General features: G+C 49.8%; 2 protein-coding genes across 2 annotated transcripts; both read left to right on the top strand.

Annotated features, from left to right (window-relative positions):
* The first annotated feature begins 97,751 nt into the window (after positions 1–97,751).
* podxl (podocalyxin-like) lies at positions 97,752–241,151 on the top strand. Its single transcript, XM_038811815.1, has 8 exons — positions 97,752–98,152; positions 190,883–191,353; positions 197,811–198,145; positions 202,565–202,630; positions 224,652–224,811; positions 233,435–233,493; positions 236,523–236,693; positions 240,872–241,151. Exons 1-8 carry the CDS (start codon positions 98,122–98,124, stop codon positions 241,064–241,066), a joined length of 1,488 nt encoding a protein of 495 aa, XP_038667743.1. The 5' UTR covers positions 97,752–98,121; the 3' UTR covers positions 241,067–241,151.
* On the top strand, positions 235,394–235,687 carry LOC119973618 (60S ribosomal protein L37a-like). The gene has a single exon (XM_038811999.1). It carries the CDS (start codon positions 235,394–235,396, stop codon positions 235,685–235,687), a length of 294 nt encoding a protein of 97 aa, XP_038667927.1.
* Positions 241,152–243,793: the final 2,642 nt, after the last annotated feature.

Below are 243,793 nucleotides of genomic sequence, written 5' to 3' on the forward strand. Positions count from 1 at the left end.
CTCTCGCTTCATTTGCTCCACCACCCTGGCCAAATTTAACTTGTGCAGCCTGCCCCAGTCTCGTGCCACCTGGATTCCCAAATACCGGAAATTTTCCTCAACCAGCCTAAACGGTAGCCTCTCAATCTGTTCTGTACCACAAACATTTCACTCTTGGCCGTATTTAATTTGTATCCTGAAAACTGGCCGAACTTCCTCAACATTCCCAGTATACTTTCCATCCCGGCCACTGGATCCGACACGTACAGGAGCAGGTCGTCTGCGTAAAGAGAGACCCGATGTTCTACCCCGCCCCTCACCATCCCTTTCCATCCCTCTGCGGCTCTCAGCGCAATAGCCAGCGGCTCTATGGCCAGCGCAAACAGCAGCGGGGAGAGCGGGCAGCCCTGTCTGGTCCCTCAGTACAGCCTAAAGTACTCCGACACTTCTCTGTTAGTCCTGGCGCCGGCCTTTGGGGCCTGATATAATAATTTGATCCAATTCACCAGTCCCTCCCCGAACCCAAACCGTCCGAGCACCTCCCATAGATAGTCCCACTCCACCCGGTCAAAGGCCTTCTCGGCGTCCATCGCCACCACTACCTCCACCTCCCTGCCCGCCGGGGGCATCGTTATCACATTAAGTAATCTTCTCAGGTTGGCCGCCAGCTGCCTACCTTTCACAAACCCAGTTTGGTCCTCCCCAATCACCTCCGGTACGCAGTCCTCCATTCTAACCGCCAGTACCTTTGCCAGGAGCTTGCTACAATGGCCTGCTCTTTGTCAAAATAATGCCATGGCAGTTATGGGGTGCACTCGGCCTGACAGGCCCCCAGAGTGCAGCATCCCCCATGATACAGCACCTCCTCAGTACCACACCGAGCAGCCAGCTCATCACTGTGCCATCATTTCCGACCTTTTACCATTTTCGGTTCAATAAATCATTGAGGTCTGGTGGCTCATTCCTACTTGTTAAGGAAATAAATCGGATTCATTTCCACTCGTCCCAAATGGGATGGCTTAATTAATGAAAGTAAGTTAATATCCAGTGGAGCGTAAAACAAGGCCAGTTGACTTGGCAGTTACTGTCAGATATTATCACCCCTCCCTGTGGGAATGGGCATTGCATCTGACCCAATATTGTCAGCGAATCGAACGGGAAAATTAAAAACCCTCGATAACGCTCTTAAATAGGGCTTTCATAACTGGAGACGTCTGCTTTGTTTCAATTTCACTTCACAGGCAGTAATGCAGCAGTACCAATGCCTGCCTGTGAGCTGAACTCGTCTATTTTATAACCAGTTGATCCCAATGGGATGATAATCAGGCCAGTTGTGTTACAGGAAGATAAGGATTAAAAGTCCCTCTTCCCAACCCCACTGCCCCACAGAAGAACTCACATAATTGCCCCACTATCCACAACATCCCATTCTGTCTTGGCATTGTCCACTATGGCCTCTATTCTGGTCTCTATCATGTGAGCGTGTAGTAATCAAATTGGTGCTCTGCTGGCTTTGTGCGAACTTAAGGCATGAAATAATATCCAACAATAGCTCAAAGGAATTGGCTTCTTCCAACAGGCTTTTGGTAGCTTGGATTATTATGGATTCTTCCCTTATTTAGTTCATGGCTGAAGCTGGTGAATAATCACAGTTAAGACTTCCAAAAACACTTTTAATAATGGATTTAGTTTATTGCCTTTTGCTCCCGATTGCTCTAAGTGGTGTTCGTGCTGTGACTGAAAGAGAGGTGTCAGACATGTGTGCCTTTATTTGTTCAAGTGCATTTCTTAATAGCTTTATGCATTTTTTTGTATGTGTGTGTGAAAAATTCAGAAAGATAGAAGAAAGTGGGGTTGTTTGTTCTGAAAATCTTAATCACATTAGAATGCCCCGGCCTCTGGAGGGAATGGGGAAGGAGGGAAAGGTCTTGGATGGCACGGTGGCACAGTGGTTATCATTGTTGCCTCACAGCGCCAGGTACCGGGTTCAATTCTGCCCTTGGGTCACAGCCTGTGTGGAGTTTGCACTTTCTCCCAGTGTCTGCGTGCGTTTCCTCCGGGTGCTCCGGTTTCCTCCCACAGACCAAAGATGTTCAGGTTAGGTGGATTGGCCATGCTAAAATGTCCCTTAGGGTCCAAAGATGTACAGGTTAGGTGGGATTATGGGGGTTGCAGAGGAGTGGACCGATGTAGTGTGCTCTTTCAGAGGGTCGATGCAGACCCGACGGGCCGAATGGCCTCCTTCTGCATCGTAGTTATTCTAATTCTATGGAAGACAAAAGATGGAAAAGAAAGACCAGTATTTCATTCGCTCTCACTACAATAATGGAATATAATGTAATATTAGATATGACTTACATCCAAATTAGGCCAAACCCAAACTCTCCACATAGACCGGCAGGTTTGTGGTATATTGTGGTATCACCGTGGATAAATTTGACTTTGTTGCCACGGACGCAAGGCAAATGGTAGCCAATCTGACAGCCAATTTGGTTTTCAATTGAGTTTGAATTCAGCTGCTGATTCCTTCTCAGGCAAAATAGAAGTTAAAATGATCCATATTGTGTCAACTGCCCACCCCACCCCCCCCCCCCCCCCCCCCCCCCCTCCAATTGGCCCCTGCAGTTGCCCAATTTAGACCACTACACATCTGTTTCACTCAATAAACTTTATGGGCTTAATTGCGGTTTTGGTACAAACAGTGTGTGGGAAATCGAAGCAGAAAACATTAACAACATACTTGGCAGGTCACACCACAAAAAGAAGCCCTTCGGCCCATCGTGTTTGTGTTAGCCATCAAACACCTATCTACTCGAATCGCATTTTCCAGCACTTGATCCGTAGCCTTACATTCTACAGCACTACAAATGCTCATCTAAATGCTTCTTAAACGTTGTGCGGGTTCCCCCCTCTGTCACCCTTTCAGGCAGTGAGTTCGAGATTCCCACCACCCTCTGGATCAGAACATTTTTCCTCAAATCCCCGTTTAAATCCCCTGCCCCTTACCTTGAATCCCTGTTTTTTAAAAAATAAATTTAGAGTACCCCATTCATTTCTTCCAATTAAGGGGCAATTTAGCGTGGCCAATCCACGTACCCTGCCCATCTTTTGGGTTGTGGGGGCGAAACCCACGCAATCACGGGGAGAATGTGCAAACTCCACACGGACAGTGACCCAGAGTCGGGATCGAACCTGGGACAGCCGTGAGGCAGCAGTGCTAACCCACTGTGCCACCGTCCTGCCCTATGCCCCCTGGTTATTGGCCCCCCTCTATTAAGGGGAAAAAATTCCTTCCACTCTACCAGATCTGTCTCTCATAATTTTGTACGCCTCAATCAGGACCCCCTCAGCCTTCTCTGCCCTAAGGAAAACAACCCCAACCCAACCAAGCTCTCTGCATAGTTGAAAAGCTCCAGCCCAGGAAACATCCAGGTGTATCTCCTTCGCACACTGTCCAGTGCAATCTTAACCTTCCATTAGTGTGCTGACCACAACTTACTTTAGCTGTAGCTTAGAGAGCAGTTTGTACAGCTCCATCATAGCATTTCTATTCTTATATTCTATGCCTCGGCTAATAAAGGCAAATAAAGCCATATGCCATCTGAACCATCTTATCCACCTGTTCTGCTGCTTTCAAGGATCTATGGACATGCAACCCAAGGTCCCTTTGGTTCTTTGTACTTCCAAGCAACCTACCGTTCATTGTGTATTCCCCTGCCTTGTTAGTCCTTGCAAAATGCAAAACCTCATGCTTTTAAGTTTCAATCCGACTCCCCTGCTCTTCCCTCATAACCCCGCATTTCTTTCCCCTGCTAAATATTTATTCAGTTTTCTTTCAGAAAATTACCACTTCCATCAACCGTTTTAGCAAAGTGCATTTCAGCTTTCAGCAAAGGCAGTGTCGGGCAAAATGGAGAGCGAGGTAGCAGGAATAGAACGAAAGGGAGAGTTCTCCAATCAGGTAGACTACAGGCGTGATTAAACGATCAAGGGGGTGATGGTGCAAGGCAAAAGGGGGCGATGATGGGTCAACAGCCGGAATCTTCTGCTCTGACTAGTGGCGAGCTTGCAGAGGGAGAGGCACGTCATCAGACAAGTTGGTGATGTACCAGAATTAAGTTCTGGACAGGAAGGCCATGGTCAGCCTTCGCATCCCACTAAACCCGCCACCTGTTGAGGTCCTTAAGTGGCCAATTTATGACCACCTACAAGCCTCAACCCATTGCTACTGGTATTAATCCATCTGTGGGCCCGTCTGTTGCCATGCGGGCAACCCGGCAACTAAAACCATAAAACCATGCAACCAATTGATCATCTCCAGCAGCGGCGAGGGAGAGAGGTTCCCTTGATTAAAGGCACTCAGTGACTCTACACGCCCTGGGACTCTGATGCCTGTTCTTCCAGCAGTAGCCATGGCCTCCCCAGTGGCACTGCTCCGCATCTGATTGGCCGGCAGCTCTCAGTCAATAAGACTTCTGCCCCTGGGGTCTTGATTCCAGTGGGAGGGGTGGCCTCACCACTGCCTTGTTGGCTTGTGTGGTTTGGCAGGCTTTCTGAAAGGAAGGCACGGGTCTCTCGCCAGCTCGCCAGTCAGCAAGCAAGGCCTGTTGGAGCCTGAAGAAGATTCCACCCAAGAACAGAGGCAACAGATGGATCTAGAGGGAGCGTCGAGTGGGGGGGGGGGGGACCTGACCAAGTGGACAGCGTTGCCATGGCCCTGGAAAGCAGTGTGAATGGTGATGGCCTCGTCCTGTTCCGAAATCCATGCAGCAGTTGGGATCCAATGACTAACCGTTTCGGAGTCTGGAGGGAAATGAACACAAACATTAGACAAGATGTGCCTATATTCCCTTTCCACTGCTCCTTTGAAACAAAATCTTGATGAGTGCATTTGCTGTACATTCACGTTTCGTCGGGTTTGATATAAATGTAATAACTATCTCAAAAGGTGGCAGGGAATTAATATGTCCTGTTATGAAATAGGAAATCATCTGATTCTGACATAATGCAGTTGGTATGTGGGTCGTGCTGGACTTTTGAATGGGAAATTGCAGCTTCATAGCTGAACGTAAGCGTAGTTTGCACTTTGATCCCTGAAATGGGTATCCAGTCTGGGCGATAATCTGGGAATTCCTCTGATAGACAACTCTCTGAAAGATAGAGCTGGCAACATTTGAGACATTTAACAGCCAGCCTGCGGAGTATCATATTCATGGCCTTGAATTTTCTAATCGCCACAAGAGTTGCACAAGAGGAAGAGAGGCTGAAAGCTTTAGGGAGAATATTCCGGAGCTTTGGGCAGCCGGAGGCACTGCCACCGACGGTAGAATGATTAAAATGAGGAGCGATCAAGATCTTCAAGGGTTATAGGGCTGGAGGAGGTTACAAAGGTGGGGTGGGTTGTGGTCACAGAAACATTGGAACGCAAGGCAGAGAGAATGTTAGCTGCAGGGCATTACCAGATTGGGGGCCAAGGTAGGTCAGTGAGCACAAAGGAGTGCTGGGTGAACGGTGTGCTGATCTTTGTGTTGCTAAATTCAGGATGGTTGGTGAAGTGTTCACAAAGACCACAAAATAGCTTTAACTTAAACAAAGTTATAAATTTATTAAGACGACTAATTTGGATTTGACACGTACTCCTAAATAATATACAGTTGACTATTAGCATATAAACTACACTCATCTACAACTAATCTTTATGCCGTTCTAAACTATGATCTGCTCTTACTCACACTATCCATACTTCTGTCTGTCTCCAGCTAACTCCTGCACTACTCTCCTCCACAAGGCTCAGCATCAATGTCTTATATACTTGTGGCTGTAGCCCCCTCTAGTGGCTACTCTAGACATTTCATTAACCCTTGCAGTTCTTACAGTTACGATAATACCACAAACGGAACTTGGTGCGAGTTAGGATGCTGGCAGCAGAGTTTTGAAAGAGCCGAGATTTACAAAGGGTAGGGGAATGGGAAGGTGGCCAGGAGAACTGCGATCTGGGGGGGTAAGACAGGCATGGATGAAGGTTTCAGCCGCAGGTGGGCCGAGGCAGTTGTGGAGATGCGTAAAGTTACAGGAGTGGAGTAAACGGTCTGGGCGGCAGAGACACAGCCTGTCGCTGGGGCAGAGTTCCAGCATTTTGAAAAAAAGGTGCAGCAGTGTCCTGGAGAAAAAAATCTATCTCTCAATCAACATCACGATAAAGCAGGTTAACGGATCATTATCATACCACTGTTTATGGGCGGGGGGGGCTTCCTGTGTGCAAATTGAGTCACGAGTTTGCGTGAGTGGCTACACTTTAAAAGTGCTGAACAGGGGCGGTAAAGTGCTTTGGGATGTGCTGAACTGGTGAAAGGATCTATTTACATGCAAGTCTTTATTTCTTTAACCTAATTCTCCTTTTGGCTGACAATCTCGCCAGCAGTGAAGAAGTGCAGGTTACATCTGCGTCGCTTGTCATTACAGGCACGGAGCGATTGCGAGAAGCTAACAGCCTGAACAGAATTGAAGACCTCCCGGGTGATGCAAGTGCTATTCTCTCATTGCACAGCTCAGTCGGATTGCCTGACCCCCTCATCGGGGCTTGATGGACCTGCAGTGTGCCTGCAGCATATCAAAGAAGCTTGCATTTCTCTTGACTGGGAAAGTTTGATTTTATTTTATTTATTGCACGCACTGACCTTTCCTGACTCAAACAAAACTGTCTCATAACCATTCATAACATTCTCAAATTTAGCCCTTCTTGCAAAGAAACTCTCCTGGACTTGCGCTGTGAATTTATTTTTGCCCTTGACACAGGGACAACCCTGTCTTAATGTTAATGCAATGCTGCAAAAAAACTTCCTCTCACCGCCTCAAAACTCTTTGCTGCAGGCAAGCCTACTTTTTTCTCCGTCCAACGGAAACTTGTCATCCTTACACTGGAAAGTGTGTCAGCTGTGGCTCAGGCAACAGCTCTTTTCTCTCTCAATCAAACAATTCTGGTTTCAAGGTTTGAGTCCGGATTCCAGGCGGATATGCCAAGAGGAGAACTCCGGTTTCCTCCCACAAGTCAAAGATGTGCAGATTAGGTGGATTGGCCATGCATAAATTGCCCCTTAGTGTCCAAAGATGGCAGGGTGAGGTGAGGTTACGGGGATAAGGAGTGTGCCTAGGTAGAGTGCTCTGTCAAGAGCATGGGTGCAGACTCGATGGTCTGAATGGCCTCCTTTTGCACTGTAGCAATTCTTCTAATCTATCAAAAACTAATGTCATAGAATTTACAGTGCAGAAGGAGGCCATTCGGCCCTTCGAGTCTGCACCGGCCCTTGGAAAGAGCACCCTACCTAAGATCAACACCTCCACCCTATCCCCACAACCCAGTAACCCCACCCAACACTAAGGGCAATTTTGGACACTAAGGGCAATTTATCATGGCCAATCCACCTAACCGGCACATCTTTGGACTGTGGGAAGAAACCTGAGCACCCGGAGGAAACCCACACAGACACGGGGAGGATGTGCAGACTCCACACAGACAGTGACCCAAGCCGGAATCGAACCTGGGACCCTGGAGCTGTGAAGCATTTGTGCTAACCACTATGCTACCGCGTTACAGTCAGAAACGGGGGAACTTCATAACGGGGAACAAAGAAATGGCTGCGGAATTTGTACTTTGCTTTTGTCTTCACAAAAAGGAAGACATGAATAATGTACCAGAAGTTCTGAGAAATAAAGGCGTTAGTGAAGAGCTTAAGGAAATTGGTATGAGTAGACAAATGGTATTGGGGAAATTGATGGGATTGAAGGCAGATAAATCGCCTTCATATAAAACCTGGTTTTATAATCCTGCCATGCATATGCCCACTCACTCAGCCCGTCACAATCCCGCTGAAGCATCTCTACATTCTGCTCACAGTTCTCCCAAACGGGTGAAGCTGTGATGTGCACTCCCTGGAAAACGTGCATGAACCTCATCTGGTGGTCACGCACCAGCTGGGCATTGTGGAAGTGGAACTCCTTAATGTTGATGAAGGGGTCTCCCTGATGCCACGGTGCCCGCAGAGCAACATGGGGGGGGGGGGGTGCAGTCGATCGCCCCACTACACCAGTGGCAGACCAGCTATGGTGACTAATCTCGCTGCCCTCTTGTCTTGCAGGGTCCGGTCCAGGGTGAAATGAAATGACTACACGGACGCACTTATGGGGGGATGACTGCAGAATGCCGCACAATTCACCTGTGGAACCCTGGAAGGAATGCATCGCATTGAACTTGAGGGCTGCCATTTTTTTGTTAAATTTAGAGTACCCAATTCATTTTTCCAATTAAGATGAAATTTAGCGTGTTCAATTCACCTACCCTGCACATCTTTGTGTAGTGGGAGCGAAAACCCATGCAAACAAGGGGAGAATGTGCAAACTCCACATGGACAGAGACCCAGAGCCGGGATCGAACCTGGGACCTCGGCACCGTTGGACTGCAGTGCTAACCACTGAGCCACTGTGCTGCCCTATTGAGGGCTGCCATCATGGCCACAGGGAGTGGATGTCCCCTGCCACCATGTGGCGCCAGGTTCTACAGTGTCTCCCTAGTGAGGAGGGATCTCCTGCGGGACAGGTTGTCCAACAGCTCCATGAAGATCACACAGGTCCTGTACACCCTAGGCCTCCTTCTTTGCCTTCAATCCCCCTGTTCAGCTGTTGCTGCGTCCGTCCCTTGAGCCTGCCCTGTAGCCCCCTGGTCTCCTGGCACTGGGTGTTCCCTGGGTGCTGCTGGAGTCTGTACTCCACCAGTGCTGGAACAAGCAGAATTTCCAGCTCCACACAGATATCTCTCGGTAAGGTGCAAGGGATGAGAGAGGCCAAGAGACATGGTGTCGCAGCCATCTAACTTCAGTATCTTCCCTCCCCCATTGGCCTCCCGGCCTTGGACATAGCCAGTCCCACACCTTATCCAGCAGTTACCACTCACTCACATCTCAGATGCCCTCCCATCTCCGTTGCATGACTGGCCTCGGTCAATGCCCTCACCCTGTCAGAGTCACCTCTGGCCTCCTATCTGGTTGTCCCCTCCCTTATTCTCTCTGTCACTGGGGGGGGGGGGGTTCTGATAGGAGGTTTCTATGGACGTCTAGCACTCATGGGCCGGGTCAACCGGACGATGATGTCCACCTTGAGGGTTAATGGATCCTCTATGACAGGTGCTGGTGTCTGGTACATATGCAGACACAGTCCCTCTCACAAGAACATAAGAACTAGAACTAAGGGCGGGTAAGTCGGCAATTCAGCCCCTCGAACCCGCTTCACCATTCAATACAATCATGGCTGCTCTCCTCTCGGACTCAGCTCCACTTTCCTTCCTGTTCTCCATAATCATTCAATCTGTTACCAATTAAAAATCTGCCCATCTCCTCCTTAAATGTACTCAATATCCCGGCATCCACCACATTCTGGGGAGTGATGTCACCGGCGCAAGTCCACTTTTTGGTCTCTCGCGATATCTTGCAGCCAATACGGGATTTGTGCCCATGACGAACGGGCCCACTAAATCCCACTAATCATCTGCCTCAGATGAGCAAAGAATTTTGGCCAGGAATTTGGAAAAAACTCTTGTAATCTTTTTGGAGCCTTTCGTGCCTGCCTGACGTGGGAGGGAGAGACGGCTTCAAGTTAACACCTCACCTGAAGCACGATCCTTGCGGTTGTACCTCAGTAATGCACTGAGCTGTCAGCCCGGATTAGAAACTGGATTGGGACTTAATTTCACAACCTTCTGATTTGGAATGAAGGGAATAACCAACTTTTGGAGCAGAAAGAGCAGCGTCTCATGCACCGTCGGCCCTCCGAGACCAGGTGCGGACAAGCTTTGTTTGCCTGTCAATGTGGTCGGTGTTGGCCAAGAGGCTAGTCAACCAGGGGGGCTATCACATTGAAGTCTGTTCCGGTACTGGAAGCGGGACTACGTGTGCACCTTACAATGTGGAATATTGGTCTAGTACGGGAACTCTGACCAATTTTCTGATTCTTAACTCAGGGACACGAAGGTGAACTATACTCTGTCCGGTTCCTTGAGATGTTCTACTGCTTTGGAGGTGCTAGTTAAATTAAGGTACTTTGTTGCCGGTCAGACTGAGGCAGTCTGGTTCAGAACAGGTTAGGGATCGAAAAGAGGCCAGGCTCTGAGGCAGAGGTGGGATCGCCTAGTGACAGCCTGCTTGCAGTTACGCACAGCCAATCGTGGAAAAGTAAAATCTAGAAGGAGGCCATTCGGCCCTCGGCCCCCGTGCTGGGTCTTTGAAACTGAAGTTGTGCTTGGGACCCTGTACATTCCTAATGATCAAATATCTGTCCAACTCCCTCTTTGAGTGATTTATGGCAACAGTTTCCAGGTGCGGAATTCCAGATCCTGACCGTTCTCGGAGTGAAAGAAAGTTCTCCTCATCTCCCGCCTGGGATCTTTTCCCAGCGATTTTAAAACGTATTGTTGTCCCACTTCCTGGACAAGATAGTTTATTTTCTCTTGTTGGGGCAGCACGGTAGCATGGTGGTTAGCATAAATGCTTCACAGCTCCAGGGTCCCAGGTTCGATTCCCGGCTGGGTCACTGTCTGTGCGGAGTCTGCACGTCCTCCCCGTGTTTGCGTGGGTTTCCTCCGGGTGCTCCGGTTTCCTCCCACAGTCCAAAGATGTGCGGGTTAGGTGGATTGGCTATGCTAAATTGCCCGTAGTGTCCTAAAACGTAAGGTTAAGGGGGGGTGTTGTTGGGTTACGGGTATAGGGTGGATACGTGGGTTCGAGTAGGGTGATCATTGGTCGGCACAACATCGAGGGCCGAAGGGCCTGTTCTGTGCTGTACTGTTCTATGTTCTATGTTCTATGTTCTTGTCTGCTCGATCGAAACCTCTTGAAGAGTCACTGGGTCGAGGAAGCAACATTCTACTGGAGCATGAGTTAGCAATCCAGACATTGGAAGGGAACGTTTCAAAAGAAGGGATAAAGTCCCAGACTGTCGCTGGAGACGGTCTTTTTTTAAAAATAAATTTATAGTACCCAATTCAATTTTTCCAATTAAGGTGCAATTTAGCGTGGCCAATCCACCTACGCCTTGGGTTGCGGGGGCAAAACCCCCACTCACCCCCCCACCCCCCAGATTCACTGAAGGGAGAATGGGCGCAAAGGCCAGAGGCTGTCTCGGAAGCTGACCCCACTGAGGCAACCCCACGCACAACCTGCAGTCAACTCAATCCGGCAATTTACAGAGCACAGGGGCATCCCAGAGGGGGGTTCACACGCAAAGAGGCCCATTTGAAGAACAATCGCCGTTTTATTTTCACAAATGCCAAAGCAATCACAGAGAACAGGGTGTCATGGGCGGCAAGGATATAAATGGGGCTGAGTTTCACTGAAACCGGATTTGAATTCCGAATTCTCGCTCCATGTCTTTGCAAGCTAGCGGTCTCCGTACACAAAAAGACAGCAAATGTGTAATTATCGAAAATGGCAGCCGCTATGAGCACCTGCCACGATTGTTGCAATAATTACGTTCTCGGATGGCCTGAAAGGCGCCGAGAGGTTACAGATGCCTCTATGATTGTAGTTGCTGAATTAATGTCCAACTGTGTCAAATATAAAGTGCAGCTTTGCTCTGTGAGCCTCCATTCAAGGATTGATTCTTTGTAACTGTGTCAAATATCAGTGTTATGGTGAAAATTACAGAGAACGTACAAGGCCAATATCCCCAAATTGGCACCAATGTACTTAACGAGCAACAACTCTTCTAAAATTACATGTAAATGAGTTGCTTTTCTAAATAATCGACGCAAGGATGCTCTCGCCCATTTTCTAAAAGGGCATCCAAGAGGAGGGGCAGGGGGTCTGTCGGAGAGGGCCTGACACTGCTCACAACAAAATAGGCCCGTTAATTATCAGGAGCTTGGATTCAGTCCAGGATGGATGATTGAAAGACTGCCTCCATTTTATGCTGAATGCAGGCCTAATTACAGTCATTTGCGAGCTGGAAATGTCCTTGTGCCTATGGACATTCATTGAGTTCAGCTGCGCCGCTCTGCCCCAAGCCAAATCTGAAATGAAGAAAGCAAGCTTTATTGTCTCCGTATCGTAAGTCAACATTGCCTTCACCCCCAATGGTGCGATGTCGATAAGGCCTCGCATTGTCACTGATAGCTGGCTTTGGTCTTGTGGATTCAGAATTCTTTAATATATATCAGAAACGATAAGCCTCTTCACTGGAAAGTTGAGTGCATTTTTCTTCTTCACATTACGGCTTTCTGACCACAGCATGTCCTTTTTGCAGGGGCAGAAGGCAAAATGTAGCCTAGCCGACACTGGGATTCCCTCCCCTTTCTCCTCCCAGCAGCTAACTAGATTGCCCCCAGGAGTCTCCTGCTCCTGCCGGCAGCCCTTGAGCTCCAACTTCACCACCCTTGGGGAGCAGGCCAACAATATGCTTCTCCTCCAACACACAGCGGCACAATGCCCCCAATTCAACCCATGAGGCACATTTCCATTTCCTGCCCAAGCCATCCTTTGGCGTCTCTGAGATTGTTACTTTGTCCTGAACCTAGGGCCGTGTCGAGTTGCAAACCCCACCCGTTGGAAACAAGTTTTTTTTCCCTTTGGTATGTATGAGCACTATATATTTGCTGGGATGCTTTATTTATCTCAGAGCAATTATAATAGAATTTACAGTGCAGAAGGAGGCCACTCGGCCCATCGAGTCTGCACCGGCTCTTGGAAAGAGCACCCTACCCAAGATCATCACCTCCACCCTATCCCCATAACCCAGTAACCCCACCCAACACTAAGGGCAATTTTTGGACACTAAGGGCAATTTATCATGGCCAATCCACCTAACCTGCACATCTTTGGACTGTGGGAGGAAACCGGAGCACCCGGAGGAAACCCACGCACACACGGGGAGAACGTGCAGACTCCGCACAGACAGTGACCCAAGCCGGAATTGAACCTGGGACCCTGGAACTATGAAGCAATTGTGCTATCCACAATGCTACCGTGCTGCCCTACCATGCTGCCCTACAGGGATGACAGTAGTTCTAAATCCAAACAGTCTAATAGCAGAACTTTAAACAACTCAGAACTTACAGGAGTGCAAGAAGTCTTACAACACGAGGTTAAAGTCCAACAGGTTTATTTGGAATCACTAGCTTCAGGAGGGCAGCTCCTTCATCAGGTGAGTCATCTTTGATCTTTCTGACCCTTCTGGGACATTCTCGGATTTTTTCACTCTTTGGGTCCACCCACAGGCTGAAGCAAGGGTACACGAATCAGTTATCAAACACAGATTAAACAACATTGAACACGACAATAAGGACAGAAATACTGTCGTTACACAATGAAGCACATAAAGGTTACAACATAGAAAAAGGTCATGCCAGAGTTTATCCTCCATGGGAGCAAATAGACTAAATCGCGTTTTTTTTCACTGGCAAAGTCAGCACTTAGTTGTTCTGAGAAGGTAGTGTCGTAACGAAGTGCCTTGCCCAGTTCCTGTTCCCCTGTTTCTTTATTTGCTTATCCAATCTGATCTTGACATCATTTCCACCTCTGAGACTAACACTGAAAGTGAATTCTGACCTCTCACAACTCTGTGCAAAGATGTTTCTCTTGCCCTTTGTTTTAGACCATACCGTGCAGAAGGAGGCCATTCGGCCCATTGAGTCTGCACCGACCCACTTAAGCCCTCACTTCCACCCTATCCCCGTAACCCAATAACCCCTCCTAACCTTTTTGGTCACTGAGGGCAATTTATCATGGCCAATCCACCTAACCCGCACGCCTTTGGACTATGGGAGGAAACCGGAGCACCTGGAGGAAACCCACGCTGACACGGGGAGAACGTGCAGACTCCGCACAGACAGTGACCCAGCAGGGAATCGAACATGGCGTTGTGAAGCCACATTGCTATCCACTTGTGCTACCGTGCTGCCCATGTTGTCGTGCTTACGTTCTTTCGCTCTTAACTCCTCGACCATTGGAAATCTATTTCTACCTCGCCCCAGTTCCGAAAGAGGGTCCTATGGACTCAAAATGTGAATTGTGTTTTTCTCTCTCCACAGAGGCTGAGTTTTTTCAGCATTTTCTGTTTTAATTTGCTTCAATCTATCATCTCCCATCCTTGGGTATTTTTAAACACTCCTATTCTAACTCCCATCACCTGCATTATTCCAGTCCACTTTTTCAATTCACTCTTCATATTTATAAGTCCTCACAGTGAATCGACATTGTGGTTTTTCTCAATCCTCAACTCCCTTCTGATAAAGTAAAGTCACCATAGTCCCAAATGACCATGGGCTGCTTTCCCCTTTGAGGGAGGGGGGGGGGGGGGGGGGGAAGGAGAGCTGACTGATGATGATTTAACCTGAGGGTCACCGCACCTCCAGGTGAGGGGGCAAGGTTGAGAAGACTGGGAGATTCATGAATAACCTCTGCCGGTACAGGAATTGAACCCACGATGCTGGCGTCGTTCTGTATCATGAACTAGCTGTCCAGCAAACTGAGCTAAACCTTTCCTTCCTATAACGAGGAGCACACTAGTCCACTCAGTAACTGAAGCCCACTTCAGCTCTCATGTTGGCGCCATCATTACTTCTGAACTCCAATCCTACAGCGAAAAAAACCTAAAATCCCCATTTTGTGGGGGGGGGGGGGGGGTTTTGTAGTCCTATCGCAATTGATGCCCTGCAAACCTCAGTCCCAAAGACCCTCTGCTCCTCCACAGCACCCACCCCACCTCCCTGAGTGTCCAAAAAAGGTTGGGCGGGGTTACTGGGTTCAGGGATAGGTTGGAGGCGAGGGCTTAAGCAGGGTGCTCTTTCCAAGGGCCGGTGCAGACTCGATGGGCCGAATGGCCTCCTTCTGTGCTGTAAATCCAATCAGAGTATAATGATTGCTAATTCCCGCAAAGACCTAACACATCACGCTCGCTGGCATTGAATTTGCGGATTTGTATCCCATTCCATTTGCCCAATAGTATTCTCTTTGTGAACTCCTTCGGTCGTCAAAAACAATTAATTATTCCTCCTATTTCAGTGTCATTCGCAAATTCTGACACGCTTTCCCGTAATATCATAGCAAATGGAAGGGGACGCAGAACAGTTACCCGGAAAGGTGCATATGTCAACCCGGCAGCTATAGTTCATTGGGCTGCACAGGAACATTATAAAATTTGCATGCAGATGCTTGCATTAGAATGGACAGAATGGTGTTAAAATAAAATCATGACTTTTTGAAAACTTGCACACATCACCATGATTTGCATAAATCCTATTTGCATATAATTAGAGTTTGATGTATAATTTGTATTTAAAATTATAAGCTGTGAGTGCAGCATTGGTGAGGAGCTGAACCTTAGAGGGAGCGGAGTCAGTGGAAAGAATCCAGATTTCCAGCTGAAGCCAGGGCTGCAGGACCCGTTGGGATTGCAGGTTTAGTGTCAGCAAAACTTTTGGCCATCGCCTTGTTGATAAATAGATCTCCGCTGCCATCTTGAGATGGCCTGAGAGTGGGTTCAGCGCAATCAACTCAGCCATCAGCAGTATCAGTCTGCCCCCTACTGATCGGCTGCGAGCACTGCAGGCAAACCTCAGCTGCTGAGAAATGTGTACAGGCAGCAAGCGCGGGATTCTCCGGTCGCATTCGGTGATGGGCCGGAGAACCAACGTTGGTGCCGAAATCGGTGGCGGCCCCTCCAAAAAGATGTACTGTAAGAGTACACCGCACACCGTATGGACAGCCTCAGGTCATTACCTGAGGCCCACCCCTACCCCGATGCTCCGCCCCTGACTGGCCGAGTTCCCGACGATGTGGGTCTCTCATGCTTTATTTTTTCGGGAACTCAGTGTGGCGGCTGCGGACTGGGACCAGCGCCACAGTCGGGAGAGAGCCGATCCGCGGGCACGGGGTGCTTTGGCAGGGGCTGGGGGCACTGGTGGGGGGGGGGGGTGGCGAGCCTGGCCAAAGGGGGTCACTATACGGCAGGCCGGGACCGCGTACAGCCGGTACCATATTGTAATGTGCAGCCACTGCAGGCCGCCGAGTGGATGCTTGGCCACAGCTCCGGGAATTCTCCGGCCGTATCAGCAGCGAGAGCTGGGTGCTCTACGCTGCCGGCATGCCAACCCCCAGCTAGACAGAGGATCAGTGGCTGTTTTGCGGCGATTTTTCAGTCGTGAAACGCCACTGTTTCCACGCCGGCATCAGGACATAGTCTCCAAATCGGAGAATCCAGCCCCGAGTACTTTGGTACTTTACCCAAAGAGTGGGGAAGGTGAGGAACTCTCCACCACAGGGAGTGATTGTAGCGAAGAGTGGAGATACATTGAAGGGGAAAAGGAATTGGAGGGTTAAGATGGCAAATTTGGAAGATGTAAATTTCCTTCTTTTCTTTCTTTTTGTGAAATGTAACAGGATGCTGGGCTGACTGTGGCAGTAGCAGCCCCCCCCCCAAGGTGGAGTATTTCCAGTTTTTTGTGCCATTCTTTCTCTTTTCTGCCAGGAGTCATGTTTGGACCAACGTTTTTGAGTAGTGTTTGTGTCATTTCCTAGTGTTTGACTGAGAACATCTGGTGCGGTAAGCTGGAGCGAGGGGAACCTACCCCCCTCGCCACTCCGGGAAAGGAAAGAACTTGCATTCATATCGGATCCCACTTTGAGCTGGAGTGCTGTGGTGGGCTGGGAACGTGGAGTCTATCCCGCTGTGGAGACTGGCGGGGGAACAGGTCAAATCTCCCGGTCCCCATTAATGATGCAACCGGCAGTTTCACGAGCAGGCCTGGATGGCGCGCCGTCCACCATCGTGTCCGGGTGCCATATTGCAAAGGCGCCAACATCACTGACCCACTATCGAAGAAAGAAGGTGGGCCTCCTGAGCACGAAGATGGATCTCCTGGAATATTCTGAGGCTGGAATATGGAGCCCCTCCAGGACACCAGAAAGGTTCACCTGCAGATATACCCGTGACCCACTGCTGTGGAGTTCCAGGGTCCAGGGCTGCTGGTAGCCGCCACCCTGAACTCTGACGGCAGCCCCAGGCATCGTTTAGACGAGTCTTGACATGTGCACGTCATGTTGTATCACGTCGGCACGTTTTCCCGTGGATGCCCTGGAGAATCTGGTGGGAGGGCCTTCCTCTGCATCTCATCGGCAGGATGTAAGTGAGGTTCTCGCTGTCCTCTGACGGGTTTTCTGAGCCGCCATGGCGGGCACCAGCGGAAGATCCCACTCTTCATTCATTCATGCATGAAACCGGTTTCTGCCCCCTCCCCCCACGGTATTCTCCCAACATTCCTGCCATGCAACACGCCAGCCAGGGCTTGGGAGAATTCCGCCTGGTGTCTTTCCCCACCTCAGAATGGCCTAAGGCCCTTAACAATGGTTTTTGAAGTGTAACCCTGCTGGTAACATAAGAAAGAGGGCGGCCAGTCTGCATACTAAAGGCCCCACGAACAATAATGAGACGGTGACCAGTTTTTGTGATGGTGATTGAGGGGTAAATATTGGCCAGGTCACCGGGGAGAACTTCTCCGTTCTTCTTCAAAATAGTGCCCCGGATCCTTCCTGTGGGTGGGGGCGGAGGACAATAGCAGATCTAGATGAGGAATGTTAGGAGATGGCTTGAGTGGACCGTAAACATCAGCATGGATCAGATGGGCCGAATGGCATGTTTATGTGCTTTGCACCCGATGCAATGCGGAGTATTTTTTGTTACTCTGTCCCATCCCCACTGGCACCTCTGGCATTGCAGCACTGCCTCAGTACTGTACAGGATCAGGAAGAGGCAGGAAGTAAAATCCTCCAGCATTGATGTCCCTCAGTTCCGCGTGCAAAGTACAAACACTACATAAAAACAGTTTATGCAAAGGAGAATCGCTCAGTTTGTGAACACAGACATAAATAACCAGCAGCCTTCCTTCCTTTATTAGACCCATTGTTGCCTTCAGATGAGCTGTATCCTAATGGTATTGTACCCAGGGGGAATGTGATATGCACACCCATGTACTGCAAGAATGAGCTATGATCTTGTGATGATAACTATATTCACTGTCCTTCACTGTTTGTATAATTCATGTTTCTTTTATTATTTTTTTTCCCTTAAAACATGAATTTAAATTTAAAATGAGACGGGAAGAATTGCTGACCTTGGTTGCTTTGACTGCAATAATGGATACACACGGGAGATATAGCACTGAGGGAAATGCTGATAGCAGTGGACAGTGGGGAATCTTGTCCTGTATGGAACCTTAACCCTACACAGGCAGGCACAAGGATGGTTTATTTTTGGGAAAAGGAGTAGGCACATCAGATACATACACTGACTCAAAGTCACACAAACTCACACAAGCACACACTCAAACTCACACACTCACACAAGCTCACACTCAAACTCACACACTCACACAAGCACACACTCAAACTCACATACACTCACACAAGCACACTCTCACACAAGCACACACTCAAACTCACACACACACACACATGCACACACTCAAACTCACACACTCACACAAGCACACACTCAAGTTCATAAACACTCACACAAGCACACACTCAAACTCACACACACTCACACAAGCACACACTCAAAATTACATATAAGCACACACTCAAACTCACATACACAAGCTCACACTCAAACTCATACATACTCACACAAGCACACACTCAAAATTAAACACTCACACAAGCACACACTCAAACTCACACATACTCACACAAGAACACACTCAAACTCACACACTCACACAAGCACATACTGACACACACACACAAGCACACACTCAAACTCACACACAGTCACACAAGCACACACTCACACAAGCACATACTAAAACACACCCACTCACACAAGCACATACTAAAACACACACACTCATATAAGCACACACTCAACTCATACACACTCACACAAGCACACACTCAAACTCATACACACACACAAACACACACTCAAACTCACACTCACACACGCACATACTAAAACTCACACACTCACACAATCACACACTAGAACTCACACACACTCACACAAGCACACACTCAACTCATACACACTCACACAAGCACACACCCAAACCCACACACTCACAAAAACACACACTCAAACTCACACAGTCACACAAGCACACACTCAAAATTACACATACAAGCACACACTCAAACCCACACACACACACAAGCACTCACTCAAAATTACACACACTCACAAGCACACACTCAAACTAACACACACTCAAACACTCACACACTCAAACTCACACAAGCACACACTAAAACTCACACAAACTTACACAAGTACACACTGAAACTCACACACACACAAGCACACACTCGAACACACACACACAGGCACACACTGAAACTCACACACACTCACACAAGCACACACTCAAGCACACACGCAAACTCACACACAAACATGCACTCATGCAAACTCTAAAACTCACACATACATTCAAACTCACACACAAGTATGCACACTCAAGCTCACACACATAAAGCCACACTCGCACAAACCCACATTCAAACTCACACTCACATAAACAAACACTCACACAAACACACACTCATAGACTTACTCGCTCACACTCACTCACACAAACACACACATTCGCGCACACACATTCAAAATCACACACACTCACATAAATGCACACACATACATGCACTCAAACTCACATCCGTCCACACTCACACACTCAAATTCACACACACACACTCATACACACGCTCACTCAACCTAGGGGCTGGTTTAGCACACTCGGCTAAATCGCTGGCTTTTAAAGCAGACCAAGCAGGCCAGCAGCACGCTTCAATTCCTGTATCAGCCTCCCCGGACAGGCGCCGGAATGTGGCGACTAGGGGCTTTTCACAGTAACTTCATTGAAGCCTACTTGTGACAATAAGTGATTTTCATTTTTTCATTTCATTTCACACAAAAACACACACACACTCATACAAGCATACACTCACACTAACTCACACAAACACACACACGCACATTTATGCACGTATACACTTGTACAGTCACACACAGGGATGCTCAGCACACACATACTCAACCCCACACACCCAGGCAAACACACATTTACACATACCCTCATATACACTCACACTCACACACACACACTCACATTCACACAGTGAGTGGTATTTTCATAATGGTCTTGACAATGAACGAGTAATTCAGAGACCCAGTGTAATGGGCTTAGGACCCAGGTTCAAATTCCACCATGGCATATGGTTACATTTGAATTCAATAAAAATCAGGAATTAATCTAATGATCATGAAACTATTGTCAATTGTTGTAAAGACCCATCTGGTTCACTAATGCCCTTTAGGGATGGTGTGATAGCGTGGCCCCTTTAAGGTGGTGAGCGTCACAGACCACGTGACTGGCTGGGGGCCAATCACATGGGATCACTCCTGGCCAATGAGGAGTTTGCACAGGGCCCTGTGGTGCTGTGCATCACTGTAAATACACAAGGGGTTAATGTAAATACATGTAGACGAGCTAGACACTAGAGGGAGCACCAGAGACATGACACACAGACACTCAACCAATAGAACAGTTAGATAGGACACGACCAATGGGCATTCACGATACACACAGAGGTGACACAACCACAGGGGGGCAATACACCAACCCATATATAAAGGACACCACACACATGATCTGCCTCTTTCCAGTGGAGACAGTCAGTGGGTACAGACACAGCGTTGATTCAATATCACACCCACCACGTGGATTGTAGCAGACTGGTTAGTCAGTCTGAGTAGCTATAGAAGGATTAACAGTAGTGTCGAACCCGAGTAATAGAAGTGTATATAGTTTAATAAACGTGTTGAAGTTATCTCCATGTCTGAACCTTCCTTTAACAAGTGCACCACAAGGAAGCCACTTATGCTACGCTTAGAGCATAACAAGACAAACCCCAGGCAGTGAGGGCCAGGGTGCAGAAGAGTAAAGATGTATTGCAGTGTTCTGTACCTGTTATCTCTGCCTTTGCTTTTCAACAATAAACTCCTTTTGTTTATTGCTGGAAGCCTCCCGGATAGGTCTCGCGCCACCATAACGGCGACAAGAGGTTTTTTTTGATCGCAGTCGACTGTCATTGTGAATCGAGGACACATTCAAGCACATTGCAGCAGTCCACAGCGCCACTGAAAATAGTGCAGGTGAGCTCTGACCAAGAACAGGCAATGCTTCAGTAGATTGAAGTCCAATTGAGTAAAACAGCTTAAGAGTAAATGGAAGTTAACACTGGGGCTTCAGTGGCCGTAGTGGATGAACAGAACATCGAATATCGGCGGGCAGGAACACGGGGTTGGATTCTCCATTTCAGCGGCTAAGTGCCGACACCAGCGTGGTACCCATGGTGTTTCACGACCAGCACACCGGTGCAAACCCCTCGCCGATTCCGGTACCGGTGAGGGGCTAGTACCAGCTCCCGCGGATCGGGAGAATGGCCAGGTCCCGGACCGCGCATGCACAGGTCTGACGACCTGCACAGGTCGCACTGTACAACATGGTGTCGTCTGTGCGCGACCACAACCCGACCCCATAGCCCACCCCCTAGCTAGCCCCCACCGGTCCCTTCAGCCCTTGCATAAGCCCCCCCCCCCCCCCCCCCCCCCCACCCCTCCCGGCCAGTGGCACAGATCCCGGCCGAACGTGGCGGCGCTGGACACAGCCTGCAGCCATCACGCCGGGTTCCCGCACGGCTGATACCACACGTGTCCCACGCCGTCGGGAGCCGGTCAATGATACGCCGAATTCGCGATGCGCGAGTCACGATGACACCAGTTTGGAGGGGGTGGAGCATAGTGGACCGGCGTCAGTCCAGCGCCGGCCCCGACTTAATTGCTGGCTTTTAAAGCAGACCAAGGCAGGCCAGCAGCAACGGTTCAATTCCCGTACCAGCCTCCCCGAACGGGCGCCGGAATGTGGAGACTAGGGGCTTTTCACTGTGGAGAATCCAGCCCACAGTCTTTAAGCTTAAAGAAGACTACAGCCAAGCTTTCGACATACACCAGAGAGGTTTGGAAGATCCTCGGAACAGCCAGTACCTCAGTTGGCCTACAGAGGGCAGCAGGCCAACCTATCTTTGGTCTTCATGCAAGGACATAGACCCATGTCTGTTGGGAAGAGACTGGTTGCAGAAGATTAGGCTCAATTGGCGGGCGATCTTCAAAATATCTGGCCGCGTCCTCCAAGATGTCTTCGGGATTATTGAAGACGTCTTCCATGAAGAATTGGGTCAAACTAAGGGTGTAAAAACCAAGATATATGTTAATCTGGATTCAACACCTAAGTAATTTAGAGCCATACCTGTGCCATACGTATTGCACCAGAGGTTGAAGCAGAGCTAAAGATGAACAAGCTGGGGATAATAAAGCCAGTTGAATTTTCAGAGTGGGTAGAGCCAATAATCCCTGTCCTTATACCTGACCGGTCGATAAGGATTCCAAGATGATCGTAAACCAGGCTGCCCAGGTCAGTCGGCATCCAATTCCTCGACCTGAAGATCTCTAAGCGAAGCTGACAAGAGGCCTCACCTATTCAAAGATGATCCTCAGTCATGCCTATCTGCAACTGAAGCTGGGTGAGGGGTCTCAGAAGTCTGCGACAATCAATACCCACAAAGGCCTCTTCCAGTAAACCAGACTGCCGCTTGGCATTGCTCCAGCGTGCGCTATCTTCCAGCACGCGATGGAGAATCTCCAAGGTGATGGTTTTTCTTGATGATGTGCTAGTCATCGGCACTACACCAGAAGAACACATGGTCAGCCTGGAGAAAATATTAAACAGGTTTTGTGATGCTGGTGTCTGCCAAAAGCCAGATAATGTCCTTTTCAGGCCTCTGAAGTGACATGCCCAGGATTCTGCTTTGATGCTACAGCGTTGCACCCTTTGGAAGGCCAAGGCCATACAAGATGCCCCTGCACCCAGAAATGTCTTTTCTTGGTATGGTCAATTACTCTAGCAGGTTTATTTCAAATCCAGCCACATCATTGCCCCGAATTTTAAGGAAGAATCAGGGGTGGAAATGGAAGGGACATCAAAGCAAAGCCTTCCTGAGTCGTGCAGCAAGCGTTGCAGTCTTCAAATCTCTTGGTGCATTGTGATCCGGGAAAAACAGAAGTGCTGTCATGTGATGTGTCCCGTTGCAGACTAGGAGCTGTTTTATCCCACAAAATGGGAGATGGTTCGTTCGGAACACCTATTGAATTTACCTCAAGGACCCTTTCTGAAGCAGAACAAAACTATTCCCAGATTGAGAACGCGGGTTATATTCAGTGTGTACTATCGATGGTGCAACATAGTCCATAAAATTCTACAGTGCAGAAGCAGGCCATTCGGCCCATCTAGTCTGCACCGACCCTTCCAAAACAGCACCCTACTTAGGCCCACTCCCCACCCTGTCCCAGTAACCCCATAATCCCACTGTTATAGGCACAGTCCAAAGATGTGCGGGTGAAATGGATTGGGCATGCTAAATTACCCTTAGTGTCCAAAAAGGTTAAGTGGGTTTACTGGGTTACAGGGATAGGGCGGAGGCATGGGCTTGAGTAGTTTCCAAGGGCCGGTACAGACTCAATTGGCCGAATGCCCTCCTTCAGCACTTTAGGTTCTATGAAATCGCTCCTTTATTCAGGAGCATGGGCCTCAGTCTTGAGCTGCCAGATTGCGTGAGCGTGCAGCTTTCGCATGTGTCACAAGTAGCCCACGTGGAGCAGGATTTGTACATAGCTAGTACATATGGTACTGGATTTACAGTCTGCACATCATGAGTTCAGTTTCCACTGAGCTCAGCAACAGGACTGACGAGGATCCAACTGATACCCCACCACTTCTATCAAGCCAGATCTACATATGTTTCCAATTCCAACTTTAACCCTGTGGTGATATGTCTGCGCACAGTTTTGTAGATAGCTAGTGATGCGACCTCCAACCAGCTGGTGGCGCCAGACATCCTTCACGCGATTTGAGATACCTGCCTGTTGGTACAACTCCCACAAGTCCAGAAAGACGTGCTGTTAGGTAATTTGGACATTCTGAATTCTCCCTCAGTGTACCCGAACAGGCGCCGGAGTGTACACAGTAACTTCATTGCAATGTTAATGTCAGCCTACTTGTGACAATAATAAAGATGTTTTTTTTTTAAATTGGTGACCTGTTATTCTGAAACACCGTTCAGTGTTTTATGGAGGTGATAGGGATCTCACCCACTGGCTGGAGAGCAGCTGGCAGGGTGAGGCTCTGAAGTAGGCATTAATTGGGGTAGAGGCAGGAAGGTGGCAGGGTTCCCACGCACTACCCTTCCTCTAGATTAGATGCCACCTTGCCACCAGACATGCCTTGAGGGAAGGCATAAAACTCCGCCCATCATCTCAGCGTCCATCCTGTGAAGCCCCTGGTAATCATATATGTTTAAATGAAAACACCTCCCATTTATCTGAACTCCAATATTCTCAGCCCTTTCTCACAAGACAATGTAGCCATCTGGGATGGCCACTTCCAACTAGGTGCAGAGGAACTCGCAAAGCCTAGTGGGTAAAATGGACAAGCCAAGACTCAGGCAGGTTCAGAGCCTGAAATGTATATTTGCCAGCAAAAGTCCAGACGGTATCAAAACTCCGTCCAATTAGCATTTTAATGGGGCCGATTAGCATTTGATAGCATCTTCACGATAACAAAGGACTGGTACTCCAGCAACCGGGACAGTCCCAGACATTTCGGTGCCACTCCCTGTCCAAGAGAAACGCAAACAACGGGGTCAATGACCGCTTGGGACACACCCAGCCATCCAGATCCCCACCCACTTATTGGCTAAGGAATCGAACGGAGTGATCAGGGGTCACCCAATTAGTAAGGCCCAAATCGAAGGACCGCCCAAGAGAGCGCAAACCCCCGAGTATAAAAAGAAGTGTTCGCCATATGTTTGCTCTCTTTTGGCCTTGGTACCCCGGTCACGGCCATCGCCAATCGCAGCAACACAAGAAGCAAGTACAAGTTCAACGTCCGCTACCAGACGGATGAGCCCAGCTGAGCAGCAGTTACCACTTCGAACCCGAGAGATCCAGAATTGAACAGCGGCCACTGTTTGTCTGACCTAACCCGGGTGCCTGACGTTAAGTACAGGTTGTCTTAGTTGATAGGTGTAGTTAACTAGTAGTGTTTATGTTGCATGACTAATTCTGTGTAAATAAAGTACCCTTGACCTTGAACTAACTAACTGGTGTTTGGCTCTTTGATCGATAGCCGGTTGAAACTTGTGGTGGTATCATTTGATACCTGGTGACTCTAAGCATTCGGACGTAGACAATATAGAAAGAAGGCAAATTGACTGATTGCCATAATTGGAACAGAGCCACAGAAAGGACAGAGAAAAGAGTACAGGAAAAAAAGCGAAACAACAAGCCTCTTATCCCTGGAATCAACTTAATGAGCCTCCTCTACCGGGTAGAATTGACTTCACCCACCAGTGTTGGGAAACATGGGGGTTGGGCATGGTGGCTAAAACCAGTTTCTTGCTGACGGGAAATTAGTTTGTAATTTTGTTCTCCCGGCCTTGGTAGTAGTTTAAAGGCAGGTCAATGTTCCCTCCGATCTATGTCGAGATTCACATTTACAGCCATGAGTGTCTAAGACGTCACACAGTAAAGATAAAATTAAAATCAAACAAAGGCCTTTCGAGTGGCTAAACCTGTATCTGTCTTTTACCCCTGATCAAAAGAAGCCACCGGCAGTTTTAGGAAAACTCACAGCTCACTGCCTCTGAGGAGCTGCTAAGGACCCTCTGTGAACTGTACATCTCAACGTATAAAGAGAGCTATACAAAGGCCATCTGCAGTTTTGTGAGGGCTACGAAGAATCCAGCACGAGTTTGCAGAGTCAGACAGAAAGTAACTGTATTCACAACAATATGTACACAGCAGCAATCGTTCACCACTGCTTCCTTCTCCAACTGGTAACACTCTGGCCAGCTCTATTTATACAGCGGCAACCGTCCCCCCCCCCCCCCCACCCCCACCCCCCACCCCGCATTGGGGGAGATCATACTCCCCAAGAGTCATGGGATAACCAGCCAATAGGATTCAGGCAGCTTATAACATGAAATGAAATGAAAATCGCTTATTGTCACAAGTAGGCTTCAAATGAAGTTACTGTGAAAAGCCCCTAGTCACCACATTCCGGCGCCTGTTCAGGGAGGCTGGTACGGGAATTGAACCGTGCTGCTAGCCTGCCTTGGTCTAGCTTTAAAAGCAAGCTATTTAGCCCAGTGCTAAACCAGCATGCAGCTACTAACCCCAGGCTGCTCAGATTTCAATTCCTCATGGGCTCAGGCTCTTTGGAATCCAGATGATGGGCACACATCCTTTGTTAAAGATGGTAGAGAGTTGGGACTAATGTGATGTGGGTCTCCAGCGTGTGGAACAAGTACTATTGTCTTGCTGAACTGCATAGCTCTGTCTGCTGTTTAACATCTGACTAGAAGGTCAGATCGAAGGAACTCTGGTCCACGTTGGCCCCACCCACCCTGCCTCTGCTGTAAGTCTGTTCCATTGCCGACCAAGCTTGATGCACCTCTGCATGTGTATCACATTGTGTAAAGTCAACACCATCAGGAAAGTGAATTATCCAGCATCTGTTTTCAGCTCACCGACCTCCTTGGACCTCATTGGTTCTGGACTCTGGATCCCACGTGAAACAATACTCTCCAGTCTCTTTACTGGAAACCTTTCTTTTCTCCATCCCTCTCTTCACCATCTGAGTACAAGGAGAACATTGCGAACCCGATTTTGTGCTTTCCGTGTGTGCGAATTAACTGATGAGTTCTACTTATCTCGGGTTTGCTGTGGGGTTATTGATAGAAAATTGGATCCCACCAAAACCAAGGAGTTGGGAAATTTGCCACCGCTTATAAAGAGGGAAACAAGTACAACCACCTTTCTGTTTACAGGTGGGTGGTGATAAGAGAACTTAGTGCTGTTTAAATTAACCCTCTCCTGTCCGTAACATATTCATATTGATCTCACGAATGCTCATTAAAAGGCCAATTCTCTGGAAGTACATTCTCCCTCCAAATTATGTGCCCCGCTGTCGGATAATGGTCCGTTTCCCAACCATGGCCAGCTTCACTTCATCAGCGACGTGGAGGCATTGGAGATGCTGCTTTCATCCACTGTTAGCCATGTTTCTGCGGGATTCTGGCTGCGTATTTCACAAACTACATCACGGCTGGGCTCGGAAGGCAAGACCAGTGGGGGGGGGATGATGGAGAAAGGACGGCGGTGGCTGTGGGGGAGGGGGGGGCAAGGAGCAGAGCGGTGTAATAAAAAACTGTCCTGGGGTAAGAATTATAAGACTGTCCCGGGAAGAGTCAGAGATTATCCTGGAGTTGAAGCCACACCGTCGGGGGCATATTGAACAGACTGTCCTGGCGCTGAGATCACACTGTCGGGAGTATATTTAACACATTGTCCTGCGTTGTGCGGGCCATGTTAGAGGGTCTCCATTCCAGTTTTGGGCAGGGGATTGCCTCACTGGGCAATAAGATTCATGCACAAGATGCTGTGCAGGATGTGCCCAGTCATTTCGAGAATTTGATCCTGGGGCTTACAGAGTTGGCACTATGGAGCACGTGGCACAGTCATGGTCAGGACTGCACCCTATAAGTCGAGAGCTGATCTCCCACATGGATGTTAGCAACATTATTGTGCCTTTTATCTTCTAATGATGCAGTTCGAAAATGAACCGAGAAAAAAGGGGTTGGGGAAGGGTCTCGGGATGTGTGGGAGGAGTTCAGCACAACGAATCACAGCTGATGGAAAGGGCACCCTATAATTGCATTGTTCAAACCATAGATAGCATGGCTCAGCAGAATGCTGGGCTCAATGAACTCATGAACAATGAACTTGTCTCCTTTACTAATGGCGCACATGCAGGAAACAATACAGGCAACGACCCTCTTATGGACTGACCTCATTAACACTACACCCCTGTATGCTTCACCCGATGCCGGTGTTATGTAGTTACCTTGCGTAACTTGTGTTGCCCTATTATGTATTTTATTTTATTTCCGTGTACTTAATGATCTGTTGAGCTGCTTGCAGAAAAATACCTTTCACTTTACCTCGGTACACGTGACAATAAACAAATCCAATCCAACCCAACAATGCATTAAATGTAGGTGTTGTGCTGAATTTGGTATTAATTGGCATCTGATCCTCTCAGGGGCATGTCAGAATGATGCAGGCTTCGATAATCAGTGGCCAGAAGAGGTAGCATGGCTCCTGCAAGCCTCCTTCTCCCCAGTGCATTGGTCATGGCATACACAGTACCATGCTTGCAGTCAGCATGGGCTAAGCATGGTTTTTGTAAATTACCCCCCCCCCCCGACCTAAATCTATCTACTTTCCTAAGCTTCAAGAATACACCTTCCCCAAAACAACATCCCATAGGTTTTAACACTATGAGCCAAATCCAGAAAATAATTACCACAAAGGGCCTGTAGTTTCCTTTTGAGAACTTCTCTTCTAGTTCAGAAAATATCTGATGTGGTCTGACACATACCTATTTCTTCTGCTTCCTTTCCTGCACCACAGCTCGATTCCCAAAGAGAGCTCTTCTTTGCAACTGGGCGTGACTGTGATCTCGGTCCCCAGAATGCAACTCTCCACTGTGCTTAAGAAACTATCTGTTTCACCTTGCTCCCAGGCTAATCTGCACCTCACAAGTCCTCAGTGCAGCTGAATCCCTATTTTTATCCAATTCTTTATGGTCTTATCGGGGAGAATGCTGGTAGGTGGAGTTGAAATGCCCATCAGCCATGATTGAATGGCGGAGTGGACTCGATGGGCCAAATGGCCTTACTTCCACTCCTATGTCTTATGGTCTTATGGTCTTATGGTCTTTACTTTTCAATTCATTCCAAGTCCCGAACACAATGCAGAAGACCTTTATCTTAGTGTGCAATCGGCAACTTATGGACATCCAGGGATGAGGGGAGGACATCTGGAGAGCGTCAGTCAGATCCCAACTGGAGTATTGTGTTGGGTTCTGCTCACCCGCACTTCTGGAAGGATGTATTGGCCTTGGAGTGCGTGTAGTGCACACTCAGCAAAATATACTAGAGCCCGGAGAGTTAAATTCTGGGGGCGAGTTGCATAAATTTGGCTTGTAGTCCCTTGAGTTTACAAGATTGAGGGCAATCTGATTGAGAAGTTAAAAAGGATTCAGTAGGGTAAAGACAGAGAATCCAGATCGAGCAAACATAACCTTAAAATCGGAGCCAAGCCTATTAGGGGCAGCACGGTAGCATTGTGGATAGCACAATTGCTTCACAGCTCCAGGGTCCCAGGTTCGATTCCCAGCTTGGGTCACTGTCTGTGCGGAGTCTGCACATCCTCCCCGTGTGTGCGTGGGTTTCCTCTGGGTGCTCCGGTTTCCTCCCACAGTCCAAAGATGTGCAGGGTAGGTGGATTGGCCATGATAAATTGCCCTTAGTGTCCAAAATTGCCCTTAGTGTTGGAAGGGGTTACTGGGTTATGGGGATAGGGTGGAGGTGTTGACCTTGGGTAGGGTGCTCTTTCCAAGAGCCGGTGCAGACTCGATGGGCCGAACGGCCTCCTTCTGCACTGTAAATTCTATGATAATCTATGATTTCGGAGTCCAATCAAGGAGCGCTCTTCATTACAAATGGTCGCGTAAATCTGGAATTTAAGACTGTGGATGCAGAGTTAATTAGACCTTTCAAGAGTTTTGTTCAATCATATTTTTAGGCAAGGATATGGAGTGTTGTAGATGCACTAATGGATTTGAGTTCCACGATGACCTTCTGGAATATTGGAGCAGGTGTGAGTGGCTGAATGGTCTCCTCGTACTCCTGAGGCCTCCACCAAAGGTATCTGATTGTGTCCAACCTCTTTCTTTCCACTTTGCGTGTCCTGGAGGTTAAGGCGCAAAATGCGACTCCACCCTGCGGTCAATCGCCCCACTTAAAGCAGACAGGCAAGTCAATTTACTCACCTCAGCCCTCTGTGCGTTTCGGATGAATGAGAGGGGTCCGGGAACGGGCAGGCTTGTTATCAAATCCAACCTCAAATGTGGCCCGTGGCCGCAGCGATCCTTGTCTATCCTGTCTGCACAGGAAACCGCACGAGGTGATAAACATCCAGTCTGTTACCGTGTAGGTCATCATCAGCTCCAGCACCATATGGTGGCACCATCTGGCACTCTCCAGATCTACAGATGTTTGCTCGGAGATAAGGAAAGCAGGTGTTTCCTAGCCATAATTCAATATTCTTTATCATCATCTGGTCACACCCAATCTTGGTTTTCTTTCACTGAATGCTTCGTCAGTGACTCCCTCAAACCAAGCATCACTCAGGCTTTTAGATGCAGCCAGAACTCCCAGGCCGAGCCTGTAGTTACAACCCCATCGACCAACAATTTCCTTGACTACTTTTACAAGCAGTTTCCAGGAAGGCTTTCACCTTGATATAGACCCAGTAAAGTGTCCGCTATTATCTGACGCGGTGGTTGCCCTCAGGGGGAACTCTATTATCTGGCCGATCTTCAGGTTTCATTAACCTCCTCGTACAGCACGGCTCCAGGTGTCTCGAGCTGTTGCTGCAACATGAACTTTGCTTTCTGAAATGGTTAAGTGAGGCAGTCGATCAACCTCTTCAGATCCGGTCACATTCTGGCTGGCTCGCTGAATAAAGCTGTTTTTATTCAGCCTCGTCTCAAGCAATTCTGCGAAGGTCACGTCGATAATTTGATGTGGGCAACACTTTCCTGTTGCCTCACAGGGCGAACGAGGTTCTACGCCAACACCATTCATCACAGTCTGACTTTGATACAATCTCTGTGAATGCTCGTGAAATTAGATCAGAGATTTGGAAAGTGATAGGCCCTCCTAGAGATTAATCCTATTTCAGGCTGGAGCTGCAGCTACAATTCATGAATGTCTGAGAGCAGGAAACAAGATGAAAACAAATGAAAGGACCTTCAGTAAATATATTTTGCAGGTTTCAAAACCCTGAAATTCAACTGCTGCCAGGAATATACGGGTGATACCCATGGCTAGATGGTCACTCTCTCGCCTCTGGTTCATTGTGGGTTCAATAAGTGCCTCTCCAGAGACTTAAGTACAAAACCTAGGCCAAGACCTGCTCGGGGTGGGGGGGGCGGGGGGGGGGGGGGGGGGGGGGGGGGGGGGGGGGGGGTTTGCTGCACCATTTGATGACCAATTAAGCCAGTGATCTGCCTGCTCTCTGGTGGTTCTGATAGATCTCACAGTACCATCTGAGCACAGTCAAGAGAGTTGTCCCCTGTGGCGAAGTTGCTAGTTCTCAGGGGCAGCACGATGGCGCAGTGACGAGCATCGCGCAGAGGTCCCAGGTTCGATCCCTGCCCCGGGTCACTGTCCGTGTGGAGTTTGCACATTCTCCCCGTGTTTGCGTGGGTCTCACCCCCAGGACCCAAAGATGTGTGCAGGGTAGGTGGATTGGCCACACTTCATTGGCAAAAAAAAGAATTAAATTAATTTTATAAAGCACTTTTTTTTTAAAGTTACTAGTTTAAATTTGGTGCACCAAATTTGGTGCAGCAAATGGACCAAAAGTTTAAAGGGCAGCACGGTAGCATTGTGGATAGCACAATGGCTTCACAGCTCCAGGGTCCCAGGTTCGATTCCGGCTTGGGTCACTGTCTGTGCGGAGTCTGCACATCCTCCCCGTGTGTGCGTGGGTTTCCTCCGGGTGCTCCGGTTTCCTCCCACAGTCCAAAGATGTGCAGGTTAGGTGGATTGGCCATGATAAATTGCCCTTAGTATCCAAAATTGCCCTTAGTGTTGGGTGGAGTTACTGGGTTATGGGGATAGGGTGGAGGTGTTGACCTTGGGTAGGGTGCTCTTTCCAAGAGCCGGTGCAGACTCGATGGGCCGAACGGCCTCCTTCTGCACTGTAAATTCTATGATCTATTTTTCACTAAATCAATATTAAAAAGAAAACAGATGATTGGATGTTTTATCCCATTGCGATTTGCTGCTGCATCTCCATAATATACTAGGTACTCCAGTGGTTATGTGACTGGACTTGTAATCCCCGCAACCCCAACTAAGCTTCGGACACTAAGGGGCAATTTTAGCATGGACAATCCGCCTAACCGGCACGTCTTCGGACTGAGAGAGGAAACCGGAGCACTTGGAGGAAACACACGCAGACATGGAGAGAACATGCAAACTCCACACAGACCCAATGTCAGAATGAGGGAGCAGTGCCTCGCAGTTAATTTAATAGATGTGAAATTAATAAGCTAGTATCAGTAATGGTGACAGACCAGTTGAGGCCATTCAGCTCCTCAGGCCTGCTCCGCCATTCAATAATGCCCCCTGATTGCGGCCCCCAACTCCATCCATATTCTGGCCTCCTCCCACCCACCCGGGTAACCCTTTGGCTCCTTGTTAGGTGAACATCTATCCACCTAGCTCTTTAAAAATATTCAATAGCCCTGCCTCCGCCGCCCTCTGGTGGAAAAGAGAGGCCCAAGGAGTCAGGACCCTCTGAGAGAAAAAGGATTAGATAGAGATAGAACAGTACAGCACAGAACAGGCCCTTCGGCCCTCGATGTTGTGCCGAGCCATGATCACCCTACCCAAACCCACGTATCCACCCTATACCCGTAACCCAACAACCCCCCCCCCCCCCTTCTTAACCTTACCTTTTTAGGACACTACGGGCAATTTTAGCATGGCCAATCCACCTAACCCGCACATCTTTGGACTGTGGGAGGAAACCGGAGCACCCGGAGGAAACCCACGCACACAGGGGGAGGACGTGCAGACTCCGCACAGACAGTGACCCAGCCGGGAATCGAACCTGGGACCCTGGAGCTGTGAAGCATTTATGCTAACCACCATGCTACCGTGTGGTGAGGATTCTCCTCATCTCCGTCTTAAATTGGGGACCACTTATTTTTAAACTTCGCCCCCTCGTTCTGGTGAACTAAATTTGCGAATGTGGGCAAGGCTCATGGCATCGGGTCAAAGGTGGGCATGGGAACTTCCTGCTGATTGGCACCTACCAGCCCCCCTCGGCTGACGAATCAGCGCTCCTCCATGTTAAACACCGCCTGAAAGGAACACCAAGGGGCAGCAAATACACCAAATGTACTCTGGGTGCGGGGGCAAGGAAGAGGGGCGGGGGTTCGGGCATCGTCAAGAATGATTTGGTAGCACCGCTACAAAGGTCATACCTGCCAGACTGGGTCTGGGGTAATTGGTGATGGACCCAACAAGAGGGAAATACGTACTTGACCTCACCCTCGCTAATCCACCTGTGACAGATGCACCTGCCTGTCCGTGACACCATTGGCAGGAGCATCTTGTGGGCCAAGCCCCCTCATCACCCCTAGGATACCCTCCATTTGGCCGTGCTAATTGGGAGAGATTTAGAATGGATGTTTCAGCTCATACCAGGCTAGCGTGGGATGGTGGTGTGCGGGTTGGGACCTAATGATTGAAGAGTTTTAGCTCTACCAGTTAAAAACCATTGCGTTCTTCACTTCTGAAACTGGGACTGTTGCTCAGCATTTATCTGTTTCGGTTTACCTGAAAACTGAGCGGCAATAAGTCTCCCCCCCCCCCCGCTTCGAATCCAGCAAAACGCCTCGCCAAGTGAAGCACTAATTTTGAAACTAATTAAAGTAAAAATTAGCTTGAGATGGAAGACAGCCTGCATTGCATAACTATCCAGTCCCCCTGTGACATATCTGACGATCTATTTCACCAATTAAGCAGCAAATTAACTTAAACTTTGCGCCTGCCACAGTAAAATACGGAACACACCAGAAGCTGTGCATATCAATAAAGCCTCGGAGGGAAGCAACGCTCACCAAAAAATGTCCTTGTCAGGCAAACTTGTAATTTGGAACTAATCAATTGATAAACGTTTTGCCACCATTTGAAACGGGAGCATTTTGCTTTCAGAATCGCACGAGATCTCACTTGAAATATTAATGAGTTTAATTATAGACTTTATACTGGCGATGAAATGGATGTTTGTATTCCTGGCTGCATTAAGAGTAGCTAATGGCTATGAGATGATGGCATTAATCACTCAGGGGTTGAGCGAGGGTTGGGGGGGGGGGGAGTAACTCGGGGGAATTTGTGCCAAAGTGGACTTCACATTTCATCCAATTTCAGCGAATGAATTATGGACAGAGGATTTGAGAACCGCATTTGGTGCCGGTTGAGCAGCAGGATTTCAGAAGCGGGTTTGTTTTACTGCAGTCATAACTTCTGAAACATTTACTGTTCAGGAATAGGGCCAGCTCTTTCTCGTGGGCGGTTTGACAGATTGACGATCTGTTGCGGTTAATGGGAAGAAGGAATTCCAGAGATGTTCGGTTTGGATTCCGGGGGCGGGCCTGGGCTATGTCCTGAACAAAGACATGCATCAACAGGGTAAAACACCCACCTGCATCTCCATTAGTGGGATTCTTCGGGCGCCCGGCAACCGGGAATTGCCCCCCCCGCCCCCCCCCCCCAAGATCAACGAACATAGAAACATAGCAGGAGGAGGCCATTCGAGCCTTCGAACCTACTCCGCCATTCATTAATAACAGTCTTTATTAGTGTCACAAGTAGGCTGACATTAACACTGCAAAGAAGTTACTGTGAAAAGCCCCTAGTCGCCACATTCCGGCGCCTGTTCGGGTACACTGAGGGAGAATTCAGAATGTCCAATTCACCTAACAAGCACATCTTTCAGGGCTTATGGGAGGAAACTGGAGCACCCGGAGGGAACCCACGCAGTTGCAGGGAAAACGTACAGACTAGACTCCGCACAGACAGCGACCCAAGCGTTATTCGAACCTAGGACCCTGGTGCTGGGAAGCAACAGTGCTAACTGTTCATCAGTTGCTGGCTGATCATCAAGTTCAATACCCTGATCCCGCTTCCCCCCCCCCCCCCCCACCCCCCCCAAATCCTTTGATTTGTTTAGTCCCAAGAGCTATATCTAATCACGCAACATTTAGGCCTCAGCTACTTTCTGTGGTAGTGAATTCCACAGATTCACCAATCTCTGGGTGAAGAACTTTCTCTTCACCTCAGTCCTAAAAAGGTTTACCCCTGATCCTCAAACTATGACGCCTGGTTCTAGAGTTTACCCCCCCCCCCCCCCACCACCTGGAACATTCTTTCTGAATCTACCCTGTCTAATCCTGTTAGAATTTTATAAGTTTGTATGAAATCACCCCTCACTCTTCTAAACTCCAATGAGTGTAATCCTAACCGACTTTGTCTCTCCTCATATGACAGTCCTGCCTTCCCAGGAATCAGCCTGGTAAACCTTCACTGCACTCCCTCCATAGCAAGAACATCCTTCCTCAGATAAGGGGCGAAATTCTCCGACCCCTCCCCCCCCCCCCCCCCCCCCGCGCAGGGTTGGAGAATCGCCCGGGACTGGCGGAAATCCCGCCCCCGCCGTGGCCGGAATTCTCCGCCACCCGGGAATTGGCGGGGGCGGGAATCACGCCCCGCCGATGGCGGAGGCGGAAGAGAACCCCCCCTACCGCGCATGCGCCGGTGGTGACATCAGCGGTAGCTGACGCACCGGCGCATGCGCGAACCGGCGAAGGCCTTTCGGCCATCCCCGACGCCGGCCGGCGGACGTCAAAGGCCATTGGCGCCGGTTTTGGCACCAGTCGGCGTGGCGCCAACCATTCCGGCGCGGGCCTAGCCTCCAAAGGTGCGGAGAATTCTGGGTGTGTCATAGGAGGTTTTACAGCCAGCTGACAGGACAGGACCTTGATGTAACGTCTGACTTGAGAAAACGGCACCTCCGACAGTGCGGCACCCCCTCAAACCATTGCACTGAAGTGTTGGCCCAGATCTAAAACATTAATTTGGAGAGAATAGGGTTAAACAATTTCAGGCATGTTACCCTTGTCAACAGCTTAAAATATCTGGGGTTCAATGCAAAAAATAAAACAGCATTATCCCTTCCCATTTAAAATGGCAAATCCACTTGCAGACTGGCAATTGGCAAGGTCTAAAGCGCAGCATCGCCATCTTGTGTCAGAGACCAGGTACTGCAAAACAAAATATATATCGACAGACATGTGTTGAGAAATCACAGAAAAGATCCAAAAACCAAAATGCCGGACTAAAAGGTTTGAAAGTAGAAGAGGAGACGATGAAGGAAGCCAAAATGTAATGGTTGAAATTCTTGGATGTTCCAGCCGATTCCTGCTGACGTTATTAAGTCCACGCAACAACCGCAAGTTGCACTTATTATAGCACCTTTACCTGGTATAATGTTATCCCAAGATGCCTCACAAATATGTCCAGGCAAAATTTGACATTCAGTCGCCTAGATTAATATTAGGCCAGGTGGTTAAAAGCTTGGACCATAATACCTCCACCTCGTGCACGAGGTTGGGGCTGATACAGCTGAAGGTGGTATATAGAGCACACCTCACGAGGGCGAGGATGAGCCGATTCTTTGAAGGAGTAGAAGATGCGTGTGAACGTTGCGGGGGGGGGGGGGGGGGGGGGTGGGGGGGGTGAGGCGGGGGGGGGGGGGCGCTAATCATGGTCAGATGTTTTGGTCCTGTCCAAAGTTAGAGGATTACTGGAAGGAGGTTTTTAGGGTCATTTCTAAAGTGGTGCACGTGAAACTGGACCCGGGCCCTCGGGAGGCCATATTCGGGGTGTTGGACCAGCCAGGGTTGGGGAGGCAGATGTTGTAGCCTTCGCCTCCTTGATTGCCCGAAGGCAGATCCTGATGGGATGCGGAGCAGCCTCTCCACCCTGTGCCCTGGCGTGGCGGGGGGACCTGTTGGAATTCTTGACTCTTGAGAAGGTGAAGTTTGAACTGAGGGGAAGGATGGAGGGGTTCTACAATTCATGGGCATTGTTCATCATGCACTTTCAAGAACTGGATAAGATTGAACATTAGTTAGGGGGGGGTGGGTGGGTGAGAGGGTTGGGGGAGGGGGGCTGTGTGTGTTGAAGGTGACTATGGGTAATTACTCATTCCTTTTTGTCATTTGTTTGTGTGAACATGCGGGCTAATGTTTGGGGTTTGGTGGGTTGATGGGATCGTTGTTATTGATATGGGGATTGACATATTTGTTGCTGATTATTTGTTGTTGGTGGGTGTAAATTTGGGAGAAAATGTGAAAATGGAGGCAAATAAAAAATATTTTTTAAAAAAGCTTGGGCCATGAGGTTGGCTTTTAGAAGCGTTTAAAGGAGGCGGGGGTGGGGAAAGAGAGAGACAGAGATATGGAAAGGCTGAGGGAGGGGACGTCAGGGCTGAGCAGATTTCAGGGTAAGTGGCAGGGTTTGCAGTCTGTGGAAACGGACCTTGCGGGAGTCGTGCACAAAGATTCAGGATTTGCCAATTATTGAAGAGTATGTCCTCTGTCTTGTCTGCCAGTGGAAACACTCTGTTCCCTTCCACTCCATTCAAGCCCCTCAGGCCTTTGAACACCTCCATTTTGTTTGTTGCTTTTTATTAGTTCATGGAACACGAGCCTCACCTGCAAGACCAGCACTTATTGCCCGTTCCTAATTGCCCTGAAAAGGGACATGACTAAATTTCCTCAGAGACGTCTGCTCCAAGGGGAACAATCCTAACTTCTTGGATCTCCCAGCATGACTGAATCCATTCATTCTACCAGCACCGTTCCAGTAAACCTCCTCTGCACCTTCTCCAGGACTCTAACATTCTTCCTAAAGTATGGTGCCCCGAATTGGGCAGGATATTCCACCTGGGTCGCGGCCGGTGATTTATAAACGTTTAGAAAGAAAGAACTTATATTCTTAGAGTCAGAACGAGGCCCTTCATGTCCACACCGGCCATCAAGCACCTAATAATCGCTTATTGTCACAAGTAGGCTTCAATGAAGTTACTGTGAAAAGTCCCTCATCGCCATATTCCAGGGCCTGTTTGGGGAGGCCGGTACGGGAATTGAACCCGTGCTGTTGACATTGTTCTGCATTACAAGCCAGCTCTTTTGCCCACTGTGCTAAACCAGCCCCTATCTATTCTAATCTATTCTATCTATTCTAGCAACCTATCTATTCTAATCCCATTTTCCAACACATGGTCCACAGCAGACAATTCCTCCAAGGTCTTCCAGGATCTCAGGGCACCATGAAGCACTTTACAGAAAATGTAGTCATTTTGAAGTGAAGGTAATGTTGTAATGTCAGAAACACGGTTGCCAATGTGTGCACACACCTGAGGTTGGGCTACAACTACAGTACCGCGTCCAATCCTGATCACCAAACTTTGGGAAGGGTGCGCGGGGTCCTTGAGAGAGTTTGGAGGCAATTTACCAGAATTGTTCCAGGAATGAGGGGGCTTCAACTGGAAGGTTAGGTCGGAGATTCCGGGGTTCTCCTGGGAGCCAAGGCGGTTGAGGAAGGATTTGTGAAAGGTGTACGTTGGTGATAGATTGGGGAATGTTGACGTACAAAGGGTTGTCCTGGTACACCAGTCACTGAAAGCAAGCATGCAGGTGCAGCAAGCAGTTAGGACGGTAAATGGTATGTTGGCCCTCATTGAGAGAGTATAGGGGCACGGATCTCTGACTGCAAATGTACAGGGCCTCGGTGAGACCTGGAGCAGTGTGTGCAGTTTTGGGCTCCTTATCGAACAAAATATATGCTTGCCATAATAATAATAATCGCTTATTGTCATACATAGGCTTCAATGAAGTTTCTGTGAAAAGCCCCTAGTCGCCACATTCTGGCGCCTGTTCGGGGATTGAACCCGCGCTGCTGGCCTTGTTCTGCATGACAAGCCAACTGTTTAGCCCATTGTGCTAAGCCAGCCAGAGAGGGAGTGCAGTGAAGGTTCACCAGGCTGCTTCCTGGAATGGCAGGATTGTCGTACAAAGAGAGATTGGGTGGGGACTGGGTCTATATTCACCGGAATGTAGAAGAATTGGAGACAATCTAACTGCAACGTATAAAATTCTGACGGGGCCGGGCAGGCTAGACACGGGGGGGGGGGTGGAACAAGGGGTCGCAACCTCAGGATACTGGGTAAGCCAATGAGGACTGAGATGAGGAGAGACCTCTTCACTCAGAGGGAAGTGAGTCCGTGTAATTCTCCATCACAGAGGGCTGTGGAGGCCAAGCCACTGAATATATTCAACAAGGAAAGAGATTGATTCCTGGACCCTAAAGGCATCAAGGGGTTTGGGGAGTGAGCGGGAATATGGTGTTGAGTTGGAGGACTAGCCAGGTGAGTCATGAGGTAGAGCAGATTCGAGGGGCTGAATGGCCAATGCCTGCTCCTATTTTCTAGTTAGTGTCTGTTATGAGAGATTTAGGTAAGGTAGACAAAGAAAAGCTGTTCCCATCATTGAGGTGGGGCTGGGGAACACAGATTTATGATTTGGACATGAGATACAGGGGGATGTGAGGAAGAGTTTTTTTCAGGCAGCAAGCGGTAAGGGCCTGGACTGCCTGAGGGGGCGATGGAAGCAGAGACAATGAATGATTTCAAAAGCAAATTGGGTGGGCACTAAATAATTTAAACTTACAGGATTATGGGGAGAGAGTGGGGGACTGGGACTGATTGGATTGTTCTACTGAGAGCTGACATGGATTCGAGGGGCTGAATGCCCTCGTTCTATGCCACAGAGACCCTGTGGCTCCAAGAACAGCAAAGCCTCACAGCAATGTGACCATAATAAGTATTCTGTTTGAGTGAAGTTAGTTGAGAGGTAAATATTAGCCAGGACTTCGGGAAGAACTCCCACATTATGCTTCAGAAGATGGCATGGTGTAAATATTAGCCAGGACTTCGGGAAGAACTCCCACGTTATGCTTCAGAAGATGGCATGGTGTAAATATTAGCCAGGACTTCGGGAAGAACTCCCACATTATGCTTCAGAAGATGGGATGGTGGCAGTGGGCGGAACAGTGGCAAGTGGGCGGCATGGCGGCATAGTGGCTAGCACTGCTGCCTCACCGCGCCAGGGACCCGGGTTCGATTCCGGCCTCGGATGACTGTCTGTGCGGAGTCTGAACGTTCTCCCCGTGTCTGCGTGGGTTTCCTCCGGGTGCTCCAGTTTCCTCCCACAGTCCAAAGATGTGCAGGTTAAGTGGATCGGCCAAGATAAAATTGCCCCTTAGTGTCTAAAGCTGAGGTGGGGTTACGGAGATAGGGCTGGGGAGTGGGCTCAGGTTAGGGTGCTCTTTCAGAGGCTCCAGGACCTTGACTCAGAAGTATAACATTCTTCCTGTTCATCGTTCATCGCCACACCAAAGACAATCCCCACACCACGTACCACCAGCTTCCTGTCCACCCAAACTCTCCCAAGCTGCAACGTTTGACCCTCTGAATCTCCGCACTGCTCAGATGGTATCATGTGGGCAGGAGTTGACAAACCTGATTTTGACACATTCTTGGAGGGTTCAGCACATGACCTCCTCCAACTACCCCGGCCACCACGCTCCGATTGGTTGCATGATATGTCCACCCCTGGAGCACACCAGCCAACTTCCTATACCAATTGGGAAGTAAAGATGGACTTCATTCCCCCAAATTGGATGAGAGTTGGACATCCGTCAAGTACCCTTTTCAAATCCCCTCTCCAGTTATTTTACTTTTTAATAAATTATCAAAAATATGTTTATTTAGTAACGGGCAGAGTTTGTTGTTGTCGTCCTTCTGATGCAGTTTTGTGTTGCTGATGGTCCCAGAGACTGAGCGGCCATTTCTGGTCTAACTTGGAAGGGTGGAACCTTGTACAGTGAGCGGAATTCAGAACGGCGGCAGCAAGGTGTGAGTGAAAAGCCAAATTTTGGGGGGGAACGTCCCCCTTAATGGCAATACTCCTGGAAATAAGGAGCGCAGTGAACAGCCTCAGCTTGGCAGCATGTAGAATCTCCAGAACCAGGCAAAGGATCAAGCCACAGGACAAACTCGGCAAATCATTGACCCTCGCTTGGCCCCTAAAGTCCAGTTGCAAATTCCGGGTCCATCTTGTAAAGGGAAGGAGGCCCTTTGACTCGTCGCGTTTTGAAGAGCAAGCCAGCTTTTCCTCACTCCCCCGTTCTTTCCCCATTTCCCAGGAATGATTTTATCCGTCAGGTATTTATCCAGTGTCCGCTTGCAGGTGACTACAGAATCTGTTTCCACTGTCCTCTGACGCAGACCTTTCTAGATCCCAACCACCCGTCGCACAAAAAACCGGTTTCCCTCATTGCCGCCTGCAGTTCTTTCGCCAATTCTCTTTGATCTACGCTCCCTGGTGGTCAACCCTCCAGCCAGTGAGAACCAGAGGGAAGCATTGGCTGAGGCGTAAAGCCTGCTCTCTCAGGAGGGGTAGAGCAGAACCTGTGCCCACGTATCGGCGAACGTCCCTTTCTGCTGATGTTGCCAGCGAATGGAAGACTGAACAGCCGCAGAAATCGGCCTTGGATCTCCTGGGGGTGCTTTGCAGGCTCTGTAAGTGAGGAGAATGTGATTACAGGAGCTTTGGTTGATAAATATGCTCATTACTGTAATTAGGAAAACACTAATTAGCGTTAAACTAATTCAAGGTTTTCTGAAACTTAAAATATGTAAAGTCTCGGCAATAAAAAGAAAGGTGGGGAAAGGTGCCGGGGGAACGAGTGGTGTTATTACGTGAACTGCAATTACAATTTTGTAAATGCATTCTTCGGTCATGCATTTTAAATAACAGGTAATTGAGTTGCTAAAAATTTCCCAGCCAAAGCTGCACATTAAAATCCAACTCTTAAACTGAAAAAATATGGGGAAGCTGCCATCGATTGGCGTAAAAACCCATCAGGTTCATGAATTCCCTTCTGGGAAGGAAATCTGCCAGCCTTACCCTGATCTGGCCGACACGTGACTCCAGACCCCCCTGCCATGTGGTTGACTCTTAACTACCCTCTGAAATGGCCTAACAAGCCACTCAGTTCAAGGGCAATTAGGGATGGACAACAAATGCTGGCCTTGCCCACAGCACTCGCATCCCATGAACTAGCATCCAACACCTTTCCTTCTGTCCTCAATGTTTCAAAATCAAAGGTTCCTCATCCTGCCACCCCCCCCCCCCCCCCCCCCCCCCCCCGGCTTAGCCACTCTGACTTTGGAAGCTCCGAATTAAGGAAACTCTTCCCATCCACAGTCTCACCCGCCTCCTACGACCTTCGAACTTTGAGAAGGTGGGAGCCAATTTTCGGGCAGTAAGATCCCACAAGCACCTATGTGATAATAATCAGTTCATTTGATTTAGCCATGGTAGTTGAGGGGCAACTATTGGCCGGGGCACTACGGGGAATTCCTCCGCCATTCTTCAAAATAAAGAGTTCAGTCAAATGCCGTTGAATCGTTAATCGTCCCCTCAGATGGCAGATGTCCCCTGAATCTACTGTCACATCTGAAAGGCAGAACCTTTGACAGTGCAGCACTCCCTTAGTAAATGACTGTACCCGGAGTGCCAAGTTGGATTAAATGCCCAATTGGGACCTCTGCCTTACAGGCTAGGATGCTACCGAGCGACTCACTGCTGCAAGAAGAAATCTCACGCCCAGCTGAAGCTTGTTGACTCAGCACCTGTGCTCAACGTTCACTGCTTACTGGCGTCCAATTTAATGGGAGGGATTGTCCCAGCCCGGGGCCGGGCCGGAGAATCGCCGCAACCGGGCCACGCCGCCCCGATGCTGGCACGCGATTTCCCGCCGAGTGGAGAATCGGCGCCGGTAGCGGGCCACTTTTCCGGCCGGACCGCCGATTCTCGGCCCGGGATGGGCCGAGCCGCCGCTCTAAAATGGCAGAGTGCCGCCGGCGCTGTCCACACTTGGTCGCAGCCGACGGGAACGCTGCGTGCAGGGTCAGGGGGTGGCCTGTGGGTGGCGGGGGGGGAGGGGGTCCGACCCCCGGTGGGGGCCTCCGATTGGGCCTGGCCCGCGATCGGGGCCCACCGATCGATGGGCCGGCCACTCGCTCCCCGGGCCTATTTTCTCCCGCACCAGCCCCTGAACTCCCACGCCATGTTGCGTCGGGGCCGGTGCGTTGAGAGAGGCCACCGCGCATGCGCGGGTTGACGCTGGTGCCACTGCGCATGCGCGGATCCCACAGCGCACAGTTCACGCTGGGATGGGAGGCTGGAGCGGCGTGAATCGCTCCAGCGCCGTGCTGGCCCCCTGTAGGGGCCAGAAGTGGTACTCCCAGCGGCCCGTGCACGCCGTCGTGAAACGCGACGGCATTTCCGACGACGTGGACACTCTGCCGCCGAATGGGAGAATCCCGCCCTATTCTGTGTGAGTGTCCATGATCTGTTTTATTACATTTCAATTTGCTCCTGGTGGCAAGGACACGCGTGTTGGGAGGGACAGCGGGTCTGAGGTTGGCTGGTACATGTCAGGGTGAAGAGTTGCAAGAGATTATTGTGGCATTGTGAGAGAGGCATTGTCAGACACTGAGATTGTTCTAAATCAGTCAGCAAGTCTGACAACGTAGAGAGATAATATCACTGCCAGCTTCCTACCACTTAAGGGTCCCCAAGTAGGGTGTCATAAGAGTATGATTGCCTTTTATCACTTTATTAAGGGTCTGTATCCTCCACTGTATCATGTGCCAAGAAGACAAGTATGGCTCTTGACATCTTTGATAACCAAAGCGTCCTCCAGCTTTTGTTATTGAAATAAACGCGGTCGAATTGTTTCTATACAGTACTGTGAATCCGTTACATTGTGAATGGGCTTCATGCCATATTTGACATACCTGTGGAAACTCGGTGATATGATGAGCAGTTGACCCTTCACACCCGAGGAATGCTCTGTTTATTCCACCAACATGTCTTATTGCCACAAAGCTGTGAGCGAAGACCACCGAACAACTTCGGTCATTCCAGTTAGTCCATAGTCATTTAAGCGAGGATTTGGAAAGTTACTGGGAGAGGAGAGTACTGGTGCCTCTCAGCTTTGTGGATTCGTTCAGTCAGTCAACCCAGAAATGTATCGGGGGCAAGCATGGTGCCCTCAGCCTTTCTAGAGCGCAATATGGAATTGTGGAGGAACCTCAATCTTTCTCCAGCGTGATGCCCCCACTCAAACATATCTCCACCTTGCACCCCTGTAAGCACTCCCGCAGGGACCATTCCCTCCATGACACCCTGGCCCACTCCTCCATCACCACCAACTCCTAATCCCCTTCCTACAGCATCTTGCCTTGTAATCCCAGTAGGTGGAAGTTTAGCTCCCACTGATAACTGATCTTTGTTCCATTAACACATTCTGTTATCTTACCTTTATGCACGATTAGCACTTCTTAATGCCACCATTCACACCCCCTCTGACTTATGCGAATGACACCTTTTCCAATCTCTCCTTAGCTCCAACCTATCCCTGACCTCCCATTCCGATAATAATAATAATCTTTATTATTGTAACAAGAAGGCTCACATTAACACTGCAATGAAGTGAAAATCCCGAGTCATAACATTCTGGCGCCTGTTCGGGTACACGGAGGGAGAATTCAGAATGTCCAAATTACCTAACAGCAAGTCGTTTGAGACAAAGAACAAAGAACAAAGAAAAGTACAGCACAGGAACAGGCCATTCGGCCCTCCAAACCTGCGCCGACCATGCTGCCCGACCAAACTAAAATCTTCTACACTTCCGGAGTCCGTATCCCTCTATTCCCATCCTATTCGTATAATTATCAAGATGCCTATTAAACGTCTCTATCATCCCTGCTTCCACCACCTCCTCCGGCAGCGAGTTGCAGGCACCCACTACCCTCTGTGTAAAAAACTTGCCTCGTACATCCCCTCTACACCTTGCCCCTCACACCTTAAACCTATGCCCCCTAGTAATTGACTTCTCCACCCTGGGAAAAAGTCTCTGACTATCCACTCTGTCTATGCCCCTCATAATTTTTGTAGACCTCTATCAGGTCGTCCCTTAACCTCCTTCGTTCCAGTGAGAACAAACTGAGTTTATTCAACATCTCCTCATAGCTAATGCCCTCCACACCAGGCAACATCCTGGTAAATCTCTTCTGCATCCTCTCTAAAACCTCCACATCCTTCTGGTAGTGTGGCGACCAGAATTGAACACTATACTCGAAGTGTGGCCTAACTAAGGTTCTATACAACTGCAACATGACCTACCAATCTTTATACTCAATGCCCCGGCCAATGAAGGCAAGCATGCCGTATGCCTTCTTGACTACCTTCTCCACCTGTGTTGCCCTTTTCAGTGACCTGTGGACCTGTACACCTAGATCTCTGTGACTGTCAATATTCTTGAGGGTTCTACCATTCACTGTATATTCCCTACCTGTATTAGACCTTCCAAAATGTATGACCTCACATTTGTCCGGATTAAACTCCATCTGCCATCTCTCCGCCCAAGTTTCCAAACGATCTAAATCCTGCTGTATCCTCTGACAGTCCTCATCGCTATCTGCATTTCCACCAACCTTTGTGTCGTCCGCAAACTTACTAATCAGACCAGTTACATTTTCCTCCAAATCATTTATATATACCACGAACAGCAAAGGTTCCAGCACTGATCCATGCGGAACACCACTAGTCACAGCCCTTCAAACAGAAAAGCACCCTTCCATTGCTACTCTCTGCCTTCTATGACCTAGTCAGTTCTGTGTCCATATTGCCAGCTCACCTCTGATCCCGTGAGACTTCACCTTTTGTACCAGTCTTGTCAAAGGCCTTACTGAAGTCCATATAGACAACATCCACTGCCCTACCTGCATCAATTATCTTTGTGACCTCCTCGAAAAACTCTATCAAGTTAGAGAGACACGACCTCCCCTTCACAAAACCGTGCTGCCTCTCGCTAATACATCCATTTGCTTCCAAATGGGAGTAGATCCTGTCTTGAAGAATTCTCTCCAGTAATTTCCCTACCACTGATGTAAGGCTCACTGGCCTGTAGTTCCCTGGAGTATCCTTGCTACCCTTATTAAACAAAGGAACAACATCGGCTATTCTCCAGTCCTCCGGGACATCACCTGAAGACAGTGAGGATCCAAAGATTTCTGTCAAGGCCTCAGCAATTTCCTCTCTAGCCTCCTTCAGTATTCTGGGGTAGGTCCCATCCGGCCCTGGGGACTTATCTACCGTAATATTTTTCAAGGTGCCCAACACCTCGTCTTTTTGGATCTTAATGTGACCCAGGCTATTTACACACCCTTCTCCAGACTCAACATCCACCAATTCCTTCTCTTTGGTGAATACTGATGCAAAGTATTCATTTAGTACCTCGCCCATTTCCTCTGGCTCCACACATAGATTCACTTGCCTATCCTTCAGTGGGCCAATCCTTTCCCTGGCTACCCTCTTGCTTTTTATGTACGTGTAAAAAGCCGTGGGATTTTCCTTAACCCCATTTGCCAATGACGTTTTTGTGACCTCTTCTAGCCCTCCTGACTCCTTGCTTAAGTTCCTTCTTACTTTCCTTATATTCCACACAGGCTTTGTCTGTTCCCAGCCTTCTAGCCCTGACAAATGCGTCCTTTTTCTTTTTGACGAGGCCTACAATATCTCTTGTTATCCAAGGTTCCCTAAATTTGCCATTTTTATCCTTCTTCCTCACAGGAACATGCCGGTCCTGAATTCCTTTCAACTGACATTTGAAAGCCTCCCACATGTCAGATGTTGATTTACCCTCAAACATCCTCCCCCAATCTAGGTTCTTCAGTTCCCGCCTAATATTGTTATAATTAGCCTTCCCCCAATTTAGCACATTCACCCTAGGACCACTCTTATCCTTGTCCACCAGCACTTTAATACTTACTGAGGGCAGCACGGTGGCACAGTGGTTAGCATTGCTGCCTACGGCGCTGAGGACCCGGGTTCGAATCCAGGCCCTGGGTCACTGTCCGTGTGGAGTTTGCACATTCTCCCCGTGTCTGCGTGGGTTTCACCCCCACAACCCAAAAGATGTGCAGGATAGGTGGATTGGCCATTCTAAATTGCCCCTTAATTGGAAAAAATAATTGGGTACTCTAAATTTATTTTTTTTTAAAAAAACTTTAATACTTACTGAATTGTGGTCACTGTTCCCGAAATGTTCCCCTACTGAAACTTCTACCACCTGGCCGGGCTCATTCCCCAATACCAGGTCCAGTATAGCCCCTCCCTAGTTGGACTATCTACATATTGTTTTAAGAAGTCCTCCTGGATGCTCCTTACAAACTCTGCCCCGTTTAAGTCCCTAGCACTAAGTGAGTCCCAGTCAATATTGGTGAAGTTAAAGTCTCCCATCACAACAACCCTGTTGCTTTGACTCCTTTCCAAAATCTGTCTACCTATCTGCTCCTCTATCTCCCACTGGCCTTTGGGAAGCCTGTAGTAAACCCCCAACATTCTTAGTCAACCCCCAACCCCCTGCACCCTTCTTATTCCAGATCTGAGACTTGTGGGAGGAAACCGAAGCACCCGGAGCAAACCCACGCAGACACGGGGAGAACGTGCAGACTCCCCACAGACAGTGACCCAAGCCGGGAATCAAACCCTGGGTCCCTGGTGCTGTGAATAAACAGTGCTAACCACTGTGCTTCCGTGCCACCCTACCATACCTTTCTACTCCATCCCATTCTCCAACTATACAAATCACTACATTTCTATCCCTCATCAGCTGTGCAGGAGGGTCATATGGAGTCAAAACATTAACTCTGTTTCTCTCTCCACAGATGCTGCCGGACCTGCTGAGGCTATCCAGCATTTTCCGTTTTTACTCAATCTTTCTCCAATGGGTTTATCTCTCCATCTCTTCCTCTCTGGGCAGGATCCTCACTCTGTTATGGGAACGGAGATGACCGGGCAGCACATCGCCAACTGGTTCATCGGCACAATCCTGCCACAAGATATTGTTCTGGTGGCAGGGTCAAGTGTGGACCGTCATCCATCCACAAATGCCAGATAGCTCGTTGAGCTAATTAGGAGCTCAATTAAGGCCGAATTTTTCAGTCTGCCTACGTGAGGCCCTCAGTGATGACAGAATGCCTGGAGATAAGGCCTCTGAGCGACATCCCAGGGAGACGATGTTCCATTCTCCCTCGAGGCCCCTCTCCCCCACCCCCCACCCCACTCACCCAGCTTCTCCTTTCACAGTCGTGGCCTGTCAACTCTGGCCAATTTCTACTTCAAATTCTTTAAAGTTGCTGAGAGTGCGCCTCAAGACGGAGGCTCCCTCTCCCTTACCTGAGGGGCAGGCTGCAGTTCCTCCCACGCTGACGAGTCTCCGATTGGTCCTCGTGCTTTGAGACCCCCACCCCCTGACCTTAATTCAACAGGGAAAGTATCTGTAGGCCAGTAATTGCCAAGCCTGGCAAAATCCACATTGGGTTACTGCTTCCAACATGGTACATGGTTAAGACATGTGTCTGGCCTGCGGCTCTGATTCCAAATGCAAAACCCTTGGTGAGATTCTCCCGTGCAGCGCTGTATGGGAGAATCGCTGTTCGCGCCATTTTTCCCCGTGGCGGCAGTCTGACACCATTTGTGCCGGCGCGTTTGGTGCGGCGGCGGTTACGGGTCGCTCTACGCGGCCATGCCACCGATTCTCCGGCCCGGATAGGCCGAGCGGCCGCGCAGAAACGGCAGAGACCCGCCGGTGCCGTTCACACCTGTTCGCAGCCGGCGGGACCTCTGCGCGTAGGGTCAGCGGCCCACCGATCGGCGGGCCGGACTCTCCAGCCCCGGCCCTATTTTATTACGCGGCCGGTCCGTGAACTCCCACACCATGTTGGGTCGGGGCCGGCGTGCTGAGGAAGTCACCCCCGCACATGCACGGGTTGGCACAGCCCAACTGCGCAGGCGTGGGTTGGCACGGCGCCCATGTGGCACCGGGAAGGGAGGCTGGAGCGGAGTGAACCCACAAGGGGCCAGAATCGGTAGTGCCCGCGCCCGTTTCACGATGGCGCAAACACTCTGTCTCCATTTCGGAGAATCACGCCCCCTGTCATTTGTCTTTTCTTGCCATTAACCGGACTGGGTCGCGCAACCTGAATAGTGCATCAAATAGCGTACAAATTGAATATGGGGTGTGAAAATCTTTTCTGCTCTGTTTAGTGGCAGACATTGTAATATACCTTTGAGGGATATCATCATGACATCACTAGAAGGGAATGTGTCCAGTCTTAGTTTCACTTTTGCTTTGAGCAGAGCACAGCACAAATAGCTCTGGTGCCTTCAAGCTGGAGACCAATGTATAACTTTATCATGAGCCTCGTCTTAATAAATGAACCCGCAGTGTGTTTACCCAATCTCTTATGGCTGATTGGTGCCGTGTGTCCTGAACAGTAGTTAAGCCCGAGGTATTGCATCATTATAATAACAGGGCAGCAGACAGAAACACAGAAATGCTCAAGTATCAAACAGCTGCGTGTGGCTGAGGGCTCACAGGTGAAGTATCCTTGGGCTATGTTTTCAACATAGCACACAAGTTACCGCACATTGGGAGAAGACAATGGTGTAGTATTAATGTCATAGGGCTAATGATTGACAGGGTCAGGCTAATGTTCTCGGAGCAGACGATCAAATCTCACCAAGGCAGCTGGTGGAATTTGAATTCAATTCATAAATCCGTAATTGAAAGCTTGTCTCAGTAATGGTGAATGGCAACGGTTATTGACTGTGGTATAAACGAATCTGGTTCATTAATCTTAGGGAAAGAAATCTGCCGTCCTTACCCGGTCTGGCCTACATGTGAGTCCAGACCCACAGCAATGTGGTTGACTCTTAACTGCCCTGAAATAATAGAAATCATAGAATCCCTACAGTGCAGAAGGAGGCCATTCGGCCCATCGGGTCTGCACCGACCCTCAGAAAAAGCACCCTACCTTGGTGCATGCCCCAGTCTATCCCCATAACCTCGTAACTCCGCCTAACCTTTGGACAGACTAAGGGACAATTTATCATGGCTAATCCACCGAACCTGCAAATCTTTGGACTATGGGAGGAAACTGGAGCATGCGGAGGAAACCCAAGCAGGCACGGGGGGGAATGTGCAGACTCCGCACAGATAGTCACCCAAGCAGGGAATCGAACCCGGGTCCCTGGCGTTGTGAAGCAACAGTGCTGCCGTGCCGCCCATTTGTGCCATGCAAGTGCAGGCAACGGCCATCTCCAAAAAGAGAAAATCTAACAATCCCCCCTTGACATTTAATGGCATCACCATCACCGAATCCCCGACTGTCAACATCCCAGGGGTTACCACTGGCCAGAAATTTAAATAGACCAGCCATATAAATACTGTGGCTGCAAGATCAGGCCAGAGTCTGGGAATTCTGCAGGCAGTAATTCATCTCCCGACTCCCTAAAGCCTCTCCACCATCTGGAAGGCACAAATCAGGAGCGTGGTGGAATACTCTCCATTTGCCTGGGCGAGTGCCGCTCCAACAGCACTCAAGAAGTTCGACACCAGCCAAGAAAAAGCAGCCCCGCTTGATTGGCACCCCATCCACCGCCTTCAACATCCACTCCCTCCATCACTTGCACACATTTGCAGCCGTGTATACTACTCACCAAGGCTCCTTCGACAGCATCTTCCAATATGACCTCTACCACCTCGAAGGACAAAGGGCAGCAGATACACAGGAACCCCACCACCTGACATTTCCACTCCAAGCCACTCACTCTCCTGACTTGGAAATATATTGCCGTTCCTTCACTGTCGCTGGGTCAAAACCCTGGTACTCCCTCCCTAACTGCACACTAGGTGTACCTACACCACATGGACTGCAGCGGTTCAAGAAGGCAGCTCAGCACCACATTCCCAAGGGCAATTAGGGATGGGCAATAAATGCTGGTCTGGCAGCGACGCACACATACTCTGAATGAATGAATATCTTACAAAGGAAGCAAAAGTGTCCGGATGAAGCCAAAGCAGCCCCTGCCCCTACATCATTGCAAAAGACCCCTTATCAACAATTCCATTTCACTGCCACAGTAATACCAGGACTACATTCCAACAGTGTATTCCTTCCCCATAGTAGAATTTCTGACATCAGACCTGAGGTTTGCCTTTCATCATCTTGAATCTGTGACCCATGTCCAACAGCAAAGATTGGGCAAAATTCAGCTACCGCGGATGTGAATGACAGGAAAAACCAAAATCGAGATTCCCGCCGGGCACGAACCATTTTGAAATATACCCGGACCTTTCCCGATGGCGAGTTCCGGATCTCGCCCCCGAATGGCGAGAAGGTCATTCAACCTAATTTGCATTCATTTCAATCTCGTTAGCGAGACTAAAGGCTGTGGCCTCCCGGAAATCACCCGACTCCCCATTGGGAAGTCACGCGGGCATCGTTTAGTACTCCTTTACAAAAACGGGAAGCTGGCGCAATGGTTACCATAGGGACGTGGACAATGGAATATTGTCCATTCACACAGCTCTAGGGTACCGGAGCTGCTGCCCCAGTACACAGAGTGGGTGGGGGGGGCCCTTCGGGGGGGAGTGGGTGGAGGGGCCCTTCAGGGGCATGGGTTGTTCAGAGGGCTGGAAGGGGTCAGATCGGGGCTCATCCATGATCCGGGATCGAGGAGCTTTGCGTCCGTGAGGCCTTGAAGCCATCTTTAACTATCGTGGAGACCCACGTGCGGGGCATCCACAGCTGCGGCCTGTTTGACCTTTCAAACTGACTCAGGACAGAGCCCTGTTGCGGCTTCCCTTATGAAAGCCAACCTCATCCCTTTGACTGTGAGCAGCCTCCAGTTTCACAGCTGAAGGCTATCTCAAATCAGGACTTAGCCTCGTTAGCACTTCACTCTCCTGATCTCTGAAGTGCCTCCTCGAAGGAACAGGTGCCCTGTCTGAGAGGATGACTCCTGGACTGGATGCCCTGCAACCTTTGAAGCCTGAACAATCTGGCCTACCTGTGACTCCAGACCCACAGCAACGTGGTGGACTCTTGAACACCCTCTGAAATGGCCGATCAAGCCACTCAGTTGTATTCAACCGCTACGAAAACTCAACAAAGGAATGAAACCGAACCAGGCACCAGAAACCACAACGGCAAAGCCAGCCCGGTGGACCCTGAAAAGCCCTCCTTATTAACATCTGGGGGCTTATGCAAAGTTGGGAGAGCTGGGATGCCCGCTGAAGTCAAGGCTGATGACGCCAATGTGGAGGCCTGAGACCGAGGCAGAGACCTGATGCAAATGAGGCCCACGTTGCCACCCATGCTGTCATTGAGTGGTACACCAGGCTCATCAAAATGTGGTTCTGATGCCTTGAACACTGCGGCGAGGATCTACAATTCACCCCCCAGAGGGTCTCCTGCTTTGTGGTGGGTTGCTGTGCCCTCCACAATCTGGCACTGCAGCAGGGTGAGATGCTGGAGGAGGTGGACCAGGAGGGGTTGGAAGACGAGCCCGAGGATGAACCTGAAGATGGAAGACAGAGGGCAGCACGAGCCCAACGTGTCAGGAAGACCAGGGAGACGCTCAACGTCTCCGGATTCTCCCCGGACGAGGCTGCGTCCATCACTCAACCCACCTCCCCAGGTCCCTTTTCCCCCCCACCTCACTCCACCCAATCACACATCCCCATCCCCAACCACCTTGTTCCCCCCTCCAAGGGTCTATGTAACATCACTCTGGGGTGACGGGCCTGTGTTGGCACTGTGAGTGGGTCACTCTACAAGGCGGGAGAGTGATGACCACTCGCTGTGAGAAAAGCACTGGTGTTCCTCAGGATCTGAGTAAGTCTCACTCCTATCTTTCTGTTGACAACACATTCACAACCATCGTCATGACGGAGTCTGCATTGGGGGCTTTTGATCCTCAACCAGTGTGATGAGAGGGAATTGGGGGGGCGGACAGGGGGTGGGGTGCAGGCAGGCCCATTGTGAAGACTAAAGTGACAGAGGCTTCACATGTATCAAGTGAGAAATGTTTTAATGGTGAACATTTTAATGTGACAGATTTCCATTTCCCCGAGCTACAGATAGTGACCTCACCAGTGCCCACTCAATATTCCTCACGCTTCTTGATCTTCTGTGGTCCAGTGCCATGTCTGAGTGTGTCCCCAGGATCCACATCAGAGGTGGAAGCAGCCTACTGCTTTCCGCACCCTGTGGCCTTTGATGCCCTCTGGAGGGCCTAAGATTGTAGGCCCCGGCTGGCGTATCGATGTCATAGGCATTGCCTTCCTGTTCTGCTTGCTGCCCTTGAGATGCACTGGTGTCAGGAGACGTGGGGATTCAGAAGACCTGGAGACCCCTTGGTGGAAGGCCCCCGGTTGGACTCCAGTGCTTCCTCATCCCTGAGGGTGCCCGTAGGCTCCTGGGTGACTCCATGGGACAGAGGGCAGCTGGAGTGAGCTCCCGAAGCCTCTGGGAAACCTGGTCCTGCCGGACCTGGAGGCTCGCCATTGTCTGCACAATGGTGTTGACACCCTCAGTGATGGTCTTCATTGCCTCAGCAATGTCCACCTTGTCTGGGACATGCCCCTTATTGACTGGGACATGATATCGGGAACCTCAGTCATGGTAATCACAGTCTGAGACATACCTTGGACACCACCACCCAAGGCGCAGATGTTGTGCTCCAAGTTTTCCACTGCGGTCGCCACCTTAGCAGTTGTTGGACTGGGTGCCACGCATTGCCGCACCATCACCTGTGCCTGAACGCTTTAGGACACCTCCAATTGGCCTTGCAGTCGCTGGAATGTCGCTGACTCTCCCTCATGGATGTCACGGCTGTGTTGTATCATCGGGATCAGCTCTGGGAGAACATTGTCCAGAGTCTCGACATCTGGCTTGGACCCAGCAGATTCCTGGGATCCAGCAGACCTCCGAATGGATGTTCCTGCCTCCACCTGATGTACATCAGCAGATGTGTGGTGTTCACCAAATAGTGCCCCTGAAGGTTGTCCATAAAGTTGCCCACCGAGGTGTGTGCCTCTGGTGGAAGGTGCGGGTGGTAGCTGTGATGCATCGCTGGCGTTCTCCTCCGAGCTCTCCTCCGAGATGTTCCGGGAGATGGCCTGGCCTCATCACATGTTAATCCTGCAGTACAATGGACACGTGGTCAGTGAGAGGGAAGAAGGATAATTTTGTGGGACATCAACAACTCACTTGAGACAGGTCATCGGGATGAAGGTCCAAAGAAAGTCCAAAGATATGCAGGTTAGATGGATTGGCCACGATAAGAAAAATTGTCTTCAGTGTCCAGGGATATGCTGGTTAGGTGGGGTTACGGGGACTGGGCTAAGTAGGGTGCTTTTTCAGGTGCAGATACAATGGGCTGAACGGCCTCCTTCTGCACGATAGTGATTCTATGATTCTAAGGGGCAGTGAATACTCACCTCTCTGACACAGGGCGATCTCGCTGTTGGTCACTGCTCTCTCCTCGGGAAACCCCGCCATCTCCAGGGCCCAATCCTCATCGTGGGGTGAGGACACGGACCACCGGGACACTCCCCCAAGTCTTCACTCTTACAATGGGCTATCTTCTCTTGCGGGGACAAAGAGAGGCCATTGTGAGCTGCCACTTGATGGGTCAGCAGCATATGGGGGCACCACACCTAGACATGAAGGGTTGTGGTGGTGGGTGCCAGGGAGCTCTGAGGAACAAGCTTAAAGATCGGATGTTGGGAGGGCACAAGTTGCCAGCCAGTAGATGGGGGAGGGGGGGGGGGGAATTAAGGGGTGGGAGGTGGGACTGATGCATTGAGAGAGGTGGTAACTCACCCTTGCAGCTTGTTGGAGGTCATTGGTCTTCTTCCAAAGTTGGATGGTGGTCCTCCTGCTCATGCTACCGGCACTCCCTGTTCTCCCAGGCTGCATTGCTGACCCTGCTGCTGGCTCTCCGACCCCCTCCTCTCATTCACGGTATGGGGAAGCCTGGCCAGTTTGGCATTCCTGAAACGAGGAGGTGGCCTCCGCACTGCCATCCTCGTGTCTTGACTGGGAGTGAGCGCTGAGGGATCATTTAAAAGTAGTTGCCTCTTGCTAGCGACGAGCAGCTGATGCACAAGTTGGCCAAATCAGATGGCGAGAGAGTCAGGCTTGGCGAGATTCGTGCAGGGTCTCATTTTTGGAACCAAGCGAGGGTGAATACAGGCGGCAATCTCGCCAATGCGGCCAACACGCAAGGCCCCGTTAGACCTGTCCAAAATGTCACTTAGAAATATTTTGGCTGAATTGCACCTTATCTCAAAGTAGCTTTCAGATTTATCCTTTCAATGTCACTTTGATATATATATTTTTTTAAATTTAGATTACCCAATTATTTTTTCCAATTAAGGGGTAATTTAGCGTGGCCAATACACCTACTCTGCACATTTTTGGGTTGTGGGGGCAAAACCCACGCAGACACGGGGAGAATGTGCAAACTCCACACGGACAGTGACCCAGAGCCGGGATCGAACCTGGGACCTCAGCGCCGTGAGGCGGTTGCGCTAACCACTGGGCCACCGTGCTGCCCACTTTGATATATCTTTATAGGATCGCTCAATAAATTGATCAGGAAAACACTCAGCACACCGACTTGACAATAGTTTCTTGTCACAAGCCTCAGGAATCAAATTATTCCCATTAAACCTTAAATATCGGCAGATGCACACATCTCTTTCACCTCCCCTTTTTCCAATATTTACTGTGATATTAAAGCATTTATCTAAAAGCAAACCCCTCAATGTTATTTATTTGTAACCACACAAAAAAATAACTAGATCTTGCGAAGATTTTAAAATGTTCCCTCAATTAGAGCGACTGACTGACTTTCCGGTCTCATCTCCCAGCATCCTTTGCTGCTTCACTGGGAAGGGCATTTTGAAGCAAAATTTCCAGAAGAAGAATCGTGAGAATCTTTATTTGGCCAAGATCAAATCAGCCAGGATCTTATTGAGTTGCCGGAGCAGGCTCAGAATGGCCTATTCCTCATCCGATTTTTTATGTTCTTCCGTTCTGGACAAGTATTTCCAGGTAACTATAGATCTGTTAGTTTAATGTCAGTTCAAACTCTAAGGGGATAAAAAGAACATAAAAAATAGGATGAGGACTAGGCCATTCAGAGCCTGCTCCACCAATTCAATAAGATCATGGCCAATTTTATCTTGGCCTTAAATCCACTCCCGTGCATGTTGCCCATAACCCTTCACTTCCCCAGACTGGAAGAATCTGTCTATCTCGGCCTTGAATATATTCAATGACTCAGCCTCCACATGCCGCTGGGTTGGGGAATTCCAAAAATTCACAACTCCCTGAAAGAAGAAATGTTTCCTCATTAACATCTTAAATGGGCGACCCCTTATTCTCAAAGTCTGAGCTTTAGATTCTCGTATAAGAGAAACAAACGCTGGAATTCTCTGGCCGTTCGCTGGTGGCAAGATTCTCTGTTCCCCCCCGGACACCGCACACTCGCCCGTGGGTTTCCCAGCGGAACGCGATGCCTTCAATGGGAAATCCAATTGGGCAGTAGGTGGCACTGTAGTTAGCACTGCTGCCTTACTGTGCCAGGGACCCAGGATCGATTTCAGCCTTGGGTGACTGTCTGTGTGGAGTTTGCACATTCTCTCCGTGTGAGTTTCCTCTGGGTGCTCCCGTTTCCTCACACAGTCCAAAGATGTGTAGGTTAGGTGAATTGGCCATGCTAAAATTGTCCCCTAGTGTCCAAAAGATGCGCAGGTTAGGAGGGGTTATGGAGATAGGGCAGGGGAGTGGGCCGAGGAAGGATGTTCTTTCAGAGGTTCGGTGAAGACCATAAGATACAGGAGCAGAATTAGGCCACTCGGCCCATCGAGTCTGCTCTGCCATTCGATCATGGCCGATATGTTTCTCATCCCCATTCTCCTGCCTTCTTCCCGTAACCCCGATCTACTTATTAATCAAGAACCTACCGATCTCTGTCCTAAAGACACTCAGTGATTTGGCCTCCACAGCCTCTGCGGCAATGAGTTCCACAAATTCACCACCCTCTAAAGAAATTCCTCGTCACTCGATGGGGCTCCATCTGCACTGTCGGGATTCTATGATTCTCAGCAGCCGGAAGAGAGAATCTGCCAGCGACTGACGCACCGCCTCCCACTGGTGAGGAACACGTGGCTGGGTAACGGGAGAACCCAGCCTATTCAGCGCCAATACCCTGTTAAACCCCCTCAATATCTTACCCTGAGCGGCCAGGTCATAAACCCATGGGATTGAATGCTACATTGCTTTTCTCTGCAAATATTACTCTCCACTGACTTCAGTTACACCCCATCCAAATAGATTATGTTTAAACTTTTGCGGCATGGTAATAAATGACGGCAGCCCCTTGCTGTCGGAAAACCCCGGGCGCCGGCAAAAGGGAGAATCCCGCTGGCGGAGAATCCTGGGCGGGATTCTCTAATCCTGGGCAGAGTGTCCGCGTCGTCGTAAACGCCATTACGGTTTACGACAGCGTGAACGGGCCGACCCCATGACTAATTCTAGCCCACAAAGGGGCTAGCATGGCACTGGAGTGGTTCACGCCGCTCCAGCTGATGATCCCGGCGCGAACTGGACGCCGTGGGATCCGCACATGCACAGTGGCACCAGCGCCAACACACGCATGCGCTGTGCCTTCCTTCAGCGCGCCGGCCCCGATGCAACGTGGCGCAGGGCTACAGGGGCCGACGCGGATTAAACAAGGCCCCCAGCCTGAGAGGCTGACCCGCTGATCGGTGGGCCCCGATCTCTGGCCAGGCCACATCGGAGGCCCCTCCCCCCCCCGGGGTCGGACCCTCCTCCCCCACCACAGGCCGCCCCCCCGACCCTTCCACGCCGAGATCCCGCCAGCTGCGAGTAAGTGTGGACGGCACCGGCGGGACGTGCCGTTTTCACGACGGCCGCTCGGTCCATTGGCACAGGCAGACAGCCGCCATATTGGGGGCTGTCTGACAAGGAGAGCATGAAAGGGGCTAGGGGATAAAGGCAACAGAAAGTGGCCATGGTTGCTCGGTCGCGGTACAGCGCTTGACCTGGGCTGAGGTGACCCCTTGAATTTCACAAAAAAACACAGATCGAAAGAAACTTCCTTTTGCCGCATATCAATTCCAAAAGCTGCACATGGCCCCAGATTCTTTGGCCTTTGTCCAGAATACAGATCAAAAATCCCATTCTGTTACCAGCCAGGCCTCTTCACAATCTTATGGGGCTGTTAATCGGTAACAAGTGGCTTCCCATTGCCTCCCAACAATAGGTCCTTGGAGAAGTGTGAACTGACCTGAAGGCAGAGGGATCGAGAACAACCCACCACAAAGGCAGTTTTCAGATCACACCCACACTCATCCCCACTCAAACTGGACAGTCCAGCACAGTGAGCTCCTTCCATTGAAACTGAGGCAATCTAATAGAGACTCCGAAATAATATCAAACGTTCTGATTGAGAGAATAGGGAAATAGTGGGCTTGTTTCTCCGGCCCCCATGCCGGGTGGGAGAATCGCGGGAGTGCCGGGTGATTCACGTCACGCTGCCCTGGCACCCGCACGCGATTCTCCCACCCCCCACCCCCCCACCAAAACGGCGTGCCGCGTTTTGCGACATGCCGCTCGGAGAATCGGCGCTCGCCGTTTCTAACGGTCGAGCGGCGATTCTCCGGCCCGGATGGGCCGAGCGGCCTGCCTAATCCGACCGGTTCACGCCGGCGCCAACCACACCTGGTCGCTGCCGGCGTGAACAGCGCGCGATCGCTGCGTGTGGGGCCTGTGGGGGGGGAGGGAGGATCGAGCACCAGGGGGGTACTCAGGAGGGGTCTGGCCCACGATCGGTGCCCACCGATTGTCGGGCCGGCGTCTCTGAAAGACGCACTCTTTTCCCTCCGCCGCCCCGCAAGATCAATCCTCCATGTCTTGCGTGGTGGCGCCGCATTGATGCGGCGCCGCTCCTAGCCCCCTGGGGGGTGGGAGAATAGGGGGCGAGGAGCGGCCTCTGACGCTGGAGTGAAACACTTCGGTTTTCACTCCGGCGTCGGCACTTTGTCTCCCTTTGGGAGAATCGCGCCCACTGCATTATAGTTGGCTTTGAGAGCCTGCAAGGGGGGCATCATCAATTCAAAATGATTACCAAGAGAGCGAGGAGGGTGATAAGGGGAAATGTCTTTACACCAGGGTTGTTGGAGCATGGAATGTTTACCACAAGAAATGACTGAGAGAGATATCAGTGCATCTTTTGAGATAAATATTTGAAGCAGCGGAAGATAAAAGCTATCGTGATGGAGTAGAGCAGTGGGAGTAGTATAGGATTTCACAAGCGAAGAGCTTCCACAGATACAATAGGCCAAATAACCTTCTCCTGACTTTTAAAATTTTAATTACAGGCTTGATACCACTTTATTTCTTCCAGAGAACTAGAGTAAGCATGTATCATTTAATAGAGCTGAATAAAAACGTATTGAGAATGATGGCATATCTCCAGGATATTTATGGGCAAAGTGTTTGTGTTGTCTGCTTAGCAATGTCCCTCAGTATCAAACAGTACAAATACTTTGGTAACGCAAATATAAGAAGTTGTGAAATGGAAACTGATCAACCTAGCTAGGATAACAACTGCCACATTTTTCTACAGTACATTATAATAGTATATGTTTATTTATTAATGGTGCAGTGTTATAAATCCCAACATTAAAGAACATTGTGTATTCATAATGCAAAGGTGAAAAATCCAACACTGTGACTTCATAAAGCATGAAACATAAATCAGAACAACCCAGTCACAAATATTATGATTTTGGAGGTTTAGTTTTCCAGATCTCATTCGGCCTAACGGCCATCAGCAAAGGAGCCATCAGGGCTAGCACTAATTTTCACAGCTTGTGTATTGTGAGGTTGGAGGTAGGAGGATGCAGCGTCAAAAACCCCTCAGTGATTTATTCATTGCCCTGCACTGGGAGATTTAGATTAAGACTATAGCGCAGGACAGAAAGTAGGATGAAAAGCTCAATAAATCATGACACAGCCAGTAATTAACGCCCATCCTAAATCTGGCAATGCCTTTGGAACGGGAAGGGGCCAAAATGCCAACTCCCTTTCTTACCCTAAAAAGGCCTGTCGACACTTATTGCAACCCGAGATAAGGATGTGTAGCAGAAGAATGTGTCAAACTTTCACCTCAGCCAATATCAATTGAGTCCCTACAGTGCCATTCAGCCCATTGAGTCTGCACTGACCCTCTGAAAGAGCACCCTACCTAGGCCCACTCCCCTGCCGTATCCCCGTAACCCCACCTAACCTGCACATCCGTGGACACTAAGGGGCAATTTAGCATGGCCAATCCACCTTACCCCAACTGTGGGAGGAAACTGGAGCACCCGGAGGAAACCCACACAGACGCGGGGAGAAAGTGCAAACTCAACACAGTCACCCACGGCCGGGATTGAACCCAAATCCCAGGCGCTGTGAGGCAGCAGTGCTAACCATATGATGTCGATCCTATTTTGATACCAACCTTTATTTATGTGGTCTCTTGAACATTTAAAACGTTCCAAGGTGCTCCTCAGAGGAATTATCAACCTCATTGCAGCCTTTATTCAAATATGAACAAAAGAACTGGACTTGAAGAGTGAGGTGAGAGTCACTGTTCCTGATATGAAAGAAGCATTTGACTGAATGTGGCATCAAGAAATCCCAGCAGCAATGTGAATCAGCGGAAAAGTCTCCACGATTGTTGGACTCAAACCTAGCACAAAGGAATATGCTTGTGCTTGTTGGCAGTCAAGCATCTCAGTCCCAGTGCTGTAGGAGTTCCTCAGGGTAGTGTCCTAGGCCCAACAATCTTCAGCTGCTAAATTCATTGATGACCTTCGCTCCTTCACAAAGGCGGAAGCATTGATGATTGCACAATTTCCAGAACCATTTACAACTCCCCAAGATACTGAAGCAGCCCATGCCCATATATAGCAATAAATATCCTGCCTTGGGCTAATAATTGGCAAACGACATTCTCACCACACAACTTCTAGGCAATTACTATCTCCAACAAGAGAGAATCTAACCACTTCCCCATGACATTCAATAACAATGTCCTCGCTGATTTCTGGGCTTGGTGAGGGTTTCGTTTGTGGCCTTTGGGCCCAGCCAGGCAGACTTTAGCGAGGTGCCCTTTCTTCCCGCAGTCGTTGCAGATCACGGAGTGGGCCGGGCAACACTGACGTGGGTGCTGGCCTTGCCCACAGAAATAGCATGGGGAACCCCCGGAGTGAGCGGATCGCCACGCGGCACAGGCCTGTAGTGTGGCCGCGTCTGGAGGGGATCGAGAGGGATTCGCAAGGTCCGCGGAGTACGTACGGAGGTTACGGTGGGCCGTTTCGAGAGAAGAGGCGAGCGTTACCGTGCCCTGGAGATCCTTTGCCCCGTCTTCTAGGAGCCGCTGCCGGATGTACGAGGACCTGATACCGGACACAAGGGCGTCGCGAATATGTAAGTTCCTGTGGTCTTCTGCCGTCACTGCTTTGTGGTCGCTGATCCTCGCGAACGCATTGAGTCTTTCCACAAACTCGTCCAGCGTTTCCCCGGAACGCTGGCTGCAGGTTGAGAGCAAGTGTCTGGCGTGTACCTCGTTAGTAGGTTTTATGAAGCGTTTCTTCAGTATTTCGTTCGCCGCATCATAGGTCGTAGCGTTCTCGATCATGGCGGAGAGTTGGTGGCTCACCCGGCCATGTAGTAAACGCAGCTTGCGAGTGCTGTCGACATCAGTCATTGAGGAGTCCAGATAGTCCTCGAAACACCGGAGACAATATTTAAACATTTCCGGGGCTTCCGGCGGCCTGGCGTCCAGGTTGAGTTTCTCCGGTTTTAGGGCGCTGTCCATCTTGATGTGTCTGTAGATTAAATTGAGGCACTCTCAATTACGACGCGAGAGCGAGGTCGGTAATCAAAAGGCTTTAATCTACAGAGAACAGGACAGCATCCGAGAGAAGTGTGCTCGCCACATGGAGCCTTATCCTATATACCGTTTCCTGGGGGCGTAGCCAGAGGCGGACTCCCCCAGGGTTCCAAGCCTCTTAAAGGGGCAAGGTATTAAAGGTCAGGTACCGTTTGCGGCAGTTATTAATACCGTTCATCACACTAGCCATATAAATACTGCTACAAGAGCAATATAAAGAAGGTACAATCAGTCGCACCCGGCCAAGCATGAAGGTAAACGCCTACCCCAATAAAAAAAAATGAAACTGCATTGCCTCGTCTGGAACAACGTGGTGTGTAGAAGTCAGGACTCACATGAACAATGCCAGGGTCTGCCTCTGGAGTTCGGGATGGAGACAGCCCACAACCCTGGATTTCGGAGCGCCACAACAGTGGGTGCGGGATTCACCTACAGGTGGATCTTCCAGATTCAGTGTCATCGAGGAGGTCCATCTTCTTTGTCAGGGAGTCCGTCCTCTTCCTTCAATGGTGAGTCAGTGATCCTTCTCTATAAGGCGCCCGGAAACGATGGCAGGCTACACGTCATCAAGTTTACCCCATCACGGAATACGGCTCAAAACACCCGGTTGCCTAATTCATGAGGTCGGGGTCAGAACCTATAATTTAAATCTTCAACGATAATGATAACTAACACCAGAGGCATTAAAGATGTATCTTCCACTGCAATCAGGGGTCACCCCACATGTCAGTAGTGGCCTCTTACATTGACTGAAGCTTCAAGCTGCAGCTTCGAGAGTTTGAAGTGAGGCCAAAGACTTTTGGTGCTTTTGTTTTTTTTTAAGGATGATTCACTGTGTAACAAATAGATACAGATTCCTCATTCCTTCCTATTCCATTGCATTCATTCAAACTGTTGCATTGATAATGTGTTAACATATGTTCCCAGCTGTAAAAATGGCATCAGGTTATCTATCACCTTCCAGTTTTGGGATTACAACTTTAAATTATGTAGATTAACAAAGTGAAATGAAATTAACATGTCACCAGGTTACAGTTTCCATAAATTGCATTTCGGGTGAATGAGCCATTAATAAAACAATGCATTGGCGATGATGCAGTGCAATCCATCAGTGGAACAGGTTACAGATTGCAAATGAAGAGCAATGGAAGGTGCTCCAGCTACAGATTCAGCAAGCGGCTATAGTGAAGTCACTTCAGCTCGGTAGCTTCCAGTGGAAGCCAGAATCCATTGGCACAGCCCATGTGACACACCAAAGCACCAAGTGTTGTGTTGGCTGAGAAAAGCGGGGGTGGGGGGGCAGCCTATTGGCTGCCTTGTTGGGTTTCCAACACTGAACTTTAAAACAGTGCCAGGACAGTAACTCAGACACGACCCTCTCCCCCCCCCTGCGGGCTGTACTCAACTGTGCGCCTCTGGCCGGTTCAGGTCGCCTGGCGCACATCATGAGAGGCCTGCCATGATTCACCGCACGGCAACATGAATTGACACGTGGGGGAACTGTAAGGTACAGGGGCTGGTTTAGCTCAGTGGGCTAGACAGTTGGTTTGTGATGCAGAACAAGGCCAGCAGCGCCGGTTCAATTCCTGTACCAGCTGAGAATTCTGGGGCGGCATTCTCCCCTACCCGGCGTGACGGAGGGTGCCGGCGTAGGGGAGTAGCGCCAACCACTCAGGGGTCAGGCCTCCCCAAAGGTGGGGAGAATTGCACCCCGGTGGCCAGCCCCGCGCCGGAGCCGTTTGCACCAGAAGACTGGCGCAAAAAACCGGCGTCCCCGGCAGCGGGGCTGGCCGAAAGGCTGACGTCACTGCCGGCGCATGCGCGATGTGGGGTTCTCTTCTGCTTCCGCCATGGCGGAGGCCGTGGCGGCCGCGGAGGAAAATAGTGCACCCAGGGCACTGGCCCGGAGTCTGAGCGGGGGGCCCCGATCGTGGGCCAGGCCACCGTGGGGGCACCCCCCGGGGTTCGATCGCTCCCCGCCCCCCCCCCCCAGGGGCCTGCTCGCGCCGCTGATCCCGCCGTTTCAGAGGTGGTTCAAACATCGGCGGCGGGAGAGGCCTCCCAGCGGCGGGACTTCGTCCCATCCGGGCCGGAGAATCACCGCAGGGGCCTCTCCGATCGGAGTGGCAAGATTCCCGCCACCGCCACTTCCCGGGTGGCGGAGAATCTCTGCCACGGTGGGGGCGGGATTTTCGGCGGCCCCAGGCGATTCTCCGACCCTGCTGGGGGTCGGAGAATTTCGCCTTTGAATTCTCCCTCTGTGTACCCAAACAGACACCGGAATGTGGCGACTCGGGGCTTTTCACAGTAACTTCATTGCAGCGTTAATGTAAGCCTACTTGTGACAATAAAGATTATTCATGTATTTATAAGGTCCGGTAATGAGATTCAAATGTAAATGGAGATCCCGACTTTTAAAGCAAGGTTCCCATTGGAGGGGGACGGTGGGGACAATCGAGCCGGGAAATCCCTCCTGCATAAAAGCCACTCTGGGACTCTTGCCTGATTCTCCGCCCCCTCCGCTGTTCCCCCCCCCCCCCCCCCCCCCCCCCCCCCCCGCCCCGGGAAATAGGGGCAGAAAATCCCAGCCACAATGTGACATGACTCCTGCTAACAGTTCCCAGGCAGAAAGAGAGACTCGCACTTATATTGCATTATTCTCGGCCACCTCACAGGTGTAACATGACCTGCCAACTCTTGTACTCAATACCCCAAAGGGTTACAGTTGTATTAGACTTTGGTTTGGCCACATTTGGAATACTGCGTACAGTTCTGGTCGCCACGTTACCAAAAGGATGTGGATGCTTTGGAGAAGGTGCAGAGGAGGTTGACCAGGATGTTGCCTGGTATGGAGGGCGCTAGCTATGAAGAGGGGTTGAGTAGATTAGGATTATTTTCATTAGAAAGACGGAGGTTGAGGGGGGACCTCATTGAGGTCTACAAAATCATGAGAGGTGTAGATAGGGTGGATAGCAAGAAGCTTTTTCCCCAGAGTGGGGGAGTCAATTACTAGGGGTCACGAGTTCAAGGTGAGAGGGCAAATGTTTAAGGGCGATATACGTGGAAAGTTCTTTACGCAGAGGATGGTGGGTGCCTGGAACACATTGGCTGGCAGAGATGGCAGAGGCGGGCACGATAGCGTAATTTAAGATGTATCTAGACAGATACATGAACGGGCAGGGAGCAGAGGGATACAGATCCTTAGGAAATAGGCGACAGTTTTAGATAGAGGATCTGGATCGGCGCAAGCTTGGAGGGCCGAAGGGCCTGTTCCTGTGCTGTAATTTTTCTTTGTTCTCACAGTATCTTGCAGCCCATTAAGGACTTCTATTGAATTGTAATTGTTGTTGTAATGTGGGAAACATGGCAGAACATGTTATGCTCAGCCCACTCCCACAAGCAACAATGTGACAACGATTACATAATCGGTTTATTGAGGGGCGGGATGGGGCACAGTGGTTAGCACTGCTGCCTCGCTGTGCCAACAACCCGGGTACTGGCCCCAGCACACTGGCCGTATGGATTTGCACATTCTCCCCTTTCTGTGTGGGTCTCACCCCCCACGGCCCAAAGATGTGCAGGGTAGGTGGTTTGGCCACGCTAAACTGCCCCTTAATTGGGAGACAGAAATTAAACAACTGATTAGTTTATTTTGCAGCTGCCTGGGGGATAGTTTGGCTGGGCACCAGGGAGAACTCAATCCCCTGCTTATTCTTTGAAGTAGTTAACCACAAAATCAATTACATTCACCTTAGCACACCGGGCTAAATCGCTGGCTTTTAAAGCAGACTAAGGCAGGCCAACAGCACGGTTCAATTCCCAAAACAGCCTCCCCGAACGGGTGCCGGAATGTGGCGACTAGGGGCTTTTCACAGTAACTTCATTGAAGCCTACTCGTGACAATAAGCGATTTTCATTTCATTTCATTTCAGAGCAGACAGATGAGGCTGCATTTTAACATCTCAGGTGAAAGATGGCACCTCTGACAGTGCAGCACTCCCTCAGCACTGACCCTGTGACAGTGCAGCACTCCCTCAGCACTGACCCTCTGACAGTGCGGCACTCCCTCAGTACTGACCCTCTGACAGTGCAGCACTCCCTCAGTACTAACCCTCTGACAGTGCAGCACTCCCTCAGTACTGACCCTGTGACAGTGCAGCACTCCCTCAGTTCTGACCCTCTGACAGTGCAGCGCTCCCTCAGTACTGACCCTGTGACAGTGCAGCACTCCCTCAGTACTGACCCTCTGACAGTGCGGCACTCCCTCAGCACTGACCCTCTGACAGTGCGGCACTCCCTCAGTACTGCCCCTCTGACAGTGCGGCACTCCCTCAGCACTGACCCTCTGACAGTGCAGCACTCCCTCAGCACTGACCCTCTGACAGTGCAGCGCTCCCTCAGTACTGACCCTCTGACAGTGCAGCACTCCCTCAGCACTGACCCTCTGACAGTGCAGCACTCCCTCAGCACTGACCCTGTGACAGTGCAGCACTCCCTCAGTACTGACCCTCTGACAGTGCGGCACTCCCTCAGTACTGACCCTCTGACAGTGCGGCACTCCCTCAGTACTGACCCTCTGACAGTGCGGCACTCCCTCAGCACTGACCATCTGACAGTGCAGCACTCCCTCAGTACTGACCCTCTGACAGTGCAGCACTCCCTCAGCACTGACCCTCTGACAGTGCAGCACTCCCTCAGCACTGACCCTCTGACAGTGCAGCACTCCCTCAGTACTGACCCTCTGACAGTGCGGCGCTCCCTCAGTACTGTCCCTCCGACAGTGCAGCACACCCTCAGCACTGACCCTCCGACAGTGCAGCACTCCCTCAGTACTGACTCTCTGACAGTGCAGCACTCCCTCAGCACTGTCCCTCTGACAGTGCAGCACTCCCTCAGCACTGACCCTCTGACAGTGCGGCACTCCCTCAGTACCGCACTCAAGTGTCATCTTCGATTTTCTTGATCAAGTCCTTGTGCGTCTTGAACATTACAACTCAGAGGGAAGAACGTTACCAACTGATCCACGGCTGATAAAGGAACAGAGACGATGGACAGAGGATTTACAGATGGAAACCTGGGGTGAAGTGCTTTCTGCAGGTTCTACAGCCGTTGTTGAACGATAGATTACAAGACATCCAGAAACCAGGGGCGGGATTCTCCCCTACCCGGCGGGGAAGGCGGTCCCGGCGCGTTGGAGTGGCGTGAACCACTCCGGCGTTGGGTCGCCCGGAATATGCGGAATCCTCCCCACCTTCGGGGGCTAGGCCGGCGGCGGCGGGCTTGGTGCCGCGCCAACCTTCGCTGATGGGCCTCCGGCAGCCGGCGTGAGCTGGCGCATGCGCGGGAGCGCTAGCCTGTGCTGGCGTCATCCCAGAGCATGCGCAGGGGGGGGGTTCGTCTCTGCACCAGCCATGGCGGAGGTGCACAGCAGCCGGAGCGGAGGGATAGAGTGGCCCCAAGGCACTGGCCCGCCCGCGGATCAGTGGGCCCCGATTGCGTGCCAGGCCACCGTGGGGGCACCCCCCCAGGGCCAGATCCCCCTCCCCCTCCCCCCGAGGACCCCGGAGGCCGCCCACAGAGCCAGGTCCCGCCGGTAAGCACCTGGCCTGATTAACGGCAGCGGGACCTGCCTGAAATGGGCGGCTGCTCGGCCCACCATGGGCCGGAGAATCGCCGAGGGGGGGCTGCTGCCAGCGGCCGCCGACCGGCGTGGCGCGATTCCCGCCCCCGCCAGAACCCCGGAGAATATCGCAGCCGGCCGGGACGGGAATCACACCGCTCCCCGGCGATTTTCCGGCCCGGCGGGGGGGTCGGAGAATCCCGCCCCAGATCAGAAGTGAGTCTGACATCGGGCAGCAGGAGGGTTCAGACATCGTGGGGCAGGCAGGGTGGGAGTTGAATATCTGTGTATGTGGCGAGGGGGTCAGATATCACCGGGAGGGGGCGGAATGCCAGAATTAACTGGCTGTGAGTGAGCCAATCGCAAAATAGAAACAGGGCGTATTGGGACCAAAGGTGAGCTTGCTCCAGAGTTAAAATTCCCCCCAAGTGTGTTTGGGGGCTTCCTGAAAGATGAAATCAGAGAACTCACCAAGAACAACACACATTTACACCAACCCATTAACGTAGCAAAACATCCCAGCATACTTCACAGGGGTGTCACCAAACAAAATTTGACACTGAGCCCACATAAAGACAGTTGACCATAAAGCTGATCAAAGAGTTGGATTTGAGAGAGAGAGGTGGTTTCAGGATGGAATTCCAGAGCTTGGGGCCGAAGCAACTGAAGGGACAGTCACCTGTGGTAGATCAATTCAAACTGGGGATGGGCAAGAGGCCAGTGTTGGGAGAGCACGGATATTGCGGAGGACTGTCGGGCCACTGGAGCTTAAAGGAAAGAGTGAGGCCATTGAGAAATTTGAACATCAAGGGTGAGAATTTGAGGCGTTGCTGGACCGGGAAAGCTGGCAATCGATTTCCCTGCACCCGTCGGGCTGGTTACAAACACAGGCAGGAGACCAGGAAAGAAGTCAGCTTTGCCGCTGTCCCCTCAGCAAACTACAGGCCCTGGCAGCCGGGGAACAAAAAACAAACCCGGGAAAGGGGAGGGAAAATAAAAGCAACTACAAACTCCAGACATCTAACAGATTAGCCCCTACAGCACAAAGCTTGCACCGCGTGTGATGCGATTTTGTCTTTACGTCAATGGGAAGTGCAGTAATTAATAGGCCAAGACATCTATTGGAGCCACCTCCAGCTCTGTGGATAGATCCGGATAAATAGTTCCTGTTCAATTTTTTTTAATTTGGTCATTGGACTGCCTAAAGCTTCGCATCATTAACTCGATTATTCTTTTTATAATGACAATTATGTTTACTTGAGATATATTAAGCCTGAAAGAGCCTCGCACAATCAATTTTTTTCATCAATAAAGGAGGTCAGAATGCGTGAAAAGGGAAAGAGAAATCAATAGGACACGTTTAAAAACCTTGGGCGGGATTCTCTCTCGGGCGACGCTGAAATTGGGAAAGGCGATTGGGCACCGGCTTCACGCCAGGGACGGATGCCAAGGTCAGAGGCCCTCATGGTGCCAGGTACCGACGGGGCCAGGGGATGTTTGGGGGGGGGGGTCATGCGGAGGCAGAGTCCGCAGTGCCAACCCGGCCCACTGTGTAGCCCAGTTGACCTGTTGGACCTGGTTGGGCACAGGGGTACTTACGATGCTAACATGTCGGCCTTTCACTTCCTGCAGACAATGGATATTGGAATTCAACCAGCAATGGTGACCTTCCTCGTAGTCTCTGCAGCCCTGGGGGATGCACTGCAGCTGGACAAGCTGGAGGTGCTCCAGGAGGAGGAAGCTACAGCAACGGAGGCGGCGCCAGAGGAACAGGAGGCGGCTGCCTAGGATGGAGAGCCAGCCGCACAACAGGCCGAGGAGGAGGACGTGCAAAGGAGACGCCACATAAGGCCTCGTGTGTACTGGCAGCGCCTGCCATCTGAATGGATCGTTTTAGAGCAAATTATTTTTAATTCATTCATGGGATGTGGGCGTCGTTGGCTGGGCCAGCATTTATTGCCCATCGCTGAGGGCATTTAAGAGTTATCCACATTAAATCTGGAGCCACATGTAGGCTCAGCCAGGTAAGGACGATAAATTTCCTTCCCAAAAGGATTAAAAACAACAAATTTCCTACCCTAAAGGACATTAGTGAACCAGATGGGTTTTTACAACAATCGACAATTGTCCACGGTCCACGGCACTGAGGACCGGGTTCACTCCCGGCCCCGGGTCACTGCCTGTGTGGAGTTTCACCCCCATTCTCACCGTGTCTGCGTGGGTCTCACCCCCACAAACCAAAGATGTGCAGGTTAGGTGGATTGGCCACTCTAAATTGCCCCTTAATTGGAAAAAACAATAATTGGGTCCTCAAGCCAATGGTCACCTTTAGACTTTTTTTATTGAATTCAAATTTAACCATTTGCCAAGGCTGGACTTAAACCCGGGACTCCACAGCAAAACTCTGGATTACAATTCCAGCGACAGTACCACTATGCCACTCCCTCCCCTATCTGAATGTTAGAGCACGAGAACTGGTCTTCCTCTAATATGCACCCCCATAATCTAATCAAGGTATTGGGACCGGAACCCTTTGCCTTGGAGATCTGGAGCAAGCACTGCTTCGTGCAGATCTCCCCAAACGGGGACGAGATAGAATGGCACTCATGGGGATATCCCAGGAGATTGGAGGCCCCCCCCCAGGTGCTTGCCCTCTGGGTAGGGTGGCTCCCTAACACTGCTGGTGACACCTGGGCACCTTGGTACTGCCAGTCCTGCACCCTAGCAGTTGCACCTGGGCGAGATGGCACTGCCAGCCAAGTCAGGGGGGGGGGGGCTGAAGACCCCCTTAAAGGTGAGTTGGGTCTTTGCAAGGGTTCAAGGGTCGCGTTGGGGGTCAGGAGATGAGGCTGCTCCAAGAGCTGGGAAACACCCGGCTAAACAAGCTTATTATGGGACTCTGTTCCCATTCGGGAAGATCGCGCCCAATGAAGGAATGGCAATATGGTTCCAAGACAGGATGGTAAATTATTTGGAAGGGGAGTTGCAGGTGGTGGTGCTCTCATACTCCCGCTGCCTTCTAGTCCGTAAAGGCACGGATTTGGGAGGTATTGTCGAATAGGCTTGGCCAATTGCTACAGTTGCTAGCATGTATCTTGTAGATGGTACACACCACAACCAGGATGCACCAATTGTGGCAGCACAATTCAACTGCCAATGATGGCCCCACGCCACCACATGGCTGCCCAGCCTTGTGCCGCTAGATATAACCTAGAGTCAAACAAGGCACTGAAGAGTGTCTTCAGTGTGAAGGTGGGCTTGGCCACCACAAGGAGTGTGCAGTGGCCACTCCTGCCAGTATCATCATGGACAGGTAACTTGGTGAAGGCAACTTCAAGTAGGTTTATCTTTCATGTTAGTTGTCCCACCACTCGCTTTAGGGCTAGTCTGGCAAATCTGCCCTTCAGAATCTGACCAGTTCAGTCAATGGAGGTGTTCCCAAGCCACCTTTTCATTCTGCTCTCAAGACACATGTTATCCAGTCTTGGACTATGAAACAATGTTCTCAGGGAAGTTACCAAGAGAGGGAAGACTATCAGTAAACACATGATATCGAGGTTTACATACAAACATATAAACAAGGAGCAGGAGTGGGCCACTCGGCCCCTCAAGCCTGCTCCGCCATTTAATACGATCATGGCTGATCTTATGCTAACCTCAACTCCACATTTCCACGTATCCCTAAAAGCTTTCACCCCCTTTCTTATCAAGAATCTATCCACCTCTGCCTTAAAATATTGAGAGACTCTGCTTCCACCACCTTTTCAGGAAGAGAGTTCCAAAGGTTCACAACCTTCTGTGAGAAACAAAATTCTCCCCATCTCTATCTCAAATGGGTGACCTCTTATTTCAAACAGTGACCTCGTGTTCTAGATTCCCCACAAGAGGAAACATCCTCCCTATACCCATCCTGTCAATACCCCTCAGGATCTCATATGTTTCAGTCAGAATATCCCAACTGTGCGAAAATTAGGGATCGCCCTTTTAGGACATGGATGAGGAGAAACGTTTTCTCTCAGAGCGCTGTGCGACTGTGGAAATTTCTGCCTCGGAAGGCAATGGAGGCGGGGGTCACTGAATATTTTTACGGTCGAGGTAGATAGATTCTTGTTAGGGGGAGGGAGTGGAGCCAAAGGTTATCGGGGTGGTAGATGGGGAATGTAGAACCCGAAACACAATCAGATCGGTCATGCTTATTGGATGACAGAGCAGCCTCGAGGGGCTGAACGGCAGGTTAGGTGGATTGGCCATGATAAATTGCCCTTAGTGTCCAAAATTGCCCTTAGTGGTTGGTGGGGTTACTGGGTTATGGGGATAGGGTGGAGGTGTTGACCTTAGATCGGGTGCTCTTTCCACGAGCCGGTGCAGACTCGATGGGCCGAATGGCCTCCTTCTGCACTGTAAATTCTATGAAACTGAGTTCTGACTATCTCAATATGGTGTGGATGTTTGGCATGCCAGATCAGGTGAGCACCTCGGTATCTGGTATTTTGCCCTGCCACCTGATCTTCAGAAGCCCCCCGAAGGCAGCTCAAATTAAAGTGGTTGAGCTTCTTGACAAGACGCTGGTACACAATCCAAATCTCACAAGCGGATGGGCAGGTCTATCAACTGAAGCGACTCGTGCATGGCGAAAGTATTTCCACAACATGTACATGGGTCTGACTGTTAGCAATAATTTAACCCATGAACTGACAAGGGGAGATAGCAGCTATGACCCTTGTTAATGTCAGTCCGGGGGGGTTTAAGCTTGACGTAATGCAAACTGGAGGCTGACAAAGCACAACATTCCATTCCCGAAACACCAGCAACATTCATCTTCGTGGAAGGAAATAGTTGCAGATAACATTGAGTTCACCGACCGCAGAATTTTCCCGGACAGCAGGTGCTGTAAGGGTCCTGCATCTGTCCTGACATCTTGTTAGGTGGCTCGGCGTTCAATTTTATTTGATCGCACTCATATGAAGAGGTTGGGAAGGTTCTATACAAATGCGAGTTGTTGTTCGCGAGTCAAGAGTGAAGAAATAAATTGAGAGTCAGTTTAGGCTGGATGTGGCAAGTTGTTGTAACTATTTACAACGCCTTAAGGCCTGTCTTATGTTTCTTTACTCTTGGTCCTTTTAACTTGCACCATCATTCCTTTCCTTCCCACCCCCCTCCTTGTCACAGAGGTCTCTTCTGCAGCACCTATTTCGAGATTCGCTGCTTTTATTTCTTCATTCGCATTGCTGTCTGCCCCTCTCGCTAAGCTGGAGAAAATAGATCCCTCAAGAGAATGTGGGCCTTAGGCACCCAGAGATCTAAAACCGTGAAAGAACGCAATGCCAATGTTAACATAATTCTACTTGCCAATTTAACTTGAGATATCAGGCTGTCGAAAAGAGCCTCCATTAAAACATTGGACAAAGGAGCTGTATACGACTATGTGTCAAGCATTTGTTACACTAATATTTGCCCAGCATAATTTCACGGTCTGAAAATCAGTCTGTCCCCATTCTACTCATGCAAACCAAACCCTGAAGCGAAACTGGGTTTTCTTTTCTCGAAACATTGAGGTCTGGAATGCGCCACCTGAAAGAGCAATGTTGGCAGATTCAACAGTATAATTCGAAAGCAAACTCGGTAAAACTTGTCGGGAAAATTATTGCTTGTTGGGAGAAGAGCAGGGGAGTGGAAGTAATTGGCCCAACTCCTGAAGAGCAGGCGCTGGTACAATGGGCTGGATGGCCTCTTTCTGTGCTGCAGGTTTCTCTACGATTCCAACAAAATGTCCATGTTTGTAGAAGGCCGTTTCGTCAGACCACCGTGTGGCCATTGACTTCACTTTTCAGCAACACATATTTAGAAGGTTCCCCCATTTAGGCTTTGGTGCAGACTCCACATTACACTTGTACATAAATATATTGAAGGTTTGATCCAGCTCTGTACATTCTGTTAGTGGGGGCTTGGGCCAACCACTCATGGCTGACCTGTTTATGGTCTTAACTCCCCTTTCCTGCCTGTCCTCCATGATACGCGACTCGCCTGTACACAAAAATCTGTCTCGCTCAGCCTTGATCGTTCTCAATGGCTCAGCCGCCATTGTTCTCTGGGAAAGTGAACTCCAGAGATTTATGACCCTCTGAGAGAAAATATTCCTCCCAGTCTCAATTTTAAATGAGAGGCCCCTTATTTGAAACCCTGCCCCCTGATTTCTAGATTGCCCCAAAATGAGGAACATTCTCTCAGCAGGCCATTTAATCATTCCTACTCCCCACCTTATCACAGGGCCCCTTGGTCCTGTTCTTCTCCACCACGGCCCTCTCCCCTCACCCACCACCATTGAACATAGAACATAGAACGATACAGCGCAGTACAGGCCCTTCGGCCCTCGATGTTGCACCGACATGGAAAAAAACTAAAGGCCATCTAACCTACACTATGCCCTTATCATCCATACGCTTATCCAATAAACTTTTAAATGCCCTCAATGTTGGCGAGTTCACTACTGTTGCAGGTAGGGCATTCCACGGCCTCACCACTCTTTGCGTAAAAAACCCACCTCTGACCTCTGTCCTATATCTATTACCCCTCAATTTAAGGCTATGTCCCCTCGTGCTAGCCACCTCCATCCGTGGGAGGAGGCTCTCGCTGTCCACCCTATCTAACCCTCTGATCATTTTGTATGCCTCTATTAAGTCACCTCTTAACCTTCTTCTCTCTAACGAAAACAACCTCAAGTCCATCAGCCTTTCCTCATAAGATTTTCCCTCCATACCAGGCAACATCCTGGTAAATCTCCTCTGCACCCGTTCCAAAGCTTCCACGTCCTTCCTATAATGAGGCGACCAGAACTGTACGCAATACTCCAAATGCGGCCGTACTAGAGTTTTGTACAACTGCAACATGACCTCATGGCTCCGGAACTCAATCCCTCTACCAATAAAGGCCAACACACCATAGGCCTTCTTCACAACCCTATCAACCTGGGTGGCAACTTTCAGGGATCTATGTACATGGTCCACCCTATCTAACCCTCTGCTCATCCACACTACCAAGAATTTTACCATTAGCCAAATATTCCGTATTCCTGTTATTCTTTCCAAAGTGAATCACCTCACACTTCTCCACATTAAACTCCATTTGCCACCTCTCAGCCCAGCTCTGCAGCCTATCTATGTCCCTCTGTAACCTGCAACATCCTTCCGCACTGTCTACAACTCCACCGACTTTAGTGTCGTCTGCAAATTTACTCACCCATCCTTCTGCGCCCTCCTCTAGGTCATTTATAAAAATGACAAACAGCAACGGCCCCAGAACAGATCCTTGTGGTACTCCACTCGTAACTGAACTCCATTCTGAACATTTCCCATCAACTACCACTCTCTGTCTTCTTTCAACTAGCCAATTTCTGATCCACATCTCTAAATCACCCCCAATCCCCAGCCTCCGTATTTTCTGCAATAGCCGACCGTGGGGAACCTTATCAAACGCTTTACTGAAATCCATATACACCACATCAACTGCTCTACCCTCGTCTACCTGTTCAGTCACCTTCTCAAAGAACTCGATAAGGTTTGTGAGGCATGACCTACCCTTCACAAAACCATGCTGACTATCCCTAATCATATTATTCCTATCTAGATGATTATAAATCGTATCTTTTATAATCCTCTCCAAGACTTTACCCACCACAGACGTTAGGCTCACCGGCCTATAGTTACCGGGGTTATCTCTACTCCCCTTCTTGAACAAAGGGACCACATTTGCTATCCTCCAGTCCTCTGGCACTATTCCTGTAGCCAATGATGACCTAAAAATCAAAGCCAAAGGCTCAGCAATCTCTTCCCTGCCTTCCCAGAGAATCCTAGGATAAATCCCATCAGGCCCCGGGAACTTGCACCCTCCCTTTCCAAGCCTTCATAGATCATAGATCATAGAATTTACAGTGCAGAAGGAGGCCATTCGACCCATCGAGTCTGCACCGGCTCTTGGAAAGAGCACCCTACCCAAGATCAACACCTCCACCCTATCCCCATAACCCAATAACCCCACCCAACACTAAGGGTGGGTATATAGTTGCTTATAACCTGTTAAATCCCCAGTCCAGATGATATCTTCTATGTTTCAATAACACCGACTCTCATAGGGCAGCACGGTGGCACAGTGGTTAGCATTGCTGCCTACGGCGCTGAGGACCTGGGTTCGAATCCCGGCCCTGGGTCACTGTCTGTGTGGAGGTTGCACATTCTCCCCGTGTCTGCGTGGGTTTGGCCTCCACAACCCAAAGATGTGCAGGCTAGGTGGATTAGCTATGTAAAATTGCCCCCTAATTGGAAAAAAATAATTGGGTACACTAAATTTTAAAAAGAACATCGCCTCTCGTTCTTCTAGATTCCCTGAGCATAGGCCCAATCTGCTCAATCTTTCCTCATCAACACCCCAGGAAACAACCAAGGGAATTTTCTCTGAACTCAAAGAGGTATGTTTGAAGGAGCATCTTAAAGGAGGTGGAAAGAAAGGGTTCATAATTGACGACAGGTTCAGAGCAGTATTTGTTGTGTGGTATCAGATGGGTGCAATACCTGCTAATTGTATCACTACTTGTTAATGGGATTGATGCTGTTGAATGGAATAGAACAATTTAAATTGAAATAGCACAGTTAATCACACCACACTCACTTAAATCAGATGGTACAATACTTACTAATCACTGGTTTAGCACACTGGGCTAAATCGCTGGCTTTTAAAGCAGACCAAGGCAGGCCAGCAGCACGGTTCAATTCCCGTACCAGCCTCCCCGAACAGGCGCTGGAATATGGCGACTAGGGGATTTTCACAGTAACTTCATTTGAAGCCAACTTGTGACAATAAGCGATTTTCATTTTTTCATTTTCATTTCATTTCATTGATACTTGTTAATGAAAATGACGCTCCTGAACTTAATAGGAAAATTTACATTGGAATGGAACAGTTAATCGCAGCAAACTAAGAGCAGCACGGTGGCGCAGTGGGTTAGCCCTGCAGCCTCACAGCGCCGAGGTCCCAGGTTCGATTCCCGAAATAGAGACAAAAGATTACCAAAAAAACATAAAGAGAGAGAAGATACTGGGAGAAGGCTAAGGTTGGCACAGTAGCACAGTGGTTAGCACTGTTGCTTCATAGCACCAGGGTCCCAGGTTCGATTCCCGCTTGGGTCACTGTGCGGAGCCTGTACATTTTCCCCGTGTCTGCGTGGGTTTCCCCCAGGTGCTCCAGTTTCCTCCGACAAGTCCCGAAAGACGTGCTTGTTAGGTGAATTGGACATTCTGAATTCTCCCTCTGTGTACGTAAACAGGCGCCAGAATGTGGTGACTCGGGGCTTTTCACAGTAACTTAATTGCAGTGTTAATGCAAGTCTACTTGTCACAATAATAAAGATTATTATTAGAACTTTGCCCTGATTCAGTTTTGTGTGCCTCAGAGCCTGCAGCGGCGAGAACGACCCCACTCTCAAACGGGACTTTGGTTTTTTTTTGGGGGGGGGGGGGGGGGCCTCAGTGACGAACACCACGCCAAGGCCGCACTTACTTCACTTCCTGCTTGTCAGTGCAGGAAGAGATCGGGGCGCCATTTTTCAATGCCACCTCCGATCTCTTGACCCCCCTCAGCCACCCCACCGCTGCCTCCAAACCTACACCTTACGGGCACCTCTTAAGGGTAGGACACCCCAATGCCCTTGGCACCATCATGCCCTTGGCACCCTGGCAGTGCTGCTGCCAGCCTGGCAGTTCGAGGATGCCCAGGTGGCACTACCAAGGTGCCTGGGTGGCAGCGGGAGTGCCAGGGCCCCACTCTGCCGGGAACCTGACCACCCGGTGGCCTCTGTAATGGCTTGGGAGATCCACGTTTGTGTGGACCAGTGCTAAACAACCCCATGGTCAGGTCTCCCATACGAGGCCGTTTGATCCTGGGCCTCGGGATGATCGGACACAGACATATTTAAACTAGCCTAATGGCTCATTTAAATATGTTAAACTGGAACTCGCCAAGCGAGGGCGAGATTCAGGTCGACGTCTCGCAAAACCTTATTAGATCTCACGAGGCACACCAATCGTCGCAAATCTCGCCAGAGGCCTCTTGCGATATTTAACAGCCCCGTCGCGTCACCCAGTCGATGGTGGCGAGGCCGCTCGATCGCGCCCTCAGTGCAGCTCCCGAAGGGTTTCTGCCTCTTTCTATTTGCAGGTGAGCCCCGGGACTGCCGGCAACATTGGAGAGAGTGGTGCTGTGTCCGGCTCCAGCTTGGACCAGGGGTGCTGACTGAAGAATGTGAAGAAGCTTTCAGTACATCCAGTGACAGACAGCACCAGGGCCTGAGTCAGGAGCTGCTCTCAGAGCATTAGCAAGTCACACAGCAGAGATAGCGCTGAGCTGCAGTTGGACAGATTGGATGCTAATTGCTTCAAAGGGCTAAAGCTCTGACATGAGAACATTACCAGAACATGTGCATGATGCATTTTGGGGTTTTTTTTAATTTTGATTTTATTTTTAGTTGACTTCTGTCCTCTCCTCCTCTGAAGATTCTGTCTCCTTGTCAGTTTGTACACACACCAGCTGCTCTCTCTGACTCCATTTCAACAGAAGAAAAAGAACCTGCCTTTATACAGGGCCTCGGGTAACCTCAGAATACCTCAAAGCACCTCACAGTCAATAGATTACTTTCAAAGTGTCGTCACTGTTGTAACATGGGAAACCCGGCAGCAAATCTGTGCACAGGAAGCTCCCACAAACAGCAATGTGATAATGGCCAGTTCATCCATTTTAGTGATGTCAATTGAGGGATAAATATTGACCAGGGCAACAGGAATAACTCCCCGGCTCTTCGTTAGATTGTGTCATGGGGTCTTTTACGTCACCTGAGAGAGAAGACAGGGAGTAAAAGACGGCACCTCCAGCAATGCAGCACTGGAGGCTCAGATTGGATTTTACGCTCAGGTACTGGGAGCAGGGCGTAACCCACAACTTTCTGACTCAGAGGCATGAGCCACTGTCCACTGCGCCGTGACTCAACCCTTCCGCCCAGGAACAAATATATATTTCTCCTGATGTTAGATATCCCACCTTCATCCGGCAAGTTCGGCTGTGCTGAAACAGAGGATGAAAATAGATGTTGTTTTAGATCTAAGTAACACTATTACAGGGTACAGTGTGATAGCCCACAACAACTGCCAGACATTGGCTTTAAATTAAAAGGACCTGCCAAACCCAACAACCTTCATGATCCCTGGATTTTAGAGGAGAGAATCGAATCAAGGATCTCCGAAATGATTGCAGTTCGCAGACTTCAACAGAGGAGCCTGGATAAGGGAGTGTCTCTTGTCTGATTTATGACTTTCTGGGGTTAAAGCAGGTTCAATGTTTGGGGCCTACAAAGTGAGAGAATTCAATCCAGCATCAATTCATAATCATTAGCACAGAACAAATCCTCAGTTGTTTGCTTGCTCTTTTGGCTGAGGGCTGGGGGCTGTATACGAACACAAAGATATGAAAGGTCCAACTGGCTCATCCAGCCTGTAACAGCAACAATGCGAATTTATAGAGCACCTTTAATACAGTAAGGCATCCCGAGATCCTTCCTTGGAGAATTATCAGACAAACTTTCACACTGAGCAATGAAAGTAGATCTGAATCTTGGTCAAAGAGGTAGATTTTAAAGGGGTGTCATGAGAACAGAAGAAATAAGAGCGTGAATGGGCCGTTCGGCCCCTCAGGCCTTGTCCGCCAGTCAATAATAATAATCTTTATTGTCGCATGTAGGCTTACATTAACACTGCAATGAAGTTACTGTGAAAATCCCCTGGTCACCACACTCCTGTTCGGGTACACTGAGGAAAAATTCAGAATGTCCAATTCATCTAACAGCACGTCTTTCAGGACTTGTGGGAGGAAACCGGAGCCCCCGGAGGAAACCCACGCAGACACGGGGAGAACGTGCAGACTCCGCACAGACAGCGACCCAAGCCGGGAATCGAACCTGGGACCCTGGAGCTGCAAAGCCATAGTGCTAACCACTGTGCTACCGTGCCGTTTTGCTTTGAGGTTGCTGTATGATATGCGCCTCCGATGCCCTGTTGCCTATGTTCGCACAAGATGAGTTTCGCCGGCACTGCAAAATTAAATACTAACCAAGGTTGAAACACAATTCTGATGAGGGGTTTAGAAATGAATTGGGCACGCGCTTCAAGTAAATAGCAGTGGCCCCTAAAATGCTGACTTACTTCAAAAACAAAGTTGGAAAATGGCACAGTGGGTTTTGTCGAACGTATTCATCACATCCACGAAGCTTTGTGACCTGGGGAATCTCTGTGTCAGGGATAGTCACTCAAGAAAACTCAATTGGAAACATATTTCTCATTTATAGTTTACATTACTGAAACAGTTATTTACATATCAGTGATTCAAGTGTCAAGAAGGGAATTGGGGAGGCTCCTGTGAGACGTATACTGTGGAAAGTGCCAGGCCATTTGATAAGTCAGCCGCAGATGTGCCTGTACTCTCAATGTGGAATGCAAGGGAAGGATTCTGAAGGCCGGCAGCATCGCCGATCCTTTCCCTGTTCTTCACATTCCACTGACATTCTGACCAAGAGGCAAGATCACGAGATGCTGAAGTCTCAGAACTAAACATGTATTTGCCTGCCCTCTGTGCATCTCCTTAACTGAAGGTGTGACAATAAAGATTAACATTTCTTTTTTTTTAAATTTAGATTACCCAATTATTTTTTCCAATTAAGGGGCAATTTAGCATGACCAATCCACCTACTCTGCACATTTTTGGGTTGTGGGGGCGAAACCCACGCAGACACGGGGAGAATGTGCAAACTCCACACGGACAGTGACCCAGAGCCGGGATCGAACCTGGGACCTCAGCGCCATGAGGCAGCAGTGCTAACCACTAGGCCACCGTGCTGCCCTAAGATTTACATTTCTATAGTGCTTTTCACGACCATCGGACATCACAAAACACGTTACAACCCAATGAGGTGCTTTTGAAGTGTCCTTACTGTTCTGGCTTGGAAAACAGAGCGGCCAATACGCACACAGAAAACTCTCTCAAACTGCAATGTGATAATGACGAGGGCACGGAACCGGGCACACAATAGCGGGAAAGGCCAAAATCGAGATTCGGGCCGGGCACAAATCAGTTTGCTAACTAACCGGCCCGCTCCCCGATGGCGAGTTCTGGATCACGCCCAAATATGGCGTGCATATCATTCACCCCAGTTAGCAGCAATTTTCATCTCATTAGCGAGATTGAAGTTGAATGTAACGGCCGCCCGGGAATTAACCGGCTCACCAGCGAGAAATCAGGCGGGCGTCGTCTAGTACTCCTTTTTGAAAATGTTGAGCTGGCGCAATGGCTGCTGAGGGGATCTGAGGAGGTGAGGAGCCTTTTCCATTTTTGGGCATGCAGCTCAAGGGCACTGGAACTGCTGCTCCAATGCTCGGCGGGGGGGGGGGGGAGGGGGGGGGGAGGGGGGAGAGAGGGGGAGGGGGGGAGGGGGGAGAGAGGGGGAGGGACCCCTCAGGGGGGGTTGGGCATGTCGGGGGGGGGGGACTGCAGTGTTCCAGGTCAGGGGTCGCCCCTGAGCTGTGAGGAGTTGGGGGGGGGGGGGGCAGTGGGGGAAAAGGCAGGGGAAACTCCCCTGCTCTTCTTCAAAATAGTGCCAGAGGGTGTTTTACATCCACCCAAAAGCAGACAGCTGAGGCCTCGATTTAACATCGCATTAGAAACACAGCACTTCCAACAGTGCAGCAGCCCCTCAGTATGGCACTGGAGTGTCAGCCTTGATTTCTGTGCTCGATCCTTGGAGTTCGACTTGAACCCAACTGAGTCACGGCAGACTGGCCAGTGAGACATGCAAATCTTCCCACCTGTCTGCCTAAGAACTGTTATTTGTCCAAAATTAAAGCAAAGTACTGCAGTTGCTTGTGGTGAACCATTGTCTGCACCTGTATTAGGGGATGTAAGGTTGGACCTGTATTAAAGGTTCACCGGTAGCCCCTGCCAGCTGGCTCCGCCCACAAGGAGCCGTATAAATATGCGTGTCCTCCACTGATCTGCCATTTCGCCAGGTGCAGTAGGGGGCCATGCATCTGACTGCAATAAAGCCACAGTTGTACCAATCTGAGTCTTTTGTGCAATTGATCGTGCACCAATGCTTGAAACCTAAAATATAAACAGTAAATGCCGGATAGACTCAGCAGAGAGAAACAGAGTTTGTGTTTCAGATCCAAACGACCCCTGCAGAATGGGTTATTTACACCCAAATTGTTAACTCTGTTTCCCTCCATAGATCCTGTCAGACCGGCTGGGTTTACCCAGCGTTTTCTGTTTTTATAACTGCTACTTGTCTTTGATAAGTTCACCTTAGCAGGGAATTGTGGGAATATATTTGTACCCAGCAAGTTTCCCCCAACAGCAATGTGAAAAAGATGAGATTGTCTGGGCGGGATTCCCCGCCCGTCCAGCCCCGTCTTCCTGTGCGCCGTACCCCCCACCGGTAGCCGAATCCTCTGTTCCCGCAGCCGGCTAACGAGGTTTCCCATTGTGGCCATTCCACGCTGTCGGGAAACCCGCAGGTGTGGGTGGGCTGCCGGCGCAGCGGTGGATCCCGTCGGCGGAGGACTCTGCAGTCTGGTTTTGTGACGTTGGCCGATTAAGATGGCCTCCAGTGTTTGAAGGCCCCAGTTTACCTCATTACGTCCCAGCAGGATTAACGGGCTCGATGTGAAAAGTAACCAAAATCCACCTTGAAATGAAGCGGGGGCTGAAGAGAATAATTTCAAAGGATATTATCGGCAAGAATAATCTGAACGAACCCACTGGCTAATAGGTTTATAAAGTGAACTCCTTACTCGATAGGAAATGATGGGAAAGGCAGCTGCATTCTTGGGATGTTTTGTGTTTTGTTGTTGGGTAATGAGGCAACGGGGCAGATTTTCTTCCAGCTTGGGATGGGAATCAAACTACCAGCCACATGAAGAATGTAAATAGTTTGGAAGAATGATCATTAAAGTCCTGTCAGGAATTCCCCACCCACTCCAGTCATTTCTCCCAATCTTACTGCAATCGCCCGCATGGGACCTACGGGATGGGGAAGATTATCTTCCCCGTGGTCCTTGCAGACTAGGAGGGGCATCTGCATTAACCTCTGGTATAAAAGGCACCGACTAGTGAAGAACCCGATAGGGATCTACCGGGCAGTGTGTGAATAAAATTGCATTTCTTTATTTTACTCCCCGTGTCCTTATTAAACCTGCAAACCAATTTGTTTAAACAACCTTTGCCAACGGCATCATTAAGGGCGTTTCTTCGGGAACGAAAGAGCTAATTGGATGTCGCTCGGGGACAATGCCCCTGGGGGGGGGGGGGGGGGGGCAGTTAAAGCCACACCCTGGTAAAAGCGGTGGGGTGCAGCTGCTGGGAACATCCCCTGCTGACCCCACTAAACCTGCTGAGGGTAAGGGGAGGCACCCTTCACTCTGTCCCACTTCAGACGGGATGAGAAACTACAGCTGTGAGGATTGGGCTGGGGAGGTGGGGACTGTTCTCCTTGGAGAGAGGAAGGTTAAAAGGAGATTTGATAGAGATGTCCAAAATCATGAGGGGGCTGGAGAGAGTAGTCAGGAAGAAACTGTTCCCAACTCTGAAAAGGATCGAGAACGAGGTGGCACAGATTCAAAGCGATTAAAGAACCAAATGAGCAGCGAACAAACATTTTATTCCCACAGCGAGTGGTTGGGGTGTGGAGGGCCCTGCCCGCAGGGCCGGTTTTAAGCCTATTTGACCAATTTCATCAAATTGGGCCCCGCACCTTAAGGGGGCCCCGCGCCAGCGGCGACAGAGTTACCGTTTGAAGCCTTTTCTGTATTCTAAGAGGAACTATAGGGTAGTTTTTACTTTTGGGGACCGCACCGCATTACCGTCGACAAATCCTTCAGCCCTGCGTCGCCAAATCCTTCCGCCCGGGTAAGTAAGTTTCAAAATTTTAGTATATCAAGCATTTAATGTTTTTTTTTGGTTAAAGACGAGCATACTACACGAAATATAAACATGCATAAATTTTTACTTTTGTAGAGTAGGGGCCCCGCCATCACTTTTCTATTTGGGCCGGCAATTCCTAGCACCGACCCTGCCTGCCCGGAAGTGTGGTGGAGGCAGGTTCAACCGAGGCGTTCAAGGGGGCATTAGATCATTATTTGAATATAAATAATGTGCAGGGGTACAGGGAAAAGGCAGGGAACCGCACTTAGTCACAATGTTCATTTTGGAGAGCTGGTGCAGACACAATGAGCCAAACGTCCTCTGCTGCACAGAAAAAAAATCAGTGATTCTGGGAGATGCTTTCCTAGAGTTGATGGAGGCCACAAAGTGCCTCATGAGTGAGTTGAACCAGAATGTTGGATCTCCCTCCACCTCAAGCCCACCCTCTCCTGAGAGATTGACCAGCAAGGCCCATTCATCCCGCCACATTGTGAGGTTGACAATAAAAATAATGTCAGCTTCTGTCTTCAGACGTCAATGCCATGACCCAACACTTCTAAATCCTTAGCTCTGGAATTCCTTCCCTCAACCTTTCATCATGTCTACCAGAATTCCCCGTCATTCAGACCCTCCTTAAAATCTGCTCCAGTGACAATTCTTTGGTCACCAGGTCTAATGCCTCAATACAAGGGCGGCACGGTGGCATAGTGGTTAGCACGTCTGCCTCACAGCGCCAGGGACTTGGGTTCAATCCCTGCCTTGGATGACTGTCTAAGTGGAATTTGCACATCCTCCCCGTGTGTGCGTGGGTTTCCTCCGGGTGCTCCGGTTTCCTCCCACAGTCCAAAGATGTGCAGGTTAGGTGGGATTGCGGGGATAAGGCGGGGGAATGGGCCTAGGTGGAGTGCTCTTTTGGAGGGTCGGCGCAGATGGGTCGATGGGTCGAATGATTCAATCGAAATGTTACATGCTCCAAGTTAAAAAAAAGGGCTGGGGGGAGCAAACTTGAAGTTGAGTGAGCTCAGGAGAAGCCCTGGTAATTGAATAAGGCTAAGACGAAGCCCTAAAGATATAAGAAGGCAGCCAAAGGTTGGCGACTCTGTGCTACAGGCCGATAGGGCAAAGGTACCACTTTGGGGCAGTAGTTTTCCGCATGACATGGCCAATGAGCTGAAATTGTGCTTGTAAATTAGTGTTTGAGTGTACTCAGAAATCCAGAGGAACAGAATCTTGGAAGGGGAGATCCAAACCCTGCGAGGTGGGCTGTCATTGAAGCCATCCGAGTTGGAGAAACCCATGGAGAAAACACAAAGGTGCAACCGTGAAAACTGAATGTTTGAAACACTTGTAAGGGAGACAAAGTTTAAGTGAGATTGGTTGTCTCACAGTGTTAATGATGCCTAGGCGGGTTGTTGAGAAATCCATGGTATTTGTTCTGGTCGCATCTGCCATTTATTGTGTAGTGTGGTGTGTCCCACCACAGTTTGCCTGTTCATGCACATGTACCTCATACTTTCCCTGAATGTTAGAGTATAAGATCTGGGGCGGGATTCTCCCCTACCCAGCGGGGCAGGGGGTCCCGGCGGGATGGAGTGGCGTGAACCACTCCGGCGTCGGGCCATCCCAAAGGTGCGGAAGTCCCTGCACATTTAGGGGCCAAGCCCAAACATTGAGGGGTTAGGCCCACGCCGGAGTGGTTGGCACCCCGCCGGCTGGCGGGAACGGCCTTTGGCGCAACGCCAACCGGGGCCAAAGGGACTTCGCCGGCCGGCAGAAGTCTGTGAATGCGCCGGAGCATCAGCGGCTGGTGACATCATCCCCGAGCATGCGCAGGGGAGTGGGTCACTTCCGCTTCCGCCATGTTGTAGACTATGGCGAATGCGGAAGGAAAAGAGTGCCCCCACGTCACATGCCCGCCCGCCGATCGGTGGGCCCCGATCGCGGGCCAGACCGTTCCGCGCCCCCCCCCCCCCCCCCCCCCCCCCCCCCCCCAGGGCCCCGGCCTGCGCCGCATGGTCCCGCTGGTAAGGTAGGTGGTTTGATCCATGCCGGCGGGTGAGGCATGACAGCGGCTGGACTTCGGCCCATCGCGGGACAGAGAATCGCCTGGGGGGGGGGGGCGCCCGCCGATCGGCGCGGCGCGATTCCCCCCGCCGCTGAATCTCTAGTGCTGGAGACTTCGGGAGATGGCGGGGGCGGGATTGGCGCTGGCACCTAGCGATTCTCCGACCCGGCGGGGGATCAGAGAACCCCGCCCCTGTATTGTAAATTGTTTTGACTTTTTGACCTTGTTTAGTAACGTTTAGTTTTGATCCTTCAAAGTATTGGAATCTTGTGGCTTTATTTTCTTAGCAAGTGTCTCAAATCTCAAATTTTGCCTACTGTAAACAAAATGTTATTGATCCCAAGCCGGTTCTCACCAACAACATAAGGGTTTGGCCAAGCATCATAACCATATGACTGAAGGTATGTGAATGGTTCTTTCAGTGCATAGAGAGGAGCTATATTACACCAGCCGGAGTCGAAGGACCCCATAAACACAGGTTTTTCACGGCGAACGGCGATTCTCCGAGCCCGATGGGCAGAGCGGCCGGCCCTTCACGCCTGTTTCACCACGGCATCAACCACACTTGGTCGCTGCATTCATGAAACAGGTGCCAGATGCCCGTTTGGGGCATCCAGGGGCCCGATTTGGACGGGAGCACCGTGACTGTGCTCCGGAGGGGACAGGCCCGTGACCGGTGCCCACCGATCGTCGGGCCTGCATCCAGAACGGACGCACTCTTTCCCCTCCCCCTCCCGGCCAGATCAACCGCCACGTCTTGCCGGGCGGCGATGGAGAAAGACGGCCCCGCGCATGCGCGGGTTCGTGCTGTCTGCGCGCTGATGTCATCCGCACATGCGCGGGTTGGAACCGGCATCAGAGATGCGCCGTTCGGGCGTCATTTCCGGCACGACGAGGTCGCAGCCGGGAACGACGGGGGCCCGCTCCTAGCCCCCCGGGTGGGGGTGGATTAGGTGCAGGGAGCGGCCTCCGAGAACCTCGGCCGAGTTCACGACGACCTCCGCGATTTTTGGACCCAGCGGAGAATTTCGCCCTAAGTGTCTCAACCTTTTGCCAACGAACTGATAGAATGTCACCTATTTTCATCGGTTAATAATAGTAATCGCTTATTGTCACAAGTAGGCTTCAATGAAGTTACTGTGAAAAGTGCCTATTTGCCACATTCTGGCGCCTGTTCGGGGAGGCCTGGTATGAGAATTGAACCCGTGTTGCTGGCCTTGTTCTGCATGCCAAGCCAGCTGTTTAGCTCACTGTGCTAAACCAGCCCCTCCAGGTTCCATTGCTTGTCGATATTGATATCGTTGACAAGTGGTACACTTTTCCACCATGTTTATTCCCAGCCAATATACAGTATCTCCACTCTTTGTTTGCATTTTTCAATTCCAAGGTGACCATCATGAATCTTTTGTAGCAACGTCTTGCGCAGAAACTGTGGAATTACAATTCTCTCTTGCCTCGGTAACAAACCATTTGCTACACTTCGCTCTGATCGTATGAGATGATGTTTTGAACATGAAACTTTCAGCCATCTATTGTTGAGAATGTGTATCACCATTTGTAATACTTCATCCTTCTCTGTTTCTTCAACAATCAGTTTTATAGAACATAGAACACAGAACAGTACAGCACAGAACAGGCCCTTCGGCCCTCAATGTTGTGCCGAGCAATGATCACCCTACTCAAACCCACGTATCCACCCTATACCCGTAACCCAACAACCCCCCCTTAACATTACTTTTAGGACACTACGGGCAATTTAGCATGGCCAATCCACCTAACCCGTACATCTTTGGACTGTGGGAGGAAACCGGAGCACCCGGAGGAAACCCACGCACACACGGGGAGGACGTGCAGACTCCGCACAGACAGTGACCCAGCCGGGAATCGAACCTGGGACCCTGGAGCTGTGAAGCATTTATGCTAACCACCATGCTACCGTGCTGCCCTAAACTTTGACTTTGCATCCAACACTGGAAGTCTTTCCATAATCATATCTACATGGACCTGCACATCCTCTCTAGTGGAGCTGTCGTCTTGTGCTGTTGTAGCTCTGGACAACGCATCCGCTACCACAATATGCTTGCCAGGTGCATTGATTCATTTAAAGTCATATCTCTGAGGTTTCATCATCCGACGTTGAATGCGAGGAGACATCTCATTGAGGTTCTTGATTATTGCAATGATCTGTCTCGACAATGAGGATAGGTAGACCATATATGTAGCTATAGAATTTCTCCAAACCATTGACTAGCCCGAAACACTCTTTGTTTATTTGTGCATAACGACATTCAGATTCTGCAATAGATCTTGAAGCATATGCTATTGGTTTCCAATCACTACCATTTTCTTCTAGCAGCAATACTGCACCTGGACCGTCCTTCGATGCATCTGTTGAAATCTTGTTTTCTTTTGGGTTGCAAAATGTTAATACTGGTGTGGTCGTGAGAGCTTTCTTTAGCTTTTGTTCACGCTCTTCAGCCCAAGTGAAGTTGTTCACTTTCTTCAGGATATCTCTAAGACATGCTGGGTGGGATTCTCTGACCCCCCCCCCCCCCCCCCCCCCCCCCCCCGGCTGGGTCGGAGAATCCCCGGGGTGCAGCGTGAATCCCACCCCGACGGCGTCTGCCGAATTCTCCGGCGCCGTTTTTCGGGCAGCGGCAGAATTCCCACCACGCCGGTCGGGGTCGTTGACAGCGGGCCCCCCGGTGATTCTCCGGGTCCTAATGGGCCGAGCGGCCGTCCATTTGTGGCCAGTCTCGTCGGCGTGATTCACTCAACTCGGGTACCGGCGGGACCTGGCAGGTAAGTCGGCTGGGGCAGTCCTCGGGGGGGGGGGGGGGGGGGGGGACGACACCTGGCCCACGATCAGAGCCCACCGATCTGCGGGCAGGCTTGTTTCATGGAGGCACTTCTTCCTTCCATGCCGGCCCCTGTAGGGCTCCACCATGGCCAGCGCGGACAAGAGTACCCCCCGCACATGCGTCAAAATACGGCTCCAGTCGGCGGTTCCCCGCATGCGCAAGATCACATCAGCCCTTCGGCGCATGTGCAAACTCGCGCTGTCCCTTCGCCGTCGGCTGGAGCGGCGCCAACCCTTCCTCACCTTGGGGGGTCGGAGTCATTGGTGCCGGTTTTGCTGCCGGTGTGGGGAATTAGTCCAACAGAAGGGAGAATCTCGGCCGTTGGGTTTGCTGAGGGATTTGGTATGAACTTTCCAATGAAGTTTATCATGCCCAGTATTCTTAGTACTCCCTCTTTATCTGTCGGGTGGAGGCATATTTATGATGGCTCGTATCTTCCTGTCTTCAGGCTCTATTCCTTGAAACATTGTTTCCTAACTGACATTTGGCCTTATTGAGTCGTAGCCCATTTCTTCTGTCTTCGGAATACCCTAATTAGCCTGTTATTGTGTTCCTCTTGGGTGGAATGGCAAATGATTATTTCATCAGCGTATACTAGAACACCCTGAATGACTTCAATAATATGTTCCACAGCTCTGTGGAATATTTCTGACCCTGAGATTATGCCAAAGGGCAAACGGAGAAAGCAATATCTGCCAAATGGAGTGTTGAATGTACAGTACTTGGTACTTCCTTCATCGAGCTAGAGCTTCCAGAATCTTTGAGAAACATCGAGTTTGCTGAAATATTTCGCACCAGACATCTCACTTGTGATCTCCTCTCTTTTTGGTATCGGATAATGTTCCCTTTTTATATTCCCATTTAAACCTTTGGGATCCATACATATTCGAAGATCATTCTTTCTTTTTTTTTTACACATACCATCGAATTGACCCAATCTGTCAGCTCTTCAATCTTTTGTATCTAACTTCGCAGTGATAACAAAGAAACTGTCGAGGGGCTGTTTAGCTCACTGGGCTAAATTGCTGGCTTTGAAAGCAGACCCAGGCAGGCCAGCAGCATGGTTCAATTCCTGTAACAGCCTCCCTGAACAGGTGCTGGAATGTGGCAACTAGGGGCTTTTCACAGTAACTTCATTGAAGCCTACTCGTGACAATAAGTGATTTTCATTTCATTTGTGCTTTACCTCTATTCCAGTATCACTTTCGACACTTTTTTGGTGACATTTTATTCTTTTTGGCTGTGTTTGCCCTGTCTTCATCCGAGTTTACATCAACGAAAAATGTGCCTTCCAAATTAATGTCACCAATTGTATTAATTGACTTTCGTGCATTAACTGTTTTGCTTGTGAAACATTGTTGCGCAAAATGATTTTGGGTTTTGTGCACATTTTGCCACAAGCTGGACATTGCCTCGGTAGGTGTCTGTTTCCACAGCTTTTGCATGTAATGGCTGCTTCTGCCGAGTGTTTAAGATGGCCACCGCTACTGAGTCCACATTTTATTTTGGAGTGCATCACAACAGCTATGGCCTCGGCATCACTCCGAATTTCCATGTCAAAACTTTGTGCATTGAATGTGCTGATTTGAATGGGCAGCACGGTAGCCCAGTGGTTAGCACAGTTGCTTCACGCCTCCAGGGTCCCAGGTTCGATTCCTGGCTTGGGTCACTATCTGTGCGGAGTCTACACAATTTCCCCGTATCTGTGTGGGTTAGCTCCGGTTTCCCCCCACAGTCCAAAGATGTGCGGGTTAGGTGGATTGGCTGCGCTAAATTGTCCTTCATGTCCAAAAGAAAAGGTTAAGTGGGGTTACTGGGTTACAGGGATGGGGTAGAGACGTGGGCTTGAGTGGGCTGCTCTTTCCAGGGCTGTTGCAGACTCAATGGGCTGAATGGCCTCCTTCTGTACTGTAAACATAGATACATAGAACATACAGTGCAGGAGGAGGCCATTCAGCCCATCGAGTCACCACTGACCCACTTATGCCCTCACTTTCACCCCGTCCCAATAACCACTCCGAACCTTTTTGGACACTGAGGGCAATTTAGCATGGCCAGTCCACCTAACCTGCACAACTTTGGACTGTGGGAGGAAACCGGAGCACCCGGAGGAAACCCACCCAGACACAGGGAGAACGTGCAGATTCCGCACAGACAATGACCCAGTGGGGAATCAAACCTGGGACCCTGGAGCTGTGAAGCCACAGTGCTAGCCACATGTGCTACCGTGCTGCCCATAAATTCTATGATTCTATAATATCGTGCGCAGTTAGTTCACAAATCCTTTTTTTAAATACTTTTATTCTCCTTTTTTACATTTTCTTCCCAATTTACACCCAACAACAAACAATAAGCAGTAATGAATGTAATGTCAATCCCCTTATCAACAACAACAATCCCAGCTTCCCACCAAACCCCAAACAAAAGCCTGCATGTTAACATAAACAAAAAACAAAAAGGAATCAGGAATCATGCATAGTCACCATTAATACATACAGTCCCCCTCCCCCAACCCTCCCAACCCCCACCCCCAATGTTCGATGTGATCCAATTCTCGAAAGTGCATAATGAATAATGCCCATGAATTGTAGAACCACTCCGTCCTTCCCTCAGTTCAAACTTAACCTTCTCAAGAGTCAAGAATTCCAGCAGGTCCCCCTGCCACGCCAGGGCACAGGGTGGAGAGGTTGCTCTCCATCCCAACAGGATCCAAATTCGGGCGATCAACGAGGCAAAGGCGACAACATCTGCCTCCACACCCGTTTCCAACCCCGGCTGGTCCGACACCCTGAATATGTCCTCCCGAGGCCTGGGTCCAGTTTCACGTGGACCACTTTAGAGATGACCCTAAAAACGTCCTTCCAGTAATCCTCCAACTTTGGACCCCCCCCCCCCCCCCCCCCGGCAACGCTCATACACACCTTCTACTCCTTCAAAGAGCCAGCTCATCCTCGTCCTTGCGAGGTGTACTCTATATACTACTTCCAGCTGTATCAGTCCCAACCTCGCGCACAAGGTGGAGGTGTTCACTCTCCGGAGCACCTCACACCAGAACCCCTCCTCCATAGCCTCTCCCAACTCTTCCTCCCACTTTGCTTTGATCCCTTCCAGCAGTGCCTTCTCCTCTTCCAAAATAGCCCAGTAAACCGCCGACACTACCCCCGTCTCCAGTCCCTCTGTTGTCTGCACCTCCTCCAGCAATGTGGAGGCCGGCTCCACCGGGAAGCTCTGTATCTCCTTCTTGGCAAAATCTCGAACCTGCATGCATCTAAACATTTCCCCCTGCTCCAGCCCATACTTCACTCCCAGCTCCTTCAATCCTGCAAACCGACCCCAAAGAAACAAATATTTTAGTGTCCCAATTCCCTTCTCCTCCATCACCGTAAATTTCCATCCCACTTCCCTGGCGCAAATCTATGGTTCCCCCGAATCATTTCCCCAACCCGAAGTGCTGGCGAACTGTCTCCAAATTCTCAATGAAGCTATTACTACCGGAGTCTCTGTGTATTTACCAGCGTTGCAAATCTTAATTGCGTCTTCTGACAGAAGTTTATTCTCCCATAAGAGACGTTCACGCACTTTATCATCATTTACTCCAAAGACAATTTGATCCTGAATCACTGAGGATTTTAAAGTCGCGAAGTTACACATTTGTGCTTTTAACTTGAGGTCAGTAAGAAAGCTATCAAAGGACTCGCCCATCTTCTGCGTGCGTGTTCTAAATGTATATCGCTCAAAAGTTTCATTCTTTATCAGCATGCAATGCTCATCACATTTTTTTATGACGGCATCAAAGCTTTTCCTAGCATCCTCTTGTTCATATATGAAGGTGTTATCAATCTGAATTACCTGCGGGCCTGCTATCGTTAGCCACAATGCTATCTTTCTTTCATCTGGCTGCACCTGCAATCCTAGAGCTGCTACATACAATGTAAATTGTTGTTTAAATGCGCGGCAATTGCCATCAATATTACCGGCTACAAGCAGTTGCTCTGGAGTTTTTAAACTATCCATCTTCTTCTTGCACCGGTGTTGCATTTTCAGAGATTTTCTTTTCAACGAGATTGCAATGATGTTCCGTGTTTTCCCTGGAGCACCGTTTCACCAAATCTGAAGACTGGGTCCATCAAATCTTCACACTTCGGATCTTTTGTTTTTTGACCACTCCTGGTGCCATGTTATGTTCTTGTACAGAGTCGGCGTACTAAATAACATCTAGTTCGAGACTAGTTACTTTTATTATAGTATAATAAACTGTGGGTGGGAAACTAATGCTATGAAATTGGAACTAATACGAACCCAACTGACCACGATGGTTTCTCCTCAAGACTCCTCCAGACTACAGTGTCATGTGCAACTACTTGCCTGACACCTACTGTTTGGATGCTATACATATTTACACACACTTGTTGATGCATATCACCACAAATTATTTTTTTTCTCATATTCTAATTTATATAACAGCTTTCACACCCCCAACGTGCCCCAAAATCCTTCACAGCTAACCTTTGAAGTGTTGCAATGTATGAAACACAGCAACCAATGCGTGGTTCCCACAAACAGCAATGACAAAATGCTGGTTGAGGGGAAGCTATTGGCCAAGGAACGAGGAATAAATCTTCTTCTCTTATTTGAGATAGTACCTTGGGATCTTTTATATCTACCCAATCGAGCAGACTAGGGTTAAGTTTAACATTTCTTTTTTGCTCATTCATGGCTGACCAACATTTATTGCCCATCCCTAATTGCCCTTGGACTGAGTGGCCTGGCAGTTCCATTTAAGAGTCAACCACATTGCCATGGCCCTAGAATCACATGTAGGCCAGGCCAGGCAACGCAAGGTCTAAAGAGCATTAGTGAACCAGGTGGGTTTATTACAACAATAAAGCTGAAGGCCGCACCTTCTCAATCTTGCCCCTCACCTGAGGTGTGGTGATCTTCACCAGTCAGCTCTCCCCCTCAAAGGGCAAAGCAGTCTGTGGTCATCTGGAACTATGGTGACTTTTCATTACGAGAATTAGCATTGTGGATAGCACAATGGCTTCACAGCTCCAGGGTCCCAGGTTCGATTCCGGCTTGGGTCACTGTCTGTGAGGAGTCTGCACATCCTCCCCGTGTGCGCGTGGGTTTCCTCCGGGTGCTCCGGTTTCCTCCCACAGTCCAAAGATGTGCACATTAGGTAGATTGGCCATGATAAATTGCCCTTAGTGTCCAGAATTGCCCTTAGTGTTGGGTTGGGTTATTGGGATAGGGGGAGGTGTTGACCTTGGGTAGGGTGCTCTTTCCAAGAGCCGGTGCAGACTCGATGGGTCAAATGGCCTCCTTCTGCACTGTAAATTCTATGAAAGTCTATGAAAGATCATCGTTATACTTTTAATTCCAGATTTCACCATCTGCCGTAGCGGGATTCGAACCCAGGTCTCCAGAGCATTACGCTGGGTCTCTAGAGTGTTGGTCCAGTGACAGTACCATTACGCTACTACCTCTCATCCAAGCAGCAGCACATCACAGTACCCTGGAGTATCATCCCGGATCTTGGCGCCCGAGCCTCTGGAATGGACCTTAAATTCTCAAATCTCACTCGAAAGGCAAGGGGGGGGTTACTCACTGAATCACATCTGACTCTACAGGAAAAATGCAAACTCTGAATCATATTTTGAACTGCAGGCTGAAAATAGGCAGAATGAGGGCAGATGTTTAATGTTTGTTTGAAAGTTTGGCACTCGAGCTTTTAGTTGTCTCAACCTGACTGGCAACCTCACTCATTGGCATAAATACCACAAACTGCTGAGCAGATTGTTATGAAACAATGTTTAAAAATGTGCAATGAGAAAGGGTTAATTAATGACCTCATGGTGACAGCACCTTTAGGTAGTAGTGATCATAATCACATTCAGTTTGGGGGATAGAAGAATGGATCTCAGACTATAGTGTTTGAAACTTAAATGAGGGCAATTGTGAAGGTAGAAAGTCAGAGCTGGCTGACGTAAACTGGGTAATTAGGTTAAGGGATAGGTCAGTAGAGAGGCACTCCTGCGGTTCAGTAGTTTTCCCTCACGGTTTTACAAATTGCAAATTGTTGGGGTTCTCATATGGGAGTCCAAACAATATTAGCATTGGTAAACTAACAGGCAGCACGGTAGCATGGTGGTTATCATAAATGCTTCACAGCTCCAGGGTCCCAGGTTCGATTCCCGGCTGGGTCACTGTCTGTGCGGAGTCTGCACGTCCTCCCCGTGTGTGCGTGGGTTTCCTCCGGGTGCTCCGGTTTCCTCCCACAGTCCAAAGATGTGAGGGTTAGGTGGATTGGCCATGCTAAATTGCCCGTAGTGTCCTAAAAAGTAAGTTTAGGGGGGGGGGGTTGTTGGGTTACGGGTATAGGGTGGATACGTGGGTTTGAGTAGGGTGATCATTGCTCGGCACAACATCGAGAGCCGAAGGGCCTGTTCTGTGCTGTACTGTTCTATGTTCTAACAGGAATCAGAGAGTCGACATATATGGACCTTTTTGGGGTCAGCAACATATGACAGGTGATTCGAGTGCCACAGGGATCTGTGCTGGAGCACTAACTATTTACAATTTATGTCAATGTCTTGGATTAAGGGACTGAATGTGTACTTGCTTAATTTGTTGATGGCACAAAGATAGGTAGGATAGTAAGTTTACTGTTTGGGGAACTCATTGCGTGCACATTGGTTGCAGAGGGCATAAGGCGTCTGCAAAAGGATATAGATAGGTTAAGTGAGTGGGCATAAATTTGGCAAATGTGTATTATGTGGGAGAACGTGAACTTGTCCACTTTGGAGAGTAAAAATGCAGCATATTGTTTAAATGGAGAGATTTTGTACAGCCCTGAGGTACAGAGGGATCTGGGTGTCCTGGTACATGAATCAGGAAAAGTTAGTATGCGGGTGCAGATGTAGTTAGGAAGGCAAATGGAATGTTGTCAGGGGGCTGGAGTTGTTTTGCTACAGTTACACAGGGCCAGTGGTGAGAGCCCATCTGGAGTGCTGTTTTGATCTCTTAATTTAAGGAACGATATGAATGCATTGTAAACAGTTCAGAGAAGGTTCACTTGACTGATATCTGGGGTGGTGGGTTATCTTCCAAACGAAGGTTGGACGGGCTGGGCCTGTATCGATTGGAGTTTACAAGATTAGGAGGTGATCTTATTGAAACATACAAGATCCTGAGGGGATTTGACAGGGTGAATGCTGAAAGGCTGTTCCCACTTGTGGGAGAGACCAGCACAAGTGGGCACAATTTAAAAATAAGAGGCTACCCATTTAAAACCATGATTAGAAGGGTTCTTTTCTCTGAGAGGGTCATGAATCTTTGAAACTCTCTTCCTCAGGAAGCGGCGGGAGCGGGCTAAATTAATATTTTTAAGGCAGAGGTAGGTAGATTTTTGACTAACAGGAGAGTCAAAGATTATCAGGGGCAGGCAGAATGTGGAGTTGAGACCACAATCAGATCAGCCACGAACTTATTGAGTGGCAGAGCAGACTCGAGGGGCCGAATGGTCTCGCTCCTGTTCCTAATTTGTACCTTTGTATGTTCTTATGTAAAACTTGCAAGATCATTGCCACAGAGGCAAGTTAACACAGTGTCCAGGTTGAATAATCTTAAAACGACAAACGAATGGACGCAAATATCCCCATCTATCACATAAAGGGTTTTAAATTGAGGTAAAAGCTGTTGCCCGAATTAAATTATGATTTTAGTGAAAATAGAAACGGTGGACGGCACGGTGGCGTAGTGGTTGCCACTGCTGCTTCATGGCGCCGAGGTCTAGCGAAGTTCGATCCCGGCCCCGGGTCGCTGTCCGTGTGGAACAAAGAACAAAGAACAAAGAACAAAGAAAAGTACAGCACAGGAACAGGCCCTTCAGCCCTCCAAGCCCGTGCCGACCATGCTGCCCGTCTAAACTAAAATCTTCTATACTTCCGGGGTCCGTAACCCTCTATTCCCATCCTAGTCATGTATTTGTCAAGATGCCCCTTAAATGTCACTATCGTCCCTGCTTCCACCACCTCCTCCGGCAGCGAGTTCACCCCATGTCTGCGGGGGCTTCACCTCCACAAACCAAAGGTGTGCAGGGTTAGGTGGATTGGCCACGTTAATTTTCTTTTTAATTGAAAAAAAAATGAATTGGGCACTTAAAACATTTTTAAAAATTAAAAGAAAATGGAAAAAGACAATTTTGCTCTTATTCACTTCATCGAATGGTTATAACACAGGAGTTAAATTGACCTGTACAAGAGCAACTCCATGACTACCAACTCTGCCCTTCCCATCCTGTAACCAGGCACGTTTTGCCCCTTCAGGTTCATACCCAATTCCCCTTTTGAAAGCCACAACTGACTCTGATTAAGGCTCTCCAAACAGCCCTACACTGGAGCATCAGAAATTAATTATGAGCTTAGGAACCCAGAGTGGGACTTGAACCCACAATCCTCTGATTCAGAGATCAGAGCACTACCTGCTGAGCCAGAGCTGCGTCGACATTGATGGCAATTATCTCAGATAAGAATTATCGTAATTAAAACCTAATCGTTTCATTGTACAGATAATAATTGCATTTCGCAATGACATAATTTTGTGCTATTATTTCAAAATATCAGGACAGAATTGTGACAGAAAAACAGAAAATGCTGGAAATACTCTGAAGGCAGCAACTGGGAGAGATCAGTCTTGGCTGTGCATTTCCAGCACTTCCTGTTTTTAATTCCAGGTGTCCAGCATCCGCAGCATTGCAGAGCTGCAGAGCTCTAACCGCATGGAAAGGGACCCTTCGGCCCATCAGGTTTATGCCGGCTCCCTCCTGAGCAATCCAGTCAACCCCATTTCCGTTGCTCCACCCCCCTCCCGTAGCTCTGCAGGTTTATTTCCCTCAAATGCCCACCCAATTTCCTTTTTAAAACCATTCATAGTCTCTACTTAATAAAAGCAAATTACGGCAGATGCTGGAATCTGAAACGAAGGAGAAAATGCTGGAAAATCTCAGCAGGACTGGCATCATCTGTCAGGAGAGGAAAGAGCTAACGTTTCGAGTCCGATGACCCTTTGTCAAAGCTGGGCAAAGAGTCATCGGACTCGAAACGTGAGCTCTTTTCTCTCCCTACAGATGCTGCCAGACCTGCTGAGATTTTCCAGCCTTTCGTCATGGTCTCTACTTCCACTCCTCAACACCTCCCCCTCCCTCCCTCCCTTCCCACCCCATCCTCAACCCTCCAACCCCCCTCAATCTCATGGTCAGCGAGTTCCAGGTCACTGCATGAGAACATAGTTCCTCGCCCCCACCTCGCTTGCAGACAGAACTGTGACTGGCTCTTTTAAGTGGTTGGAGGGAGTCCCAGTGAGGGGCGACGAGCTAGAGTGCCTGTCCCTTTAAGGGGGAAGTTCTGCCTGGGATTTCCTCCGCGGCTGGTCTGTTTCAGCGGGACTGACGCTATTGTCATTTCAGTGCCTGCGGTCTATGAGCATCAGTGAACCAGACATAAACGGTGGAACTTTTACACACACACAGAGCGAGAGACAGGAGAGAGAAAAAAAAAACAACAAAGCCGGATTGTTTAGAAAGCCAACCTGCAACGAAGCACAAAAAAAAACCCAGGCGAAGATCTGACTTGATTGAAACAAGTTGAAGTTACAAAGAGTTCACTAATCAAACCAACTCTATCACTGGGATCTGGGGAAGATGAGGCTGTTGTTTGTTGTCTGTTTCCTCGGTAAGTCTGACGCTTTGTGTTTTTTTGTTGTTGTTTGCTGGTAAACGTTCGGGGCCAGGGTCTGCTTTGAGGAATGTCCTTCAGGTCTGAGTGCAGCAGAGTGTAAGATCTTCAGTGTGGGCTGTTACAACTTTGCCTGCGAGGTGGCCGGGGAGTTGTAAGGACGCTCATTCATCTTTCAGGGGCATTTACGATATGTAGCGAACAGAGGAAATTCCTCGTGGCTGGAGGTTCGAGCGAGAGAAGCAGTGGGGGGCTGACTCTGCCTTCCCTGCTGCAAACCATCCCTGAATTAACCATCCATGAATAATAGCTCAGGACCTTGCGAGGCGCCTATTCATGCAATTGCAGTGGGTTACTTGCTGTGAGCATTCAAATGCGTGTTCATTTTCACTGAGTTATCTGGGCTCCCCGCACACTTACCCCAACCCCTCACCATGGTGCAGTGACCCCAGCCCTGGGGGGAGGGTGGGGGGAGGGAAGGGGTTGCCCGGTTGCCAGCAGCCATACCCAGGCCATCGGGTTGCCCGAGGTGGTGTTGAACAGGCAGTCAATATCAAAATCCTGGAACCCCTTGCCTAACAGCACAGTGGGTGTGCCTACACCATGTTGGCTGCAGCGGTTGGAGAAGGCGGCTCGGTTTGCACTGTTGCTTCACAGCTCCAGGGTCCCAGGTTGGATTTCCGGCTTGGGTCACTGTCTGTGCGAAATCTGCACGTTCTCCCCGGTGACTGCGTGGGTTTCCTCCGGGTGCTCCGGTTTCCTCCCACAGCCCAAAGATGTGCAAGTTAGGTGAATTGGCCATGATAAATTGCCGTTCGTGTCCACAAAGATGGTTAGGTGGGGTTACGGGGATAGAGTGGAGGTGTGAGCTTGAATGGGGTGCACTTTCCAAGGGCCGGTGCTGACCCGATGGCCGAATGGCCTCCTTCTGCACTGTAAATTCTACGATTCTATGATTTTATGGAGGCGGCTCACCACCACATTCTCAAGGGCAATTAGGGATGGGCAATGAATGCTGGTGTAGCCAGCCACCTCCCTGGGATGAATAAAAAAAACACCTCCCATAGAATCCCATTCGGCCCATTGAGTCCAAACCGACCCTCCGAAAGGGCACTAAGCCCAGGCCCACTCTCCTTCCCTATCCTCTAACCCCACATGTTGATCATGGCCAGTCCACCTAACCTGTGCATCTTTGGACCCATGCACGATCAATGCTCTGGAAGGACAGACGTGCCTACTCCAAACGCTCTGTCTCTGGGCAGCATTATTTGGTTGCATGATTCACTTTTGTGAACTTCCAGTTTGCCAATTCTGAGCGGGCATATTCCTTGACTTTTTGAGGTGGACCCCCAGCTCCAATTGCCCCACCCGGTCAAACAGCCGGTACCCTCCTCCACTTCCATCTGCGATATGGTTTTCTAATGAGGTTGGGGCTCGTTTCTCAACCAAGCAAAAGGCTGAGAGGTGTCAGAGGTGACATAGAGTTTCCATGTGTGATGGAGACCAAAATTAGGGGCCATGAATATAAGATAGCCATCACTATTAAATTCGGTGGTCAATTCAGGAAAAGCTTTTTGCCCAGAAAGTGGTTTGAATGTGGATCTTGATGTCACATGGAGTAACTGAGACAAATAACATTGATACATTTTTGGGGGAAGCTGGATAGTTACAAGAGCGAGAAAAAGGGCAGCACGGCGGTGCTGTGGTTAGCACCGCTGACTACTGCACTGAGGACCTGGGTTCAATCCCAGCCCCGGGTCACCATCCGTGTGGAGTTTGCACATTCTCCCTGTGTCTGCATGGGTTTCACCCCCACAAGCCAAAGATGTGCAGGTTGGGTGGATTGGCCAAGCTAAATTGCTCCTTAATTAGAAAAAAAAATGGAGTACTCTAAATTTATTTTAAAAAGAGCGAGAAAGAGTTTGTGCGTGCTGTTGTGTGTGTGTGTGTGAGATGCTGATAAATTAAGATCAAGGAGGCTTGTGTGGAGCAGAATCACAGGCAGGGATCAGTTGAGTTAGATAACCTGATTCTGTGCTGTAAATTCAAAAGCACACAAAATGTTCAACCGGCAATGGAAAAATGCACTTAAAAGAAAGAATGCCCTGTGATTTTCCACCTGTATTTCTGACAGCAATGTCCTGAAGATTAACCCTTCATTTCCTGGTGACGGCAGCACATGTGCGTAGCAAGTCACCGTGGCATCGGTTTGAGCCAATAGTTTTGCACAGAAATTGCACTGCCCAATGAAGAAGACTAAGCTGTTTGAACAAAAATAAAACCCTGGTTCGATTTTTGGATCTACCAAGCTCAAAGAGCAGGAAGCACAACATCAGGAGGTCATAGTTCTCCCATCACTGTGGCCCACTCTCTGCTCCCAAGTACTTGGCAATTTCAGGGTCAGATGCCACAACGGTGCAAAGAACAGGGGACAGGCGATGCCCGTGTACGTATCATACACATTGCTCAAAATGCTAAAACTCGGAATAACTTCCCAACAGATGCCTCGTGGAAAAAAATTCCTTTGAACAGCTGAGCTCCATGTGAGATGGAAGTAAGATAGTAAGCCCTGCACCTTTGCTCTTTAATTCTGAAGGTTGTTGCATGGTGAAGGTTGTGATTATCATTTGGAGGAATCCATGATACGCAGCGCAACCAAAAAAAATGAAAATCCTTCCTGTGCGGGGGCTGGTTTAGCTCACTGGGCTAAATCACTGGCTTTTAAAGCAGCCCAGCAGCACGGTTCGATTCCCGTACCAGCCTCCCCGAACAGGCGCCGGAATGTGGCGACTAGGGGCTTTTCACAGTAACTTCATTGAAGCCTACTCGTGACAATAAGCAATTTTCATTTCATTTCATTTTCATTTCATTACCGGAGAGCCAGCAGTGGACTTAAGAGCTGTTGAACTGACTGTGTGATTCCTCCAGTCAGGGCTAGAATTGTACACAGTCCATCAGGATAGATTCCCTCTCCTCCTCATGATCGGTGATGCATTTTGGAGATGGGTCCTGAGTTGCTCCCACCCACCGAAAACGTTTCTCTTTAAAATTAAAAATTAAAAGTGGGCCGTTCAGGTTTATTTTGAAAGCATTCATTGTTTATATCGAGTGCAAGTGAGGATGCAGAATGCGTGACAAGTGAGTTCCTTTATGAAACTCCTTTCTCTGTTGCTCTCGTGAGAGCGTTGAGCAACTCAAAGCAAAATAAGATTGATGCCTTCATCAAAATAACAAAGTGTTTGACATGAATGTGTAATCGGCGGCACGGTAGCACAATGGTTAGCATTGTTGCTTCTCAGCGCCCGGGTCCCAGGTTCGATTCCCGGCTTGGGTCACTGTCTGTGTGGAGGCTGCACGTTCTCCCCGTGTCTGCGTGGGTTTCCTTCGGGCGCTCCGGTTTCCTCCTACAAGTCCCGAAAGATGTGCTGTTAGGTGAATTGGACATTCTGAATTCTCCCTCCGTGTACCTGAACAGGTGCCGGAATGTGGCTACTAGGGGTTTTTCACAGTAACTTCATTGCAGTGTTAATATGTGCCAATAAAGATTATTCTTATTCTTGAACAGGTTTGGCACTAACATCACAAGCCTCTGCAGTGTTACCAAGGCACTGGCAACAATTTAAAACCACTATCTGCTGATGGTGAATTTGGGGAGCCAGGGTCAAGTTGTATCAATGGGTCTAAATACCCTAATATTGAAAAGCTTTTACTATTTAATATTGCTGACCTTCTCCACGGTCTTGAACCACTTCGCTAAAATGGATTCTGACTATTGCAATTTCTGCACTTAGGGGCTATGCATCTAATGATAAGCTGAGAAAGCTAACTCTCATCACAGCCCTCTCTATACCCTGCCTTTAATTCACTCTCAGCATCTGCTGCATGGGGATTGATAGGAAATGTATAGTCATTACACCTTACAGGATTGTGGGCTTTGCCAGCTTTCAAATGGCCGTGAACACTTTGCTAAGAATTTACTGGCTGCAGTTGGGAGTGTCTTCAGTGATCTATAGCTGGAATGTGTCAGAAAGATACCACACTTAAGTCTGCCTACTATCAGCTCAGCTGCAGCCTTTGAACAAAATGTGGGTCATCCCAAGGAATGGTGAGTAATGGTGTGTGAGCAAACAGCTCTATTTGGACTCTCGTGATCTTAAGTTCTATCATCTCTTGCATTCTTTAAAACAAATACTGCTTTCTGCTCAGAATTAGATTGCAAACTGTAACAATGGGACGCAGGCATACCCATTGCCTATAAATCCAAACTAAAGTAACCCGCAGAAGTTTAATTCCTTCAAGATTACGATTTTTGGATTTCATCAATTTGTTGACGATTATATGTCAAGCGGAATCAGTAAGGTGCGATCACATACATTCCTCACGAGTGAGTGCGAGATATTTCTGGCCCACCGTCTGCAGTAATAGCACATTATCACTGGATTGAGATTCTTTGGGGCAGCTACCTTACTGCACACACAGACACCCATCCTAATCTTTCAGACTCAAGGAACCAAATCACCCAGATACCCATATAAAGGAAGGAGGGACTTGCAATTATGGAGTCCCTTTCAAAACTTCAGGGCATCATTAAGTGCTTTACAGCCAATTAATAACTTATTTTCAAAAAAAGTTTATTACAGTTGTGATATTTGAGCACAGCAAGATCCCAGGAACAGCTTTGAGACGAATAACCAGATCACCTAATTATGTTCATATTTTGGTGTCTGTTGAGGGTTGGTCAGGCCACCCCACTCTTGTTCACGTACTGTGTGAGATCTTCAGCATCGACCGGACAGGGCGCATACAGCTTCAGTATCACATCTTATCCAAAGGACAGTACCTCAGAGCATGCAGCACTCCCTCAGTACTGCCCCAAAGTACAAGCCGAGATTATGTGCCCGGGCCTCTGGACCCACAGCTTCCTGACTCAGAAACAAGGACATTGAGCAGCACGGTGGCACAGTGGTTAGCACTGCTGCCTCACAGCGCCAAGGACCCAGGTTTCATCCCAGCTCCAGGTCACTGTCCGCGTGGAGTTTGCACGTTCAACCCTTGCCTGCGTGGGTCTCACCCCCACAATCCAAAGATGTGCAGGGTTCAGCCCTGACCATGCTTCATTTTCAGTGTTTTTGTTGAACACAATGAATTTATCTATATTTGACATGTTTGTGAAATCACAATTATCATTTGACATTTGTGCTTTGTGTAACGCAAACAAAGAACAAAGAAAAGTACAGCACAGGAACAGGCCCTCCAAGCCTGCACCGACCATGCTGCCCGTCTAAACTAAAATTGTCAACACTTCCGGGGTCCGTATCCCTCTATTCCCATCCTATTCATGTATTTGTCAAGATGCCCCTTAAACGTCACTATCGTCCCGGCTTCCACCACCTCCTCTGGCAGCGAGTTCCAGCCACCCACTACCCTCTGTGTAAAAAAACTTGCCCTCGCACCGTAAACGTATGCCCCCTAGTAATTGACCCCTCTACCCTGATAAAAAGTCTCTGACTATCCACCCTGTCTATGCCCCTCATAATTTTGTAGACCTCTATCAGTCGTCCCTCAACCTCCGTCGTTCCAGTGAGAACAAACCAAGTTTAGGGCAATTAAGGGCATCACAGATACTGGGCGCGATTCTCCGCAAAGGCGGAGAGTCGTGAAGGCTGCCACGAAAACGGCCGTGTCTCACGGCAGCCTCCGCGCCCCCTCCCGGGACCCGATTCTGCTCCCCGGTCGGGGCTAGCATCGCGGCCCCGTGAACTACGGCATTGCGGGCTTAACGAATTTCGCTAAGCCCGCGCGCCAAAGTTAGCGACGGCTGGCGCATATGATGACGTCATCCGCGCATATGCGTCAGAACCGCGCATATGCGTCAGAACCGCGCATGCGCGGTCCGTAATGCCCCTCAGCCGCCCCGCGGACTTATCCTGCGGGGCGGCGGAGGGAGAAAGAGTGCGCGGGAACCGGACCCGCTGCCCGCGATCGGTGGGCACCGATCGCGGGCCCATGCCACCCTTGGCACGGCCGTGTGTGGTTGCATGGTTGTGCAGTACGGCACTTTGCCGCCGTTTTCACGAACTTGTATAGCAGGTGTATTAAAATTCGTGAAAACGGCCGTAAAGGCCTTGGAAATCGGCCCATCAGCCAGGGGAGAATCGCTGCTCGCCGTAAAAAAACAGCGAGCAGCGATTCGTGTCGGGGGGTGGGCGTGGGAGGGGGGGGAGAATAGCGGGAGGGCGTCGGACCAGCATCGCCGTAAAAATTTGCGCCGCCCGCTATTCTCCGCCTCGTCGTGAGTGCGGAGAATCGCGCCCACTATTTTTGCTTTGACAAAGAGTCATCCAGACTCGAAACGTTGGCTCCCTTCTCTCTCCACAGATGCTGTCAGACCTGATGAGGTTGTCCAGCATTTTCTGTTTTTGTTTCACATTCCAGCACCTGCAGTAATTTGCTTTTATTAGACCATTACTATTACTGCTTTGACTTTGTGTCTTTCGTTGCTTGAACCTTGGCTCTGTGTCAGAGCTCCCTTGTTTCTACATCTTGTGGGTTCGAGCTGATACATCAATGCTGTGTTGAAGGAAGTGTTGGAGGTGACCCATTGGATACTATTATTACTGCTCCTCTTCCAAATAACGGTGTAAGGTTTTCCACATTGACCAGAGAAGGCAGACAGAGCCTCGGGTTAACGTACCATCCAAAGGACTGCACCTCTGACAGTGCAACCTTAGTGCTGTGCTGGGATGTTAGCCGAGATTTTGTGTTCGGATCTCTGGACTGGGACTTTGGCCTGTAACCTTCTGACTCAGAGTCGGGAGTACGTCCTCGGAGGAGTTGGTACAGGTAATTGATAATTGATCAATCCTTTTTTAAAAATAAATTTGGACTACCCAATTCATTATTTCCAATTAACGGGCAATTTAGCATGGCCAATCCACCTACCCTGCACATCGTTAGGGTTATGGGGACGAAACCCATGCAAACACGGGGAGAATGTGCAAACTGCACAAGGACAGTGACCCAGAGCCGGGACCGAACCTGGGACCTCGGCGCCGTGAGGTAGAAGGGCTAACCCACCGCACTGCCCTTTGCTCGATCCTTTTTGATCGTTCAGCTTTCCTTACCAAATGTCCTGCCCTTTCTGTTCGGGTCACCCGCCTCTTTCTTCAATTAGATGCCACACATAATTAATAGCGATCTCAAAAGAGGGCTCAGTCATTGGTATAAAAGTATGTCACCAAGCAACAACACAAGCCTCGAGCCTGAAGCGTGAGTTACTTCTCACAGAATTGAATAATCCTGCTGCAACTCAAATACCTCAATTTAGACTTTCCTGCCCTTTCGTTTTAATCTCATCTTTTCAGCCTTGGCAATGTCCTACATGTTGGCTTTATTTCAAGTTCTCCCAGTTTGAAAATAAGGTAATCAGAAGAGTACACGATATTCAAGGTGAGGGGTAGAATGACAACACCTCTTGAGGTTTGGACCTTGATAGCCAATGGCTGAAGCTCCATCTATCTTTCTGGATTGTTTGATGTGGCCTGGCCTTGTAACAGATACCAGATATGTTAGTACATCCCAGCTGTGAACTATATTTGCCCCACCTTTTGAAACAATTGTATGCGAGTTTACGGCTTTATTTTTGGTCGATTTTAACAATGCTCCATGCTGCATTGGTATTGTTCTGCTGGATATTTCATTGGCTCGTCCAATGTGAGGCCCTTCAGTCGACACTTTGGTTGAACAAAAGGACCTAAATCCCAGCAGTGTAACATGTGATGTACCTGTGTGTATGGGGGAAATCATGAATTACGCCGGAAGTCATGTGGTAAAAATACCCAACTGAGCGTTCGGAGGTAATCCCACCTCTGTCAGCCCGGAAAGCCATGACCGGCTTTTATGGCGGCTAATTGCCTCAAACTGTGTCTTCCAACTCCACGTGGGAGTCCAAAGATGTGCAGGTTGGGTGGATTGGCCGTGTTAAAATTGCCCCTTTAGTGTCCAGGAATGTGCAGGTTAGTTGGGGTTACAAGGTGAGAGTGGGGGGAGTGGGCCCAGGGTGCTTTTTTCAGAGGATGGGTGCAGACTCGATGGGCCGAATGGCCTCCTGTACTGTAGGGATTCTATGGTTCTATGGACATCACACCTCCCAGAACCGCTGGCCAGTCAGATGCCCTGCAGCTCCCCAGCCCCAGCAGTGACTACTGGGAGCAGTGGCCATTGCTGGGGCTGCAGCAAACCTGGAGCAGGAGTCCAGACTGGAAGGTAAGTGGGGGTGGCCTCACTGCGGCCAGTCAGACAGGCATCAGCGAGGGAGGTGCGCAGGGCACCTGAACAATAGAGAAACGTCCGCAGCCGCCATGCCCGGTTCCCGACCGCTGAGACCACATGTCCCCTGTGTGCTCAGGAACTCAGCCCATCAGGGGCGGAGCACCGGGGGGGGGGGGCCTTCCGATGAAGTGCCGCCGTTCTAACGTTCTAACATGCGGTGTGCGACGCAATGACGCCATTTCGGAGGGAGCGGAGAATAGAAAACCGGAGGCGGCGCCCCCGATTTGGGGGACGGAAGGGATTTTCCGCCCAATCGCTGATTACGATATCGCTGTCGGGCAACAGAGAATCCCGCCCCATGTTCAGTGCGTCAACCAGGGCACTTAGCATCTGGAGCAGGATTTCCCCTCTGAGGACAGGAAATAGCTGTCAGGGCTCTATCCAGTGCCCGAACCCAATCCCTCGGAGGGCAATAGCCGCTCAGTGTGATCTTTCCCAATACAGCCAATGAATGACCAACGGGCAGGTTCAGCGCACAATTATGGGCAGCAGGAACAATCACAAAGTTGGTGCGCCAATCAGAGGCCTTCCACCTTGAAAGTAGCAGCAGGCTGCAATGGAAGGGAAGTAAGGGAGAGGGTGCTTCAACATGGAAATGCCCTGTCTCCAACTTCCTCAAACCCTGCCTCAACCTCCCCGCCACCCTAACCCCAGTGAGAATAAACAGCCCAGTCATCGAATACCCATTATTAAAGACTATTGAAGTGAAGAAAAGGCAAATACACACAAACAGGACTACTTGAACTCTCAGATAATTGCAACATATGAATTGCTAAACACATGCACAGTTTATGTAGAACGCACGCCTTATTCCAAAATATACCTACGATACCTGAACTCTGTAAGTCTTCCTGAGTTCCCCAAACAACATCCAAATCAAATAACCAGCTTACCACATAAGACAGGGATGATACTCAAGTCTGGGAAACGTCTTCTCCTGGTCCAGCAAAGATATTTTTAAAATGCTGGTACGAAGGTTTTCTGCACTGCCTTGGCTCTGAGACTTAGAGGCTTGTTTGATGTAAACGTGACCTCGAGGTGGTTAGCTGGAAAACCAGCTTGGCTACTTCTGAGGCTGATAGGTGTCAACTGCCTGCCTTGCTTCTGATCGTCCGACCAATTATACCTTTGTTCCTCTTTGATTATGCCTTCTGTGTATTTGGCTGCCTGCCCCTCTCAGCTTTTTAAACTATCCATTAACTTATGTATACATCATTGATGTTCACAAATGTCTTCTCATAAGCCATTCACATTTGATTCTTATCTAAATTGCCCTCTAAACTTACTACTAGAGAGAGACACATCTCACTGGAGCCTTTTGAATACTGGCTACTGCTGTCTCGAGGCAGATTTCTACCTGTTGCTGGGCATGTTGCATCCTATAAAGTTTTGTTCACTTTCTTTTAGTGCTGTTGCTAATCAAATTCATGACACACCCTTAGTGCATAGAGCATCAAGGCGTGAGGTGCTGTGGTAACCTCCCTCCTACTGGCTCTGAGTTGTTTGATGGCCACAGGAGGTGTTTGCATAATTTGGCCAAGCAGGTTGATTATCAGCCTGTAAGTCCTTCCAATGTGCCCGATAGCAGATGGTAAAGAGTGGTCAGCCACACTGCAAGAGATAATGGCAAACCACTTTGCCAAGCTCAATCATGGGGCAATCCAATTGAAATTCATGGTTGCCAATGCCCTCTGAGGACATGGTACCTGGAGGAGGAAGAGTGCATATAGCCCCATGTGTGCCAAAACAGCTTCACTACCCCCAAACCACCAGGAAGCGCTTTAGTGCCAATGGGGACACGAGTGGGGACACTGTTGTAACAAATGAATCATAGCAGCCAACTTTCACACAGCAGACTTTTAGCCAGCACTTACAGAACGCCCAGGAAATCAGTTTCACTGATGACAACCGAGCGATAAAGATTGGTCAGGACACCAAGTTGAACTCCCTTACTGATCTTCAGAACAATGCTCTGGGATCCTTTGCAGTAATATGAGAAGGCAAATGCTTCATCTTAAACTTCTAAATTCCCGGGAATCCAACCTGTTTGTTTAATCTCTCCTTGCAGCCTAACCCTTAGAGGCCAGCTATCAATCTGTTGAAGCTACACAGCATTCATTCCAAGGTCACTATTTCCTTCCTGAGGTATGCTCCAGAGTGTTACGTTGCTTGGGCGGATGCACATTCCAACCTGGAGGCGTGTGAAATGGTGCAAGAAGGTGTTGGGCACTCATCCCAACGTCATTGTGCACTCAAACAATATTTGGGATGGCGCAATCAAGTTGGCAATTTGGCCCATTAAGGCGCCAATTGAAAGCAGTTTTACCGCCTGCTTTTATGTTTGGCTGGCGATCCAATTGGCAAGGCGGCCTTTACGTTTCAGCTTCAACGTCGATCCAGGGTGGGATGAAATGTCAGAGCTGAAATAAAATTTGGAAAGTTGACTTGGGCTGAGGTTTGTGTTTGAATGTCCTGCCTGGGTACTCTTTGCATAGTTGTCGCTATCTTTGTTTTCACAGGCCTGTAGTTCCCTGAGGCAGCTCCGCAGTAGCTATTCCCCTGAGGGAGCCCAGTAGCAGCGCCAACCCCGCACCCTCCCTTTTCCCGACACCCGCCCTCCCTGGCAGCGTTCGGCCTTTTTTTCAGCGTACGTTTCACGTCAGCTGCCCATTAACCGGGGCTGGGAATGCATTTTGTGCCCGCTTCCAGGCCCGTCAAGTGTGCGCGCCTGCCAGGCGAAGAATTCAGGCCACGGTGTCCAGGTCCACTCCCAATATTCCAGGTGTGATCTAACCTGGCTGAGGCAGAAAAATGGCGCAAATAACTTTTGTATTTCAATTCTCGAGATATAAAGGCTGCATTCCGTTAGCCTTTATGATTTCTTTCTGTACATTGTTAGACAATCTTGATGATCTATGTACCTGACCCCAAGTTATTTTCGTTCTTCACTGTTTCGAGCTTTTCAGCAATATGAAAGCACTCTGATCTATCCATATCAGGTCAAAAGAGGATCCCTTCACAATTTCACATTTGCCAACGTTGAAATTAATTTACCACAGCTTTGGCAAATTGACCAAATCCATCAATATCTCTTTTGTAGTTTTACACTTTGACCAACACTGTTTATAATCCCATCTATCTTTGTGTCATTGGCAAATTTATTTGAGATTTACTATATCCAATAGCGGAGACATTTGCCACTCCTACCCAGCCCCCAGAAATGTGGGTGGCTCTTGGCTGCCCTCCAAAATGGCCTAGTCAATCAGAGTTCAATCCTCAATCCAAGGCCCGAATTGTAGCCCCCCCCCCCCCCCCCCCCCCCCCCCCCCCCCCCCCCGTCCCCAGCAGGTTCTGGGATGGGGGGAGGACAGTGAAACTGCAGGAACAGGATACCGCCTGCCCAACCTCACAGCATGGGGTTCGATTCCCCCATTTCCAGCTGCGGTGGATTCAGGACCTGCCTCCTTACCCTACCCATGGTGAAGCCCGGGCACCATTTACACTGGGGTGGGCGGGGGGGGGGGGGGCACAGACAGAAAGCCCGCCCTTGCCCCAATTGTGGCCCTTAATGGCCATTTCCCAACCTGCCTCCATGTTTATGCTGGCGACATGAGGACAGTTCGGGGGGGGGGGGGGGGGGGGGGGGGGGGGGGGGGGGGAAGGGGATACCCAGAAATGAAGCAAGGTCGATCATGGAGAGAACCTGTGGGGTGGAGGGAGAGGTGGCTCCACATGGAGCTCCCTCCTGACTGCGGGCACTATCCCCTTAAGACCCAGTGACCTCTGGACCTCCCTCCATCCTGGGCTATCCCCGAAACCCCAATCAACCCTCTCCACCCTCCCCTCCCCCGCAAATCCTTCCCCCCTCTCTCCCGCCCTGGGACCCCTGACACTTACCTGGGCCTCCAGTTCCCAGGACCTAGTCTCATGGAAATCCAATTTGATTGGCTGGTAGCTCTCCAAGGTGGGACCTCCTCCCAAGTGAGGGGCGGAAGTCTAATTAATACTTGTTTGAAAGTAAATCGGCAGCAGCACTGTCAGAGTCAGCGAGGATGTGGGCCGGGCCAACACCATCCGAAAACTTCGGGCCCAGGACTTGATGTCCAAATAATGTGACCAAACCAGTCGAGTATCAACTTGTAAATCCTTGCAAAATAGGCCATTGGGAAAGTTTCCTGGTCAGCCAAGTGATAAAAAAGAAAATTGGAGCCTCTACCATCACTATCCATAGCTTTGGACATCAACATACATGTAAAAGTGGATGTTGCCACAGTAACTCGGACCCCTTGCTGGATGGCTTAGTTGGCTGGAAAGCGGATGTCGATCAGATTGGTGCCAATAGCATGGGGTTCGCTGCGGTGGATACTGGATCTGCCTCCTTACCCTACCCATTGTGGAGTTCCTGGCACTATGGGTCGGACCTGTCTTTGGGCAGACGGCTCAATAACATCAAGGCAGCATTTGACTGAGTATGCCATCAAGGAGCCCTAGGTAAACTGAGTCAATAGGAATGAAGGGGAAATCTCTCTGCTGGTTGGAGTCATACCTGGCACAAAGGAAAATGATTGTGGTGGTTGGAGATCAATCATCTCAGTTCTGGGCCATCACTACAGGAGTTCATCGGTGTCATGTCCTAACCCCAGCCATATTCAGCTGCTTCAGCAGTGGCCTCCCTTCATTATAAGGTCAGAAGTGGGGATGTTCGCAGATGACTGCACAATGTTCAGCACCATTCCCCACTCCTCAGATAAGGAAGCCGTCCATGTCCAAATGCAGCAAGACCTGGACAATATACAGGCTTGGGCTGACAAGTGGCAGGTTACATTCTTGCCACACAAGTGCCCGGCAATGGCCATCTCCTACAAGAGAGGATCTAACCATTACTCCTTGACATTCAATGACATTACCATCACTGAATCTCCCACAATCAACATCCTGGGGGCTGCCATTGATCAGAAACAGAAGTGGACTAGCCATATTAATACTGTGGCTACCAGGGCAGGTCAAAGACTAGGAATTCTATGTTGGGTAACTCATCTCCTGACCCCCCCCCCCCCCCCCCCCCCCCCCCCCCCCCCCCCCCCGCCTGAGATGTCCACCATCTACAAGGCACAAGTCAGGAGTGTAATGGAATGCTCTATATTTGTCTGGATGAGTGTAGTTCCAACAACACTCAAGAAACTCAACACCATCCAGGACAAAGCAGCCCGCTTGATTGCTCCCCCTTCCACAAACATTAAAACTTTCCACCATCGACGAACAGCGGCAGCCTTGTGTACCTTCAACACGATGCATACAGTAACTCACCAAGGTTCCTTCGGCAGCACCTTCCAAACCCTGGCCACTGCTATCTAGAAGCACAAGAGCAGCAGATACCTGGGAACCCCACCACCTGGAGGTTCCCCTCCAAGTCACTCACCACCCTGACTTGGAAATATATTGGGCGAAATTCTCCGACCCCCACGACGGGTGGGAGAATAGCGGGAGGGCCTTCCCGACATTTTTGCCGCCCTCCCGCTATTCTCCCCCGCCCCCGCCGAAGTCCCGACCCGAATCGCTGCCGCCGTTTTTTTACAGCCGGCAGCGATTCTCAGCTGTTAGATGGGCCGAAGTCCCAGCCCTTTCCGCCGTTTTTACGAACGGCAAACACACCTGGTCTTGCCGTTCGTAAAAACGGCGTCACAAACTCGCTTTTTATAACCATGGCACCGATTGGCATGGCAGTACCACGGCCGTGCCAAGGGTGCCATGGGCCCGCGATCGGTGGGCACCGATCGCGGGCAGCAGGCCCGATGCCCGCGCACTACTTGTCCTTCCGCCGCCCCGCAGTATCCATTCGCGGGGCGGCTGAGGGGCAACCCGGCCCGCGCATGCGCGGGTTTCACGCAAAAACGCGATGACGTCACCCGCGCATGCGCGGGTTGGAGTCTTCCAAACTGCGCATGCGCGGCTGACGTCATATGACGCGTCAGCCGGCGCTAACTCCAGCAAGCGGGCTTAACGATTTTCGTTAAGCCCGTCTTGCCGGAGCCTACGGCGTCGGGCTGCTAGCCCCGACCGGGGACCAGAATCGGTCCCCGGTCGGGAAGGGGCGCGCTGCCGTAAAACCCGCCCGGGTTTTACGGCAGCTTTACGATTTCTCCCGTTTTGGGAGAATCTCGCCCACTGTCGTTCCTTCACTGTTAGTGGGGCAGCATCCTGAAACTCCCACTCTATTAGCACATTGGGTGTGCCTACACCTCAAGGACTGCAACGGTTCAAGAAGGTAAACTCACCACCACCACTTTCTAAAGGGCAACTAGGGTTGGGCAATAAATGCTGAACCAATCAGCGACGCCCATATCCCGTAAATTATTTTTTAAAAAATTTTTTAAACTCCTCCTGCTCTTTTAAGATGACTACCAGTTGCCAATTTCTGATAGGTTTTTACTTCATCATCAAAATTAAATATATAAACATATACTCCTACAAGTAATGCATTCCCAATCAGCCCTTATTCTTCAGATACCACATGTTCTTAATATCCTGAATCACTGGAAGGTTAACGGTCAGCAACATTTGCATTTATATAACTACGTTTAAACTAATAGGGTCTCCCAAGGTATTTCAGAGGAGCGTTATCACAAATAGTTGCCACCGAGCCACGTGAGGAGATAGTGGGTCAGGTGACCAGAAAGCTTGGTCAAAAGGGTACATTTTAAGGAGCGACTTAAAGGAGGAGAGAGAGAGGGGGAGAGGTTTCGGAAGGGAAGTCTAATGTTTCGGGTTGAGTCAGCAGAAACCATTGTGGAACGCAGAAATACACAAGAGGCCAGAATTAGAGGAGCGCAGCCAGCTTGGAGGATTTCGAGGCCGAACAGGTGACCGAGATAGGGAAGGAGGGGTTGAAACTACGGAGGGATTTGGACACAAGTCTGGATTCATTGCCGTAACACACGTGGGGCGGGTCACTGCATAGCTAGAGGAGACGGGCAACATGTACGATTTGCAGTAAGGTGGCCACTGTCCATGGAACACGCTGCTCGCAGGTACTGGCACTGTGCCAGGGCTGGGCAGCACGTCACATTTCAAATTAAAGCAAACAGTAACCGTCAACATTGGCTGTCAGCCCTTGAATAATTGCTCTCTTTGTGCAATTCAGAGAATTAAGTGTCCTTAAATAGTTTTGATATTTTCGGTTGACGTGTTTATTGTTTTAATAATTCCAGCAATTTGTTTTGCTTGAATCTGACAACTGGCAAAGCAGGCCAACAACAATTAAATTAAAAAGGGAGACAGAACAGAAGGTTCCAGATTTTTTATATTAATTTTTTTTTAGGGAGGTGCCTGGAACTGGGTTATTGCAAGTGGAAACCATAGATTTCCCCTGCAAGGAAATGTGCACTTTTCCCCTCTTGGTCTGCGCCATAATTCAAAACATTTCCCAAATCTAACACACATTTTGAAAGTACATGTTTAAATTATTAAATATGGTGTTTGGAGCCTTTAACTCTTGATCCAAATGGACTTCCAGTCTGGTGATTACCGAGACAGATCTTCTTCGCAAACAATAGTTTTCCACATTCAAGATTTCCACCTCCTTCTCTTCCACTTCTTTAGTGTCAGTAATTCCGTGTCCCTCTGTGAAGGCCTTTCTATCTACGGATAGATGACAATAGGTTAGATGTTATGCTTCAGCTGTACAAAGCCCTGCTCAGAGCTGCACCTGGAGTACCGAGGGCAGTTCTTGGCATCGCTGTGATGGGTGTTGAAACCGAGGGCAGTAATGTTATTTTAAAAGCCCTGGTTTAAAATACCTACAGGCAGCATGTCTGCTAAAGCTGTAACTAAAGAGTTGTAAAAGGCGAGATCATGATTCATTCTAACCACATACTTTATTACAGATAAAGGTCAAATGAAATATTGTTATGATTGCTGGAAATTCCTCGGAGAGTAAACCATTTTCTTTGGGGGGGGGTTGGTATTTAGTCCTAGCTAAGCAGGTCATGGGATGTAGATGATGTATTTACTGGAACAAGCGAATTTCTGTAGTTTTTCCGGTTTGGGATAGGATTTTAAATCGAGCAGCAGTTTTACTAAACTCTGCTATATTGAAGAGAAGTGTACTGGATCTGTTCTTGAAAGGAACTCTCACCAAAAGTCTACACAGCTAAGCAAGTAATCTGTTTTTAACTTTATTTATAAGTGGTATTTGAACTTCATTGTGTTACTATTGCCATCCCGGACCAGACTCCAACAAAGTTGCCTTTCAAACCAAGTTGCCAGAAATAGAAACCCTAATATTTTATTTAATTTGATTATGAGAAAAGGACAGTTCGCATCAGGAGTGACTCCATGCACAAATAGGATATGGTATATTAAAACAAACTTCCTTATTAGAGTCTTAAACTCACTTTAACATCATAGCTTACAAATATCAATTAAACAATGCTTCACGATAAAATGAAACACATCTCCTAACTGCTATATTTTCATCTCCAAACAAGCAAAGATATCTCAGGTCAAAATCCACTTTTAAATACAGTTAGCAGACCCAGGAATTCTTGCTTTATAGAAATGCCTTGGATAAACTGCTATGAGTGAGAGAGACTCTTCAGGAACCGGCTTGCAGATCCTTGTCTGCGTCAGACTATTGCTTAACCTGACAACCTTTTGCAGAAACTGTTCTGTTCACAGTTAAATCTTTAACTCACTGTTTTCAGAAGCTGCTAATCTGTTCACAGACAGATCTTTTTAAAAATAAATTTAGAGTACCCAATTCTTTTTTTCCAATTAAGGGGCAACCTAGCGAGGCCAATTCAGCTGCGCTGCACATGTTTCAGGGTTGTGGGGGTGAGGCCTATGCAGGCACGGGGAGAATGTGCAAATTCCATACAGACAAGTGACCCGGGGCTGGGATCGAACCCGGGACCTCAGCGCCGTGAGGTAGCAGTGCTAACCATTGTGCCACCGTGCGGTCCTGTTCACAGACAGATCTAAACTAAACTCAAACCCTAACTTCTTCAGCCCCGGTTCTTCCCATTAACCAGATCATCTCTGCCCAACTAACTGGGTTATGACCATCTGACTAAGGCCAAACACTTTGGGCGGGATTCTCCAGCCGGCCAATGGGCAGCCGCATGCCGTCACAAAACCCCTGGGCTGAAGGCGCAACGGAGACTCCCGACAGCGGAGAATCCAACCCAAATTACTAATTATCTATTCCGCAGGGATCCTACTTTCTATAAACAAAATTCCATCAGCCATATTCAGGTAAACAATATGCATGTTTGGAATGAATAATGATCTTAATTTTACGATATTTTAAATGCACATCTGTAGCCCCAAAGTCTAGCTGCCTTTCAAACCAAGATTTTTAAAACACATTACCGCAGCAGTCAGATACACACCCTAACCTAGGCTTTTAACCATTACTGCACCAGCTACATATAATGTGATGTATATCTGAAATTCCTGCACACCTCACATTGTTTAATTGGAGTTAGTAGCAGAGATAGATAGTAAGTTCAAGTTTTTCCTTTTGTTTAAGAACTGTTCAACTGATAATCGCAAAGCTATTTTCTTTGATGTTAATATGGTTAATTCTGTGTTTAAATTAAAGTTTGTTCCAACATAAAAAGACACCTATTGGGCAGAGTCACCACTCCTAAGGGTGAAGTGTCCTCAGTTTTACAAATTCAATAAAACTGCTTGAGGTCCTCGGCCAGTATCCTAACAAGTGTCGGGGCCTGGTCCGGTGCCAAGAGAGAGCAACATTGATTTACCAGAATGGGACCTCGGCAGAATCTTACGGAGGTGTTGGGGATCTTGCCGGTTGGCTGAAGAGCTGCCGAGACCCCTCTGTCACCTCCTTTTAGGAAGGCCCACCACATTCAAGTTCTTGGTAGACTCGTGGCAGGCCTTTCCCCAGGATCAAGGACCCCCGAAGAGATTGCAGCAACTTGGGTTGCATTCGCTGGAATTCAGAAGGTTCAGTGTTGACTTGATTGAATGTTTCGAGATATTTCAGGGTAAGTTTTTCCTCAGATTGGGGGACCCAGGCCTCAGAGGCAAAACCCTCAAAATTAGGGCCAGACCTCAGAGGAGTCAAAGTAGGCTGCCCACAAAAAAGGCTTTGAAATTAGCAACTGCTGGACTTTTGTTCATCAATGGTGTTAAGGAATGCCGGCCAAGGTTGGGCAAGTGAAGTTAAGTCGCATGACATCACTGAATAATGGAATGGGCTCAAGGGGCTGAATGGCCTCCTCCTGTATCTTTGTCGCATCGTTTAAAATATGCGTGAAATTTGCTTTTGTTTCGCTATATTTGTTCTTAGGATGTGGGTTAGGCTGGTGCGGTCTTTTTTATTGGCCATCACTGGTTGCCCTTGAGGGCATTAAGATGCAACTGCGTTGGTATGGGTGGGGTGTTGCATGTAAGCCAGAGCTGTGTGGGTTGGCAGGTTCTATTCCCTGAAGGACCTGAATGAATCAGTAGCTTTTTTTATTACAGTCCGACAATTCTGATTTGGCAACTTAGCCAATATCAACCTATAAATTCATAGAATCCCCACAGTGAAGAAGGTGGCCATTCGCCCATCGAGTCTGCACTGACACCACTAGGCCCAATTCCTCACCTATTCCTGCAACTCCACCCTAAGGGACAATTTAGCCAACCCACCTAACCTGCACATCTTTGGACTGTGGGAGGAAACCAGAGCACCTGGAGGAAACGCATGCACACACGGGGAGAAAGTGCAAACTCCACACAGCAGTCACCGGAGGTCGGAATCGAACTCCGGTCCCTGACACTGTGAAACGCTGTGCGACCATGCTGCCCATATCATCCCAACAATCGTGTATAGTTAATCATTACTAACCATAAGCCACATATTCTAAGGCCCGTTATAGCTTATTGGCCAACTGAGCCACATTCGAACCTGTGACTTCCAGTTGTATGTCTTCTTAAATGTAACATTATCAATACTCAGACAGTTCAGAGAGTTCAGTGGTATTGCTGAATCTCGGACAGGAGGCAGTCTTGGCATGTTTATACTCATCCAAGGCACAAGTCACTGAAGTAAAGTAACCCCTCGTTCTAATCTAAAATATCTAAAGACAAAAGAGCCACTGCATAGATTTAGAGTTAGTGGGTTTGATATGTACAGTGTTGAACCCTTGTAACATGGTTCCCATTCTTTCGTGTTAAACTTGTGAATACACTGGAATCGCAACAAGGATGATTTAAGAGGTTGTTGTCAGGACTGGAGAGTGTTAATTATGAGAAAAGATTAAACAGGTTAGAGTGGCTTTCATCGGAGCAGAGGAATCAAGAGGATACCTAAGTGGAGTGTACAAAATTCTGAGAGGTCTGATGGAGTGGATAGATGGGTCCTGCACCCCTTAGTTCAGGGGTCCATGACCAGGGGGCATAGATTTATTAATTTTTTGTATAATCTTTATTGTCACAATTAGGCTTACATTAACACTGCAATGAAGTTACTGTGAAAAGCCCCTAGTCACCACGTTCCGGTGCCTGTTCGGGTACACGGAGGTAAAATTCAGAATGTCCAAATTACCTAACAGCACATCTTTCAGGACTTGTGGGAGGAAGCCGGAGCGCCCGGAGGAAACCCACACAGACACAGGGAGAACGTGCAGACTCCGCACAGACAGTGACCCAAGCCGGGAATCGAACCTCGGACCTTGGAGCTGTTCAATTCACAGTTTATTCAATCTCTCCTCATAGCCTCCATACCTTCCATATCAGGCAACACCCTTGTAAACCTTTTCTGTACTCTCTGCAAAGCCTCCACGTCCTCCTGGGAGTGTGTTGACCAGAATTGGACACAGTATTCCAAATGTGGCCTGACCAACGTTCGATATAACTGTGACATGATTTGCGAACTTTTATACTCGATGCCCCGTCCGATGAAGGCAAGCATGCCTTATGCTTTCTTTACTACCATTTCCACCTGTGCTACCACTTGTAAGGACCTGTGGACCTGTACACCCTGATCTCTGTGTCTGTCTGTGCTCCTGATGGTTCTGCATTTATTTAATAGCTCCCACCCAAATTGGATCTACCAAAATGCATCACCTCACATTTGTCCGCGTTAAATTCCATCTGCCATTTCTCCATCCAATTTTGCAGCCTATCTATATCCTGCTGTATTCTCTGACAATCTTCACCACTATCTGCAACTCCCCCAATTTTAGTAGCATCCGCAAACTTGCTAATCAGACCAGCTACATTTTCTTCCAAGTCATTTATATATATTACAAACAGCAGAGGTCCCAGTACTGATCCCTGCGGAACACCAGTAGTTACAGACCTCCATTCGGAAAAACTGGCATTTGTTCCTTATAGAGTTAGTCATTCATTCAGCATCCCTGCAGGCGAGAACATTCAGTACTGCAGGCCTTCTGGGCAAGCACTTTATTTCTTCTCAAACTGGGCCTTCAGCTCGAGGTTCAGCTTCAGGCTTATACCTTCCTTCAGACAGTTTATTTCACATCAAACCCTGCTTCCAGCACATGGCTTGACACCAGGCCTCGGCAGCCTCCAGAGAATGCCGCCCAGACTTTCTGGAGAGCAAGTCAGACCTCTCAGTGACCTTCTGAAGAAGATTCATTAGATCTTTTTGGAGAGAGTTAGTTAGAACCCTCCATTCAGGCTGCCAGAATCAAAAGTGAAGCCGAACTGGAACCTCGTGAGACTGAAAACATTCCAGTGGGATCAGCCCCAATCACCGCCTGTTCCGGGGCAGAGCACAGCCTTTTGTGCCAATTCATTGGCCATCGGCAAAATCAATAAAACCGAGTCATCATTGATGTCAGCAGGTCGGCAATCAGCAGTCTAAAACAGCATAGGCTTCTGGAATATTCTGTTTGAATTAAAGGCACATGCCCATAAATCATACATGGATCAAAAATGTAAGGGCAAAAATGAGAAAAAGAGGGAATAAGGGAATAGATAGGAAGGACCCTTACACCAGTGAGAGGTGAAGGAACAGTTCCAATAGGTACCACTGAAGTTGTTTTGGAATTTCTTCCATTTTCCTGGAAACAGTGGTTGGGAATCCAGTAAAGTAGTTGGATTCCCAACCAATAAACGTGGTTGCAAAGTTCCCAAGATATAGGGAAGTCAGTGATAGGTTAATTTGCTTCTGAATACTAATAATAATAATCACTTATTGTCACAAGTAGGCTTCAATGAAGTTACTGTGAAAAGCCCCTTGTGTAAATACTGTGTTCAAACTGTGCGTATACATGTACACATATATACACACACAGATGCACACGCATACGCTTGCATGCACATTCACAAACAAACACACACATACATGCATACCCCCATACATAAACAAACACAGATGCACACGCATGCACACATAGATGAATACATAGATGCACATGCGCACACACACATAGACGCACACACACATACACATACACACACACACACACACACACAGACATACGAACCAATCCAGAACACAGGTGAGGATAAGGAAAGGCAAATGGGCTATTGGAGACCCTTACTTTCCAAATAGTCATGCAGAATCTATTGTGGTCTCCCTCTCTCCAGAATGTTTAATTGCTTGGGGAAGGTGGAGCAAAATAGTTGACCAAAACACAAAAAATGTCACTGAATGGATGAGCTGCGATGCTTGCCACAAGGCTCTGGGTTCAAGGCCTGCTCCAGGGCTTGAGTTGAGCATAAAAATCAAAGGCTGATAATCCAGTGCAGTGCCGAGGTGCCATTTTTCGGAAGGGATATTAAACCGAGATGCCTGCTCGGGCGGATGGATGTAAACGATCCTATCGCTATATTGAAGAAGAGCAGGGGAGTTCTCCATGGCGTCCTTGGCAATATTTATCCCTCAATCAACAACACCAAAACAGATACCTGGCCATTGTCATGTTGCCGTTTGCCGGAGCTGTGCATGAATGATCTTCCATGGTTCCTACATCACAACAGGTCCGACGTTGCTTCAAAAAGTGCTTCATGGCGGACAAGTGCTTGGAGATGTCCAGGTGGTCATGAAAAGCGGCAGCGAAATGCAACTGTTGCTCTCTTTAGATTTCCTAATTTCTCACAAGGAATATCAAAGGAAACACTCCAGGAGATCAATCCAACATTGGGCAATGTTAAGGATATTTACGTGTGGTTGAGCCAATAAATATTGCCTTGACAGGAATCGAGATCTAAAATAAAAACAATGGAATGGATTTACATTTTGACCACCTTGTCACTAACACGGTGCAGTTAGTCATCCGCCCTTTGTCATTCCATTAAGTAATGAAAATCAGGGAGATTCTATAAAGAACAGGCAAATTTGCACTGCCCAGGTGGCGAATACAATCATCTACCTCAATTAGTTTACTGTGGACACCATTTCCTTTATTTAATGAAAATGCTTGTATTTATCGCACGTGATCACAACCTCAGAAGACTCGACCCTCTCTACAATCAATTAGGGACCTTCAAGTGGCTATTGGATAGGTACATGGATTACGGTAGAATGATGGGGTGTAGATAAATTTGTTCTTAATCTAGGACAAACATTCGGCACAACATCGTGGGCCGAAGGGCCTGTTCTGTGCTGTATTTTTCTATGTTCTAAGTACTTCTAAAATGTCGGCACTGTTATAATCACAGTAGCTAAATAATTTGAGATTATGGGTTAGGTACAGATGAAAAGGATCAGCCAACCCTCCTCGAATATCTCTCAGGGAAGAACCAATAGAATCACATCACAACATGCAATTATTCCCTTAACAATCTGTTTTTTTCTATATTCGTTAATGAGACGTGGGAGTCGCTGGTTAGAACAGTATTTATTTATTTTTTTATTTTTTTAAATTTAGTGCACCCAATTATTTTTTTCCAATTAAGGGGCAGTTTAGCATGGCCAATCCACCTAACCTGCACATCTTTGGGTTGTGGGGGGTGACACCCATGCAGACATGGGGAGAATGTGCAAACTCCACATGGACAGTGATCCAGGGCCAAGATTCGAACCCAGGTCCTCAGCGCCGTGAGCAGCAAAGCTAACCACTGTGTCACCCTGCTGCTCTTAGAACAGTATTGATTACCCATCCCGAATTTCCCTTGGGAAGGTGGTGCTGAGCAGCCTCTTGAACTGCTGCAGTCCATGTGGCGTAGGTACGCCCACTGTGCTGTTAGGGAGGGAGTTCCAGGGTTTTGACCCAGCGACACTGAAGGAACAGCGATATATTTCCAAGCCAGGTTGGTGAGGGCTCCATGTGTCTGCTGCCCTTGTCCTTCTCGGTGGTAGAGGTCACTGGTTTTGGAGGTGCTGCCAAAGGATCTTTGGTGAGTTGCTTCAGTGTATCTCGCAGTTTGTGCACACGGCTGCCACTGTGCGTCGGTGGTGGAGGGTGTGAAAGTTTATTGTGGTGGATGGGGTTCCAATTAAACTGGGCTGCTTTGTGTTGGTTGGTGTCGAACTTCTTGAGTGTTGGAGCTGCACTCCTTGAAGCAAGTGGAGAGTATTCTATTACACTCCTGCTTGTGCCTTGTAGATTGTGGACAGGCTTTGGGGGATCAGGAGATGAGTTAATCTCAGTAGAATTCTCACATTCTGACCTGCATTGTTATGGAACAATTACTGGCATAAAAGAGTGCAACAGACAACTTGATATGGTTCTGGAGAGGGAGCGAGAGAGAGATAGAGAGCAGATTGAAGGTTCTGAAAAGAAGGATTAATTGGGATGAGATAAATTAATAAGGGATCATCCTTGGAGGTCTGACTGGATGAAACAGTAGCTCGAAATGATACAGTATTGTAAAATGCAGTAAGATGGTTTGCTGAGCTCGATAATCAAATGCCCTTTCTAGATTATGCTCTCATTCTTCTAAACTCCAGAGAATAAAGGCCCAGTCTATTTAATTGTTCTTTATATACAATGCCATATCGTGAACTGCAACATCCTTCAAAGTGACTTGATTGGACATTCCTAGTTCTGGAATATTACAAAATGAAGCCATGGATAATTTCTTAAATCACAGAATTCTTTGAGTATCTGTACACATTAATTATTGCATTGTCCCTAACGTCGAAGGGCATTGTTAAAGTAAGTGAGAAACTAATTTCACACCGATATATTTGCCCCTAATATCACACAAGGGACTACAATGCATACAATGCCAGCAGAGAGATGATCATTCAGATCTACAGGAAAACGAGGGCTGAACCAAAACATATGAATTAGGAGCAGGAGGAGGCCATTCTGCTCTTCAAGGTTGTTCCACCATTCAATCAGATCTTGGCTGATCTTCTACTATCACTCCATTTTCCTGGACAATTCCCATATCCCTTGATCTCAGTCCTGAACATCCTCAATGACTGCGCCTCCACAATCCTCTGAAGTAGAGAATTCCAAAGATCCACCATCCATCTGAGTGAAGGAATTCCTGCTCCTCTCAGTCCTAAATGGTCTACTCCTTATTCCGAGACTGTATCACCAGGTCCTAGACCCTCAACCCAGCCAGGGGACGCAAGCTTCCTGCATCCACCCTGTAGAGCTCTGTAAGAATGTTGATTGAGATCACCTCTCTTCTTCTAAACTCCAGATAATAAAGGCCCAGTCTATTTCATTCTTCCTTATGGACAATCCCTCCATCCCAGAAATTCATTTGGTGCAACCTTTAGTGCACTCCCTCTGCGGAAAGAATATCTTCCCTTAGGTAAGGTGACCAAAGTCCTGTACTCAAGTCCTCTTGTAATAAAGGCCAACATATCATTTGCCTTCTTGATTGCTTGTTGTACCTGCAGAGCTTTTCCGTTTTTTCAATACTACATTATTGCTTCATCAGCGATCGCTCATGAACGAGTATGATTGTCCACCTAAGAAGCTCCGTTGCTGATCTTGGGTTCTGTGGGTCCTTGCGTGAATGATGAGCCCGATCCGAGAGTGGGCATCTCCAACCGTACACTTGGCAGGTATCTCTGGGAAGTGGGTTAGCCCTTGGGCTCCAGCTCAATGGGATTCTTATCTCACGCTCCTTTTCCAGGCCTCCTCTTGCCATTGAGTGTCTTCAAAGAATTGTGTCCTTTCACTCAGGAGATTCCTCCAAGTAGGTCCCTTCTGAGCTAGGGGGCGGGATTCTCCAATAATGAGGCTATGTCCCCACGGCCGCAAAAAAATGGAGAAAGTCCAGGGTGATTCTTCTATTTGCTGGGGACTAGTAGGGCCCCGAAGTGCTTCTCGCAGTTCCGGCTGCCGATACAGGGCCCTGCGCTTCCGGTCAGGGCACACGCCTGCGGCCTGTGTTGGCCGCCCGCGCGACATGGCCGACCCACACCGGGACCGGCACCAAGAAGATAGGCGCCCCCCAGATCATGCTTGCCCGTGGATCGATGGCCCCCAATCGATAGCCTGGCCGTCCTGGAGGCCCCCCACGGTGAATGATCACCCCCCCCCCCCCCCCCCCCCCCACCAGGGTGGCCGCTGACTGAGTCCGCAGCCACCATGCCGAGTGCCGGCCGGGTGGAACCATAAGAGAACCACGCCGGCGGGAACTCGGCCATCTGCACTTGGAGAATCGCCGCGGGGGCCTCTTTCAAAGGTCCCCGACCAGCGCCGTGTCGACTGCGCGCACAAGATTGCCGGCGATTCTCCCGGAGAATCGCAGAAGTGACATCGGACCGATCTTGGGTTTCACAGCCATCCTCCGCCCCCCCGCACCGAGCAAGATTTTTGGCACGGAAGATCAGAGAATCCCGCCCAGGGTCTCCAAGGCATTGATGTTTATGTTGCATTTCTAGAGGTAAGCCTCCAGGGTGACTTTGAAGGGCTTCCTTTGTCCTCTTCTATTTCGGGAGCCTTCCTTGAGCTGCGGGAAGAAGATTTGCTTTGGCAATAAGGTCTATCACATTCTAAGCACGTGATTGGCCCACCAGAGTTGGTTTTGGATGATCATGGCCTAGATGCTGCCGTTCTTGGCACCTTCAAGGACACTGATAATAGCTCACTTCTCCTCCCAGCTGATTCGGAGTATCCGCCTTAGACAGCATAGATGGTAGCTCAACAGGGCCTTGAGGTGGCGTCTATACATAGCCTAAATGTCTGTGCCATATCAAAGAGTTGGAAGGATGACTGCCCTGTACGTGGATCTTGGTGTCAGCACGAATGTCACGGCCGTCAAAGACTCTCGCCCTTAAGCATTCGAAGGAGGCGCTCATGTATTGGATACAATGTTGGATCTTCGCATCGATATCAGCCTTAGACGAAAGGTGGCCCCCAGGTAGGGGAAATGTTCCACGGCTGGTAGGGTTTCTTCGTTGATCTTGATGGAGGGAGAGACTGGATCGAGCCCTGGGTTGGGTTGGTGAAGGACATGAGTCTTCCTGATGTTGCGGTTGAGATCGATTGTTTGACATGCTTCTGCAAAGGTGTCAAGCTTAGCTTAGAGATTCTCTTCTGAGAGAGTGTGATGGCGATGTCATTCACACACTAAACTTCTACGAGCGTAGCCATGTCCATTTCCTTCTTGGATTTCAATCGGTTTGAGGTTGAAAAGTTTTCCGCCATCCTGTCGAAGATGCCCACTCCAGTGGGAAGCTTGCTCTTGACAAGGTAAAGGATGGTGGCGATGAAGATGGAGAAGATGGAAGATGGGTCCCAGGTTCAATTCCGGCTTGGGTCAATGTCTGTGCGGAGTCTGCACATCCTCCCCGTGTGTGCGTGGGTTTCCTCCGGGTGCTCCGGTTTCCTCCCACAGTCCAAAGATGTGCAGGTTAGGTGGATTGGCCATGATAAATTACCCTAAGTGTCCAAAATTGCCCTTAGTGTTGGGTGGGGTTACTGGGTTATGGGGATAGGGTGGAGGTGTTGACCTTGGGTAGAGTGCTCTTTCCAAGAGCCGGTGCAGACTCGATGGGCTGAATGGCCTCCTTCTGCACTGTAAATTCTATGAAAAAGGCTGGGGGTGATGGAACGTCCCTACTTGACTCCACCCTTGACCTCAAAAGTTTCTGTCTTATTTCCATTGGTGAGGACTGTCGCTAATATCTTGTCATGGAACAGTTGAAGAATTTCTCTGGACAGTCGGACTTTGACAGGGTTTTTCATAGCACTTCCTGATTAACTGAGTCAAAAGTCTTGGCCAGATCGATGAAGGCCATGTAGCGTGGTTGATGTTGCTCCCGGCATTTTTCTTGAAGTTACCGAGCAGTGAAAGAAAATCATATCCGCTGTTCCACAGTTTGTTTGGAAGCCCCACTGGCTTTCCGGAAGGATTTCTTCAGAGACTGGGAGAAAGCAGCTAGCAAGGATTCAGGTGATCATCATCCCAGTGACGGAGAGAAGGGAGATTCCCCGGTAGTTCCCAAAGTCAGCTTTGTGGCCTTTTTTGCAGATGTTGGCAATGACGGCATTCCTGGGGTTGGCCGGAATTTTCTCACTCTCCCAAATTTTCAGGAACAGCTGATGGAGATGACAGGTGATCTCTTCTCCTCCAAGTTTGAGAATCTCCACTGGAATCGCGTCAACTCCTGCGGTTCTTCCATTCTTCATGTATTTAACGCCGGCTTCGACTTCATCCCCACTTGGTGGGAATCCAAGATCATCTTTGATTGGGAGTTGAGGGATTTCCTCAAAGACATCCTCATCTATCGTAGTTTAGGAGTCCTTTGAAATGTTCTCCCCATCAAAGGCTGATATTTTTCTGTCTCCCAAGAAGGTTTAGTCCTTATTCCACATCGGTTTGAGGCCTAGGTTTTGGGTCCAAATATTGCCTTGGTGGCACTGAAGAACCCCTCGGGTGTCATGCTTGTCAGCGAGGAGATGCAGCTCCTTAGCTTTCTCAGTCCACCATTGCTTCTTGATTTCCCTAGTTTTTCTTTGTACCTCCGCCTTGACCGATTGATGAGCTTTCCTCTTCGCCTTACTGGTAAAGTTGTTTTTCCAGGTGCGGAGAGCTTTCCTCTTGTCGCTGAGGTCTTGGATGGTGTATTCATTCTCGTTGAACCAGCCTTGATGTTTCCTCAACAATTTGGAGATTTCGGAGATGATATTGCTGAAAGTTCACTTGCATGTTTGGCTCTTGAAGCCGCTCAATGGTGATATTTTTTCTGAGCTGTTTCTTCTTCTTCCGGTGCTTCTGGTGGAGTCTGATGGTCATAGAGGCGTGGATGAGCCAATGGTCTGTCCAGCAGTCATCTGCACTGGTCATTGCTGTGGTGATGAGGGCATCCTTTTGGTCTCAGGATCGGACGATGACGAAATCGATCATGTGCCAGTACTTTGATCACCGATGTCTCCAGGAAGTCTTGAACTGTTTGGTGGAACAGTCTGTCAGTGATGACAAGCTTGCGTTCCACACATTTGGGAGCGGGAGAATCCCATTGGAGTCGCAGTTCCCAACTCTTTCCTTTCCGATGGTTCCTTTTCAGAGCTGGGAGTTCTTCCCAACCCTGGCGTTGAAGCCCCCAAGGAGGATGATCTTATCTGCCTTCATTATGTTGGAGAGCATGGTGTCCAGGGTGGAGTAGAAGCTTTCTTTGGACTTATCATTGGCATCAAGGATTGGGGCTTATCATTGGCATCATGACCGGTGCCTGCTGGTTCTTGGCAAGTCATAAAGCGCTCATTGATGCCAACGGGGAGCTCCGAGAGTCAGTTGTTTTTGATGGTGAATCCAATTCCACGCTTCCTGTGCTGATCCTCGCATTTTCCTTTCCAGAAGAAGATGTTACCACTGCCATCTTACCACAGCTGCCCTTCGCCTGCTCTTTGGGTCTCATGCAGGACAGCACGCGTTGTTGAAGTGCCTGAGTTCACGGGCAACAAGGGCAGTTCTCCATCCCGGTCAATTGTTTTGCTCATTCTCCATTTGTACATTCCAGGTTCTGAAATTGAGTTCAACTTTGATTTTCTGGCCCCAGGTGGATGAGCCGCTGGATGCGATTTATAGTCAGGTTGGGGATGGAACAGACTACTTTTAGGGCACCTTTTCCAGCCCTTTCCTCTCTGCAGGAGAGCAGAATGAATCCTGAAAATAGCTGCTCAGTCACCAAGAAAGCTGACGAAACTCTCTCCTGTAACTCTTCCAAGAATGCCCCGATTGAATCAAGCTCCATTGCCTACGTGCTGGCCCGAAGCTAGGGACTTCCAGGACTCATGGTCCAGTCCCCGTCACCTCTTGCCAATCGCCACAGGGCGTGTCTGTGTGGGGTGGTGTTGGTTTCCTCTCGGTGGACACCTGGCCATTTCTTAACTGTCATGTGACAGTACCTTTAAGAAATAGATGTTTATAAATGGGTGTGTATATAAATATCTGTAGTGAGAGTACCTTTAAGAAATGAATGTTTACTACTGCAGTGATGTCAGACAGTGGGTGGAGCTGGGCTGTCTGTCAGCTTTTTACTTTCGTTTTAGGCTGTTTGCTGCAGGGTGTGTTTTCATTTCATTTTCAGTGTTGAAGCTGAAGCCAGACCCAGCAGGTGTACTGCTGTTCTCTCTGCCATCAAAAGACTAACTCTTGATCATTTGGTGAATTCAGAATTATAAATGTTTTCAGTAGTGACGTTAACCTGGTTTAGCTCACTGGGCTAAATCGCTGGCTTTTAAAGCAGACCAAGCAGGCCAGCAGCACGGTTTGATTCCCGTACCAGCCTCCCCGGACAGGCGCCGGAATGTGGCGACTAGGGGCTTTTCACAGTAACTTCATTGAAGCCTACTCGTGACAATAAAGCAATTTTCATTTTTCATTTCATTTTCAACCTGATGTGCTTCTGATAAAGGTTTTGTTTTTAAGTCGTATGGATGTTAAAAAGGAAAGCTTAAGGATTACTTCGTGTTGTAATCTTTGGGATTGATGGTTGCTAAGATGTTCACTGTATGTTTTAAAAAGGTTTACCTGAGTTCATAAAATAAACATTCTTTTGCTTTAAAAAGTACTTTTCCATTTCTGCTGTACCACACCTGTAGAATGGGCCGTGTGCTCCCCATACCACAATCTATTAAAAGTTGTGGGTCAGGTGAACTCCATGAGACACTTTGGGGTTCTCTAAACCCTGGCCCATAACATAACGTAGGTATATCGTTGCACATCAGCACACATACGGTCCTTGACAGAAGGTAGGGGTAGGTCCAGTTCCAGTGGCATGGGAACCTCAATGACTGGGGAACTCCCTATTGCGACTTGTTTTGGATTGTGCTTTGTCTGGTTCCTCCCTCTGACCTTACTGTCATGGGTAACCCTGCCAGGAGTTTAAGACTCCCGATCGCATTGCTCTCGGGATCAACGGATTGCTCGAGCCTCTCCACCACGGCAAGGTGGCAATTCAAGGAGAGGATTGTTGTGATTAAATCACTGTGTATATATATATATATATATAATAGATATATATTTTCTGTACTTCCGTTGTTGCTCCAAAAATCATGTCAGTGCTCGCTCAACTTTTATTGTGTTGAAGTTAAGACTTAAATGGGTAAAATTCAACTTCAGTGTGAGCACAAAACAATGCATGTCAGGAAATTGCCATTATTCATAGATTCCGTTCAATTTTCTTTATGCACAGGGTGTATGGCTGGAACCAAGTCCACTATTGTATATCGTGCACATCTGGCCAATGTTGAATTTTACTCCACCATCTCTTCTCCAGCTCATTCTTTCCCAGTAAAGAGCCTAACTGGCTACTCATAATCTGTGCTTTCAGAGAACATAGAACATACAGTGCAGAAGGAGGCCATTCGGTCCATCGAGTCTACACCCACCCACTTAAGCCCTCACTTCCACCCTATCCCCATAACCCCTCCTAACCTTTTTGGTCGCAAAGGGCAAATTTATCATGACCAATCCACCTAACCTGCACGTCTTTGGAGCACCCGGAGATAACACACATGTTTCTCGGCAGCGCGCCATTCGCTGGCAGCAGGAGTCTCTCTTCCTGCTGCTTGTCAATGGGATTTCCTGTTGAAGTCACCCCGAGGAAACCCGTAGGCTGGGGTGCACTGCCAGCGGGAAAAGGGAATGCCAGCGGCCAGAGAATTCCGGCCTTGGAATCCTATGGTGAGTAACTAGCCTCCTGACTCCCCAAACCCTGTCCACCATCTCCAAGGCACAGGTCCCCTGGAGGAGTGCAGCTCCAACAACACTCAAGAAGCTCAACACCATCCAGGGCAAAGCAGCCCACTTGATTGGCACCCGCTCCACAAACATTCACTCCCTCCACTACTGACGCACAGTGGCAGCCGTGTGTACCATTTACAAGATGCACTGCAGTAACTCACCAAGGTTCCTTAGGCAGCACCTTCCAAACCCACGACCACTACCATTTCGAAGGCAGCAGACAGCTGGGAACCCCACCATCTGGAGGTTCCCCTCCAAGTCACTCACTATCCTGATTTATAACTATATCATTGTTCCTTCACTGTCGCTGGGTCTAAATCCTGGAATTCCCTCCCTATCCGCAATGTGGGCGTACCTACACCACATGGACTGCCGCAGTCCAGGAAGGCAGCTTCTCAAGGGAAATTAAGGGATGAATGTTGGCCTAGCCAGTGACGCCCACGTCCCTTGAATGAATTTTAAAAAGCAGCTGGAGGAGGTGCGCGAAGATCTGAGGAAAGGAAATGGGAGGAAGGCCTCCTTCCTTGGAAAGTGAGAGTGTGCAGTTGCTTGGGGCAATGCTTGAGCATAATGAGCTCCCCATACTGAGCAGCCCAATCATGCTCACTTGCTGAACCCACACATGGAGATTGATAAAGCACTGGAGGGCCAGATTCAACTGGAAAATGTTCACTCCTGGAACTTCTAAAATTCTCATCCTCATGTTCAAACCCCTTTGCCCCTCATTGCCCCTTTATTATCCCTTCAACCTAACAGCCGTCCAAGAAATCTGTGCTTCTTACATTCTGGCCTCTTGCTCATCGTCTGATTTCCTTTCATAGAATCATAGAATTTAAAGTGGCTATTCGGCCCATCGAGTCTGCACCGGCTCTTGGAAAGAGCACCCTACCTAAACCCACACCTCCACCCTCTTCCCCGTAATCCCCACCTGACCCTTTTTGGACACATGGCCAATCCACCTAACCGGCACACCTTTGGACTGGTGGGAGGAAACCGGAGCACCCGGAGGAAACCCACACAGACATGGGGAGGACGCGCACAGACAGTGACCCTGCGGGGAATCGAACCTGTGACCCTGGAGCTGTGAAGCAGCTGTGCTAACCATTGTGCTAGCGTGCTGCCCGTTTGTTCCGCCATTGGTGGCTCTGGCGTCTGCTGCCTCGATCCTAATTTCTGGCATTTCCGAACTAAACCTCTCCACCTCTCTGCCTTTCTCTCCGCCTACCCCTTCATCCTAGCTTTCGTTTACCCGTCCCGGTATCTCGTTCAGTTGCTCAATGTCAATTCCTTTTGTCTGACCCTGTGAAGCGCACTGGGATAATTTTGCGGCATCAAAGCCGATGAATAATTGCAAGTTGTGGATATAGTTGAAAGGGCGTTTGAAACATTGGCGTGATCCGAACATTGAGTGGAAATGGGCAAAGCCCTTTGCTTGCTATTAATGTCACAATGGCTGAACAGCAGGAGAACAAAGAGACAATCGCTATACATATTGGGCCACACTAAGATGTCACCATAAATTAGATTTTTGAAAAAGGAAGAGTTTCCTGTGGCTGTTCTGAAGAATATTGGAGTGTCTTTTGGCTTCCTGATGCAGTGCTCTTGCCACCCCTGTCAAGAGGTTATTTTTACTGCAGATGCAGGAAATTATTCCATTCAATTCACTCCCTTTGGTGCACTGGGTTTTAATTGTTCGTGAGCGCAGGCATGCAACAAAATAGGATCTCGTTAACGCCTGCTGAGAGTTAGCACAGCTTTTCTGAAGCACCATATCAAAACCGCACACAAAACAAAACCACCAACTGCAATAATATCTGGCTCGCACCAGTTGCTTTTTTTTCTACGTTGTTATTAATTTTAACAATCGCCATAGTTTTCACACACGCCAGAGCAAGTTTCATTGTCTCAATCATTAACAGGGTTTCCTCAGCAAAAATTGAACAACAACTTGGCTCTGAGGTTCTCCCAGTATCAAAGTTTGAAAAGTATATTTTTATTGGCATTTTCAGTTTTATATACATTGCATTTCGTGTTTGTTATTGTACAGAACATACGATTTCCTTGTACCTATCTATAATTTGTCACCGTCTGTTTCGGTGCGCTATCCAACCCTTTGTGGGGCAGCAAGGTAGCACAAGTGATTAGCACTATGGCTTCACAGCACCAGGGTCCCAGGTTCGATTCCCCACTTGGTCACTGTCTGTGCGGAGTCTGCAAGTTCTCCCCGTGTCTGCGTGGGTTTCCTCCGGGTGCTCCGGTTTCCTCTCACAGTCCAAAGACGAGCAGGTTAGGTGGATTGGCCAGGCTAAATTGCCCTCAGTGACCAAAAAAGTAGGAAGGGTTATTGGGTTACGGGGATAGGGCTTTAGTGGGTCGGTGCAGACTCGATGGGCCGAATGGCCTCCTTCTGCACCGTATGTTCCACGTTCTACATTCCCCCATAAGCCCTCCCCCTTGATACCCTCCCTGCTCATTTGAAGGTGTGCCCCCCCCCCCTCCCCTCTACTTCGGTTCTCCCCCTTCTTTCCTGTGAGTTTCCTCAGCGTCCGCCTTGTGGGTCAGGGGTGGGGGTTCTTCTGGCCTCTCCCCCTCCCTCTGTGTTGTGATATACATGGATGAGCCATAAAGTAATCAGATAGTGGAGCAGGCTGGAGGGGCTGAATGGCCTATTCCTGTTCCTAAGATGCAGTCAGAATGAACCATTCAGCTACAAAAATGATCCCATGGCCAGTCGAATGTCCGAGGTGAAGCCCCGTCGCAGGTGAGCTGCATTGTTGTCAATAGCGACAGTATAGATTGCATAAAGGGAATAAGGGAATGCAATATAATATCAAAGGGGACATCAAACTTCAAAATAGTTTTCTAAAATTTATTTTATTACAAACAAATTTTATTATAAAAAGTTACAATACATAAACAATTTGGGAAACAGGCTTCCCAATAAACGACTATACAGTTTGGACAAATTTCTCCCCTTTTTCACCCGCCCCCTCCCCACGACAAACACTCCTCAAACATGGTTATGAACATCCCCCACCTTGCCTCAAACCCCTCCACTAAACTCCTTAACCCGTATTTCACCTTTTCCAGCCGAAATAAATCATCCAGGCCACCCAGCCAGGCCGCTACCCCCAGTGGCGATGCCGACCACCACTCCAATAAGATCCATCGCCGGGCAATCAGAGAGACAAAGGCCGCAACATCGGCCTTCCTCCTCTGCATGAACTCCAGCTTCTCCGATATCCCAAATATTGCTACCAAAGGGTCCACCCCAACCTCCTCCCCCACTATCCTTGCTACGGCCGCAAACACTCTCCCCAGAATCTCTCCAACTTTTCACAGCCCCCAGGACACGTGTGTAATCCGCTGGTTCTCACCCACACCTCTCACACTTCTCTGCCACCCCCTGGAAGAACCCACTCATTCTTGCCCAAGTCATATGTACCCTGTGTACCACCTTGAACTGTATCAGGCTCATCCTTGCGCACGAGGAGATCACACTTACCCTTGGCAGTGCCTCACTCCATACTCCCCGATTTATCTCCCCTCCCAGCTCCTCTTCCCATTTTTCCTTATTCTTCCTAACTTCAAAATATGATTGATCCGCTGGAAGTGGATTCTTCAACGAGCCTTCTCCTAGACCACCTTTGCACATGAAGCAAAGAAGCTGCTGCTTAGCACCAAGCGGGTGAAGTTAAGGGTGACGGGAAGGGACAATGAGGGGAAGGAAAGAAGAAAATGTGGCAGTTCATGAGAAAAACACCAACACCGAGCAAAGATGAGGAGATATAATGAAGGAGGCAAGTTTTAAAGGAATTAAAAGGAATTTCTTGGAGATAGAGAAAGACTTATAGCCGAGACAGCAGAACGTACACCAATGGTGGAGCAACAGCAATTGGGGATGTGCAAGAGGGCACATTCCTCTTGGAGTAGAACATAGAATATATAGTACAGAAGGAGGCCATTCAGCCCATCGAGTCTGCACTGACCCACATTAAGCCTTCACTTCCGCCCTATCCCCATAACCCAATAACCCCCCCTAACCTTTTTGGACACTAAGGGACAATTTAGCGTGGCCAATCCACCTAACCTGCATGTCTTTGGACTGTGGGAGGAAACCGGAGCACCCGGAGGAAACCCACGCAGACACGGGGAGAACGTGCAAACTCCGCACAGACAGTGACACAGCGGGGAATCGAACCTGGGACCTAGGCGCTGTGAAGACACAATGCTATCCAATTGTGCTACCATGCTGCCCCTTTGTACTGAGATCTTAGAGGGTTGTAAGAATGGAGGATGTTACAAAGATTGGGGGGGAATTTGAAGATATAGGTGAGAATTTGAAAATCGCTCCATTACCAGACTGGGCCAGGGGTTAATGTAAGTCAGCCGGCTCGGGGATAATGTATAAACTAGTATGAATTAGGATACAGACAACAGAATTCTGGATAGCCAAAGCGACAGGGAGTAAATTAGGAAAGATATCAAACTTTATAGTATTCTAGTCAAGAGTGCAACTTCACCTTCCGTATTGTGAAATAGTTTTTGTTCTGGACCATGGGGGGAAAGCAGGGATGTGACACTGGGTGAATTGCTCTTCAGAGAGAAGGCACAGCCATGAAGGACTGAACGGCCTTATTCTGCACTGAATGCAATCTCTGGTTCTACAGTTGATAACTGCATCAAATGTTGGTCCCGAAGAGCCAGGGAGAATTTAACTGGCAAAGGCAGTCCAGAAAAGAATCATAGAGACATAGGCTGGGTTTTCCGATCCAGCCCCCTCCGAGGATCTCCCAGTCTCGCCGATGGCTGGCAGGGCTGGAAAATCCCAGCCATTGGATGAGACTGCACAGAAGGAGGCAGGTTGGCCCATACTGTGTGTGCTGGACCTTTGGTAGAGTTATCTAGTTAGTCTCACTTCCCTCTTCTATCCCCACAGCCCTGTAATTATCTTTCCTTTCAACTGTTTACCCAATCTTCCTTTGTAAGTTATTGTTCAATCTGCTTCCAGTGCCCTTTTCTGTCAGTGCAATCGGAACAGCTAACTGTGAGAAAGGGAAACCTTCCTCATGCCGTCTCTGGTCCTTTTGTCAATCGGCTTAATTCTGCGTCCTTTGGTTACTGCCCTCCTGTCATTGAAAGCAACCTCCCCCTTCATTATTAAAACTGTCAGTTATTTGAAACAACCCCATCAAATCTTCTTCTTAACCTTTGCAAGGACAATCCCCAGTGTCAGGAGAGGTCTGGGCAATCAGGAACAGCTAGAGGAACTTTCCCTTACCAGCCTGACAAGGAAGGATCTGCAAGGTGATCGGCAAGAGGTTGTTAAGACTTTTTATTGTTCATTCATGGGGCCAGCACAGTAGCACAGCGGTTAGCACTGTGGCTTCACAGCGCCAGGGTCCCAGGTTCGATTCCCGGCTTGGGTCACTGTCTGTGCGGAGTCTGCACGTTCTCCCTGTATCTGCGTGGGTTTCCTCCGGGTGCTCCCGTTTCCTCCCACAAGTCTCAAAAGACATGCTGTTAGGTGAATTGGACATTCTGAATTCTCCCTCCGTGTAACCAAACAGGTGCCGAAATATGGCGACTACGGACTTTCCACAGTAACTTCATTACAGTGTGAATGTAAGCCTACTTGTGACACAAATAAAGATTATTGTTATATGAGCTGGGTAGTCCAGCATATATTGTCCTTCCCTAATTGCTCTTGAGAAGGTGGTAGTGAGCTGACTTCTTGAACGGCTGTAGTCCATGTGGTGTAGGTGCACCCATGGTGTGTTAAGGAGGGAGTTCTCGGATTTTGACCCATTAACAGTGAAGGAACGGCAATTTGTTTCATAGTCAAGATAGATGGTGACTTGCAGGGGAACATTCATGCGGTGGTGTTCCCATGTATCTGCCGCCCTTGTCCTAGATGCTAGAGGTCGTGGTTTGGAAGGAGCTGTTTTAAGGAGCCTTGGTGAATTCCTGCAGTGCATCTTGTAGTTGGTACTGCTGCCACTGTGCATTGGTGGTGGAGGGAATGAACATTTTTAGAAGGAGTGCCAATCAAACGGGTTGCTTTTTTCCAGAATGGTGTCAAGCTTCTTGAGTGTTGTTGGAGCTGTACTCATCCAGGCAAGGGGAGAGTATTCCATCACACTCCTGACATGTGCGTTGCACATGATGGATGGGTTTTGAGGAGGCAGCATAGAGTTTTCCCCTGATTCCCATTGCCTCCAGTTTTGCCGAGGCTCCTTGATGCCCCATTTGGTCAAATACTGCACGGAGTGTATCGAATTGGCTGAAGACTGGCGCCAGTAGAGGAGTTGGTGATGCATCAAAGAATCCAACGTTGGGGGGGAAAAAGGGACGGTGATCTGAATCCAGTTCTTCGGTCCCTGCTGGTGGCGGTATCGAGGTTTGCGGCCCGCTCCAGTGGGATGATGCAAATAGCTCATTTTGACCCATTTGCATCCTATTAACAGAATGGACTACGGACTCTCCACTCTTCTGTGATTCTCCAGCCCTCTGGGTCGGGATTCATGTGGGTGTGGATTGGTACAAGTAGGCATGGCCTTGGCGTGGTGGATCTTATGGTGGGTCAAGGGGGTAGGTAAGTACGTTTGTGCCCCCAAAGTACATTAGAGGCCCCCCCCCACAATGCAAATCTTCCCTAACCTCCCCCCCCTCAAACCCCCCCAACAGAGACCCCCATCAGAGACTCCACCAAACCCTCCATCAGAAATTGCCACCAGAGACCCCCAACAGAGACCCCCATATCAGAAACCCCCCCCCTTCATTCAGCCCTACCCGATAGCTAAAGAGCTGTTACACAGTGCAAACTCACTGTTTTTTAACTTACCAGCCCTTACTTCTGCTGCCTCAGACATAGGTATAAAAGGCAGCATCTGTTACTTCATAGAAAGTTTTAAACCCCCTCAGATCCTTTGATCTGTGAGGCTTCTAGTCACTTTCAAAGATAATTATATTTTAGTAGATTATAATTACATTGTAATAGCATCCAGACAGCCAGGTGTCTAGAATATTTATTTTCATTTCCCTTCACCTTGAATGCATCCCAAGTACCCTGGTTTGAACCTAACCACAATGTTCATAAACATTTAGGAGTTGAGTGTTTCACTTCCTCTTTTTCTCAGCAGAAAGCACTAAACTGCTTAGGTATTTAAGGGTCTCTAATGGGAATTCCTCTTTTATGGGAGTTCTCTGATATGGGGAGGGGGGCTCTCTGATAATGGGAGGCTTCTGGTGCGGGTCTCTAATTGGAGGGGTCGTTGGTGGGGGGGGGTTCTGATGGGGGTATCTGTTGGAGGGGTCAGATAGGGGGGTCTGGCGGGTGGGGGGCAGGCGGGGGTGAGGATGCCCCTTGTCAGCGGCGGGGGGAGGGCAGGATTTGCATTATTGGGGGGGCGGGGTGGTCGCCGGGCCTCATTGTTGGGCCACCCACTCAAAATGGTGGCCCAATAGCGGGATTCGTGACAGAATCCCTCGCGATCATCACTGTGCAGAAACTTGCATGGTAAGGGACAGTGAATCGCCCCTGAGTGCCGTTCCTAGTGTCGGTGTGAACCAGAACGATTCAGGCTCGGCGGGAGAACATTCCCACGCGGAGAATCCAGCCCCCTCTGTGGAGTATGATTCTGTGAGTATGATGATGTTAGGCTGTTGCCTGACTTGTCTACGGGACAGTCCCCCAATTTTTGGCTCAAGCCCCAGATGTTGGTAAGGAACTGAGTTTGTCATTGTCGTTTCCAGTGCCCAAGTTGCTTCACTTCAGTTACATTCCTTCTGGGCTGCATAGCGGTTTGATCTAACTCAGTGACTTGCTTCGCCATTTCAGAGAGCATTTAAGTGTCAGCCCGTAAGTGCGGAGTAACCTGGCCAGACCAGGTAAGGACGGTAGATTTCCTTCCCACGTTCATGCACCATATGCATTTTAATTCCAGATTTTTATTGAATTCACTTCCACTATCTGCCGCGGTGGGATTCGAACGCGGTCTCTGGATTATCAGTCCAGTGACAATACCACTGTGCCACCGTATCTCCAAATTACACGGCGCAGGAGTCAGACTGTTCAGCGTACAGAAACACAACCAAGGACAGTATTTTGAACTGTGGGACTGGAACCTCGGAAGCACAGGTTCAAGCTCGAGAAAGTTACTTTCAGTACAAACGTCAGCATTGAGGGGTTATTACCCGGAGGAGAGGCTGATCAGGCAGTGGTTGTTTTCCCCAGAGGAGAGAAAGTCCCAGCTGGGCTAATAAAGGTCTTCAATTCTGAAGGGTTCGATAGGGGTTGCCTGTGGTGGCAAGGTGGGTGGGGCTGGGAAAATAGGGAAAACTGTGTCAGGATAACTCACCGACACAGTCCAGGCCTCTGACTGAATTCCCCAGGGTTGGCTTCCTGCTCCATGGAGGCAGGCCCAACATGGAGGCAGGCCCAACAGGCCTCACGGTAGCATGGTGGTTAGCATCAGTGCTTCACAGCTCCAGGGTCCCAGGTTCAATTCCCGGCTGGGTCATTGTCTGTGTGGAGTCTGCACGTCCTCCCCGTGTGTGCGTGGGTTTCCTCCGGGTGCTCCGGTTTCCTCCCACCGTCCAAAGATGTGCGGGTTAGGTGGATTGGCCATGCTAAATTGTCCGTAGTGTAAGGTTAATGGGAGGATTGTTGGGTTACGGGTATGCGGGTTACGTGGGTTTAAGTGGGGTGATCATTGCTCGGCACAACATCGAGGGCCGAAGGGCCTGTTCTGTGCTGTACTGTTAAAAAAATAAAAATAAATTTAAAAAAATTTTTTTTTTTAAATGTCTGGGAGACCTTCAATTCGGTCCAGAGGGCAAGCCGAATGCTCCCTGCCCCACTAACGTGGCCGCGGTGACAAAAGGACGCAGCCATAGTCAGTCAGTACTCCGACAGGGGGTTCCCCCAACAATCCGATGGCCTGGCTGCCTTCAGGCCTATTTATTTGGCAACTTCTCTGCAGGCAAGTGAGGGCACCTCCGTGTGCTCGGCTGCCTGCCTCAGCAGTGCCCGCCCCGCCTTGGGACAATGCTCGCGTGACATTGTCCCGGGCCCTCTGACTGGGCCCTGCAACCTTGGGGACCCGTTATCCTCGATCCGACAGCAGGCCCCGGGCAATCACTTCGGAGGTCAACTCCCGGCAGGTCTTGCCGGAGGACGTGCTGGTGACACGTGTGGCCTCCCGACCCCATCTCCGGCCCCACATCCGGCACCACCAGAACATTTAGTCCAACATGTCTGCCCGTGCGGGGGGGGAGGGGGGGGGGGGTCCAAAACCCTGGGACAAAACGAACACTAATAAACCTCAGGAGTTCAAGCCGAGAGATCTTTGCCCAGAGGGTGGATGGAATGTGAAACGTTGGAGTAGTTGGGGTGAATAACATTAATGGCTTTCTGGAAATGTTGGATGAATAATGAGGAAGAAAGGAGGTGCTGAGAAGGAGAAGGCGGCAAAGTGGGAGCAGTCTTGTGTGGAGCACGCCATTTTCCTGAGGCAATTAAAATGGAGGGGGAACCAAACACTGTCTTGTTGACAACACAAATCACCTCTGAGCAAATGGAATGAGAGAGATTACACAATGTTTTTGTTTATCTTTGATTTGAAGGGGGGGTGGTAGATAGAGCCTCAGGCGACCCTTTGCGTCTGGTGTCTCTCTGACAGTAATCCTGTTTGACACATCCTTTAAAAGCAACTACAAAGGAACCTCATTGTCTTCATCGGAACTCCTGCCTCTTCTGGCCTGTGAAGTCTGCCCCGGGATTTGCGTCTATCAACTCTTTTAATCTCTCCGCCTGATTGTTTTAAACATTCTTTGAAACTATTCTCCGGCAAAAGGCACAGTTTCCTATCGCGACAGCAAGGAGATGACATCAGAGTCCCTGACAGGGCTGCTGGCCACCGCCGCACCTCCTACCCCCACCCCCACCTCCCACCGCAGCCCCCCAAACCCATCCCCTCCCCACCCCGAACAGCTGGATCAGGGTACTTTAGAAATGAGACACTCAAAATTGTCAAGGAATGAAATGAAATGAAATGAAAATCGCTTATTGTCGCAAGTAGGCTTCAAATGACGTTACCGTGAAAAGCCCCTAGTCACCACATTCCGGCGCCTGTTCGGGGAGGCTGGTGCGGGAATTGAACCGTGCTGCTGGCCTGCCTTGGTCTGCTTTAAAAGCCAGCGATTTAGCCCAGTGTGCTAAACCAGCCCCTAGGAGCAGAGAGATTTGGAGATTTGGGGGTGGTGGTTTGGGGGAGGGGGGCGGGGGGGAGTTGTGCAAAAACCTCTGAATTGCATTAAAAAAAAGAATTTAAAGGCGGATGCAATGTTGACCTTTATCACAAGGGGCTGGAACATAAAGGGGGTGGAGATTATGTTACAGTTACAGAAAGCTGTGGTAAGATTCCATTGAGGTTGTTGCGTTCAGTTCTGAATCCCACACCTCAGGAAGGATACACTGACCTTGGAAGCGGTCATTTACCAGAATTATACAATGACTAAAAAGGATAAATGACGAGGAACAGTTGCATAGACTGGGCATGTATTTCCTTGTGTTTGCAAGATTTAAGTGGTGATGTGGTTGAGGTGTTTAAGATAATTAAAGGAGATGATGTGATAGATGGGGACAAACTAGTTCCTGTGGTGGGGAAGGCCCAGGACAAGGGGATTAAAATAGGAACTACGTTCAGGAGTGACGTCGGCAAGCACTGCCTCATTCGAAGGTTAGTGAAAATCTAGAATCGTGCCCCAGCCCCAACATTCTTTTCAGATTTATCAAAAACTCTTGACTCTTTGTGAGACTGTCTGCAGTATTATATCTAAGGAGGTTCCAGGTTGATTGACGCAGGAGTGTCAACTGGGGGGGGCGTCACAAAAGAAAAAGAAAGGGCTCGATTTAACAGGGCAAAAACAGAGTCCTGTTTCGGGCACGTTTAGCGGTGTTTCTCGGCGCAGTGCTGCTATTTAATGGCGCTTTGCCACTTTTTTTGCCCTCTGCGAGGGACACCCCGTTGTGGCCACACTTGAGTTCAGCTCGCCTGCGCAGGAAGACGAGTCACGGATCACAGCGCCATTTTTAAAGGCAGCCCTGAGGATGGTTTCTCCGCTCCTGCGGCTAAGTGTTGGCGCCAACAGAGGATCCGTGGAGTTCCACGACGGATAAATCGGCACCACACCCACACCAATTGCGCTACCGGTGAGGGGCTAGCACTGGCACAGCGTGGAACAGTCAGAGAACACACCGAAAATGGTGGGGAAATCGCCGGGTCCGTGGTGGACACGCGGAAGGCTGACCAGCTGCAAACACGCATACACTATACGCCCCCGTACTCGCATTGATCACACCCGAAAAGATGGCGCCGGCTGTGCTGGACCGTGTCCTCATCCATTCCACCTCCTGGCTACCCCCCCACTACTCCGCCCAGCCCTGGCATAAGCCCCCCGGCCAGCGGCACAACTGTCGGCGAACTTTGGCGGTGCTGAACACTGTCCGTACGCCCTCTCTCTCTCTCGGCAGCCACCATGCCAGGTTCACAATTGTTGAGAGCACATGTGGACCGCGCCGTCGGGAACACGGGCCATCGGAGGCGGAGCATCGTGCTTGGGCCCGATAATGAGATGCGATCGTAGTTGCAACTGGACGTAGTGTGCGTCGCATTGACGCCGATTTGGAGGGGGCGGAGCATGATGACCTGGCATCAAGCTGGCGCCTGCCACGATTTCGGCGTCGGAAGCTATTCTCCGCCCGATCGTCTTCCCGATTTCGGTGTCGGGCAACGGAGAATCCCACCCAAGATCTTGAAATGAAAACGAAAATCGCTTATTGTCACAAGTAGGCTTCAAATGAAGTTACTATGAAAAGCCCCTAGTCGCCACATTCCGGCGCCTGTTCGGGGAGGCTGGTACGGGATCTTGCGAACCCCCTCAGCCACCCAACCGAGATTCAGATCACGACATCTTGTGAGATTCCCTCGAATCTTGCGAGAGGTTTCAGGCGTCACGAATCTCACGAGAGGCCTCTCGCAAGAGTCAATGGTCTTGTGTCACCAGGCCGGGAACGACGAGGCCATGAAATTGCGCCCAAAGACTTGCATTTATATAGCACCATTCATGACCGCAGGAGGCCTCAAAGCACTTTCCAGCCCTTGAGGTATTTTTGAAATAAACGTAACGCCAGAAAGGTCTCTTTGGAAAGAAGTCAGCTGACTTTCCCTTCTAGCCTTCCATTTATCTGTGAGCTGGATGACACAGATTAAACAAACCCAGAGCCTTACTTCAAATATATCCAGAGAGCATCAATCTTTAAGTGAATGGAAACACAATTTAAAACCCCATTTTGGAAGGAAGGTCTATTGCTGAAGAAAATCCTGAAACTACTGATGGTAGTATTAGCGGAAAACTACTCAACATGTCTCAATTCTTTTTTTTTGGCCATTGCCGAGGAAGATATCGATTCGCTTAAAACTAATCTTGTATTATCACTGACACAACACAGTATTGCCCTCTGAGAAAGGAGCACCTTATTTTTTATTTGTGTATTGTTTTCAGGGCCCCGTTACTCTCCTCTCTGACTGAGATACCAGGAAGAAGGAAGAGGCAGATCGCTGCCCCGTCAATACTGGAATCCTGTGCACTGCTTCACTGCAGCTGCTGCCTCCCTGAGGGAATCTGGCTTCAAATACTGAAAGGGTCTTCAAATAAATCAAAAGAAAAGGGATATTTGCTCCACGGCGCACAGGGTACTATTGCAGCACTGTCCAAAGTGTGTTGTCAAGGGTTTCAAAGCACTGTTTGCTCATTGATATGTTGCCACCGGAAGAACAAATAAGTGAAGAGAAAGATTTGTGTCCATGTTGAATCTTCCACAACCTCACAACATCCAAAAGTGTTTCACAGCCAATGAAGTACTTTTGAAGTGTAGTCGCCATCTTACGTTCTATAGGCCAGTTGCGCACAACAAACTCTTGCACGCTACATTTGTTCTTTGTAGGCCGGGAGAAAACTTTCAGCTACGCTTCCCCCTCCCCCCCCCCCCACCCACCCACCCCCCGGGGCCCCTGCTTTTCTTTAACAGAATGCTGCACAATGTCTTACTTCCATCTGGAAGGGTAGCCGGGGCCTCTGTTTAACGACTCACCGGGTGACCCCGTTCCTGAAACCGATTGGTCGAAGGGACTCAGTCGCAAACACTGCGTGCCAGGAATAATTAAAAGACGGACAGTTTGCTCCTAGGAGATGTGCAAACTCATAAAGCCTGAGTCACAAGCAACCAGGCCTCCATTTCTTCAGAACAGTTTTGTTCCCGATCAAAAGGGCTGAGGGAATCGCTGGTCGTGCCGGGCAACTGGACTAGCTCGCAGATGTGCCCAGTGTTGTTTTTATTGGGGAGGTTTGAGAAGCCTGTGGGAGTCTTGAGTGGAGGAGGACAGGATTCTCAAAGGTAATCAGTGGGAGCAGACGGAATCCGACAAAGGACCCTGCCAGAGTCAAAAGCCACTGACATTTCTGTGCATCGAGTGACTCAGGTTGCCCTAACGATAAATGAAAATGTCTCAGTGTTGGTGCAACAAAAAAACAACAGGCAAGCTTGGATTGAGGAATTTCATGACGTCAGTGCCTGCGGTCTGGACTCGGAAGGTGGGTGGAGGCATTGGGGCACCTCATTTTAGACTTTCCCCGATTGGGGAGGAGGAGAGATTCTGCAGTAGCACCTTTGCACTCACTGTGAGGCAACGAAGGTGGAATCTATATAGAACCATTCATACAATCATAGAATCCCAACAGTGCAGAAGGAGACCATTCGGCCCATCGAGTCTGCACCGACCCTCTGAAAGAGTATTCCAATCAAACTCACTTCCCCACCTATCCCAATAACCTCTTAACCTAATCCAGACATCTTTTTGGACGCTAAGGGGCAATTTATCATGGCCAATCCACCTGACCTGTACATCTTTGGACTGTGGGAGGGAACCGAAGCACCTGGAGGAAACCAACGCAGGCACGGGGAGAGCGTGCGGACTCCACACAGACAGTGACCAAAGGCTGGAATTGAACCCAGGTCCCTGGCGCTGTGAGGCAGCAGTGCCAACCACTGTGCCACCCATTTTTATTTAAATTTTTTGTTTTAATTATCCAATTAAGGGGCAATTTAACATGGCCAATCCACCTACCCTGCACACCTTTGGGTTGTGGGGGTGAGACCTACACAGACAAGGGGAGAATGTGCAAACTTCACTCAGACAGTGATCCAGGGCCAGGATCGAACCCGGTTCCTCGGTGCCATGAGTCAGCAGTGCTACCCACTGCGCCACATTGCCATCATGATCTACATACATCCGAAACAAATGACGTACTTTTTGCAACTGCCCGCCCTGTTGTAGCCGATTTGTGCACAGGAAACCCCCACAAACAGCAACATGATAATGATCAGATCCTCTGCTTTCAGTGATATTGTTGAAGAATTAATATTGGCCAAATACTACCTTGGGATCTTTCACTAAACTGTGTTATTACAGTGTAGCATGTGTGTTCCTTCCAGTATCAGCTCACAATCCAGACAAAAAGGAGCTCATCCATAAGTTTGTATCTACTTGTGTAGGGCCAGGAGGAGCAGGATTTTACAATATTGCTCTTAAACAATTCCCATCCTCCTGCTCCATCCCCGTGTCGATTGCCGTCCCTTGTCCTGTCTTTGTCCCATCCGCTACTTTATCCCCAAACACTATCCCTGCACTCTCCCCAGGCCCATTTCTCTATTCTGTACATCCCCACTCCTCTGTTCCACCTCTGCCCTCAAACCCCTGCTCTATTGCCATTTCTTTCAGTCCAGACTAATCTCCAAGCTCTCTTTATTCAAGTTCTATGTTCAAGTATCCAGTTGCTAAGTACCCTTCCAAGAATCCCCAGTATACCATACTTATCAAGAGTGTAGTTGACCACAGAGGAAATTCATTAGAGTGGACTAAAGGCTTCCCACATAGCCCGTGGAGAACTCTTAATTCGCTACCCAATGTCTCAATTGTAATCAAACAACTTTATTGACAAAACGCAGCTGGACAAACAGGGGAGGATGACCTGAACAAAAAATGCTTTCAAGGGATGTCAACATCGCTGGCAAGGCCAGCATTCATATCCCATCCCTAATTCCCCTTGAACTAAGGGCTTGCTTGGCCATTTCTGAGGGCAGTTGAGAGTCAATCTTGCTCTGGGTCTCGAGTCACATGTAGGTCAGACCAGGTAAGGTTGGCACGTTTTTTGGAGTACTGCTGAAAATAAAAGACAAAGCACTTTTTTTGTGCAGTCATCAGGTCAGGTGCAAGAATGCCAAGTTTCAAAGGGAACAACAATTTGTACTGCATGAGAGAAGGGGTGCTTGGTTGGCAAGTCAGCTCTGATTGGTCGAGACAGTTGTCACGGTGAATTCACCAGGTTGCTATGGTCCCACATGCTTTCGTTTGGTCAAAAAAAGGTGCAATGTCTGGACGTTTCCATTGCTTCCAGAGGACATGCCCCAACATATGAATATCTGAGTTTCAGTAAATGCTGCCCAATCAGGGAATTAGACATCATTGTTCTGAGTTTTGCAAGTACTCATTGGTTGAGTACAGTCAGTAGTTTGTCTATTGCGAATAGCGATAGGGGTGTTCTGTTTAATACTTTCTGCCAATCGTTCGGGCATTCAACCTACCGACCGGGTTTTGCACCAGCACTGGAATACTCCATATTACTCATGTGTGCCTTGACAGCAGCATCCTGTTAGTGGAAGACACCACTTGACATGGCAGCACGTTCAGGATCTGAATTCATTGAACTTAACAACTTGCGCAGCTGGATTCAGCTATAATATTTTTAAGTTCTTTCACGCGAGGTGGGCATCGCTGGCTGGGCCAGTATTTGTTTCCCATCCCTAATTTCCCTTGAATTGAGTGTCTCACTAGGCCTTTTCAGAGGGCAGCTAAGAGTCAACCACATTGCTGTGGGTCTGGAGACGCATGTAGGCCAGACCGGGTAAGGATGGCGATATACTCCCCGAAAAGACATCAGCGAACAGGATGGGTTTTCACAACAATTGATCATAGTTTCATGGTCAACAGCACTGAGACAGGGCAGCAGGGTGGTGCAGTGGTTAGCACTGCTGCTTATAATGTTGAGGACCTGGGTTCGATCCCGGCTCTGGGTCACTGTCCGTGTGGAGTTTGCACATTCTCCCCGTGTCTGCGTGGGTCTCACCCCCCCCAACCCAAAGATGTGCAGGTTAGGTAGATTGGCCACGTTAAATTGCCCCTTAATTGGGAAAATAAAATTGGATGCTCTAAATTTATTTTAAAAATCATCACTGAGTCTAATCTTCGGTCCCAGATTTAGCAATTGAATTCAAATTCCACGTACTGTCTTGGTGGGATTTGAACCTACATCCTCAAAGCATTGACCTGGGTTTCTGGATCATTAGTCTAGTGACATTAGACACCCCCGACATCATGTCCAAACGGATGGTGATGCTATGGGTTCCCCTCTGCCTAACATTTTTGTTAGTTTGCACAAGAAATGGGAAAACCCCTAACCTCCATCCACTTGCATTTTTCCGATCAGTAAATTATATATCGATTATTACAGTGTGTAATCATTTCTCAACACACCTTAATGCACTTCATCCTATCCTCAAATTCACCTTTGAAATGGAGCAGTCCAACAAGCTTCCATTCCTCAACGTGTTGGTTGAGAAATCCATAGGATCCCGACAGTGCAGAAGGAGGCCATTCAACCCATCGAGTCTGCACCGACCCTCCAAAAGTGCACCCTACTTACGCCCACTTCACCACCCCATCCCGTAACCCCATTGAATCTGCACATGTTTGGACACTAAGGGGCCATTTTACCATGGCCAATCCACCTAACCTGCACATCATTAGACTGTGTGAGGAAACCGGAGCACCGGGAGGAAATCTAGGCAGACACGGAGACAACACAGGTGCAAACTCCACACAGACATCCGAGGTCGGAATTGAACCCGGCCCCTCTCGCTGTGAGGCAACAGTGCTAACCACTGTGCCATCCATTCCACTAATGGCTGTCCACCATAAACCTACCTTCACTGGTCATACACACTTTGGACTTCCTGCAGCTCCAGGCGCTATGAGATTGGTCTTATCGGCAGCCTCATAAATAGGACCCAAGCCATTTGCTCACCATGCAAGCTTGATGCTAAATTAGAGTGCATCACAGCCCATTCTGCAGGATAATGGTTACCCCAATCACTGTATATCTCAGAAACCAGTGGCCTAAGACTGCCACTTTCAGACTAGAAAAGTGCCCAGTCGACCTCAGATTACCCTGGAAAGGTTAAAGTGTCTCAAAAACCTGAGTTACAAGGGAAGCTAGCTAGCTGCTTCACGCTACAACTGTGCCGTCACACCACGAGTGGTGTTTTCCACTATTGGAGTGCTCCCATCAAGCCAAAAAGACTCTCAACCCACCACACAAATGAGTACCGTGTATGTCAATTTCAATGCCAGTGCGATGCCAGCTATGTAGGCCATACATAATAATGACTAGTGGATTGTATTCAACAGCACGTCCCTTCGGCTGTTTGCAATAGACAGAGCACTGACCGTACCCCACCGGTCCGTGCCTGCAAATCTCAGAGCATAATGTGTCACATTAGATGTTCTTCCATAATTGGGCAGCACTTACTGAACAATCCCAAGTGCGCTAAGAATCACACCAACAACCAATTGATGATTATTAGTCAGGCTGACAACTGTTGCGAGGCACTAAGATATAATCCTCTATTGAGGACAGGACTGGCTGTTACTTCGGCTTTAGCCCAGCGGGTGAATGACTCACTGATTCCCACTGTTGAGGAATGCTCATGAACAATAGCTGTGTAGGTGAGGTAGACGAGAATGCCGGAGGAGCCATATTCCTGTACGTGGATTGATATCTTCGATTTGTTGTGGTGCAAAATCCAACTGTTTTTTTTTAAACTTGCGCCTTTCAGAATCATAGGACATCAAAAAGCAACATACCACCGTTGAAATCTTTTTTCAAGTGTGCTCCTTATTGTAATGTAGGAAAAAAAAACATCCAATTTCTGCACAGCAAGATCCGACAAACAGCAAGCGCTTAAATATTGGTTTAAATATTGGTTAGGATATTAGGAGAACTCCTTTGCTCTTTTTTGAGTAACGTTGTGTGATTATTTTTCTTACATCTACCCGATAGAAAAAGTGGGGCTTTAATGTCAATCAAAAGGTAGCACTTCTGGGAAAATGGCTGGAAAATGGACGCCCTCCAGCACATGGAATCCCGCACCTCCGACCCAATGACGTGGTGTTCCAGGGTCTCGGGTTGCGGACGGCCTCCATCCTGATCTCCGGAGGCAGTGTTCAGGTGAATCCCGACATCAGCACGCTACACTGTTCCAAATGTGTTTCCCACTGGCATCACAGAATCTGGCATGAGGGGGGCATTTAGGGGCTGGTTTAGCTCACTGGGCTAAATCACTGGCTTTTAAAGCAGGCCAGCAGCACGGTTCGATTCCCGCACCAGCCTCCCCGGACAGGCGCCGGAATGTGGCGACTAGGGGCTTTTCACAGTGACTTCATTGAAGCCTACTCGTGACAATAAGTGATTTTCATTTTCATTTCATTAATGGACATGAAACTGATTCCTGGGGCCTCCTGCCATATTTTCCCACCATGCCCACCATCGATCACCCCAGCGGAGGCTTGGGAGAATTCCGCCCAACGTTTCCCAGTGTTGTTCCATTATATGGAGCTGACACTAACTCATATTGGCAACTGCTACAATGCGCCATGCCTCCTTTGACCAACCCTCCCCCCCCCCCCCCCCCCCCACCCCCCCCCGAACCGACCCCTACCAACTATAAGAGTAAGGGCAGCATTCTCATGAAAACATCACCACCTGCAAATTCCCCTCCGAGCCACACACTACCCTGGCTCGGCAATATACTCCTCTTCCTTCGTTGTCATGGGGTCAAAATGCTGGAACCCCCTATCTAACAGCAATGTGGGTGTGCATACATCACACAATCTGCAATGGTCCATTGGGCAGCTTGCTGCTACCTTCTCAGGGGCAATTAGAGTTGGGGAATAAACACTGGCCCTGCCAGAGTTGCCCGCATCCCATGAATGAAGAAGGAAAGTCACATGTCCTCTATCGTTCTGATATAACTCGATGAAGTGGACCTGAGTGACGAGAAAATCAATTCCACTTGTCTTTTCTGTCGAGGGCCTAAGTTGCCAAAATGACCCTCAGCTCAAAGGCCAAGCCCTTACTTCATGCCAGATCCTCTTTGTAACAAATAAAAAATTAAAAGTTGCTCGGGATCGTCCAGCTGGAAACGTCGGGAGAGTACACTGCGGTGAAATCTGAGAGCCATGCATTAGAACGCTTTAGTTGTTTGACTTTGGCTGGGTCTCACAGTGTGGTAGTGAGGTTTTCTTCATTAACAGGGGAAAGAAGGGAGGTCTGTTGACACCCTGATAGACAGTGAAGAATAGTTCTAACATTACGTTGTGGAGAGATATAGATTCTTTTTAAAAAGAATGCCAGAGGGATTCAAGGGGAAATATGGTCCACTAAGGGGTGCTCTGGATCTGTATCTGGAAGTCACTGTCCAACAGGGTGGTAGATGCAGGAACTCTCATAACATTTTAAAAGTAGTTGGAATGGGCACTAGAAGTGCTGAAATGCACAAGGCCAAGGGCTAAGAGCTTGAAAATGAGATTAGGTTGGTTTGCTACTTGTCGGCCCAGGTTGGCATTGCCAGGGAACTGGGCCTGAGGAGCGTAGCCTGAAGGGAAGGGGCCTCAGGGAGGCAAGGCATGGAGGGGCGAGCCGCCGGGAAGGCCCCGAAGCCTCCAGGCTGGCAATATTTGTTTGGGGAGAGGAGGGGAAATCAGGCCAGCAATCTATGTTCTGGGGCGGGGGGGGGGGGGGGGACACATGCTATCACTGAGGGGTAGTCCCGATGCCCATGGGGGCGGGGAGGAGCTTTCAATTTCACTTTGAGTTTGAGGCGCCGATCACTGGGAAATGGGGCTTGCTGGTGTGTTTATGCCCCGCCCCTCACAATGACAGCGCAAAACAGCCCCCCCCCCCCCCCCCCCCCTTCAAAAAAATGGCAAAGTGTGGGAAGATCTCATCGGGATACCTGCCTGTTTGGGGAGAGACACGACGGTTTTCAGTCAGGACCTGACACTTTGCCATTTTGGGGGGAATCTCCCCAGTGTCCATTTGTGTGTGTTTCTGTGTGGCTGTGTTTCCACGTGTGTAACTGCTTCTGCATTTTCGTGAGAGTGTGTGTGTTTCTATGAGTAAGTGTGCATGTGCCTGTGCATGTGTGTTTCTGTGTATCATAATATGTGTATTCCTCAGTGTGTGTGTGGTTATTATGTGCGTTTTCTCCATGTGTTTTTATGTGCATATTTTTTATGTCTATGTGTGTTTCTGTGTCTGTTTTGTGTATGTTTATCATGTGGATGTGTGCCTGTGTGTGTTTTATTGTATGCGTGTGTGTGCCTGTGTGTCCGTATGTGCGCGCCTGTGTGTGTGCCTGTGTGTGAGCGTGTGCCTGCCTGTGTCTGTGTGTGTGCAAGCGCCTGTGTGTGCACATGTATGTGTGTGTGGGTGCATGTGCGTATGTGTAAGTGTGCAGGTGCCCGCGTGTGTGTGTATGCCTGTTTGCCTGTGTGTGCTTGCCTGTGTGTGTGCGTGTGTGCATGGGTGTGTGTGCCTCTGTGAGCACCTGTGTGTATGTGTGTGCCTGTATGTGTGTGTGTGTGCCTGTGTGTGTGTGTGCTTGTGTGTGTGTGTGTGTGGGTGTGTGTGTGTGCCTGTGTGTGTGCCTGTCTGTGTGTGTGCCTGCGTGTGTGTGAGCCTGTGTGTGCATATGTGCGTGCCTGTGTGTGCCTGTGTGTGAGCATGTGTGCATGTGCCTGCATGTGTGTGTGCATGCACACCTGTGTGTGTGTGCGCGTGTGTGTGTGTGTGCATGTCTGCACACCGTGCGTGCATGTGTGGGTGTGCGTGTGTGTGTGTGCACGTATGTGTGTGCGTGTGTGTCCCTGTATGTGTGCCTGTATGTCTGTGCCTGTATGTGTGTGTGCCTGTGTGTGTGCATGTGTGCCTGTGTGTGTGTGTGTGCATGTGTGCCTGTATGTGTGTGTGTGCACCTATGTATGTGTGTGTGAGTGTGTGCGTGCATGTGTATGGGTGTGCCTGTATGTGTGTGTGGGTGTGCCTATATATGTGTGGGTGTGTGTGTGCGGTTAGATGTATGTGTGTGTGTGTGTACGTGTGTGTGCCTGTGTGTGTATGTGTCGTGTGTGGGTGGGTGGGTGTGGTATGAGTGTGGGTGTGTGTGTGTGTGTGTACGTGTGTGTGCCTGTGTCGTGTGTGGGGGTGTGTGTGTGGTTGTACATGTTTGTATGTATGTGTGTGTGTGTGGTGTGTGTATGTATGTGTGTGTATGTATGTGTGTGCTGTCTGTGTGTGGTGTGTGTGTGGATGTATGTGTGTGTATATATGTGTGTGTGTGTAGGTGTGTGTATATGTGTGTTTGTGTGTATGTATGTGTGTGTGCTGTCTGTGTGTGGTGTGTGTATATATGTGTGTGTGTATTTGTGTGTGTGTATGTGTGTTTGTGTGTGTGTATATGTGTGTGTGTATCTGTGTGTGTGTGTATGTGTGTGTGTATATGTGTGTGTGTATCTCTGTGTGTGTGGTGTGTGTGTATATGTATGTTTGTGTGTCTGTGTGTGTGTATGTGTGTGTGTGTATCTGCGTGTGTGTGTGTATCTGTGTGTGTGTGTGTGTATCTGTGTGTGTGGATTGTGTGTGGTGTGTGTGTATGTGTGGTGTGTGTGTGTGTTGTGTGTTTGTGTGTATGTATGTGGTGTGTGTGTGTGAGATGAAGGGTCAGCCTGATCTCTCATGTGGGTCGCTGATCTTTATTTTTGCTTCTCGGAAATAAAAGGCAGGCAGGATTTTCACACAGAGACTGACATTAGAACAAAAGTGTTTGTAAAGGCGATGAAATGTCTTTGCATAATGGGCTGTGACAGAGAAAGAATGGCAGTTCAGGAATCACTTGCTGGAACGATTGTAGTGGAAGGTAATTGTGCTTTGTTTCAAGCACTTGCTGTGAGCTTCTCCAATCAATAAAGAGCAGTCCCATATTGTTCATGCATCTCTGCGCCTCACTAACTGGAATCAAAAGGGTTTTCAGGGTGGGCACCTCTTTACTGAATGCATCAAGAACACGTATTCCAATCTGGTAACTGAGTGAAATCACATCCCCTGCTTCTCTGACAATTTGTTTTAAGTTACCCTAGTCCTAGATGACCATAGGCTGATTTCCCCATTGAGGCGGGGGGGAGCTGACTGGTGGTGATTTAACCTGAGGGTCACCGCACCTCAGGCTAGGGGCGAGGTTGAGAAGGCGGGGCCTTCATGAATAACCTCAGCCGGTACGGGAATTGAACCCGGTCTGCTGGCCTCGCTCTGCATCACGAACCAGCCGTCCAACCAAAAAAAATACAGGTTGATGTTGGCGCTGGAGGTGAGGTCAACGCAGCAGCAAGTAGCCAAACAGCAAGTAGCCAATCAGCTGGAGGTGAGGTCAACGCAGCAGCAAGTAGCCAATCAGCAAGTAGCCAATCAGCTGGAGGTGAGGTCAACGCAGCAGCAAGTAGCCAATCAGCAAGTAGCCAATCAGCTGGAGGTGAGGTCAACGCAGCAGCAAGTAGCCAATCAGCTGGAGGTGAGGTCAACGCAGCAGCAAGTAGCCAATCAGCAAGTAGCCAATCAGCTGGAGGTGAGGTCAACGCAGCAGCAAGTAGCCAATCAGCAAGTAGCCAATCAGCTGGAGGTGAGGTCAACGCAGCAGCAAGTAGCCAATCAGCAAGTAGCCAATCAGCTGGAGGTGAGGTCAACGCAGCAGCAAGTAGCCAATCAGCAAGTAGCCAATCAGTTCTATTAATGAGCAAAATTGGATACACATGGTTGGACACTCCCGCTGAGGTGGGAGCCTGGAATTTAACCAGTGGCGGCCTCCTTGTGGCAAGCTGGGGTCATCAATCAATCCCTCCAGTGCTGAAGGAGGCCACTCAGCCTATCGAGTCTACACTGACCCTCTGAAAGAGCACCCTACCTAAGCCCACTATCCCCGTAACCCCACCGAACCTGCACATCTTTGGACTGTGGGAGAAACCCGGAGCACCCGGAGGAAGCCCACACGGACACGGGGAGAACGTGCAAACACCACGCAGTCACTACAAGGCCAGAATTGAACCCAGGTCCCTGGTACAGTGAGGCAGCAGTTCTAACTACTGCGCCACCGTGCCGGCCTCTCAATGCTTCTTTTCGATCACCCCAGCATGGATCCACTAGGATGCGACAACCGTGACTGTGACCACAGGCTCCCTTCCACACAGGTGCCCAGACGGGCTCTGGCGTGTTGTTTCAGAGTGCCTCCATTTTCAGGCACCCTCATCGCCTCCTTCAGCAATGTGCCTTCGGCTGCTGGAGCTACTGGCTGAAAATGGCTGCAGACCTTCCAGCTGGGCCTCCCCTTCCTTGATCCACCTGCCTTCCTCAACATGGATGCCCCATTTAAATATATATGTCACATGACATCTTTTGTAGCTGTCCTCCCAGAAAGCCTGCAAAAATGCCTTTACCAACGGTGGTGTCGTATTGTCGGCATGGATCATGGACGAGCTGCCAAAAACTGGGGGCAACAAAGACCTGTTTCTCTCCTTCTGTGTTCCTTTTCTCTCTCATTGCTGTCTCTGCGGAATCATAGAATGGTTGCAGCACAGAACAAGGCCTTTGGTCCATCGGATCCATACTGGCTCCTTGAAGGAGCAATTCACCTAGTCCCAAACCCCTGCCTTTTCCCCGCAGTTGGACAAATATTTCCTTTTCAGATAATAATCCAATTTCCTTTTTAAGTGCCTCTATTGAAGCAGCTTCCACCACACTCCCTGGCCAAGGAATGTGAAGGGATGGAGTCGTAATTAGCACAAAGGAAGATGCTTGTGGTCTGGTCCTTTGTGCTCTTGTTGTTTGTCCGATAGTCCTTGAAACTTCCATTTGTTCCCTTCTTTTGTTTGTCTTTTTTCAATTCACCTCAGTCAGCATGGGTTAACCCTGTGTGAATGGACTAAATTCATAAAGTGCCTTCTTTGTACAGGACTTGAAAATAGTTGAGCTTATGGACATGTTGCCAGGGTGTTACACACGTGTGCCAAACTTTAAACAATTACAGTTTTTACAATGGGAGAAAAGGGTGCTGATTGCCAACCAGTCAACATCCTTTTCTCCTATCATATAAATTGTTGTGGCCTTTGAAATTTGGTATTCTAGTGTTTGTCCTGACGACGGTAATGCTTTGTCAACATGGGCGGGATTCTGTGGGAATCGGCGGGGCAGGCGCGAGTTGGTACACTTGGTTGGGCGCCACGCGAACCAGCGCCGAAGGGCCACCGCCGGCCAGAGCGAGTTGGCACATGCATGGGAGCGCCAGTGTGTGCTGGCGTCACCCCAGCGCATGCGCAGGGGGGGTTCATCTCCGCGTCGGCCAACACGGAGGAATAGTGTGCCCCCACGGCAGAGGCCTGCCTGCAGATCGATGGGCTGCGATCGCGGGCCAAGTCACCGTGGGGGCACCTCCCGGGGCCAGATTCCCCCCCCCCCCCACGCCTTCCCGAAGACCCCGGAGGCCGTCCGCGCAGCCAGGTCCCGCCGGCAAATACCTGGTGTAATATATCACCCGCGGGACTGGCTGAAAACGAGCGGCCAGTCGGCCCATCGCGGGCTGGAGAATTGCCCGGGGGGGGGGGGGGGGGGCACTGCCAGCGGCCGCCGACCGGCATGGTGCGATTCCCGCCCTCGCCAAATCCCCAGCGCCGGAGAATTCGGCAGCCGGCGGGAGCGGGATTCACGCCGCACCCCGGCGATTCTCCGCCCGGCGGGGGAGTCGTAGAATCCCGCCCCTCGTCTCTCTTAGTAAAACATGCCTTTCAGCAAATGGAAGTTAAGCTGAGTGTTCTAGTTTCACCTTGGATTCCGCAGCAGATAATTGTATTACAGATTTCCCCATCTAGGATGGGTTAGAGTTATAGAGTTTCACAGCAGAGAAAGAAGCCCTTCAGCCCACCGTGTCTGCCCAGCCATCGAGCACCTTTCTATTCTCATCCTAATTTCCAGCACCTGGTCCGTGGCCTTGTATGCTATGGCATTTCAAATGCTCATTTAATACTTCTTAAGTGTGGTGAGGGTTCCCGGCTCCACCCTCCTTTCAGGAAGTGAGTTACAAATTCCCACCACCATCTGGGAGAAAGTCTTTGCTCAAACCCCCTCTCAATCTCCTGCCTTACCTTAAATCTAGGCCCCCTGGTTATTGACTCCTGTACTCAGGGGAAAGGTTTCTTCATATCTATATCCCTCATAGTTTTCTGAGTCTGTGCTCAATCTGCTTATCTCGGAGAAGGTGCTCGAAGTTGTCTTGGCCCGTAAGGAACCTGGGGAGGAAATCAGCCAAGAGTCCCATTTTTAGATTAATGTCCAGCCCAATCTCTTTGCAACCGCGTGCATGGAATGATTGTTATTAGCCTTGATGCCCCGGTGGTCAAATATTCTGCAAGTGCCCACTTATACACGAACAATGGATCAAAATATGAGTTACTGCTGGTCATGCCAAGCACAGGTCAACACCTGTTGGAGAGGTGAAAAGTTGAAGTCACACGGGGTCAGAGGTGAGCTGGCAAGATCGATACAGCACTGGCTAGGTCACAGAAGGCAGAGAGTAGCAATGGAAGGGCGCTTTTCTGATTGGAGGGCTGTGTTCCGCAGGGTTCAGTGCTGGGACCTTTGCTGTTCATAGTATATATAAATGATTTGGAGGAAAATGTAACTGGTCTGATTAATAAGTTTGCGGACGACACAAAGGTTAATGGAATTGAGGAAAGCGATGAGGACTGTCAGAGGATTTAGATTGTTTGGAGACTTGGGCGGCGAGATGGCAGATGGAGTTTAATCCGGACAAATGTGAGGTAATACATTTTGGAAGGTTTAATACAGATAGGAAATATACAGTGAATGGTAGAACCTCAAGAGTATTGACAGTCAGAGATATCTAGGTGTACAGATCGACAGGTCACTGAAAGGGACAACACAGGTGGAGAAGGTAGTCAAGAAGGCATACGGCATGCTTGCCTTCATTGGCCGGGGCATTGAGTATAAAAATTGACAAGTCATGTTCCAGCCATATAGAATCTTAGTTAGGCCACACCTGGAGTATAGTGTTCAATTCTGGTTGCCACACTACCAGAAGGATGTGGAGGTTTTAGAGAGGGTGCAGAAGAGATTTACCAGGATGTTGCCTGAAATGGAGGGCTATTAGCTATGAGGAGAGGTTGCATAAATTTGGTTTGTTCTCACTGGAACGACGGAGGTTGAGGGAGGTCTACAAAATTATGAGGGGCATAGACAAGGTGGATAGTCAGAGACTTTTTCCCAGGGTAGAGGGGTCAATTACTAGGGGGCATAGGTTTAAGGTGCAAGGGGGAGGTTTAGAGGAGATGTACGAGGCAAGCTTTTTACACAGAGGGTAGTGGGTGCCTGGAACCCGCTGCCGGAGGAGGTGGTGGAAGCAGGGACGATAGTAACGTTTAAGGGGCATCTTGACAAATACCTGAATAGAATGGGAATAGAGGGATACGGACCCCGGAAGTGCAGAAGATTTTATTTTAGACGGGTAGCATGGTCGGTACAGGCTTGGAGGGCCAAAGGGCCTGTTCCTATGCTGTACTTTTCTTTGTTCTTTGAGAGAAAGGGAGTAAATTTGAATGTAGGGGATCGTATTTTAACTCAGCTCACTGTTTGGGTCATCACATCCCCCCCAAATATCCCATGACAATGTAGGTTGGGATTCTCCAGTCCCCCAGCCTTAGGTTTCTCAATGGCTCGTCATTCTTCGCCGGCGCTTGTCAATGAGATTTCCCATTACATACTATAAAAAATTCTGCCTTTGCCTCATCCTAACCTCTTGCAGCACAGATTGCTCCATTGGACCCCACTCGGGATCCAATGACTTTCACCAACCACGAATGGGCGGCAGCTGTCAAAGTCTAATTGCTATTTTAATGTTTATCAAATCTTCGGAAACTCCAGCCTTTACGGAGCAGCCACGATGTGAAAGGCTTAACATGCCACTGAAATAAACACCGATACCATAGCAATAAAATATTGGAGCTCGATGAATGCAATAATAATCCCTGACAATTCAAATAATATTTATACAAAAAAGAACAATTTACATCTGCTTCCCCTCTGTTCTATTTTGATGTTACTTTGTTCTCTTAAGTATTCTGTTATAACCTGGACTTTTCTCAGCCCTCGTTTGACAGTTCACACAGTCCCTCACAGCAGATAGTGTACAGAGTGGAAATTCCCATCGCGCGGAATACATCGTTGGCAGAGCTGAGTCGCAGCAGGAGAGAGTTGTTTTTGGCTATATATCCCTGTCTACCCCTTGTAAAGAACCCTCCCCTCGTGGATCAGGAAGCCGAGGAGCTCTGACACACGTGCAACGAAAGAATTGCATTTATGTAGCGCCTTTTGTGACCACAGAACATCCCAAAGTGCCTCCGACTGGTCCCAGAGATTTATTTGCTGACAGCTTCGGCCTCCACGTCTTCCTCCTCCTCCCCCCAAGCTTTGGGTTGCCCCTGGTTTAAGGTCCCTCAGCAGATCTGCTGGTGCCTCTCCCTGGTCACTGGATGAGGCTAAGCCAGACTGCAACCTGAGCTGTCCATGTGGCCCTGAGCTGCCCATGTGGCCCGTTACCCAGCTGCCCATGTTACCTACACCAAATTCTCTCCATCCCCAGGGATTTGCGTTGGGACCCCTGCTCATCTTGATATAAGTTAATGACCTGGACTTCGGTATACAAAGCACAAGTTCAAAACTCGAAGATGTAATGTCACTTGTCAGGTATTGTGAACTGCGAGCAGGTCAGTGGGAAGCCATAGACAGGTTGGTGGAATGGATGGGCAAGTGACAGGTGGAGTGTAATGTAGCAAAGAGTGAAGTGATACACGTTGATAGGAGGAACATGGAGGAACAATGTAAAATGAAGGTACAATTCTGAAGGGGCTGCAGGAACAGAGAGACATGGAGGCCGGTGCACAAATCATTGACGTGAAAAGAATCAAGGGTGACATGAGGAAAGTTTTTATTGCGCAGTTGGCTGTTCAGATCTGGGACTGGATTCTCCGGTCACCGACACCGAAATCGGCCGGAGAATCAAAGTTCCCGCCCAAATCGGGGGCGGCGCACATTCATGGCGCTCCGCCCCCTCCAAAGCGCCGTACTCTCCGATAAGCCACGCCACGTATTGACGGCCTCAGGACATTGCCTGAGCACCCCCCCCCTCCCCCCCCCGATGTTCCGCCCCCGATTGGCCGAGTTCCCGACGGACTCGGTCGCGTGTGGCATCATCCGTCGGGAACTCGGTGTGGCGGCTGCCGATCCGCGGGCAGGGGGAACTTTGTCAGAGGTTGTGGGTACTGCGGGGGGGGGGAGGTGTGGTCTGGGGCGTGCGAGCCGGCCGGGGGGGGGGGGGGGGGGAACTATTTTGCAGGCCGGATCCGCGAACGGCGGCTGCTCCGGGTTCTCCAGGCCATATTGGCAACTGCAGCCGGGTGCTCTACACTGCCGGCATTCCAGCCCTCGGCAAAGCTGGGAATCAGTGGCCATTTTACGCCATTCTTTCGCCACCGTTCCCACGTCGGCGTGGGAACATAGCCTCGGAATCGGAGAACCAGCCCCCGGAGCGGGCAGCCTGAGGGAGGTTCAATTGTCGCTTTCAAAATACAATTGGGTCATTATCTGAAGAGGATACTTTGAAGGGCGATGGAGAAAAGGCAGGGGAATGGTGGAGGAAGAATTCCTCTTCTGCAATGTAACAATTGTCTGGTCCCCCCTGCCCCCCCCCCCCCCCCCCCCCCCCCCGGCCCACCCCCGGTGCATGTAGCTCCCCCCGTGCTGTTGCTGCCCCTCCGGTGGGAATGGAAAACCCCCCTCCAGCAAGAAGGCCAGGAAAATCCCACCCTACGATTTTATTCCCAAACCACCTACTTCTACCTCCACTACATTGATCCTCCTTTACCCTCGTCTCAGCTCCTTTGCTGTTGAAACCCTCATCCGTGTCTTTGTTATCATCTAGGCTCATGTATCCCAATGCTAGGCTCATGTATCCCATCCCACCCTGAACCTTCAAATTAACGCCATATCTCGTTGACCCATTGGCATTGTCCTTGCTGACCGATGCTGACTCCCTCTGGACAGTGGGAATCTTGGCGCACGCCTCTTGTACATCTCGAATGAGCCATGACCCAGGGAGGTGGGGCCAAGCTGGGGTGGACACAGAGAGGCGAGCAGCAGTATCTACACAGACTTACATTCCAACAGGAGTCACCGGATGGAGATCAGGAGGAGTTGGGGTTGCAGCCCACAGGACCAGGATGGAAATCATCAGGGCGGGGGCGTTGTTTAAATTTATTTATATGCAGGAAATAGCACAGAGTAAGTAGACAAGACAACATTTCCTGTTACAGTCACACAATATCAATTTTTCTCATATGAAAATAGGATTGAAACAAGTGCCACAGTACAGTCTCTGCGACCATCACAAACACATCTGTCACCAGTCAGAAGGGAGCTCGGTGAAATTTGACAGTGCGGGCGTGATCTTCCCACCGCGCCGCGCTCGACGCTGATCCCGCTGCACCGTGTGCATCGTGGGAGAGGCCGTGCGGCTCACCACGGGGAGGGGAGGGGGGGGGGAGTCGCACGTGATGCACTCGACTCGCTACACCTGCCGCACTCTGGATCACGGCCTCACTGGGCCAGATCCAGATAATCATATTTAAATGAGCTTGGCACTGCCAGTGTGCAGGTTGGCATTTACAGGGCGCCCAGGTGCCAGGAAGAGTGCCAGGGAACTGCCCTGCCCTGTCCCCGCCCACAGGCAGCCTCCAATGGACTCTGAGAGCCCCGGGGTAGCTGGGCTTGGAAGGACAGGGAATGGGGGGGAGTGGGGAGAATGACTGGTTTGGGGAAGTCTCCAATGGGTACAAGGTGCTCAAATAGGTTGCATCTTCCCCGTCCCCATCCCCTTCAACCTCCGCCCCCTAACCCCCCAGCGCGGCAACAAAGTGCCGGGTAAAACCTGGATACTTGGCCCTGGCATCCCTCAGTTGGGTAGAGTACCAGCGGAGCAGTGGAGGTTTAAGGTACAGCACCCAGCCATGGCCTGTATTTCTATGGCACAATGCCTCCCTCCTCCACCTGGCAACGCACTCCCTGGGGTGGGGATAATTTAGTTCCGGACAGAATATGAGTGAAGACAGGATCAGGCTCTCAGTGATGGTCTTGGAGGCCAAATATTCACCATTCCATCAGAAAGATGGCTGCCGTGTAACCCACTAGACAAGGACCAAAATATACGAAGTACCAGAGGAGGTTCCAGAGGAGGACAGGGGAATTGAGGTTCTAGAGGAGGAAAGGGGCTTTGAGTTTCCAGAGGAGGAAAGGGGAAATGAGCTTCTCGGGCAGGAAAGGGGCTTTGAGGTCCTAGGGGAGGAAAGGAGCTTTGAGGTTCTGGAGGAGGAAAGGGGCATTGAGGTTCTAGAGGAGGAAAGGGGCTTTGAGTTTCCAGAGGAGGAAAGGGGAAATGAGCTTCTAGGGGAGGAAAGGAGCTTTGAGGTTCTCGAGGAGGAAAGGGACATTGAGGTTCTAGAGGAGGAAAGGGGCTTTGAGTTTCCAGAGGGGGAAAGGGGAAATGAGTTTCTAGGGGAGGAAAGGGGCTTTGAAGTTCTAGGGGAGGAAAGGAGCTTTGAGGTTCTCGAGGAGGAAAGGGACATTGAGGTTCTAGAGGGGGAATGGGGCTTTGAGTTTCCAGAGGAGGAAAGGGGAAATGAGCTTCTAGGGGAGGAAAGGGGAAACAAGGTTCCAGAGGAGGAAAGGGGCTTTGAGGTTCTAGAGGAGGAAAGGGGAAATTAGCTTCTAGGGGAGGAAAGGGGTATTACGGTTCCAGAGGAGGAAAGGGGCTTTGAGGCTCTAGAGGAGGAAAGGGGCTTTGAGGTTCTAGAGGAGGAAAGGGGGCTTTGAGGTTACAGAGGAGGAAAGGGGTATTGAGCTTCCAGAGGAGGAAAGGGGAATTTAGCGTCATGGGGGGAAGGGGGCTTTGAGGTTCCAGAGGAGCAAAGGGGCTTTCAGGTTCTAGATGAGCAATGGGGCATTGAGGTTCTAGAGGAGGAAAGAGGAATTGAGGTTCTAGAAGGGAAAGGGGAATTGAACTTCGAGAGGAGGAAAAAAGCATCGAGCGTCCAGAGGAGGAAAGGGGAATTGAGCTTCTGGAGGAGGAAAGGGGCATTGAGGTTCTAGAGGAAGAAAGGGGCATTGAGGTTCCAGAGGAGAAAAGGGACATTGCGGTTCTAGAGGAGTAAAGGAGCATTGAGGTTCCAGAGGAGGAAGAGATACTTATGAGATACTAAAAGAGTAACAGTAGACGGGATTCCCCCAGGCGCCCGGCCCCATGTTCTCGGCCCCGCGCTGTTCATTGGCGACAGGATTTTCTCCTCCCACCGCTTGTCAGTGGGATTCCCATTGAACCCACCCCACACCGCCAGGAAACCCGCGGTCGGGGGTGCGCTACCAGCGGGAAAAGTGAATCACAACGGGCAGAGAATGCCAGCTTGTGTGTATGAGGTGCGGGAGAGGAAACAGATGTCTTTGAAAGTGAGAAATTTGTTTTTCGGAGAGAAGAAACTGAGGAACATCAGAAGTGGAGGAACTGGAGTCCATTTCAATCCCTGACGGCCACTGATACAATAAACTAAAGCGTTTATCTCCAGTTCTGCTGCTATTGCTTTCACCTCCTGGCCAGGGTCAGCAGAAATTTAAAACCAAATCTGGCTGTAAAGGATAGAAAAAGTGGCGGTAGAGATAAAGGTATTGGGATTTAAAGACAGTCTTATCTCCATTCAGGCTTCCTGATCAGGCAGCCCTTCTGGCTTCTGTTTGCCACCACGTCCACTTAATTGTTCCAGACTTGTAAATGGGTCAAAATCCCTGCTGGCATTGTTTACTTTCCTAGCAAATGAGCTGGATTCTCCGTCAGCGGGATCCTCCGCTTTGCCGACAACGCACTCACGCCCGCGGATTTCCCGACGGCGTGGGCGTGCCCACAATGGGAAACCCCATTGGCCGGCTGCCAGGACGGAGGATGCCGCTGCCAGCCGGGGTGCGCTGGGCCGGGAAACGGGTTCGGAGGGGCGGAGAATCCCGCTCAATAGTTTCCCTCCACTCCCCTCTCCTCCTGACTCTTTCTGACGGTACTTTCTCAGAGGTAAAGCTTCCAACACTTCATCGCGTGATAGTAATGTCAACAGCGGCCAGGGTGGTGGCATTCTTAACTCTGCGTTTAACCCTGACCCCTGAAATTAACCCCCTCACCCCTGAGTTTAACCCATGACCCCTGAATTTAACCCCATCACCCCTGAGTTTAACCCTGACCCCTGAATTTAACCCCCTCACCCCTGAGTTTAACCCTGACCTCGAATTTAACCCCTTCACCCCTGAGTTTAACCCTGACCCCTGAATTTAACCCCCTCACCCCTGAGTTTAACTCTCACCCCAGGTTAAAGTTCCTCTCCAGGACTTAAGCACAGTAATCAATGTTAACGGTGAGAGTGCTGCGCTGTTGGAGGTGCTGCTTTATTTTCAGGTGAGATATTGAACTAAAACCCAATCTGCCCTCGAGGCGGACTTGTGGGATGGTGGGTAAGTAGCGCCCCTGCCAATGAGTCAAGAGGTTCTGGGTTCGAGACCCACCCCGGGACCTGATGGCCCAGGAACATGATCGCACAACCAAACAGGCTGGGGACCAACTTGTAAATCCTTCCAACGTGCCAGTATCAGGTGGGAAGAGCGGGAGAGGTTCCTGGTCATCCATGCTTGATACGGAGTGGTGTCCCTCAAGCTTTAAGCCTCTGGTGTCAGGGTAGTGACCAGTTCCAGGAATAATTCACCATGTGGGAATGGTGAAAGCCTGCCTTGTCCACCACCAGGTGTGAGATGAGAACCTCTGCCTTGTCAAGTGGATGTAGAAGGTTGCATGGTAAGATTTTGAACAGGACCAGGAGAATTATTACAATTGTCCTGGTCAATATTTATCCCTCAGCTAGCATCACAAAAATGGATTATGAAGACGTTATCCCATTGCTATTTGTGGGAGTTTTCTACGCACAAGTTGGCTGTCATGTTTCCTACATTGCCACAGTGACTACATGTGGAAAAATACTTCACTGGGCCTAAACCCTTCGAAACCCATGACAACGACCGTCCAGAAGGACAAGGGCAGATACCTGGGAACCCCACCACTTGGAGGTTCCCCTTCGAGTCACTCACCACCCTGACTTGGAAATGTATCGCTGTTCCTTCACTCTCCCTGGGGCAAAATCCTGGAATTCCCTCCCTAACAGCACAGGGGATGTACCTACACCTCAAGGACTGCAGCGGTTCAAGAAGGCAGCTCACCACCACCTTCTGAAGGGCAACTAGGGATGGGCAATATATGCTTATCTAACCAGTGACACCCACATCCCATAATGAATTTTGAAAAAGCGTTTTGAGACGTCCGGTGATTATAAAAGGCTACATTTAATTGCAAGTATTTATTTTTATTTGTGGTTGATATAACCTGCCCGGATCCTATTGGCTGGGCACAATTGGTTACCCCATGTTACTTGAGGAACATGAGCTCCCCCAATGAGAGGTGTCTGGGGCAATCATTAGCAATACAGCTGCATAAATAGAGTTGGCCAGTGTGGTACCAGTTAGAGAGGGAACAAGTAACGAATTACTGACCCTGTGTACCTATTGTTGTGAATAAAGTCACTTTCTGTTTGACTCCACAAACTCGTGCTGGGTTCTTCCCGGCCCTTACAAAAGTTTTGTAAGTTGTTTGACAGGGTGGGATATCCTGTCCGCTTCCAGCAGAAGTTGCTGGAGTGATTTTCCAGTGGGTCCTCCCGAACAAACGATCCGCAGACCAGTTCTCGCACTTCTGCCACCAGCTTGCCTGAGAGCAACTAACTCAGAACTTGATTGGGAATCCAACTTCATATCTCCCTGGTCTTTAGGCCAGATCTATTCACTGGATCCATGTATAGGGCATCCTCATTTTAGCAGTAAAACAACCTTACTTGCAAGAGACACCAGGGTATGGGCAACAGCATTCCAAAATAGCCTGGCACTTTCCCACTCTCCCTTCTACATCGCTCAGGCCTCTCCCCAAGAGAGTCCTTAACGGGCACATACTCATTGAAATGTCAGGGTTTATTCAAGAATAAGAGATCATTCCAGGTTAATCTCAGTGAAGGAATGCAGTAAGTAATCCATTTCCTTTTGCTGAAGACCATCAGAAGATCTACAGATAACTTTCAAGAGCATCAGCTCAAACCCTCAGGGAACGGCCTTGATACTTTAAGACAACAACTTGCATTTAATCTATCACCACCAACACAATAAAACATCCCCCCCCCCCCCCCCCCCCACCGTGTTTCACAGGAGCAGCATCAGACTCTGAAACCCCCAGAGGATAATTAGGAATTCTGACTTAAGCCAAAAGGTGCGATGGAGGAGGAGATAATAATAATCGTTTATTGTCACAAGTAGGCTTTGATGAAGTTACTGTGAAAAGCCCCAAGTCCCCACATTCCGCCACCTGTTCAGGGAGGCTGGTACAGGAATTGAACCCGCACTGCTGGCCTTTTTCTGCATTACAAGCCAGACGTTTAACCCACTGTGCTAAAGCAGATAGAGAAGAGGGGAGGGATAGCGAGAGAATCCCAGTGATGGCTTCTGTCAGGCAACTCGCTGCAAGTCAAGTTACCTGAATTACAAGAATTACAGAGCCCAAGAGCATCAGTGTGTTTATATGCACTGTTATATTGCAGATCTGTCGGAACAAGGCTTGACGAATACTGAGAGCTTTAACGGTAATTTCTTGGCAACAAGGAAATTGACTCCAATCTATACAAAACACGACTCAGAGTAGTTTATTCACAAACAGGATCCTTTGACCAGTATTGAATATGGGTGGGAACATACTCCTACTTCCTCTCCGTCTTAAGACTATGTTGGGCAGATTTCCCAGTAAAGATTGTCCAGACAATATTTTCCACAGAGCTGGGTTACATAATACAGCTTTTTGATAAGCAGAGGCAGGAATTCTTCCGAACAGTGCCTGACCTTTTACTGGAATTAGAGGCCGCAGGTCTTCAGGCGGAAAATCCATGTGCTCTGTGAAGATTCGTCCACGAAACAGTCGGTTGCCACAGGATACAGGATAATGTTGCATCCAACATTTTGTAAAAGCGAAGGTGATGGCTCTCCTTACAACCTACCTCTTTGGCAGGACTTTGGTCACACCGCCGCAACACGGTAGCATTGTGGATAGCACACTCGCTTCACAGCTCCAGGTTCGATTCCGGCTTGGGTCACTGTCTGTGCGGAGTCTGCACATCCTCCCCGTGTGTGCGTGGGTTTCCTCCGGGTACTCCGGTTTCCTCCCACAGTCCAAAGAAGTGCAGGTTAGGTGGATTGGCCATGATAAATTGCCCTTAGTGTCCAAAATTGCTCTTAGTGTTGGGTGGGGTTGCTGGGTTGTGGGGATAGGGTGGAGGTGTTAACCTTGGGTAGAGTGCTCTTTCTGGGAGTCGGTGCAGACTCGATGGGCCGAATGGCCTCCTTCTGCGCTGTAAATTCTATGTAAACAAACCCTTCTTTTACTCAGCGTCAGATTCAATACTCTCAACTTTTGAGTTTTCAAATCTTTCCGTGGCCTCCCCATAGCTCTCTGTAATCCCGTCTGTCCCAACAACCCTCCACATTTCCATGCACTCCGCCATTTTCAATCGCTCCATCACTGGTGGCCATCCCGTTAGTTGCCTGGGCCCTGCATTCTCGAATTGTCTTGCTCAAACTCCAACACCTTTCTTCTTGTCCTCCATTCAGAAAATTCCTAAAGGTTACCCGCTTGACCAAGCTTTTGGTTACCTGTCATAATAGGCGCGATTCAACCAATACAACTTCCAGATCCGGATTTGGGTGCGTTTAGCGGGCGTTTCACGATGGTTGCAGCGCCAAGAAACATCCCGCTATTCAACGCCACTTTGCCTTTTTTTTGGGCCTCTGGGTGTTTCTATCCGCCAAGGCCACACTCAGAGATTTCCCGCTGGCGAACTGAGGCTTGCCAGTAGGAAGGCCTCCTCAACGATTGGGGTGCCATTGTGGAAGGCTGTCCCAATCTTCCTTCCTTCCCCCCCCCCCCCCCCTTTCAGCTCCCGATTTCGGTGTCAGCCAACGGAGACTCCCGCCCCCATGCCAGCCGATTCTTCATTTGATGTATCCTTTTTCATTGCTCAGACCTCCGAGGGGGTCACACTCTGAACTGACAGCTGATAAAATTGGGTCATCCACTGGACAGGGGAACAGAATCATATTCGCTGCCAGTGGTACAGCGCCATGCAAGGTGCCGAAGGTTAAACTCTGCTCCCCTCACCCCGTCCCACCTTGATTTCTCTGGCAGAAGAGGATCCATCTTGACAGGGCAGTTGGAAATGCAATGGCGGGGTGGGCGTGGGGAGAGGGAATTGTGGAGAATTCTGCCTTGCATTCGGATTTCCAGGGGCCCTTTTGATTTCACACAAGTTCAAGCCAGTAAGACGGAGGGGGGAGGAATTGTTGTGTTTAGTGGCCCTGGGAAAGACAGCACAAGAACGTGCGGGTTAGGAGCAGGAGTAGGCCACTCGGCCCCACGAGTCTGTTCTGCCATTCAATAAGATCATGCCTGACTGTAACCTCCAGCCCACCCCTAATAACCTTTCACCTCACCTGTTTGCCAATCATTTATCTCGCTCAGCCTGAAAAATATTCAAAGACTCTTCTTCCACTGCCTTTAGAGAAAGGGAGTACCAGAGACTCGCGACCCTCTGAGAGAATGGAATTCTCCTCAGGCAGGATACTCCGGCCTCCCAGCCAGCCGTTCCCCGGAGACGGGAGGTGCCGCGCTGTTCCCCAGCGATGGGATTCTCCGTTCCCTCCGCTGTCGATGGGATTTCCCATTGAAGCCACTCCACACCGCCGGGAAACCCAGGAGCGGGGATGTGCAGCCGGCGTGACCGGAGAATCCGACCGCCAGAGAGCGGCCAGGAAACTCCGGCCCTCACCTCTGCCGCTGCAGGGAATCCCTCCCCAAACTCTGGATCCCCCCCACAAGAGGAAATATCCTCTTCGCTGTGAGTTTGTGTGTGTGTGAGTTCATGCGCGTGTCAGTTTGTTTGTGTGTGAGTTTGTTTGTGAGGACAAGGAGGCTCCGTCGATGGAAGCTGATAAATGGAGTGTTTTGCTGTCGACAAACCCAGTGACGTCAATGGTGATTCGATGATTAGACCCGGGATTGTTGAGTTTTCTTCCTGCTCCCTGCTTCAAGCCGGGACTGTTGATAAGAAACGTTCAGCCACTAACTGGCAATGAGTCCACCGCAATGCAGCAACAACAACTTACCGAGTGACAAGGTGTAACTTCCAACTCCAGGCAGCTGTAAATTGGAGGATAAGGGAGTAGGTAGAGGTGGCGGGTGCGGGGGACCCACCTTGGAGACCCAAGGCTGACCTGATTCAATTTACAGGCAGGCCTGTAAATGGCCTATCTGTTTTCAGCGATTTAAACAGGCTCATCAGGGTCCGAAGCCATTGCAAGAATTTAATCACTATTTTTAAACTTAAACTAAGTCACACACCGTCTGACCACCTGCACCAGGCATTGAATGATCTAACCAAGTGTTCCCACGAGGGACCACAGTTACGTTCCTCAAAGAACTCAAAACATTTTTCTTTTAAGTTTTGGTGGTAGCGGGAATGATCTAGTTCCATAAAAATACTGCACCAGCCCTACTTACCCTTCCAGGATTTGCCCCCATCTCAGGTAACATTGGCCAGAGTCTTTGAATGTTTTTGAGGCTGAGGGTGATAGATTATTGATAAGCAAGGAGGTGTAAGTTTATCGTGGGGTAAGCAGGAGGTTACAATCAGATCAGACATTATTGGATGGCGAAGCAGGCTCGAAGGGGCGAGTGGCCGACTCCTGTTCCTAATTCAGATGTTCGCAGGTTTCTAGCCACTGCCAAATTTCTGCCTGTTCCGGGACAACCTGGTCTACATTGTGAAACAGTAAAAACATTCGGGCCTCCTAAGGAGGCTTCAGGCAAGGAGTTGCAGCCAATCCCTTCATTGCCACCCCTGTTTGCACGCATGTCAAGATGCCCCCCCACACTCCCCCCTTGTTGCCATGGTGTCAGAACGAAAGATGTAAGATCGTGGCCGGAATCCGTCGGGATTCACTTTTCCACTTCGCCAATGGGTTTCGCGGTGGCGTGGGGGGGGAGGGGGGGGGGCTTCAATGGGAAATCCCAATGACAAGAGGCGGGAGGATAGAATCTCGCCAGCAAAGCGCGTGCGGCCAAGAAACAAGCGGCTGGGGGACTGGAGAATCCCCCCCCCCCCCCCCCCCCCCCACTCCCCAAAATAAGCAGATAAGCGAAGGGACATTCCTTGGCATAATTGAGTTCATGGTCCAAAATAGACCAGTTAAAGAATAGCAACAACGTGCATTTATATGGCACCATTAACGCAGTAAAACTGTCCCAAAGCATTTCACAGGGATGTTATTCAACAATACTTAGCAACCAAGCCACAGAAGGAAATATTCCAACAACACTTTGGGGGGGAAATGTGTGTTAGAATGGCAATAGGCCAGAGCGTTTCAGTGAGGGAAGACCGGAACTTAAGGCCCAGGAGGGTGAATGGACGGCCACCAATGGTGGGGTGCTTAGAATTCTGAATTCTGCAAGAAGGCAGAATTGGAGGAGTGCAGAGATCTTGGAGGGTTGCAGGGCTGGAGGGGGTTGCGGAGGTGGGCTTGGGGGGTGTGGTGGGGGGGGAGGGTGGGATTTGAACATGTGGATTTAAAATCGAGGTGTTACCAGGCTGGAAACCAATGTTGGTCAGTAAACAGAGGGTCGGTGGGCAAATGGGACAAATTAGAGGCAGCAGAGCTTGGGTGGGCTCAGGTTTACAGGGCGCAACGAGGTAGAAGAACGTTTTTATATGCTTTAGGAGTAATAAAGAGGAACGTTTCATGTTGGAAAGAGCTGGTTTCCTCCAACCTCCTTCCTCTTTCAATCGGAAAAGTTAGTACAGGCTGGGTATGTTCCAGTCATCTGGCATCCTGCTCTCTCTGCCAGGCATGTCCACGTGAAGAAACGTTTATGTTTTATGTTGAACACAAGCTGACAAGACGGGGCTTTACATTCCACACCACTGGTCACCATGACGACCTACGCGTAAACTTGGCCGATGAAGGAGGCGGGCAAACATGAAGCAAATGTGTTGAGAGGACGCCATAAATTCAGGGAACCACTGTCTCCATGTGAACAGCTAAGATAAGAGCGAGCTGAGGAACACAAAGAATTATCTCACATTCCACACAAAGAGCTGGAGCTTATCTCCCTTGAACTCTCCATTCAAAACATTCCGTTTCCCGGCATAACCTGTGCTTCAGTGCGAAGCAGAGTGTTTTCTTTATCCCAAGCTCTCGCACACACATTGCTTGTTGCTCTATAACAAAGCTAGGCCTCCGCGTAAGACCTTTTGCTGGTGATTAGTATTGAGATGGAGTGCGTTGTATTTTACTGTTACAGGTTGGACTGCCTGCTGGCACTGGTAAATACCGAACGTTTATCAGCCATGCCCCTGTCCACCACCGACCACAGCTGTGAGGCAGCAGTGCTAACCACTGTGCCACCGTGCCGCCCCCCCCCAACAGGATGACCTGCTGGCAAAAGGCCCACAATTATGATCACTTCATTTTAGATCAAACTAGCCAGGATGTCAGAGGACTGAACTGTGCTGCTATTTCCAGATTCCTACAGGTGCAGGGTGCCATCGACTCTACTCATGTGGCTATAAGAGCTCTCTGACAACAGGCAATGCAGTACATCAACAGAAATGGCTTCCACCTGTTCAGTGTGCAGCTGGTCAGTGACCACCCGAAACACGTCCTGTAAATATGGGCCTGATCCCCAGCACGCTGCCTCAACACCTGCATTTTGAGTGGATCGCAGGCCTTCGGGGGACCCTATGTGAACCAGGGTTGGTTCCTCGGTTTACAAAGGACGTGGCCGACGACACCCTTCCGACGGGCACAAACCCCAGCTGGGGGAAGGTACAACGATGCTCATCCCACCGCACAAACATTGGTAGAGCAGGCCATCGGCACCTTGAAGATGTGATTCCGATACCAGGGCCTGTGTCCTGGAGGAGGTCATTCCGTCATCACGTGACAAAAGCTGTCTCTCCAAGTGTCTCTCCCTCGCATCCCAGCCAATCAGCCGGCCTACAGGAGGCAGGAATTGCACCAATGTCCTCTGTGGAATCACGGCAGTGTTCCTCCAGTTGGACAAAGCACCTCAATAAAGCAGACCAAGGCAGGACAGCAGCACGGTTCAATTCCCGTACCAGCCTCCCCGAACAGGCGCCGAAATGTGGCGACTAGGGGCTTTTCACAGTAGTTTCATTGACGCCTACTCGTGACAATAAGCGATTTTCATTTTTCATTTTTTCATGTCTCCCTCACAATTCAGTTGGGGTTAGACAAACACTGTCTGCCAGGCAGTAACCCGACCCATTTCGTGTTCACAGGCTGGCTGATAAGTTGGGAAGTCACGTTTGGGATCCAGTGGGTTAAATAACATAATTTAACCAGCATTGTAGAGGCTAGGTCTGTCGGGATGGGCGTGCTGGGCGCTGTTTCCTCAGTTATTATTCTAGGTTTCCTTTCAACTAAAAATAGCTGGAGCAAATTCAATTTATTTTAATATTTTTTAGCAGGGAGGTCTACGAAGCACAATACCAACTATCCGGATGTCAAACCACGTCTCACCAAGCATCCAACCTATTTTCTACAATAGTTTGGGGGCTGGGATGTGGAGCAGGCTCATCTCCAGGGACTTTGCAAGAACTACGTCCCTGTTGTTCTTGGTAAATATTTTCCAAAGTTACAATTGCGGTAACGAAAGCAATGGGAAAGCCACTTCTTTTTGACTTACAGAATCATTGAAAATGTCGCACAGGGAGGCCGTTCTGTCCATTGTGCCGGTGCTAGCTTCTTTGAAAGAGCTTCTGTGCTTATTCACACCTCCCCTCGAAGCAACCCTCGAAGTTCCTCAACATTGAGTACCAGTTCAGACCCCCCCCCCCAATACAATTATTTATTTGTTATTCCACCACCTCTTCGGGTAGCTGGTCCCAGCTCCTGACAATACCTCCCAAACCTGCCTTTACCACCTCGGAGGACAGGGGCAGCAGATGCCCGGGGACTCCACCACCTGGAAGTTCCCCTTCAAGCCACTCACCACCCTGACTTGGAAAGACGTCGGGGCTCCTTCACTGTCGTTCGGGGCACATCCTGGCTCTCCCTCCCTAAGCGCACTGTGGCTATACCTACACCAGGTGGACTGTGGGCATTCAAGAAGGCGAGTCACCACCACCCTCTCAAGGGCAGTTAGCACAGAGCAATAAATGCTGGCTTAGCCTTCGACGCCCACTCATCATTTTCACGGGACCTCACATGCTCCTGATTACCTTTTTTGACTCGCACAATTGTACATTCTTTGTCCTGATTTGCAAGTCTTTTACATTCCCTTCCTGTCGCTCTTACTCCCTATTTGTCCTCCTTTGCTGTTCTTTCTATCACTGAGGCCGTTGCATTTTTGAATGCTTTTTCTTTTTTGTTTTCATGTTGTCTCTCACCTCTAGTCGTCCATGGCTCCTATCCCTTAGGGGTATACATTTTTGTGTATCACATTCAATTATCTTCCGACCATCTCCCACTAACCTTCCAGCATTTCCCCATTAGCAGTTTACTGAAGGCAGTCACTGGCTGGGATTTTGGGGTCCCCTGCGGGAGATTCGGTTGCCCAGTCAAAGGTCGTTTGGCGGAAGCGGATGATCCTGGCAGTCGGGGGAGGGGGGGGGGGGGTTGGAAAATTCCACCCTCCAACTCAACATGTTGAATTCGCCCCAACCTAAATCTAGAATCTAAGAAGCTGTTGTGTGTTTCTACCTTCCTTTCAAGCACCATATTGAACTTGACCATATTATGGTTCATATTATTGTTCAAACATTGTTAGGGTTGCAATGCCAATTTTGTTGAACTCTGATACTGTTATAACCGCATACCGGACCCACACGGATGACCCGATCAATCTCCCCGCGGGGCTCGTGAGATATGAGCTCCCTCGCCGAGGGACGGGAGGCCCAACATCGAGGCATGTTAATTCCCCCATCATAAGCTGGCCCAAGAGGGGGACCAGCATCTCAGAATGGTCCCAGCTGGGACCTGGGAGTGTTGCTTAGTTGCTGTGTTACCTAACTGTGAGTAGGAAATAAACTACTTCTGACTCACCTTTTCGGGTCTCCTCATTGACTACAATAGATACGATTCTGTACACATCAAAAAGTATGGGCAGCGTGGTAATGGTTAGCACTGTCGCTTCACAGCTCCAGGGGCCCAGGTTCGATTCCTGGCTTGGGTCACTGTCTGTGCGGAGTCTACATGTTCTCCCCCTATCTGCGTGGGTTTACTCCGGGTGCTCCGGATTCCTTCCACAGTCCGGAGACGAGCAGGTTAAGTGGATTGGCTATGATAAATTGCACTTAGTGACCAAAAAAGGTTAAGAGGGGGGGTTACAGCGATAGGGTGGAAGTGAGGGCTTAAGTGGGTCAGTGCAGACGTGATGGGCCGAATGGCCTCCTCCTGCACTGTATGTTCTATTGTCACTCATCAGAAGAAATCTGGAATCAGATACTCTGAAAACCTACTTCAGATCCTTTAGATCTCAATTAGGTACCTTTAAACAAGTCATATTAGGATATTTATCACAGAGTACAGTCCTCCTGGCATTTGGTTACATGTCGCAGAGCTAGTCATCTGTTACTTATTTTAAATACCCTTTCGGTTACCAACCAGCGAGACAGGACTCCGCGCAGTTACCCACACAGGACTGTGTACTTCATCATAGCAGAACCAAATGTTTAAGATGTAATTATTTTTACACCAAAGATTATAGTTTGGTTTGATTTTAATCAACAAAATGAAAGCTGATGCAATATAAATGGAATGCTAAGGTGCACTAATTTACAAATGGACTGGGACGTGACAGGTATATTACTCAGTTAATGGTAGGGAGTTGGGGAGAGTTACAGAACAAAGAGATCTAGGGGTACAGGTTCGAAGCTCCTTGAAGGTGGAGTGGCAGGTGGACAGGGTGGTGAAGAAGGCATTCAGCAGGCTAGGTTTTATTGGTCAGAATATTGAATACAGGAGCTGGGACGTCTTGTTGAAGTTGTACAAGACATTGGCAAGACCACACATGGAACACTGTGTTCAGTTCTGGCCACCCTATTATAGGAAGGATATTGTTAAACAAGAAAGAGTGCAGAAGAGATTTACGAGGATGCTACCGGAACTTGATGGTCTGAGTTATAAGGAGAGGCTGGATAGGCTGGGACTTTTTTCCCTGGATAGTTGGAGGTTTAGGGGTGATCTTATAGAGGTCTATAAAATAATGAGGAGCATCAACGAGGTAGATAGTCAACGGGCGCGATTCTCCGCTCCCCATGCCGCTTGGGAGAATCGCGGGAGGACCCCCCCGACAAAATTCACGCCCCCCTGGCGCCCCCCGCAATTCTCCGTTTTTCACGGCGAACGCCGATTCTCCGACCTGGATGGCCCGAGCGGCCGGCCGTTCACGCCTGTTTCAACACGGCGGCAACCACACCTGGTCGCTGCCGTCGTGGAACGGGCGCCGGATGCCCGTTTGGGGCTTCTAGGGGGCCGATTGGGACAAGAGCCGCCACATCTTGCCGGGCGGCTGAGGGGAAAGACAGCCACCGCGCATGCGCCGGTTCGTGCCGTCTGCGTGATGCCGTCATCCGCGCATGCGCGGGTTGGAACCAGCCAACCTTCGCCTGCGCGGCTGACGTCATTAGGCGCGCAGGCCGCGACATTCTCTGCACGACGCCCCCGCGGCCGGGAGTTACGGAGCGCCGCTCCTAGCCCCGCCGGGAGGGGAGAATAGGGGGCGAGGAGCGGCCTCCGAGGCCGTCGTGAAACTCGGCCGAGTTCACGACGGCCCTCCCGATTTTTCCCGGGAGTGGAGAATCGCGCCCAACACCTTTTCCCAAAAGTAGAGGAGTTGGGAACACAAGAGCATATGTTTAAGGTGAGAGGGGAGAGGTACAAAAGAGAGCAGAGGGGAAATTTATTCACACAGAGGGTGGTGAGCATCTGGAACGAGCTGTGAGGCAGTGGTAGAGGTGGGTACGATTTTGTCTTTTAAAAAGCAGTTAAACAGATACATGGACAGGGTGGGTATAGAGGGATATGGGCCAAATGTGGGCAAGTGGGACTATCTGAGTGATAGAAACTGGGCGGCATGGACAAGTTGGGCCGAAGGGCCTGTTTCCACGCTGTAATCTATGACTCTGTGATTCTGGAATATTAAACCAGAGGTTTCGAGTACAGGTCAGCACTGGTTATATTGCAGGCTTGGTACAGCAGTCATCAGACAGTCATCCACACCGCACACTCTGTTACCTCCATGTTGAGGGTGCAAAGATGAGGTAGGTGCTCACAACCGATGAGGAAAAATGAGATAAACCTAAGGTCTATGATCGAGAAAGGAAGAGTTGAAGGGGAACACTTCTGAGGTAGAAAACAATGCTGAATACTCAGAAAAAGTAAACTTCAAAGCAGAACTAGATGTAATTTAAGGAGAAATTGTTTTAAAACACGGATTAAGAAGAATTCATTTGCTGAAACGTTTCAACTAATCTGCCAAACAGACATTAGGGGAGTAGATTGGGAGATTCATCGGCGTTTAGAGCACAGAAGGAGGCCGTTCGGCCAATCATGCCGACGCTGGTCATCAAAGCTCTGACAACACTCATCCCATTTTCCTGTGCTTGGCCCACAGCCCTGGAGGTTACGGCAGTGCAAGTGACTATCTAAATACTTGTTAAATGTTACGGGAGTTGCTGACTCAACCATTCCTTCAGGCAGTTGGTTCCAAACTCCCACCACCCTCTGGGTGAAAATGTTGCTCCTCAACTCTCCCCTTACAGGGCGGCATGTGGCAGAGTGGTTAGCATTGCTGCCTACGGCGCTGAGGACCCGGGTTCGAATCCCGGCCCTGGGTCACTGTCCATGTGGAGTTTGCACTTTCTCCCCATGTCTGCGTGGGTTTCACCCCCACAACCCAAAGATGTGCAGGCTAGGTGGATTGGCCACGCTAAATTGCCCCTTCATTGGAAAAAAAATAATTGGCTACTCTAAATTTTTTTTCAAACTCCCCTTACTTCAAACCTATGCCCCCCCCTAGTTATTGACCCACTACTGATGGAAAACATTTGAGCTGTCCGAAATAATGCTCATTGCCATTGCGGGGTAGTTAAGGTCCTGGAGAAATGGGGCTGGGTTCTCCATTTCAGCGGCTAATTGGCGGCTGAAATGGAGAATTTGCGGGTGTTTCACGACGCCAAAATCGGCACCGAACCCTCACCGGTTCCGGGCAGAGCAGTGGTGCCGGGTGAAACCCCCAGATCCCGGCCGAAAACGACCGGCGAATGGCCAGGTCCCTGCAACGGCCGTGCCATACAACATGGCGCCCGCCATCCACAACACCACAGGCCACTCCCTGGCCACCCCCCCCACCAGTTCCCCCAACCCTGATAGAAGCCCCCCCCCCACTGGCAGCGGCACGGATCCTGGCAGAGTGTGGCGCCGCTGGACACAGTCCGGAGCTGCCACGCCGGGTTCCCGACCACTCAGACCACACGTCAACCTGGAACTCGGCCCATCAGAGGCGGAGCATCGCGGGAGGGCCTGCCAGTCACGCATCAACGCTGCTGCAACAGGGTGAGGCGTGCAGCGGAGAATCCCACCATGGACTTTGAAGGGCTGAATGTTATTTTCTCCTTGACGTTTGTTAGATTGTGTCGTGCGATGTGTAGCTGCCACTGGCATTTCGTAATTGTCAAATTTCATCTGAATTTCAATTTCCATATAGGACAGAACAGAATAAAGTTGCTAATTTGAGACCAATGGAATACAGGAAAATACACTCACCTCATGACTTTGGGAAGCCCGTTTGTTTCTACATCTTCCTGCCCTCTGTAGGTTATTTCCTGTATCGCACTAACCTCTGTCAGCAGTTCCACCTGCAAACCGTTGGGCTCCACCAGTTGATCGTAAACACTGTGTCGAAATCAAGATCTGTCTCCCACCCCCAGTCATTCTTTTTCAGGATTACTGACAACAGCATTCCTTTTTCCCTCTGCCCCAGCCTGTGGGTTGTCAAAACCAGGCTCAGTGCCACTGATTCAGCAGTTCCTGATTCACCTGGCCCTGCCCTTTGCTGTTTACAGATGCCGTACTCTCCTGCGATGTGAGGCTCGAAAAGGCACCTTTCAGCATATCTCCAACCTAACTGATTGGACGCCTCCGCTTCTGCAGGATTTGCAGCAGGCATTAACGTGGCGAAGGAAATTGCTCTGGTCTATCCCTCTCTGTGCTGTCAGTTCACAGTCAGGTAGAATGCATTGACCTGAGCTACAGATTCCTTAACTAGGCAGCCAAAAGGAGTTGATGCAATAATGCACCCAGAGAAGACTGGAACTGTTGAACTGTTTGGAGACATCCGGCGTGATTCAACCACCGCGTTGTGCCCGGCGACGATCCGGGTGGGCTGGGTGAATCACGGGAAAGAACAAAGTCGAGATTCACACCAGGCGCAAACCATTTTGTAATTTACCCGGGGCTCCACAGTACACCCCCCAGAGGGTCTCCCCCTTTGTGGTGATCTGCTGCGCCCTCCACAGATTGGCACAGCAGCTTGGCGGCATGCTGGAGGAGGAGGAGGAGGGTCATGCGGCCTCGGCTGAGGAGGAGAAGGACCTTGAGGGGCTGGGGCGGGAGCCAAGGGATGGGCGACAGGCAACAGCAAAGGTCTCTAATGCCAGGAGGACAAGAGAGGGCCTCATCGTCCCCAGATTGTCCTTAGATGAGACTTTGTCCATTAGCTCAACCCATCTCCCTCCCCGACCAGTCTATTCCCCATCTCCAAGGGTCCATGTGACATCACTCCAGGGTGATGGGCCTGTGTTGACACTGTCTGCGGGTCCCTATACAAGGCAGGCGAGTGATGATCGTTCGCTGGGAGAAAAGCTCCCGTGCTCCTCAAGATCTGATTAAGTCTGAGTCCTGCCTTTCTGCTGACGGTGCGCTCACATCCATCCTCATGACGGACTCTGAGATTCGCCCACCCGGGGGAGAAAGAATTCTCTTTCTTCTCCCCAGTACACAACGTGTACACCAGAATTGACTTCTTTGTGGTGGGGAAAACGGTGCTTCCAGAGATAGACAAGGTGGAATACTCCGCAATTGTGATATCAGACCACGCTCCACACTACATGGATGTGCGGCTAGAGACGGGAAGGGCCCAGCGCCCCAAATGGAGGTTGGACGGTGCCTTACTAGCTGACAAGGCCTTCAGCGAAAGGATAGCGCAGGCCATAGCGGAGTACACTGAGATCAACCAAAACGGGGAGGTCTCACCCTCCACGTTCTGGGAAGCGCTTAAGGCCGTACTAAGAGGGGAAATCATAGCCTACAAAGCGCAAAGAGATAGGGAGGAAAGGGTGGCTAGGCAGAAGCTGGTCGACTCCATACTGGAGGTAGACCATAAATACTCCGAGGCCCCGACTGTAGAACTCCTGGCGGAGAGAAAAGAATTACAAAGGAACTTTGACCTGCTCTCCACCAGGAAAGCAGTACACCAACTCCGCCAGGCACGCGGGGCCCTATACGAACACGGAGACAAAGCCAGCCGCCTGTTGGCCCACCAGCTGAGAAAGCAGGCAGCCAGCAGAGAAATTGCGCAAATCAGAGATACCAGAGGCACGTTGGAAACAGAACCAGAGAAGATTAACAAAACCTTCAAGGCCTTCTACCAAGAGCTGTACACCTCAGAGCCCCCAACGGGGAAGGCTGGGATGAACCGGTTTCTTGACGGACTGAACATACCAGTTGTGGGAGAGGGCAGAAAACGGGATCTGGAAGCACCACTAGCACTGGGAGAGATCATGGAGAGCATTAGCTCCATGCAGGCGGGGAAGGCGCCGGGACCGGACGGATTCCCGGCGGACTTCTACAAAAAATTTGCGACAGCGCTGGCCCCGCACATGCGGGAGATGTTCACAGACTCGCTAGCTAGGGGCACGTTGCCACCCACGTTAGCACAGGCCTCAATCTCGCTGATACCTAAGAAAGACAAAGACCCAACGGAATGTGGGTCATACAGACCCATATCTCTGCTGAATGCAGACGCCAAAATACTGGCCAAAATCCTAGCCAAAAGGCTAGAAGACTGTGTACCTGAGGTGGTCACAGAGGACCAGACGGGCTTTGTCAAAGGTAGACAGCTGACCGCGAACATCAGGCGCCTGCTGAACGTGATAATGACCCCCTCCGGGGAGAGAACACAAGAGGTGATCGTCTCCCTGGACGCAGAAAAGGCCTTCGACAGAGTCGAATGGATATACCTCATAGAGGTACTGGAGCGGTTCGGGCTTGGAACAGGGTTCACAGCTTGGGTAAAGCTCCTGTACAACGCTCCCATGGCGAGTGTACAGACCAACAATACCAACTCCCAATACTTCCAGCTGCACAGGGGCACCAGACAAGGATGCCCACTGTCCCCGCTGCTGTTCGCACTAGCAATCGAACCGCTAGCAATCGCGCTCAGGGCAGCAAAAAATTGGAGGGGGATCCGAAGGGGAGGTAGAGAGAACAGAGTCTCACTCTATGCGGATGATCTGCTCCTCTATATCTCGGACCCACAAAGCAGCATGGACGGAATCATCGCGCTCCTGAAAGAGTTTGGAGCCTTCTCGGGCTACAAACTCAACATGAGCAAAAGTGAGATCTTCCCATTACACCCGCAAGGGGGGGGGGGGGGGGGGGGGGGCAGCACTAAAGGGGCTGCCGTTCAAACAAGCCCGACATAAATTCCGCTACCTGGGGATCCAAATAGCCCATGACTGGAAAGGGATCCACAAATGGAACCTCACCAGCCTGACGGAGGAAGTTAAAAAGGACCTGCAAAGATGGAACACACTCCCGCTCTCCCTCACGGGGAGAGTTCAGACGATCAAAATGAACGTACTGCCCAGGTTCCTCTTCCTGTTTAGATCCATTCCGATCTACATCCCCAAGGCCTTTTTCAAAGCGCTGGACAAACTCATCATGGCGTTCGTATGGGGGGGCAAAAATGCTAGGATCCCAAAGAAGGTCTTACAAAAAACAAAAACCAGGGGAGGGTTAGCCCTCCCGAATCTACAATTCTACCACTGGGCAGCAACAGCCGAGCGAGTAAGGGGATGGATCCAGGAGCCAGAAGCTGAGTGGGTGCGTGCGGAGGAGGCCTCCTGCATGGGAACCTCCCTCCGGGCCCTCGCCACGGCAGCACTCCCATCCCCACCCAAAAAACACTCCAGCAGCCCAGTGGTGACAGCCACCCTCCAATCCTGGAACCAACTGCGGCAGCAACTTGGCCTGACCAAAATGTCGAACAGGGCTCCCATCTGCAACAACCATAGGCCTCACGGTAGCATGGTGGTTAGCATCAATGCTTCACAGCTCCAGGGTCCCAGGTTCGATTCCCGGCTGGGTCACTGTCTGTGTGGAGTCTGCACGTCCTCCCTGTGTGTGCGTGGGTTTCCTCCGGGTGCTCCGGTTTCCTCCCACAGTCCAAAGATGTGCGGGTTAGGTGGATTGGCCATGCTAAATTGCCCGTAGTGTAAGGTTAATGGGGGGATTGTTGGGATACGGGTTACAGGGGTTTAAGTGGGGTGATCATTGCTCGGCACAACATCGAGGGCCGAAGGGCCTGTTCTGTGCTGTACTGTTCTATGTTCTATGTTCTAAACCAGCACTGACCGACGCCACCTTCAAAAGGTGGAGGCAGGACGGGGGGACACTGACAGTCAGGGACCTATACACGGACGACAGGATCGCAACACTGGACGAACTGACAGAGAAATTTCAGCTAGCTGGGGGGAACGAGCTACGGTACCTGCAGCTCAAAAACTTCCTACGAAAGGAGACAAGGACGTACCCACAACCGCCACGACAGACACTACTGGAAGACCTACTGGACGCAAGTATCCTAGAGAAAGGGAACTGTAGTGACATGTATGACCGACTGGTAGATAGGGACGACACCGTACTGGACGCAACAAGGAGGAAATGGGAGGACGACCTGGGGATGGAGATCGGGTGGGGACTCTGGAGCGAAGCACTGCATAGGGTCAACTCCACCTCCACGTGCGCAAGGCTCAGCCTGACGCAACTAAAAGTGGTACATAGAGCCCACTTAACAAGAACCCGTATGAGTAGGTTCTTCCCGGAGGTGGAAGACAGATGTGAACGGTGCCAAAGAGGCCCGGCCAACCACGCCCACATGTTCTGGTCCTGCCCCAGACTCGTGGAGTACTGGACAGCCTTCTTCGAGGTAATGTCCAAAGTGGTGGGAGTGAGGGTGGAGCCATGCCCGATAGTGGCGGTCTTCGGGGTTTCAGAACAGCCAGATCTATTCCTGGGGAGGAGGGCGGATGCCCTTGCCTTTGCCTCCCTGATCGCCCGCCGTAGAATCCTGTTTGGCTGGCGGTCAGCAGCACCGCCCAGAGCTGCGGACTGGCTGTCCGACCTCTCGGAATCTCTCCAAATGGAGAAAATCAAATTTGCCATCCGAGGGTCGGACGACGGCTTCCACAGAACGTGGGAGCCATTCATGCAACTGTTCCGGGACCTATTTGTGGCCAATGTACAAGAGGAAGAATAGTCGGGGGAAGGTAGCGGGAGGGGGGGGGGGGGGGGCTACAGGTTCGTTACGGGGGTTCGATGGCTAGCTAAGGCCCAAAACCAAGCTAAATAAACATGTTGAGGGGGGGAGGGGGGGGGGGGGGGGGGGGCGCAGTTACTACTACGAAGATGCTTACCTGTAAATATGTATGTTAATTTTTGCGTGTTTGTTTTTGTTTGTTTTTTTTTTCTCTCTCCTAACAATTTGTAATTTGTTCAATATAAAATACGAAAACTGAATAAAAACATTTATAAAAAAAAAAAATGACGGACTCTGCATCAGGAGCGTCTGATCTTGAATTACTGTGGGGGTGAGGGAGGAGTGGGTGTAACAGGGGGTGCGGGTGATTCAAGGCTTCACATGCAGTGCCTCGGCAATGTCCACCTGTATCTGTGACATGTCCCTCATCAACTGGGTTGTCAAGGCCCTCAGCCAGGGGCTCAGAGACCAGGCCATGCCTTGGACACCACCTCTCAAAGTGAAGACTTTGTGCGCCAGGATTTCCACCCGAAAAGTGTTGTCCTCAATGCCTCGCATTGCCGGCACCATCTCCTGTGCCTGAAGCCTTGGGAACTCCTCCAATCGGCCTTGCAGTCACTGGAATGTCACTGACACCCCCTCCTGAGTGTCACGGCTGTGGCCTGTCATCTGCATCAGCTCTGGGAGAACATTGGCCAGAGACTCGACATCTGACTGGGACCCAGCTGAATCCTGGGATCCTGCTGATCTCTGACTGCTGACCCCCCCCTTTGGATGTTCCTGCCTCCACCTGATGTGCATCAGCGACTGTGTGGTGCTGATCAGATTGTGCTGCTGTCCACTAATGTTGCCCACCGAGGTGTGTGTCTCTACGCTGGTGGAAGGTGCGGGTGATAGCTGTGACCCCCCTCGCCGGTGATCTCCTCTGAGCTCTCCTCCCAATGGCCCGGCCCCAACAGATGGTGGCCAGCAAGACAATGGACATGTGGTCTGTGAAAGATAGCAAGCTGGTGCAGAGTTAGTTAAATACCTTTCTTCAAATCCAGTTAAAGACTGTTTTACACCAGCAGCCTCCCCACTCCAACCTGACGTCAACGTACTACGGCATGGGCAGCGTCAATTGGTTTTCAGCAAGATTAATAATTTATTTAAATATGGCAGCAAGCTGCCGATTCCAGCACCCGCCCACCTACCATGTTAATGGGGTGAGGGTGGGCAGCGGGAGGGGGGTGGGCTGGGCATCTCCCCTATTTCACGTAGACCCCTGTCGCTGAAAACACACACGACTGGGGCACGTAAAATCCAGCCCCACCCTCTTGCTGCTGACCTTGGTCACTTCCACCCGTCTTTCCCCTGTGCGTGGGAGAGCTCACCTCATTGCAGCCCCTCCCATCCCAGGGGGAGGACCTCCAATACGGGTCAGAGACATCAGTTGTGGCAGTGGGGGTTGAGGGGACCCGGCCTTCCCAGATCTTCTCTCCATTCCACTGGCGACTGCGCGTCGGAATTCCAACCGTTGGCAATCTGCCACGGCCCCTTTCATTCACAATCCTTCCTTCGACAAAATGTCATTCCCCCCCCCCCCCCACCCTTTCAAATGTTGGACGCTGATGCATTCCACCCAAGAAGGGGGTGACGGTGGAATAAAAGAAAACCTGTCAGCTGCTGAACGTGGGAAGGAAAATGAAGCAGAGAAGCCAAATTGGCTGAGTAGCTAGTGTTCTGGAAAGTGAAAGGTAAAAACAGCAAGTTCAACGCCACGGGGAGGCAGAGCAAAGGGCAGTTCCTTGATAGTGAGGTGAACTTCCTCCTAACGGAGAGATTGTTTGAAAAAAACAAAACCTTCTGGCACCTGAAGCCATCCGCAAAGAGGAAGAAAGCCTTGGGCGGAGGCTGCAAGGAAGCCACACGGTATGTCTGGAGTTAAGAAGCCACAGGAGGAATGTCGGGTGCATCTTAACGCCGCTTCCAAAAGACCCAAGACTGTGCCAGAATGGAAAGGTCCCATTTGAAAATGAAAATCGCTTATTGTCACGAGTAGGCTTTCAAATGAAGTTACTGTGAAAAGCCCCTAGTCGCCACATTCCGGCGCCTGTTTGGGGAGGCTGGTACGGTAATTGAACTGTGCTGCCGGCCTGCCTTGGTCTGCTTTCAAAGCCCAGCGATTTAGCCCTGTGCTAAACAGCTTTCACAGCCAGTTCATCGCAGAGCCAGGTATGACTCATCTCGAGAGTACAGATAGTTCGGAGCTGTTTACACGGTGGGGGGGGGGGGGGGGGGGGGGGGGGGTGATGTCCAGGGCACTTACTCCAGAGCTGGGGGCTGCTTGCCTTAATTCTGGGCATTAAACATTGGGTGGGTGGGGTGCAGGGAGGGGGGGCAATGGGGATGGGGGTGTGGTTTGAACCTTGAGTGAGTTTCCAGTGTGAAATTCAACCCCAGCAATTGGTGAAGACACTCCCACAATGCGGTTAGGGAGGGACTGACAAGATGTAGGCCCATCAATATGGAGGAAGCCGAAGTCAAGGTGGTGTGTGATTTGGGTGGAGGGGGAGGTGGTGGGACACATGGAAGTGGTGATGCCCCGTTCACCTACTGTGCCCTTACCCTCCTCGGGGGGGGGGGGGGGGGGGCTGGAGGTCACAACTTTGGGCGGCGCGTCCATAGAAGCCCCGGTGAGCTGCGGAGTGCGGCCTGTCGTGGCCAAATTGAGGGTCCCCCCCCTCCATTTGCACTTGGCCGTTCCACACAATCATTGCATCCTTTTTGAGTTGGATTAATAATCATTTGGATATCTGCAGGCTGAGTCGCTGTTTGAAAAGGTTTGCACGATTGTTTATCACAGGTGCATCCTGATTACGCAATTTGCTTTGGTCACCACCGACAAAATCATGTTACGCAAAATGAAATGTCTTTCAAGCCAGGATTCCATGAACAGGCTGAAAATAACAAAGACCACACATTCTTTATTCCTGATCTTGCGTTGCTCCCGGCAACTTTCGATTATACATGAAAGAAGAGCTTGCATTTATTTATCACCTTTCACGAGGGGGAAGCTAATCTGCACACAACTAAGGTCGCCCAAACAGCAACGTCATGGAGGCTGACATCAGCTGCTTTTTGAGGGGTGTTGGTTCGGGGACAAAAGTGAAAGTGAATCCACGGAATGCAACCGGCCCCGACGGAGTCCCTGGGCGAGCACTCAGATCCTGCACAGACCAACTGGCGAGTGTATTTGCAGATATCTTCAACACCTCTCTCCTCCGCTCTGAGGTCCCCACCTCCTTCAAGAAGACCACCATAATACCAGTACCAAAGAAGAACAAGGTGGCCTGCCTCAACGACTACCGACCGGTGGCCCTAACGTCTGTTATCATGAAATGCTTTGAGCGACTAGTCATGAGACGGATCACTGCCAGTCTCCCAGACGGTCTCGATCCACTGCAGTTTGCCTATCAGAGCAACTGGTCCACAGCAGAAGCTATCTCACTGGCTCTGCAATCAACACTCGAACACCTCGACAACAAGGACACCTACGTCAGACTGCTGTTCATCAACTGCAGCTCCGCCTTCAACACCATTATCCCGACAAGACCAATAACCAAATTCTGCAATCTTGGACTTGACCCCTCCCTATGCAGCTGGATCCTTGACTTCCTCACCAACAGGATAGACAACAGCATCTCCTCCACAATAGCCCTCAACACCGGCACCCCGCAAGGATGTGTGCTCAGTCCTCTACTGTACTCCCTATACACACAGGATTGTGTGGCAAGATTTAACTCCAACTCAATCTATAAGTTTGCGGATGATACGACTGTGGTGGACCGTATCTCAAACAACGACGAATCAGACTACAGGAAGGAGATAAATCACTTGGTTGCATGGCGTACCGAAAACAGCCCCTTTCTAAATGTCGGATAGACCAAGGAACTGATCGTTGACTTCAGGAAGCGCAGCACGACACACACTCCCGTCTGCATCAATGGCTCCGAAATGGAGATGGTCGATAGCTTTAAGTTCCTGGTGGTCACCATCACCAATAGTTTGTCCTGGTCCACTCATGTTGATGCAACAGTCAAGAAAGCCCAACAACGTCTCTACTTCCTACGGAAGCGAAAGAAATTTGGCATGTCTGCATCAACTCTCACAAACTTCTACAGATGTGCCATAGAGAGCAACCTATCCAGCTGCATCACAGCCTGTTATGGCAAACTGCTCGGTCCAAGGTCGCAAGAACCTGCAGAGTGTGGTCAACTCAGCCCAACGCATCACACAAGCTTGCCACCCCCACATTGATTCTGTCCACACCTCCCGCTGCCTCAGAAAGGCAGACAGCATTATCAGAGACCCCTCCCACCCAGGCATTTCCTTCTCCCAGACCTTTCCATCAGGCAGAAGGTACAGAAGTCTGAAGACCCGCGCATCCAGACATAGGAACAGCTTCTTCCCCACACCTACTAGACTCCTCAACGACTCCCCCTCGGACTGATCTGTTCCCTGTAAGAACACCATTCACGTCGCCCTATGCTGCTCTTGCTCATGTATTTGCTTTGTTTGGCCTCTTGTTCCGCACTGTAACCAACCACTGTTTGTCGATGTACCATTTGTCAATGTTCTCTGTTGATTATTCTTTTTGTCTACTATGTACGTACTGCGTACGTTCCCCCGGCCGCAGGAAAATACTTTTCACTGCACTACGGTACACGTGACAATAAATCAAATCAAATCAAATCAATGTTGGCCAAAATAGACCCGCCCATTTTCGAGAAGGCTGACAGGGCTTCAATTAATTCCCATCCGAAAGACGGCACCTCCGATAGCTCGGCACACTCACAGTACTGCACTGGAGTGTCAGCTGAGGCCTTTGCTCCTGGGTGAGTCTCGAACCCGCAAAGACTCAAAGACAAGAGAGTTGCCAACTGGGTCGTGGCCAGCACTATGTACACAGCACCTTTATCGCAGCCAGCTGTATCACTTGGGGTCATAGCCATGCCTCCTTCTGCACCGTAGGAATTCTAGGAGCAGGACGAAGACTTAACTAGTTTGCTACGCCCTTGTAGAACTCAGCAGCCACAGACCGTCGGGCAGCCACGGTCAGTGTCCAATGGAGACAAGGATGTTGTTAAAGATGTAGGGCCAATGCTGCCCCAAGTAAATTCACATCAAAAGGAAGTTCAGCAAGTTACATGATGTGGATATATTTTACCCAACAATAGGAATGTCGCTTTGTTTTCTTTCTGATCCATTTTTCTAAAAATGAACCGGTTGAGAGTGACAAATCTGTCTCTGAATGAACAATGAGGCCTTGCTTTCTCAGTCTAATGTATGACCTGTTAACAAAACAGTAGGAACACATTGTTTGGCATGGTGCTATTCATGGGATTGCCCAGTTTGTTAGCGTTGACAAAGAAAATGCGATCATCATGACTGTGGCGATTGTTCCTTTAAGGGCAAAACAGCAGAGTTAGGGTCACATGGTCTGTGTGGCCAGTCGGGACTCGGGGGGTGGAATCACCCCCAGGTGAGAGAGACTCCTAGGCAGAGACATTTTGGGAGCGAGTTACAGCCATGAGGCTCCCATACAAACCTTATTAATACCTTTTGTGTTCACCAATAAAGTCTGTGGAAGTGCATCTTTACAAAGACACACCTGCAATAATGAACCTGTTAGGCTATTCAAGCTGAACCGTTTCCTGCCCCACATCAGCGCAAACATGAAAAAGCTCAAATCAGTTTTTTCCCTTTGTCAAAACATGGTGGAATGTTCCATCGTGGTCACAGGCAGGAACGGCAGTGTGATTGTCACTGGACGGCGGCTCCATTCCTGCTTTTCATCTCATTACCTCTTCATCTGCCAGGAAGTCAGTCACCCGCCCGACACCAGCCCTTACCTCATGGGGTCGAAGGTCCTGGTGCTGGATATAAAGGGCATCCAGACAGACATTCACCCATTGCAGGACCTTAGCTCTGAAAACTCCTCCAAAGTCCTTGTGTTCGCACATCTTCCTGGAGAAACTGGCAGATGTGAACAACTACAAGTTCCAGAGAACTCTCTCCAAACTGTCTGCGAGAGACCTGGTACAGACCTGGCTCCTCCCATTACTACACCATCTTTATCCCACTCAAGTCCCATGACCTAATTACTTATGTTTAAACAGAATGGACGGGATTCTCCGTCGGCCGACGTTTTTTTTTTGGCACACTGTTTTATATTGTCGTTGTTTATTGGGCCAAAATGTCTTAATAAAATTGTTTATCAAAATAAAAAGCATGGTTTGAAATAACAATGATTTCCCTTTTACAACCTCTTTAATTGCACTCTTTTGCAGCCGCAGTATCTGTCTTTCTTTTAGACCAGAATTAAAAAAAATATTACTGAAACAGATATATACACACCCTAACCCATGTTAAGTAATGGGTCAAGAGACATTGCAATTAGTTGTCTCATTTATGTTAAGTGTTCAATGATTGACACTGATATGTAAAGGGGCTTCAGGTGGACTCTGGATCTTGTGATGTGATGATTGGGTTTAGTGCAGAGTCTGTTAAAGTGAAATAAAGGTGTTTGTAAAAAGGAGCTGGACTTTTGTCTCTTCATACCACAGCATCCATTTGTTTAACAACCCAGGCATTCAAAACCATTACTGCACCAGATGCATCAAATACAATATCTACACCAATTTATTAGATTCACTACAATGGTAACCTCTAGGATATTGATTCAGATATTTGGGGATTCAGCGATGGCAAGGCCAATAAATGTCATGTGGAAACGATTAGATTCTCATTTTGAAGCTGTCCATTGCCCACATTTGCGTGGCACAACTGTTACTTGCCACTTTTATCAGTCCAAGCCTGAATAAAGTTCTGGTCTTGCTGTTTATGGACACGGACTGCTTCAATATCTGAGGTGTCACGAATGGTATGTGGAATCGGGAATCATATGCGTTAAGACAGTGCTAACCCATCCTCATCTATGGCAAGCTAATGAATTCAGGACAAACAACACTGGAGATGATACAATTGATACAGCACGGCAGCATGGTAGCATTGTGGATAGCACAATCGCTTCACAGCTCCAGGGTCCCAGGTTTGATTCCGGCTTGGGTCACTGTCTGTGCGGAGTCTGCACATCCTCCTCGTGTGTGCGTGGGTTTCCTCCGGGTGCTCCGGTTTCCTCCCACAGTCCAAAGATGTGCAGGTTAGGTGGATTGGCTATGCTAAATTGCCCTTAGTGTCCAAAATTGCCCTTAGTGTTGGGTGGGGTTACTGGGTTATGGGGATAGGGTGGAGGTGTTGACCTTGGGTAGGATGCTCTCTCCAAGTGCCGGTGTAGACTCGATGGGCCGAATGGCCTCCTTCTGCACTGTAAATTCTATGTAAATTGTCTTGTTACACCCATGCCATATGCCTAGAAATGTAGGAAGGAGGTGGATGTTTTACTTTTAACAAACGTCATGGAATATGGACAATTTAAAATGACAAGGTGGACTACCAGGGGATCAAGGAACCTTTTTAGTTTCCTGCACGCGCAGTGACTGATTACTATCAGAGAATATCTCTGGGAAGTCACATAAACAATCTTTCTCAGGCGCTTATGACTGCCCCTCTCCATTTCAATAAAAGTAATAATACCTGGTAAATTTGTCAGCCTCATGGAGATGAAAACGCAAATAAAGATATTTAGAAATTATTCACAGCTGGAAAATTGATGAGGTTACCAAACATTCCCCATTGTGTAACAATTGCTGAGCCCATCAAAATATTTTGTGCGGACAATGAGAGCATTGACAACGTGGTCACATGACAGAAACTGGCTTGAGGTGGATAGTAGTTTTATTTATTCACGTGGTCAGTGTCGGGGCAAGGACCACAGAGGGAAGTCTCTTCACCCAGTGAAAGAAAGACGCCTGCCTGGAAATCCACCTCAGATAGAGAAGTGGGATCATTTATTTTATCTGTAGAATTATATCTTCATTACAGTGGCACAAACTCAGCTTTGATCGGAAAAGCCAGAAACTGCTGCTTGAAATAAGTCACTGCGCTTTAATCATCAGGAGCTCTGACCTCCATCATCTTCAGTGAACCAAGTTGGAATCCTCAAGCCTGTAATATTTCCAACTACCATCTGATTATAAAAATGATGTTTTGATTCTTTAAGTAACCAAAGTGCATGCCACATCTTTTGTAATTATCTTTTCTTGTTTATGAGTGAGTGGCTGGGTGCAGTCGTGTTTACATTTCATGTGTTGGGAAAGTAAAAAATGAAAATCGCTTTATTGTCACGAGTAGGCTTCAATGAAGTTACTGTGAAAAGCCCCTAGTCGCCACATTCCGGCGCCTGTCCGGGAAGGCTGTTACGGGAAACATGTATTCCTTCTTTTCGTTTCAACCTACAAGGAAGCTTTTCTTTTTGAACGTCACAGCACTTTAGGGGTTAAAACATGTCTTCTTTAAAATACATCTTGTTGCAGCCAATCGAGAAGTGAGAAAGAGGGGAGAATTATTTCACGCCTCTCCCCTGTCCATATCTGGGGGTTTCTACAGAATCTATAGAATAGAAGGGATTCCTATTACTGATCTCTTTCCAGTGACTAATAGACATTAGGTACTGACATTGTGGGACCAAGATGAATGGCTTCCTTCAGTTCAATGGTTCCATAGGCTCTCGGGAAATTAAAATCCTGGTGTCACTCGCCACTGGAACCCAGAGGGGAATTCAGAAAATCGCCTCCTAAATTGAATTCCCTAAATTGCAAGAACAAAAAGAAAACAAAGCTGTTATCGGTATGTCCCTCAATTCTCCTTAACAGCGGGCATCACGGTGGCGCAGTGGGTTAGCACTGCTGCCTCACGGCGCCAAGGTCCCAGGTTCGATCCCGGCTCTGGGCCACTGTCCGTGTGGAGTTTTCACGTTCTCCCCGTGTTTGTGTGGGTTTCGCCCCCACAACCCAAAGATGTGCAGGGTTGGTGGCTCGGCCACACTAAATTGCCCCTTGATTGGAAAAAAGGAATTGGGTACTCTAAACTTATTTTTTTTAAATTCTCCTTAATGGTTACAGGACCATACTAAAATGAACTCTCAACACGAGGGTTGCTGGTGGGGAGTACATCACCAAATTATATACATACAAGAAGGAGACTTGATGACCTTCTCTCCTCCTAGACTTTTGCTTTCTTATATGTGACCTTGTCTGCCATAGAGAAGTTGAGACGTCCATCTTGCATTAGATTTGAACAGTCTCTGAAAATAATTGACAACATATATATATTTTTAAAAATATATTTATTAACTATTTTCTGTTTATAAAATACAAACATTGAAACAATAACAGTAAAGGAACACAAGAAAACAACACGCCACATCACCAGGAAAACACCATGAATCTCAATGTTCAGGATCGCAATTGACAACATGTAGAACCATTCACCAAAGGGATACTTGGTCTTGATGGGTGAGATTAGACAGGCACGTTGTTTGAATCCCCCCTCGTGGATCAAAGACTAAGGATGACATACTTGAAGTATTTAAGATGATTGAAGAATTTGTTTGGTGGATAGAGAGAAATGTTTCCCTCTGCTGGAGCGAGTGCGGAACCAACGGGCATAACCTTACACTCAAAGCCAGGCCCTTCACAAAGCACTTCTTCACACAGAGTGAAGGAAGTTGGGTCTCTCTCCCACAAAAAGATGTGGTCATTGGGGTTTAATTCAAGATTTCGAAATCGATTACGATTTCTTTTGGGAATGGGATTAAGGGTGACGGAACCAGGAAGGGTAGTTGATAAGGTACAAATCAGTCATCATCTATTGAATAGTGCAGCAAGTTGGAGCCATGATGTGGAGATGCCGGCATTGGACTGGGGTGAGCACAGTAAGAAGTCTTACAACACCAGGTTAAAGTCCAACAGGTTTGTTTCAAACACGAGCTTTCGGAGCACTGCTCCTTCCTCAGGTGATGGAGAGGTATGTTCCAGAAACATTTATATAGACAAAGTCAGAGATGCCAGACAATGCTTGGAATGCGAGCATTAGCAGGTAATCAAATCATAACAGATACAGAGATAGGGGGTAATTCCAGGTTAAAGAGGTGTGGATTGTCTCAAATTGGAGGGGCTGACTCACCTTGTCTTGTTCCTATAATAACTAGACTCTCATTACTTCAACAGGTTCTACCTGTGCAGCCCCTGACACAAACTCCACAGCTATCCAAACACAACCAGCAGGAGTGCCGAACATCACATCTACATCTACGCAGAATTCCACCTCACCCAAAAATGATGTTACTACACAATCCAGCATTACAACGCAAACCATAAAAAGCCCAGAATCAACTTCGAATAACGGCACGACAGAAGGCAAATCCTCTGCTTCAACCGAGACATCAAAATTGTCCACCGTCAGCTCCAGTGGAACTCCCAAAGTGATTAATTCAACAGCAACAACTCTGACTCCAGGCGCAAATATGACATCTGATACCACAACTGTGAAAGCTACAACTCACACAACTCAGATTATAGCCACAACTGTTCAAATTGCAAGTGTCACATCATCATCATCTGCTCCTCCTCAGAGTCAGAACAGTACCTCTAAAACGCTGGATTCTACGACTCAAGCCTCTGCGAATACTACAGTGTCCGGTAAGGAGAATGTACCACTCATTGAATCCTGCAGTGCAGAAGGAAGCTATTTAGCCCATTATAGAATATAGAACAGTACAGCACAGAACAGGCCCTTCGGCCCTCGATGTTGTGCCGAGCAACTCAAACCCACGTATCCACCCTATACCCGTAGCCCAACAACTCCCCTCCTTAACCTTACTATTAGGACACTACGGGCAATTTAGCATGGCCAATCCACCTAACCCGCACATCTTTGGACTGTGGGAGGAAACCGGAGCACCCGGAGGAAACCCACGCACACACGGGGAGGACGTGCAGACTCCACACAGACAGTGACCCAGCCGGGAATCGAACCTGGGACCCTGGAGCTGTGAAGCATTTATGCTAACCACCATGCTACCGTGCTGCCCTTTATAATGTGTGAATGTGCGATTGTGTTAGTTCCAACTCCCCTGCCCTTCCCCCATAGCTCTGCAAGGATGTTCCTTTTCAAGCATGTAGCCAATAGCCTTGAACTGCTACTTTTGAATCTGCTTCCAGCCCCCATTCAGGGCAGACATTCCAGTTCATAACAACTCGCCGCATCAAAGGAACACCTCATCTTCCCTCTCGTCTGGCAGAATGAACTCTCTCTGCATTGCTCTCATTACAAAGTCACGAAACACATCCACATGTGACAAAGTGACCTTGAGTTGGACAAAAAGAGAAATTGAACCCCTATCTAGAGAATAAGAGTGTCTGGCAAAAGTTGTCAGTCATTGTTAGTTGGTTATTATTTGAAAAAAATATATTTCATTATTGTCCTGTTGGTCACTTAAAGACAGTGCCATGGCGCGTGCTTCAATAATATATTTGCAGGACATGTGTTTTTTCATTGTTTGCTGGTGTGAGGAATTTCAGTGTTGGGGAATTAAACTTCCTTTGCCTCTCCTTCCCGTATGACAAGATCCAGGTGCCCAATGAAGCTCACTCTCTGAAGAACCAATCTGATTTTCTCTGCCACACCCACTCTCTTTAAGTCCAAGGCCTCGAGCCAGTGGTTTTCACTGAAAAGCAGAAAGTTTCAGAATGTGGATATTCTTCCGAGACTCTGGAATTGATATGTGAGAAGTGGTTCAGTGAGGAGCATCCATCAGGGGGTGGTTTAGCACAGTGGGCTAAACAGCTGGCTCGTAATGCAGAACAAGGCAGCAGCGCGGGTTCAATTCCCGTACCAGCCTCCCCGAACAGGCGCCGGAATGTGGCGACGAGGAGCTTTTCACAGTAACTTCATTGAAGCTTACTTGTGACAATAAGCAATTATTATCATTCTCAAATAGAAGGTTTTTAAAAAGATATATTTTTCTTGAAAACATTTGGATTATAACAAAATATCAAAAGTAATTCAGAGTCAGCCATTTCCACCAAGAGAGGTCCTCCAACAACTGCTGAAGAGAGTACAGGCATCAGGTTCACCCAAGATGGCCTCCACGCCCACCAGTAAGACGAAACAAAGAAAAATCTAAAGTCACCGTCAGCAAACTATCTTCACCCGAATGGTAGCCAAGGCATCTTCCAGGGTACCTCCCATTGACTTACGGAGGTCCTCGGCCACAACCTGCCTTTGCTTCTCGAATTCCACAGCCAAGACGTTGGAAAGCACCTCGGCCGTTAGTGGAGTGGCCGGAATCTCAGCAGAGCCTCCTCCATTTTCTCCACCGAAGAGGCCCAAGACGCCTCCGATCCCATCGATGAACCTCTGCCTTTGACTTTCTTTTCCTGGTCCTTCTGGGCATTGCCCTTATGTGGGCACCTTGTACCATTGATCAAATGGGGCTTAAGCAAATATACCCCCAAATACTGGGCGAAAAGGGCTAAAAATACATTGCCCTAGTGGGAGCCACCTCGTGTACATACCACCCCCTACATTCCACCACAGGAAGCTCCTCAAGAAGGCTTCACTATTCAACCTGGAGGGTGAGCACAAACATCTAGTTGGTCCCAAATCCTCTGCTTTTTCCCCATATCTCTGTGAACTTTTCCTTTTCAAGTATATATCTGATATCCTTGAAGGTTATGCCTGAATCTGCCCCACCACCATTTTAGGATGTGCATTCAAGAACACAACGCCTCATTTTAAAAAAAAATCTTCTTTTTTCCATTCTATTTTTTATTCAAATAGCTTAATTCCGTATCCTCCAGGACCCTAATGCGTGATTCCTTATGAGACCATTGAAACCTGCGGGCTAGTGGGCTACCATTGACCGGAAACTGAACTGGACTAGCCGTACAAATTCGTGGCTATCACAGGAGGTCTGGGGCTGGGAATTCTGCATTCTGTATCTCGCCTTCTGTCTCCCCAAAGCCTTCCACTACATACAAGGCACAAGTTAGGAGTGTGGTGGAATACTTGCAATTTGCCTGGATGAGTGCAGCTTCAACAACACTCAAAAAGCTCAACACCATCCAGGACAAAGAAACCCATTCGATTGTGGCACGCAATCCATTACCTTGAACATTCACTCCCTCCGTCACTGCGCACAGTAGCAGCAGTGTGCACCATTGAGAAGATACATTGCAGGATCTCACTAAGGTTCCTTAGGCAGTACCTTCCAAACTCATGACCTCTACCATCTATAAGGACAAGGGCAACAGATGCGTATGAACACCAACACCTGAATGTTCCCCTCCAAACTACACATCATCCTGACTTGGAAATGTATCCCCATTCCTTCATTGTCACTGGGTCAAAATGCCTTCCTGACAGCGCTGTGGGTGTGCATTCACCACATTGACTGTAGCAGTTCAATAAGCCAGCTCACCACCACCTTCTCAAGGGCAATTAGGGATGGGCAATAAAAGTGCTGGCTTTGTCAGCAACCCCCACATCCAGTGAATTTTTTTAAAAATGAGGAACAATATCCTGAGGTCACTTTATTCATGTGATTTCCCATGGCCAACGGAAGGTTAAATATCGGAAGTACGATACATAAGAACACAAGAACTAGGAGCAGGGGTAGGCCATCTGGCCCCTCGAGCCTGCTCCGCCATTCAATGAGATCATGGCTGATCTTTTGTGGACTCAGCTCCACTTTCTGGCCCGAACACCATAACACTTAATCCCTTTATTCTTCAAAAAACTATCTATCTTTATCTTAAAAACATTTAATGAAGGAGCCTCTACTGCTTCACTGGGCAAGGAATTCCATAGATTCACAACCCATTGGGTGAAGAAGTTCCTCCTCAGCTCAGTCCTAAATCTACTTCCCCTTATTTTGAGGCTATGCCCCCTAGGTCTGCTTTCACCCACCAGTGGAAACAACCTGCCCGCATCTATCCTATCTATTCCATTCATAATTTTATATGTTTCTATAAGATCCTCCCTCATCCTTCTAAATTCCAACGAGTACAGTCCCAGTCTACTCAATCTCGCCTCATAATCTAACCCCTTCAGCTCTGGGATAAACCTAGTGAATCTCTGCACATCCTCCAGCGCCAGTACGTCCTTTCTCAGGTAAGGAGACCAAAACTGAACACAATACTCCAGGTGTGGCCTCACTAACACCTTATACAATTGCAGCATAACCTCCCTAGTCTTAAACTCCATCCCTCTAGCAATGAAGGACAAAATTCCATTTGCCTTCTTAATCACCTGTTGCACCTGTAAACCAACCTTTTGCGACTCATGCACTAGCACACCCAGGTCTCTCTGCACAGAAGCATGTTTTAATATTTTATCATTTAAATAATAATCCCGTTTGCTGTTATTCCTACCAAAATGGATAACCTCACATTTGTCAACATTGTATTCCGTCTGCCAGACCCTAGCCCATTCACTAACCTATCCAATTGCCTCTGCAGACTTCCAGTATCCTCTGCACTTTTCGCTTTATCACTCATCTTAGTGTCGTCTGCAAACTTGGACACATTGCCCTTGGTCCCCAACTCCAAATCATCTATGTAAATTGTGAACAATTGTAGGCCCAACACTGATCCCTGAGGGACACCACTAGCTACTGATTGCCAACCAGAGAAACACCCATTAATCCCCACTCTTTGCTTTCTATTAATTAACCAATCCTCTATCCATGCTACTACTTTACCCTTAATGCCATGCATCTTTATCTTATGCAGCAACCTTTTGTGTGGCACCTTGTCAAAGGCTTTCTGGAAATCCAGATATACCACATCCATTGGCTCCCCGTTATCTACTGATGGATATACATTATCCTTCACTTGCTTCTCGATATTTGGGCCTTCCTTGACATGTACTCCTGAGGTGTGTTCCTGAGATGTACTCCTGTGGGACACGCCTGAAATGCACTCCTGAGGAACAGGCTTGAGGTGTACTCCTGAGCGACACTTATGAGGTCTTCCCCTGAGGGCCACGCCTGAGGTGTACTCCTGATGGACATGCCTGAGGTACACTTTCTCCCCGTGTCTGCATGGGTTTGCTCCGGGTGCTCCGGTTTCCTCTCACAGTCCGGAGATGTGCAGGTTTGGTGGATTAGCCGTGATAAATTGACCCTTAGTGTCCAAAAGATTAGGTCGGGTTACTGGGTTATGGGGGAATAGGGTGGAGACATGGGTTTAAATAGGGTGCTCTTTCCAAGGGCTGTGCAGACTCGATGGGCCCAATGGCCTCCTTCTGCACTGTCAATTCTATGATTTTACTTCTCTTGCTCTGAAAGACACAAAAGTTCAACCAAGGAAAATGCTCGACCTCCTCACATTGGATACAACTGGGATTGAGTACTCAACGTTTAGGTGACAGCAATGAAGCAGCCATTTGCATTCCCTCGGTACGAAAGTTTGAGGCTGCAATGCATTGTGATCCACTGAAGCTACACAAATTCTCAACTTCCCTTCCTTTCAAAACCAATCATACATTTTGAAGGCAGTGACTGGGGATGATGAGAACTCTTCCTGGGTGTATGTTAGCGGTATGTGTTCATCACCTCAATTACAGATTAATGTTCACTCTGTCCAAATCCAGCTTCCTCTACCCTACCTGCCGAATATATTTCAATGCAGAAAAAAAAATCATATCTTTATGGTTCTCTTCAGAAGCTCTGGATGTCCCAAATGACTTTGCAACCAGTCAAGTACTTTTCTGAGAGGGTAGTCACTATTGTAGAGTGGAATCTTGTGCTCTACCTGGTGATGAGCTTGGAGGCGGGAATGACATTGTATTTGGTGACGTGCTCAAATCCTACCACCTTCCTGCCTGAACCTGACTTAAGTTCTAGACGTGAAGGCTCCGGGTTGACCTTTCTGCCACTAATTGAGGTCCTTAACTGGTCAATTAATGGCCACTTAAGGGCCTCGTCTTTGCCATCACTAGGAATAACGCCACTGCAGGTGGGACTGGCGTCATACGAGTGCACGGCAGCTACAACTGTGTGAGCTGCTTGCCACCTTGGAGGGAGTGAGGTGTTGGGGATGGGTAGAGTATCCTCAATCAAAGACACCGAGTGCCTGATCGAGGGACTGGCCATCGGGAACGGAGGGCATAATCAGAGCCACCCCACTGCCCTTGATCCCCTGCTCACTTCTCCCTGCGACCCCTATTGGGCAATCCTCCCCCCCCCCCCCCCCCCCCATTATTTACCTGGCTCCTGGGTCGCTCCACAATTCTGGGACTCCGAGTGTTCGAGAAGCCACGGCACCCTCTGTGCCGCTGTTAAGGACAAGAGCTTCCAGCCCCTGATTGGTTGGCAGATTTTGCTGGGCGGGACCTTCGTGCCTTGGGTCTTGATTCCTGGGGAAGGTCCACTGGGGAACCTCACCACTGCCTGATTGGCTTGTGGTTTGCAGGCTTTCATGAGAAAAGGGCAGCGTGGATCTCCCGCCAACACTTCAGCCAACAGGCAAAATGCTTGACACCTCAAGAGGATAATCAAGGAGGCCACCAGCTCAGAAATGTGGCAGCCCATTTTTACACAGCAAGATCCCACACAGATCAACATGCTAATGATTATATAATCACCCTTTTGTGATATCGGTTAAGCAACTAATATTGTCCAGGATACCAGGGATAACTCCCATGCTCTGCATCCAAATAGTGCCATGGATCTTTTACGCTCACCTGAGTTGAAAGTCACCACTGAGACTGCAGCACACCCTCTCTACTGCAGTGAAGTGTCAGCTTAGATTTTCCACTCAAATCTCTGGAGTAGGACTTGAACCCTTAACCTTGGTCTCCAAGGTAAGCCACAGCTTAAAACTGAGCCACAGCCCGAAGAAACGACCCACCCGTTACAATGCATCGTGGAAGAAAGAATGTCAATTGCAACATTTGCAACAGGGCCTCACTCAATCCTTGAGAGGCGTATCCAGCAGCGCAAAGTCTCATGCCCAGAATGCCGATTTGTAAATGTTACGTTAATATTGTTTTTTTTTTTACGGTGCCAGTTAAAATCAGAGGTGAATGGGGCACAGTAAAGTCATGAGAATTGGGATTAACAAAATTTATTCTAAACCTCTGTCTTTACAGAGAGCCAAACGACCACAGGAGCAAATGAATCTAAAACCGCTACCAGTCCGTCCACCACGTCATCAGTAGGTCTTAGCCCAGCTGCACAAGAGTCGACACAGCCTGCCGTGACATCCAATTCAACAACGCTCATCAGCACACCTGAAGATGGCACAGTCACACAGGCCACAAGAGGCAGCCTTCAGACTAATCCAACGACATTGCAAAATGTATTTACTGAAACGTATAAAGATGTGACCAGTGGGACTCAGGAAAGCACAGTTACTGCGTTGACAACAAGAAGCGTCAGTTCCTGGCCACCCAAGGACACTCCAAGGCCAAATATACAATCAACGGTAAAACAAAACAGGGCTCTCAGTATTGAGAATGAGACCCCCACCCTGCTTTTTGAAATGCTTCTTTTCATTCTGGGCATCATATTTTCTAGTCTATGCAGGACAGTTGTAGCCACTCTTGAGGTATTTTCATGATCTAGTCATTGCACTTTTCAGAAGAATGCAATTTTGTGTGCGGTCCAAACAAAACCGATGAATGATTGCTGGAAATCTCAATCCAGTTTGCCCCATGGCCCCATAACTAAAACGTCACTCAGAGAGTGCTCAAGTTATCTGGTATGGGAAATAGAACAATGCCTTTTCAACACAGGTTTAAAGCATATTGCTGGGGAAAGAACCAATGGGCCTCATACTAATTCTGCTATACCATGGGCGGAATTCTCTGATAATGGCGCGATGTCCCCACGCCCACGGGAAAACGGGCGCGAATCACTCTGGACTTTCCTGGAGAAAGTCCAGAGTGGTTCTCCATTTTCAAGGGGGCCAGCAGGGCCCTGGAGTAGTCCACACAGCTCTGGCTGCCGATATGGTGCCCTGCACTTCCAGCCATGGAGCCCCGCACAACATGGCGGACCCACACAGCGGGACAGCCCAGACAATATAGCCCCCCCCCCCCACCCAGATTGCACGCGCCCGCCAATCAGTGGCCCCCGAATGCGAGGCTGGCCGTCCTAGAGGCCCCCCCCCCCCGCCCCCCACTAGGGCTTCCACGGACTGTATCCGCAGCCGCCACTTCGAGTGCCCGCCAGGTGGAACCACGAGTGAACCACGCCGGCGGAAACTAGGCCAGTTGTCGGCGGAGAATCGCCACGGGGGCCTCTTGCAATGGCCCCCGACCGGCGCCACGTCGACCGTGCATGCCCGACTGCCGCCGATTCTCCAGGCCCTAGAGAATCGCGGGAAGGCGTCGGACCCTCAATTTGTCCCAAACTCACTTCATAACGATGGAAATTTTTAGAGACATAGACTGGAATTCTGGGCTCCGCGCCACACCCCCACCTCAGAAACCACGTTGGGGGAGGGGGTGAAACTGCATTGACACGACACCCTCAGGTCCCAGCCAGACAGGTACAGAAAAATGCCAATGTTCAGATGAATAGCAGGTTTCCCAAACAAGCCGACAGTTTCATTAACTGACGCATTCTGATGGCCTTTCTTCAAATGCAACTGGCATAAAGCAAAACCATAGTCTGCAAGTCCTATCTGGATAGCATCTCCACTGAGAAATCGCTCTCTTATTGAAAATATTGCAGCATTGATGTTTCAGGAGTGACATGTTTGCACTGTCCTGTTATAAGGCATCAGGAATAAGGGAGAAACAACCAGAACATGTCTCTTCTGTTATACCAATTGAACCAGTACTGCGTATGTATGCATCCACCCTATGTGTTAGCCAGCAATATGGATCTATTATCCCTGCAGTCACAAGAATGTTCGCTCCTTGTTGGCCACATTTGATATACACCTGTAACTGCAGTATCCGTCTTCTCCATTCACTTCAGGGGCGCAATTCTCCCCTACCCGGTGGGGCGGGGGGTCCCGGCGTAGCGGAGTGGCGCCAACCACTCCGGCGTCGGGCCTCCCCAAAGGTGCAGAATTCTCCGCACCTTTAGGGGCTAGGCCCACACTGGAGTGGTTTCCGCTCCGCCGATCGGCGCCAAAACCGGCGGCAACGGCCTTTGGCGCTACGCCGCCCGGCGTCGGGGCTGGCCAAAAGGCCTTCGCCGTTCTGCGCATGTGCCGGAGCGTCAGCGGCTGCTGACGCCACCACCGGCGCATGTGCGGTGGAGGGGGTCTCTTCCGCCTCCGCCATGGTGGAGGCCGTGGTGGTGGAGGAAGAAAAAGAGTGCCCCCACGGCACAGGCCCGCACGCCGATCAGTGGGCCCCGATCGCGGGCCAGGCCACATTGGGGGCACCCCCCGGGGTCCGATCACCCCGTGCCCCCCCCCCCCCCCCCCCCCCGGGGGCCCGCTCGCGCTGCCAATCCTGCCGGCACAGAGATGGTTTAAACCACGTCGGCGGGAGAGGCGGCGGGAGACAGCGGCGGGACTTCGGCACATCGCGGGCCGGAGAATCACCACGGGGGGCACGCCGATCACCGGGGCGTGATTCCCGCTCCCGCCGATTCACGGATGGCTGAGAATTCCGGCCACGGCGGGGGCGGGATTTACGCCGGCCCCGGGCGACTCCCCAACCCTGTGGGGGGTCGGAGAATTTCGCCCCAGTTTCCTATAATTGTAAAAGCATCTAATGTTGTAGAGAAGAACAAAGCCATGTTTATAAGGCCACGAAGGAGTCCACATGAGTAGTTCAAAGAAGCTTAGTTTATTTACAATACTGTTACAGACATCACACAGTAGATCCCAACTGGGTCTGCCTGCCCAGTGCCTAACTGGCCAGCCTTGTATACCCAACAACTATACATTGTTTAGAAGTCCCCAGTCCCCCCTAAATGGGGGAGCTCGTATTCTGCAAGGATCAAAGTTCATTGTCCCCATGCGGAAGTTAATTGTTCCCACCCTGTTAGGTACTTCCGGATCAGAACAGCCATTCGGTCCATTGTACAGGTGCGGACTCTCTGCCTTTTCCGCCGCTGAGCTTTTAAAACGTTTATTTTTGAAACACCTATCCACCTCCCTTTAAAGGGAAAGAAAAGGGTTTGGGTTCATTTTTGCTTTTATCTGTCTGACCTGACACTTTGTGACGTGCAGCCTAGTCCCCAGGCTAGCGGCAGCGCTCAGTGGCGTCTGACAGACAACATTGACTGACTGGGTCGAGACTTGTCTCGACAAGGTCGGTGAGTTTGGAGGGTGATGTTGGGGTGGGGTGGTGGGGGGGGGGGGGGGGGGGGGGGTCGATGTGAGAATAATGTGAACAATTTGCAAGGACAATGTGTCGGCAGACCCCCAGGATCAGGCGGGTCTGATGCCCTTTTTCACACAAAGTCAACACAATAACAGATCCAGTAAATGCGTTGGAACCCTGATCATTTCTGCTGCCTCTCCCTAACAGCTGTAGCATTTCTTGCCACTCCTCTGATTCAGATCAAGAATTAAGTCTTGGACTGTTCAACACCACCCAGGGCAGTGCATTTACCCACTGAGATTTATTCTGTAATCAAAAACGTATTAACTATATCTGTGTACACTTTCTCAAAAACCTTAGTTCCTTTAGTCATTACACTTTAATGTGATCCATATGTTCTCCACCTACATCTGCAATGATACCTACTTCTGTAAACCTGTCATGTTGCAGTTACGCACTCACGCCAGTAGTGGCAGTGCAGTGCCACAGGTTCACACCTCCCGAACCCTCACCTTATTCTGCAGGAACAGCTCTTCCCCTCTGACCTGTTCCTCTGCACCAGGCAGCTTTGTGGCTGCCTCCACACTTCTTCCTGTGTCAGTTGGCCTGAACCCAACTCGCATCTGGCCCCGAGCAATGAAGATCCCATCTTTGGGGGCACTTTTTATCAAGGTGTGTGGGCGAGCCAATTTAAAAGGCCCTCCTTATTACTGTGGATCTTTGTCAGACAAGCATACATAATGAGGCTTGGCTGAGACGTCAGACAATTACTGAATTACAAGGAAAACTATTCCCCAGTGAAAACATTGTTTGATTGACAGCTCAGGCTCTCTGAGCTCTGTAATCGATTTCACAATATTTGTTGACATATGTTAAGTGGTTTCAAGGGTTTGTGGTTTCTGAAACTTCAGAGGGCCTGAATGATTGATTCTTTTGTTAGCTTGCAGTCCAGACTTTATTTTTTAAGCACAGGAGAAAGGGATTACTTTTTCCAAAGCTTTTTTCACAGATCCCACTGTACACATAGTGAAGCTCATTGGTTCTCGAAAGTGTACAATGGGTCAATGGGCATGGAAGTGCCAAAGCCTGGAATGAGGACATGAGGGAACATGGGGGTTGGTGGAAGTGCAGAGTGTGGCATGAGGGCACGAGGGGTAGGTGGAAGGGCATACATTGGTATGGGGGCATGAGCGGCCCGAGCAGGTGGGTGGGTGGCCTACCTTGGCAGGGGGGAGCTGAGGGTGACCTTTTGAGCTTACCTTTTGAAATGTCCCCTCATGCACACCAGGGTTCACGACTCCACTGAGAGGTCGTGAATCACAACTCTTCAAAACCGTTGCCTGACTCCATGAAAATTGCTGTGGAGTAGGACATACCTATCTCATACCAGGTTGGGAGTGCGGGATGCAGGCTTTCGGCTAAAGCAGCCCGCCCCTTTGAAGGCACCCCCGAAATCTGGACAGCACCAGGAATGGTGGTGTGAAGTCTGGAATCGGGAGCCATCTTTAAAGGGCTACAGGGGTCAACCTGACTTGATGAAAATCTAGGCTGCTATCTCTCAGAGATTGATGGTTTTTTCTCTCATTTTTAACTAAATGTTTGGTGTTTTCCAGGTCAAATGTGTGCCTGAATCCAGCAACCAAACCAGCATTGTGGCTCTGCGAGAGCACGTCAACTGTGTAAGTAACCCTGTGTCCAGTCCAGATGGGAACGTAGGAATCGCTAAATGACAAACACTCGCAGTTCACCTAACTCTCCAATGTTAGTGAACGCAATGTTAGTGAAGTTATTGACTAATTGGAGCAATCAATCTCAATCCATTTGACTACAACCCACCCAGACCTGGTGCCAGGATAACACCCCTCCCCCCCCAACCCCCGGTGGTGGACTTCCGAAACATTGGCCCAACATCATCAGTTTGATGTGACCATCAATTCACGAGACACATGCTTTAGGATGTGAACAGTGGTTTTAATCAACTTACAACAGAGCCAGCCTGTAACACGATGAACTCCAGATGAACTGGTGGCTGGCTCTTCGGCAGCCAACCAGGGGCTGGTTTAGCTCACTGGGCTAAATCGTTTGCTTTTAAAGCAGACCAAGCAGGCCAGCAGCACGGTTCGATTCCCGTACCAGCCTCCCCGAACAGGCGCCGGAATATGGCGACTAGGGGCTTTTCACAGTAACTTCATTGAAGCCTACTCGTGACAATAAGCGATTTTCATTTTATTTTCATCATCCTTTATACGTCAGTCTAGGGGGAGGAGCCGTGGGTGGAGCCAAGGGTGGAGCCCAAGTACAACCTCCTGTACATTCCCAGTGCAACTCCCCCTAGTGGTAGGGCAACGCAACTGCTCGTATGTCGAGCTTACAGTGACATGGTATAACATATATTACAGTGTGAATTACATTCACCACACAGTTAGATGGGTTTATCTTCACACCTGCGAGTCATAGTAATTGTTGAGGTCAATGGGGTGAAAATTGAGCAGATTCAGCAATGGGTTAAGGGGGAAATGTCACTGGTCTGGTAATCCAGAGGCCCAGGCTGATGCTCTGGGCAAATGGGTTCAAGTCCCGTCATGGCAGGCGGAATTTAAATTCAATTAACAATCTGATATCCAAAGCCAGTTTCAGTAATGGTGACGAGGTGTTGATTGCTGTAAAAATCCATCTGGCTCACTAATGTGCTTTTGGGGAAAGAAAGCTGCCATCCTTACCCTGGTCAGGCCTACACGAGACTCCAGACCCACAGCAATGTAGTTGACTCTTAGCTACCCTCTGAAAAGGCCTCGCAAGCCACACAGTTCAAAGGCGATTAGGTTTGGACAAGAAAGGCTCACCTTGCAAGAGGTGTCCACAGTCCATGGCAGAGTAAACAAAAAAATAAGGTAAAAATTAACCCCATTCTGGACAAATACTTGAAGGATAAAAACTTGGAGGGCTACGGGGAACGAGCAGGAGGGTGTGGGGTCCAATTGGATTGCTCGTTCAAAAAGCCAGTACTGGTACAAATAGAAAACACTGGAGAAACTGTATGGAGTGGATTATAGCGTTAACAGGGGCGATTCTCCGTTCCGCGGACCAAGTGCCGGCGCCGTCGTGAACGCCCTCGCATTTCACGATGGCGCGAACAGGGCCCGGACATGACCTATTCTGGCCCCCACACCAGCACGGCACTGGAGTGGTTCACACCACTCCAGCTTCGCCGCGCCAACCTGCGCATGCGCAGTTGGGGCAGATCAATCCTGCGCATGCGCAGTTGGGGCAGCTCAATCCTGCGCATACGCAGTTGGGGCAGCTCAATCCTGCGCATACGCAGTTGGGGCAGCTCAATCCTGCGCATGCGCAGTTGGGGAAGCTCAATCCTGCGCATGCGCAGTTGGGGCAGCTCAATCCTGCGCATGTGCAGTTGGGGAAGCTCGATCCTGCGCATGCGCAGTTGGGGCAGCTCGATCCTGCGCATGCGCAGTTGGGGCAGCTCAATCCTGCGCATGCGCAGTTGGGGCAGCTCAATCCTGCGCATACGCAGTTGGGGCAGCTCAATCCTGCGCATGCGCAGTTGGGGAAGCTCAATCCTGCGCATGCGCAGTTGGGGCAGCTCGATCCTGCGCATGCACGGGGAACTTCTTACGCGCGCCTGCCCCGACGCAATATGGCGTGGGTGTTCGGGGGCTGGCCGTGGCGGAATGTAGGCCGGGGGGGGGGGGGGGGAGGCCTGCCCGCCGATCGGTGGGCCCCGATCGCGGGCCAGACCCCTTCGGAGGCCCCCCGTCCCCGGTGAAGGAGCCCCCCACAGACAACCCCCCGAGCATTCCTGCAGAGTTCCCGCCGGCAGCGACCAGGGGTGGACGGCGCCAGCGGGACCCTGTCGTGTCGGAGCGGCCACTCGGCCCATCCGTTTGCAGCGATTCTCCGAGCGGTCCGCCGTGATTCGCGCGGCGCTGGTTTCGGGGGGGGGGGGGGAGAATCGCGTGCGGGGGTCGGGGCAGCGTGGCGCGATTCGCACGTCGCCCGGGCAATTCTCCCGCCCGGCGTGGGGGGGGGGGGGGGAGAATACCGCCGAACGTTTCGAGTTTCATATGCACTTCTTCAGAACTCTATGTTCTTCTTCAGAACACGGAAACACATGTTTCCTGTGTTTTATTTTACAGATTTCCAGCATCCACAGTATTTTGCTTTTACCACAGCAAGGCAAAATGGGCCCAGGCCCTCCCCCTGAGCCAAGTCACCCTCTGATTCAAACAACTTTCATTCAGAGCTCACCTAAATTTATTTATTTAGCATTCGGCAACAGAGGAGTCATAGAGTCATCGGGTTCTCCAGCACAGAAAAAAAACCCTCGGCCCATCACATCTGGCCGGTCAAAGACAACCACCTAAGCATTCTAATTTTTCTTCATTGAAACATTCCGAATGCACATAACATATCGGTGGAGCATCGAAGATCTACCAAAGACCACAAAAGGTTCAGAGGAGGTAAAGCACAGTCATAAATGTCTTGAAATAATGGCAAACAATTATGGATGTTTCTGGAACGCTCCTGATTTTCTTCACTGTCCAGATTGAACAAAAGCCTCAAACTGTTGAGATTTGTATTTCTCCACACATGCACAACGTTATGCTGTTGACCAGAACCCTTCCTCCAGTCAACTGATAGATATAACAGCTTTATTTTTAAATTAAATCATGGGCTGGATTCTCCGCAGTGTTTGGCGCGGGGGCACAGGATCCAATTTCACGCCAAAATCCGGCCCAGCGGCGGTCCGGCGAATCTCCGGAGACCCCGGGAATTGACGTGATCGCAGAGTACTCCGCGGAGCTGGGGACCCATTGCCAGCGGCCCGCCCAGCAATCCTCCCCTCCCGACCGGCCGAGTTCCTGACAGCGTGGAACTAACCTCCTATTGCCGGTCGGGATGCACGCGTGGCGGCTGCGGACTCAGTCCGCGGCTGCCCTGATAGGGGACGGGGGGGGGGGGGGGGGGATCGGAGACCGGGGGGGGGGGGGGGGGGGGGGCCTTATGGGCGGCCAGGGGCATTTCCGCACGGTAACAATCTTGGGCTCGGGGCTGATCGATGGGGGGGAGGGGGTGGGGGGGGGGTCTGGCTTTTATGTCTGGCTCCGCGGTCCGAGTCCGCCATGGAGCTTGGTGCATCCGCTGGAGGCCGCCACCGTGCACTTGCGCGGATTCAAAACCGAAAGTGCGGGGGCAGATAAAGCTGCGGGAATTACGCCGGGTTCCTGCTAGCCCCCTGCAGGGCAGTGACTCAGCTCATCTTTTTTTGCCAGGAGTCTCCAGAGTAAAACTCCAGCGTTTCTCCGCCCCAGCCCCATGTCTTTATTAAACACAATATAAGAACCCAAAGATTATTACTACTGCAAGAGAAGTTCTATCATACACTGCATCGAAAACAAATAAATGATTCTACCTTTCTTTGCTCCCACTGCAACTTCACGAGCATAGATTAAACTGTTAATACGTATCTAACTTCTAGTAGTGGACTTGTGGAGGGCATCACTTCCCCATCGTACTGGCCAGGAACATGTGGGGATCAGGCTCCGTCTTAAAGCTGGAGGCTTCTTCCTTCTGCGATGTTCTCCTCGAGGTTTCGCTGATGAAAACTCTTGGTCTCTCCTTCTGATACAGATCTCACTGGCACTGACCTCATGCCTCACAGGGCAGCACGAATCAATCAATCTCTTTCCTGGGCACAAATGTCCGAAAAGCCGTGACTCACTTAGGGGTCGTAATTCTCTCAGGAACGCTACACGCAGGGGTCTGTGTTCAATCAGTGTCTGTCCAGCCACTTTCCAATCAGCTCACTCCCTGATTGTACATCCTGTTCTCCGCTGCAGACCCTCCTCTGTTTATGCTGCTGACGCTGATACAGAGTTAGCATTTTTACCCAGCAGGCTTTGCTGGTGTCTTCATTTTGTTGGTGGTCTTCCGAATACCCATCTAGCTGCAGTATCTCTTTTATCACTTTTTTTTTTATTTTTCCAGTTAAGGGGCAATTTAGCGTGGCCAATCCACCTATCCTGCACACCTTTGGGTTGTGGGAGTGAGACCCACGCAGACACGGGGAGAATGTGCAAACTCCACACGGACAGTGACCCAGAGCCGGGATTGAACCCGGGTCCTCGCCGCCGTGAGGCAGCAGTGCTAACCACTGCGCCGCCGTGCTGCCCCGTGTCTCTGTTAACTTGACCACATTTCCCAGCAGGTTTAGGGCGAGGGCCGCTCACCCATGTCTAAAATCAAATCAAAATTCTATGGATGCTGGAAATCTAAAATAAAAACAGAAGAAGGAGATGGAAAAGCTCAGCTGGTCCGGCAGCATCTGTGGAGAGGGAAGCTGAGGTCACGTTTCGAGTCCACGTGAAGAGACTTTCTTCAGAGCTGAAGAGAGCCGGACATGTGATGGGTTTTTGACCATCGAGCACGCTCAGAAAGAGAAAGGGAGAGCCCCTCACAGAGATGAGGAGAACCTCTTTAAGGTCGGCACTGATGGGCGAGGGGGGCGTCAGTGAATTAATCACCGGAACGAAAGCGAAATACTGCAGTGCCGAAGATATTGGATTTCCCCTCTCTCGATCCCAGTTCTCAGCCTGGCCACTAGATGGAGTGAACCACTTTGGAGAGAAGGAGAGGTCTGCTTCACCAGCCTGTGTTTGTGCTGTGCCTGATCCCTGCTAGATTCTGATTCATATCAATCAGGGGAATTGTAGATGCGCCCCCGCTGCTGGCTGCATTACAATGTGCTTGTCTTGAGGACGTAGGGAGGGGAAACACGCTCCGACGTATCGTGGGTGAGCGAATTCTGCGAGATTCGAACGGTTACTCCATGACTCTGAGGCAGCGCAGCAGTTTGTGATAAATTAGGACCTGTCGGCTCTAATTGCAGAGTGAAAGATCATGCTCAGGTCAAAGATTATCAGAAGTGGAATTTTGATCTCCCTCGTCTCCTTCGGTGAAAGCTTGCACCATGGTACGGGTTGTGCCAGATGTGATCCATCAGTCCTTGCAGGACTCCCCATTGTGCTGTCTGCCGTCATTGCAAACTCCACTGGTGACCTTTTGGACAAAGGATCACTTCGATGCCAATTAACAGAGCAGGGTGGAGTAATTCAAGTTTAAAAGTACCTGATAAACAAACCTGATGCAGTGCTCATTAGCATCCCTGTGCCTCTGGTTTGTATCTCTCACAAGGGATAAACTTTTAATAGTTAATTCAAAAACGTCAGTCCCAGAATGGAATTATTTACCTATCGTGGTATTGCTGTGCGTGTGCACTTAATCAGAAAACATCGAACCCCTGTTTTTTGGAGGGTTTTTTCGAGGCTTTAATGATCGACATCTGGTGATTTCTGGGCCATTCCCATTAGTAGGCCTAGCAGGGTCCCTCCAATGTTGGATTGTGTTGTTAAGGTCATACTGATGGTGAATGCTAAGTAAGTTCCGTCTGCGCGTCGCACAAAGGCTCCCAGGTCCCACACCGACTTGTGATCCGCTGTCACCCGCCTAGTGTTGCAAAGATGGGAAACCGTCCTCCCATGGTGTGCAGTCATTCCAGAAATTCATTACTTTGCCTTTGCAACAACCGACAAGAAGGAGGTAGGTGGCCGGGCTCTCTGGGAGAACCTGGGGCCGGATTCTCCGTCGGCCAAAGCCATAATCGGGAACAGCGATCGGGCGGAGAATAGCCTCCGACGCCTAAATCGCGGCAGGTTTGATGACGTCGCGATGCCCCGCTCCCTCCAATACAGCGTCATTGCGATGCACAGCGCACGTAGTTGCAACACCGTTCGCACCTCATTAGTGGGCCCACCTGCGATGCTCCTCTTCCGATAGGCCAAGTTCCCGGCCATGCGGTCCATGTGTGCTCTCAACAATCATCAACCTGGCGTGATGGCTCCTGAGAGAGAGAGAAAGGGGGTGCGGACAGTGTCCAGCTCTGCCATACTTTGCTGACAGTCGTGCCGCTGGCTGGGGGGCTTCTGCCAGGGCTGGGGGGGGGGGGGGGGGGCGCGCCAGGAGGTGGGCTATGGGGTCGGGGTGGACAAGTATGCAACACCATTACTGCAGCCGGAATGGCAGCCATGTGGCTGCGCATGCCGCTGACAGACCGATATAAATCTGGTGCCCTGGGTGGTTTAGGTGACCCCCTTGGGGCATTCCCCTGGGTGCCCTCTGGCCCTAGCCGACCCATCAGCTGTATCTATCAGTGCTATCTTTTTGGGTGCAATCAGTGTGTGTTTGGGGGGGGGTGTATAGTTAAAGCGCGGCTGCAGCCTGTCAGCCCTGTGAGTGTCCGGCGATTCCCGCACCGTTTGTTGCGTGTTCTGCTGGTGTTCCACGCGGCGCCGGTGCTAGCCCCTCACCGGCAGAGGAAACGGTGCGGGGGTGGCACCGATTTTTCTGACGTGGAACTCCAGAGATCCTCCCTTGGCATCAGCACTTAGACCCAGAAACTGAGAACCCAGCGCCTGATATTGCAACCTGTAGTTACCACAAAAATAGATGCTCGCCAAAAAGTGTGACAAAAGTAGGCTTTATTCTGAACGCCATTCTTTAACCATCTCTGATTCATTTCTTTTCTCCTTGTATTTTGTTGCTACTGAACAGCAGCAAATCTATTAAACTTAAAATAAATTTCTATCCCGAAAATTTGAGGTTTCAAAGGATAAGGGACCACTTCACATGGAAGTGATCAACCAGGTCATTTACCTGCGTCTCACCATGGCTCCAAAGTCAAAAGTGAGTTCAACTTGGGACAACTATTTCATAAAACATCTGTAACCCTTCCGCCTTTATACTTGGTCACCGAGGTGGAAATGCAGTGCACCCCAGGAATGCTGGGATATGTGCCAAAGAAAGTGTCAAGAATTGAATGTCCGGGGTGGCATGGTCCATTCCATCCCCATTATCACCCAGGAAATCAATCCTGCACATCCAATACTTTCATCCACCCCGCGGAAACTTCTAGATTTATCAGTGCCACCAACATCTTTGCCCAATCCCTGCGAGACAAGTGGTTGAGTATTAGGTACACCTGCTGCTCAGGTCATGCCCATTTCATGCCCCATTACAGATTTGCTGCAGCTATTTGCCTTCCGTGTCATCAGCAAGGTTTTCAGGCTTCAGGGAAACAGGACTAATACTAAATATAATCCACAAAACACCACATAATCTTGGAAGAGCAAGTAGCGAAACATAATTTAGCTTATCCAATCATCCACAGACTTTATATTCCGTGCTGTTGACTCTTTTGAAATGACACAAACTTGTTTCGATGCTGCACAGTGCCAAGCATAAAATTCAGAACACAATTTTGGATGGCCAAGATTTGCTTCAGTGTTTGCAGGAGAAAGACCGGAGTTCAGAAATGGTGGGCGGGGTTCTCCGATTGCCCACGGCGAAATCGCGTTTGGCGATTGGCCGGAGAAACTGTTTTTACGCCGCAATCGGGGGGGGGGGGCGTTTTCTGGATGCTCCGCCCTCTCAAAAACAGTGTGATCACTGAATAAGCTGCACGCCGTCAGGACGGCCTCAGGGCGTCACCTGAGGCCCTCCCCCGATGCTCCGCCCCCGATGGCATCATACGCGTGTGCTCACATTTTTCGGGGACCTCGCGTACTGTGTCCAGCGTGCCCACAGTCGGGGGGGGGGGGGGGGGGGGGGGGGGTGAGGGCCTTTCCGCTGGCAGTGGGGGCTTCGTTGTGACTGGGTGGGGTGTAGTCTTTGTGTGGCGAAGGGCACCATCTGGCAGGTCAGGTCCGCGTGCGGCTGATCCATGTTGTACGGCACAGCCGCAGGTCACCACCGTGTGCGGGCGCGGCCATGGACCCGGCCGTTCTCCGTCCGTATCTGCAGGTAAAGCCGGGGGCTTTACGTGGTGCGGCTGCCATCGGCCGGAACATCGGTGCGGGGGCGCCGCCGACTTTTTCATTGTAAAACTGGACACTTCTTCCGGACATAGCCTCAAAATCGGAGAATCCAGCCCAGTATTAAAGAATGAGGTAAAACAGAAGATGGAGCAATAAAGCTTAAATGTCCAGACAGGATAGAAATAGGAGGATGCAGTTTCTGTGGAACAACGCAGGCAGAGATCAAACAAATATATAGAAATCTAGCCTCACCTATTAAGGTGCTGGCAAACATCTTGCAACGGTAACATCGAGGTCAGATAGTTGCTGAGATCACAACGAACCAGGCTGCATTGTCCAGTTAAAGATATTCACTCCCTGCCTGCGGTTGACATTTACAACAAGCTTTCTGGTTTAATGAAACAGAAAGATCTCTCATACCAGGGACTAGACACTAAAACTTTACCATGGCAACGAGTAAGAAGCTTTTCAAGAGGAATCTCAAAACACACCGTCTGGTATCAGCCAATGAATCATAGATTCCAGCACAGAGGGAAGTCATTAAGCCTATCATGTCTAAGTCAGCGCTATTACACAGCGCTAGTCCCACTTTTCTCAGAATGGTGATCTCAAGTTCAGGGCTGTGAAGGCTAAATTTAGGCGAGACACAGGACATATGGTGATGGGGAGCTGGAACAAGGTGCGGGGAGAAGGAGTGCGTCTCCAGCACAAGACTCGAGTAACTGGGACTCCAGCTGCTAGACATTGTAATGGGAGGATGGCAGGGTTGGTGTTCTGTGAAGAAAGAGTGGAATGCAAGGCTTTCTCCGTCTAAACTCTTCTTGGGAAACAAAAGGGCAATTTTCCCATCGCTGTCAGTCATCGTGCCACCAATGTAATCCACGCTAAAAGGAAGACTGGCACACATTTTTGCCCCTACAATCCGCAGGCCCAGAAGGGGCAGTGGTCTCCAGTCCCAGCCACGATCGGAAGCTGCCTGGTCAACAGAGCTCAGATCTTACAGTTGAGAAGCAGGCATTGGAAAGGTGGCGGGGGGGGGCATGGTTCCATTCAGCCACGATCCTCCGCCATTCAGTTGCATCAACTCTATTTACCCACCTTGGGCCCTGCCCACTTCCTGGCTGAAGTCAACGGTCAGGTGATCCATCAAATGTTCCACCCCACCCACAACCAATCCCACCATGGGCAAGACCAGAAAATCCCAACATTGGTTGTGTAACCCTCAATACCCTTGCCTAACGTAAATCTATCAATTTCAGATATACCATTTTCATTGATATCCTCCCCCCCCCCCACCCACAATAACGCAGGAAAGTGAGAGGCAAACAGGGGCCTGTGTTATGGGGCACTTTGAGCCAATTCTTCACTTCCACTAATAGTGGTGGGATTGCGTCATAGTGTCCTCCAGTCATCGAGGTCTACAGCACAGAAAAGGCCCTTCAGCCCATCATGTCTGCCCCAGTCAAAAACAACCTAACGATTCTGATTACCTTTTCCAGCACTTCGCCCATAGTCTTGTATGCCTTGGCATCGCAACTGCACATCTAAATGCTTCTTAAATGTTCTGAGGCGTCTCTGCCTCCACCACCCTTTCAGGCAGCGAGCTCCAGACTCCCAGCACACTCTGGGTTAAACATTTTTCCTCACATCTCCTCTCAACCTTCTTCCCCTCACCTTAAATCTATGCCCCCTGGTCATTGACCCCTCCACCAAGAAGGAACATTTCTTCCTCTCTACCCTATCTATACCCCTCATAATTTTATACATCTCAATCATGTCCCCCCTCAGTCTCCTCTGCTCCAAGGAAAACACACCCAGCCTATCCAATCTCTCCTTATAGCTAAAACCCTCCAGCCCAGGCAACATCCTGGTAAATCTCCTCTGCCCCCTTTCCAGTGCGATCACATCCCTTCGAGAATGTGGATTCCATAACTGCACACAATACTCTAGCCATGGCCTAACCAACGATTAATACAGTTCCAGCATAACCTCCCTAACTCTTAAACTCTATGCCTTGGCTAATATGCCTTCTTTACTACTGTATCCACCTGCCCTGTTATCTTTTTTTTATATAAATGTTTTTATTCTCCATTTTCACATTTTCCTTCAAAATTTGCACCCCACCCACAGACAGTAAACGGTAACAAATACAAAATCAATCCCCTTAACAATAACAACGATCCCATCCTCCCACCACCCCAAACAACGGCCCACCTGTCAATATATGCATCCAATAAAACAAACCCCCCCACGGTGGAAACAAAAAACAAAGGAGAAAAAGTAAAAGGAGTCCGGGACCGCCCATGGTCACTATAGAGTCCACTCCCCGCCACTGCGCTCACCAACGCTGTCGTCACCGGGGAAATCACCTCCTCCACCAGCACATTCAAAACATCCCTCATCTCCTTCCTCATTGTCTCCATGTATTTTGTGAACTGCCTTTCGAATTCCACAGCCATCACCTTAGTTATTTCTTCAGCCTTCAGCAATGCGGCCTCCACTGATGCTCCAGCCTCCATTCTCCTTGGTGACCTTTCCACTCCCCGACGAACTTTCCGCTGTTTTCACAGCTGTTTTCTTACTGGACCCCGACATACCCCTTCCCTGTGCTTTCTCCTGGCCTTCCCCGCCTTCGCTGCCCCTAGGACCGGGTGTCAATCCCCGACAATGCCGTTCCCGAACGGGAGCCCTCCAACACGTGGCTGCCTCCCGCCGTCACCGGACGTCAGCCGTCACCGCTTCTCAATGGCCTTGGTGAGATCTTTTCACAGTTGTTCCCTCTGCTGCTAGAATTCAGCTTTTAATCCCCTGCCCTGTTGTCTTAAGGGTACATGTACACCAAGGGCCCCCTGATCCTCGGTGCTTCCTAGGGTCCAGCCATTCATCATGTATTCCCTTGCCTTGTTTGTCCTGCCCAAGTCCATCACCTCACACTTGGATTGCTTTTGCCACTGATCAGCCCATCTGACCAGCCCATCGATATCCTCCTGCAATTTAAGGCTATCCTTCTCACTATTTACCACACCACCAATTTTCTTTTGTTATAACCCTCACAAGACCACGGGAGGGTATGAGCTTCCCCGCTGAGGGGCGGAGGCCCATCAGCAGGCCCGTTAATTCATTGCCATACAAGCCGGCCTGGGTCGGGGCCAAGCTGCAGAGTAGTCGCGGCTGGGACCCGGACTATTGCTTGTAAATACTTTCCTTTTTGGAGATAAACCATTTTTTGGCTCTCTTTTCTGGACTCCTCCATTACTACTAAATGTATCATCTGAGAATTTACTGATCAACCCTCCCACATTCATGTCTAAATCATTCATATAAAGCACAAACAGAAAGGGCCCCAAGACTGATCCCTGTGGAACCCCATGGACACAGGCTCGACCAACTCTCTCTGCTTCCCTTTTAATCGCCGTCCCATTGCCTTCTAGCAATGGCAGTGAATTGGAAGTGGTGCAGCTAAATCAAAGTTGTGTGCCACAGAGGCATGTACCTCAGAGAGAGGAAACGTAAAATATTACCCTGTAAACTAGTGTATATATAAATACTAGTATGGACATATACATGTAAAAATACCAGTATATATATATATATGTAAGGGGAGTGGGTGGCGTAATGTTATTGTCGCTGGACTAGTAAACCAGAGACCCAGAGTAAGGCTCTGGGGACCCAGGTTCAAATCCCGCCACTACAGATGGTGACATTTTAATTCAATAAAATTTGGAATGAAAAGTCAAGTGACGACTGTGAAACCATTGTCGATTGTCGTAAAAATCCATCTGGTTCACGAATGCCCTTTAGGGAAGGAAATCTGCCGTCCTTAACTGGTCTGGCCTACATGTGACTCCAGACCCACAGCAATGTGGTTGACTCTTAATTGCCCCTGAAGGGCAATTAATGCTGGCATAGTCTGTGACGCCTACGTTCCACGAATGAATAAAAAATATATATATATTCTAGAAGACAACTATTGTCCACACAGCCATTAATGTCTTTTGTCAAATAACCTACGGGTTTATGATCATTGAAAACATTGGAATTTTCACTGTGCAGCGTGGATGCCATGTGGGAATTGGGCTTCCCCTCTTCTCCTGCATGGGTCCTGGCTGGTGTTTTGTTGTAATCCTTTGGTGAGATCGCTGTCGAGCTCAGTGTTTGTTGCCCATCCCTAATTGCCCTTGAACTGAGGCTTGGTGGGCCATTTTTCAAAGGGCATTTCGGAGTCAACATCATCGGTGTGGGTCTGGAGTCACATGGAGGTCAGACCGGGTAAGGACGGCAGATTTGCCTTCCCTAAAGGCCCACGAGTGAAGCAGATGGGTGTTTACAACAATCGACATAATTCTCGGCCGTTACTGATGGCAAGCTTGCCAATTCCAGCTTTATTGTTTTTAATTGAACCGTAAATCCACCAGCTGCTATGGTGGGCTTTGATACCCTGTCCCCTAAGCATTAACCTAGGTCTCCAGATTGCTAGCCCAGTGGCATTACCACTACGCCTCCTGTGTGGGTTAATTGACTTCGTGCATACGAGGCAGTGCCTGATTACAGTATAAGCTGCTCATTTGAGTCTGAATTCTTGTCCCAGTGCAGGATGTTTACTTTAGATTTTTGTCACCGTGAGAAAGAGGCACATTCACTTTCTGAGCATGTAATTTAAATCTCCTCGAGTTTATTTTTCCATATTAAATTACTGGCACCTTCACCCAAGCCCGTGTGCTCCGGGCCCCAGGCATGAACCTTGGGTCACCGTTGGAACCCACATCACTTGAAAGCTGTCACTCCTTGGCGTTCTGCTAAAAGTCAACACAGGTTGTGCCTTACTTCACAGGCTCAGGGTTAATTAAGTTTGTACGGACATGTGGGAGTTTGGGAAGTCGGATTCACCTCATGTTTGTTTAGCATTTAAAGGAATTGCTTCAAAGAAGATTTGCAATGCGCTGGCAATTCCTAATGCCCCGTTATACCTCACCGTCACACCAACATGAAAAGGTCTTGATCAGAAGCCAAGCCTTTTAAATTCAAACTGCCCAGAGGCTCACATCATTTCAAAGTTGCATGAGCTTGGAGTAGGCCTACAGTGCACCTTTTGCGGGAGATTTACTTGGAAACCTTGCTAACCACGTAGTCCCAGGAGTGTTACCTTCTCTCACCCCTGCCAGTGTCCTAATCTCTGAAGGTGTGCAGCCATCCCTGGAGCTCCCACGAATGTGCAGAATCCCCTTCTGTTCTGCTACGGTGTTTATTCTGCAGTTTAATAAGGGGATGTGTTACAGCAGACCCACACTGCCCTGGGGCTGATGGCTGCCGGACGAATGTAGCCTTGGATTAAGCCTGAAAATTAAATCCGGATTGCTGTAGAAGTGACCAGAAGGCCATGGGGCATTTCTGAGTGTCGCCACTGACCGTCGAAAGCCTCGCAGAGAAGGTTGATTCCAAACTTCAGCATGAATGGGATGGTAACATCGGAGGCGATAACTTTACATAGATTTGCATGGAATGCACAGCAGAGAAATAGATCATTCAGCCCAATTTATCCATCCTAGTGTTTATACACCAAAGGAGTCTCTTCCCACTTCACCTCGCACATCCTCCAGTTCCTCTCTCCCTCGTGCTTACCTAGTTTTCCGCAAGTGCATCTGGTCCTCCCACCTCAACTATTCCGTGGGCTAGTGAGTTCGACTTTCTGGGTCAAGGAGCTTCTTTTGAATTCCCTATTGCCCTTTATTCGATAAACAAACCTGCATTTACAACAGTGACTTTCACATCCCTAAAAGGTGCCAAAGCACTTTCCAACCAATGAAATATTTCTCACGTGGACCCACTGTTGTTACGTGAGAAACACATTTGCACACAGCAAGATTAGATATAGAATTTACAGTGCAGAAGGAGGCCATTCGGCCCATCGAGTCTGCACTGGCCCTTGGAAAGAGCACCCTACCCAAGGTCAACACCTCCACCCTATCCCAATAACCCAGTAACCCCACCCAACACTAAGGGCAATTTTGGACACTATGGGCAATTTAGCATGGCCAATCCACCTAACCAGCACATCTTTGGACTGTGGGAGGAAACCGGAGCACCCGGAGGAAACCCACGCACGCACGGGGAGGATGTGCAGACTCCGCACAGACAGTGACCCAAGCCGGAATCGAACCTGGGACCCTGGAGCTGTGAAGCGATTGTGCTATCCACAGTGCTACCGTGCTGCCGCAATGTTCTACAAAGAACATTACGGGAAACGGGTAGTTTATTGATGTTGGTGTGCAGGACAAATGTTAGCTAGGGCACCAAAAGAGCTCTTTTAAACGTGTATTCTTCACTGAACTTTGCGAGACATTTTTATAAATATTACCAAACTTTCTCAGGAAGAAATTAATTTCATGCTATCCCTTTATGGCTGGTCCATTGCCATGCCAACTGGTCTCAGCTCCATAGGAGTTGCTCAATGTCAAAGGAGAGCATTGTGGGGCAACGCATCGGGGGCGACTTGCCCAAAAAAATGACTGAGTGTCACTTTGGGCAGGTTTGACAGGTGATTCCGGTCAGGTCAGGTATCCCAGCATGAGTCAACATCTTTAACAAAGCTGTGGAGATAGGAGGTAGGAGGGAAGATTGTCCAATAAGCAATAATCGTGCCTCGGCTAAACCTCAACAAAAGCAATCCATTATTGGTGAAACTTTACAATCAAAGTGCTGGCTTTCTGGTAGGCCTTTATTTTAAGGATTTTGATCTGCACTGACATGTTAAAACAAGGTTTCATTCATCAACCTGCTGAAAATTTTAACTCTCTCCTGTCCCAGACTACTTTCCTTTATACCGTAGCGATATGCAGAGATGACACCAGTTTCTATGCCTGAACAGGAGCTTTATTTGTGTGGTAGTCGGTATTCGGGTATTACGGTATCCTGGATAATGCTGTAAGACCATTGGTGTGGGAGGTACCTGAGACTGCTCTATCATTGGTGAAGCCTGCCTGCTGGTTCCGCCCAGTAAGGCGGAGTATAAAAGCCTGTGTCTCCCTAGCAGCTGCATTCTGTACCTGCGCTGCTGGGGGAAACATCTAGTCCAACAAAGCCTTCAATTGTCGTCCAATCTCGCTTCTGGAGTCATTGATCGAGCATCAATTTGCAATGCTTTCGAAATGTCTGTTCTCATGTTTACAGCTTCCTGCTCCCATTTAGTTCCTCCTTTTCTCTGCAACCGCACCCAGGCCTGGCTAGCAGCACACAGAGAACAAAGACTCAGCAGACTCACATAATCAATAACTGAACAATTAAACACGACACAGATGCCCCGTTAAACTAAATATCCGAAATGAATTCAGCTGAAGTTTCGATTTGATGGCGAGAGCATTGCTTGTAGGTAAACGTCACGGACGTTGCTTTAGAGAGAGCGAGACGATTTTACAGAGATCTCTTCCATGCCAGACCCTGGATTCCCACAGAGGAAGACTTATTAAACAGCAAGGAGAATCATCAGGCAATGTCATGGAGTAAAAGTTTGGCACAAGCAATATTTGCGCTTGAGGGTTCGACATCTTTGTGGCTGATTTCTTTGTCCTGTAATCGGATTAATGTCTCTATTAAAATAAGCAACAAAAGAATTACACATGACTGCATTAAGCATTTCAATGCCGCTGTTTGTGACTCAGTATTTTAAGCCCCGAGATTTAAATCTTGCAAAAATCTTTCTTTCTTGTCTGTTGAAAAAATATATAAATCTCAAGAGGATCAGTACTTAATTCCCGCCCCCCCTCCATGCCCTCCAACCTCGCCCTGCCAGGACTTGTCAAAGAATCTTCAATGGGAATCTTTATGATGATAATTATTATTATTTTTAAGCAGCACTTGGAAATCATTAACAAACGCGGCCCTCAGAGTCTACTCAGACCCACGCTCTGAGCTGAAAGTACCCCTGGCACACAGCGCTGGGAAAGCGGGGTTACAGTGACCCTTGGCTATGGCAATGAAGGGTCAACTCCTGGTGCCCATCTGTTGACCTGTGATGAGATATGAGGTAAAAGGCTTGGCTGGATGCGTCTCAGGGTCACACGGCCAAGCGAGGCTCTCCCGTCTCGAGCATGAGGCCTGTGCCGATGGACCCTACTGCAGTTTGAACGGGTAGCATCTTCCCAGTGAGGCACCCCATCCCCCTCAGGCGAAACTGAAAGATCCCGGGCAGGATTCACCGTCGGCTGACGCCGGAATCGGGAAACGCGATTGGGCGGAGAATCGCTTTTGACGCGAAATCATGGTTGGCGCCGGTTTCACGCCAAATCGCAATTCTCCGCCGCCTCGACAGCGGCGCCAATGCGTTCCACTCCACACGTAGAGTAATCACCCTTGGCCACCTTGGGGAGGCGGTGGCAGAGTGGTGTTGTCACTGGACTAGTAATCCAGAGACCTAAACTAACGCTCTGAGGTCCTGGGTTCAAATCCCACCTTGGCAGATGGTGAAATTTGAATTTAATAATAAAAATCTAATGGTGATCATGAATCCATTTCCGATTGTTGTGAAAACCCATCTGGTTCATTAATGTCCTTCAGGGAAGGAAATCTGCCACCCTTACCCGGTCTGGCCTACACGTGACTCCAGACCCACACAGCACTGAAATGGCCTAGCAAGCTACTCAGTTCAAGGGCAACTAGGGATGGGCCACAAATGCTGGCCCAGCCATCGATGCCCACATCCCAAGAATGAATTTTCAAAATAAAAATGGTTAGCGGGCCTGACCTGGTATTCTCCAGGGCCTCCGCGATTCTCCGCCTCCACTGGGACGAATTCCCAACGGCAACGTGGTTCGCTTCTGCTTTTAAAAATCGTGAAACCGCCGGTGTGGCTGCTGAGGGAGAGGGAGGGGGGTCTGGAAAGTGTCTGACATCGCCCATAGTTTGCTGACAGTTACGCCGGTGGCCTGGGGGCTTCTGCCAGGGCCGGGCGGAGTAGGTGTGGGGTGACCAGGAGGTGGGCTGTGGGGTTCGGGCAGACGGGCATGGAACACCATTGCCGCAGGTGGCAAGGCAGCCATGTAGCTGTGCACGCCGTTGACTGCCCACTGTGAATTTAGTACCGCATGTCGTATGGGTTCCCCCCCCCCCCCCCCCACCGAGGCCACCCCCCTAGGTGCCCACTGGCCCCAGCCAACCCATCAGTGGGATGGGCACTCTCCAGCGCAACCAGTGCCATCTTGTTGGCTGGGATGGTGTGTGTGGGGAGTGCAGTGTGTATGTGCGACTGCAGCTTGTCAGCCTCCTGAGTGTCAATTGCAAATCCGGCTAATCCGGCACCCTTTCTCATTGGAATCGATTGTGTTCCACGTGGTGCGGGACCCTTAACAGTAACTGAATCGGTCCAGGTGCGGCTCCAATTTTGCCATCATGGACGTCCATGAATCTTGCCCCAGAGTCTCAGGAATGGAGAATCCAGCCGCCCATGTTACTTCAGTAAAGCTTTTGATAATGTCCCACATGGGAGACTGATAGCCAAGGGAAGCGTCTATGGGATCCAATTTGGCAAATTGGAGCCAGAATTGTCTGAGTGGCAGGAAGCAGAGGGTGATGGTCGAGAGGTGGTTTTCTAACTGGGATCAGTGTTGGGGCCCTTGCTATTTGTGGCTCATCTAAATGATTTAGACATGAATATAGGAGGGTTGATCAGTAAGTACGCGGATGATACAGAAATTGGTGGGGTGGTGAATAGTGAGGAGGATAGCCCTCGATTACAGGAGGATATAGACGGGCTGGTCAGATGGGCTGATCAGTGGCAAATGCAGTTCAAGCTGGATAAGTGCGAGGTGATGCACTTGAGCAGGAAAAACAAAGCAAGGGGAAACATGATGAATGGCAGGACTCTGGGGAGCACCGAGAATCAGACAGACCTTGGTGTTCATGTACACCGGTCCCTTCAGGTAGCAGAGCAGGTGGATAAGCTGGTTAAGAAGGCATATGGTGGGCAGCACAGTGGCGCAGTGGGTTAGCCCTGCGGTCTGACGGCTCCGAGGTCCCAGGTTCGATCCCAGCTCTGGGTCACTGTCCGTGTGGAGTTTGCACATTCTCCCCGTGTTTGCGTGGGTTTCACCCCCACAACCCAAAAGATGTGCAGGTTAGGTGGATTGGCCACGCTAAATTGCCCCTTAATTGGAAAAAATTTATATTAAAAAAAAGAAGGCAAATGGTATACTTGCCTTTATTAGCCAAGGTATAACGTTTAAGAGCAGGGCGGTTATGCTGAAACTTATGTATAAAACATCAGTTAGGCCACAGCTAGAGTATTGTGTGCAGCTCTGGGATTCATATTCTCGGAGGGATGTGATAGCACTGGGAAGGGAGCAGAGGAGATTTACCAGGGTGTTGCCTGGGCTGGAGAGTTTTAGTTATGAAGATAATTGGATAGACAAGGATGAGCCGGTTTTTTGGGACCGAGGACAGGTGTATTAGGTGCTCAGGGAGCCCAGCAAACCATGTCCATATGTTCTGGGCATGCCCAGCGCTGGGGGAGTTTTGGAAGGGTGTAGCAAGGACGGTATCGAGGGTGGTAGGATCCACGGTCAATCCAGGCTGGGGACTCGCAATATTTGGGGTTGCAGTGGAGCGGGGAGTGCAGGAGGCGAAAGAGGCCGGTGTTCTGGCCTTTGCGTCCCTAGTAGCCCGGCGGAGGATTCTTCTTCAGTGGAAGGATGCGAGGCCCCCAAGCGTGGGGGCCTGGGTCAACGATATGGCGGGGTTTATTAAATTGGAGAGGGTGAAATTTGCCCTAAGGGGGTCAAGTGCGGGGGTTTTTCAGGAGATGGCAACCATTCCTAGATCTCCTGGCAGAACGGTAAAAACAAAAGGTCAGCAGCAGCAGCAACCCGGGGGGGGGGGGGTTGTCTTTTTGTTTTGGGTTGAATATCCGTTTTTTGCCAATGACGGGCGTTAATTTATTGTTTCTCTTTTGTATTTACGGCGGGGGGGGTCTTTTTTTTTTGTTCTTAGAATTTTCTGTTATTGTTTTCTTTTTTGTGAAAATGTGAAAATTTGAATAAAAATAATTTTTTTAAAAAAAGATGATTGGATAGACTGGGATTGTTTTCCTTGGGGCGGAGGAGACTAAGGAGGGAGATGATTGAGTTGTATAAAATGATGTGGGAGATAGAGAGAGTAGACAGGAAGAAATGTTTCCCCTTGGTGAAGGGATCAATGACCAGGAGGACAAGATTCCAGGTGAGGGGCAGCAGGTTAGAGGGGATGTGAAGGAAAGTTTTTCACTCAGAGGGTGGTGGGAGTCTGGAACACGCTGTCTGAAAAGGTGGTGGAGGCAGGAACCCTTGTAATATTTAAGAAGTATTTAAATATGCACTTGCAATGTCTAGGCATACAAGACTATCAGCCAAGTGCTGGAACATGCGATTAAAATAAATCAGGTGATTGTTTTTGACTGGTGCAGACATGATGGGTCAAGGGGCCTTTCTGTGCTGTCGACCTCTATGACTCTATCGCGCCCCGGTGCCAGACCCATTTTTCGGGCACCTCCATTGTCCTCCCGATTGGGAATCCTGTTTGCCCAGTCAGGCAATGGAGAGTCCACTCTGTGATGTCACTGAACGCGACTCGATTCTGAAGGGGCTTGACAGGCGAGACACCGTGACGTTGTTTCTCCCGGCTGGGGAATCGAGAGCCCAGGAGCACAGTCTCAGTCAGGGCGTGGGACAGATCATTTAGGGGTGGGATGAGGAGAAATTTCTTCACTCAAAGGGTTGTCGGAATTCTTCACCCCAGAGGACCGTGGATGCTCCATGGCTGAATATATTGAGGGGCCTGAGATCTTGTCACTCAGGGAATCAAAGGATATGGGGGGTGGGGGGGGGGGGGGAAGCAGAGTTGAGACCGATGATTAGCCATGAAGGCAGAGCACAAGGGCGGCACAGTGGCACAGTGGTTAGCACTGCTGCCTCATGCCACCGAGGACCCGGGTTCGATCTCAGCCCCGGGTCACTGTCCGTCTGGAGTTTGCACATTCACCCCGTATCTGCATGGGTTCCAACCCCACAACCCAAAGATGTGCAGGGTAGGCGGATTGGCCGCGCTAAATTGCCCCTCAATAAAGAAAAAAAATGAATGGCAGAGCACACACGGCTGATCATATGGTCTACTCCTGCTCCTCTTATGGAAGGTTCCTCTTGTTGCTTGTGAGGGCTTGTTGGGTGCCGATTGGCTCCCACGGGTCCTGCATCACAATCGCGACAAAGTACTTCATCGGTTGCAAAGCACTTTGGGTCACGATGTGAAAGGCGCCGCGGAAACGCAAGTTTGTTTCTTCTTTCAGGAGAGAAAAGTGAGGTGGATTTCTGGGGAGTCAGCAGTTGGGGGGGGGGGGGGGGGGGGGGGTTTAAATCATCACCCGCTTAAAAAAAAAACAGCCCAAGTTCTGTGCTGTGAGTGTTGTGATTGTAGCGTATTCCCTGGCACGGTGCTGCTGAACATTCCTGTTGCTGGGATCTGGCTAGGTTAGATAGCATTCTCCGTTTTATCAGAGGAACTGGTTACTGCCTGACAATAGAAACACTGCCTGTTTCTGGCAGGATTTTTCCCGCAACCTGCTGCATTCCTAAGTGAGCTGCTCAAGCTTACACATAATGACATGGGAAGAAACTTTGAAAACCAGCAGGCCGCCTGCTCAAGATTAAACTACTCAAAGTTCTTGCAAAGTCCTTTTGACCTGTTTTTTCAAAAAATATATAGATATGACAACAACTTGCATTTATGGGGCATCAATAATAGAGTTGATTTCTCAGGGCACGGTTGACACCCAGCACGGATATGGGGATATTAGGGCAGGTTTCTGAAGAGATAACAATTGCAGGGTTATGAGGAAATGGAAGGAATGCATGACTGGGTAACTCGTATTGAGAGTCGGCACAAACGCAATGGGCCAAATGGCCTCTTTCTGTGCTGTATCAGTCTGTGGGCTGTATTCTACTTGCCCCCCCCAAATCCGCACACCGGGCTGAGAGAATCCCGCCCCCCTCCCTATGTACAGAGCTAGTCGGTCACTGTTGGCAGAGAATCTCAATGCCTTCTGGGTGATGAAGGAGAAAAATCAGCCAGGGCACCAGTCCAGTCTAGCGCTGTCCAGAAAGCCATCCTGGGAAAGGTTGTGCATGTGCGTGTTTCACTTTGATCGCACGTGTCACAACCATTAGCAAAGACTGAACCAGCTGGAGCTCTTTGCTCTGGAACAGCAAAGGCTGAAGTATGAACTATTGGCAGCCTTGAAAATCTCAAAGGGTAGAGACAGAGAAAATGTTTTCGCTTGTGGGAGAATCCAAAACTGGGGAGCATGATAAATCCAGGGAGGAACTCCAAAGAAAGGTTTTTACATCACGAATATGGAACTCCCAGCCACAAGGATTTGCTTCGGTGTACGTGCCTTTCAGGGCAAGCTGGATATGTTATAAGAGAGGAAAAAGGAGGATATGCTGATAGAGTTATAGTCGAGGTGGGAGGACATTCATGTGGCCCCAAGGATACCCGTCTGTCCAGCCCGGCCGTTTGAGAGGAACACCTCACTCAGACAGATATCTCATCGTACACTGGCTTTTAGACAAGGTGGTAGATGTTACACTGCACCATGATATTCCAACAGGGAACAGGACCCCCAGGAAAGGGTGGGGAAAATTACAATTTGCTGGAAACCTTTGCGATACCACTGGGTAACTGTCGGACCTACTGGCGATGAACTGTGGCAGGAATATTTCCAGTTACTTTGGACGTGAAATTTGAAAATATTCCAATGATCTTCTCTAATAATGTGGTTTCATTATTCTAGGACGCCTTTGTCAACAAGATGGGAAAGGGACTGATTGACCTGTTCTGCAGCAAACTGGTTAAGAAAGAAGATCTCAAAGTGTTTAATCACTGTGAGATCAGACTTAGCCCTACGAAGGAAAAAAACAAGAAAATGTTTAACATCGACATCTATTTTAAAGGTTAGATTGTTTGTTGAACGCTATGTATTCACAATGGCTCATCTCCATTCTGCTCCCAACTCTAGGGGAACTGGTGGCAAAGAACAAACCCCCCCCCCCCCCCCCCGCCCCCCCCCCCCGCCGATAGCTCAATGGGCGAATGCACTGCATACCAGGTCCTCCGGTTTCCTCCCACAGTCCGAAGACGTGCAGGTTGGGTGGATTGGCCATGAAAAATTGCCCCTTAGTGTACAAAAAGCTTAGGAAGGGTTATTGGGTTACGGGGATAGGGTGAAAGTGAGGGCTTAAGTGGGCCGGTGCAGACTCGATGGGCCGAATGACCTCCTCCTGCACTGTATGTTCTATGTTACTGAGCATGGCCAATCCACATTGCCTGCACATAGAACAGTACAGCACAGAACAGGCCCTTCGGCCCTCAATGTTGTGCCGAGCCATGATCACCCTACTCAAACCCACGTATCCACCCTATACCCGTAACCCAACAACCCCACCCTTAACCTTACTTTTATTAGGACACTACGGGCAATTTAGCATGGCCAATCCACCTAACCCGCACATCTTTGGACTGTGGGAGGAAACCGGAGCACCCGGAGGAAACCCACGCACACAGGGGGAGGACGTGCAGACTCCACACAGACAGTGACCCAGCCGGGAATCGAACCTGGGACCCTGGAGCTGTGAAGCATTTATGCTAACCACCATGCTACCCTGCTGCCCCATCTTTGGGTTGTGGGGGCGAAACCCACGCAAACACGGGGAGAATGTGCAAACTCCACACGGACAGTGACCCAGGGCCGGGATCGAACCTGGGACCTCGGCGACATGAGGCAGCAGTGCTAACTCACTGCACCACCGTGCTGCCCCTTGGTCTCCTTATCTAAGGAAAGGTAAACTTGCCCTGGGCTGTGAGTGCAACAGAGTTTACTGCTGGCCCTGAGGCTGAGAGAGGTATACAATGAGGAACGATTGAGTAGATTGCAGCGACATTTCCTGGAGCATGGCCCGAATTATTTCACTGAAACATTTAAAATTCTGAAGGGTAGGCGGTGGGAATATCTTTTTCTCTGGCTGGGCGTTCTGGGAAACGAGGTCAGAATAAAGGGCAGAGATGAAGGAAAATCTCTTCACTCAGGCCTCCTGGGTCTTCATACTGGCAGGGAGGTAAAAACAGCAATTACGATTCTGGACGTCACAGCCACATATTGCAACGTGGCCGGTGAAGTTTAAAAATGCCGCTCTTCAGGAAATTAGAGGCTATGGATACAGGCTTGGGCCCAATATGCCGGGTGAATGTGATACTTCTCCCAGGTGGACAATGTCAATGGAGAGGACCGACAGAAGGTAATCCTCCCGACCTCCTGCAGCATCATCAAAAGCCGGACGTACTCGGCAGCCCCGGACTCAAAGTCCTTTGATCAACTGGTGGAGTTGGGTGTCCAATCATTATGACTCAAAACTGACCCTGATTATGCAACAGTGCCGATTCAACAGGCCGGCGTTGCACAGACATAGAGGGAGGTGGCCCAGTCCCAGAGGAACGTGGCCCACTCACCGGCTGATGTGGCAACGACCCTCAGGGTGGTGGCACAGTCGCAGATGGAGATGGTCCACTCCCAGTGCTCCATGCCCGCGAACGTTCAGACCCTTGTAGATACCAGAGCGGGCATCCAGGACTGGTAGCGCCAGGTGTCGGGGGGGGCATCCGCTCGCACCCCCGCCCCATGGAGAAACCCAGGGACCATTGGGCACCCTGAGGGAGGGAGAGGTGATGTGACCCGTGCAGGTGACTCCTGACTCCTGCAGGGGAGTGGCGGAACACCGCCCACCTCAGCTTCCCCCCCCCCCCGCTCCCCCTCCTGTCCCTGGTACATCTGGTGTGCAGCGGGCAGATCAGGGTAACACCACGCAACGCGCGACATCCGAGGACCAGCCGGGCCTATCCAGGCCGCGCTGCCCCCAGGAAACGTACACCAACGGGGACCCTCGTTGCAGGGCAGGGGTCACAGCAGCCCGCCTCCACCCTGATGTACCGTCTGGGGAACCACCGAGGGCCCATAAGGCCAGAAAGCTAGACACCAGTTAAGTTGGCACGGGTGCTGTGCACAGTTTAGTTATAGGGGCTAGTGCACAGATTGTATATACCTCTTCACAATAAACCACAGGTTAACACCATTGAAACCTGCCTCTGTGCTCTGTCTGATGGGTATGGGGCTGGGGCGGTCAGTGATGACCACTGGGAGTGAGGGGTGGTGGACAGGTGAGGCCCAGTGGATGGTCCTTGCCCCCCCCCCCCCCCCCCCCCCCCCCCATCGATCCCAATCACTCCATCCCAAGCTATTCGACAGGGCCACGTAATGAGCCGGCCAGCTCGCATGCAGGGATCACCCAGGTGGACGGTACGACTGTGGGCATGAGTCAAACATTGTCCAACGATGTTGAGCATGGAGCTCATCGCAGAGCGGGCTGTCATCATGCTCCATGCCACGGACCAGACCCGCTGTCACTGCCAACCCGGTGTCCCCAGCTCATGGTGCCGCAGGTATAGATAACGGAGGGGAGTGTGCATGCGGGTGGTCGGTGGTAGGGGAGGTGAGGGTGGTCGGTGGTGGGGGAGGTGGGTGTGTTCGGTGGTGTGGGGGTGAGGGTGGTCGGTGGTGAGGGTGGGTCGGTGGTGTGGGAGGTGAGGGTGTTCAGTGGTGTGGGGGTGAGGGTGGTCGGTGGTGGGGGTGGTGAGGGTGGGTCGGTGGTGTGGGAGGTGAGGGTGTATCGGTGGTAGGGGAGGTGAGGGTGGGTCGGTGGTGTGGGAGGTGAGGGTGTATCGGTGGTAGGGGAGGTGAGGGTGGGGCGGTGGTGTGGGAGGTGAGGGTGGTCGGTGGTGTGGGAGGTGAGGGTGGTCGGTGGTGTGGGAGGTGAGGGTGGGAGGTGGTGTGGGAGGTGAGGGTGGTCGGTGGTGTGGGGGGTGAGGGTGGTCGGTGGTGTGGGGGGGTGAGAGTAGTCGGTGGTGGGGAGGTGAGGGTGTTCAGTGGTGTGGGAGGTGAGGGTGGTCGGTGGTGTGGGAGGTGAGCGTGGGTCCGTGGTGGGGGAGGTGAGGGTGGTCAGTGGTGTGGGAGGTGAGGGTGGTCGGTGGTGGGGGAGGTGAGGGTGGTCGGTGGTGTGGGAGGTGAGGGTGGTCGGTGGTGTGGGAGGTGAGGGTGGTCGGTGGTGTGGGGGGTGAGGGTGGTCGGTGGTGTGGGGGGTGAGGGTGGTCGGTGGTGTGGGGGGTGAGGGTGGTCGGTGGTGTGGGGGGGTGAGGGTGCTGGGTGGTGTGGGAGGTGAGGGTGGTCGGGTGGTGGGGAGGGGTGAGGGTGTTCAGTGGTGTGGGAGGTGAGGGTGGGTTTGGTGGTGGGGGAGGTGAGGGTGGTCGGTGGTGTGGGAGGTGAGGGTGGTCGGTGGTGTGGGAGGTGAGAGTAGTCGGTGGTGTGGGGGGTGAGAGTGGTCGGTGGTGTGGGAGGTGAGCGTGATCGGTGGTGGTGGTCGGTGGTGTGGGGGGTGAGGGTGGGTCGATGGTGTGGGAGGTGAGGGTGGTCGGTGGTGTGGGGGGTGAGGAGGTGGTCGGTGGTGTGGGGGGTGAGGGTGGGTCGGTGGTGTGGGAGGTGAGGGTGGTCGGTGGTGTGGGAGGGAGGGTGGTCGGTGGTGTGGGGGTGAGGGTGGTCGGTGGTGTGGGAGGTGAGGGGGGGGTCGGTGGTGTGGGAGGTGAGGGTGGTCGGTGGTGTGGAGGTGAGGGGGGGGTCAGTGGTGTGGGAGGTGAGGGTGGTCGGTGGTGTGGGAGGTGAGGGTGGTCGGTGGTGTGGGAGGTGAGGGGGGGTCGGTGGTGTGGGAGGTGGTCGGTGGTGTGGGAGGTGAGGGTGGTCGGTGGTGTGTGAGGTGAGAGTAGTCGGTGGTGTGGGGGGTGAGGGTGGTCGGTGGTGTGGGAGGTGGTCGGTGGTGTGGGAGGTGAGGGTGGTCGGTGGTGTGTGAGGTGAGAGTAGTCGGTGGTGTGGGGGGTGAGGGTGGTCGGTGGTGTGGGGGGTGAGGGTGGTCGATGGTGGGGGGGATGAGAGTAGTCAGTGGTGTGGGAGGGGTGAGGGTGGTCGGTGGTGTGGGAGGGGTGAGGGTGGTCGGTGGTGGGGAGGTGAGGGTGATCGGTGGTGTGGGAGGGGTGAGGATGGTCGGTGGTGGGGGAGGTGAGGGTGGTCGGTGGTGTGGGAGGTGAGGGTGGTCGGTGGTGTAGGAGGGGTGAGGGTGGTCGGTGGTGTGGGAGGTGAGGGTGGTCGGTGGTGTGGGAGGTGAGGATGGTGTGGGAGGTGAGGGTGGTCGGTGGTGGGGGGGTGAGAGTAGTCGGTGGTGTGAGGGTGGTCGGTGGTGTGGGAGGGGTGAGGGTGGTCGGTGGTGTGGGAGGGGTGAGGGTGGTCGGTGGTGTGGGGGGTGAGGGTGGTCGGTGGTGTGGGGGGTGAGGGTGGTCGGTGGTGTGGGAGGGGTGAGGGTGGTCGGTGGTGTGGGAGGGTGAGGGTGGTCGGTGGTGTGGGGGGTGAGGGTGGTCGGTGGTGTGGGGGGTGAGGGTGGTCGGTGGTGGGGGGAGTGAGGGTGGTCGGTGGTGTGGGGGGTGAGGGTGGTCAGTGGTGTGGGAGGTGAGGGTGGGTCGGTGGTGGGGAAGGTGAGGGTGGTCCGTGGTGAAGAGGTGTGATACTGTGGTGTCCCTGCCCAGCAACCCATCCCCTAGTCGTGAAATCTGTGTTGAATAAGGTGCTCCGTGCTCGCTGGCCCTGGCAGTTCTGTTGTGCGGCCTCCTGTGCTTGGCCAGCCCCCATGTCCCGCTGATTGTCCTGTCCCCCTCATCCTCCTTGTCTGACAAGGCCTACAGTCGCGCCTCCTCCTCCTCCTCCAGCACATCACCCCTTTACTGGGCTATATTGTGGAGGACGCTGCAGACCACCACGATGCAGCCGACCCTCCTTGCTCGTACTGGAGTGCAGTCTCGGCACCTGAAGCGCATCTTCAGGACCCCGAAGCACCTCTCGCCAACACCCCTGGTCACACAATGGGCATCATTGTAGCACTGCTACGTTTCGGTCTGTGGCCTCTATGTAGGCGTCATCAGCCACGACCGCAGCGGATAACCCTTGTCGCCCAGCAACCAGCTCCTCAGCTGGTGGGGTGTCCCTCGAACATGTCAGGGATCACAGATTGTGCCAATATGAATGAATCATGTACACTGCCCGGGTTCCAGGCGCAGACGTGCAATATCCGCATCTGGTGGTCACAGACCCCCTGAACGGTCATGGAGTGCTACCCCTTTCAGTTGGTGAACAGTGGCCTGTGATCCGCCAGTGGCCATACTGCGGTATTCACCCCATCGATTACCCCCTGGACCCGGGGCACCCCAGTGATGGTGGCGAAGCCCACTGCCCGGGCATCCTGGTGGGCGCGGGTACTGGGTACTGGATGTACAGGTGTGGCCCTGGGTGGTCCCCCGGTGGGTGTCGCCTGTTGAGTCGGGTGGCCGTGGAGGGGAGGGCATCATAGAATTGTCAAGAATTTATAGTGCAGAAGGAGGCCATTCGGCCCATCGAGTCTGCACCGGCTCTTGGAAAGAGCACCCTACCCAAGGTCAACACCTCCACCCTATCCCCATAACCCAGTGACCCCACCCAACACTAAGGGCAATTTTGGACACTAAGGGCAATTTATCATGGCCAATGCACCTAACCTGCACATCTTTGGACTGTGGGAGGAAACCGGAGCACCCGGAGGAAACCCACGCAGACACGGGGAGGATGTGCAGACTCCGCACAGACAGTGACCCAAGCCGGGAATCGAACCTGGGACCCTGGAGATGTGAAGCGATTGTGCTATCCACAATGCTACCGTGTTTTCCCCGCGTCCACCCATTGGCCGGTGTGGGTGGCCAGCAAGATGCCGCTGTAATGGCGTTCGATGCGTGGGCATCGCCCTGTCCTATCAGGGGCTCCGTGGCTGCTCGGCCTGCCGTCGCCACCCCCCACCCCCCCCCCCCCCCCCCCCCCCCCCCCCCCCCCCCGCGCCGATAACATGGCCGGTGTTCGATACAGGAGCCCACAGTCCCCCCACGCCATCTCCTACCTCCTCTCGCAGCTTCCTCAGCCAGCATGCCAGCTTCACGATTAAACACTCGGTCGGGAAATCGTCCCATCCGGGGCGCAGAATCGCTGAGTCCCCGGAGAATCGGTCGTCAGGGCAGATAATGAGATGCATACTGTACATCCTTGCCGCGCGGTAGGCGCCGTGATTTCATCGAGTAGGGGGGTCCTGAGAATTCCGAATCGGTGCAAAATCGGCGTCAAGCCCAATTTTGGCGGCGGAGCCGATTCTCCGGCCGATCACGTTTCGCGATTTCAGCGGCACCACACGGAGAATCCAGCCCCGTGACTTTGGGGACTTGTGGGAGGAAACCGGAGGAAACCCACACAGACACGGGGAGAACGCGCAGACGCCGCACAGACAGTGACCCAAGCCGGGAATCGAATCTGGGACCCTGGAGCAGTGAAGCCACAGTGCTAACCACTGTGCTTCCGTGCCCAGGCAAAGGGATGTGTCGCCATCACTGGCATGCCCCAAGTCCAGTGGGTGATCGATGGCACACAGGTTGCCCTCCAAGCACCGATTCAAAAAAAGTGCCCTTTATCAATCGGAAAGGTTCCACTCCATGACCGTACAGTTGGTGTGCGGCTATCAACTCCACATCATGCACGTCAGCACCCGATATCTACGCAGCATGCACGATGCATACATCTTGGCGCACTCGCAGGTTCCTAACAACTTCGAGCTGCTCCCTCGGGTGAGGGGTTGGCTATTGGGCGACAAAGGTTACCGCTGAGGTCATGGCTGATGACGCCTGTGCAGAGGCCTCAGACTGAGACGGGGAACCGTTATAACGATGGTTACACAACAACCAGGAGCATCATCGAGCGGTGCCTCAATTTGCTCAAGGTACATTTCGAATGCCTGGACCGCTCTGGTGGGCTCTCCAACGTAACCCCGAGAGGGTCTCGAGCACCATGGTGGCTTGCTGGGTCCTGCACAACATCGCACAGCAGAGGGGCAACATGCTGGAGGATGAGGAGGAGGAAGAACATCAGGCCTCATCTGGCGAGGTTGGTGTCCAGGAGGACCTGGACGTGGAGCCTGAGCTGGCACAGCAGGCCGCCCAACTTGTACCCAGTACCACAACACACAGGACAGCCTCACCACCTCCCAATTTACCAACAAGGAGGCCTGGCCACCAACAGCCCTCCTGGCACCCAGGTGGCACTGCCAGGATGGCACTTCCAGGGTACCCAGGTGGCACCAGCAGTGCCAGGGCACCACCCTGCCCAAAAGGCCTACAATTGGGGGCATCTGATCCCCTGGAAGACCCCCCACAAATGCCATTCTGTCTGGTCCCCATTTGTGAGGACCAGTGCTGAACAGCACTCACCCAAGGCCTCCAAGGTAAAAGGAATGAATCCCAAAGCTTCAGGTACCTCGGGAATCTGCACATTAGAGTAAGGCTTACTGCCTCGCTCGAATATGCAGATTTGCCAAAAAGTGATTCACATCGCAACATCTCACAAGATCTTGTTGGATCTTGTAGCGAGCCGGGTAGATCCTGGATGCGGGATCTCCGACCTTTTGATGGCCACGCTGCACCTTGGCGAGCTACGTTTTCAGTGCAGTGTGGCCATCGTCTCCCAAACGGAGAATCCAGCCCATGTACTTGTAAAAAATTATTCCCAGCCCTTTGGTTTCTTAGTTATACGAAGATCGAGCATGGGAATGAAGGTTGTTTAGCTGGCAGGTAAGAACGATCCAATCAGAAAGAGTCTCTTCAGTTCCTGATTGGCTTAGGAGGCCAGTGCTCCGAGGATGAACATATATAGGGGCAGCAGGGTAGCATGGTGGTTAGCATCAATGCTTCACAGCTCCAGGGTCCCAGGTTCGATTCCCGGCTGGGTCACTGTCTGTGTGGAGTCTGCACGTCCTCCCCCTGTGTGCGTGGGTTTCCTCCGGGTGCTCCGGTTTCCTCCCACAGTCCAAAGATGTGCAGGTTAGGTGGATTGGCCATGCTAAATTGCCCGTAGTGTCCTAATAAAAGTAAGGTTAAGGGGGGGGGGGTTGTTGGGTTACGGGTATAGGGTGGATACGTGGGTTTGAGTAGGGTGATCATGGCTCGGCACAACATTGAGGGCCGAAGGGCCTGTTCTGTGCTGTACTGTTCTATGTTCTATATGGAGACCAATGTTGGGTGTGGGCGGGGAGGGATGGTTACAGTCAGCAGGTCACATGATGAAACCTTCCATAGTAAACCAAACCAGATTTGACCTTGCCAGTGAAGGCACTTGAGATGTTTGACCGTGTTAAATACACGATATTAAATGCAGGAGCTTGTTGCTATCACGGGATTGGCTGGGAGCAGATGGACATAGCCATCAATTCTGCCGATCCGGGCATGACCCCAACTGAGGAGCCACAGGATAAACGTAACCCAGGATGTTTGACCAGATTGGGCACTTCACTTCAGCCCAATCAAGGAGAACAGGGCAAAAAAAAAAATGTGACTCATTCCTAAAGTGTTATTTTTCCTTCACAGTTGACAGCAAAAAAGTCGACAATTTTCTTGCGAAACTTCCGGAGATGGTTCTGAAAGAGGTAATTTTTAATATTACTACACATTCACCATGTTTTAACAGTGTTTGGACTGATTCAATTCCATAAACTGGAAGAATCCAAAAGAAAGACATTGGAAGGTCAAAGGTGAAAGAAGAGCCCTTGACTCTGTTCTGTCCAGAAATGTGTTTTCAATCATGGATTTCCCCCCCCCCCCCCAATCTTCCTTCCCCCACACAATTTTAAGGAGATGTAATAGGGCCAATTATTCCATTGCAACAGAGGAACGCCGGATGCATCATTTTCCAGCGTCTAATAAAGAGAAATGGATGAGATCATAAGATTATAGGAGCAGAATTAGGCCATTCAGTCCATCAAGTCTGCTCCGCCAATTGATCATACCTGATGTGTTCCTCATCCCTATTCTCCTGCCTTCTCCCCATAACCCCTGATCCCCTTATTAATCAAGAAATCCCCTTTTAATCAAGAACACCAGATTTGTGTTTGAGGTGCTGTTACCGACAGGGCTACAGGCCAAGAGCTGGAAGTTCAGAGCCTGTGGTCCCCTGGAACATTTGCTGCAAAAAAAAGTGAGAAGTCTTACAACACCAGGTTAAAGTCCAACAGCTTTGTTTGGATTCACTACCTTTCAGTGCGTAGCTCCTTCATCAGGTGAGGTTCAAACAATCATCAGGTGATTTGAAACGATACTTGTGGCAAGAAGCGATTTTCATTTCATTTCATTTCATGCCCTCTGGTGTGAGTATTGAATACTGCTTGGATGGAAAACTCTTTAACCTCAGTTGCCTCCGTACCAAAACTAAATTGACCACCCTAGTCCGTAGACATGCACGTTCTGCAGTTTGCAGACAGGCGCAGTGCTGTTGCCCACTCTGCACCAGACCTGGAAGCCAACCTTAACCTCTGCAATTCTTTATGTAAGAAACCCAACCTGTCCTTGATTGCTGCCAAAGTTAAACTGCTATCATCCCACACCTAATCAGCCAACCATTCGACCTCCCACACATGTTGAAGGAGAGACTCGGGAATATGTTGAGTACTTCCCACCTCTCTCAAAAACCAGGGGTCATACATTCAAGCTAATTGGCAGAAGGATTCTAGGGGGACGTGAGGAAGAACATTTTTAGGCAGAGGGTGGTGGGTGTCTGAAATTCGCTGCGTGAGTTGATGTTGGAGGCAGATACCCTAAACTCTTTTAAAAAGTACCTGGATCTGCACCTTAAGAGCTGTAAACTGGACTATGGGCCGTGTGCAGGAAGATGGGATTAGAAAGGGCACCAGGATGTCTTTGGGTCGGAACCACAAAATGGGCAGAATGGCCTCCTTCTGTGCTGTATCATTTCCACAGTTCTCAAAGGCCACCATTGACAAGGAGATCTAGCATTGTATTAGCTACGTCAGCTCAATCTGTTGCAAACTGTGGTGACGAGTGTTTGACAGCAAAGATCTCAACAACTCAACAAAGGTCTTGGTGTACGGAGCAGTTGTTGTCGCCACCCTCCTGTACTGCAATGAGACCGGAACTTTGTATCAGTGACACACAAGAAAAGCTCAAGAATTCCATCATTAATGCCTCCTGCACATCCTCTGCATTCAATAGGACGGGTGAACTAATGCCATTGCCCTTCCAATAAGCCAGGCCCACAGGCATGCAGGCAGAATCAACTCCAATAGACTAGCCACTGTTTGCAGATGGCCAAAAAGCATCTCGCCCACCAGGTCCTGGCTCCTCAACCTTCCAATGCCCAACGTTCCGGGGGAGGATAAACACTCCAAGCAAATTCTGAAGTTCCGCATGAAGCACAACAGCATTGACATTAATGAGGAGCCTTCTGCCAGTCATTCAAAATGGCTACCTGTCCATCGAGCTGGATCATGCTTTTCAGCTCAAGAAACGGGGCTCTCTGCGCCGTCCAGCAAGATGGCGAAACGCACCAAGAAAATGGGAATCGCCAGGAAATATGGAACCCGATATGGCGCCTCACCCCGCGAAAGTGTGAAAAAGATCGAGGTCAGTCAGCCCGCAAAATACTCCTGCTCCTTCTGTGCGAAAACATCGCTGAAGCCCAGGGCAGTCGGTATCTGGCGTTGTGGATCTCACATGAAAACAGTGGCTGGAGGAGCTCAGGGAGACAACACCACCTCAGCCTTTACAGTAAAGTCTGCAATTCACCGTCTGCCGGAGCTGAAGGTGACCACTGGCCGCGGAAAGTGACCCCCCTCCCACAGGTTTACGTGTCAGCAAACCTGATAATAAAATGTTAAAGGCAAAGAAAAAAAGCACAAGAAATAGGAGCACGAGTAGACCATTCAGCCCATCGAGCCTGCTCTGCCATTCAGTATGATAAAGGCTGATCCTGGGCCTCAACCTATTCCCTGAGACACCAAACATCTGTCTCACCCGGCATTAAACATATACAGCGGTGGAGCAGTCACCAACCTCGGTGTGAAGTAGTTTCTTCTCATCTCAGTCCTAAACGATCGCCCCCCCCCCCCTTATCCTGAGACTGTGCCCCCCATCATCCACTCCGCCAACCCGCTAAACCCCGCCAGAATCTTTTAGGTTTCAATGAGACCACCTCTCATTCTTCTAAAACCCAGAGCATATGAACCCAAATTACTCAACCTTTTACCACAGGACAGACAAACCCTCAAGCCAGTGGTCAATTGAGAGAATGTTGAGTCACAGTGGCCATAATGATGAGACAGAAATGGAGGCAAACCCTGCATCCCGGATCCGACTGCCTCATGGGACAACCTGCCCCATGTGCCCAAAGGTCAGCGGGTCGAGAGTTGGTCTGTTCAGCCCCATGAGGACCCTCAGCAAAAACCCGCGACCCCGGGTAGACTGTCATCCTCGAATCACGGGGCAGCTGGTGATGGATCGCTTCTGTCAGCGCTCCCCGCCCTCCACTCTGTCTCACACCTTCATCGCCTTTATAATAATAATAATAACCTTTATTAGTCTCACAATTCTTTCTCATCTCCTTTTCCCCGGATCGGCATTTCTGAAATCGTCTGTCCTATTTACTGTCCCCTTTTTGTTTCAGGTGGGCATTACGTTCTCCGCTAACAAAGGAGACAGCAACGAACGGCAAACAGCGACAGAGCTGAAGAAGCTCATCGCCATGGTGGTCACGGGCTCGTTGCTGGTGCTTGTGTTCCTGTCGGCCATTATCTACAGGTGCGCACAGCGCAAGTCACAGCTCAAGAAGGACCAGGTGAGTGTCAGCCGGACTGAATGGGTGTCAGTCACAATCAGCACGAATAAAAACGGAATGTTAATTAAACACTCGCATTAAACAAGGCAACAGGAAGGTCACCAAGTACCAGGTTCAGCTCCTCTAGGCCAGAGTGACGGAGAGATTACATCGCGGTTCCAGCTCTGATCCCAAACACTGGGCGGAGAGGAGAGGTGTCGGCAATAAAGGAGGACGGGTTATTTGGGGTTGCTGCACATAAGGATGGGCCCAAAGACGTGCAGGTTATTTCATAGAATAGAATTTACAGTACAGAAGGAGGCCATTCGGCCCATCGAGTCTGCACCGGCTCTTGGAAAGAGCACCCTACCCAAGCCCATACCTCCACCCTATCCCCATAACCCAGTAACCCCACCCAACACTAAGGGCAATTTGGACTCTAAGGGCAATTTAGCATGGCCAATCCACCTAACCTGCACATCTTTGGACTGTGGGAAGAAACCGGAGCACCCGGAGGAAACCCACGCACCCACGGGGAGAACGTGCAGACTCCACACAGACAGTGACCCAAGCCGGGAATCGAACCTGGGACCCTGGAGCTGTGAAGCATTTGTGCTAACCACTATGCTACCGTGCTGCCCAAAGGTGGATTGGTCATGTTAAATTGACCCACAGTGTCCCAGAGGTTAGGTGGGGTTATGGGGTTGCAGGGATAAGGTGTGGGAGTGGGCTTTGGTGGGGTGCTCGTTCTGTGGGCTGGTGCAGACTTGATGGGCTGAATGACCTCCTTCTGAACTGTTGGGATTCTATGATGAATTAATTTACGCTGTGCCCTATACGGTCAGAGCTTCAGTGAACAGAAACGCAACAAAGGATAGAGTTTTCTCTCCCTCTCTCTCTCTCTCCACTCTCCATTGCCAGTAAAAGGAAGTCTTGCATTTATTTATCATCTTTCATAACCTTCGGGCACCCAAGTCACTTCACAACCAATGAAATGTTTTTGTAGCTTTGTTGTTGTAATGTAAACAAAGAGGCAACCAATTTATATACAGCATGCTCCCATGAAGAGCAATGAGCTGATAATTGTAGCTATATTTCAGTTTATTAATCAGACGGACTCCAGAGGCAAAACAGTAGAACCAATATGAGTTCTCAACCAACGTTCCGTGAACTTTAATTAATCCAAAACTCTGGTGGCAATTGGCGCGATTCAACCAGAACATTTCTGAATGTCATTTTGGGTGCGTTTGACAGGGTGTTTTTTCCAGCTTTTTGGGTGAGATCCACGTTTGGAGCCCACCCTTTCAGGACCCCCACCCTAAGCCCCCCCCCCCCCCCCCCCCCCGCAACCCTTAGGAGGCCCCTTCATACCCGCCCTTTATACCCCTCCACTCTCATACCCCCCTCATCCCCCCTTTCATGGGTATGCCCCCCCCTCAAGCCAAGACCCTTGGCAGTGCCACCCTGGTTCCGGTGTACACTTGCACTGCCACCCAGGAACTCTGGCAGTTCCCCTGCCAGGCTGGCACTGCCAAGGTGCCCACATGGCAGCGGGAATGCCAGGGGGCCACCCTGCCCTGTCCCCGACCACTCAGGGGTCTCCAGTGGCTCTGGAAACACCCAGATGTTGTTACGTCTCGTCAATGCCTGTGTGGACCAGTACTAAACGGCACCAGGACCTCACCCTCACAGCGAGGGTGAGATTCAGATCGTGATTCAGATCTCGAGAGGTACAGATGAATCTCGCAAGATGTCTCAAGCGTCGAGAATCTCGCGAGAAACAAAGTCGGACGCAACGGAGCTGGTAAACCACACCCCCTGTCTTAGATCACACCATATTCTGCTTCCCCATCACCTCTCTCCTCATTGACATAAACTGGCTTCTGGTGACACAGTGCCTCATTTTCAAATTCAAATCCTTATTTTCAAATCCAAAGATAGCCTGGCTCCTCCCTATCTCCATAATAACTTAAAGCTCTAAAAACCATCCGAGGTGTCTGCATTCCTCTAATTCTGGCCTCTTGAACATTCCTGATTTTAATCACAGAAGCATAAAGTCTAGGAGCCTGAGTAGGCCATTCAGCCCTCCGACTCTGCTCCGTGTTTCAACATGACCATGGTTGATCCTCTCTCAATGCTACATTCCCACTTTCTCCCCAGAACCCTTGATGCCATTAAAATCTAAAAAAAATAAATGACCTATCTCTTTCTTGAATACATTCTGCGCCTTGACCTGCACAACATTCTTTGAAGGAATAGTTCCTCATCTCAATCCTAAATGGTCCGAAAGTGTTCGCGCACTTGAAAAATTTAAAGTCAGGAGATGCATCTGCGGGTGGAGGACCAGGCGTGGTTAAGACAAGGTTGGGTGGGGCATCTTTCCATTCGGCGTTCGGTTCCAAGTCGGGGGGGGGGGGGGGGGGGGGGGGGGGATCGCAATTTTGTTTGGTAAAAGGATGGCATTTGTGGTGGCCAATAAGGTGCGAGACCTGGGAGGGCGGTACGTGATGGTGAGTGGGATCTTGGTGGGGGCACCGGTTGTTCTAGCGGTCATCTATGCGCATAATTGAAGGGAGGGGGCGCTATTTCAATTGCATGTTAGATCCTAGGATGGATAGGTCAAGCCTCAAGTCATTGATTGAATCGGGAATGGTAAAGGAGCTGGGGGTGGGGGGGGGGGGGGGGGGGGGGGGGCCGGAGGTTTAGGCATCCGGGAGACAGCCTTTTTTGCCTTATTCTCCCACATGCATCAGGTATACTCTGAATAGATTTTTCTTTGTGGTGGGGAAATCAATACTCCCGGGGATTATAGGGGTTGGAGTATGCAGCGATTGTGATTTCAGTCCACGGGCCACACTATGTGGACGTGAGGTTCGAAACGAGCCCAGGGTCCGCCATGGACGTTTGACCAAAACGGGGAGGTCTCACTCGAAGGTGGAGAGGGGGAAGGGACAGAGATCGGAGGTGATTATGAGATAATGGAGTCCACTGGGTTGATGCAGTCGGGGAAGGCCCTGGGGCCGGATGGCTTTCGGGTGAATTTTACAAGCAGTTTGCGGCAGTGTTTCGCCCTATCTCCTGGGGGTGTATAATGATTCGTTGGTGCGGGGGGGGGGGAAGCTGCCGCCCACGCCGGCTCAGGCATCGACCTCTTTGATCCCAAAGAAGGATGTGGACCCAGTGGGGTGCAGCCTGGAGTGAAATTAGTGCGCCGGGTGAACTCAACATCACCCTGTGCCAGAAACTGTGTCCGATGCAGTTTAAGGTGGTGCCAAGGGCCCGTGAGACTCAGGCTGGTATGAGTAAGTGCCTCCCTGAGGCAGAGGGCAAATGCGAGAGGTGACCTTCGCCACTCTGATCGCCCGGCGGCACCTCCTATTGGGGTGGAGGACGGCAGTGCCACCGGTTGAGGGATATGGCGGGGTTCCTACAATTGGAAAACATTACGTTTGCTCTTCGAGGGTCAGAGGAGGGTTTGTGTGTAAGACGGTCGCTGTTTCGGTCTCTATTCAAGGATTTGTTTGTTGCCAGCAGGTAGGGAGGGGTGGGGGGTGGTGTTAGGTAAGGGGCGAAAACGGGAAACTGTTTGCAATTTGGTTGTATCTTTGGAAGATCATGTGATTTGTTGATTGTGTCTGGATAAAATATAATTTCTTTAAAAGGCACCATGTAGATGAAAGTTGTTGCTGTCCCTGCATCAGCTTCGAAGCAGGTCTGCAATGGGCTGTTGGCTTATGCTTGCACCTCGATTCCAGAAACCTGTGGAAGCTATTTCAGGCTGTAATCAGCAGGTGGGGACCTTGCGTTTGACACCAATCCTGGGCCGTGTTGCTGTGTTCACCTTCCGAGAATCGAAGAAAAAGGGAAGGCCTGTACTTCTATAGCGCCTTTCACCACCTCAGGTCAGGATGTTGACACAGCGGCAGGGAAGGATCGGCGACATATTTCCAAATCGGGATGGTGCGTGTCTTGGAGGGGGGGGATGCTCAGGGGGTGCTGTTCCTACAAATGTCACTGGGTAACCTGGAGCAAGAACCATAAGGGAGATCTCTGCCCCACTCCTAAATCCCCACCCCTCCCCCTCCAGGAGGCACCCAAGGCCATGAGATCAGATCCACAGCACAGATTAGAAGCCAACCAGCGAAAAATCCTTCCGTCAATGTTTCCTTTTTTTGTTTAAACTCTTTTCCCTTCCACAGTGCCTGAAAGGAGAGATGTACATGGTGGACAACGGTTGCCATGACAATCCAGCCATGGACGTCATCGAGAGTGAGCCGGAGATGCAGGAGAAGACCATCTCGAAGGCAAACTGCCAGGAAAACATGGATGGCTGGATTGTGCCAATAGATAGCTTCAACAAGTGCGACCTAGAGGAAGAGGACACACATTTATAAAGCAGCTGATACATAATCCCCACTGCTATCTACAGCTCCACTATACATCTGTATGATTGCTTCAATATATATACATAGAAATATATACTGCCAACAAGAACTGAACTCAAGCACACACCCATACAGCAACCTCCTTAAGGCCATATTCTCTTTTATAGGGTTGGTTTTATATTGGAAATGAGGAATTAGAGTTACTGGGACAGGAGTGGTGGCATGGCAGTAATGTTCCTGGACCCGGTAACCTAGAGGGCCTGGACTACTGCTCAGGAGACAGGAGTTCAAATCCCAGCTGGGAGAATTTAAATTCAATTATTTCTTTTAAAAATCGGGAATGAAAAAAAAAACCTATCCTTATAATTGGTGATCATGAAACCATTGGATTGTCCTAAGGCAAGGAAATCTGCCGTCCTTACCCGGTCTGGCCTACATGTGACTCTAGGTCCACAGAAATGCGGTTGACGTTTAACTGCCCTCCGCCCAGCAAGCCGCTGAGCTCGAGGGCAATTAGAGAATTGGTAACAAATGCTGACCTTGAAAATGCCATCCATATCCCATGAAGGAATTTTTTTTTTTTTTTAAAAGACTATTTTTCTACAAGAAGGTAAGACCTGAGCAAGTTAAATAAAGCAAGTTATTCATAAGAAAATTTCCACAGAATTCTCCCCATCTATCACTGGATGTCTGAAGGGAACTCGGGAGAAACGTCATTAGGCCCTTCGTCAGCCTTTGTCTCAGTTTCTTTGAAGGTTTGGGGCTTGGGTGGGGTAGGGAGTTCTCCGACCAGAGAGATCCCAAATGAATTCCAGGTGAGGCCCTGTCAGGCCCCGCATTTCTCCAGGGAAGAGTAGGGTTGCCAACCCTTTAGGGTTGCCCGGGAGTCTCCTGGAATCAAAGATTAATTTGCAGGTGAGCGAAATGATACGGGCAAAAAAGAGAAATAGTGCGTTCTCCCATTTACGTTTTCTCCGAACACTTTTGTTCACCAATGCCATTTGATATGAGGTAAAAGGCTCGTTAACTCAGTCAAAAATTCTCCAAATAGACCATTGACTTTCTAATCGGCAGAGGAAGGAGGTGGACCCTGAGGGCAGACATGTTGGGTGACCAGTGGCAGGAGTGCGGGGTGGGGGAGGTAGGGGGGGGCAGTTGTCATCAGCAGGTCATGGAACAAGGCCAAAGTTGCCAACTCTTAAGAGGAGCTCCCTGGTCATTACGTCAACCCGGCAGTGTCACCAATCGAGCACTGAAGAAACCCAAGACTCTGAACACGCGGTGCAGTTTCAGCTAGTTGTTTAATTTTATTTTGCAAATGAGTAAGTTGAATAAAGTTCCCACGGCCACAGTGGATGAATAAACCGGTGCAGATCACTTGATCTTACACTTCCAGAATGCGACACTCGGCCTGCTGTCAGTTCCCAGTTAAACCAACGGTTCCCAGTAAGTCACAACTGGCCGCAGCCAATGTCGGCTGGCAGGACTGGGTACCAAGTGGCTTTGTGGTAGGACTTGCCCACCTGTCTCTGTGTGTCCCAGATATTCCACCGTGCAGATACACTTGTGGCTTTTGGCAATTGCAACTGATTATTCCTCGAGGGGACACAATCGTCTACCCCTTCCACCTTAATCGGAGGCAAGGATAAAAATAATAATAACAATCTTTGTTGTCACATGCAGTGCTATCACCAAACGGGAGAATATGGCTTTAACTCTTTAACTTCTTCAGGAAAATAATTTCAGGCAAAATACTTCAACACCAATAAGATGGGAAAGTGCATGCCAGCCCAGAGATCGCCTTCTAATTCATCCAATGCAGCCAACGAGACAAATCCGACTGTTAATATTTACAATGCTAGCTGTCTTTTTAAAACAGTGCGACTGGGGAGATGGTTTTGTTGTGAAGTTCGATGTTTAAACAAATAAGATGCAAATCATCTTTCCGATTTAGACACCACTACAGTCTTGTTAGATTGAGCTGCTTTACTCTCGGTCAATGAAGAAGTTGGCAAGGACCATAACTTTTCCCAAATTTCCTACTGATTATGCGCATTTGAAATATTATTTTTTTAACTGGATGTTTGATATTTAAGACTCAAATTCAGTGTGAAGCAATCAGCTGATCACAAGGGTGGGGCCCAGGCCAAGAAATGAAAATCAGTGGAATGAATCTTTAGGGCAGCAGGGTAGCATGGTGGTTAGCATCAATGCTTCACAGCTCCAGGGTCCCAGGTTCGATTCCCGGCTGGGTCACTGTCTGTGTGGAGTCTGCACGTCCTCCCCCTGTGTGCGTGGGTTTCCTCCGGGTGCTCCGGTTTCCTCCCACGGTCCAAAGATGTGCGGGTTAGGTGGATTGGCCATGCTAAATTGCCCGTAGTGTCCTAAAAAGTAAGGTTAAGGGGGGGGGGGGGTTGTTAGGTTACGGGTATAGGGTGGATACGTGGGTTTGAGTAGGGTGATCATGGCTCGGCACAACATCGAGGGCCGAAGGGCCTGTTCTGTGCTGTACTGTTCTATGTTCTAGGTGGGGCTGAATCTCACCTGCCCCCCCCCCCCCTTCAGGTTGCCTCGTCTATCATTATTGTTGGACTGTTTTTTCATTTCGCTGTCTATCTGTCCAGAATGAGAATCCTTGTCTGATTTTTAAACAGTGTAGGATGGTAATTTAATTTGAACTTACAGGTTGGAGTGGCTGGTGTTGAGTCGCCGTCTTACGTCACTTCTCGGAGGCTG

This window comes from Scyliorhinus canicula, chromosome 11 (genome assembly GCF_902713615.1).
Source record: "Scyliorhinus canicula chromosome 11, sScyCan1.1, whole genome shotgun sequence".
Lineage (NCBI taxonomy): Eukaryota > Metazoa > Chordata > Chondrichthyes > Carcharhiniformes > Scyliorhinidae > Scyliorhinus > Scyliorhinus canicula.

Coding starts and splice junctions, on each gene's coding strand:
- podxl (XM_038811815.1), top strand. CDS start 98,122: ATGAGGCTGTTGTTTGTTGTCTGTTTCCTCG. Junction 98,153..190,882: donor GTTTGTTGTCTGTTTCCTCG/GTAAGTCTGACG, acceptor TTACTTCAACAG/GTTCTACCTGTGCAGCCCCT. Junction 224,812..233,434: donor CATCGACATCTATTTTAAAG/GTTAGATTGTTT, acceptor TTTCCTTCACAG/TTGACAGCAAAAAAGTCGAC.
- LOC119973618 (XM_038811999.1), top strand. CDS start 235,394: ATGGCGAAACGCACCAAGAAAATGGGAATCGCCAGGAAATATGGAACC.